This window comes from Paralichthys olivaceus, chromosome 6 (genome assembly GCF_024713975.1).
Source record: "Paralichthys olivaceus isolate ysfri-2021 chromosome 6, ASM2471397v2, whole genome shotgun sequence".
Classification (NCBI taxonomy): Eukaryota; Metazoa; Chordata; class Actinopteri; order Pleuronectiformes; family Paralichthyidae; genus Paralichthys; species Paralichthys olivaceus.
In genome coordinates this window covers 8,813,441-9,101,798 of record NC_091098.1, presented here as the reverse complement: position 1 = coordinate 9,101,798, position 288,358 = coordinate 8,813,441, and the positions used below count along the sequence as shown (strand labels likewise).

Here is a 288,358-nt window from a genome sequence, read left to right as displayed (position 1 = left end):
GAACTAAAAAACTTTATTTTCATCATTAGTCGACGCTGCACACAGGCAGATGCTGTGCGAGTCCATTTGGTTCACGAGTCTAGTTACAGAAATATTTCATATGAGCTCCACAAAAATCATTTGTCATCATTTCTTCCCACTGAAATAAGGCACATTTACAGTCGACTGTGATGATCCGTGGTCATTAACATTAAGTTGATACAATGAAGACACATCGATTAGTTCAATTCAATTTTAGAAACACTCTATCCTCGGGGGGGTTTAAAATGACATACAGCTAATCAATGTTTAGTGTCCCTCATAAAATTTTGTTGGCTTGCTTTGATTGTGTACCTGCAGTACACAGTCTTTTTCTGTATTTGTTCATATATGTATCCATATATATAGTAACTCATACACATGTTTTTATCTCTCTGCAGTTGGTAGTACTGCTATGCTCTTTACTCTAGTTTCTTGCCTGTGTTTATGATTGTTTTATTTTTCTTGTAATTTTGTTATTTTATATTATCTATTTTAACAGTTAGTTTATATTGTGTTATGTTCTCTTCTTGTCTTAAGATATCAGATTCCATCCATCCATCATTCATCCACGAAATCCCAAACCCAACCCATTGACACTGGTTATTGCTTTACTAATTGACAAAACTATTTTCTCGTTTCACAATCAACATTTTGACACATAAATTAATACATTATTATTCTGTTTAAAGTCAGGGCACATTGCACCTATTTTATTGTTTTCTAGCTCCAGGTGTCATGTGACTATTTGGTCCAGTCGTATGAGTAAGTGATCATCATAATAACCCTGAGGTTGCCTCCAGGCGTGTTTAAATTGATTCTACTTTTTTCACATTAATAAATTAACTCTAACATAATGTGGCCCATATGAAAACATTTGTATTTGTTACATCAGTAGGTTTTTCATTGTTCACCTATTTTTAAGTCTTTCATCCACTCAATGAGAGGACCAATATTCGAGAATATATTTCTTACAACCTGATATTTGTAATGTAATTATTGTAGCCCAACCTTCTTTTCCTTTCACCTCTCCTCAAAGACTTTCCTCAAAGGCTATTCTTGAACCTCGAAATGAACCAGACTATAGATCGAAGACCATTTCTGTATACATATGAAATGTTGAGCATAAATTGTCTTTATGCCTCTAACCACACAGTTTGGTACTTGTCCGTAATTCCATTTCATATGTATCAAGCTGTTGCCGAGTGTTTGCTGCAGAGAAATGCATTTCTTTATGAATGGATAGAGACACCACCACAGCCATAGGAGAAATTGTATTGTTGTCTTCCACCCGGTTTAATGAAATATGCACCTGGACAAAAACTGGTGCTTTATGATTGCTGGTAAAGCATATTCATTATATTGATTATATCATTATCAATATATCAAATGATATAGGCATATAAAAAATAAATGTAATGAATGTAATAATGAACTCTCAAATGAACTAATTTAAAGTTAAACTGTTTTTGTTAAATTAACATTCTCAAAAGTATTAAACTAACTTCTACTACTACACATCTTCCCTATCAACTTCAAACTACTGAATTTAATGAAATAGCCTGATTAGTATTTCTGCTAACTTCACGTACCACAAACTACTGCAAAAAAAAGTTCTCTCTCTCTATGGAGGCAAATTCCAGACAGAAAATATACTGCAAAAAAGTCCCGCAACACATCTGCCATCATGCAGGTTGCCATTGAAATGAATACATCTACTCTTGGTCGTTCAGGGACCCTGATAGTGTAGGCCATTATTCCCAAAAAGTCCAGCGCTACCTGTTAAGAAAAAATCTTTAACAAATTAGAAGTAATCAGAAACACTTCATTAGCAGCACTTGTAGGTACAGCCCCTGATAAATTAAGTCTATTATGTGCAAAGACCCAATAAAATATCACGCCTTCAATAATTGTAGTGAATTAAATAGGTCTGTCTTTTTAGGTGTCAGAAGAGGAAGTCCATCCTCTCCATCCTAATCTGCTCTCGTAATGAGGACAGGCTTGTTTATTGACCACTACTTCCTACGACACTGTATGCAACACTCATTCTGCTTTCAAATCTTCAGAACTGGTACTGATAATTCTGAGTGAGTCAATAGCAGTGTTATATGCTGATATAGGAGTCAGTCTCCCACTTGCTATGCCTCGTGCCAGGGCTCAGCATGGAGAAAACACACATTTGATTCAGACGGTGATGTTTCACAACAGAATTAGAAGGCTGTCAGCAGCTGCCAAACTTTTGCAATAGGATATGCAAATGTGCTGATGAGCTGAGGAGAGCGAGCGAGAGAGAGAGGTGGAAATGATCTTGAAATACAACGCTTTGAAGCCAAATAAGTGTGAGCTGTCACAGCTCGCTCAGAGTCCCTGTTCTCATGTTACTCCCATCATTCAAATTGGCCAGAGCCCTGTGGTTTTCTGCCACTTTTATTGTGTCTATTTATTGTTGGCTGTTGAATCATTTTACTTATCCGCCCTCTAGATATGTAGCTTTAGTCACTGTAAGGCCTTTGATTTAAGGCCCAATTAACAGAAAAGCACCACAGTTGCTTGTTTATAACACTGTGCGTCAGCAATGCATTGACTTCGGGCTCCATAGGACTGTTTACTGTTTCCTCATAAGACATAGTGTGTGTATCATGGCTCCAGGACGTATTCATCAAACTGAACCGAAACCAAATCAGTGACCTTACCTTGTAAATGTGATTCTCCTCATTTTAACATCAATAAATGTAAAAATATGAAATGAATTGTAACACATACAGTCAATGTATGTGGTTTGTTTACTCTGAGGCTGAGGTTGAACGAATCTGACATGAAACACATTTACACTTTATATTCAAATATATTCAAACCCCACACGCAGTCAAACATAGTGGAATACTTGACGTTTCGATTTGTTTGGCAGTTACATAGTACAAAGACGACAAACAGCTTCACCTTCGATCATAACTTTGCCATCTAAAGTGAAGAACCCCAAATACTTCCACACGTCCCTTCTATGATGCTTTGGTGTTGTTATTGTCTTCGCAGGGCATCAAGACAACGTAACATTACTGGCTGACTTTACTGATAGGTCAAGAGGGCAGGCAATAGGTCAACCTGAATGTGATCGCCCTCTGTTGGATCAGTAGACAAACTACTTCAGACCATCCAATGGCATCTAGACATTATATTTTAAATTTGAACAGGTCCTTACAGATGGAATACAATTTTTTTCTCCCACATTTGAGTTCTTATTTCTGAAAAAAAAAGTGACAGCCCTAGTCCACTGTGACCATGACCTGACAGGCAAACAGCTAGGTGGGACTCTGCAGGATGTTTTAGGACTATTGTATGCTTTATTCTTGTATCACTTTTTCATCTTTCTCTTTTTTCATCCTAACTTTTTTAATGAAATGCATTGTGGGCCACATCAAACTGTCTTATATGTGGCCCACAGGCCTGATGTTTCTCACCCCTGATCTGAGGAAGATTACCCAAAGAGAATTTGTGCACTTATCACCCACAGCCCAGACTAGAATACGTTAACCTTCAAGAATGGTATATTTGCATAAACTGACAACTGTAAACGAAAAATTACAGACTCCTTGCTTTTCAATCTGCAAATCTGTATTCATTGTTTACTGATCATAAACTGTACATTAGGGTGACACATGTCAGAGATCTCTTTCTATATTCTCCGAGCTCTGAGTGGAATAGGATTTGTGTTTATTCCAGTTCTGTGGTATTCCACTTAAAATCCTCCCGCCTCCTCCCAGGCTCTGGCAACGGCTCATTTAAACATTTGCATCACGTGTTCATTGAAAGGCCGAAAGCTGTGATTAAATTTGCTCATTACCATCACTCTCTGACTGAGCACAACGGTGTTATTTTGCACAGGTCAGGCAGCCTGAGAGCAATATTCATAAGAGAATAATGTCAGCGGTGTGCTCATTAAGAGGAGGACAGACATCCCCATTTGCCCACTTTTAGATTTGTAGAGACTTTCTTGAGGGGCGCAGGATCAAAAGCATATTAAAAGAACACTATGCCAGTGCCAACCTTATAAGTAATGGCCAAGATTTTTCAGGAAGTTGGCCGCTGGGTTCAACAAGGACGACAAGGAGCTGTGGTAAGACTTACCAGCTGCTTTTTATGGATGTTAATTGATTTAGTTTCACTGGGGCACACTGATGTACTTGTCATCTATATTTTGCTTTAATTGGATATGCCTTCTCCCATGAACAGAGAAGACAGAAATGAGTCTTCCACATTGTCAGCTTTGGGTGTGGATCAAATTCTAAATGAGAGAGGAAGTGATTATCATCAACAACCTGCTCCAAGTGTGGGAAACTGGAACAAATCTGTCAAATAACTGAACTATATGATGAAAATGCTGCACTGATTTAGCTGAGTTTAAAAGAACTAGATGTACAGTGTTGTTATTACTGTGTGTGTGCGTGTGTGCTTGCTAAAGGGCCAATTTTGGTTTCAAAACCATCATCTGAGGACAGGTTAGGGTAAGGGACTAGGGAGTGTGTTATGTCAGTATTGCCCAATCCCATTTCACCCATTCGCCCAACCCCTTAAAAACCTTTCCCTTCATTTTGCGCATTCACATGTAGGGGTAGGCGGTCCCAATACCTATTGGGACAGAGGGGTAGGGCAAAGGCATAGGGCTTTATAGCCCTCGAAACGAAGATTTTCCAGACCCTCACATGAAATGAAGAGGTACCCAGAATGCCTTGCGAATCATATGTGAAATAATGCAGAACATCCAAGCTTTTCAATTTCAAATATCATTGATTCACTTGCATTAGCACAGACATTATTTAGATATTATAGGGTTGTCACTTTAGTAACTGCAAACTAACAGTTTATTTAAGATCTTAACAATGTTATTACAATGACATACTCATTTAAACCAATACCCCTGATGACTCCATTTCAAGGGGCAAGATAACCCTTGAAAACAAGGGGCAGAGGTAGGGCAAAGGGGTGAAATGGGATTGGGACTTTAAAAAAATGTTCCTGTGCCAACCCAGAATCTATCTGCGACAATTGTCCACCTGCCTCCTCATCTATAACCTTTGAGACAATTGGTGTCTAAAAGCTGGTGAAATGGAAAGTTGTGGTGTAAAAGTAAAGGTGGAGCAAAGAGGGACAATAAAAGATAGAAGGCGATGGACACAGATACATGATTCAAAATATGTGACCATTCACCAATAAGGGATAAGGTCAGTCGAAAGCACTGGCTAAATTTACATTGTTGTAGCTCATTTTCAGGTCGTTTTCAGGCAGTTTCTCCTGAAAGGATATATAATAGTGCTGCACTCAGTTGTTCACACCATAAGTGACAGAAACTGTTGTGTAATGACTGAAAACAGGGCCTAGATAGAGAAGTTCAAACCACAGCAAGCCGAACACTGCAGCAGTTGAGTGTCAGATTGATGGTTTCAGACATCAGACGTGGAGTATTCCTCCGAGTTGTGATGGAGGGAAGTTGATGAGATTTTCTAAAGTTGCTCAACCATCCAACAAACAGCACACTGGCAGCTTAACAACCCTGACACAGTGCAGAAATGTTTGCCCTGCTGACACTGAGGCTTAAAATGTGATTTGCTGCAACTTGGATATTATTTTTCAGATTTTAGCCATCATTTTTTATCAGTTATAATAAAACTGCACTTGCTGAAGTATGTGCTGAGATCTGGGAATAAGGACAACAAAGTCAGATGGAGCAAAAAACACTTAAGGCTCTGGCATTAAACTCAGAAGCCAGATTGTCTAAAGACTTTATTGTCCAGTCACACATCACAATTATTGTACTGGTCAAAACACCCTAGAATACGTTCATCTTATTTAGTGCAGAGTTTATACAGGGGCGATGCTCAACACAACAATAAAAATTGTAGTAAATTAAAATTATTCTATAAAGTTTTGGTTCAAGTATCTCTCTCTGGACATTCAAATTATGCCTTTAGAAAGCAGTGCTGGGAGGCGAGGCTAAGACACAACTACCTATGCCCCCACCCCAACCACAACCCATTAAGAGACATTATAAATACACACACATACAACATACCAATTAGCTTGCTACAGCTAAGTTTTCTAGATTGTCTAGAACTCCAGTAGCAGCCCACACACTTTGAGACAGAAATATCAAATGAAGTAGAGGCTTTCGCCTAAAGTTTCCTGACGTCTAAGATCACACTTGGATTCAGTTTGAACCGCCAGCACAGGCGACTGGTGCAGAGTCTGAGCCAGTTCAAACTGTGTGTGTGTGTGTGTGTGTGTGTGTGTGTGTGTGTGTGTGTGTGTGTGTGAGACAGCTGAGGGAAATGAAAAGATGGGAGACGTCTCTGAATGGAAGATGATGAAGTGGTTTAAGGCTTTGGTTTTCAGCATAGACTTGAAAATAATCTCAGCTTTCTAGATTCCATTTTATGAGCGGTCACTGGTGGCAGGGGGGGGCACTCACCTTTGATTTGAGGGTGTTAACCTTGTCAAATATATAAAAATGTCATGATGTAGTGACAACTCAAACAGTTGACTGTACGTTACCATTGGCCCTGCAAGGTCCAAGACAGTTTGAAACACTAGGTAGTGTTATGAGTCATGTTCAACCCATTGATGTCGTTTTTGAACATTTGGCAATAAATGTGATATTAAAACCAGTTTTAATGTATTTCATCTAAGAACAGTCACAGGATTGAATACATTGATGTTGGTTTGTTTGAAAAACATTAGAGTTCAGCCATGAAGTTCAGATATTTTTTGGTGCCATGACTACAAATGATTTTATCGATCCATTGACCTCCATTAATTGATCACAACAAATCAAAAGCTGCACTAACCCTTACCATGTGATGACAACATTTATTTAATATTTGACATTCCACAGGGACGGCTTATCAATACACTCGGATAAACATCTGTCCCTCTTCACTTGTCTGCTGTTTCGAGGTGGAGATCATTTTCATTCAGATGACAAAAACAAGGAGCGTTTATCAACCTATCTATCTTAACGCTACTTTGCAGTTCAACCTCTGAATGATGCTGTGAACCTGTTGGTAGTAAACTAGTAAAGCTGGCTGGCAGATATATCACTGCCATGACCTTGTAGTGCCGCAAATCATGGATGTGGAGGTTGTGACGGCGACGCCAAATATTTCATTGTGACAAGAGGTCGTGAGATTTATCACGTGCCATACGATTCAAACCTGGTCTTGACAGTAGGAGCCGAAACCCCACTTTCACTCTCACTGCCACCATACGTCTCATCCATATTTCCAGTAATCATCCGCCTCATTCCACCCTTCAGTCTATGACTCTATTTAACTCCATCTCATTTTCTCACTTCATTTTTGACACAGAGGTTAAAACCATCAGCTTGAAATGTACGACCTAGCACGGAGCAAGGTATGGTTCAATCATCAATCTCCCACGTTATCTGAGTTGCAGTGGTCCCGCGTGGAATTACTTGGCATGTTCTCTGGAAGCTTGTAGTGGAAACAAGTATGTTTTGCAAAGCTCAGTAGCTTTCAAGAAAACATTCAGCTAGAGGTTTGCTGTCAGAGGAGCTGGATATGGCCGTGTGTTGAGAAACTGTTGGGTTTTCTCCACAGAACCATAAACAACAGCGACAAAAATCTTTTCTCGATCCTGGAAATGGCCTTTTTTGTTAGTAACACTTCAGCTTTTATGCCTTTGTGCACTTTGTGCCAAAACTAAACACCACTTCACTGCAAAGTCATCTCATAAAGCTTTACTGGATGTTGAATTTCTCCTTTCAGACCTTTGAGCTGAGATTGTGTTCCCTTATCAGTAAAAAAAAAAAAAAAAAATCCAACAAGAGACTTGCTGAGGTCACTAGTTTTGTGCTATTCTTGAACACACTGCAGTGTGTCATAATAACCTATGAGGTGACACTTTTGTTTCTTCAACACATATTTAATTGAAGGCCCACAACTGCCTAGTCTAAATATCGGTCAGCTTTACAGCATCAAGGCCTCTCAGCTTTGAACAATTCAGAGGAAAATGCCTCAAAGTTAAAAGTTTCCCCTTAATGAGAAAATTGTAAATGTTCACTGTCCTTCGCTCAATCATATGAGCGTTCCACATACTGTGACAATATTTACATGCACCGCAATATTCAGACTCTTAATGACATTCTGAATGACTCATTATTTTGTTTTGTGATGTTTGCATGAGTTGCTAATTGAATAATCCATCATATTTGTGATCATCAATCACAAAACTCCAATGGGACATTTTAATGTGTCGTAGACGGATACATTGCTACATGATGTGACTAAGGACTGAATACTCCACATTTCCTAATTCAATTATTGCTTATTCTAACTTTGACCTTATCCAGGGTAAGGTAATCAGAAAATGCTGTTTACCTGTCTTATTCTGATTAGGCTATTGTGTTTATCAGGTTGATATCAGAATATTGGTGCCCATGTAAACGTGCATGTTCATTAACAGAAATGTTCCATTGATTTACAATTGCATTTTTATGACGTGACTCACAATTAACTGGGCCAAAAAGACTCAGATAGACCAAAACACGAGAAGATGTTTCAGGTATGAATAACCAAAGCTAGCTAACATAGCTTTGATGCGCTAGTCTGAAATAAAGATCATATCTCCATCTCCAGCTATTTAATTTTAAAACTTGAAGGCACAATAGATCTTATATCACTTGATAATTTATCTACAAGGCTTCTTCAACTTGTAAACACACTTTAATTTTAAAATTGGTGTACTTTCCTTTTACTTCTTGACAGCTGGTGCACTGTAAAGACTGCAGCCTCTTTCGCTTATTCATAGTCATTTGCTCAACTGTAAATAGAACTATACTCAGTAGAGCACATATCTCCACCAAGGCCCAACAGTCCTCTCAAATTCATTCAAGCTGCACCACGTTACACACTCATAAATATCAGTTCCCTAAATATACTAGATTTTTTTTCATTAAGATCCATTAATTGTTCCCTGGGAAAAGTTTGAAAATGTGAAAAATAAATGTTGAAAACCCCAAGATAGGCTCCCTGATTCAAATCTGCACCAAATTTTAATTATTAGTTATTCCCTTTCACCAAGTTTAATGGAAATCTATATAGTTGTTTTTGTATCATCTTGCTATTAACAAACTAACAAACAAACAGACAGGGATGAAAACCTTCCTAAGCAGAAGTAAAAATAAAGATTTTAGCAGCAGTCAATTTAATTGCTTCACTTCCCATGTGTTTTTTAAAATGTCTTTCATATACGATACGTTGATCTATTTCATTTTTATTGCATATGTATAATTGCAATGTCAATTGATGGCCCTGTCTTCCTTCAAGCTATTTTACGTTCCTGCTGACAGCCTCTGAAAATGTGCTGAGATGTTTACATGTGTTTGAATGAACAAAAGACAGCAATTTAATGTGATCTTTATCAGGATTCTGTCAGTCCGTCTGAAGTCGCTTTAGATTGGCCTTCAATGAAAAGACGTGTATGCATTTAAGAAAGCAAAGACAGAACGCTTTCAAACACTTCCATGTGTATTTTTGATTTCCACAGCAACCAATGTTGTGTATAATCGCTCATAAAAACAGTAAGATCTGGAGGAAAGTAGCTCCAAGACCCCCACCTAACCCTACTGGAATATTCATGTGCTGAGTTAATTCCTTTTGCGATATAGACATGCAATATTAACACTTTTTGATAAACAGAATTTCAGATTAAGCCTAAATAAACCCTGTGCATAGCACTACTGAATAGCCTATGTTTTATGCTTATATGAGCTTTATCAAAACTAACAAAACCTTATGAGGGTAAATGATTATGACATCTTCATGGTACAGCTTGTACATTGGCTTGTTTATTTTCTGTCTTTGTGAGTGTTTATGAATGCCTGTTAACAATATTACTTCATCTGTAAACAGACTGTTATCTAATGGACTCTTAACAGATTAAAAGATGGATGTCTGCCTTTCCATCTAACCGTCTCAGATTACCATTAATAACTGTGCTGGGGATTTTCATGGTCCCCTGAAGATGATTTCAAACACATCAGCACATTGTTTGTTCCATCACAGTTTGTCAGCATTTAAAACTGAAATTGCTGCTTCGCTTGAATTCACCTGTGTTGCCCCAGCCTGTTTGGTACTAACCCGATCCATCCATCGAACAGAGTCAACCAAGGACACCACACAAGCAGCCCCAATGGTTTGCTTCACATCAGGCCAGATGCAGTCTCAGAGCCAATCAGCTATTGTCTGACTAGGAATTAGCCTCTAGGGGCAGCAGCTAATATTTTGAGACTTCTGGTTAAAACAGCAGATAATCAGGTTGAGACACCATCTTCTGTCTGCCATATATTGTTTATTCACACTGGAATACACTGTTTATTGCAAGTACTGTAGTTTCCTGTATCACACAAAACACGAACAGTGATACTTCTTGCATGTGTTTTATGTCCAGACAACTTTTGACGAATCTCCATTAACAACTATCTGCACATGAATACAGATAAATTAAAAAGCTGATGCATTTTGGTCAATGTGTTCCATCTCTGTTAACCTGGGCCACTGACAGCTTTTTCCAACGTGACTAGTTACAGTAGATATAGAAACCAGAAGGGTTCCAACACCAAAATCTTGTCCCTCGCCTAAAGATTCTCTTTATTCACAGAATCTGGTCATCATCACACAGAGATTAGATCTGATTTAATCTATAGGGGAGAAGTTAATCTTCTCCAGGTTTTTTTTTAAATTTTTATAGAAACCTTATTTTTGTTGAATCGAACATTTTTTCAACATTGCATGGGTTGTATAGAAAATTTGACTGATGCAGAGCTGCCTTAAAACTCTCTGGATGAATGAATGCAGCTCATGTTGAGTTCCCTCTAATGGTTCTAATTCAGAAGTAAATATAAAGTTAACATTTTTTATGAATCAGCATTTCTATACTCATCCTGTGCTGTTGGTTTGCCTGCTGATCAAAACTGGTCCCTAGCAACACTTACTTCACTGTCTGTTAAAAACACATTTCTATTCTACCCTTGCATCATATCACGTTGCTTGCACAATAGCAATTCCATGGACTTATCGATGTTGTTCAGTCTGTCCACATTGATCTTGTCCTCTCTTCACATCAGGAAGATAAATGATTTGACTCTTAACAATGGCACAAGGAGGGCCCGAGGTGTGTTAATGGAAACCTTCCTCATCCACGACATTGTCAATAGTCTATGTAAACACTCAGACAGCAAATCTCTGAGTACACACTGTTTCTCCTGCCAGCTGAGCACTGAAAACACACCAGACATGTCATGGTAATACACATCGAGTCTTATCCCTCAATTTCTGCTGGCTTGATACCCTTTGTTGTTTGCTGAGCTGTTGGCTCACTGACAGGCCCTGGAATTACTTTTATCAAGTGTGCGGCTACTCCCTGCTTATTTAGAGCATTTCTCTTTTGTCACCACCCAAAAATAGGGATTGGTAATACAATGTCGGCGAGAAATTTCACAGGAGCGAGAGGACACAACCATCACAACTTTCTCATGTTTGGGGGAGAAAAAGACTAATTAGCCAAGAAAAATTCACAGCGAGTGTACTGGTTGAACTGTAGTGCAACCTGCCCTGCTTCCAGGAGAACAAGAGCGATCAAAGAAAGACGGCACAGCACTCTGGAGCCCATGTTTCTTCTTCTTAATCAGAGAAATGCTTTTGTTCAAATGATCTCAGTTTGCAGTGTAATTTAGAGAAGTGACTTCAGACAGGGATTTCGCTCTAACAGTAACAGGTGGAGGTGGTAATGATTTCACCCCTGTTTGTTTGTGTGCTTGTTAGTTTGTTTGTTTGTTAGCAAGATTCTCTCACAACCACTTGATGGATTATAACGTCATTTGGTGGGTGGATGTGGTGTGACTTTTTTCACTATATTAAACATTGAGAATAATTTATAGATCTGGATGAAAATGTATTCTTAATCTGATAAAATGTAATTTAAAATACTTTTGGTGCAGATCCAAATAAAAATCTGGATTAATTGAAATGTGGATCATAAGTGGACTGTTGGCCTAAGTGCTATTATTATTGAGTCTTTGCAAATGTTTAAGAAAATGTTTATTATATAAACTCACATAATCTAATTTAACCTGTTTAAGGAGAGAAAGAAAAAATAGTCGATGAACTTGAGAATTACATATTGTACTTACACCCCACTACATTTGTTTAAGAGCCAAAATTTCAGGTTACTGAGATTTAAGATGTAATATATAAAAAATATCATCATCCTAAGAAACATAATAGATGTCAGTCGGTGTTGCCATGGAAAATAGCTCACATGTCAATGCCTCAGCAGCTCAATAGCTCATAGCATGACATTAGCCAGTTTGTATAATGTACCCTCAGTGCACTTCCAGTACACTTTATATTTATACTTCTCTTAAAGATCAGTCCTGCTTCCACTGTTTCTCTGTCTCCCTGCCTTGTTTGCTTTGTAGTATTTTCCAGGATTTAGTTTAAATCCAGAGCCGTGCGTCGTTTTCTTGTGTGTCAACTGATGTATGTTATGTGTTAGCTGTGCAGCTGTTACTGTATTATCTGCATTAAATCCCATCAAACAGAGAGTTCGAGGTTTACACCAGCTAAAGGGGGCACATGTTTCAAAAACCATGCATTTAATAATGTGGAGCTCAAACCATTGAGATAGAGGAATACAAATACCCTTATTAGCTGAAGATTATCTTCAAGCAGACAACATTCAAATTGTTTCCTGCACTGTGTTCGAAGTGATGCAACAACAACCACAGGCGAGCTATTAAAACACTGATACAAGTTTTTTTGTCTTTTGCTGCACAAACGCTACAAGGCGAGGGACACAGATTCACTTTCTTGTTATTGCAAAATTATTCAAATGAGAAAACCATCAATAATAAGATTCCCCCATAACAGGTCCGAGGGGATGAATGCTTTGATAAGGGGCTGCGTGCCACTGGCACATCATAATAAAGGAGCCCGACGGGTTCAGTGTCACAGATACTCAAGTCCATGATGGAGGCAGAGTCGCGAACCCGTCTTTCTATGTACACCCTTGTTTTTTAAAATTATTGTTTTAATGACAACACAGAACCAATGAGGTGATTTGCTAACACATGCTTATGTTTTCCCTCTCATCTTTGGGCCACAGTGACAACCCAATTTCCATTAAATATAATCTGGCAGTTTAAGACTGGCTATAAAACCCAATAGGGCAGAGACAGGTACTCCACAAGTTTTAATTATCTCATCGATGGCTGTCCACAGCTGCAGTGTGTTTTTTTCTCTTCTAACTTGCTCCTATAATCTCCTGCACCCCACCCACTCGATCTGCACCCCACCCCCACCCCTTAAACACCCCACTGTTATGTAGTGTGGATTTTCTTAATATCATTGTAATATCAGTTTGTTATTTTATCCTATAAAAAAAAGAGCCATTATGATCATCATGCTCATCCAGTGACTGACCTCATTGCATCACATTGTCTGGGCTGGAGGCAGGATTGAAGGGGCCTGAGATGCTGGATTGCAGATTGTGTTGTTGCAGCTTTTAATTGGTGTGAAATTACTTTTTTGGTGGAGGCATAAGTATCTGACTTCTCTGGGAATAATTGACTTTGATATGGCTGACAGACACTGCCATGAGAGTTGTGCGCAGTCTGATAACGGCATCAACATAAACAAAGAAGTATGACTATACTTGAGCAGAGGTGACATGAGGAAAGTCTTGTCATGTCATTTTTTGTTTGTTGACAAATCAATGACAAAGCATTATGGAAGAGATCTTAGAGAACTTTTCATATAGACCAGGTCTATACCATCATCTCTAGAAAGCCCCTTTTCCACTGGTCAAAAACCCACTTACACTCACTAACATCTGGCTTTTGTCTGCAATGGGAATGGATTCAATCGGCATTGACTCCTGGGTCAAATGACTGTTTAGTAGACAGGTTTTAATCGGTAGCAATGGAGTGCCACAGTTTTCGGTGCATTCATGACATTAAACATGATGCACTGGTTGAAGGACAGAAAGGCAAAACCCTCCAGCGACAATGGGAAAGGATTTATTTTCGTCTTTTCATACAGAAACCTGTACCAGCCTTGATGACCTTCACCAGGGAGGTATTTTTACTTTAGTTAGCAGATTACACAAAATCTACAGAAACAATTTTATTGAAACTTGGCAGAAGGATGGAGTGTCAAAGACCAACCATTAAAATGTATATAAACAGGCAGAATCAGGATAATATTTTCACTTTCTTTTAAATTAAGAGTTAGCCCTGACGCAGGTATGCCCTGTCCAAGCACCCTCTAAGTTTGTTTTTAAGCAGGATAATGCAAAAAGTATTGCACAGATAACCAATAGACTAAGTGGAAGGATAAAGTGTGGGTGAGAGAAGAAACATTTTGGAGCAGATCCAGATAAATGGACAGATCCAGGATTTTCTTTTGTTACTTACTTTAACATTAAGAGGCCGTTCTGAGACATTTTTATTGATTTTTAAGAGAATAAGTCATAGATCTAATTTTTTAAAATCAGGTACATTTAGGGAACTGATATCTATGAATGTTTGAAATTTAGTGCAGTTTTATTGAATTTAAGTTGTGCCTTGGCTGAGGTATGCTCTCTACTCTACTACTCTCTACGCCGTTCTGGTTGTATGTGCAGAGAGGTTGCTTTGACCCTTCTAGTAACTGGCCTTTCAGTAGATCCTTCAGTAGTTAGATCATCAGCCAGGTGTCTGAGGACGGAAGTGGCCTGTTAGCAATGAATACAAGAGAAAAGGTCACATATTGACCTTCGCTGTGCAGGTACTGAACAATACATGAGCCCAATTTGACTTGAATTGGTGATAAAGAGCATGTCATCTTATTTTCAATGGATTATGGGAGGTACTTGACCTACAGTATTGGATCAGTCTGATTATTTGTTTGACAGGGTAGTGTCCTCTCAGAGAATATGAAATCCCCTCCTGCTAGCCAGGGTGGTTGGAATACCCTCTAAAGCAATACAAACAAAAGGGGTGAAGTTCACCATGCATTAATGTTATTTTACCACAATGTGTTGACATTCCTGGCTTTCAGAGCAGCACAAGCTCCTATCTTTGTTGCTACTCTTGGAATTTAAAACACGGCCTTGTAAATCTCTTGTGTGCTGAAAAGAGAATCCACAAAGAAGCACTGTGAACCAGATCATGTTCTTCACATGGCAACAAACACATCTTGAATGTTCACAACAGTGAGCAAGCTCATGTTGGATTTTCTTATTTATTTTAAATGTTTTAAAATTTTTGAATTATGAATTTGAGGCAGCATGAAACAGGAAGTGGGGCAGTGTGTCCCCCTGATGTTTGCATAGATTTTTGCTGTGGAATAATGGAGTTGCCTGTGGAGACTGAAATAGAGGGAAGCAACGAGGGAAGCCACCTGGACGTCTGTAGGGCCAGTATGGAGGGAAAAACGGTCACTGCATATCACACCACTGGAAGAGAAAACACAGAGACACTAATCAAACACAAAGTCCAGGTGGCCAAATGTCTCTATGTCTCTATGTCCCCTGACAAACTTCTAGAGCACAGAGCGTAGTGAGCTGTAGTGCAACAGAGTTAAGCCCTCATGGACATTACCTTAGCTTATTTTCATGTCTTGTTTTCACAGTATTATTATTTTAAATTTTGATGCCTTCTGACTTTCCCATTATGACACAAGACAAAAATCCCAATTGTGTAATTATTCATTGCAAAACACAGAGAAAAATGTTAAAAGAATGAACAAGATGATGTTAATGACTGATCCTGTGGAGAAAGCTTTGTGCTGCTGGTTTGCACCAGACAAAAAGGAGTCATTAAAACCTCAATGCTATTCCTAGCAAGTCTTACAAAGCTACTGTCTGTCTTTTTCCATTGTTTTAAAAACATTTTGCCGAAAGCTAGGTAAAATCTTAGCACAATTGATTTAGAAGGAAAATAAATCTTCCACGTGAACGTGTTTTAGCAGATCTCTGCAAAAACAGGGGAGGCAGCACATATTCCATACTCCCAGGCACAACTCTACCCAGCAAATTTTACTGCAGGATTTCTTTGTGTGCAAGAATGGAACAGAAGAGCTATTATAAAGATTAAAGGGGGTTCATCCTCTGGGCAGCAGGAATGTGCTCACTAATATCCTGACAATCTGTTCATTAGGTGTAAAACACGTTTTTTTTTCAAACGGTCATTTTGGACCAGTACCAGTGAAAAGTGGAAAGGTAAATAAATGACTAGAGATAGTAGAGGATTCATCCTTTGCGACCATGAATAGCTAGAACAAGGTTTATGGATATTTAGCTATTCATTTTGACACTACTGGTGATGGACCAAAGTGTTAATAGAATTATGACCTGAGATATGTTCTATAGACAAAAAATCATTATAGCTGCTTTCAGACATAAACTGAACTGTGCAGATCCTCAGGAGCAGGTGCATAAGTGCACAAATGTCAGAGTGAGCTGGACTGTTTGGAATGGGCTGTTGTGAGCATATGGCTAATGCTGGTTGCAGCTTTCACATGCCAAGCTGAACAGTCTCCAAGATATGTGAGTAACTGATTTCTTGAATTTATTAGATAAAGTCCATTTTAAATGAACAACAAAAAGAGGGTTTTTTTTGCAGGACATGCATATAATTTATTACGTCAACATTGGATTTTTTAAAGGTCCAGTGTGCAAGGTTTAAGTGACAGGGATCTATTGACAGAAATTTAATATAAAATAATCCTAGTGATGTTTTCACTAGTGTGTTTCATCTAAATTTTACGAATAATTGTTGTCTTTACCCGAAAATGTGCCCTTTATATTTAAATGCTTACATCAGGAGTGGGTCCTCTCTACGGAGGCTGCCATGTTTTTTACAGTAGTCCAAACTGGACAAACTAAACACCTTTTGAGTTGTTATGACAACTGAAGACTACCACAGGTTCTCAGCCGCTACATGCAACTTCCTCTAGATGTCACTAAATTCTACATGCTGAACCTTTAATTATGAGGTGAGACTTCTGTCCTTTAGGCAAACTGTCTAAAATAAGCCTATGTGGTTTAGTCATAACACTTTAATGAAGCTAAAAAGGTCCGTAACTGTGACCAAGACAAACACACACACACTTCCATGCAGCATGTCACTTATGATGCCATTTAGTGGCATTTTGCAAGGATACATCTGAACCACGGTGGTTGTCACTTGATTGAACCATGTCACACATATTTATAACATTTACGCACGTTGCACTTGTATAACTGGTAACTGTTATCTAAAGTCTTGCTTTCATTTGAATCCAGTGTTGATGCTACTGAACCACTAGCTCCAGTGCAGAGCAGACCGACACATAACCATTTAGCGATGCATTTTATCTGTTTCCAATCAAAAATAATTGCCTCCTCCTCCCAGATCAAGCCACCTATATAGAGAGAAGAGCCTTAAAACACCCCAGCAGTTGGAAGCACATTCCAGAATATGAATATATGGATGTTAAATAGCTGCCAGAGATTAAACAGAAAGCGCACACATACACATAAACAAAGAGGTCCACCTCCTCACACCCACTCCCGCATGGATTCCTTGATAAACAACATGAGTCAGTCAGGTTGTCTTTTTATTGCAGCTGTAGCTCTCTATATATCCGTCCTTGGACCAGACTCAGCCAATCGCGCCTGCAGGAGGGAGGCAGATAGAAGCGAGCCACACTCATCAACAGCTGACCAGCAATGGGCCGAGGACAGACTGACCAGGGGCTGGGTTTCTTTCTGGTAATTGGCTCACTTTTAGATCTTAATACAGTCAACAGATGTTTGCCTGAGCCCTGAGCCATGGAACAGCCGAACTGTGGAGGAATTTGCCCTCTGTGCTGTGGCGTCCTGGTTTCTAGCTGCTGTGGCGCCCGGCACTCTGCTCAACCCGATAGCAGTGTATATAATGTAATATACATCACAGTTCAATTCAGCTGCGTGAAGCCTGGAGCAAAATAAACCACTCTGGCAACATGCTTTCTCAACAAACAGAGTATTGCACTGATTCTCAAACTGGTTGAAGAGTAAATAATATCAGTTGGAAAATCTGTAGGCATACATTTTCTGGTTTATAAAATCAATAATTGCAAGTAAAACATTTTTCAGTTACAAATAATCTCAACAAATAGGTCCACAACCCATATGTACATAGTCTCATTAGCTAGTCATAACGTGAAAATATTTCATGACATATTTGTCCTTTGTATGATATTTAATGTTTTATTATGAAGGAAAGAGGCACTATACATATTCAAGTAACCTTGCACCAAAAGGATATTAAATACTCAGCTCCTGTAAACTTAAAAGGTGACTGTGAAAAGTTTGCAGCTTGCTCCGCTGATGGCAGCTGGAGTCAGCTTTGATTCACATCAGTTACACTGGATTACAATTTTTACTGCCAGAAAAAATATGAAGAGAATGTAACTGGAAACTACTCAAACAATAACTATAACGCAAACCACTCCTCCCACTCCTGTTCAGTGTGTTCTAACTATCTAAATATGCCACTGGTGGCAAAGCTTTAGAGCAGCACCACATATCCATCAGTATGTGTACTTTTAGTTTAGTTCAAAGGAGTGCCAGTTAATGCCACACTTGCAATGATGTTTTAGATAATGGTTTTCTTATAACATTTTGGAAAGAGTTTGTTTTAGACCCTCTCTTTAGGTGCACATCGATGGAGGGATGGTTTTCCCAATTAAGTGCTGAAGAATTTATCTGGTCTATCCTGACCTGAACCTCCTCTAATACATATAGGACCCACTGGAACATTAGCTGTATGTCTTATTATCCAATGTAGAGATCTAAGTTAGCTTTGGGGTTTGGTAAAGATCTATGGTTTGAATTAACTGACTTCTTCATTAAGGTTAGGATACTTTGTTGGCATGGTTACACTAATTCCATGTGGATGAGTTTCTGGAGCTATCATGTTGTCATCGAAGACACCAACATTACAGGAGTTCAGACACTGACTTTAGTCGACAGTGACTTGTGGTGTCTGTGGTGATCCCAGGACTGTAAAAAACATGACCAATCATTTCATTTGAATTGAATGTAATGATTGGCTGACGTACTTGTCTGTCACTAACTGACCTCCCTGCCAGTGTCCACCCTGCCCATGCTCTCACTGCACATGAGCAGTCTTCTGAGTTTGAGAAACATACATAGCTAAACAGAGATGATAGGCAGAGGCTAGCAAGAAAAAGTTGGCTTCGAGTCGACATGACTGACAGTTTTAACCTCTGCATGAAACAACCTCTCTATGGTTTCCCCATTTGCTCCCATGATAAGAGTCCTAATTGCTATGACTTAATGAGGAGCTGGGTCACTTGGACATACATATGCTGGTTTGGCTCTCTTTTCTGAAATGACTAACTCTGTTGTTTTTCTTAAGAGATCAGTCTAAAATTTATGGATTAACAGAGTGGACGTAGATTGCGCTGCAGGACTTTTGAGAAGCCACTATGGATACATTTTTGATATACTTCATTTTATTTGACACTACTGTGAGTCACTGTTATCACGCATTCTCCTGCATGACTCTAATTCAAGCTGATGGGGGGGTGTCATCATCTGCAAACAGAGTGTGCTGGAAACTCACAGGGGTTTGAGCACTTTATACGGAGTGATTTTTTTTTTTTTACAAAACTACAAGGGTACTTCATATAAATTGTCAGGTTTCTAAATAATTGCTGCTTGGTGTATTCCAGTGCCATAAGTAAAATATCCTTGAGGAGTCTTTGGTTTTTTTCTATGTACAGGGTGACTGTTAATGAAGTGACAGACGAGATAAGGGCAGTTGCTCTTAAAAGACTCTTTTAAAGCCCCATAAACACTCTCCTACCAATGAAAGACTCAGTTGTTTGGCAGTTCTTTCCCAACATGGCCTTCTCAGCTGTGGGTGGTAATTAATTCTTCATGAACACCACAAATTTTTATCAATGCCACAATCCATTAAACAGGGCCACACAAATGGAGTTCAGTTTTGAACAAGAGCTTGCATAATTCTTGGCTGTAATGCGCATTTTAATGACGAGCATTTACACTGCACTCTCTGTACGGAGACCCACCTCAATATACTTTGATACCATGGGTGCACTTGGTACACTCCCCCTTCATTCTGTCCTCAGGCTTTTGCCTGGAACGTTATCTCGTAACCTTGGAAATCCATCACATCAGCATATTCAGCATCTCCTTATCGCATTATAATGCTTAGGTGTGACCACTGCAATTGTGTAATCTCAAGAATATTAACCTCCTCTGTTAATTGTGACTCAATTTTTGCCAAGGCCGGTCTTGGAGGGTCAGTTATATTAAATTGTCAGTTAGAATTTTTGTCTAGTCTAAATGGAAATGCATTCAGCTTATTTCATTTATCGTAAGCCTATAGTCTCCAGTTATCTCCGCTTCTCCTCCCATTGCTCATAAAGAATTAAACAAATAATTTTATCCTCAGTGGAGGGTTGTGTTCGCTGGCACAGGAGTGGGCTCTAGTTTAACTGCATTATTTAAGACACAATTAAGTGGAATAAAGACGAAGCACAAACAGGAGTGAAAACAAACATTTCAGGAGAACCACATTCAGAATCCAGGAATGCAACAAACACAAAAACACATACAAAACCATCAGGATGCTTGGGGATCTAGCTCAGTTTACACATTACAAATATGTTTGCAGATCCATATGTTTTGATGAAAAAACTGTTTATTAAGTTTTGATATTTTTCAGAGAAATCATTTGCAGTCAGCTTGTCTGTTTGAAAATTTGCTCTGACTAATTTTCTTTTTCATGCATTTCTGAATTTGTAGCCTAAATATTTAAACAGCTCTTTTTGGCAGAATGCTAAACATTTCATATTTTCACTCTGAATGTCACTCTGAAACAAAACACTGTTACATTCTCGTGTTGGATATTCATTTCTCCCACCATTGCCAGTTTTATCACGGAGGCCCCTAAGGCTGTAGCAGAAGTGAAATTCAACTGAGAGGGTCCCATTCTTTTTTTTTTCTTGGCTCCAAGAAAGCTTTAAATTTAAACTTGAGTAATCTTATCACCACTTCCAGGACATCAGCCAATAAGAGAGGACAATAGGTCTGAGTTGTAACTCAATATAACGTCTCTTCAGTATGGATGCTCGGGCTACATCCTTGTAATTATACCATACAAATGTTTTCTTTTTAAAGGTAATAGATTTTGATGTAAAAACAGCATTATAAGACAAAAATGATCTCTGTCCAGATGAGCAGTTTGGTCTATATCATGAGTAAACCACGTCCACACTAACATACATGGAAATGCATATTGGTCATGTGCATGTTGGTTCAAACATGAAGCAGATTGTCTACTGTGGAGTTGATTGCTTGGTTGTAGAAAATACTACGAATGAGGGAAAAGCAAAGGTGAAAAGGAAGAGCAGGAATTTCTCTTCTTTGAACTCTTTATGACAGAGAGTGTTGGCAATTCACTGCTGCCAGTCCAGTCATTACTGATGGCCCAGCAGTGGTAAATGCTAATGTCAGCTTGCTAACATGCTAACAATGACAATACTAACTCTACCTTTAATGTTAAAATCACTATACATACAAGCATGTAGACCAAAGTGCATCACATTGCAGAATTAAAGCAACACAAAAATCATACAAGATTGACATTTCATACACTAACTTGATTAATAAAAGTCATGATTACAAAACAAATTATGTTAACACCAAGGACAAAATAAAAGTCAGATAAAAACTAGTAAGAAATAGTTTAAATCGCCAACAAACTAAAAACTCTAAATGGAAAGACTAAAAGCCAAGTGAAAAAGTGAGGTCTACAATTTGTTTATATTTTTTCAAATACCAAAAGAGCTTTTGATTCCAATATCCAGAGATAGCACGTTCCACAGTTCAGGGGCATAAAAACAAAAACAGCCCTCAACGGTATTTGGTGGAACACATAAGGCTTATTTGAAAGAAAAGCAGTGGAGGATCTTCATCTGACTATAACATAAAATGAAAGAAAATCTCTGATGAAGGAACGCGAAAGGCCATTTTAATACCTGCTGAATATAAAAGTAAAAGAACATTACAATCAACCAGTGCAGTGTGTTAAGGTTCAGGTTCACAATTTCAATTTGGGTTATTGCATGTTCTAATTTTCAGACAGTCACTTTCCTCATACTGTCCATTGCTGAAGCTCCTCTTTTCAGCCTCTGTCTGAAACGAACGTGTCTCTTTAAAGCCAAAAACAAAGCTCGGTCTGCTGTGATTGGCCAGCTGGCCAACTCAGTTGTAATTGAATTACCACTCCCAATGCTTTGGGGAATGTCGGCCTCTCCCCTCACTTTACCTAACATTACCAAGCATTATGCAAAGTGAGGTATTGTGATGTCACACTGTTCCAGGAGCTTCATTAGCAGTTGTCTGTGGGGGAGAGCTGCTCCTTTTATTGCTGACTTTAGGCTTTTTTTAATTTGCAGAACTTTTACAAAACATCGTTATACGATTGATGATAGGAACAAACTGAACTTGGATAATAGGCCTCCTGTAACAGTGGGTGAAATGATCCATTATCTTTGTCTTAGTAAAGATGAATCCTCAGTTTACTTTGAATATCCACAGTAAGCTCTTAGAAATTAGGATTTGTTTTTAATCCTTTGTGATAGACATTTGTCTATTGTCAAAAAAAAAAAAATGAAAGGTCAAGATGTCATTAAACTTATTAAGAATCATCTTGTTGAGGTCATGGTCAATATCCATACAACATTTAAAGTAGGTTGAACAGTAGATGTCGGGAAGTGAATACAAGTTTTGAAAAATGGACGGACTGGCACCCTCATCCAACCCTGCCACTGGCTGAGTAATAAGAATAAAAGGCACCTTCACGATGTGTCTCTTTTTCCTCTTAGAAATGGGGAGAATACCAACTCATACATCAACTATCTCTGAATGCATCCAGTGATCCTGAAAAAATTCTCTTACACGTGTTACAGTCAGTCACTGGGAAAAAAGAACCAGAGAAAGAGTGCAATCCCTTTTATAGCAAAATCAATGTTCCCCACTTAGGTGCAGGTTACATAGAGGTGAAAGTTTCCCCGCTGAATTGTGGGCGAGGATTTATCACACTATCTCAATAATCTGTATTTAACCATCCATTTCTCTTTGTGACCATAATGGCATTAAGATCAGAGAGTGACTCTGCAAAGCCCCTTCACAAGAAAGAAACTTTGACATTATGAAAGAGTGGAGGCATTCAGCCATGATTCTCTGCAACTTCAAATGGTATCAAGACTTCTCCGGAGACCCGTTTTCATTTTACCTTTAAAGTTTTAAAATTATTAAGTGATTCATAGTCAGGTTTTAGGTCCATTCAGTATTACCACAGGGAAAGTAATCAGTCTGTCTGAATGAAATATAAATGATGAATTTGCAAACTTTCCGACACCAGGGTCTGGGTTTAATAATGGTAATTCTGCCAATCAACCTGATTTAGTTTTTAGAAATTCTATCACGTATATGTCAGTAAACAAGAACACAAAAACTCAGTTTTAAGGGCAGGCATGCAAAACTGTGGGTGTTTTCAAATTGTTGAAAGTTGAATATATAATGCCTGTAGAAGTCTGTGAAATGAAGCAAACAGCCTTGTGGCTTGTCCATGCGTCCAACACCACAGTTGGAGGGAAACTACACATAAATCAGCCGACTACTTCAAAAGTACTTGTTTTAATTAATGTCAGCCCTCCTGGGGATAAGTCCAGCAGTCGTAACCTTGTCATGTTGTTTCTGTGTAGGCCTTTGGTAAAGCATTGGCTATGTGAGCATGGAGAGCTGGACTGGATTAAACTGTTGCCCTTGTTCCCTGGTAACAAATTACTAATGGGTTACAGTAATTAATTATGTAGCGACTGGTTCTGGGTTAGCTTACTTTTTGAGCATATTTGAAAAAAATCTGATATGAACACTCCCATCTCTGATTTGAGCCAGAGTTTTGCAGTAGCGACTGGGGGATGGAGCTGTTATATCGAGGTCGTACATGTGCTTTGTCTCAGCTGTCAATCTTGACGTTTCACCCTGTATTTATAGCATCATCTAATTTAAACCAAGCTTAGCGTAAACAGACATCACTAAGACAATAACAATCTTAAATGAGAAAATGTATTTTGATGGGTACTTGGATTTCTTTCTTTTTAATTAGTTTCATGTCCACTGACATGGAAGAGGAGAGATTTATGACCGCCACCAGGTGGTGATGGAGACACTTTGGCGTCACTTTTGGGGACTAGTCATTTCACCCATCTATGGTCACTCATGTTTCTAACATTAGCAGTTAGCAGCTGAAAGTCAGTCAAAAAAGTAACTACAAACTGTAGGCTGGCTTTTCGTGAAACTCCAGTGTCTTAATTGTTTCCTTTTTCCACGCTAAACTTGTGTTTTATATTTTTATATCTCAGGCCACTCGTCTTTCCAAAGTGCTGAGATTGAAACAAACCTAAAGAATGGTTTGAGGCGGACATTCTTACAGGTTGTATACAAGCTACTAATCATTGCCAGATTAGCTGCTGCATAAGAATCCCCTTCCAGGCCAGATGTGTGCACAATACAGGTTTGTGTCACTAAAATAAGTCTTCTGAGTTCAGTGTGATTCCCGCACTGCAAGTCACAAGGTAAACCTACATTTAAAAAAAAGAACCGGTCCAAGGAAGCTGAATTACCTTATTCTGTGTGCAAATATCAAAAGCCCAAGCTAAAGAGGAAGTGATCTGCACGTGATCTAAAAAGAGATCATTTAGGATTTCAGTAATTATTTGGATGTGTTGACTAAACTGTCATGCTCCACCTCAGGTAAAGTCAGAGGGCATTTTCAACCCAGCCCTCCATTCATAATCAGAAAAAGCGGCTCCATTCCAAGGGACACTAATAGTTCTCCAGCTGAGCATTATGTGATGCCAGGTGTTGTTTGGGCAACAAAGCTTGGAAAACAAGTGATGTGTCACTGCTCCCTCCAGTAGGTGCTTAGGTTTCACACACCCTGCCTCACAAAATCCTAATCTGCAGCTGGAGGATGAAGATGTGTGTGCATTCCCCTGCTGTATCAGTCTGTCTGTCTCACACATTCATGAGGACGACTCGTCGAGAGCACTGGGCCGTCACAGTGAACAGTGAACTTGATTGGAGACCAAGAGTGAGTTGGTGTACCTCTTGAAATCCATGCCCCAGGCGTGATTTTAACTCTTAAGCAGTCGTCATGGTCAGAAGAGAAGGACAAATGAAGCAGAGGGACAGAGTTAAAATAAAACCAAGGCCATTGCCACAGACACAGCTAAATGCTGCAAAATAAGCAACAGTGATGGACCAGGTCGGTCAAAAATACCATCTTATAGCAGTCTATTGGCTGAATTTATAACTTCTACAAGTTTTCTACTTACATCCAAAATCCGGGTTACCCTACAAATTTAGCGGGCTAGTGATTTCCATGAACAGTGTTGCCTGGGATGGAGTCACTGCTGACTTCCCGTGCCGTCGTGGGTGGCAGCTTGCCAGAGAAGCTCCTTTCTCAGAAAACTAAGACAATCACGGAGCACCACAGTGTTCTTTTCCTGTGGCCATCAAACTCCTCCGCCTCCTGCAGGGAGGACCACAGATCATAATAGGGCACTTTTCTTTTTCATGTGCAATAATACCATTCATGTGGAATTTGTGTAACATTACAGTTTTTATTCATCATCACATTAATTCAATACTATGTACAATATATTTCGATATAATGTGCAATATTTCAATCTCACTATCATGTGCAACATCCCACATTACTTACTCCTTTATTATTTCATTTCTACTTACTGCCACTATAGTTAGAAGTTTCTCACTACTATTGATATCTACTAATAGGCACTGGTTCTGCATCACTCGGTATATTATTTTATTTTATTTACCAAACCCTTATACTTTTATTTTTATCTTTGCTTGTATTTTTAACTTAATTCTTTATTGTGTTTTTTTCTTTATATTGGTCTGTGCTGTAATCTCGGAGCAAGCTGGCACAAGTATTACCTTCGAGATTAATAAAGTCTTATCTTGTGTTATCTTTTCCCAGCCTTGATGGTTCAGTCCACCGCTGGACTCATTGCCTCCAATGATTGCCCTAACAGAATAGGAGGAGCTTCATGCAAAAACCCATTCTGCTCATGCTATTGCTATCCCCCACAAGTGACAAGTGACAAATTCTGCATTTAATGAGCTTTACATATTAATAAAGCTGCAACGGAGAGGGACATGTCTTCTCCGTCAACTCGTTTGGTCTCATTGCAAGGCTCCTAGCAGTAACCGTTGTCCTTCAGGTACAAGATAGTTCCAACCTAATTACTGCTCACATAGATTTGTGGGCAAACTTGAGAAATGTGTTCATCCTGTCAGCTGATAACTGCAGAAATGAATAAGAACAGCACGGAAACCTCTGCTAATCATAAAACAAAGGCTTTATCTTGTGATGTTTGCAATGTGCAACCTGGAGCTGCATCACTGACGATGACTGAGCTGTGCTGATTTATTGAACTTCTTTTGTGTGTGTGGTTTTTTTCTATACAGGGTATAGTTTTTCTGAGATAACTGATCTGACTGAGAAAATAGAGCCATTATCCTCCCCAGAATTATCCAGCCGAGCTCTTGCAGTCACCTTTTCTGCCTTTTCCTATTCATACCCGTTTGAACAGTCAGCTTCTTTCTCATTACCAACTGAACAGGATGGAAGTGAATTCGCACTAAAATAAATGGAGATGTCTGAGGCCATTGGAAAAAGAGGCAAACATCAGTAATAAAAAGCAGTAGTTATATTTTATGACTCTGATCTACTTTTGTGGACTCGGTGGAAAATGAATCGTGAGTATGCACAAGGTTGGAAGATGGTCGCTGTGATATCTAATTGACCGCTAACATCCACGGGGATGTCAAATCTCAGTTTGAACAATTTTGCAACTTTTGGTGTTGCCTTAATTTTGTAAGTGCTCTTGTGGATGAAGATTCAATTTTTTCCCCAGAGACTCAGACTCTGCTGCTGTGATACAGCAGAACTTTGATGTGAACAGGTGGGTGGCGGCGTGTACGGATGAATGCAGGAGTCATTAGTGAGTGAAAAACTTCTTATCTTCCTTCCTCCTTGCATCTGAGCAGCAAACAAGGTCAGGCCCTCATGTATGAAAACAACAAGCTCTTATCAATCGGTGGCTGTTGAGGCTATTTCAGTATTAATGTGTTTTATAAGGCCAATCAACAGCCACTCATTAGAGTGACTGTGACTTGGATTGATCCCTCTTGTATAGTAATTATTAAGAGGGATTTTTAATATTGCACCCTCTCATTATTTCAACATTGATAGAGACTTGATGGCAGGCGGAACAAGTTAATAGCTCAAGAGGCCCATTATATTTAACTGTTAAAGATCAGAAAAGCAGATAACCTCTATAAAGAATGGAATAGTGCCACACATCGGGATATACTGTGTACCTCTTTACTCTCCACATTAACCCAATTATTTTTACCAGTAGTTGGGTTTCTTACAATTCAAATCAAATGTCGTAAATTTGTTCAAATGCAGGAGGTGACCACATTTACTCTACTCTTACTTAATTTTGTTAACTACAAGCAAATGACGACAATGGTACTCAGCAATCCATTTAAATAGTAGTGGGTAACAGTCAGCACCACCCTGCATAAAATTTGTGCCATCTGACTTCTTTGCCTTAGGCTGTTGGCATGCATACAGTTTTCCCCCCACGGTAAGGGTGCTTGAGAGTGGGTGTGCAGAGCTATTCCCACATAGAAACCTCTCTTTGAATATACAATTTCTCTATCCAGCCAACCATTAAATTGTAGAAAAATGATAAGTAAAATCATCTGTGGATTTTGTTTAATGTCATAAATTAATTCAGAACAATATCTAAATTACTCTGTGTCACTAACACCACAGTTTTTATCAACAGGTGGAGCTGTGCCCTAAATGACCCTGTTTCTGATATGAGAAAAAACTACTAGGAAAACTAAACTATTACTGAAATATGGAAATACTGCTTTAAAAAAGTAATGTTTTATTCAAATACAACAGGAGCATCTGTATGTCAATCTGAATTTATCTGTAAATTTATAATGATTTTCATACTATTCAACGGATGCTATACCCCGCATAAATAACTTCTTCTTCAGTTAATTAAAGTATTGAAGCCATCCAAAGGCAGTAGGACTGATATATCACAACCTATACACTGAAAGTAGCGAGTTTTGACAAAGCTTTGGAATATGTATATATATATAATCACACATACTACTTTTGCTGTTTTTTGTGGCACTTTATCTTTGCAGTCAATATACATTTTAATGAACGCATCTTTCACCACAACAAGTTCTCCCCCGATGGGCTCTGTCACTGTATCATGGACTCTCGCCTAAGACTATTGATTGGTTTAAAGAAATACAAATAAGTCAGAGCATTTATTTATCCCTGGAGCAGAATGATGTAGGGTTCAACCATACCTTTCACCAGCGCATTAGGGATAGCCTGACTATGCAAGAATAGGTGGCCTGTAACTCTGTTCTCAACCCATTTATCTGAGAGACCCTGGATTACCCAAACTCATTAATCCTCTGTATCACCGCCTCCCTACCCATTTTCTGAAATGCATTATGAAGCAAATACTACCATGTCTCAGCAATTTAGTTTTAGATCAAAACTTGGATGATGCAGTCACCCATACATTCTCTTCCTGATTGGCTCTTATCAGTTGCTGACGCTTGCTGTCGGTAACAGTTCCCCTTTGTCATAGGTCCAAGCAAAGAAATCTATTGTCTTACTTTCCACATTTCATGTTTCTTGCTCATTGTATTTTCTATAACTAAGTAGCCAACAGCAAACAGACCATTTGTCTAGTTTACACCTGCATGTGCGTGTCCAGTGAGTGATAATGTGATATAATGCATTTTTAAGTGTCTTAGAATGGATGGAGATTACTTCTGATATAAAGCTAAAATGATTTGGATGGATCATTTTGGTTTTAAAATGCAAACCTATTGGTTTTGACATTAGTCACTTAGAAATGTGTAATCTAGACTACTGGAACTCTTCAGAGTAAAACTTAATCTTAAAACAAGTTTTCCATCACACTACCTGACTAACTGGCTCTATCTGCTGTGTGCGCCTCAGCAGTCTACTTTGATGGCAGACCATTTTTTAACTCAAGTCTAAGCTGTTATCCAGCAGCTGTCCAATGGATCCAAACCACATTTTGCAGCAGGAGAGCAGAATCACACTTTGGCCTCCTCTCTTTACTTGAAATAAAATTTTGGATTGAAGCCCATACTTAAAATAACAATGTGCATACTTCACCTACACTCTTTAGTCATTGGCAGAACAAAAAGGAAGCTGAGGTATGCAAGTGAATAAATATCAGAAGTGTACGTCATACTGGTGAATACAGGCCAACGCAAACACCATCAATCTTGTATCTATGAATTTTAAGTTGTTATGCAACTTTATTCATAAACTATATGACAAATATTTTGTCCCCAGAAATAATACAGAGGATTTTTGTGTACTTTTGGTGTCCATGGTGGTAGCTCTAGCTCCCATGTCATTTAGCTGAATGTTTTTCAGGAAAAGCATAATGGCTGGAGCTGCACCGTTTCAAAGTGTGACAGACTTCATCACCCTTCTCTCTATAGTAGGGTGACATAAGTCAACTAAATTGCAACTCTGATTCCAACTTTGGAGTGGAGCCCAATGCCTTCAGCTTGTCACAAATATAAATCTACAGTATGTATGCGTGCATGGCAGCGGATGAGAAGAAAGACATTGCAGAAGAGAAATGCCGAAAATATACATGAGCTCATTTAGAGACAGGTTTGACCACCTGAGAGCACTGACAAGATTATTCTTAGCCTTGCAAGCTGCCAAAAGGATTTGTACATACATTCATGATCTACTCAGGATAAAATGTTTGGTGATTCTCTGACTGTTTATTTAACACCATCAAGTTTAATGAACAATTACCAGAAAAACTAATGGATTTCCCATCAACCTCAGCTATACTTTGTTTTTAGTGTCAACCTAAAAACATCATTAACACTGTCATTTTGAACACCAGATAACCAGTAGGTGATTTGTAGGAGGCTGTAGAGAGGCTGTGCCATTCCCTTTCAGCTATGCTCCCATTCTCAATGAGTGAGAGGGCTGTGTGTGCAGATAGAGAATATACATGTCCAGGTCAAGTTGGTGCTGCAATCTAAATCATGTAATTTAGTTTATTTTTTAGTTGAAACAGAATGACCAAAGAACAGAATATTTGCGTTGTTCTCTCTCTCTCTCAGTCAAACACACTGACCATCTTTGGCAGCACTCAGAGAAATCTACCCCGTTTTAGTGGCTACTAAAACACCCATAAAGATTATACTGTCTTCAGCAGGCAGGCAGGATTCAACATTAGCTCAACACATACCACTTTTGCTGAGCATGATCAGATCTCTGCAGGGGTATCCTCGCCTAAATCCACATCCCTGACCAATCAGCTCCAAAAGTTAATCATATGAAGTTACTGTCTCATATTCACACCATGTTTGGTAAAGGTCCGTCCATGCGTTGGTGACCATCCCAGTTGGTAAAAATGTACAAATCGCTGACTGCCTAAGATGGACAACATTGTAAATACTGTTTTTTAATATTTTTTAGGGGGGGTAATTGTCTTTGGTGACAAATAGACTGACAGCTTCCTAAAAGAATCAATGATTTATTACTTTAAATAATACAATACTGCCACCACAAAGATGAATTTCCCATCATGAAGAGGCTACCAGTGACAGTAAACTGTCTCATTTTTTGTATTCATGAAATGTAGTTTTCAAAAGCTATCAATATAGATACAAAAACATTAATTGATGTAATTTCTTGCCCAGTGGGAAACTGAAATTACCACCCAGGCAAGAAGCATTTCTGGGGAAATCTAATTTTGTGAAACACTGTGAAACAGCTATTAGACACCAAGTGTTCAGAAAGTATAGAAACTTTTATTGAGTGTTGGTAGGTCAGACTTTTCTTCGAATGTACTTGAAGGGTCTCAAGAGTGGAATAAGAAGGCAAAGCAGCTAAGCATTAGAGCTGCAGGCGGTGCGAATAAACAGCGTACGGAGTAGGACAGTAACACGGCAGCCTCTCCAGTCCCACGCAGTCTACACAGGAGGGACTGCACTCAAGCAAAAAGCCATTTATCTGTTAAACACACCCTCTGGATTATTTATCGCTGTTGTACACGGCACCCATCAGCTGGAATCTCAATGTCCTCCCAGCTGCCTGCTCCGCTCAGGTAAATCAAAGTGACTGTTTCACTGAATGAGGTATGTAAAACCATTAGGGCAAATTGCAGGAGCCAATAGGGCCTGCTGCTTCCTCACATTCTGCGGAGAAGCTGTGGGCGTTGTGCATCACAAAAGACACATCGGCTTCGAAGGGGGAGTTCATGCTGCTGAGGTCGCTTGTCACATAGGTGGCTTTATATTTAGGTGCGAATTCTCAAGAGAGGTCTGACTAATGGCTCTATATCGATGCACATCCACATGCCTTGTCTGTCTGTGACCTTTCCACATTAATGCTGAAAACCATGGCTGCCCAAGCATCATGCATGCTTAACTATGGCTACTTAAGGAGCAGTGCAGATGCTTCCTCTGTGGGTGGGTGTGAAACAAATGTTCGTCATGCAGTGACTCAGGCCTTACCTGACCAGGTGCTGGTGATATTTAGCTGGTTGTTCTTGTTTTGTTTTTTTTTACATCTTCAATAAACCACATTCATACAGACACTGTGATGCAGGTTAAACCCACATCAGTCTGTTTAAAGTGGCTCAACAGCCGTCATCAGTCTCTCCCTAAAACCCTCTGACAGACCAGGGTCAGTAGATGGATCAGACTGCAGAATGGAGTCTCTGCAATGGGAGGATCAACCAGTGAGAGCTGTCTCTTATAAGCTGCACCAACTCAGCTTATACGCACAGAGTGGCATTGGGGACGTTTTCCGGTGGGTCATTACATAAATCGTGCCGTTGTCTCAGAAAAGCTCAGAGAAAAAAATTAAAATCCAAAAGCTTCAGATAGTTGTGCATCTAGCAGCAACCCTGCAGACACCAGGAAGCCAGTCTAAGTTAATTTATCAGGTTAATGTTTAAAGCTTTGTTTCCGCTCTGCTTTCATCAGATATTCTAATATGCTAATCAGTGCTCAACGTCTGTGTGATTAGCTCGGAGCTACAGGATTTTATTTTCATCTGTTTAGTGATGATGCTTGACATTGGAACAGCCTCCCACAGAGTCTTTTACTCTAAATAGTGACACACATGATTCTTTCTTTAGCTTGAAACTTTGCATAATATGTTTGTTTCCCAAAGTTTTAAGACAGTTTTCATCCAATATGTTTATTGTCTCACTGAAGAAGAGTTAGATTAGCTTAGTGCAAAGACTGCAAACGGGGAAACAGCTAGCATTTTGCTTTTACCCTTTTGCTTGAAACTTTGGTTTAGCACAAAGACTGGAAACAGAAGTAACAGCTAGCACCAAACAGCACCTCTAATTAACACGTTATATCTCATTAGTTTTAGTCTGCACAGAAGAGCAAAGTGTAGAAACATAAATTTACAGTTTCACGGGGGATTATATGCTTTAGGCAGCTACAGGTGGCAGTCATGAACTAGTCTGGCACAACCTATCGTTAAACAGAAAGGCAACATTTCAATAATTGTATACAAATTAAACACAGAAGAAATATAAAGTGTTAATTAGTGAGATATCGTGTTGTAAGTAGGCAGAAGCTAACTATATGATGGCAGGGTCGTACAGTATCTTTTCTGAGGAATGAGCAATGATTAGGCCAATGTTCCTGGAAACTGCAGGAGCCACTCTCCCAGTTTTGGGGTTAAATCACTGACTTTAGTGCAGAAGGGGTTTCTTTCAGTCATGGTGTGGTAAATACAGTGTGGGCCCTTGGGCACGGCCCTTAATGCAATCAGCCTATCTCAGGTATGTGGGAAACAGGAGAGTCATACTGGCTCAGATGTTAACAAGGTCAGCGTCAGTGGTTGGGGAACCAGGGGAACCTGAAGAATAGTGGGATGCTGAAACAAGAAATTCATGGACAAGAGCAGGGAACATGGAATTGTTGGAATGTTACTTTGTATAAATTGCTGCTGAACTAATGGCTTGATGACTCCAGAAGAAGCTGACAAGACTGCACCATCCTATTTTATGGATCAATGAGAAAAATCAGTCTACTGTATATTGATTCAAAGTGGTCACATGCTTGCCCTTTGCTTTTTCTGCAGGCGTCCACTGACCCTTAAATTTCTGTTTTGACATCTTACCAATAGTCGTCGCTGGATCTTACAGAGATTCACTTTTGGCCTCTGTGGCTCTGCTTTCATCCGCTCTGTCTCTGTTGGGCAATGCAAACCTTGCTCTGACAGACAGTGTGGCTCTGTCCTATAAATGACCTGTCCTCTGGGAATTCTGTCTCCTTTTCACAGCGGCAGATCTGCCCCAGTATGAACCTACAGATCCAGGCACATCAGTGTTTTACATTACAAAAAGCTATCTGTGATGTGACATTGTTACGGTAACTGAGATCATGTTACCCCTTTCTGCTTTTCACCATCTGTCATATGGGGGGACAGAGAAACGGAAAAGTTTAAATCTTGACATAATGTGCTTATTTCAGTCATCTCTCCAAGTGTCTGGCCCTAATTCCTTGCTTTATTCTTAGTTGAGGCTAATTTTGTCTAAAAAGCAGAAGTAGGTTAATGAATAAGTCATCAATAATTTACCCCAAAGTTTCTCTCTGCGTTCTTGTCACACCTCTTTGAAAAAGAAGTGAATGGTACTCTCATGACACAGATATCTTTTCCATCCATTTCATTCAAGTTTAATTTGATTTCTTAGGGTGAGATAGAGGGAATAAACAATATTTATTAACTGGAACTGTTCCTATTACTTCTGTTTCTGTTTAGTTGTGCTCCAAATGAAATACCTTGTACACCAGAAGGGTTTCATGTCAGTAATTTCACTGTTGTGTCTTTGTTGCATTTTTTCTGTTTGTTCGCCATAGCTACCTGTCACATCCACTTACACTGAGGTGAGGTGGGGTGCTCTCTGAACCAAAGTGCCCTTCACTCTACTCGGGCAAGTACTCCCTGGGAATAAAACCAAAACCACAGGCTTCCACTCCATGAAACAATTCTGCCTGCCACTCCTCAGAGATCTGCCACTACAATCTATTGAATTTCATAACAGACTGGCAGCGAGACAAAAGCTGATGCAACGTGCTTATTCAGAGTAATGAAATCTAGATTGTGGTGAGGTCTTTGACCATTTAATCAATCCCCAGAGTGATTTTCTACGGGTCTGTCCGCACATTTAGGCTCACTTCACAGGGGTGCAAGCCCCAAAAGGCTGCTGACAGTTGAATGGAATGAGCGTAGTCACAAGTTGCCTTTTCGGCATTTGGAGGCTTCAGGCTGTCTCACGCTGAGCCTAAACACACCACTTGCATTGGCAAAGTCAAAATGAAGAGTTATTCACAAGGTAGAGGAGAATATGCAGGGATATGTGATGTTATCAGCAGGAAGATGTATTGAACAACATATTCAATTCCATCTCAATGATCTTGTATCCCCTTGAAAGAAAAAAAAAATATATATATATATATACTCTATACCCCTTAAAAAAAGTATGATGCTTTGATGAAGCATGAGGATGTAGCAAACGGTTCCTATCTCAATCTACTGTACAATTCATATGCATCCCAAATTGGTCTATTGTGCAAGTAGGAACGAGACACGGAGTTCTCAAATGAACACAGTGTGCACTGGCGAGCTGCAGAAGCCAAATCCGACCGGAGGAGATGATGGGGTGAATCCACACTGTGGTTCTTTTCAGCACTGCAGTGTGTCTCTGACTGCCTAATGAGGCCTTATTAATTCAGATCAGGGTGAATGATTACCTCATCATTCCCATTCTCCAGAGAGCTCCCGCTCCCTCTGTACTCTGCTCAGTAAATATACAGCACAGTAATCCAGAGAGCGTCTCTCACCGTGAGACTTTAATGTGCCACGTTAGGAGCAAGCACAGAACCATGCAAGCCAGAACAGACCTCTAATATGAACGAGTTATACATGTTACTGTTGGGTTCAGCAATTACTTGATTCTTTTTTTTTCAAGTCTGTGACTGGTATCTGTTTTATCTATTTTTTATCTATTCTCTTTTGGAGAGACTGCACTCCCACTAGCAGCAGATCTCTGACAGTAAACACAGAACACCCTCCCTATCTCTGTGCAGAGACTAGTTGCCTAGCAATGACGTCTCTGATTTTATGGTCTGTGAGGCTTACATACCCGAGAAAAGGGGGAAAAAATCCATCAGGATTAGATTTAGAGTACTGTACCAGCTAGGCTCTTACTTTGTTTTTGCATGGTTATGTGGACAATACCAGGCTGCTGGTTTTTGGATATCGACAACAAAAATAACACAGCGAACAGTGCCACATGACCACACAGGAAGCTCAAGCCTCAGTGACCGACACGTCGCTCATTGATCCACCTCCACGGTTGATGCTGCCATGCCATCTTGTGACAGAGTGGATATGAAATATTAAACTCAACTTTATCTCCGGGCAGCACAGGGTTTGTTGTTGATCAAATTGATTGAATGTCAAGCTTCAGTGAAGAGAAAAGGAAGCACTTATGAAGTCTTATTATTTCAATACCAGGATTTCATTTTCCAAACTGTCTCAGAAGATGTTAACATTTTCATGGTGCTAGTTGTTAGCAATGGCTGGATGTGTGATTCACAAGATGGTTGATTTTATTGCTGGTGTCAATATGTTGAAACTTAAGAGGAAAAAACACTATCAGAGAATCCTGCGAGGCAGAGTCCTCATACAAAACAACAGCAGTGGTTGTTCAAACGCTCTAAACGATATGTCCGCTCATTTTTCAGAAGCATCTCCTCTGGCCATGCAAGTTTTAGCATCTCAGAGGCAAAGGCAGAAGTCTGAGTTGCTCCAAAATAAAACGTCTTGCTGGTACACCACTGTCAATATCTACTTTTTACTCAAGCACTGTGGTTGGATTTAAAAATGACAATACATTAACTTATTGCGGTACTTAAGTAAATTGTTCCATGTATCTTTACTTCAAGTACAGTACATTTTTGAGTATTTTTCACTTTTTATTCCACCATATATTTTAGCAAATATCTATACTTTCTATTCCAGCACATTTTTTTCACAATGTATTGCGTTACATGTTCACATAGTTTTAAAAAAATATTTTTAAAACTAATCGAGAAGTGCAATTTATTCATTGAGCCAATCAGAGCAGGCAGAAGAAATACCTGCCTGAGACTCAGCCATGTGGTAGACAGTTGCATAGGGAAAAACAAATGTGTTTTCATCACTTAAAGTGTTAGAAGTACTTCCTCCACCATTGCCATATACAGGGTGTCTGCGTCAGGTAAGCTAGCCAATGACCCATTTGTATGTATACCATACCACTGGATTTTCCCTTAAAATCAACAATGCCGTTTTTGTGGTTGAACCTAAACAAACCTTAAAGAGGTGAGGAAGTGAATCAGTGCACCACTCTGCTTCTCAGCAGCTGTTAACAACATTAAATATCAGATTTACAAAATAGAGATATCTGGGAGGAAGGTTTATTAGAGACACACAGCTAAGCATATGCAAGCAAATGATACATCTTAAGAGTTTTATGTTATAGTATTTTGTCTCGAGCAATTTAAAGAGCTGGTGCTGGTAACAGCAGATGATACACAAGCAACTACCGTCTGTGCCACTGTAATTAATGGGCTATAGTTACTGATCACTATTTATTTTATAGGAAGAAACTCAAATGACAGCATTATGTTAAAGTGCTCACTCAGAGCCACAAACCCGTTTGGAACCATGAGTCAACACATGCTGCTAAAGGTAGTATTTTTATCCTCTTTTAGTTATTTGTTTGGTTTGCTCTCATGACCTCGTTTCACGTGGCATAATCAGGAAGCTTTACAGTGATAGCCAACTCAAGTTATATTCACTGGATACAATACAAACACAATGTTGACATATTAACTACTAAAACTAAAAACTACAAAAAGATCTAAACATGATTTGGATTGAAAAATGTGCACTGTTAAGATTTCAGTACAAAAGACACGTTCAATGAAGTGGCCTATCGCAGAACAGCTCGTGACCTTTACCCTCATGCTAAAGAAATGTGGTAAGTACTGGACCTTTGCTGTGTTCTTCTTCCATATATGAACTGATAACAGAACAAATACTGGAGAGACACTGTAGAGGTGTATGTTTTTTAATTGAGTTTGATCACTTGTACAATTTTTGGATACTGTGCAGATTCATTTGTGAGTCAATAAGGTTATTTTTGGGTCTTGCTGGTACTCCAAGTTCTGACGGAAGACAAAACCAAGAGAGTGAGTAAAAAAAAGGTCCAGATCACGAGTCTAAAGAGAGTTCATCTCTCAGAAGCTCAGTTTAAGAAGTTTAAGAAGAAAAAAGATGAAAGCTCACAGTGATGTTTAAACAGGCTCTGTAGTGTCATTTGATTTGTTATTCCTCTGGGTGATGATTGAGTCATCCACACTGAAGCCCGGGCTCACCAGAGGAATACCACAGAATCTTTGTCAAATAAGTTGAAGAAGGAAATGCTTCTCTTCTTCTTCCTCTTCTTCTTCCTCTTCTTCTTTCTCTTCTTCTCTGCGTTCCCACTGTCAGACAGGACAGACGACAGCATGTGCGGTCAGCTTGTAACGCCAAATGAGAACAGTGGCGATGTAGTTCAAAATGCACTTTATGTGGCACATTCCAGAAGAGAGCGTGAGGGTGCCTGCTTTGAGAAAAGAGTCTGCTGATGTTCTCCTGCATTTTTAATTAATTTCATCTTTACACTTCACCCCCGCTGCATCTCCCAGTTGCCAAAGCTCTTTAGCGAGAGAATTACTGGGAGAGATACTCTGCATCACATGGATCCGGAAAAAGCTGCACGATGACACAGCCTCTTTTAAGCAGAACCATATATAGTCAGTGGTGTGTGTGTGTGTGTATATGTGGTATGTGCCTGTGGGTGTGTGTGTGTGTGGGTGGGTAGGAGGGGTGTTCTTGCGCTGTTTTTCATTTTCTCTCTGAGAGCCAAAATGGCTTAATTCAAGAACAGAAAATTAAAGAATCGTTTACAGGAGGAGTTAGGTTCCAATAATGAAAATATGTAAAAATATAATAAAGATTTTGTGTGCATGTACTATGTGCATGATTCATTTATCAAAACTTTACACAGCACAGGGCAACGATTAATAGAATTTTGTATGTTCTAGCTTATTAACTACAAAATGAGAATTTGTTGATTATTCCTCCTAAACAAGTGTAGCTGTCAATCATTAATCGAGAGATAAGAGTTGATTATTTTACAGAGAAAATCCTCTGCCTCCTCTTTTTCCCTCCATATGGTCTATTTTTGCTACCAGCATGTCTCTACATGTTCAAGCAAAGACTTTTTGGATAATTTTCCAAAGCACTCTGTACGTCTATTTAAATTGATTTCTTACCTTCCAGGTAGCCCTGTGTGAAACTTCAGCACTTCATACGTAACTCTGTGATTTGGTAGCACTGCCTCTGCCAACCTTGAGGGAAAATAAATCAGGAGGTTATTTTTACCTTTTGTCCAACAGCGGGGGTCTCATCTTCAAAGCCATGTCCATGTGGTCCAGCTGGAATGATAAAATGTTTACCTGGGTCGAACCAAATTCCATGTTTATTATTTCAGTTCGTCCTTAGCTTTTTTTGACAAGGTCATTGGACCAATACTTATCTATTGGTCATCACTAGGCGGTCAGCCATTAACTTAATGTCCTGTTTGAACTTTCATGTTTGCATTGGAATAACCTGAATACCAGACTAAATGTATTTTATTTATTTATTTATTAAACAGTATAGTACTAATTTTTCTGAAATAGGGCGGCACAGTGATGCAGTGGCTAGCACAGCAAGAAGATTGGTTCAGCTGGGGTCTTTTGGAAATGTTTCATGTTTTCACTTTGTCTGTGTGTGTTTTCTGCAGGTACAGATGGTTGCATGGATTTTCTGAAATATATGGATACAAATATTATATTTTAATGAAATGAAGTGATTCCCCTTAGTTACCTAAGCCTCAGCTCAAGACAAAATTGTTTTGAATCCCTTAATAATTAAAAAAGGTAAATAGTTACCCTTGTTGTAAAAAGGAGTCTGGGTCTGGTGAATATTTACAGTGTTCAATCATCTTCACAGTCAGTGATCATTTCTCAAAATGTTATGGGACTTTATGGTAGAAATTGGGTTGGAAAGCAGGTAGAGTGAGTGATGACAGAAAGAGAGAGGCTGTGTTTCAACTGAAGATCTTTAGAAATACCAGAACACAAGGTCAACTGTCTGCAATGTGTGTGTGTGCGCGTGTGTGAGCGCGTTGTCTTGAAGAGACAATATCATGTCATGTGAGAGCGAGGGAGCGTGCGTGAGGGTCTTCACACTGCAGTAGATCCTCAAGTGAAGAAAGAATCTCATTTCCTCTCGGCCAGGGGGCTCAGGGTGAATTGATGCGCGGAGCTCCTGGCCCGTGTAAAATTGACCATGAAAGTCGCTCAATTCAGATCAAAGTCAATACAGCCCCTCTCGCCTGTTCAATAGCTGCAGTGCATTAGAGGTTGCAGGGAGGCTTAGAGGTCTCTCTCCCCACTCTCAACCCATCGAGTGACCAAGGACACTGATATGAGGGCTCCTGTGATTCTATATAAACAGTGGAGGTGATGGACAGAAGGCAGAATGATTTACTAATACATATATACATACAAAATACAAGATTTGTAGTACACAATCAATCAATCAAAGCCGCTCACTTACCACAATCATTTACCATACAGCTCTGATTCCCCCCGTCCTGTGTTGGCTCTATTTCCTCCATCTAATAGAGAGGGAGTCAGAAGGGATTTATAGGCAGCGTTGTCACTGTCCTTCATAAATGGTTTGTACATTGTCAGAAGAAAATATCAGTATTTGTCTTGATATTTTCCTGTTACTCTTCTGAACCAGATTGTTGTTCAGCACACTGTGTTTTTAGCTGCCATTCAAAGCTGACAACACTATCCTCTGACTCAATCTATTCCATTCCATTATAAAACGCTGTTAGAACAATTGAACTGATGCAATAGTTTACCTTGAACTGACTGGTTGTGTTGGTCAGCAGACATTATTGTCACCTGAGCAGGTTTTTACAAGTCGAAAAGTATGTAGTTCTGGTATTGTAATAACAAGAGGTCCATTGACTTTCCCCTTGTATCCCTCTATTGATGTTATTAACAGGCAGATTTACTGAGAGTACATGAAACAAGAACAAAAAGTGTATTTACTTTACTTTGTTAAGCACATTCTTGATGTAGCTGTACTTTATTTGAGTTGATGTATTTTCTGGTACTTTTTTACTTACTCCACTACATATAACAGCAAAAATATGTATTCTCTACAATGCAATGTTAAATGTTCACATATTTTTTTATATTTTTAAAAGTAATCAATAACAATATAATTACAGTGATAAAGAAACTCCTAAAATGGATTCAAAAGAGGCCCCTACCAAGACTCAGCTATCACGATGAGGTAGACCGTTGCATAATGCTGTGTTCACACCAAACTCAAAGTGAATTTTCATGTCACGTTACTCACGCAAGTTTGGCTGCAGGGTCATTTGTGTTTACTTGCTATACTCACACGAGTAATGTATTGACATTGTATGAAATCTCAGTGTGCGAAAAATTTGCGTTCTGTGTGAACACACCATCAGGGAATAGGCTACTCTCGGCATGTACTTTCACTTTTAATACCATAAATACTTTATTTTACTCAAGTAGAAAAGTCGATATGGTACATTTACTGTTACTTGAGTACATTTTAGTCTATTTATTTGAACTTATACTTAAGTACACCAATTCCGCAACCAACCATTATAACAGTAACAAACAACATCAACTAACAACTGTTAACAACCAACATTATTTCACTGACACATCTGACATGTGCAGGACAGATGGGACAGTCCTTTCGTTTTTAGGGGGGTCCTGAATACACTATGGTTGAAGGGATGTTTGAAGAGCTTGATGGCCACTACCCCTACATCACATGGAGAGATGGGACCACACTACCCCTTCACGGACACTCGCAAAACAAAGGGGTAGATGACCATGATGATGATGATAATGATGATAATGATGATGATGATGATGATGATGAAGGTTGCCAACATTAATTAAGTAATTAACCCAAACTGATCTTTCAGTAATCCATAATAACCCAGTATCAATTTCAAGCATGACCAAATCTCATTGGTGTCAGATCAGAAAATTATGATTATTAATGATGATTTGAAATATCGGTAGAGGACCATGACAAACAGTGTTGTCAGTGGCAACAGGGAATGGAGAAGAAGCATATATGTAGTTTACACCAAGGTCCAAAAGTTAGAGACCATCTTCCTATTCGTGGGCCAGATGAACCTCACGCTACTGTACTTAAGGAATGAGCTCGGAGCTTGAAATCATCGTTGCATGAATTTAATTGGAAAATTTAATTCAGTTAAAATAATTAAATCAATTTCTCCTGAGTCTGAATTATTATGTAAATGATCTTTTTCTTCTGATTCCCAAATTATCTTTTTCTTCTGATTCCATTTGACCCTTAAACCTCATATCCTGCCAACAAACATGTTATTCATATTTTTTCTTGACTACATTGTGCTGTGATTTGCTGCCTGCCTGGATTTTAACAACAGATTAATAGACACATCCTGAGATAAGTCGAGAGATTTCCCCTTGATAAAAAAGTAATTGCCTCCTGAAAACATCTTTATAAACTTAATTTGATGCTTATGAAATGCCACCAAGTTGTCCGTGAATGACAACTGACACATCACCTCCCTGCAGTAACATAAAGTAAGCATGATGCAAATAAAATCTGAAGGAATGATTTAAATGTGAAAAGTATTATATCTACAGATCTACAAAGAAACTGGGCCTTTAATTAAACAAGTTTTATTACAACAGACTAAAAATTATAAAACATCCCTGAGGGTGAGAGACTCACTTTAGAGAATTACATGAAAGCTGTAAAACTTCATTCATGTCTGAAACGTGGGGTGAGAGTAGAGGAGCAGGGTTCTAACAATAGAAATGGCGTGTCGAGCTCAGTAGACCGCACTGTGCCAAGTTGTCATAATATATTTGAAAACACACAATGGTCTCAGACTGCTGAGGTCTCTCTGTTCTCTTTATTGAACTGGAGTCTCAGTCGACTATATTTGTTATCCTTCTGTATGATGAGCCAAGACCTCTCCCAGCTCTCCTTGAGCTTTTAAAACACACCCATTTAAAGTACGTCCCGTTAATTGCCTGAAACATTCTTGTTTGAGGGTGAGGTGCTAAATATACAGAAATATTCAACTTGCCAATTAACTTGAATGTATAAACATCTAATTTATACCAGTGTGCTACAAATTAAAATATGCCTGACTTCACCTTCAACAACTTTCTTTCAACAAGTCTGCAATGGCTGATTGGTTTTGATACTTTTTTTCTGTGCATTGCACAAACTCCATTTCTGCTTCACTGACTCAATCAGCATTTCGTTTGTTTCCACTGTCCAGAACATTAAACAGGAGGCCAGATTGATTAATGGCATTTCATTTTTCCCAGCATGCAGTGTAAGAAACCCTAGAGTGGTCTGATATATGTCCTCTAATTAGAGCGAGCCAGCTAATGAGCCTCGTTTGGGCCCAGAAAACTAATAAAGGAAATCTAACGCAGAGGTGATGCCCTGTGGCAATTAGATGAGTTGCCAGACAAGCAGTATTTTTCCAAACGCTTCTGGGGGCGCTTCAACGTCAGAAAAACATTGTTAAGTGTCTTCATTACCTGAGATGAATTTGTCCGTTACTGTCCTCAATTGATCAAGATTGATTGGGCTACAGACACTTGCAGCAGCTGATGAAAGGAAGCCAGTGTGTGTGGCTCATTAAGAGCAGCTTTGTTAAAAAGTAAAGCAAAGACTAAACGCTCCTGCTTGACTTATACAACTGTTACTTTGCTGTTACTTTGAGAGCAACTAAATGTCCTATTGTGAACAACTGCTTATAATTATACAGAGAGAATTCTACTAGCGTCACCATGCTTTCAATTTGTCATTTGATGTGAATGGACCTGGACCGATATAGACTTTATATAAAGATGGACAACACGCCTCCACTTCCTCCCACTACCCAGACATGACGTCAAAATATCCTGCATTCGAACAGAGCTATCTTGCACAGCTGACATCATTTGGTGCTAAAATCTGCACAGTAGCGAACAAGGATGAAGCAGCAGTGGTCCCACCATGCTCGACCAATCAGGAGTCAGTCTCAGCCTTGAAGCTGTCATGATGTTTCACCTGGTTTTATAACATCTAATAACTAATTGAAACTAAACTTATTTGATAAATGAACACTTAAACTCAGTGTGATAAGAACTACCTAAAATAACAGAAACCATCTTTGAGAAAAATTAGATTTTTTAGTTTTAGTTAGCTTTACTTCTTTGAGAGTTAAAGCCACTCACACACCATCTTTGAGGCCATTTATGTATTTTCCACATGTATTTGAGTAGCTGAGGAAAAAAATGAACTGTTAGTTTTAGACTGGATAAATGCAGCCTTGCATCGACTATTATTATTATTGTCAAACAAATCTAATCTACAGTGCTGTTTCAGATTGTTTCTGGCCTTATTCACAGAAAACATTTTGACCTGTCACAGTAAGACATGTGTGAATAATAAAATGTTTGATTGAATTCCATTAAACTACTTCAGTTGCAGGGTCCTGGTGTTGTTCACGCTGGCTCACCATTACATTGTCATGACTGGGACACATAAATGTGTTAATGCTACCAGTACCTGTGCTTTTCCTGCTGTGACGGTCATACTGTTGTGGGGCTTTCTCCAGGCTGCCACTGCTTTCACTTCATTTTACTAGTTCACATCATGTAAATCAATTTGCAGACCCTAGAAACCTGATGGAGATATGTAATCCATCCCAATGAATTACCAGATTAATTTTCCTGTCAAGGTCACTGTCTTCACCACTCACTCCTTTGATTTATTCTCTCCCTGGTGGTGGATTTGATGATACTCCAACAATTAAGATTTGAGATACAGCTGCTAAGAGACTGTGACTCTGTTGGTTGCTTGTGCCTTTAAAAGAGTTTGGCAGCTGAATATAAGATAAAAAAAACATCCTTTTTGTGTTATTCTTCAAACTATTACCATCTTTGATTTTACCTGGAAGCATATTCGATATTCTTTACTTGTATTTATGTCTTATTTATGCTGAGCTGGACCCAAATGCAGTGTAGAAAAAGTATGTAGTGCAGGGAAAATATTGAAATCCTGCAAGACAACAGACAAAGACAGGAAGTAAAAAACAGTACGTAAATAAGGGCCAAATAAACTCAAAAACCAAACAACTGAAAAAAAGTCTATAGACTGTAAGTTTAGAAATGATTTCAAAAGTCCACAAAAGTTTTTGAAAAGTTCTCAAAGTCCTTGACCCAGAGCAGAACCATGACAATTAATTGAAACAATGTCATAACCATAATGGTCCCACGCATCTTGTCTGTTGCTTTGTATTAATGCCTCCGACTCTTTCACAGCTGTGTGTTTCATTTAGACCAAACTAGAATGTTCCTGTCTATGTAATACTGGTGGTTACTGTGATTCACGGTGCAGCCATTAGTGTGAGCCTCATTTGAAAACTCTAGGACTAGAAATTAGTTGCACCCGTTTCACAGTGGCGTTCTCACATGTTACAAAGTGCTTGATTGTCGCATGTGCAGCCTGTTCATGCATTAATGTAGTTGTCAGCAGTTCACAAAGACACACTCTATATAATAATCAAAGAAAGAATTGTTTTTAGTAATAGTAAGTATGATTACATCTTAATGTTTCATTTTACATGGGTCTGGATACAGTTTGTACCAGTGATTAAACCTGTGCAACAAAAGTTCTTGTGAACATGATGAAAGTAATGAAAAAAAGGGTCCAAAGTCCACAATGCATATTTTGTGCAAAAATGGTTTCTGAACATCAAGCAAGCTGATCAGATTTCAGTAATTAAATGGGTATCTTGTCAAGTATCGCTGTTTTAACACAAAAATTCCGTTTTTCGTTTCTTTAGTGGCGGCATTTGTCACGGTGGAAGGTTAAATTCTTGCAAAACACCTCTAATTAAACCTACATGGACCAACCAGGATACAAATACCTTCTCAGGTATTTGATGCTGTGACCTTAATATTAGGACTTAGTCAACTCTCTTATTGAGGTTTGAGCAAGTTGAGGCAACTGCCGGCCGGGCAGAGAGAAACCAACACTGGCTGTTAGGAGACAGGAAAAGTAGTTAATGTCAAAGTCTGACATATTTGCACACCAACTGTACTCTTGCTTCAAGGCTTGGTAACACAGTAAATTAAATCGGCAAAATGAATCAATTCCAATGCAATCACTGTTTGCACTGAAGCTATATGAAGCTATATCGACAGTGTTGACCTTTAAATGGAACACAGAGCCAGAGAGTCCAAAGTGAGGGAAGTTGTCACAGCCTATTAGCTGCACTAGTTTTAATTCACCTGCTCTGCCATAAACTTCTCCACAAAAAAGCAGTGATGTCTCTACACATGAAAACAAAAAACAAAAAACTGTTGTACGAATAGGTCTTTTGTATAATCAGGTTGATCTCATCGTCTCGTGAGTAACTGAGTTAGCAAGCTTGATAAATGACAATTAGATAGTCAAGGGGATTGCAATCTTGTGTGGCTTCCAGTGTAGACAGTGGATATTGTGTGATACATGTTTTATCACACAGGTTGAACATTTCAAGTGACACTTTATGTAGGTGTTTTGTCCAGCTATTACATTTTGACGATTCTCTGTCAACAGCTATTTGCATATGAATGCAGATAGATAAAAAAGCTGAAAGCCAATTGATTTGGGTCAAGGTGTTCCACATCCTTTGCTCTCCACAGGACTGTTGACCAATCACAATTGATCACGTGACCAAAGCCTTCTCAAATGTGATTGGTCAAATTAGAAACAAAAACCAGAATGCCCCAAAAATGTTGTCCCTCACTTCCAAAGTCTGCATATTCACATTAAGAATCTCTTGACAGAGATTAGCAAACATGTGACGTATATGGACAGGGATGCATGTTATAGTTCACTTCAGAGTCTGGTTCGAACCACATATTTAGCAAAAACATGTACATTAACTTTGCAGTGAATTTTACTACCTCCTTTTGCCTAACAGACAGTGTGAGAGAGGTCGTTGTACATGCTTGATTAAATGAAGACTGATGTTCTGTTCCAATCTCACGCACATGGACAATGCTCGATGCCACAATAAGTGTATGGCTGGTGTGACGCACCTACTGTGAATCCTTGAAGGATGTCAGATGTCAGGCAGGCAGGTGTGTTCGCTGTGTGACACCAGAGGATCAGCACGTCTTAGAGAAGACTGATGCTAAAGCATTCTGAACTGATTGCTGTAGGGCTCATTGTTGCACATGGCAGCGAGGGACAAGACAATCCTCTCAGTGTTGAATGACTCAGTACATACTGTACTTCTAATTGTGTTTGCGTCATAAAAAAATAATTGTACAATATGCAGTCTTCTGTGGTGGTGCTCAGTTTCTTTTGCTCTGGGGCACAATATGCTAGAGAAATGCTGACTTCTCCCAGTGCCATTTTGTTTTGCTCACCCTCAGAGCAATCACAGTAGTTTCATAATTTCTCCACATCTGTTCTTTGAGCTGCAGGACAATATGAAAGAGCTTAGGAGTGGGAACACAGGGGTGTTGAGTTTTTGAAGAATACGAAAAGTGTTAGAAGGTCATGTGGCCCACAAATGCAACATGGAAGGAAGAAAAATGGCCTTGGGGAGACTGGGATCAAATAAATCACATTTTACAATGTGTTCATCTGGTAGAATAAGTCGGTAACAAAAGACAAATGTACTGAGACCTGTCTGCAGATTTTCTTGGGCACAACTTGTTCACAACAGCATTCATTCAGTGTCATGTTTCCCCACATGCAAGTGTGTTGGTCTTTCAGCTTTTGGATACATAATCACCCTGAGTCATGATCAGATGAACTTAAGGTCCTGCTAAAACAGACTGGGGTCCATGTTATGGAGAATCTAATAGTCATCAGCTGAATCTTGAATAATTCATGTGCAGCTCTGATCAGACAAAGAGTTAATGCCATAAATAAATAATTCCCTAAAACAATGAATTACAAATATTTATAAGCAGCATTTGACCCTTCAAAGCCCCAAAGGATTCAGACTTCATTGGGGGTTGGAGAAACCAACATACTTGCTGTCCTCCAGCTGGTAATGTGAGTCATTGTCTCAGAAAGATTTTAGCTATTGAGAAGTGACAGGACATGGATGTGAAATAGAACTGGACATTTCACACAACAAAAGCAAAAAGCCTCCCTAAGGCAAAACAGGAGAGTAAGAATCTAAGGTCACGGAGGGTCAGTTGACTCAGACAAATCTTAACAGAAACAGGAAATTCACACTGATATCATGCCTTTCTCTTACAGTGGATAACATTATGTCAGATCTTCATTGGGAAAGATCACCAATAAATTCCTTTCAACATCGCAGAAAAAAAGGTGCCTCAGAGCTATTCATCAGATTTTTAGGTTTTCTTCAGTGTCAAAAGAATACACTGATAGTGTTGGTACAATGCAAGCAGGAAATGCTAATAGGTATTCCAGCATATGTTAAATGGAGTCAATTCACCAAAATGCAAACAAATAAAGGCCAAAAGATGCAAATATCAAAGGAGAAAGCCCGTAAATATCAATAGCTGACTATTAAACAACGTTTAATGTGGATTTTCTTACTTTACTAAAAAAACCTTCAATATTCACACTGTCTGGATTTTTCTTTTAAAGTAGAAGCATGAACATGAAAGCAGATAATTGTAAGATGCAATCATAACCATTCATACTCTGAACAATGAAATCACTCACCATCACGGATAATGTTAAAAATGCCTCACAGTCTCACACCAATCACAAGAAGGCATATGACTACAACACACTTTAATACATCTAACAGTACTTAACAATAATTAGACTGAGAAAAGCAACTTTATTTATGTATCGACGTCCTCGTGTCTATCTTCTTCAGCTCATGGTTACCAGTGCACCTCATGTCCACACTGTATAATATCTTATAATAAGCATATGGATTAACTATCTAATGCTTCAAAAGACACCATTTATAATCTACAGCTGAGATAAAAAAAAACACTGATTTGAATGACTGCTCAAATGAGACAATTAATGCAATCACCAGCCACTGGAAATGGCCCTAAGCTGGCTTAAGAACACATTAATGAATTAAACAATTAACAATGAAGTATTGTGGAGACGAAATGAATAATAACATGTAATGTATTCATGTTTGGCTAATAAGCACTCCCATCATAATTTAATAATGATGGTATTAGAGTGCTTAAACCTCATTACCATTAAAAGCAATCACTGAGGGTCTGGTGAATTTCATTGTGATTAATTGTCCATGATGTAGCCACGTCTTACTGTGACGTTAACTGTAAACAGAGCGCAATGATAACACACAGATTAGCTGCTATACCCACCTGGTACAAACCAATGGTTGAGCAGCATGCCACGCTAACTTTTTGTCAGGAGAACATTATAAAGATTATTAATTTACATCTGTGGAATGGAACCTACACATATGAAACCGAGCACCATGCTGTGTTTTTGTGTCGCCGTTGCCAGGTGATTACAGGCGAGCTGACAATCTGCCGTCAGTCACACGGCCAGCTGTCGTTAATTGTGCCGGGTTGGTGTGATGTGGCAAAACATGCATTATATAAAAACTCTTATCTTCTTCCAAGATGCTGAGGTTCCCCCCAGAAGGCCCATCTCTGTTTTAACACAACTGGTGAACAGGAAAGACAAAAACAAAAACAATGACGACAAGAAAAAAAACTCAGGGTGCTCAAGGCGCTCCTCAAAAAAAAAAAGCACAGTGCCCAGAGCAGAGAAAGGCGGGATGCAGCAGAGCCAGCCGCAAACACAGCGAGTAGACGAGGCCCTCCTCACCGTCTGCTGTCACCCTTCACTTTACCCATCACACCTACATTGATTGCAGGTTTTCACTAGCAGGTTTTCTGCTGTGCTGCAGTGGCTCAACAGTCCATTTTGTATTTCATCTGTGAGAAGGAAAAACAACAAAAATAAATGGCAGCTAAAAAAACAATATAAATTCCCCTGTCAATGACTGAGATTGATGGAAACATTCATCTTGTTTACTTTCAGCTTTAAATTCAGACGGGAGTGGATTCAAAGCGATTTTTCACCAACACAATCATCATAAGGAAAAGAGGAGTCGCTACCATAATCATTATCATCAACAACAGTAATGTTAATGCACCAACAACAAATCTTGTTAGAGCAGCAGGTTGTTATTTAGCAACAAGACAGAAGAGCAGAGATAAGAAAAAATATATAATTTGGAGAATTTAGTTTACTCAATCATTTCCTCCAGAGTTTTTTTCCACTCGAGAAGGCCATGTTGGTCTTTAGGGGGGTTTCACAACACTACCAAGTTCATGTCTTATATATATATATATTGTTTACATTTTATTCAATTTGTTTTGGTATTAAATTGCAATTTAGGAAACGCACTATTAACACTGCGTATACCTCTGCTTGACATTGATTGTTTTTTAGACATGGCATGTGTCTGATGGCAGGTTGTCAATTTGGCAGGAAATCTTTCTGTTTAAATGGAGAGAATGAATGAACCAGTTCACTTCCTTAATTTCTCTGTGTGATATCATTGTGATTATTAGCAGCAGAAAGAACGTCCTCATCATTGACTTCAAGCCATCTTGTGAGTGGCCCCTGCTTCTTTTTCTTCTGCTATTCATTAATGCTCAAATTACAGCAGTATGTCATTAAAAATGTTTTCACTTTATTAATGATCTGAACCATGGTTCAGTTTGATCCTGACTTACACCACCTCCTTTGGTCGTTCCAAGTTTTCGTCCAAATTATGTTTAGTTTCATTAATTTTTGATTGTAAAATACTTCCAAAGTCCAAATTTGATTGACCCCTGAAGTGCTCCTGTCCTGTCAGTTGTCTTTTTAAATAAACTGGTCACTCACCAATGATACTAACAATAGATATGACTCATTGTCATTGTTTTTTGTACACAATATGCTTAAAATATATTCAATGAAGTGTGTCTTTGCTCAGCAGTGAACAAGGAATGGCTTAAATGCTCCTTACTGAATCAGGACGTTTGTATGTATGTTGGACATATAATTGGCCCCTCTGTTTTAATAATGAACCCTGATTTATCTTAGATCTGCCACTGAGAAGAACATTTATGCCTCTTTTTGCTGTTTCTGCTCTCATGAACCCTTTTCTCACAGCAGCACCTGTTTTTATTTATATATATATATATATATATATGGCTAAAAGCATTTCTCATATTATCAGTCCACATCGAAGAACTGTAGGCAAGTACAAAGCTGTGGCTGGGAACGTAATGGGTCTGTGACCAAAGAGGCATTAAAGTGTTACCGAACACTCGCCCATATGTAACTCATCCTGGGGGCAACTTTGATCTCGGCTCCCTTAGCGGATCTGCAATACTCACATTAAGCAATTTAAGTACTTATCAACATGCACAGGGGGCTGTGGAGGCAAATCTTTGCCACGTCTTGTGTAAAACAAACTTATCATCCAAAAACTGGTGAAAAGATTCCAGCATTTGGGATGTTGTGAAAGTCAAAGTGACTTTATCTCGCAGCAAAGCGATTCATTCCGCCATGTTTACTTGAGCTCAGAATCATGGTGATGAGTGAGGAGAGCAGGCTGCTGAAATGGTATTACTACCCCCTAGTAGAAGTTGTTTGCTTACCCAAATTGTCCTCCATTTCACTCTGTTTTAAGCTCAGGTTGTCAGTAGAAAATTGCTGGAATATATCTGCTTTAGATAAAGCTGAATGAATAATTAAAAACCTGAAGCTTCACACGTCAAGAGAGGGTGATGTGTACATGGCTTTGAACAAGCTGCGGAGGAAATGAATAAATACATAAATTGTGTCTGTGTGTGTTTGTGTGAGTCAGCGTGTGTGTGTTTGTGCAGCAAGGAAGCCACAGCACTGAAATTACACAAGGGGATGAAAGCGAGAGGTAATTTTAACATAAAGCCTGAACTGTCAGAAAAGCTTTTTTAACTCCTCAACAGTGCGGCCTGTTTAGGCTGAGCGTTCACGAAATGACACATCCAGCCTTTTTTAACAGGAAGCACCACCAACTCTTGAATTTGTTGGGTTGCTTTGACAAATTTAATTTGATAGCATGTTAACAATGAAATATTAATAACAGATGATACACTGAAACATTCAGTGATAACAGAGCCGTTTGACTCTTTTATAATTAAATACAAAAGCAGTTTCAGAAGTCAAAGTGTAATATTTCAAGGTGTTTGAGACTTTCAGATCTAAGCCTTTTGCACCAACAACAACCTGTGACCATGTGTGATGTCAGTAGTGTTAAGGACAGGCATCTGCCCCTCAGACTGTTAATGCTGCATTTTTTCAGAGAAACAGTTTCATTTAAAAGATGAAACATCGCCACACAAAAGAGAAAGAGCTGAACTCCACTAACAATTCTGCTCACAAATGCCAACACCGACAAAGATCAAGGTAACAAGAGCTGCTGTCTCGCAATTCCATCCACAAAACAGCTTTGTGTGTGTGTGTGTGTGTCGAGTGTGTGTGTGTGCGTGCATCTGTGTGTGTAAATCCGCGGCCATGTCTGTGTCAGTGTGTGTGCATTGATGCGTTTTGTTGCAGTCATTTAGCTCAACAGCAGCTCTGTGTTTACTGCTTTATGGCAACTTTTCCTCTCTAATTGGTCGCAGTTCAGCTTTGTTGTAGAAGGCAGTCTGTTCTCTCTGTCTACAGGTCAAAGTTTCCTCTAGAAAAACAAACTTTAAAGTCATTTAATAACAAAGGAAGAACACACTTTGTATTTGCATGTGCACGTAAGGTAATCCAAATAAACGTGGTGGTGGTTATTGTGTGTGAAGGGATTTTTTTATTAAATGTTTATTGGTTTATCTCAGTAAAGGAGAGATGGGTTTCACTATCCTCAATTGAAGTGGCAATAAACACATCAACAATTCCAACAGTCAAACTTGAAGAGAGATCAGAAATTCAAAATTGCATCAGAAAGAAGAAGACATCAATGTCACGATCAATCTCCGGGCTCTTTTGTTTCATTGTCTGGACCTGTCGTGCTCTCCTGCCTTGTTTCCCTCCACTATCATCACCTGTCATACTATGATCACCCACCAGATGTCCCCACACTTTTTTCATGTCTCCGTATCCAGTCGCCCATCTGTTTCCTATTTTCCAGTCACTGGAATGTCCCCGCCTGTCAACCAACTTGTCCTCATTCCCTTGATCGGATCCCTTATTTATTCCAGCCCTTTATCCTCAGTACCTAAGCAGATTGTCTGCTAATGTCTCTACATGTTCTCAGTTGTGCTGCTCTCACTGCGGACTTCAGTTCCTGCTACCTGTGTGTAGTCACCTGTTGTCCGTACCTGTCTGTGTCTATCTGCCGCTCCATTCCTCTGTCTGTGAGTCTGGTCATTCTCAGTTAATCTATTTAAGTTCTTTCACTGCACCAGTCTGCATGTGTGTCTGTGCCTGGGTCTATACTATGCAATCATCTAACTGTCCAGAACAATCACAAGTTTTAACATCGGATTACAAGTGCATTGTGGGACATGAAGTGTAGAAACAACACAGGACTGATTAATCACTGCAGGCCTTCCATGATTACTGTGATACATACTCAACATGGGATGATGATGATCTTTGATCCTGAAGCACTGCACTAACCCTAATGACAGACTAAGAATCTACTACCATGTGTCCACTATGGAGATCACAGAGGTCTTGACCTTGGAAATTCCTCAGAGGTCTATAAAAGATGTAAAAACATGACTCATGACTACAAAGATAGTAAACATTACTGAGATAACCAACATTCTCATATTATCATCTGCATCAGTGCATACGGGTGGTCTGAGTGAATTATCTTGTTATCAAATCTTGAGCAGGTGACATTTTTTCTCAGCTGATGTTTTCCATGAGTATGGCACTTCTGTTTCATCCAGAAATGTTTTAAATTCTTTTTGGTTTTGTGTCCGTTGGTTAGAAACATCGTCAACATGCCCACTTGTTTGCAGACTTCTCAAGATAGTCTCCTCCTGTGTTCTCACATGGGCTCATTCAGACATTCTTCGTAGTTTGACCTAGGGGGCTGGATGGAAGATGACTGTGAAAAGAGACTCAGACATTAACGTTCACACATCCAGCTTCTTTGGATAATTTCAGAGGGTAATGGAGAAATGAAAGGAAGAGCAGGGTCTGGCCAATAGGATTAACATCACTACAAACATAAACTGACCTGATCACAGTCAAACAAAGTGGTAATTACGACAGACAGAAAATTGACCTATTCTCTCATATTTGGTTATTATTAGATTTTGATGGTGTCTATGTGTGATTTTCTGTTTACTTGAATGATTCAATCAAACATTGTCAATATCAATTTTCAGATGTTGTGTGATTACTAGCCTCTCCTTCATTTGCTATTTCTTCCATGTTTAATACCAACATCCAGACAGGAAATAGGGAGAAGCATACGACCACTTAAAGAGTACTGCGGGGATGACTGACCCTTAGTGAGGATTAAAACCTGCTGGTTGACTCACCGCTCGTGTCTATTGCACCAGCATAGGTCTTTTTAGTGATGTCACCATGTCCCCAGGTCTCAGCAGTTGACTCGTGTTATTGCTTCTAAAATAAGACTCTGGTTGTCATAAACCAGAATTATCTTCTAAGTGGGCTTATGGCGTATCAATGCTTTGGGAAATTAAAGTGTCACTATACAGTTTTAGCTGCAATGAAAAGGTTATTACAGTGCAGCTATAGGTGCAACAAAAATCTTACCAGTATAGTAAAGAATGTATGTTCAGTGATGTCGAAGCCCAAAGTCAGAACTGTAGTTATTATATTTCCCTCTTGTAAACTCACACTTTAAAACTTTCCTCTTCTCATAACTGATGCTGGGCGTGGGTGCTACCAACTTTTTAAATATTTTAGCTCACATCTTCAACAACTCCCAGTAGATTCATTCCATTTAACCTACTCTTTAACCCATTTTCAAAGAGCTTAGCTCCGACAACAAAATAAGGCCAACTCGACACCTCATATAATGTTGCTCCGCCAAGCTAAGGAGCTGTTAGTCCTGACTCTTTTTAATTCCACTTTGTTGGTGCAGGCGTCAGGGCCAAGAAACTGTCTCTGCCAATGTAGCTGGCCCGTCACTCACTCCACGCCTCTGCGTGGTTCCCTTCACCTTAGGGTCCACCTCCTTCCATTAGGCTGAATAAATGAGGTGCCAATCAGATGGTTGAGGCTTTGACTCCATGCAGAGCACAGCGAGTGCCTCTGTCTGCTGTGTTGTTATGGCGAAACCTTGTTTCATTGAGTGAGGCAGATAAAAAGAGAAGACAATTGGAACAGCAAATGGCAGAAAATGGCAAGTAATAACCATAGCAACTACACTGTACGCAGCACACAAAGGATGCACTACCCCTCTGGGCTGAGAAGTGTACTTTATGAAAAAACTTGTCATGATTCATGACCAGCTGGTGCAAGGTAAACCACCTCTGTCTCCATATCAGCAAAACGAAGGAGATGACTGTGGATTACAGAAAACAGCAGAGTGGTGGACACCCCCCCATCCAGGTTCCTTGGCGTGCACATCCCTGGGAGCTCTCCTGGACACTTCAAACTGACATCACGATCAAGAAAGCTCTGCTTTTTTTACTTAGGAGACTGAGGAAATTTGGCATGAACGCCAGCATTCTCACAAACTTCCACCGACGTACCATCGAGAGCTTGCTGACGGGCTGCATCACAGTCTGGTATAACTGTCATAGTCACTGCAAAGAGTAGAGGCAGCACAACACATCACTGGGAACAGTCTCCCAGACATCCAGGACATCTACATCCAACCGCATCTGCGGAAGGCGCACATCATCAAGGACCACAGCCATCCAGCACTCAGATTGTTCCCTCTGTTACCATCTGGTTGACGGTACAGGAGCAGGGCTGCAGGCACCATCAGACTTAAGAACAGTTTCTACCACCAGGCTATCACGTTCCTAAACTTGTAGTCAACTCATGACTAGCAACCCTCTGCACATCTGTTCTACTGTCTGTTTGCACTGTTTACTTTTTAGCTCACTCACCTCAGGAAAAATGTGAAAGAACTGATACACACATGGTGCAATAACTATACACACACATGTGCAATGATTTATTCATACACATTAAAGTTGTGACTATTAGCAACGAATGTCCCATTGCACCTATTTGAATGTATATAGTTTTTTATAGTTTAATTTAATTATTGCACTGTTGAGCTGACCTGTTTCTTTTTGTCCAACGCCTTTCATTGTACTGTTGACATCAGAGGTGACATGCTTTGTATGAGGAGTTAGGGTACAGTGCCACACACTGGTTCTGTCACATGGCATCATGTCATTTAATGAGCGTCACTTCACAAGCAAACTGTCTGACACACAGAGCCTGTCATAAATAACTAAAGTCAAACTTTACTTTGATAGCGCTTATTTCAACTCGGTAACAAAGTGATTTTTGAAATGAAATAAAATAAAAACAGAATGAAACAAGACCAAAACAAAAATCGGAAAGATAACATAAGAGAAAAGAAAAGAAAATCTCCCCAGGCAGGAAGTGTCACAGCCTCAGGGTCCTGATGGCAAAAGCTCAATCACCCTTGAATCAGGAACTACCAGCAAGAGTTTAGACCCCGATGAAAAACGTCACAAGGTCGAGGAAAGATGTAAAGGGGAAGCTGTAAGGAGTTAGGAAAGGGAAGCCATGGTGCAGAGAAAATCTGACTACACTTACCCTCCATGTTTTTTTAACCTTTATTTTTAACAGAGGATACACATAACAGATAAGTTACTCTGTGCTGTAGGCTGTGCGATAACAGTTATAATAAAGTTATTAAAGCAAGCGTAACAGCAATCCTAAATTAAACTGGCAGCCAGTGAAGGAAGATTTGGAGAGACCTGGTCTCTAAAGAGCCACACACTTTTGGTGTTGGTTAAAATGGAAGCAGCAGCGTTCAGCACCAGCTGAAGCTGAGACACTGAGGATTGAGTGGTGTGTGTAAAAAGTTCCTTCCAGTCATTCAGGCGTCAGAGGACAAAGCTGTGAATAAGCTTGTCTAGGTCAGGAAAAGGCAGAGCTGATTTGATTTTGGCTCTATTTCTTAGGTGAAAGTCACAAGATTAAATAAGATTATTGACATGGGCTTCAAAATGTAGTTGTGAATCAAATGTGATACAAAGTTTTCTGGCTGTGGAGTTAATATTGTTTTCAAGTGGATCAATAAAAAGTTTTGCCTGCAGGTTTGCCCAGAGTTTGTCTGCAGGGTGGTCAGAGCCAAAGAAAAGAAAAGTATTTGAAGAAGTAGCCATGTGTTGTTGAAGGGAGTGAATGTGATACAACTGCTGTCTCTCTGAAGAGTTGACTTGTGTTCCTGACTTACACAGGAAACAATGAGTCATCATATTCTGCAGATGTTTGCTGTGCTTTACTCAGCTCCATGTCGTCATGGGACACAATCCAGCAGAAACAGTTTGTTGCAATAAATCTCTGGCATCATTAAACCACTGCAAAAGTAGATGTCATAATGAGATGAAGTAAAAAAAAGCGACCCAAACATGAAATGCTGATCTAAATGGACATCTTCATCAGTCTGGTGTGTGTTTGTGTGTAGGATTAACGTGGACTCTACGCCTTTGTGAGCATTTCTACTTGTGCCCAGGTGTGTTGGTGTGATTCTGCAATTGTGGTAGTTGGTTGTGTGTGTTTCGAACCATGATAACTGAAACTGAGTGGATTATGTTGGAGTTTGAGCTTATGATTGTTGAACAAGTTACTTTTTAATGAAACTAGAGCAACACAGATTAAGTATTTGAGGGCTGTGAATTGTCCATGCTTCAAACCGACCAACCATGTTTGCAGAGCTACAACATGTAGTCACATCCCTCAGGAGGTGCATGTAGGTTATGTGTCTATGCTATGCCTATAGTGTTGATTCAGTGCTGAAGTTGGCCTTTATTACTTCCTCAGGAAATGTGAAAGACATGGTATCAACATATCAACTCTACAGAAAGGCCTCTATGGAGAGACTTATTCCAGCAGAGGGACCAGTAAGTACAATAATAAGTAAAATACTCTACTCTTACTCTGAGAAATGGTGAAACACACTCATGTCTGATTGCAATGCAACACTTTAGAGATCATGGAAAGACCTGCTGAGCTCTTCCCTTCCACAAGAGGCTGCATGCAGAGAGTATGAGAGCAACAATGATTAATGTGGTTATAAAACCAGTCGGCTGACTTTTAAGTGTTGCACTAGATCATCTACTGACGAAGCTCCACCATGTGCACTGGAGCGACAGAAAACCGGGAGCGGGGAGAAGTGCATTGGAAACAAATCTCTCATCAAACTTTGATGTACTCCCTGTTGTCTGACCTGGCTCTGAGAATCCTTATTGCTTCTAAAGTGTCATGCTGCTGAGGTCATATTTGCTGATCATATACCAAAATTCTCCTGTTGCAAGTAACGATTAGATCTAGTTCACCTGGACCGACCTGAGTCTGATTACTATGTTTAAACTTGTGGCACAATCTCTTTCTCTGGAATCTCTCCCCAGTCTTCGCACCCTTCTGGTTTCGTTGCAGGTGGTTTGTCTGAACGATAGAAAACCTGTTTTAATCTCCTCCTCATTCTAACACCAGTTGGTGAAGACAGAACAATAGGGATCTGTTGCATATGGTTGTGCAAAAACAGCAGGTGCACAGATTCCAGTGGAGAGCAGGTGAGAAACCAAAGGAGCCAAACAAATATCTTCAAGGTATTTATGGCACCATGCTCTGGAAAAAGTGTTACAGGTCAAAGACAGCCACATCATGGTATGGTGTCCTAGTCAATTGGTTAAACCAACGCCTATTATATTAATACCTGAGGTCCAGCTGAAGTCAGAGGCTGGAGCTGCTAAAGGCTCCAATCTGTGACAGTGCATCCTACAGCACCTGAATGCTACACCAGATCTTTACCGCCTTCTCCAATGAGTTCTCTTGCTTTAGAGAAAAAAACCTGCGGCGCATTCAGGTGCTTCTTATCAGCTTCTAATGTTGCATTCATACTTTTCATTTGAAAATGGTGTTTTCAAACTAAAAGGATCTCTGTCCACAAGGAGTTTTGGCTCCATAACAGTTTTAATCTCCACCATATTAACATGCCTGAAAGCACAAATCATGTGACAGAAAATCAGTCAGATAACCCAATCAGATATCATCGTCTACAAGTGCACGTTATCAAAATACAGTGTTTCTTGTGAACATGCACCACATTTACCATAGATTGAATTAATTTGAAATGAACAGAAGTAATCTCTGTTCCTGCTAATATCCAGCCTCTGCTTGAACACATGCATCCCCACAGAAGTTTAGTGTATTGTATCATGTTGTAAACCCAGCTCTTACATAATAGGACCAGTTTTTGTTGGCTGTTTACAAATAAATGATCATTACAAGTTTTAAGTACTGAACTCTCTCAAAATCTATTTTAGGGTGTTTACATCCTCATGATAAACCGAATAGAAGCCATTTTTTGTGAGGACAAAACTGTTCCCTCGTCATCAGCTTGGAGCTCCCTCCAAGCTGAAGGTCAGTCTTGTAACCTCATAGACATTGTTTCATTTCAAATCCAATCTGCGAAACCAAAAGCAATGGAAAATGTACTGCATCACTGTCCCAATACTTACAGACTGCGCTGTAGATATTGAATTTAGCTTGTGAGTTGAATTTCATATTACTCGTGGTTCAGTGGGGGTTCTGATTAAATTAGAGCAAGATTCAATTAATAAAAATGTTAATGCTAATCCCTGCTCTTTGCTTTTGTCTGTCTGTCCCTGCGTGTCCACGACTGAATGAAAGTCTGATGGAGACAGAATTGGCAACGCTGATGATTTTGCTATATCCTGTTATTGCTCCACTTATATCGATGTGCCCCCCCACCCCCATCTTCTCCGTCTTCCTCCCTCACTTCCATCCCTAAGGCGTGGGGTAGGTGAATACAATTATTTGTTCAAAAACAAAGGATCAGCAAAAAGGATTCTGGATTAAGCAATCTCTTAGTTCGCTGTGGGGCATATACAACAGCATGTTTTATGAGGAAACAATTCGTTTGTAAGTAAACCTGATGCTGTTTCCCTGCCTCTTGCTTACGCTGGTTGTACATTCTTCTGAATGTGGGTTTATTCCCTGTGCAAAGGAGGGGGTGACACGCTCATACACATGTGCACTCGAAGCCTCTTTTCTTGTTATCCAGTGCCAAATAATCTGTTTGAACAAAGTCTCTCATTGCTGTACATATTGGATTCATGCCACCACTGACAGTGACATATGAGGCCTGGTTGTTTTTTCATGGAGAGCCAGAGCAGGGATAGATGGGAGGTGAGCCACACTCTGTCTGTAGTGTAGTTATACCACTCCCTCTCTGTTCCTCTTCCCTGTTCCTGGCAAGCACACAGGGGGAATGTTGGAGAATCTGCCTTCAAAGCATTTTTTTAGCGTGTACCTGCACCTTGCTGCATCAAAGTGAGTCTATCAATTATAATTTAAGTAACATGTATTAATAAGCATTAACCAGCAGAACACTACACCCCCACCCACATGGATGACTGGTCGGATTTGTGTACAACTGCATATGATGTCATGTTGAAGAAATCTGGGCGCAGCGCACAAGCCCCTCAACTCCATTAGCTTGTCAAATTGTTTTTGACTGGCTTTGATTTTGCTTTTATCCGCGTCTGTCGCTCGACTAGAGTGAGGCGAGGCTGTTATCGTGTGATGGAAATGGAAATCAGGTCTTAGCCCACAGTACAATTGCATGGGAGGCTCTTTGAGTGAGGCATAAAAAAGAATACACTTTATCCATTCACAGTAAGTGGGTTTCAAGGACAAGTCCAATAATACTTCAGCGGCACATTAAGAATGCTGTGGTTGAATTAATGCATACAGATAATTTGGTTTTACATCACAAGGACTTACATTTTAGTTCACTTTGATGCTGAGTTGGCTCCTTTATACTGCACTGCATTTCTTTTTGGGGGGAAATAGTCCACTTTTTGTTTAGGAAACACATATTTTCTTTTGTCCAGAGTGGCATAAGAAGCAGGTTAGCCTAGCTTAGCATAATGACTGGAAGCAGGGGCAGGTGGCCTAACTTTGTCCATATTGAACACTCCCTACCAACACCTCTGAAGCGTTCATACTTCTACTTTGTATTTCATTTGATTCATTTGTTTATCAACAGAAACATATTTGTGAAAAATTGCCTGTTGGACGTGGTTCTTGTCACTGAGCACAGGTTATGGTTTCCGTCTCTGTGTACGCACAATGGCCCAGAACCTGATACCACTGTGACAACTGCAACACAGTCTCTAACCAGGAGGATGCATGGTTCGATCCCTCTCCAGTCAGCATCCAAAGTGTCCCAATTAACAGTATGTCAGGCATAGGTCCCAGTTTTCAAGAGATAAAAGTACTTGTACTTTTGCTACTTCAAGTACACTTGTGTGGTTTTACATAAGTAGGATCCTCAATACAGGGCTTTTACTTGTAAAGTTTTTTTATTCTAGTACTTGTACCCACTTGCTTTGATCCCTAGCAGTACCACTCTGTATTTTGAGATGCCAATGGGCAAGACACTGAACCCCAAATTGCCCCTGACGGCAGTGTGAACTGTGTATGAATGGTGTATGATAGAAAAAAATCACTGCATGGAAGTGCTCTATGAATGTGTGTGTAAAGGGATGAGTGGTAGATAAGGCTGAAAAAGTTCTACATAAATACAGTCCCTCTGCCTTTATGTTAAGTAAAGGATCTGAGTACTTCTTATACTCCTTACATTTATCTTTATGTTGAGTTAAATTAAATTAGATTCTGTACGTCTCAATATCAGAATATGTCATGTTGAACAGAGGTAAGCTAGCAGCAGTTAGCTCAGTTACTCTGTATTTCCCAATGCTGCAAATTAATTGATTCTAAAATATGTAGCCGGTATTAGCAGAAAACTTAAATCAACCAGATAATTGCATGACTGCATGCTGCTGAACTATTCACCACATGAGGCTGTACACGATGTAAGACATATACATTACAGCAGTAAACATACGGCAAGCATTACTCTCTTATCCAGGCTGAGATCCGCCTGATATGCTTTATCTCACCATCGACAGAGTCGGGGGACACCAGGGGCTGCATGGTGCAATAACAAATATCCTAATGTGTAAAATAGTGTTTATTCTCTGAATCAAGCTTCTTCCCCTCACCACTAACCCACTTCCTGAAATAGATCTGCTCCATTCACTCTCTCAAGTGTTCCAAAGAGAAAAAGCGCTTCTGGCTGCCCATGTCCTACATAATGTAATTATGTAAACCAAACCAAGAGAAAGGAACCCGCGCACCACACAATCTACCACGCAATAAATGGCAGATAATCACTGAGAGGGCTTTAAATGTGCACTGAGGCATGGTGCATTCTATTTTTTAATATGGTGCTGTTCTTCTCCTGAGGATAAACATGCGTTGTTGCAGTCATAATTGATCAAAATGTGTATTTATGGATAAAAGTTGTCCATTGATCTTTAGGTTCTGAGAGGACCATGTTTGAAAACCCTCTACTCTGACAGCAGATTGCTCTCTTCAGGTCAAAATGACAACCGCAATTTTCGGCCCTTGCAAAAGAAAAACATTTGGTGCTTCATAAAATGCTCCTTGAAAGCCTGGCTCATCATTGCGTGGTAGAGGCAATGGGCCAGTGCCATGATATTCTCACTCATACGCACTGAGCCTGCAATGATATTCTGTGTGACGCAGGACGAGCACACCGGTCATCACATGCTGCATATGTTTCAGTGAAGATCTAAATGAGCTGAGAAGAACAAAGCTTAGGTCTGAGAGGCAAATACTTAACAGTGGTGGTGTAGGGTGGAAGAAAAGCTTTGCATGTCTCATCAATATTGCAGCATATCTGTAACACAGCTCATTGGGCTTGCCATTAGAGGAAACACTCACATCTCTGATGCCTCCATTGGTTATAGTGACTCACTTGGGGAATATTTTTGCCATTACAGAGAGCTTCAATCTGCAAGTGGGTACAGCAATGATTTGCCTTCTATCTTTTAAGAAGTGCTAAGCAACAAACACACACATGCATGCGCACACATGCACAAACATGCACACACATGCACACACAGCGAGAACCACAGCACCATAGCCTATTGGTGCCATTAAAGCCAGAGGCACTTTCCACAGCTAAGCCTGTCAGGTCAATGAAGACACACATAAAGTGAACCAAGATCATTAATTTCTCACTATTGAGCCCTTTTCTTTGACACATTACATGTTCCCATAACAGATAATGTCAGAGCCTCATATCATTTTAGAGACATTCTGCTTTTTGTTCTTATTTTCACTCACTCTCCACTCTGTCTGAGTGAGGAAAGGATCCAAATGATAATATTCTTCCTCTATGTCTGCTTTAGACTGCACAAACACTTTACTGTCAAGGACGGCCATTTAATGAAGTTTAGTCGGTCCCTTGAGCATTACTTACTTTTTATATAATGCCCACTTGATCCAGCTCCAAGAAATATATGAATTTATTTGAGAGAAAACTTAGCTGAGACTGGGTCCTCATTTGTCAATAGTTTCATTGAGGAAGTATAAAAGTACAAAGCAGAATTAGGGTCATAGTAATGAAAGAAAATTGAGGTTTCAAGAATAACGTCACAAAGTTATGTGAAAAAACTCTTAATATTGCTACAAAGTCGTGTATGTAAGAAAGAAAGTTGTAATACTGTGGCAATAAAGTCGTAATTAATTGAGGAAAAAGTCATAAAATTAAAGTAGGTGAAGAGTAAAGAATGTAGAGTAAGAGTAAAGAAAAAAGACCAGTCGACCACAACCAAACATTCTTTCTTTGAATCAGAAAGAGTCAGTTTCTTTGGAATAGACAGAATTTCTTGCATCTTATTAAAGTCCTGACACTTCTGATAATGTGGTGCTGATGAGCCAAACAATGAAATATATCGTTATTTGTGAAACTAAAGTTTCCAACATGCTCCATATTCCGAATTTTAGTGTAGGCGATAGGCTGATCTTCGGATATTCCTTATCTAAAATGATACGTAGGCTAAAATTATGACTTTATTTGCTTAATATTACGAGTTTAATCTCAAAATCTGTGCCCCTCTATGTTGGCTCTAAAAATGTGTGACATTAGTATAAAAATCACTCTAACATGAATCCATACATATTCTTTACATTTGAATCTATCATATATCTGGTCTCTGCTGAAAATGACAATGGCAGGAGAGATACTCGCTCCTGACTGGAAAGGGTGAAGGTACAACCAGAAGTCAGCAGAGACCAGAATGGTAATTCAGTCTGATCAGGCTGTAGAGAGGAAACCAATATTCCTACTACAGACCTTATTCAAAATAAGACATTACTTTGTGTTTACATGAGTTCCTAATAAAACATTACATTCATATTCCTGTTTAAATGTTACAGAGTCCGGCAGATTGTAACTCATTATTTGGTCCACTACTCTATTGTGTCCAACATTATTCCTCCAGTTTCAAAACCCCAACCTGAAGTGATTTAATGTACGACATTACCTTATATTCTTTTCTGTGTTTTCGTTCCAATTTTGCAGAAAGCATCTTGTTTACACCCAGAGCATGTGTCGTCAAGCAGTTGTCGTATATCAATGTCACAATAAGAGTGAAAACTCCAATAAGATGTTACGATTAATACATATTCACCTGTATGTAATGAGAGGTTGGAAAACTCCACGTCTTCATGTGATTATTGCTCATTCTGGACATTATCTAAGTCAGGGAATACTGTTTACATGGCAGACTATTGGCTCAATTTGGTTAATATTGGAATATTGGTGTCCATGAAAAGCTAGTCAATGGACTCATTTCAGTTGATTCTCGATTCAAAATAAATTCAGTAAGAAGTAAAGATGGCACTATTTTCTAATCGCTTGTACTTTTATTGCAATAAATTAAAATATGAAACATAATATGCAGTGAAGGACCTGCACGTCTGTGGTACACCCACTCTTCTGTCAGAGAGGACCTTTTCTGTGTGGGTGTGTACAGACCATTTGATTGACAGCCCCTGTTAGCTACGTTTCACCTGTTAGGCTGGAATAAATCACACAATATCACTCTAAATAGTTCAACAAAGCTGCTGACCTCTTAAACTCCAGCACTCCAGCATCTTTTGTTTGGATTCCGTTTCAAACATCCGCCCCTTTTTCCACTAAATTAGCTCTGGTTCCTGAACAGGTCGCCTTCAGGGTTCTTGGAATCCTCGGTGCCACCCAGCGTTTCCACCAGCTCTGAGCAAAGCTATTGTAATCAAGGACACCTCATTAACTGAGGGGGTTGTGCAAGAGGCGCAAAGGAAGTAAACAGTAGTAGCAAGATGGTGGATCACAGCGATTACCTGCAAGTGTTTGTGTTATTACAGATACTGTACACTCTTTTTTTCCTGATAGTTTCTCCTATGCCTCCTCCACTGTGGCCTTCTTCATCCTTTCTTACTTACAAGTAGAATATAACACAGTGACTGATGTTTCTATTGTTTGCACTTGACAACATAAGATTTATATTTCCAATAAGGAATCGACTGGTTCAAAACAGGGTGTGTGGTCTGGAAGACAAGGGGAAACAGGTATTTTAGTGAAATTAGTGGAATTAACTGAAAACACATATGAACACACATATAAGTTGTAAACTGGTCTTAAAAGAGACGGTACATGTGGACTGACTTATTTTTTTAACCTGGTCAGAATTAAAGTTTTTAATGAAGCTGACTCATTTGTCTGTGCTGAAGTTATTAATCTGTCAGTGATTGTATCCAATGGATTCATAAAGTACCTAATCAATCATTTTTTTCTCTCATCTTTAAGAATCACAAAAAATTAAACACATAGGGGCTTCCACGCCTCATTTCTACATAGCTCTGTGTCTGTATGCGAGTCAACTAGAGGTGTTCCCATGGCAACCTCAGATGCGTTGTAAAACCCCCTCACTCTGGTATTTTCTGCGAGTGGAATTAGCCTCTAGGTTATTTGGTAAATTGAGCGTTGGAAATTTTCAAAAGATTGCATTCACACAGAACCATGCAATTTATGACTCAGAAAGTTTGCATTAAATGAATTAGATTAGTTGAATTAAATGGGAGGGCTGATTAATACATTCATTCATTTGAATATATCAATAAATCAATAGATGCACTTGAACTATAACTGGAGTTTTTTCCTAACGATATTGCTCCTGAGACATATTCCACAAAACTGGGTGGGGAAAACCAACACCATTAACTTTTCTCCTCTTGCTGCAGTGGCATCTCTATCCATCGTCAAAGGCAATGTATTTCCCTGTGTTGAACACCAGGGGGCGGAGTCAGTATATTAAACAGAATGCAGACAGAAAACAAATCTGTGTCGAAATTAGGCGCTATTGTTTAAAGTAGATTGTGTTTGGGGTGTGGTTGTCAGCGTGTCACAGTCATTCATGCTGGTGGCTGTTCTTTTGTCTCTTTGCTCAAATTATCGATTTTATTGAAGTGGTAAAACCAAAGCTTCATAGCATCTCTTCAGAAACCATCACAAGCACCATCACATGTTTTTAAGTCTTCTGAGAATAAAAGTTCTTCCACGCTATACCGAGCTCTTTGAAATTGTCATGCACAATGAATATCCCATAATGAATTTTACATCAAGGTACCAGTCCTCCAGTCTAGAAGAATTTGAGGACTACATAGGTAAATGTAGTGTAAATGGGTCAGGAGTCGACAGTCTCCTTCGTGGAGGACAGAATTGGGACATCAGCATCACAATGTGGGGACATCACAAGGCATATGGCTCAAACAACATTTGAACTAAACTCAAAAACGTGTTTGTTCGTTGAACGCTCTCAACTGTCCTGATTATGTCGACCAGTCAGACACTCAACTGTGTTTCCTCAGCAGAACCGGTGTCCCGACGTAGCCTTGGCCTCTATGACCAGAGGCCATGTTGTAGATTGGAAACAGGGGAAAGTGGCAGCTCTCCCAGCTCAGAGGAACAGGGGGATGGCAAAGGAGACGACCAATTAATAATTCAACAATACATCCTTTGTGACCTGAGATTGACTGACAAAACTACGAGCTGCCATAGCATTCATCTCCAAAAGGGCCATGTGGGCTAGAATTCTGTTTGCTCTGTTTAGAAAGGGATTTCACATTCACTGCTCACTTTTTATTTTCTGCATAAAATTGCTTTCAAAAGCAATTAACGCTGGAGAAGAATGGGATGAATATAAATAAGGCTGAGAAACATCCGAAGAGCTAAACGTTTTTTTTTCTTTTACAACATATGTTTGTCTTTGGCTCAGAAATTAGCTGGATGTTAATCTAATTGACAGCATGGAGGTGAAGCCCTGATTTTCAGTTACTTACTACTTAGGCTCCAGAAAAGGAAATACCCAGTAAGAATACATTAAAAAAACTTGCCCAATCGTTTTCCGTAAACTAAAAAAATGTGTGAGTTTTCTAAAGAAATCTTCTGCCTGTTCCTCCCAAAGGAGTTTCTCTATGTGTAATTGTTAAGTGGAGTCAAATTTTTATTGCTATCTGGGGGAAATTTGGTTGTAGTCAGACAAAAAAAATACATATAAACCATCACGTATATGACATAACAAACAAATACCTGACAGAAACACAGTCCATTACGAGGTCACTTTATAAGCTTTAAAAACTTAGTATTCAAGTGTGGATATGTGTGGATTCAGCATGTTAATTGCTGTACAGACGACAGACTTTTTTTAGTTCCATATGTAGGAACTCTATAATTTACCTGAAGGTAGAAGCAGAAGCTTCCTGTGCAGGGGGTCGTTAGTACAGTGCAATAAAGCATGGACCTTTCCTGAGACATGATCTTAGAGGAAAGAGAGCTTAACCTTTTCTGTATTTGTGCTGAAAAGCTGACCGAGCTTATTCCTCTCTGCCAGATTCAGGTTTCTTAATCATCCTACAGTAGAATAGGACAGGACTGATTCAATAAAATTATAGAGCAGTATAGAACTGTCATCATATGGTCCTATATTCTGGCAAATGTCCAGTGTCTACCCCAGTTCTTGTCCAATGTCAGCTGGGTTTAACTCCAGCTCCCCCCGAGACCCTCAAAGTATCAACCATATGGATGAATGAATGGTTGGATGGATGAATGGATGGATGGATGAATGGATGGATGGAGAGTTATCACTTGGTGAACACATAAAAAGAACGCAGATTATTAGTGGATGATGATGGCAAAAATTGCATGGTTACAGCATTTTGGGTGATACAGTGTAAACCACTTGTAGTGATCACATTTGTCCCTGGCCAAATTCATCACTATAAGTGGTTGATTCCTATAAACAAATAGATACCTTTTGTATGATAGTCCCTGAACTCATTGTGTATACTTGTGCACGCACACACTGTTTTCTCTATCTGTCTCTCTTGCACTGACTAGCAGGCACACACATACACAGAAACCCACACACCGACACCGACTCAGCTGACATCTCTCAGTTTAAACATCGATTTGTTTGAATTGACGCCACAGTGTCATAACATAATAACACCACATCATGATCGATACTTTTCTTAAAGAGCCGTCCTCTCTTAGGCGCTCCGACACACATACCCACCAAGATAGCCCACACACAAACCGTGTCCGATGACACTGTGGCTGTGTAAGTGGACTCTTTGATCACTGTAACCAAATTATTTAAACAGCATTTGTATAGGATAGATTCTGTCCCAAGCTTTTGATCCATATAAACAGTTGATCAATATATCCATGATTACTATATTCGCTTTCCACTCCATTATCCATGCTAGCATCCAGGTTCGTGTGTTGATCATCTAGCTGTTGATGGACCTTCCTCAAAAACAACTGGATGGCCATAAGATTTAGTTGTTTTTGAGACATTCAGAGTCGTGAGAGCATGATCTCTTTCTTCTTCAGAGATCCCCTGCTGTTCTCCCTGCATCACCATAAGCCTGACACAAGTGGATGGATTGCTGTGAAATTTGGCGACGATATCCATGGTACTCAGAGGGTAAATATTAATGATTAATGTGATTCCTCTAATGTTTTGTCTTGTTCCGCCATGAGGTAACAGTCAAGGAGACCGAGCGTGCTGTGAGCATGCTGATGTTTCCATTTATCTCAAAGCTCGGCTATTTGCGATTAGCTGCACAGTGTGATGAGACTGGGATGAAGTCACAGTCACTGTCAAATATGTGAGTTATGGCCAGATGTTTGGCTAACAGCTTTCTTGAACCCCTATACCTCAGTTCCGTTGCTGCAGAGGTGTTCACACATATTATCCTCTGAAAAAGTGGATGAAATTACTTTTCTCTGCAGGACATCTGAGCCCCTCAGGAGCTCTCCCGCTTCTTATTAAGAAGAGCTAGCTTACATGGCTTAAATTTTGACAAGAGTGATTCTTGGGCGTGTGCCACAGTCTGAGAAGACCACACAGCCGTCCTGGGATAAGATAGTCTCCACTGGCCTGAGGAATGACAATGAAATGAAGGTATTTTAAAGTTTTTCTGTGATTTCCACGAATAAGGCCCTAAAGGTGGAGTTAGTGATGATTGTTGATCTTTGAAAAGAAAAAACACTCTCTGCTCCTTCAGAAGCTTCACCACCTTCATGCACCACACTCATGCACGTGCATGGCCAAGGTACACTTCTGATCTCAACAAATTAGCTCCTACAAACATGAGCAGTAACTGTAGACACACCCTCTGTATTTTTATGTGGCTCAGGGGAAAGAGCGCTCAGCCTCTAACCAGAAGGCCTGTGGTTTGAAAATTGTCCCTTTTCACATAGAGGAAGTGCTGTTCATAAATGCACAGTATGAATGTGTGCCTGAATGGCAAAAACTGTACTGTAAAGCACTTTGAGTGGTTATCAAGACTAGAAAAGTGACCAGAAACAGCAGCGACAGTGATTGTCTGTCTGTCATTGAAGAAGCAGAAAGACAGACACTGGTGTATCATCACCACTGCTCCAACGGCATTGGGGACTGGCTGCTCAGAGAGCATTTTGTACCGGTGTGTGGTCGCTGCTGTCCAGAGGCAACTCACAGCAATCGCTCTCACAAATGTTCATGTGGTTCTTTGCCTTTTGATTAATTCATTATCTTTTTGGGATTAGTTGTAGTCGGGGGTGCATCACTTTTATTATTAAAGTATTTGGAGTGCTCCTGTAAAATGATTGTGGGTATATATATCCTATAAGACCACAGTGTTAGCATTTACAGTGGCTAACAGTAGTTGTTACATTCTGAAACAGTGGTAGTGGTTGACATTATCTGAGGCTTTTTTTTTTAGGTTGTCCTCCCTCAGTAGTAGACAGCAGAAGAATATCACATTATCTTCTTATAAAAATCACTTGAAGAAAAAGGATTAATGTACCATTAACATTAATTGTTTATGACAGTTAAGACCTTGGTGTCACTCCCACTGTCCCTTTACACCCTCAGTCAGTGTTGCCAAATGGGAAATGTTGCGGTATCGTACCAGAAGCTCAAAACTATCGTATTTTGAAAAAATGTATGGTACATAACCAGAGTAGGGATGGGACGCTCAATGCTGTCATTTCGAATCTGTGTCGAGATTCTGAAGTTATTTAGTATGCAGAAACAATCTTTATAAGGCACAAGGCTAGTATTTTGAAACATGAGACTGAAGAGGACTTGTGTCAATCTCGCAACACACAAGCCACGGCATCATGACGAGACAGTCACGTACATCCTCACAAGCATGATTCACTGAAAAGACTTCACGTTAGAAGAGATGCGTAAACACAGACGTGATCCATATTTTGCTACCCAGATTAAAACTGAGAGTTCTAAGTGTCACAAAAAGATCAAATTATTCTACATCATGCTTTACTGGTTGTATATTGTACAGAGTGCAAGATTATCATACAAATATGATAATTATCATACATACGGCAACACTGCCCCAAGTGTTCAGGTTGTCCAGATTTCTTTTTTGTCCTAAATACAGGGCCATAGTTGTATTTAGACCAGATTTTAGGGGTACACATAGAATGTACAGCTATTGGACCATAAAGAGATATTAGCAGAATTAATATGGCTTAACTTATGGCATTAACAGCATTGTGATCTTTCATATGTGAAAACAAGAACAACATACACTGTACTGTAGCATCCCCGATTCACAACCAATGAAGTAAAGCTCATTATTTTACTATCCGTGGTGTTACATGAGGCAGTGTGAGGTGGATCCTCAACTGCCTGTCAGAAAGTTGTGGAGCTCATTTGAAGTTTGCCTTTGTTTTCACTCTCACCCTCTTGCTGTAACATTTCAGCTGCGTGTTGACGGGTTTATCTGTTAGACTGCAGGCTGATGAGGCGCACCGTGGCGTGTTTGGACTTCCTGATTAGTTGACACAAAATAGGGAAATTGTGGCATGTGGTGAAAACGCCTCATGCTGTCACAGGGAATGCACCTGCTCAGGTTGAATGAATCTCTCTCCGACTTTACCTCTTTCTGTGTATGTCTCTATCTGCTTCTCTCTTCTCATTAAGACTTCTGCAGCCTTCAGGTTCCATTGCAATAATCAATACTATGTTTATGAGACCAATAATAAATTGGTACACACAGTATGTCAAATTTGCAAGCTTTTCTATGCAGCTAGTTAAAAGCCTGATTGCTTCATAGCGCCTGCTTACAACTAGATTTCTGGAAAGACTCACATAGTTTTTTATTTTGGCACAATATTTTTTAATAAATAAAAACATAGACTTTGCTCGATCCTTTTCCTTCTGCTAATATAGCGTTTTAAACAAAAAACAGCAGCCATTATATCAGACTCAGTCTCACACCCTCAGGGGCCCAAAGGACCAAGTTCACCGTATGACTGTTATTTTGTGGCAATTTGATAAATCGTTCCATTCAAAGAGAACATCTTTCCTTGACCATGGAAACAGCTGCTTTACATAACAATGCTGACAATACCTCATCGCTTCAAACAGATCTAACTATCTGTTTTTCAGACATGACATTTTGTTTTGCACACATGCACAACACAGCAGGAGGTTCTCTGCACAGACACATTCACAACAGCAACAAATCCTCAGCTTTATTCATTTTCGGGTCTCTACCTTTTATATGTTAGGATTTGGCAAATAAAAGTGAACTGAATTGATCTTTCTTTTCTGCATCCGTTAGAAGCTTCAACAACTCCCCACTCGCTGAAGCAAAATAAAAAAACTGATGATTTGTAGAAAATGTAGATATTTGTGTTAAAATGTAGGGAGTAAAAGGAAATAGTCGTCAGAAACATAGATATGGTACAGATAGAAAATACACTTGACAGTGCAACAAGTTGCATCTGTGGTTGCTCATCTATGGCAGGGGGTCTAAACTTCAATCTCTTAGTTTTATCAAAGCAACTTTCAGTCAGACCTGGAGGATTCAATGGCCATGTACTGGAACTAGATGGAAGATGTAAGTGCTGCTGGTTGAGTACCCCCAGTATGACTAACACTCTCATCACTCCAACCAAATGAAATGTCAGTGATCAGTCACTCCACGGTTTCCTCAGTCACGTGGTCGTGTCACTTGCTTCCTGTGGGGCTGAATGAATCGATCCAATCAGGAGACGTACATGTCTGAGAATTGAGGAGCACCTGAAGGCAGCTTCACTCTTAGAAACCACAGATATTCTATACTTAAGTTTGAGATCTCTTTATATGTATACTTGATATATGTATATATGCATGTGCTGTGGAGTTGCAGGCGTTGAGTTTCCACGCTCTCTTTCTCTCTCTCTATCTATGTAGGGCAGCACATGGATCAGCTGACATCCCCATCCTCCCACATGCCCACACAATCTTGTTAAAGCATGCAGTTAATCTGAAGTGGAAAAGGACTCTCTTCACAAGCAAGCGCCGCTTTCATCACCCTATTGTATTGCCCACATCACATTGTCACAGGAATATCGGATTCTCCCAAAACTCAGGTGCCCGGGAGGAAAGGTTGCGCTCTCATATTTGGCTCTGTGTGATGTCTTTTCCCTGGGAGTGACTTTGTAAACGGGTTATTATGTAGCTCTCTCGTTGGCATTGTGTTGCCGTAAGAATAAAGTTATGTCAGTGTAGACTCTCTTTTACTCTTAAAAGTTGTCTGTTCCATCAATAATTTGTGAAGTGCCCCCAGAGAGATGAAACAGAGGAGATAGAGGAAGGTGCTTTCCAGTAAAACGCCCTGGAAGAAGCCTTCAGTCTTAATTTTAGGAAATCCAGCTCATGTTCTATGTATTTAATATTCAAGTACATGCAACAAAAGGAGGAAAACACACAAGTGCTCTCTTCACTTCTTCTCCGGCCCATGTGTGTCTCCATCTTTCTCTTTTCAAGAGCTTATTGAAAACTCAGGGGTCTGAACTCGTTCGGGGCCTCGGCTCCCATCATCATCTTGCAGGCCAGGTGAAGTGCAGTGATTTGATGGACACAGATACGCGGCAGCGCTCCTACACGGCAGCGCTCGAAAGGCCTCTGATTGAATTGCCACTCACTGCTCTGCTGTTGCCGCTCTACATTCACAGGCTGCCCCAACACAGTTTTTAAGAGACACAGAACAAGAGGGTCATCCATAAATGCAGGAAGGGCTCCGTCCTGGCCCTTGTTTGACGGGAGAGGTATTGTCTGGAACACGGGAAGGGGGAGAGGTAGTGGTGGTGGTGAGGGGGTGGACCGTGCTATGTCTGTTTGTCCCCGCCAGTGAAGTGGCTCAAAACCTTGAGACCCCCGAACTCCCGCTCAAACATTTCTGTGTCTTTATCGGCCCCACAAAGAGCCTCTCGCCTTTATCATCTGAGGAGGAATATCTCAAAAGCGCCTTCCATCTCTCTCAAGAGAGGGAACAAGAGCAAATTGCGGCGAACTTGAACAACTCCCACATAATCACGAGCGTGCTTTTTCAGACATAATAAAAATGCACTGAGCTCTCAAAAAGGCTTCCATGGGCTGATTGTGCTCGAGAGGAAAATGAACCTTGACGAATGAAGCGAACCTCTTCACTCGCCTCCTACTTGTTATACTGTGTGAGGTGTCTCTACATTGACTACATCAGACTGTTAATTATTCAGCCTCAGCCCGAAGGTGACTAAATCTTTTAAATTAATTCATCACATGACTCACACAGGGAGATGTTCAAAGAGAGGAGATGTTCAAACCTAAAACCCAACAAAAAAACACCAGTTCAGAACTGCCTCTGTGTTACTGTGCTGCTCTTTCACAGGTTTATTCCCCCGATGTAACATGGCATGCATGTTCCACTCAAGTAAACACTGTATGTTTTAGCGTGCGCTGCTTTGGTTGACTTGGCAACACTGCCATCTCATGGTGATCAGAGGAAAAAATGTGCACCACATGCTTTTCTCAAGCATCTTTATTGGAAAATGATTATTAATTAAAACAATACATGTTATCATCATCTTAAACTGCTGTACTGATTCCTATCATTTAATGCTGTTTCCTGTGAAAGCTGTCATTTTATCAGAAACATATGCACAGCATAATTAAACCATATTACTGTCACTGATTAAAATGAATTTGTTGAACTGTAAAGCAACCAGCTCGGTTCATTCTTATATGAAACAAACTGACGGTTCATGTTAAACCTGTTGAAGTAGTTTTCCTCAGTGGAGGTTCCTCCCCTGACGGACTTTTTGAAAGATTTTATCAAAGAGAGCTGCATAAATTCATGTCTGATCTTCTCAGTAGGGACATTCTCTCTTCTCCTGTGGTCTATTTCTGGTCACTGCCCCTCCGGAGGACTGACACTGTCTCCCTGGATGAGGCTTGGATACACCACCCCACCCCACCCAAGGGCCAAAGTCATGCCTCACGGCATTTTGAGCCTTTCTAGACGTGGATACCTTTCTGATCTTCCTCCCTGTCGGTGCCCCCCTCTGTGTCTGTATGACAGCTCTGCTCTCCACACCACTCCTCCCTCCCTACATCCTCTTGCTTCTCCTCCTCCCCGCACTGCTGGGTTCCACACCTAGGGACTAGAGCAGCGCACCTCTCCAAACCCCACTCCTCCACCCGCTGCTCACACTGCACCACAAAGATTCGGTAAAGCTCCAGCAGGACTATGACAATGTTCTTGCAGGTGAAGAAGATCATGAGCTGGTTGAGCACCTGCTCCTGAACCATGAGGTAGAGCCGGTAAACCAGGAACGGGCCATCTTGGAGTCCCACTGTGAGCAGCAAGCTCCACACTTCGCTAGAGCAGCAGGATGTGGACGAGGGTGGAGCTCTGGTGCAGCAAAGGAGACCACCTTGGCTATTCTGAAGAGACTCACCCTTCAGGGGTTGTGTCTGAGTGAGAACCAGAGGAAACTGCATGAGTGCCCATGAAAAAAGGGCCAGGCCGATAATGACGACCGCCCGGTTGGTTTTGACTTCAGGCTCCTTAAAGGTGTCGAAGATGTCCAGGATGTCAGCGCCCAGTCCAACGTAAACCATGAGGAGCTGGGATAGCTGGTCCCGGGACATGTCCCCCTTGGGCATCAGCCAGCGACCCATAACCAGCACGATGAGCATGGTTTGCTCCAGGCCAGCCACCCAGTTCTCCGGCTCCAGCTCCACGATGCCCTGGGGTCAAGGAAACAGCAGCATCTGGTCACATTAAGAGCATTTGTCTAATGAGAAAATCCAATTTGAAATAAAATAGAGAATTTCATTTTCCCTTTCACTGGGTTCCTTTGCTGTTTCACTTTGTTTCTGATCAGCTGTTTGTACTGTGAATATATTACATCATTAAATCATGGTGGGTGTAAATGTCGTCAGTGAAACACAATCATCCGCACAACAACACGGTACTCTCTGGTGTGGATATGATTCTGATGGCCTGTGAGTCAGCTGTTTGTTGTGTCAGGGTTGGTCGAGTTCATCTTCACAGCGCCAGTTAACGTTTCACAAAGTTCCCGAAAAACAGTGCGTCCTCAGAAGCTGCCACCCAGCCTCGAGCACAGCCAAGGGGCAAAAAAGCTCCCAAATCCTACATGAAAGAAACGGAGCTGAAGCCATCCCAGAAGGAGAGAGATCTGAGAGTTTTTCTTCAAGCACAGAGTTATCTGGACCTCATCTCAACGTGTCTATTACAAATTTCCTGCATCTAATAGTTTATCCACCCGCCCCCCTTCGCCTGATTCGAATCTTATCAGATATCAGGTGTTCCCCTTTTAATGTGGCTGTGCAGGAGGGTGAGGCACAGTGGGTGGTGTTGTGGCGGGATGCCTACCGCTGTGATCGGGATCTGAGCCAGCAAATGAAGCTCTGGGCCTGAGGAATTGTTGACGGGCAGCTTGGACTGCAGCAGGCTCAGCTCCAGAAACCAAATGGATGGAATGACAGTGCTGAGGTAGAGGAAAACCATGGGGGAGAACCTGAAACAGGAGGAGGGAGGGGAAGGGTGGGGTTGGATTATTTTTAGTGACACTTTTTTGAACGTATTTATTTATTTATTTTCACCCCCCCCTCCCCTGTCTTTTACCCCCAAAAGAAGCATTGAATTTCAGACAGGCAATTATTCTCATCATATATGCAAATCCCACTTGACAGTGCAAAGCCTTCTCGACGAGGAGAGAACTTCAAAGTAAGACTCACTGAGAAAGAGAGAGGCCTGAAGAAAGCTTGTGTCAGAGGATGTTCACCGACTACAAACTGGAGAGCTACAGCTTTTGAATGCGACCCGATGTTGAATGAGGTGTGACACCAAACGCTCGTGTCCTTTTTGAGTCTCAAATTTTAAAGGTCGATGTCAGTTTATGTTTAGTGATTTTAAAAAGAAAGAAAAAGAAGCGAGCTGGTCAGAAACGACTGAAGCCAGCAGGAGACAACCCCTCCATGATTGGATAAGAGAGGCTGTGACAGAGCTCAGAACGTCAGCTCGCTGGAAGACAGTAATAACACAGCGGAGGGATAGATTTGTTGATGATAGACAGCGAAAGCGAGACGCAGCCGCAGAGGATCACTGAGAATTTAAAAGCGGGGGATAATATCAGAGGCCTCACTCGGGCTGACTCTCGCCGCCGCGGGCAGATGGGTTCTAAAGTGCAATCACAGTTACACTCTCCACAACAACTCCACACACACAAGACAGTTTAACAAAGTCGAGCTCCACACAACACCTCCACCCTCAAGTCACCATCTTTAAAAATAAAAAAAGAAGTGCAGATTATACATCTATGTAATTTAACTTTAATCCTAAATAAAGCAGAAGATAGAACCTTTCACACTTACTAAAAGAATGTGTTATTTCTTGTTGTCTATCCATTGAAGGGATATTACAGCAACTTTACTATTCAGAGGAATCTGACTCATTTATTGATCACCATTCAACCAGGTTGGTGGAATTATTTTGCGATGCAGCATAGAGCAGCGTGAGTTAAAAGTGCATTGACATTATGATCGTTACAGAGACGTCAGAGTCCTTATGGCTGTGGGGAAAAACGGTTTTTGAAAGGGGAGGATAATTGGGTGGGCAAAGATCTGTTAGAGGGTAAGAGTTCAAACTCGTGATTGGTTGAGCGTGTGTATTCTGCCTGTACCAGTCCAATTCCTCACTTAATTGTAATAATGCAATCTGTGATAAAAGACCAGTATAAGCCTTATCCCGATATAAACCAGAATATAGGTTGAATGTTGGGTTTATCTGCATGCACGTTACCATTTCCACTCTGCGTTACGGGTGCACTTCAGAGTGACAGCCATTTCCACACCCAGCAAAGCCACGCCCGTCAGCAACAGCCAATAGAGTGGCTCCCCTTTAACGGCCACCACACGCCACACCGTCACCACCCCGTGGACCGCAAACAGGAAGCGGCTCAGCAAAGCCAACAGGATGTTCAAGAGTCGACACATTCTTGCTGCAGAAGACCTGTAGACGAGACATCTTTATGGTGTATTGTTTTATGAGACTATGAGAAATTTAATTTTTTTTCCCGATGAAAACAAAGTGTAGTGTTTGCTCATGTAATGTCTGTTTTTGTTAGAGATTGACTGAGCCACTGACTTTCACTGACACACAGCGTTTTAATAGAAGAACATAATGTTAAAAGGACTCTGGGGAAATTCCTATTGTATCAACAATGATCTGTTGAAGCTTACGCAAAAATAATTTACACCTCAAACTTTAGTAAACAAAGTCTCAGAGGTCACAACAATAAAGTGCTTTATGTTGTTTGGAATTTAATTTAATTTCTTATTAAATTATATAATACTGTAATAAACTTAATGTCCAGCAGTGCAAATGGAAACGTGCCAAAGGACACTTCAATTTGATGCATTTTGCACTAAATTTAAGGAGTAAACTCAGGCAGAGCATCAGTGCGAGGCGTCCAAAAACCAAACTGACTGTGAAAGATTAGTAAACACTTACTGTGTGTAACCACCTGCATCATTACACATCAAACCCCACAGTTCGGCCGCCATTATATCAATAGCTGCTGCATGGTGTCAGTGTGAAAACAGTCCTCGCTGTCAATTAGTCAGCGAGATTAAAGCTTTCTAAGCTTTCGGGGGAATTCAAAGTAAGCAGTGATTAGTTAGCAAGAGTTAGACAAATTGATCTGCAGTCAATATGAAAGGACTCCAGGAGGCTTTGAATGCATTTGCTTAAATGTGATCTCTGGATCTCTGTGGATTATTTTGATGCTTTGAAAACATTGTTAAATGACGGGGCATCCTGGACGCCTGGTGGCTCAGGTGCACACGATAAAACCCAGTTTGGCCAGGAACATTTGTCAAGTCACACCCCTCTCTCCCTCACCATGTTTCCTGCCTGAAGTTATCCACCCAAAATAAATCAAAAATATGCCAATGCCACTTTGTAATAAATCAGCTTTATTACAGTTGTCTGGATTTCCGCAAGGTTTAAAAAAGTCTAAAACAAAAGTCTAAAACAAAAGTCTAAAACTCAATCAACTGAATTTAAAGCATTAAAAAGTCTTACAAATGTTAAAATGTAACATATTTGATCTTAAGGACTTTTAAGTGAATCTTAATTATGTAAATGGTAAATTACTGCTATAACTACTCTGTCACACTCACTTTAAAATGAGTTTTATTATTCAAGAGAATGTTTTGCATATTGTTTGTAACATTTCTGTGTGCTCTTAATGTGTGTAATCTTAATAAATCTCACTTTCGAGTAAACTTCATTAGTCATCAACAAAGGGTTAAATCCAGTTAAAAACACATTAGCTGGGTTTGTGTCATACGAGAGGAGGGATCTTTGACAACCTGACAACTCTAAATGTGTTATTATTAAAGGCTTGTAATTGAGCTACAAATCATTAGTACATCATTTATTCAACATACATAAAGTAAGTAGTTACATAAATGAAATGTAAGCCTTCTGAAGTGTGTCTTATTCAGACTGAAAGCCTCGCTCTTTATCTTTATCCTGCTTTAACTCTTCTATGACAGAACTCAGCTCTCTCTGTAACTGGTCTGTGTCTAATACAGGGAGAGTGTTATGTGCTGATATCATGAATACCAATCTGCCTTAAACAGAGTTCATGCAATATGTATGACTGCATGCAGTACAGACCTACAGAGTAAGCTGGACTCCTCGCTGAGACCGGTTTCCTTCGCTGTGTTTCCCCAAAAGTTCTGATGCTGTGTAGCAGAAAATGATAAGACCACAACAGCAGTCACACACAGTGGCCTGCTCTGAGCCTGTCTGCCTCTGCCTTTGAAATGACAACCACCTCCTTGACTCCACTAGATGAGAAGGCAAAAGTTATATATGTGTGTGTGTGTGTGTTTGTGTGTGTGTGTTCAGTGGGTGAGTGACTGTTGTTCAACTCCACTGGAGTAGACTATCAGTAAGCGTTAGTGCGTTCCACAAAGTGTATCTGTGTGTGTCTCCGTCCCTTCGGTGCCACTGTAGGAGATAACGCTTCCTGCCCCCCCTTGCGCCCACATCTTCATCGCCATCCGTCATGATGTCACCTCTCCTGGCCCAGAACAAAGTTATCTCCCTGGGAGAAGCTGGTCCGTCGCGCTCCCTGTTCGAAAAGCACCCAGCCCTGGCCCGCTCCCACCCATGCCTGCTCCGGCCCTGCACTGCCGGCCCTGATAACGGTCTCACTCTCCATGGCCGCCACACACACATATAAACATGGAGCAGCAGGAGGGGAGAGGGGATGCTGACGGCCCCCTGAGCAATCACTACAGCGGGTTGGTATGTGACTGCTGTTGCATCAGAATGAGGACGCCGTGCGGGTCAATGCTGCCCACGAATGCCAAGTCTATCAATCCACTAAACCACTAGAGTGAATCAAAGACGGAGGAGTAAAAAGAGGTTTTTTATTATTTAGTCAGTGTGTAAATCCTAAACGTTGGTCAGGAAATAATCAGTGGAGCCATGACGTTGTCCCAGCATGCTCTTCTGATGTTTTTTTTACTGCCTGTCAGTGAGGCCTGTACGATCAGATTTATTTGGCCTCTAAACATGTGAATGAACGAGCAGTTTACACATCTAGAGAACATAGAGAAACATATGTGTTTTCTTCTCTCATTATTTGTCCTGTGGTCACAGATGGTTTCTTTAATTTTAGTTAGTTCTTATCACACTGGTGTAAATGTTTCTGTTATGTTTTGATTAGTAATATGATTCTATAAAAAGGGGTGAAACGTCAAAACATCCATCCCCCAATCGCTACTGTGCAGGTGCAGACTCCAAATGTGCAAGATGGCAGCGTTCATATCTGGGATGTTTTTGGTTTTCATTTCTGGATGGTGAGAAGAAGTGAAGATGCATCATTACAGTTTATATACAGTCTATCTGTATGACCCATTGGAGCAGACCAGTGACAGGCATAGCAAACCTTTCTTCACCGCAGAAAGATCCAGATCAAATAGAACAACTTACATGCAAGACCTTTTACCATAACCTTACCACTGTACATTCATTAATTCATATCTAAACATATAATTCTAGATTTTTTCACATTTGTCCGATCTAAATGTTGTCATTAGTTTAGAGACATGTACTAATATTGATCATTTGAGATAGGTTTATTTAAATTAATACATTTTAAAAAATGAAATCATAAATAATCATTTATAGTGGATATTCATGGTCCCCAGAGAATTCATCCTAATGTTGGTGACCCACTGACGACTTAAACATTATCTAAAGATCAAATTAAACTGATGTAATAAAAGACCTGAGAGCAAAGTGATAATACAGTGATGCTGACTCTAATAAGAAAAAATGTGACAGAAGCAGTAGTGCTTTCTTGTCCCTCAGTTTCCCAAAATCTATTTCTCAGTTCAGACGACAGACAAGAGTGTGAAATTATTAATAGAGCACAATTCTTGGCCACCGTTGGCTGAACATGCAAGTCAATTATTAATAATCCCTCAAATTAGAGCCTTTTTTTCAGCCTACGTGTTGAACTCATATTCACTACAGCTAATATTTTTGTTTTTGCTAAATGATTTAGCATTTTTATTACTAAATACACCAAACAAGGTTTCAGATTAAAGTGGCCATTAGAAGCCAGGAAAGCCACACACACACATAGGTAGTGGAGAAGGTCCTTTAATTGTGGGGAAACAGGCAGAACTGGCAGCAGGAGATAAAGACACTCCAGACTGTGTCCTAAACAAAAGATGAATTGAAAAAAAAACTGGGTGGAGGACCAAAGAAGAAAGAAGTAAAGAGAAGGGCGGGGTGGTGATGTCCAGGGACGAGGGTGAGGGAGTTATCAGCCATGCAGAATAGTAGTAGTACACCTCATCGTGTTATCCTCGTGTTTGGGCGGCACTTCTGCTTTTTTTTCGAGATAACAGGCGGTTCACTCCAGATTGTGGCTTCGAGTTAGTTCAGCTAACGTATGCTTAGAGATGTGAGCGTGTGGTCGGTGCTGCAGGGCGTTCAAGCAGGATGGTTTGCTCTAAAGTCCAGTGTTGAGAGAGTTCATATAACAGGATGATGTGGAAATCTGGATTGTTGCAGTCACTGAGCGCGTGAATCTCCAACACCTCGTCCTTTTCCTTCGTGTAACAGTTCTGCATTTGTATTTAAAGATGTGAAGATCTGTTAACTCGTCACTACTTCCATTAATTACCACACATTCACAGGTTGTAACACCTCATTTCTTCTGAGGTTTTTTTTCCCACTGAGGCCTGCAGTATATTTCAGCTGCACCAGTCCGACAGCACTGAAGTGGCACAGCTCCAGCAGGTTCTTATATACAGCCTTTGGACGGCAGCCACTCGCACAGGCCTGCTGCCTGCTCCTCACATGGTGTATGCCACCCAGTAGATCACATTCACCACGGCGAAAGTGAAAGGGAACACGGCCCTGGCGTAGATGTCGATGGTGTCGGCATCGATGGGCTTGCAGACGCACTTGGAGCAGCACTTCTTCTCCTCCTCGCTCTCCTCCGGCTGCTTGGACCGTCTCCTCCTTGGCTCGGCCTCCTCTGTGCCGCCCTCCCCAGGGATTTCGCTGCTTGAGCGCTGGGTCCGACCTTGACGGCTTGAAATCATCACACCCTGGTTCATGCCAGTTACCGACAGGGAAAACAGAACCATGGCCTGTTTGCCGTTCTTTACAATGGACTGTGGGGAGACAGAGAGAAGAGCTGGTAAGTGTTCTCTGAGGCGTTACCTGGTGGAGTTTAGAATTCTATTTTTACAATATAACACGCAAAAGTGACAGTTAGCCCACCTGCCTTCTAGTGGACTAGATGTGTAAAGTACAGATAAATGATAAAATTTCAAAAACATTTTGAATCTGATATCCCTCAAATTTACAGGTTTTATTTGGAGTCACTTGAAAGGAAAACAAATCTAAAATGTTCAGTCATAATAAGACAAGATTTTACAAGAATAAAGTCATAATATACATTTTTTGGCTTTTGTTTTTAATCAGGTGACTTTCTGAGGAGGAGGAAATGTTTGGTAATGGTCGACTGCAGGGTTATCGTTGGTTACATCTGTGTGAAACTCCTGATTTCTCGAGAGACAATGAGATTAGTTTAAGATGTGGGATCCAGGAGTGGAACTCCAGTAAGCATGAGTTCTCCTTGCTGCTTATCACCTAAAACATTTTTATTCTTCATCAGTATTCTCAGAATATTACTTTTTGTAATTAAAAAACAACTTTATTCTTGTAATATTACAATTTTGACTTGATTTTCATAATGTTAGAATTCCCTTTCTTATTCTAATTTCTTATTAAATACACCCTTTTTACTTTTTTTCCCCTCAACACTTATCATAAGATATTTTGATAATGAAACATTAATATACAGAACTACATAAAAAAAGCCACTTCTAAAAAAAATAGAGATTTTGAATTCCTCGAGTTCAGTCCAGATAATTAAAGAAAAACTATGGTTTATTATAGCTTGAGATTTTACAGGAATTTTAATACGATTTTACGGTCACTGCAGTTTTACTCACATCAATACTGCAACGTGTCTCCCTTCACATTTAACATTAATATTCAATTTCACCCATTTTACTCATTCTTTCTTGTCTTTGGCCATATTTTTCTTGTGTTTTGAGAATCTCCTCAGTTTTTCTTTGATATTTCTTTATTTAAGAAAAATACAATCACGGCAGATCGTATTCTAAAGTTAGCTTCAGTAAGATGAGCATCTAAAACAAAGGAAACAGACAGTATGAGGACAATCACTATTATTCCCTGTGGGCAAATTTTCCCATCATGCTCTACAGAAATGAATTGTTTTGTTGAAGGTCAGTGGGATGGATGCTTGTCAGCAGTGGTGCTGGAAGTGCAGACCAGGTCTGTGTTTGAGAGGCACACTCATTACTCATAACAGCCCCTGCAGCCACGCATAGTTATCTGCTGATGGAAGAACATGATGGGAATGATGTCCTCACCTCAGAGCTGAGCTTGTTGGCTTTCACCTTGGCCTTCTCCTTGAGTCGGTAGTCAGCGTTGTAGTGAGCAAAGGCGTACTCTATGAGCGCCGCAAACACAAACACGTAACAGATCCAGAAGTAGACATCCAACGCCTTGATGGCTGATGCTCGCGGCAGGGAGGAGCGGGCGCTCACCATCAGGGTGGTCATGGTGAGAACAGTTGTGATCCCTGCAGAAAGAGGGGAAGTACAAACATACAGATTAGGTTTTTGTGTGTTAGTGGTACGGTTTTGTGGATGGCAATGTCAGCCACTATGGTCCAAACTGCAATATCCATTGGGTGGATTTCCAGGATTATCACCGGCAGCATTTTAAAAGATTTACCTTGTAAACATTTCAATATCGACTGTGTGGATTGGCCAATAATTCTGTGCAGACTTTAACTGGTTCCTGAAAGAAGAACCTTACGTGATCCCCTGATGTTTCCTCCAGCAGCACCATGAAGTTCAGGTTTTCAGTGAAACGTGTGAAAAACTGATGGATGAACTGCCATAAAATTTGGCTCAGAGTGAATAGTTAAAATCTGCTTTATGTTTGCAGAACTATTGACATTCCCATCATTTAAGCTTTGCTTTTTCCTAACTGCACATAGACTGTAAATAAAGATGAATGACATGACAGCGCCCAAAAGTGAAGCCAAATTGTCTCTTTCACCTGATGACAGGCTGCAGTACAGCTCATAAATTCCATAATTCGTAAATGGGCTGTTTTATTGTATCGTGCATGTTTATCAGTGCATGTATCTGTTTTGTTTTTTCTTTTAATTTCTCTGAACCAAATTGCCTTTGGGATTGATAAAGTTTTAATGCATTGTAAGTCCCGCCTCTATATTGATGTATGGGACATGATCCAGATTAAAGAGACTCTGGCTCTAAACGTGCAAGATGTCACGTTCTTACCTGGAATATTTTAACATCATTTCTGGATAGTGGAGACACAGAGTCCATCTATATATTCAGTCTATGGAATTCCAAATGCTACCATGCTAAACTAAAATTGCAAACATGGTATATATTTACACCTGCTTAGCACCATGATAGCATTTTCATCTACAGCATTTTGAAATGATGACACTCCTCATATGATGAGGAATTCACTTGTACCCCCAATAGGGAAGTCTGTAATTATAGCATATTTGTCACCAACATCCTGCAGATTAGCAAGCTGCACTTACCTCACCACATTAAGACACAATGACACAGATAAAAAAAAGTTTAAACAGACTTCATCACACTCGTACAAACCTAAGGATACACGGGCAGGGACTGCTGATTGGCTGATCCAGAAGGATACCCAAGACATGGCAACCAGTAATATGGAAGGCATGTATGACTGGATGATGTAGACGCCTCGATTACGTCTCAGCTCAAAGCGAAGACTTAGCCTCGGAAATCGTCCCGCTGGAAAAAGAAAACAGACTCCGTGAGAAAGCTATTTTCACAATAGGTAAATATCTCATCGTTCTCTCACAGACATAATGTCTGTCTGCTCACTTGTGCCCCTAGTGGCAAAACCTCCTGATGTAAGACATAAAGTAATGTTGCAGGCTGCATCTTCCCAGCAGCAACTCCTATCATCTCATAAACCTCCTGCCTGGCTCAGCAGCAAGCCTGGCTTCATCCATTCCCTCTATGCATCAGATATAACCACAGAAGTGCCTGAAGTTAAAAAAAATAAAACAAAAGAAAAAAAGTTTTGCCTCAGAGAGAATCTGCAGAGGTTTTCAAGCCAAGTCCAAAAATGCATACAAATGCAAAAAACACAGAATAAATACAGGCCCAGTTCCATGGGGTGCAAAAACTCTTAATAATAATGTTAATAATAAATGTTTTGCACTATGGCGTGCTCTGATTAAAATGGTGATCAAAACATGAGACATGTCTGTGCGTCAGCTGAGTGTGGATCCCTCTGACCGCGGCTGGACAACTTCAGTGTGCTGTGCCTATCGTCCAAATTATTGATACATGGATATTCAAAAACAGAAGAGGAGAGAAGTCATAGCAGATTCATAGCTTCTTTTTTATAAATTTTTCAAATTAAGAACTAGTTTACTTAAAAGATAAACCACAACACTGCTGTTACAAGTAATATAATTTATTCACAGAAGTAAATCAAAAATATATATCACAGGCCTCACTTATTTTTTAGCATGTCTTCAAGGTGCTCGCAGTAAAATATGGCCGCTCACCTGCTGCTGTAAAAACACAGGTGGCATTCGTTGGGATTAGAGAACATTTTGAGAAATCATTTTTGGGTCTGGGTCCGGTTTAATCATGTTGGCTGGGCTTTCTATTTGATTTTTACAATCCACATGCCTGTAACAGTGGGAAGAATTAGGCTATGGTCAGATTCAGACACAAACACAGGATGCTGGTCAGGTTTGGGTCATGCTCAGTTAATTTTCTCTCAGACTCGGTCACTTTCTGACAGAAAATTGCTTCCTGAGCTGCACGCTATTTGTTGTTGCTTTGGCGTGGTCTGAATTGAAGAGCTTGCATGGATGCCATTTGGAGCTAGGTGTGCACTGCACACACAGAAACAGAGTTTTAAATTAAGTTTGGCTCACAGTCCTGCCTGTGCAGTGTCTGCATTTGTCCACTTGTACTTTGGACAAAAAGGACCATACTGAAAGTTTTCAGATCCAACAGTAATAATGCTGCCGCAGCAGCAAAGTTGTCATGAGGGCTGCAGCCAAAGTTTGCCAACCTACTGTATCTCAAGTTCAACACCGACTGGACCAGCTCCCTGTCTAACTCACACCCAACTTCAAATGTGACCTCAGTGAAGAAGAGTCTGTGCAGGTGCGTGTGTGTCTGTGTGTGTGTGTGTGTGTGTGTGTGTGTGTGTGTGTGTGTGTGTGTGTGTGTGTGTGTGTGTGTGTGTGTGTGTGTGTGTGAGTTTCAGCATAATCTGCTCATCAGAAACCACACTAGGGATGGACTGTGTTTGACTTTATGCATCCTTAAATAATGTTAATTACACAAAACACATGGAAACATGGAACACAGAAGAATATTTAACAATAGTTTTGTGTATAATCAAGTAAATATCATGCTTCATTACGCTTTAAACTGCCACCGCTTCTGTGGTCTTAAGAAATGTTAAGGCTCCACAAAGTTACATGACTTGTGCTCTTACAATAGACGGACATGAAGTTATGTGTATTTACATGTTATGACTCTTTGATCCAAATAAAAGCAGCCACAAATAGATTCACTGGAGCTGTGTCTGAAAACATGCAAGGGGCTTGTCCTGAGTCTAACTGTGACAACTGAGGAAAAACTGGGAAACAATTGCTCACCAGATTTGAAGTTCATCATCTCAGTGACAAAGCGATAGTCTGTGATGGTGAACTGGGAGAGCTCCAGTTTGTCCAGGCCATGGATGTGTTTCTGACTCTCCGACCAGTGGTACACAATGTCCTCTGAGGAGTAACCGTCTGGAGTGAAACAACAGTTTTATTCTCACACTGAGGAATGGAAGGAGCCTGTAGCACTGTGACCTTTAATGGATCACTGTACTAAGACATCAAAACATTCCAGCAGTAAATCAAGAAAACAAGGTGGGGTAAATCCTAAACGTACAGCTTTCCAGGTCCAGCATACACTCCTGTTCATCCATGGGGTACTTGGTCAGGTCCATGTCACACGCCACTGTCGAAGTGATTCTGGAAACAAATTCAAATTCAAAGTCTCCCTCAGGAACATGATTGCCCAAAAGCTATAAACACAACAATGACATCTTATCATCCCGCAGTTAAACAGTAAACTTATCAGAAAAAAAGTGAATTCTACAGCAGATATGGAGCAAGGTTCAACTTCTTTTCAAATTATTTTTAATAAGTTGTTTTTTAGTAAGCTATTTGATGCAGAAATGTCATGATTGACAGCTGAGACCAACTCGTCATTGGTCGACTGTGTGTATCAACAGGAAACTGATTTAGTGGCTCCATCCCCTGATCACTACAGTGCAGGCTCAGGCTCCAGATGAGGTCATTGGCTGCAGAAGGCAGCGTTTCTATCTGGTATATTCTAGCTAATTTACTGAATAGTGGGAAGAAGATTTTTATACAGACTAAATATAGACTGAATGAAATTATCTGAAAACGTACCAGATTATAAAACCTTTTTTTTAATCAAATTTCATGGCCCACTATTAAAAATCCCTGATTGACTATTCTTGTAATTAACTTCTGTATAACTCACCTTTATTCACTTTATCTTAACCTTCACCACAAGCACATCTGACCACATCACAGAATGTGCATAAGAAGTTACCACAGAGAAACGTTTACTCTCAGATCATGGCATTTTAAAATATCCAGTGAAGAAGTTGCTCATAGAAGAAAATTGTCAACCTCATATCACCCAGCTAGAGCTAAAGAGCCTCACTGGTTGTGTTGTCGGTGTAAATGTGTCTGGTTTGCTCATACCGGCTGCTGTATAGAATCACTCCGTTGGGCTGCAGACGGATCAGCTTGTTCTCCACAGTCACGTCGTGGAACCAGGCAGATTTGGCGTTGACGATGAAGGTGTCGGGAAGCCACAGCTTGTCCACGAAGCGACTGTCCAACCCCAGCGTCTTGTTGGTGTGATTGTAGGACAGGCGGTCATCGTGCCAGCTCTGCCGCAGGAACACTGTCATGGTGTATTCCTGCCAGGTACAACACGCACACACACAACACAAAAATTACAAAAATGCTGAATCATGCACATTGTAAAACAAGCTTTGGGCAAATTTGTGGTTTAATCAAGACTCAAACCTCAGTCACAATAAAACCAAATAAATATAAACCTTAAAAAATCCCCCAATTTAACAAATAAAGGTGAGTTTATTCATCACAAGGAGAACTTCTTAGCCCGTGAAAAGATTTAAATAATGTCTTTGACTCCATTTACACCTGGATTTAAAATATATTTTGTATTCAGCCTGTGTTTAGTTGTGATTTTAACATGATTGCATTTACACCTGGTATTAATATTTGCTTCCAGTGTGCACAATTAAATCTAATAGGAATTTCCTCGCTCTGTCCAGCTCACACTACATCCTCCTCTCGTTTGCAGAGGAGAATAAGAATAGAACAAGTCCATCAAGCTGCATTGCTGTGTTTGCTTGTTTGCTTGTGTACTGAACACATGACCAGGTGGTTTGGCTTGTTACGGTCCGTCGTCAATGCATCTTGGGTACATTTACACCTGTACTCTCGTGTAGTCCAACACTTTCTGATTGCTAACCATTTACCAAATATGCTTTTTAATTCCAGGTGTAGATATTTCATGACTCTGGAGGAATTTGGTCAACTCTGACCATAGACTCTGACTAAAACCGTTGCATTACGGAAAGTGTATTTTTGAAACTTGACCCAGAAAAATCAGGATCTCTTGGGCTTTTTAAAAAAAATTATAATTGTAATTTGGAGGAAATCTAGGCCCGAATTTGATTCATCCAATTGATTATTTACATATAATATTTATTTGAATTAATTAGAATAGAGGACTTTCTCCTAGTTCTGACCTTACCATCTATTTCAATAATTGTATAATGTTTCATTTTATTCTTTGTCTGTCTCATCTGCAACATGTTTTATATATTTGTGCTCTTATGCTGTGCCTTCTTCAAATTGCTTTGCTTTTTTTTAACTGTTTCCTATTTTTTGCCTCCAGTTTTAACCTGTAAAGCACATTGTAGCTGTGTTTTTAAAGGTGCTAATACAAATAAAGTTTATTACTTTAATTTAAGTTTTTGAAAAGATTTATTTAGAATAAAGTCAAAACCACATGATCACCCACTAGATTTGGTTCATACTGTGCAAAATCCATGAAAGTATCAAATTATCCAACAAGTCAGCCAAAGCGTCACACATGTTCACACTGAGCACTTACAAACCCTCAAGTGGGATGAATCAGGATTATGCAAATAGCAAATCTTTGATCATAAGAGATGTTGAGTCACGATAGAGAATCTCACTGAACGAGGAAGAAGAAAAGTTACCATGTTGGCTTCAGAGATGTGGTCGATGCTGGCCACCTCAATGGCCATGGCCACGTTCACGGGGGGACCTGCGGGGGGAGAAGTGAGAAAAGAAGGCGAACCTGCCCCCTGCCTGTCTCAAACACACACACACACACACGGACAGACAGACCATCTCTGGGTCCATCAGTCCCTCCCACCCTCACTCCACCACCCATCTGTTTTCCCTCCCGCCCACCACTCTCCCACGTCTCAAACACCCCTACAGTGCATAGAGATTAAGCATTACCCAGTTTAACCATGCTAAGTGGCACATCACACTGAGGGCTTTCACAAACACAACTGGGCTTTCATGGACTCGCACAGAGTGAGCTTCTGCCAACACTCACACACACACACACTCTCACGCACACACACACACACACACACTAGCGTTTGCACCCATCGGTTTGCCATATGATTAGCATGGAGTGTGCCTCTGTGATCGGATGCTCAAGGGCAGAAACCACAGGGGAGCTCGCTGATGCAGAACAGACAGAAAGGCTATTTATACTGAACATTGAGGAATCATACATTACCACTCCCCAACATTTAACACCTTCCCATAACCATTCTTGCTATGATATTCTATTCACCATATACCTTTGGATGTATAGTGTGAGGTGATTTAAAGAGGAAGGTTAACTGTATTCCAAGGTCAGCAGGAGAGAGTTTAGATGAGCATCATCAGTCGCCTGATGCCACTAATCCTCCAGTAGAGGTGTCCAGATCCATTATTCATTTGTTATACAATACTGAATGGAAAAGTCTGCAATGTAAATGAGGTGTTGATTTTGTTTCATAAAACTTTAATGCAACGTAAATTACACAAACACAGTCGGATTCACAGTTGTCTTTTGTGTTATTTAAATGCAGAATCAATGCATTTGCAAATAACATTCACAAAAAAATATTTATTCATTTTGTTGATAACACCTATTGATATATTTTAGTCAAAAGAGTTAAAAAGATGTAGTCGTGTGCTTGAGCTTTCTTAGGTTGTAGTGAGGAAAGCACAAACGAATCATACATTTTCACAGTAGGTGTATTACTTCTTTAAAATAAATCTTTAAGTTTTAATGCTGTACAACTGAAAACACTCTTCATTGGAAGGTTTGGGGGAAAAGACAATATCATATTTCATGGATGTGAATTGTATGGATATCATATCATATCTGTGAAAGACTAAATATTTTATTTGCATATGCACTTTGTATCCTCTCCAATGGAAAACCCCTCTGGATTGTTCCAAACATCATTTGTCAGTGACAGTTGTTTGTGAATGTTATTTAATTTGCAAATGAATCAGCTTTTTTTTTTAAATGGTGTAAGTTTCATATTTATTTAATGTTTTATGACACAAACATGACTCCACATTAAATGGCCATGAGATATGAGTTGAATGCAGGGAATTAACCCAAATACCAGACATGATTCCCCAATGGTCATAACAGCCCTTTTGTTTTCATTTCCACATTACGATGGTACATCAATAAGGATGTAGTGACCACACGATGGTGCGTTATGATAATCGCTGAAGACGTATGGTGCACACGGCGGTGTGTGCTTTGATAGCGGCGCTCCTGTTCCACATTTTCACCTTTTGCTCAGCTGAGTTAAGCTGTGAGATAGAGAAATCTATCACTGTGGTCATTGGATGTTTCACATCTTGCAGCCATTCTTAGCAAAGTCTCCAGAGCTGTGCCCATTGTTTGCACCACCCATCTTGTCCTTGAAGGGCATCGTCCTCAATAATCCCTTCAGCAAAGCTCTTTTTGTGTCTATAACATTTTACTGAGGAGTCAAAGCAGATCTAAATTCAGATTTGTTCTAATGCTGCACATGAAAACATGCTAAGGATGGCTGTAAATGTGAGGGGGTGAAGTGCAACCCAACGCCACGAGCAGTAGATCTCATACTCACCTCCTATCCCAGGGCGAAAATTTCTGGCATAGCCCTTCATTAATTCATCCAGATTAGGTAACCAGGATATTTGAATGTCTGTACCTACATAGTCCCCAATGTCACTCAGCATGGCCCTAGAGGAGACAAACAGCAAACACAGGAGCCTTCAGTGGGTCGTCCAGCTGCACCATGTGTCCACAGGAAAACCTGCCAGAGACTCAGATACAGTCAGTAACATACAAAGATTTAAAAAGAGACATTAGTAGAATAATACTGGTTCAACTCAAACCTTTCTGACCACACTGGACTTTTTTTGGAGCTTTGTAAATTAAATACTAACCCAATATTAACCCTGTGATATAGCTCTGTTTAGTCTCCACCAGCTGCAGCTAAGAAATATCTCTGGCTCAATGCTCCACTAAGCTCACCAGCTATCACTAATTTCATTTGTCTGCAGGATAAGAGAGCTTCTTCACAGAGAGCAGCTGCCTGCTGCTGGCCTGAGAATGAGGTTGGTGAGAGGTTGCAGAGCCCAAAAACCTAAACAATACGCTGAAAGAAACTAAAATGCTGCAAAGAGTTGAGAGGAAAAACAAGGTGAGTGATGATTCTCATTACTTTGATCAACTTCCTTCATATCACACTTTGATTGAATGGAAAACTTTAGATTTCTGCAACTTATCATTTGAGGGAAATCTGTTTTGAAGAACCAGGATGGGTCAACTGGTTTCTTATGAAGTAAAAGATTAAAGTTTATTTGATCATTTATTGACACAAAAAACTTCTATTGTTGATCATTTCATACACAATAGCAATATGAAACTATGCATATATGCCTTTTGAATTCATGATTACTGCATTTTGAAATCACAGTCTCTTAACTTAAAACAGATAAAAAAATAAATGTGTATAATTTATGTGCTTCAAGAAAGCATGCCATTATTTATTCATACCCTCTGTTTTCATGTTTTACTTTATGTCAGCGCTGGTGTGCACTAAAATATTAACAGACGAAAACTATTGTAATGAATTAGCAGCGTGTATGAATATTCTTTCTCGATATTTTTGCATGAAAACGATCAAAGATACTGAACCTCAGCTCAAAAAAAAAACAGCCACCCGCTATTTCCTTTCAAATATCTCTGCCTATAATATCCTGCAAGCGCCACATCAGTTAAAGCCTAGTTGTCATTTTTCTCTTCAGTTGTGTCTCCATGAGGAAGCTGACAGCAGATTTGAATCTAGTGCTGTGGCTTCAGACTGAGCATCCTGCTGCGCTCGAGTCCACGAGCCTCAAAACCTTTTCCTTTGACTTAAAATAGTTTCTCATTACACGGCTACTTCCAGTCTGAACAAGTTAGCACATTTTTACATCACTGTCTCTGGTTTGGGAGAGTGTCATAGTCATTTACACAGCACTTAGGTTTCTTCCATTTATGCAAACCTCTCACAAGGGGAGAAGTAAAGTGAGATCAAAGGTATTTTCTGGTTTAAAGGGGGCTCCCTTGAGGCCCCCTGCAGCCCTCAGGGACTGCTGGAGGTCCCACAGCCCACACTGACATCCAGTCTTGTTGTAGGATTAATGAAGAGCAGCGCAGCTCTGATTCCACCAGGTGGCAGTTTTGCATTCTAAAACAGTGAGTAGTAAACAGACTGCATGCAGATACATAGTTAATGTCAACACGGCTGCACCCCTTCATGTGTAGCAATGCTGTAATATGATGTCATTCTATTAAGGCAGAAGCTTTATCAACCCTTACTTTCCGATATGTTTTACACTGTGCTACTTACATTTTCGAGGCAATACTGTCCTCCAGTGTCGACTGACGTGCAACAAAGAAATGAAATGAGACTAAAGGTTTCTGTGACATTCAGCGTCACACAGGCCTGTGGTGGCTGTGCCTCGGACAAGGACCACATGGCGGCTTGATCGAAGGTGTTTCTTTTGACCAACAATAAAAAGCCATTCATTGACCTTTGAAATGAGGCTGACATTTGAGGAAAGTCGAACCTACTAGATTGCGAAGCATTACACTCACTCACACTACACAGAAAACTGACCTTCATAACAACAAGAAGCCACAAAAACACATCCTTTTCTAAACAAAACACACGTCTAACGTTTCCTGAGTGGATCCATTCTGTGCTGGCAGATGTATTTTTAGGTCTGGCAATCACTGTCATGTCTGAAATTAATGGGGGCACTGAGTGAATTAATTAATCACTTCACTCCTGTATCTCTTCATTGGCAGTTTCTAAAATTGGAAATAAAGAGCTTTTCCTTCCAGAAATCCGTTCACACACCAAGGTCAAACATTCCGGCTCGCACAGAGCGACGAGATAGTGTGGAAGTATGTGTCTGCTCAGGGCAAATCCTACTGTATTAGTCTATTAAGTGTAATCTAATATTAATTGTACTGAAATATGCTGTGTCTATGGTGATCAGACTAATGGGTTCACTGTGACTGTGAAGTATTTTTTATACTTTCATTAGGATTGCAATCTTTGACCTTTGTTGTTGGACTGTGTCTCTTCAAATGTTAACCTTCACCTACTAATGAAAAGCAACAAGGAAAATGGAAAGTGCTGTTAGAAAAACAGAAGCTGCATAGGGTAAAGAGAAATTGACAAAATAAAAATAAAAAAATATATATATATATTAATATAATATAAGTTTGTGGCTTTTGGATTTCATGATTTTTCTGGTCTTTTAAGGTAATTAAAATGCAAATTATACTGTATTAGTATATTTAATGTAATTTAATGTAAAATTTACCATCACTTGTCTATGGTGATCAGATGAATGAGTTCACTATGACGTTGAAGTATTTTTCATACTTTCACTGACCTGTCCTGTTTGACTTTAGTGTGTGTTCACTTTCCCAGATCAGAAGCATCACTTCCTGTGCCCCGCAGGAGTTTAGATCTGAAATGCTTTGCAAATGTTGTAAACAATAAAGCTATTATCAACTGAATAATTCTCCCACTCTGATCTAAAAAAAAATCAATAATTCCTAAATACGAGCAAAATGAGCTTTTATTTAATATGTCACAGATTATTGCTTTAATTAAATGCTGCTCTCCACCGAGCAGATTGATTTCCCCTGACTTAAATTGGTGTTTGAGGAAAAATGGGTTTTTACTTCATGCTGCCTTCACTTGAGTTGCCCCAAAAAAATACTAAATAGAAATGCAGCTCTCAGGCAGCTCTGTGAGTAAATTTACGCAGTTAAAAGAAATGGACGGGGTTGAAAATTTGATTGCTCTCTGGGGAGATTCACAAAACATTGGTGCCTCTCTATTTTCTCACCACTCCATGCATGACAAAGAGCAGAGAGAGTGTGTTTACAGATGCAGCTCTTCCTCCTATATTTTAATTTTCATTAAACATCTCTCCCGAGGCCTGGATCTGCACCGTCTGTTTGAGCGAACATTAAGCAGATGGGGAGTGAAGAAGGAGGAGAGCAAAGACAAATAGTGGCGGCCTCGCTCAAATTCATGGCGTCTTTCTTGTGATTGTAATCTGCTGCAAACACTGACAAGCCTAATTACTTTTATATGGTGACACTGCTAGTTACCTAAACATGAGCACAGTGTCGATCCCCTGATTGTCCACCTGTGATTCATCGTTTCTTTTAGTCTATTGGCTTCAGCATGAGATGATCAGCGTAACACAGTCTCATCCAAATCCAATTGGACAATTCATTATAAACATAAATAAGTACTGGTGTTTGCACTGCATTAGCTCACAGTGATAATAAAGGACCTGGGTTGTTTTTCATCTCTTTTTATTGACTCCATTCACATTAGACTTTAATATGGAGTCCCAGAGGTGATAAAATTCACTTATAAATTCAATTATTTCCAGTCGCTGGAAAATGACATGAAAATAAATTGTTGTTTATCTTTTTTCTGTTTTTTGATTTGTAGGTGCAAGCACACATGTATCTCTTTCCAACTAAACCCACGGCCGTGTGCTTTTCATTTAAGCAACATGGAAAATGGGGTGTGGTGTTGAAAGAAAAGAACCTACTGCATAAGAATAGAATAAAACTGACTAAGAGATAGGAAAAATTATCTTTTTTAAATGGTTACGTGTGGCCTTTGGAACTCTGGATGTTTTGTCTTGAGTCTTTTAAGATAATTAAAATGAAAAAAATATGTAAATCTAATATTTAGTTTTAATTTGATTATAGCAGCTGAATAAGAAGTGGCTGCTGAATCCGTCCGGATTATTCGTTTCTTCTGATAAAATATTTTGAAGTTTCTTGTAAATAGACAATGCTTACATTCACTGTTTCACACCAAAACCCAACATGTGCCTCCTTTCATCCAGATATACATACAGCAAACCCTCTTTAAGAATCTGCTCAGATGATGTTTAGATGAAAAAAAATCCTACGTTGCTCATGTTCATGTTTGCTTTCTAACAGTCTTTGCCTTTGTTGGCACATTGCTACATCTCTTGGCATGTTACTGGTACTGAATGTCCATCAGTCAGCACGAAAGTATGAGTCACGCACATGCAACATGCTCAGGCAATCGTGAGCACATGCACAAATACAGACAAAACATTATTCCAGTGTTACCAGCGGCACCGTTAAGGCTGAGAAAAGACTGAGAAACACATTTCAGTTGACACATCCTGTCAACTTAAAAACATTGATCCTTCTTGAGGTGCCATGAGTGTGTACATATATATATACACATATATGTACACATTGAATGTTTTTTAATCAGTACCAACTTTTTACTACTTTGTAAATGTGTCATGTAGTATCTTGCCCCAGAAAACCTCAGCAGTGTGAAAATCTGATCCTCTGGTTGTAGGAGGGTGTCTCCAAATGCAAACAATACAAAGATGGAGTACGATGGTCCATCATGCTGCACAGAAGCTTTAGAGAGGAGCAGGTTTCTCCTCATCGCAGAGGAAAGTCCTGCAGGGCTCGTGTTCAGGTCAGTGACTCTCGTCTGTGTTTTTAAAGAGCCTGAAGACACTTCTACACATCTGAATAAGGTGACATTTGGTGTTGAACAGCTGGATGGACAGCTTGAGAGTCACACACACTGGGCTCCTATACTCCACTAAACTCAGCAGATACAGTGGATACTAGTGTGACAGTATATGAGTATGATACCATAGAGAATACTAACGCTCACAGTACATGAAGAACTGCAGTTTTTATGAGTCATATAGTGAATGATTTCGTCTCATGGAACATTAAAGCTCTTGTAGCTGTTATGTTAGTTTATGTAGATTTTTTGTTTGTTTGGTGGTAAATAGTGACGCTCTATCCTTTAATGGAATGACTTGTCCTAGTAATACAATCAAAAATAGAATATAATCAAGATACAAATAGATAGAAATAAAAAAAAGATACTATTACTATTATTTTGGTTGCATCAGTCAAATGATAAATTAATAATAATTCTTAGAATCAATAAATTATTTAAATATTTTTTCAGTTGGTGCCAGCTTTCCTTCTTCCTTTCCGAACTGTTGGTCACACACAGTGAGTGAAGACATTTGGACCCTGGCTACACGTGATCTATTTACAACCAATTCATCATTTAATTAAATGATGTGTTTGGACTGTGGGAGGAAACGCACACAGACACAGGGAGAACACACAAAGTCCACACAGAGAGACCCAGGAGTTTGAAACTAGAACCTGAGGCGACAGTGCTAACCACTGCCTCATCAAACACAATTATTTTCAGTTGAAAATAATATTTATATATTCTTATTCATACCAATTTAAATAATTGTATTCAGTTGTAATGTCTGAGCCATCTTTTTAGCAACTGTGATGGAGAAATGCAGACCAAAAAAAATGTAGATTAAATACACATTTAATAGTAATATCCAGTTTAACAATAATGGTTTTGTCAAAATGGCCAATTTCCACATCTTAAACTGTGATAATGGCCCAAATTAAACTAAAAGTCAAGTCATGATAATTTGGAAATGTCTGTGATATTCAACAGTTTCTTTTCACTGTTTGTGTAGCGCGTCAGCTTAAACTGAGTGGGAGGCTTTAAGAGGAAACTCCAAAGTGTCCCTGCACCACCTCGCCCCCCCCCCCCCCCCCCCCCCCCCCCCCCAGCACGAGGAGAGTCAGGCGTTAGAGCTCGCTCATGCAGCCAGTGGAACATGATCTGATCACTGTGTTATTGGGCAATGTACTCTCAGGACAGAAGAAGGGATTTATCTGCTGACTCAGCCTCTCATACGGATTAGTCCAGACAAGTGTGTCACCTGCATGCAGGTGTAAGGACAAGTGTGACAGACCGTAAAGACCATGAAATGTTGTGGATTAAATCCTGCTGCATCACATCTCGCTGGCAAAACCTGCTAAACCCTGTTCAGGACATCGCTCATGTGTCCTCGTAAGAACACAACGTCAGTCCCACCTCAACTGAGTTTCTCTTTCTTCTGTGGACGATCCAGATATGATGGAATTGTTTGCATCATTAACTGCAGCTCCCATGCAAAACCAGATTAACCCCACTCTACATGCATCCTCTATCGACAGCTGATTATACATTATAGGTTTATATTTTGTACCTATATTTTCTATTATATTTTGCAGAGAATTCCCACGGTAATGGTTGTTTGTCTCTACATGAAAGAACTGCAATATGCTGGCGACCTGTCCAAGGTGTACTCCACCTCCTGCACAATGTCAGCTGGGATTGGCTCCAGCTCTCTCACGACCCTCAAAGGATAAGTGGTATGGAAAGATAGATAGATGGATGGATGGATGGATGGATGGATGGATGGATGGATGCCCCTGAAACTGACAGTGCTCTTGTCCTGGAAACTAGCTGACACAGCATTCGTTTTAAACAACGCCCTCCTGCCATTGTTCACAAACAAATGTATAATGGTTTAAATTTCGAACACAGTGACAGATGTTGTAAGTGCACATTTTACTTCCCTGACCATTGATATCCCCTTATATCCATATTAGCAGGTATATGCAGGTTATTTAGTGGGTAAAAAAGGTGGTTGACTCTTTCCCCCCTTGCCAGTAGAGGAGTTTGCCTTTCTATCACCTCACTGCGTGGCCAAATGAAAGCATTCACCCGGGTACACTTAAAATCATTTTTCAAGTTTGGTTGTTCTAATGTTTGTTCAAGTGTTCATGATTGTGGTACTTTTGGTTTTAATTTGTTATTTAATGGTCAGCTGAGACTGATTCGCAATTGGTCAAGTGTGTATATTGACCTTACTACCCCAGCTCTATCTCCTGCACGCTACTGCACATACTCTGGCTCCAAATTCACAAGATGGCGGCATTCATACCCAGGATATGTTAGCTTAATTTCAAGATAGTGAGAGAAGGTGGAGACATGACATCCATCTTTATATACAGTCTATAGGTCAACAAGCTGTGTCCCAATTCAGGTGCCGCCTCCTTTGGAAGCTGCATTTTAAGACTGGTAGCGTCACAGCGTCACAACTAGGCTATCCAATTTTGAAGGGTCCTCCAAATGTGGCCATCTTACGATGAAGGCTCCAAAGGATGGATCCTTCTTGGGCCAACCTATCCCGGGAGTCATTGCATTTTGGTAACAAAAAGAGATAATAGTGCCAGCAAACAATGAGGCCAAGACATCCAATGCTTTCGCTTTTAAATATCAAGGTTTGAATTCGACCAACAAATCAAAACCAAGGGCCATTAAAACTTTCTCAACTGCAGCTCTGTTGCTAGGCGACAGCTGTAAGAGCGGGACAAGCTGGTGACGCAGATTACAAAAATCCTCTGTAGACCAGACCGTCTCATTTCGGTTTGGCCTTCACGGTCTACACAGCCCACATAGATCGGCATCTTCTGAAAGAGGAGGCCTCTGAATAAGGACACAGCTATGGTTTCACTCTATATGTTGGTGTGTATCAAAAAGACAGATATATATTGTCATTTGGTTTAAATACGTTTACGTCACGCTCTTAAACAGCTGGGCACTAGCTAACTAACATTTAATAGTGCATTTGCTGGGGACTATTTTCAACCCTAGTGTAATACTCATTTCTCTGCTATGCTGAGGATGTAATGTATTTTGAAATAGTTTTTTGGTCTTTAATCAATAGTCTCTTTATTGCTTAAGTCTGTCATGATGAAAATGACAACTACTGGTTAACAAATATAATAAAGCCAAAAAATTTCATCAATCTTTAAGCAGTGAAGTTAAGATCACCAATCAGATTCTTTGCGTTCTGAAAGATTTGTACCCATAACAAATCCAATCTGTGTACAACATATTATTTTCGTATTATTATTATGATTATTATTATTATTATTATCATTATTAACACTCACTATGCAGATTGAGGCCCTGCTGTCATCTGCTAGGCTGCAGTAATTTACACCTCTGTGCTTCTGTTGACGGTATGGCCAATTCTACCATTAATATGTTGCAGATTGCGTTGGTGAAATGAAGGGTACGTGACACTTCAGCTGGAAAGAGAAGCTGTGAAATTCACACCACACAAAAGGTGGCAAGGCACAACTTAGCTTAACGAGAAAAGTTAAGTAATTCTTCACTGAACAAGGGAATGGGGCGAGGAGAGGAAGCGGTTTGCAACTTTCAGCCACAAGGGCGAAAACTATGTGTGTGAGAGGGAGAGAGAGAGAAAGAGAGAAGAAAGAGCTGACACTAAATGAGGTGCAAGAAAAAGCCTACATTCTGCATTGTGCTGAGAACAAAATAATAATAACAGCAGTGACTAGAGGCAGGAAAATCCAATTACAATAGCTATTACTCCCTCTGCTGGTAAACAGCCAAGAGGGACAATAGAGAAGTGATTTGCCCAAATTTCACCCAACGCTTTAATAGCTTCACCCTTTGACCTTTTCAGTGGAGGTGCGTGGGCTGCGGCGGAAACATGCAGCTCAGCGGCTGATGCTAGTTATCCCAAGAACTGGAAGCCTGTGAAAGCTCATGAATAAGAACACAAGGGCATTTTGACTGCGGGTAGTTGAATGTTCTATAGGCCTCTATTGAAAAGATAATTATTAAGTTCAAAACTCACCATCTGGTTTAATCCAACTGCTTTGTATGTTAGAAACCTGTGTAATCGTCAGGGCTGTACAGTCACTTTAAATGACACTTTAAATGGCTTTTTGCAAATCAAGCAGCTCTGTTTTCACTATTTGATTATCTCACCTCACTTTAGGTTCTCAGTAGGAGATGATTGGATCATTGTTAAAGACTAATTTTGGCTAACTGTGTAGGACTGGAGGAAGAGGTCCATCTGCACAATCTATATTATAGCATATATAGAAAAAAGCAGCTGCTGGTGTTCACTGTAAATGAATGGAGGCCTGTTTTAATGATATTTGACCCCTAAGTGCCAGGCCTGGAGGTGGGTGACATTACCTGCCACACGAAGAGACACCCACTCACCTCATCCAGTGTTCTCCATTAATAATAATAATACTTTTTTTTTAAAATCACCTCTCCTTATGCATATGCATTATGCAAATGGAGTCATCAGATCCATGTGCCCTGAGGCAGAGCAGAGCAGGGAACAGACTCCAGGTTGTGGGTGTGGAGAACTATATTTATATGTGCAGAGTGAAACTGAAGTAAATTCACTGTGCACAAGCTTTAGGTTTAATGCAAATGAGGTAACATTGTAGGAGGTGATTTTCAGCAGCAACATCTATTATTTTCATTTTTCAAATGGATGATTGGATCTCCATAGTGATGCTGGGTGTTGTCTAATGCATAATGTACAGAATACACCATCCACATAAAGAGGATACTTTTCCTCATCATATAATCCTGATTCCTTGATCTTTGAGTACACTTTGACTTATTGTTATATCCGAACTTACTCCGACCGAATGAATACCTGCAAGAAGTAAAGAAAAGCGAGGCTGATCTCACCTGGTGAAAATATCGCCTCCGACAAAGAGCAGAGCCAGACTCGGCAGCAGGAAAGTTGGGATCTCCATTCCACACACGCGTAATGGTCGATGACAGTTTTACCAGTAGGAAACTTTCCCGGACTGGAAATCGAGGACAGAATATAACAATAGCCACGGAGTTTTATTTGAGTGCGCTCCTCTCGTGATCCTGAGACTCCGAGCAGAAAGTAAAGAGTTGCGCTGGAGATGCTGAGGATGAGGGTGGTGAGGAAGATGATGAAGATGATGGTGACCCCATGTTCAGCACCCCAAGTCCTCGCGACCAGGACCGCGCGTAAAGAGAGCGCACCTAAGGAAAAGGAAAAAACTCCCGGTTCCACCGCTGAGACGCACCGATCCACTGCCGCCGCTTGTCCCCCAGCAACAGAGGAGAGAGAGAGAAAGAGAGAGAGGGAGAGCGAGAGCGAGAGAGAGAGAGAGAGAGAGACTCACTAATCTGTCCATCCCTCCGTCTGAACGTCAGATCCAATCTGGCCACATTAAGGCTGTCACGAACATAAGACTTCATCACATTATGTAATGTTTGAGACATTTCAGTAATGTCCATTAGGTTATTTAATATCTCACTGTCTGAAAAACTTTGGTCTCTCTCTCTGGTGGAACAAGACCAGACAGCAGAGGCTGTAACACTGATGGACACGAAGGTGGACAAAGGAAAGTCCTTGATTTGGTTCAGATGATCTTTCTCCATCAGTAACAGACGGTAGCTTACTCTCATCGCATCAGTAAATTAACTGAAATAATCCAAGCACATCCAGCTTTAGTAGAACTAAACAGTGGAGTTGACATGAGCTTTCATTTTGTGTGAAAAGATATAAAGGTTCCACTGATAGCTCCAAATCAACACTATATATCATGTTTGTGTGCACACATGCAGATCAGACAGCATCAGGGTCCACGTGGTGCAGAGGTTCTCACAATGACCAATGGAGACCATAGACCCTCATTTGAAGAGTTGATCCCAATGGAATCTAGTGGAGATTATTTTTAATATCAAAGTAAAGGTAGACTACACCGGGGCCCACACGTCATATTGAAGAATATGGTCGGGCGGGGGGGCTAACTGAGGTTATGGACACTGTGTCCAGTCCTCCTTTATCAGGCCTACATGTCATTCCACCGACATCCCCCTCCCTTTTCTGTAATCTTATTGTCAAGTAAAGACACAAAAATACACACAAATGTCCAAAAATCCACCCATTCATCTATCCATCCATTCTCTGTACCACTTATCCATTTAGGGTCGCAGAGGTTGCAGGGACGGGCGGCTGGAACGCATCCCAGGTGACATTTCAGCGAGGCATTGAGGCAAGGTACACTCTGTTCATTGAGCACTACACACAGGAGCCAAGTGAATATATGAAATCTATATGTGTTAAAGACACATACACCCAGCATTAGGGGATGCAAAAAAAATTTATGATCATGATTATATGTACACTATCTAACTAAAAGCTATTCAAATAATCACATGCAAGCAACTAAAGTCCAGTTAGTCACCTCCCTACATAATGTACAGAACATTTGCATATAGTCCTAAATCTATGAATGCTTCTGCCTGGCTATTTGTTTTCATTTGACATAAGATTTTATTATTTTAATAATTGATCAATCTCACATATCAGACCTGAATGATACACTTGCAGTTTGGGACCAGAGGATTTTTTCTGTCAGTTTAATGTGACCTTCAAGTTTTTTATTGTAATTGTAATTGTATTAAAATTTAGGACCTTTCACATCGGGGTTCACAATTATCTCAAGACCACATTAAGTTGAAAAAAGGCACTAGACATTTGAAGTAATATTTTAGATACAAGGTTGCAAACACATCTCACTATATCAGAGGAATCATTCAATGAATCCTCAAGGGATTTATTATATTATATAAGTATTATGTGGGTCCCAGAGGTCTAATCTCAGTAAGCACTTTAATCTCCACCCAGTCTGATTCAACACAGGATATTTAAATTATAACAAGAGATATATCCTTCATTCTGCCAAAATCCGCAGCCTTTTATTTTTCTCCTCATTAAAAGTAGGTCTACTTTTACATACTGCAGGGAGAGGAGCTGCAGCAGTGCACCTGCCCTGGTTTCTGCTGCCTCACCCTGGGGAGCAGAGGCCTCAAGTCAGTGACTGTGGACTCAAACCAGCAGCTCCACCTCCCACCGGACCCTCCGCTGCAAGGTCATTTCACATGAAGATACTATGTTGCAAGCTGCAATGCACTGAATGGGATAGTGTTCTATGTCACTCAAACACAAACACTTTCTTTTTCTGTTTATTCATTTCATCCTCATGTATGTCTCCATTGCTCCCTCCCCCTGCTCCCTCTGCTCCATCTGTTTTCATCCTATCATATATCTGGGGTCTTTTATTCCCTCGTAGTTACTTTGCTCTGCCTTTATCTCTGCAAAAAAACTTACCCATCATCTTACATTACACACACAAACACACTCTTCACTATAATATATATTTATTCAGTCTCCCATGGTGATATTCCTGTATCACAGGATTTCAATGTGTTGTACAGCAGAGCCCATATATCTCTCCCCAGCTCCTCTTCTGGAAAGTAAAAAGCTCATTGTGCCAGTGCAGCTCTGATCAACTGGAAATCATCTTTTTCCAGTGTGAATCAGATATGGCTCCTCACTCTTGCTTGCTCGACAAAAGATTTTGCATAACGCACAGATTCATCATTCTTTCTGAACCAGCTGAGATATTTTCTGCTGCGTGTGGCTTGACTGATATCAGTCCAAAGAAATAAACCTGTGATGGTGAAGGGAATTATAGATGCACCGTTGAAAGGAAACAACAGCTGGAAGAGGAAAAGAAAAAGACATGTGTAAATGAAGCAAACTAAGCGTTGGTGTAAATTATAAAAAATAAGAATAGTAAGTAAGACCAGAGACACCAGGGATTCCTTTAACACACAATCCAAATAAGTCTGTCATTTACTGTGTGCAATGTAATTAATGTAATTCTTGTATTTCTTATCTATCTATCTATCTATCTATCTGTCTGTCTGTTTGTCCATCTCTCTATCTATCTATCTATCTGTATGTCTGTCTGTCTGTCTGTTTGTCCATCTATCTATCAGTCTGTCTGTCCACTAATCTATCTATCTATCTATCTATCTGTCTATCTATCTGTCTATCTATCTGTCTATCTGTCTATCTATCTGTCTATCTGTCTATCTATCTGTCTATCTATCTATCTATCTATCTATCTGTCAGTCTGTCAGCTGGTTTCATGCTCAGGCCCATAGACTGTATATAAAGAGCTCAGGCCTCGCCCCTTGCTTCCCGTCTCCATGGAAACACTAACAAACATGGTGGATGAAGTTTGCTGTTAGAGGAAGAACCTTAGTGAAGACACTTGTAGCAGGAGCAGTGAATCCTCGTCAGCGCCAGGTAACACATGTAGCACGGTAACACATGTAACACAGGTAACACAGTGGAACAGTGTTGCTAAATGAAGCTGGTGGTTGTAAACGGGACAGTTTACTCGCTGCTGAGCTCAGCTAGCGACCTTTCTGTAGCGAAGTTAAACAACACGCCAGATTCCGTTCGGAAATCTGGTTATTGGACGTTGTCTTACATATATTTACTTACGTGCACACTTCAAAATGTGATTGAACATCTAATGCGAGTGAGTAAGACTTCAGCTTTGAATCGGCACATATTGAATTTATCAGGGAACATTTTAAATTGGGATATCAGCTTTTTAAACTGAGGTTGCCGACAGTAATTCAATGAACGACGCCACTTGATATCGTCAGTTATTCAAGAGGATTGTCCTGACACTGAGCACAGCGTCTTTATTCCCGTTAGGTGTGTTGATTTATTAATGAGGAGAAATGGACGAAGAAGACCAGGAAGGTCCACGTGACGTGGTGTCAGGCAGTGGTGGATTGTGGGATCATGTCCACCTCAGCACTGATCATCACACTGAAGGTGAGGGACAGCACCTGTTTTAGGCTTGTTTGCAAAATACAGCCGATGCTTTGACTCTATAACTCATCTACCTCTGTCAGAGCCACCATCACAGAACTGCACTAATATACCTGTCACCTTTGCACCATGTACCCTGCACTACACTACGTGTGTTAATTTAAACCACTTTAATATTACAGACCTTTTTATACAATAATATTGTCTTTTGCACATCCAGTCCACGTATTCTTACACTGCCAGTATATTGTATAGTCAAGTACTTATAATTATACCCTACTATATATTATATATCATATCATATTATATCATACTCTGCATACTCTGCATATTCTCTGTATATTCTTCGGATTTACAAGTCTATATACACATATTTATACATGTGTACATGCTATTATTATATTACTATTACCACTACTACTACTACTATTATTATTATTATATATACTATTGCTGCCATTATTACTATATACTGCTATTATATTGGTATAATTACTGTCTATATAAATATATATTATGTTATATTGTATACTATATATATATATATAAATATATACTGTACTAATATTCTTATATACTGTCTAACAATAACATTACCATCATATCATTATTACTATTATCATCATATTGCCACTGCACTACTTGTCTGCCTATTCATCTTGTGTTTCTGTTTCTGTTCTTTTTACCTAAATGTTTTGTTTTGTTTTGTTCTATTGCATTGTGTTTTGTTGTGTTCCGATACACAAGCTGCTATGACACCTTAATTTCCCTCCGGGGATGAATAAAGTACTCTATCTATCTATCTATCTTGTGGAAACACAATCTTCCCTGTAATTCACTTTTATTGACATACATATGTCCACAGTTTAAAAAGTGGGATATCCTTAATTAATGTATGTATACATTTCAGATGAAGGTTCACACCAGGAGCCTCCTCTTCCTCCTGATTTGGATTGGCTAGAAGAGTTGTCTGAGTAAGCATTTATTACATTTTCTGTGAATCATTTCTCTTTTAGACAATAACATGTACATGTTTATGCATCAACCATGTCATCTCCTTGTTCGTATCCACCGTAGAACATCATTTCATTGTAACTCATTGTCATTCTCACAATGATATTTAAATACAAAATATTCAAGCGCAATTTCTTGTGTTTTGTCCCTACAAAATGTTTTCTACATTGCAAGATCCCAGTACACACTTTCAAGTATAATTGTAGGATGATTTTATCTATGTGCGAAATGCAAAGTTGGACTTAAATATGCAGCCTTTCCTAAATAACATTGTGCATCTGTCTCAAGAGAGGACGATGGTGACGGTGACCTTGTGGTTGAGGCTGATTATGGTCAGAAGAGGAGTTATGCCGAGACAGCACGGATGTTCAAGCTGAGGCGAAACCTGGACCAGCTGGACTCTTTTCACCGACAGAAGGAGCATGACGTGCTGAGAGCCAGGTCTGGACCTGGCACACAACTGACTAAAGCCACAGTAGCTCAGAAACATAGATAGACACTTGTACTCGTAATGGAAAACCTTGCATTTGTTTTGTTGTAAGAATAGCAATAAAACACAGGTGTCTTTTTCACAGGTTGTTGCCTTGCCAGGAAAAACATCAATTTTTCTCTCTTTCAGTGTTATTCCACTGTCCCAGGTCTTACCTCTCTTGTCCTCTTTACAGGGCCAATCATTTCTGTACCAATTGATTCAGCAATTTGCTGGAAATCATTTCAGCAGTAGAAAGAACATTTCCCATAATGTTCTCTCTCCCCAATTTTCTTCCCTCTTTTTATTTGTCTGCACATCGAGCCATTAAGCAGCCGATGAACTGTGAGGCAGTCCCCAACAAAAATGGCTGTCGTTTTCCTTTTAGTGCAAAACATCCGAGGTCATTGTGGAGCTGTACTGCGCTCTGATCAAACATGAGTTTAATGGAACCTAAGCACACCTGGCTTTTAACCAGTCGGCAGCTTTTACTGTTCCATGATTTACTTTGACAGTTTTCCCTCCAGTCACAGATTGTTGTGTTTCACACCATTAGGCTGCAATCAGAACATTGGGCAATTCAAAGCTGTTGACGTGTGTGTTTGTGTCCACTCTCTGCTTTTCAAAATCTTCATTAGATTGCTTTAGCTGACAAAATTACCCTCAGTTTGTTGCAATGGCCACAAGGAAATCAATTAGCCTGATGCTCTGAACGCGTTGCACTTTACCAGCCTTGGAAATGTTACTTCTGATCCATTTTGATCTGGTGTGTTTCTTTATGTCAACACTTAGACCTTTCTCTTTTACCTTATGTTTTTTTTCCAGAGAAGAGCTGAAACTCTGTCGTGAGAATGTTAAAAGTTTGGAGGAGCAGAGGGATACTTTGGAGGAAAAGATAGACCAACAGAAAGCAGCAGACAACAGGTGAGTTTAAAATAGGCAAAACATTGACTGGCCTCTAATTTCTATACATACAGGATTTGAGATGTTTCTGCCCTCCACTCCTTGTTTGTTTTATTCTGCAGTGTGGCAGTGTTTCGTTTACGAACCCAGCACAAGCATTTGTGTCAGAAGCTGCAGAGTGAAGAGGAGCTGGAAGGCCACCTCAACATTGAGCTGAAGCAGCTAAAGTGAGTCAGAGAGGTCTTATTCTGATGGCCATTCGTATTATTAAACAGTAGTCCCCTCATGTATCTATTTAATAGCACCATTTCATAAACCCAGTGACACAGAAAACAAACATGTAGGGTCATCCGGCAAAAAATGTATATCCACATTACATTGTTGTCCTGCAACACACTGAAATGGGTTTGCTAATTTCTCCAAACACATGTATACTTCTCTTCTATAGAGATAAATCCATCCAGTGTGGTGTGGGTAAATCAGGCTTGCTCTGTAAATTCTGAAAGAACCCTGTTTCGTTCTGTTTTAAGTAACCATCTGTTAAAGCAAAATTTCAGTCAGTATGCGTTCAATTAGTCTGACTGCTGTTCCGCCTAATAAGGATTAAATTTTCCCCCCCGGATACAGTTGACTGATGTGTTCCTTTTATTTATTATTTTAAAAAACTGAAGTTCAAAATGCATAAGTAGTGGGCTTCGAACCCCTACATAGTTCTTATCTCTGCTGATCAAATACACATACACCACCGGTCAGCAGGTTTAGCTTCCTCTTCTTTCTACACTTTATCTCATCCTATGTCCTGGCTCTTCAGACTGGAGCTGAATGAGGTGGAGATGGAGCTCAGCAGATTCTCTTCACTCCGGCAAGAGGTGCAGGAGGAGGAGCGGCTCTTCCAGGACCTTAAGGTCCAGAAGGCAGCAACAAGGCTGCAGCAGGAGAGACAAGCCACCCAGAACCTTCAGCTCAAGATTCGGCATCTCAAGGAGTAGGACAAATATTACCACTTCCTTCATATACACACATTTTTTTGTTTTTTTGTGTGTACTGCTCGTTTATACTGTTTAGAAAACTGCTAATTGATCTCACTATATGAACAAGTTGGTAAAATACATATCTGATCAGGAGAAACACTTATAAAGCACCTGTTTACACAAACAAATGTTTTAATTTAGGCAACGAAATAAGATGAATACACATAAATGATCTCCCTAGGTGTGTCCAATGTATCACTTCCATGAAATGGTTCAATGCCATTTTTATGAGAAGCCTCATAAGCCTGTATCAGTCTGTTTTGTGTATCAGCTGGATAAATTATGAACAACCTTAGATAGACTGATGTGTATGTGTCTGTGATTGTGTTCTGATAGTAAACAGGTCACCATGAAGAAGAAAGAGGAGCTTGAATGTCAGAGGAAAATTGAAGAGCGCCAGGCGAACCGCAAGATAGCAACCAAGTACTTGAAAGAGACCATTAAAAGGTAATCAGCTCATAAGCCAATAAACAGGACTCAGACTAGAACAAGAAAATTAGGAATCACACAGCACCCATTGGAGAGTTGACACATCCAATTGATCATTCGTACGGGATAAATGTTAAGAGTGGGACTGATAAAATACTTGGAAAGGCTCAAATTCACACAGAAACGTTATAGTGAACAGGAGATCAGGTCTATGCAGGGATTCATTTGTCGTATAGTTCACAAACATCACTACATCTGTGTAGGAATCATACAAGCTTCAATATACATGAGGTTTTGCTCTTTTGAAGCAAACTCTAAATCCTAAAGGATAAGCATGGCAAGACAAAACATAGACACTGTAGTTTATCCTTAGCATCAATTTTGTGTTAATCTGCCCCCTCTCAGTATGTGTCATTTTCAATAACCAATGCTATGAGTGGATTATCCCTCCTAGATCATGACAACCTGCCCATGAGCAGAAGAGAATCATTGTTTATACACTAGGACACTATCTTTGTTTAACATTAAACAAGTAAAAGAAGCCATTACCTAGTAACAGCCAAAACTCTTGTTTTGATTTGTTTTTTCATTTTCTTGTTATATTTACCATGTGACAGCTCTGTGGGTCTCTGTGAGTTATAATAATTAATCGTTGTATTATTCAGGTTCTGGAATTTTCTGTGTCCAAGCAGAAATAGCAGATATAGTTTTTGCTCCCCCCCCACACGGTATATTTGACCATTCACATGCTTCGTGATTGTCCCCGTTTCCTCCAGGATGCATCAGGAAGAGGCCGAGAAGGAGGAACAGAAAAGACAGTTACTGGAGAAGAGGATACAAGCTGTCAAGTCACTAAAAGCCAACATAGCAGCGACACAAGTAAGAAACAGCAGCCCCCCATACTGATTCTGCTGCTTTTTCATGATGACACACAGGCGGTTGTTCCATGTATTATTAACATTTTCTGTAGCTGCGATATGAAGAGTACAATATAAGATCATTTCTAAGTGCTTACATGAATAACCTTTTAAGCACAACATTTATGCAGTGATACATTATTTACATAAAAGCTTTAAAGATGCAGTGATACAATTTAACCTCATGTGATTTATACTAAGACACCAAATGAGTGCATGATAGACCATACACACATAAATGCATGTATCTGATTGAAGTATGGAACTTAGTTGTATTAGTATCCTGAAGTATTATAAGTATCACTGAGTAAACATATAAGATGTTATGTTGAAACCTTTTTGATCTCAGCTGGATATAATCACTAATATTTATTACGAGTGCTGGTGTAGTGTCAGTATCGGTATTTTCCCCAGTTACTTCTCTATCACACCATTAGCTCACATTTTCCACGGAGCACCTCAGGGGTCATTACAAAACTGCATCTAAACAGAGAAAAAGGGTTTTCATGCTCTGACAACTTAGTTACCAATAACCCATCGATGGAGAAATCCAAGTTGGCTCGCACACCTTTTCTAGCCAATGTGTATTATTTATATAGAACTCGCCATGTACAGATTGTATTCCAAGTGAAAAAAAAGAATAATTGAAATAAAATATTGTATGTATATAAAATATATATCAGAAACACACGAGAATAAAATAAAGTAAGTGTAGTGAGAATACAAATCACCCATTTCTTTTCATGACAGCTGCAAGGCTGTGTAGTGTGTATAGTATGAATACCAATGTATTTATTTGGAAATGTTGCAGAGGGAATCTTCAGTGTGAAGTGGAAAATTGGGAGTAGTAGCACGACATTGCAAAAATATCTGTGACCATATGAACTTTACATTGCAAATCAAAATACTCATTCTGCAAAACGTACTAATCCCTAACAGTTGGTTTACTACATTATACATCTGTTTGCTGATATACACTGCACATTCACAAAACATGCCATCACGAGCTGTATATACTGATTTCAAGTACCTCAAATTATCATCTGACCACATTTTTATTTGTGTTTCAATGGGTACATTCAGTTCTGGACTGTGTATGCTATTATCGACATGTTATTATGATCCTGCGCTGCTGTCATCATCATACTTATTGCTGTATTTTCCAAACATTCGACAGGTATATTTCATGATTTAGGAGAATATGTTTTCGTAACATCCTTTTCTTCTCTTTCAGATGATCAGTTTAATGCATATGGTAATCTGATATGTTTTCATTACTCTCCTGTTGTTTCTTTAGGAGAGCTTACGGATCCAACAAAACAGAGCTAAAGCAAATGCCCAGGAGAAAGAAGAACAACAAAAACAATTGAGAAAATCCCTGGAGGCCCAAGGCATTAACAGTATCAGGCATATGCACCAACAGAAACAACTAGAGACGATTAAACAAAAACAAGAGTGCGTACTCTTCTCTCCTTCCCTCTCCTCTCCTCTCCCACATGCATGTCCTCCACTCCCACTCCATGCAGCAGTGTGTGGGTGTTTTCTCTCGCTTTGCGCTGAGGAATATATGACCCCATTTCAGTATAATGCAGTGTTGTTGATTTGCTCTTCTCAGGGAATTTGAAGAGAGACAGAAGTCAAAGAAGGTGATCGTGGCAAAAATCATCCAGGAGGAACAGCTGGTGAAGAGCAGAAAGAGGCACCAGGCGAAACTACCTAATATCTCAAGCACTGACAAGTTGTCATCTCTGGGGAGGGTAAGAGACAATCTCCTGCACTACCTGGACCCCAGACCCCCATCAGCCACAGAGGAGAGAGCCACAGCTGTGAGTGGTTCTTAACATCTGAGATGCCATTTCATTTCAAGTGAAAGCACAGAGAGATTGAGTGCATTCCAAACAATTAGGACCTGACATCTTTGTGCATTTGTCCAGCAGTGGAGAGAAACAAGTGGCATCAGCAGCTCATCGTCAGCTTCCTCTGATGGTGAGGACCCAGAGGAAAACATGCGCCAGGAAGTGGACCACCTGAGTCCTGCTGACAGCTTGGCTCAGCCTGAATTCTCTGGGCTGTGGGACGAGAAGTACAAGGTGCAATAAAAATCAGTCACAAGCAAATTCCTGCAAGTTGCTACAATAAAACATTCATAAATCATGTCCCATTCACTGCAGGCATATCATTTCCTTTACGACTGTGCTACTTGCTAACTTTCAGAGATTGAAGATGTGAGGCCAGTGAGGAATCATGTTAATGTTCCTGCCTTACTAGTGGACGGTGGGGTGATATGCATGCAGGGTGGATGGGATCTTGAGGGGTTGATCATGTACATGGTCACGGTGAAGCGCATCGCTGGCCGGTGGAAAGTGAAAACATGACACCATGTGTCACAGAGGAAACACAAATCTGTCTAAATCTCGGCCAGGTCATCAATCAGACCACAGTGCTGAGGGAATCAGGGAGTGTTTGGCCTGGTACCATGTATTCTGTTGTTCCAAAACTGTTTGAATTAAGAAAGATTTGCATTTCAAATGCCTCTGATTTATACTGAAACAACTAGTCAATTTTATTGTTAGTCAATCAACCCTGGCAACAATTGTAGTCATCTGTTTAAAGTTCTATTGACTATATTTTGTCTTTAACCAAGTAAAAAAACTTTATTATCCAATATTCCCTGCTTCCAGCTCCTCAAATCACCAATCAAGAACATCATCTATAAGAAAAATCTCGTCTTTAACACACATATCAAAATGTTTTATTTCAAAATTAAAAACAGTTATTGATCAACAATGTTTTTTGTTACAATAGAATCATCACACATCTTTTCCTTAATACAAAAATGTTAGCAAACTATACACTAAGTGCCTACAGGCAACAAGCACAGATTTTCTAATTCAGTCTTAGAAAAACTGTAGACTAGACAAATCCAAATATTTCCCCAGAAGTGTAGTAAGGGTAAAAGTTTTCTGTGGCCAACAAGTGAGTATTGTTTAGATCTACTCTAACTATCACATCAATCACATGCATTGCTGAAGGGCTATTTCCTGGTAGTTTTTGATCGAGGCCGGAGTGTCTGTTGCTCCCTTCCATTGAGGTGAGTCAGCTCTGTTGTCTCATCCAGCCCCTCTACACCCTTGAAATGTGAGGCGACAGGCATCACTTTGGATTGTGCTGGTGGCCTTTGAGGCCTCAGAGCGAGCGGCGGTGTTACAGCTCAGAGCTCTGAGCGAGTGACAAGTCGAGTGGAAGTGATCTTGCCTCCTAACATACAGATCGTACTAATGCTCTCATCAAAAGGCTACTTCTCGACACAGTAATGGCCACATGAGCACAGCGACGTAACGAAGCTAATAAGATGATTCATTCACTTCAAGTGCTCTACAACACAGGAAAAAAATAGAGCAGAGGACTTTGACATTGGAAAAAAGTTTAAAATTAATTAAATTAAGTAAAAGATGAATCTACATGTTCATACACATGTAAAGCAATAAAATGGTCTCCTACTATTATATAATGGTCAACTAAGACTCCTCGGTTTATTACATGATTGTTTTTCATCTTATAGAATATTACACACAGTTCTTACTCACATGATAGCCTTGTTATTCAGAGGACCACTGGTATCCTTAATATTTTTGGCATTTGAGTGCTGTATTTATATAAGAGCCATGAATTCTGCAGTTTCATTATAACGATTGTTATTGCCATCGCTCCTCTGTGTGGTTACAGTCACCCCTCAATTTGAAGACAACACTGGTGCAAACGGAAGTAAAGCAGGAAGAAGCTGCACTGTCCAGTGGAAAGCTCAACGTGCCTGTTAAAAAAGTTCATGGAAAAGAATTGAAAGGGCCTCCATTCATCAGCAAACCAGAGGTCCTCCTCTTCAAGGTATCACACTAAGGGCTTTTTTTTAAAAACATCACTTCTGACTTCAGAATATAACAGAGGAATTCTGATGAAATAGATGTAGGTGTTATGTGCAAAATAATGATTTAGAATATTTTAAATTGTCTTTTGTAGGACTTTGAAGTGCAGAAAATATATAAGAAGAAAATTGTTCTGACTAACACCAGCTACATCACGAACCACTGCAAGCTTGTTGGGGTCTCTGCTCAGCTGAAGGATTCTATCTCTATCAAGTAAGACATTAAGTACATTGACTCTGTGGGCAGTTTGCCAAAAAACAGTCACATTGCCTTTTGTAGTATCAGTGGGCCTGTCACGTTTTAGTTCTTTTACTTTTCTCTTCTCTGTCTATTATTACATTAATGCTCCACTGACAGTAAACTAATCTAATAAAAGACAAGTTCGACAAGACAAATTGAGTATATGGCTGGACAGTGTAAGGTCAATGTGAATAAACGTTTGTGGAACTGCAATATGTTAATTGGTAAATTCATGACGCCCAGTTTCAGCTCTGTGTGCATGTTGTTTGCACATCGACTCAGTTGGACACCACACAGACTTTTGTGCTGGGGAGCTGGCTGTGTAAAGTCAGTTTGATGTCTGGTTCAACTGATTTGAACATTTGTCTTCACACATCATCACACTCATAATATCAGGAAAAGTTCAGGTTTGCGGCGCGTGTATGAAAGCAGCTTTTGTTGTCAAATTGTGCACAGCCTCTGTCTCAGTCACAAACTGCTGCTCCGGAACAGAATGAACTCAGAAAAAGCTTTGCCTCTTGCTCCCAGGTCATACATTTTTGCAAGCACATTCCTCTTCTGGTAAGACAACACTTGAGCTACACATGTTTACCGCAACAAATGTTAAAGCTACCATGAAGCCACTGTGATATTCAACTGCTTCAGTTATCACATGGAAACGCCCGCTTGTGTATCACCACTTAGGAATTTAATACAGCCACTTATTGTCATTTAAAAAGATGGAGTGGATGTGAAGCAGAGCTTGTCCTCCCACATATGGGCGCCAGCTTAGATCACCACGCTCACATCTTCTCTCCTGAGCTCTGTGAGTCAGACTACGTCTCTGCTACATCTCCTCACTCTCAGCCTGCTAGCAGCCTACAGGCCGAGCAGAGATGAACTGTTTTCCGGGTCACTCACTGTGTAGCACCTCCTCATCAGCTTCCCCATGACTTGATGGGTTTTTTCTTCATCGCTCTTCTTTCTGCCTGACTGAGTGAACCGTCTCCCAGGCTACAGCAGGGGCAGTGGGAAAATACTGATGCTGTTCTTGAGCCTTCGTGCTGGACTACATGTCTGAACATATCACCTTCTAGCCACTATTCTTAACTCACATGTAGCAAACACGCACTTCCATACCAACGGGTGAATGCACACATACTGTGTCATGCACATTATACCCTCTCACGCCGTTGTATCTCTCTTTCATGTCACTGAAACACAGCACAGTCAAGATTATGTATATTTTTTCTGTAGTTACACTGGTCTGAGACTCAATTCAATATCATATTATTCAAATCAATCTGAAGATAAAAAACAACAGGTGCTTCCGGCTTTTTCCACATTGATTAGTACAAGGTTGAAAAAAATCTTATTTCATCATGAAAGTTATTTGGTGTGCTGCTGCACCTGTTTTCCCTCGACTCATTATTCACTGCCACAAATATGGAGGATAGGATATTTACAGTGCAGCTGTGTAACTTAACAATTTATTTTAGAATATAGGACAAGATGGTGAATATCCCTTGTACATTTGAAGGTCTCCTGCACAATTTAAGTTACCAAATACAATTAGCGGATGGTACGCTGAGGCTAAAGGTACATTAAAGCTACTGGCTTGTATGCAGTAGATCAGATATCATTACCTCTATGCCTTTTTAAACGTAACACTGTCCCATTTTTGAACGTAGGACACAATTGAAGATGATCTAGAGCCACTGGCTGCAGCGTTCTGCAATGTTTGATTTTTCTTTTATGGTCTAGTTCAGTTCCAAACCTATAAAACACACAGTTTCTCTGTTCAATGTAGTCCTAAGTTTTACTGGTACATGGTCTGGTATGACCAGAGCTTAATGCTGGCTAGTCCTGATCAACCATCATGACACTATTAATCATACTGTTGAATGGTTGTCTCTCAAAACTTGGACATTTTAGCGTCTCATTACACGGTAGACTGGTAAATCTGAACTTGCCATATGGTTGGCGATTGCTTTTATGATTAATAATGTGGGGAACAAAACCAACAAACACATCTATAACAACAAAAACAATCAACATGACGACAAGGAAAGTTGTTTATTTAAAGCTAGGGTTGGTAATCCTCGGGAAAAAAGCAAGAGGACACTTCACAGATAAAATGCAACCGTTACATCCCACCACCTCCCATCAGCCCTCTTGTCAAAGCTACGCCCACATGAATGGGGCACTGCCTGCAAAACTGACTCGCTCGCTAACTTTGGACTAGCGTCCCTGCTTCAGCGATGTATGTCTCTTCAGCTGAAGATGCCAGTCCTGTGAGGGCCACTGACTTTTTTTTCAGACAATTTTATCAGAATCAGCATCAGAAATACTTTATTAATCCCCGCAGGAAAATTCCAAAAGTCACATTATTTATTAATGGGTAGCAGAACATGAAGAGAGAGAACAAATAAGATAAAAAGTATTTTGGAAACAACTTACCAACCCTACCTTCAGTCAGAAGAAATCATGTCAAATCATATATGGTGCAGGGTTTCTTTCTCATGCACAACATGAAACCTGCATAGTAGCAGTGTGTTTTATGTAAAGATGATGAAAGCCCCCAGTGGAAACACAGAGCACACTGCTACTATGCAGCCCTCCTATAGGTGAGATGAAATAAACATCCTATGCCCCCACTGATTTTATATGATTTGTATACTCTTTAAAGAATCAGGAGTTAGGCTGGCAGAAAAGTAATAAGTATGTTTTCATTGATATTTAATCACCTGAAACTAAAATCACATTCCCATTAGCTAAGAAAGAGCCAACAGGCCCCCTTCTACTTATAAGTAAAAGAAAAACAAGGTACAGTAAATTAAATATAATTAAATTGTTAACAATGTAATTTAAATTGCAACAGCATCATTGGCAAAGCAGTGTAGGAATAATCTAATTTAGTGAAAGGAAATATCAAATTGTAAAAGTGATTTATGATTTACACATGCTGACAGATGCACCTGTTTCTGCCACTGTACCGTCCACACACTCTCCTTTTAGGACTCAGTGTCTGCCGTGTGTAAAACCTGCTGGTTATTCACACGTTAAAAAACCTACAATATTGAGATCAGTCGTGACCAAAGCCTCTGTGGCTCAGCCAGCTAAAAACATTAAACATCAAACACAGCAGGAGAGAGTAACGTGAACCAATAACACACTGGGCTTTTTCACACCAACCCATGGCTCCCTGTACGCCCCCTGAGTTTCTAAAAATGGTTTTCCATCCTGCTACCCCTCCCAGCGTAGGCGCTTTTGTGCCAGAATGGGCTCTGCTGTATCTTTTCACTACTGGGACAAAAACCACAACAGCCTAGGCTCCCCAGACTTGGTAAAAAGCCATATAGAAGCTGTGTTTTTGCAATATCACTTTCTCACATTATATTGCACATGACAGGAAGATACCCCTCTGTGGTATGTATGTTCCTGAGATGAGCTGCGAGGTAAAGCCTGAGACTATAGTAAAAATGGGGGTAGTCACACATCACATCAACAGATTTTTAACTTGGTCCAAAATGGTGCAAGGACAAGATGCAGTGTTTGGTTTAGAATAGAATAGAACATAAAAACAACAGGCAATTAGTCAAACATGCATATACACAAGATTGTATTGCACACAAAATGAGCTCTTGTCTTAGCCTATCTGGGAATCGGATGTGGTTTTGTTGAGTTAATACCTTTGACACTTGTGTTACGAGATGAATGGAAATGGCTCGCTACATTCCAGGCTCCTTTACATTCACCCGATAACATTTAATTCAGTCACTGCTGTGTATGCAGTTTACTCGAATTGTATGTCTTACTTTCTAATGTACAGGTAGACTATCTGACTAGGGAGGTTATGGATTACTCACTATTTTCAGCCGACCTCCACAATGTCTTCCACCAGCAGCCTGTGAACCACAACGCAGTCTGTTGGGTGTCCCCTCTAGCCACACCAGGCTCTGAGGTCAGCCAAAGCAGTTGCTGTCCTATGGTTTCAGTTCAGAAGTGATGGGGAAGTAGTGAAGTGGAAAAGAGTCCGTGCTCTGGGTTACTGTCTCCAGAGTCGTGTCTTGACTTGAGGTCTGTTGGGTCGCCATGCGCCGTCAACTACTGTTGTGCTCCTTGGTCTCTCTGGTGTGGGCTGCCACCAGGTGTGTCAAATCGTCCAGGAAAAACCGAGTTGACCCCAGGTTCTGTGTGGAGTGTCAGTCTTTACCTACCACTTTGCTCCACACCTTAACTCTAACATAAATCAATAAACAAACCTCCAAATGGTTCATAACACGTGGAATAAAGGACTATTTGAACACCATTTTAGCCAGAGGGACTCAAATGCTCAACATGACTGAAGAGGGGATAGGAACTGTCTATCTGGATACGTTTTTGTGTTTTTACACATTTTTTCAGTTAAGAGTTAATTAATGATTTAAGTATGGTTTCCATCACCACAAGTTAATGGAGACACAGATCCCAGGTGCTCCAAAGCCTGGGACAGAAAACTACAAGACAGAGGTTTTATGCCATACTAACAGCTCTGTGAGGCTGGACTAAGGCCTGTTCTTAGGGTTTACTGTTGAACAAATGCTAACACCAGCATGCTAATACAGTGTAATACATGCCAGAGTTTAGATTAACCCAAATTTGAATTTTGACTTGATGATGGCTCTTCATGATTAGGTAATTGCAATTCATTCATCAATTAATGTCTGCACCAACTTTCACTGTCATCTATTTAACAGTTGCCAAGAAATGTTGTGCAAAGACCATAAATGAAAAATGTTCATGAACAAAAATTGAGAGTTAGCAATGGCAACTGTTATAATCCCACAATCGGAAATATGTCTCTGGATTTGAGAACGCACTCGAGCTTCCTGTGCTTGCTTTATTCTACACTGCATGCTCTCCCACTTTCGGTCTGTATGCCACCTCAAATCTCATCTTACTTGAACCATCTTCAAAGTTTGACTTTGTGACTGTGAAATAGAAATGACAGCCATACAAGTATTATGATCCTGTTGCAGCTAAAGACAGCTGGAAAAGGCATTTCCATTTTCTTAAGAGCTTAAAATCTGTCAAAGTAAAATGGTTTTCTGAAACTAGAAAACCATGCTGCACTTAACAGAGCTTGTTTTATTCATCTTCTCTGGTAGTCTGTCCAATACTCAGAAAAAGAATAATTTAATATGGGCACCAGTCAAAACTGCTGAAAGCCCTCATCTGTTTGTTTGTTTGTTTGTTTGTTTGTGTGTGTGTTGGTTTGTTTGTTTGTAAGCAAGACTTTACGAAAAAAATGTCAGGGAAAAACCCATTCAATGGATTTTATTTCCACTTTCTTATAAATTGCAAGAGATTTTCAACATTTTCATGAAGCTTGATAAAAACAAATCAGGCACATTTAGGGACCTGATATCTATAGCTGGTGCTGCTTGATTGAATTTAAGGGAACTGTTGGGCCGAGGCAGAGGTATGGGCTATACTGAGTTCAAGTTTCTGATAGAAAACTATCCATTAGAAAATATCAAGCAGTTTCTTTTTGGTTTTGGGGCAATTCAATATGATAATTCTCACCCACCCCAACATCCAAACAAAAGATTTGCATCCAATAGAGCTGCCCTTATAAACTTGTTAACAAAACAGGTTTTCACTTATAAATAATAATAATAACCACAACAGCAAGATAATACAAGTAATGTTCGCACTCATTGTCAGAGTTGTGATTCACTGTACATTGCTCTCGGGGGCGTAAGGGTGTTTTAGCTCAGTTGAACTGAATAACAAACTAAAGATATTTATTGATTTACTTTAGGAGATGCCAATGAGGAGCATCCAGAATGTATAACAGAACACACGGACCATCACTGATACTGATACTGTACATGGTCTCAGCTTCATTGCTGCGGTGTACTGCAATCGATATGATGTACAGAATGGCCTCATTTGCAGCTTTTTATGTAGGGCTGCTGTAGCAGCCTTTTTCAAACTCTGCCTCACTCACCGTTGCATCCCAAGTGAACTGTTCTATTTCACTTCACATCTTTTCAGATCACCTACTGTATCTAGAATGACACTAATAAGGAAGGGAATTAGCCAGAAAAAAAATGAAAAGCACAATATGACATTATATTATCAACAGATTTACTCAACACTTTTATACGCTTCCAGGTCACAGTGGTGAACTTTACCTGACAGCTGGACCGTTTTATATTCAGTGTATGAGCTGGACCATCAACTTCAAGCTACTGGCTTATCTCTACATCTTTTCATCAAACATCTATGTCATGTAAATGTCCAGTGAAGTGTAATATTTTTGCCTTAGTAGCTCGTAGCTGCAGAAACCAACACTTCATATCTACTTTACACAGCTGAGTCACAGTTGCATTATTTGGAAATGGAAACCTGTGAAAAGGCGGAAATAATTTTTTATTGACCATTTAAAGCGATCACATTCACCCATTTAAGCACACATTCATACAGTAACACACTTATTTATAGCCATAACAATAACAACAACAATAATTATTAGAAGAAGAAATCTTATTTGACATTTTTGTGTTCGTGAAAATACAATTGCAGCTCATTTATAAAAGAGTTGGTAACAGATGTTTTGTGGCTGTACACAAATTTGAACTTGTAATGTATCAAACTGCAGCTCTTTTCCATCTTTTTCTGGTTTTTCAGGTCAGGGTGAAATTGTTTTTTTGGGCACATCTCTGCAAACAGTGTCAGCTTCAGGCCTCTTGGGGAGACGCTTCCCATGTTAGTGTTTGACTGACATTGAAAAACTGCCGTTGGAGCTCGTCAGACAGAGAGAGAAAACCATGTTATCCCAGTCTTCTTCTTCACTGAGTTAAAGAAGCTGAAAAAAAAGTGATACAAGGGGAAAACTGAACTTTTGTTTTGTGCCACCCTCAGGCCAAACATTGTCAGTTTTACTCATAAGATATCTCATTATCTAAGCATGAAAACCAGCTCCCGCATGATTGCACTTTGATTTAAGCATTTCTTACTTTGTAAAAGAATGATAACATTAACAAGATCTAATAAAAAACTAGTTACAGTATGCTGTAAGTGTTGCTGCTTCTTGCTGCTTGCCCGTGGCTGCATGTCTTTTTGTTTATGTATTGGATTTTTAGAATCTCCCTTGCTTCTCTGGCTGGCTGCCTGCCATATTCATATTTATCGACCCTCTTCTTGTGTCTGTGGAAGAGCGGCAAGTTATCAAGCTCCTCGGGGCGGCATCAAGAGAGGAAGCAACATGTGCTGTAAGATACACATGTTGCTTTGAAATGTAGCTCACAGTCCTCATGTTTCTCTTTCTCATGTGGAAATAAACTGGATGATTCTGGTTGAATATGCAGTGCGATATAATAAGACTATAGGGCTGTGAAGTATCACCAGACCATTCTATTACACACTGCAGTGTTTTTAAGTGGAACAACAGCTCTTTCTTTTCTGCGCCTGAGCATCAAGTTGACTTTTGACTTTTTATCTGCTCTTCTCTGAGATTGATCATGCTTCCTTCATTTCGATCTTTTGTTGAACGCAGCGTATTTCCTGCTGCAGAGGCATGTACAGTTTGAGATGCTCTAAAATTAAAATGCTTCCTTTAAGTTCCATGTTATTCTTGTAGACATGAGGTCTCACATACACTCACTGACTTTTTTGCAATCATTGCAGTCAGTCTATTAGTATTTTACTCTGAGCAGTGCTACTTTTGTCTTTGTGCCATAGAACCTGGCAGCAGTTTGAAATGCAAATTGTCATTCACCAACTGTTTCCACAAATGTCTGTCTGTCTGCATGTGGAAGGAATATCTCACGAACAGATCATCTAATCAGCTTTACACTTGGTGTGTGTATTGTAAACTGCCCTCGGAGGTGCAAATTGGAAACCCAATATGTTCAATTTTAATACAATTTAAACAAACAGCACTCAGTTGCTGTCAGTGGGGGCAGGGTAGTGTGCCCTCAGAGACACACTTAGTCTAACATTTCTTCCTCTGCATCCTCAGATAAACCACAGCAGTGGTCAGCAACTGTCTCGAACTGCAGTTCTAAATCGCCACAAGATCATTTTGATAGTTTCCTTATTTTTATTTCACCATATCAGACTGACACAGACACTGATCTCTGTCATGGTAACAACATATAGGATAATTTCCTGTTTAGCAATTGGTTTTCAAAGTGAAAGTACAATGTTTATTTAGTTGTATCGAGCGGAATTTTAAAGCTTTTATTTCGAAAAGTTGTGAAGCTGGGTCTGAAAATTGTGTCACGTGCTTAACAAACCTGTGAAATAGCGAAATGTAATGTATCAAAAATAACAGCAGTTAAGTAAATCATTAAAACTTGGATATAAACCAAACACATGAACAGTGATAAAGTAAAATCACTTAATTTCATGAAAAACATTGACAAGCTGGTTTAAACTGGTTTTAGCACTGGTATTCATAATTCCCTGTGTTTTGGGTTTCAGCTTTGAGCCTCCAGGTTCTTTACCTGCCGGGATGTCCTGTGACGTGCAGGCTGTTTTCCAACCTATGGTTAGTCACATGATCACCACAGTAAACCACATGCTTTTACATTCAGGCTCATATCTGTCATTTTTCCTTCAGTGGTTTTCCTTCAGTGCCTTTTCGAGCATTCAGGAATGGGAAATTTGTATCTGCATATCAGCATTTTGTCGAACCTGAGTGTAACAAGGGTTATATAACAAAGAAGACAAGCAATGATAATCTAGTTTGACTACATATCTGTGTCCTTGTGAAAAATGTCCTCAGTGGTATTTTTCGAGGGAATGAAGTTCCATATGAACAATAGATTTGTGCAGACAGCTTACATCTGATTCTTATTATCCAAGTCCTCGCACATTTCCACTGTCTGCCCACTGCCATTCTACTCGTTTGTTTGAGGATCAAATGTCTGACATTTAATCTAGAATCAGACCTTTATTCTGAACTAAATGTCAGGTAGCCAATGCTGTTATAAAGCGACACATTTTTCCCTTTATCTGATCCCTGCAGATCAACGAGGACCTGGAAGGAGACGTCCATTTTTCTTCCGCGGCGGGTCCCTTCTCTGTGCCTGTCAGGTGCACCATAAAGAAATGTGAGGTGAGTTGTGTGCTGTAGCCAACCTACAGATGATTAGAGAACATTACTGAACGTGACATATGACTATCAGTGTAATCTTCTTGCCCTGCTATGTTCTCAAATCATTCTTGTGCTTTTAAAGGGAATGGTCTTTCTAGCTTTATATTTATCCATGTTAATGTTTTGTAACATGGCTTTTTTGGCCTGTATAGTTAGATTTTTAGGTTGCTGACAATGCAGGATCCAATATCCAATAAGAGGAATAAGGATTATTCATTATCGAATGCTGATGACTTTTCTACTGTGACTTTTTATTTAATTGTATTTTCCATAACTCCCAGCTCATCACTTTTTATCATTATTATTAACATGATGAATGATTAATTACATGGAAATACTCTCTCTCTATAGCTGGTGGTTGACAGTGAGTTAGTGGACTTTGGTTCACACGTGGTGGGCCAGACTATTTCACGGACTATCACCTTGACCAACAAGGGAGCTCTGGCCACCCTCTTCAGCCTGGACACCTCCACATGGCTCAGTCCAGAATCTCACCATGTCCAGATGCCATCACAGGTCTCACATGCCCACACATGCCAGGTCAGACTGTCGATTGGGATCTAAACAGTTTCTGTTTCTTTGATGAACTAATGGAGTAAATGTCATTGCCACTACATATGAAAATCAGGGAATTTAAAGTGAGGGAATTCACACCACACAGAATGACTACAGTCAGTTCACATTACCATGTCGTAAGAGAGTCATCTTGAATAAACTGTCACAGTATGGAATATAAATAATGTGCTGTGTTGTTGGCTGACAGGAGACAAGCAGTCAAAATACAACATGTGGCATTCAAAAGAGCTCTGAAGAAATCCAAACAAAGCAAGAGAGTCAGGAGCTCTGTGAGGCATCACAGCAAGAGAAACCAGATGAAGGTATTATACAAATTTAATGAAACATTATCTAACACCAGTTTATACCTGAACTAGAGTTCTGCATGGACCTGAACCTGTACTTACATCTTTAAGTTCCAACCCCTATGAACGTATCTAGTACTAACAAATTTGGTACAGTCTATTCGGGCATTTTTACCTGCTTGTAAAACATGAAAATCAATGGCACAGTCAGGTCAAATTGTCCAAATCTGAACTAGGTTTGAGTTTGGTTTTAAGCAAAATGTCTCAACAACCATTGAATGGATTGTCATGAAATCTGGTCCAGATATTCATGTTCCCATCATGATCCCTCCCTTTATATTTGTGATTCTGTAACTTTATCTTCACCAAACCAAACATCATTTAATGTCATCACTTTAAAAGTTATATTTGTCTAATGCTTTGGTTTGTAGTCAAATTCCATCAGCCTCTGTTGTAACTGTGTTGCTAAAACAAGATGGTGAATATTATGCATATAAAATATCAACAATTTATCATTTTCATTGTGACCATCTTAACATGTTGGCATTTACATGAAATGCAAAGTACTGCTGTGGCTGCAGATTAATTGCAATTTGAACATAATTTATAAACAGTCCAAGTGAGGACTGAAAAAAAATCTACTCATGTATCAGATTTTCCTTATCTTTCTATTGTTGTTGGGACATTTGGTTCTTGTAAGGAGGGAAGCAAAAGAACACACACACACACACACAAAGCTGTGGGTTCACCTTGCTCTCACAGCTGGTGACAAGGAGAATGTTTCTCTTTATGTTCCCTCCGATCTAAAGTCTTCATCGCTGTATTCAGCACTTTCCACCACTGATGCTGTGATAAGCCGTTCAGTCTTTTACTTCTGCTCTGCTAGCTTTGGAAAAAAACTGTGTTAAAGTGGCTCTGCTCGATTTTTCATCTGCAACCGTTTAGAGATGGTGTTCTTGGCCAAATTTTCAGGCTGCTGATGTTATTTTTTTGACTGAATCTTACAGTATATGCAATTATCTGTCGATAAATGTAATGTTCTGCTTCATGCTCATAATAGTTCTTGACCCAACTGTCAGTTTTCTGACGGGATATCTGCTCTTCCCTCTCTCATACTTACAAACTATTGGATGTGTGGCTCTCAAAATGCCACAAGGAAAAGACTTCTGATTATTATGAGCCTTATGAGCTCCTACCAGTGCCACCGTCAGGTTGAATTTTTCTTCTGCATATAAATGTATTTTCAATCCAGAGGATTGACCTAACTTTCTTTGTGTTGCATTTGGTGAGTTGGCAGCTCTTCATGGCAGGTTTGCTGCACAACTAATCAAAAGTTCCTGTGTGTGGTTTTTCGTGTGTGTGTGTGTGTGTGTGTGTGTGTGTGTGTGTGTGTGTGTGTGTGTGTGTGCATGCGTGTGTGTGCATGCGTGTGTGTCAGAGTCGGAGGTGTTAGCTGCAGGTCCACAAGCTATTCCTGAGGCGTGTGTGTCCACTAATGCAGAACCCCAGGTAGACGAGTGCCCCGAAGACACCTGTGACATAAGTCTGGGAAATGTAAGTATTAAGTCATACTGTGAATACTCAGCTATGTCTTATAGCAACACTGCTGATTTCAGCTGCAATGATAAAATCAATGTTAGTATACTGTATGTTTAAAGCTAGTAAAGAACTTTATTTCATAAAAAAAAATGGTAGTTGCTTTATGAGCTTCCTTTAGAGTAAAATTATCATATGATTCACTTGTAGCCTATATCAGGCCAGTGGAGTGCAAAGCAGCCATGCTAGCAGCATGGCTCGAGGGATGGCTGTATCGGAGTGTTGATTTGTGTGTTGGTTGGTTCACCACTTCCTGATCGAATTTTCTTGATAACTATTAGATGCTATGAAATTTCGTGGGATAGAGTGCTGTAACAAGGCATCCCTATACAGTAGCAACATTTTGAAATCATAACTGCTGCAGACGTTTGCGATCCCCAGAGGATGAATCTGTGACTGACATTATCCCCAGACCTTCCCTTAAATGCCAACAGCAGCACACAATTATTATTGCCATATATTTCGATTTTATAACGACATACAATAACTACAGACCTGATGATATCAGGTCTCATTTGTTGCTTGTGTTTAGAGCTAGTTAATATGCTAACCTAAGAGGTTAAACATAGTAAACATTATACCTCTTTAACTAAAGCATGTTAGCATGCTGGCATTAGCCTTACAACCTAACAGAGCTGCTTGCAGAACTGTAGACTGTCACACTTGTTGAGATACATGTGGACCCAAGTGTAGATGAATGGAGATTTCTGAAGTGATGTTGGCGTATCTGCAATTATGGGGATGTCCTTAGGATCATCGTGTTGATCAATGACTGATCAACCAACATCACCAGCCGTGCAGCTGTTGGAATTAAATGTATTAATTTCAGCCATTTTCTACATCGCTTATCATGTGAGGGTCACAGGGAACTTGAGCCCTTACACCCTGGACAGGTCACCAGTCTATCAAAAGGCCGACACACAGGGACAAACAACCCTTCACCCTCACATTCACACTTACGGTCTTTCCCAAATTAACAATTGACTGTCAGATAAATCTGCAATAACTGGAGAAAAGTCACACAGACACTGAAAGGCCCAATCTGGTCGACAAGTTCAAACCAGAACCACCGATCAGTGAATTGATCCATGGACGTGACCCTGCGTAACTGGATTCGCAGAGAGACACCTGCTCTGATAAGACAATTATCTCTGTCCGTTGAAGACACTGCCTCCCTCTGTTTTTATCACTGATGCTGTGTGTGCCTCGTGGCCAATCTGAAGTTCTGGAGTTGTTCAGGGTTCATTACGTCTCTGGCGGGGGGCTAATGGTGCATTGCCTCTCCTTCTGCGCTTGTTACAGTCGTGTGTATTGCATGAGCCAGCATGCCCACGGCTTGATCGATGTCATTTTGACTGATACTTTCACATTGTGTGCTTGTAGGCTGGTGTCTTGAATGGTGGATTATCCATCAAGCTATGGTGGTTCCGCTCAGTTAGTGGCTGCATGACGTTCTCTTCTCTTTTGTTTTGTATTATTCCTCTCACTATCTTTATGCCAGGAGTGAATAACCTACTCTACCATTCACTGTAGTAGACATTCCATTTTAAGTTATATATCTGAGTGAATTAAGTGTCAAATGTTTGCTTGTTCTGTGTTGTTCATGCCTTTAGGTTAGAGAGGGGGAGATTGGACCTTTTGAAAGCATCAAACTAGAGGTTGTTTTCACTCCAACTGTTCCAGGAGAGGCCAAACTAGATTTCCACATCAAGTTCTCCAACCAATCCAGCAAACCAGTAAGACACATTTATCACCTTGCACATGACAGTTAATGGAGCCATAAATAATGTTATTTAATGTAAATCATTTGTGATTGATGATACGTATGTTGGTTGAAACAGATACCTATCTATGTGAGGGGTATTGCAGTCAGCATCCCTGTTTGGGTGGTTCAGCCCACTGTTGATCTGAAGATCTGCATGTTCAACCGCCTCTATCAAGACACTGTTGTGGTCCACAGCAGGTAGGATCCAAAGCCTCAGCTGGCTGATATCTTTATAAATATATCTATAAATATAGCTCATACTAATCTTGACTCTATGATGTTTTTTAATAGTCTGAACTGTGGCATTTAAAAAATTATTTATGTGACTTGCACAGTTTGCAATGAAAACACATTGTAGCATAAGAATGATGATACACTGATTATGTGATTGACTAAAGTCTGTTCTAACAGTCTTCGAGGTAAATGTATAAATAACATATTCACGTAATAATACGTTTATTGTTTTGTCTTAAAAGCTTGGAGTAAATTAGGCCACAGAAAATACAATCTAAAAGACCATTAACTGTCTCCATTTTCTGTCATACTAAATATACACTAAATACATCTCCTCTAATGCAGTAAAAGTAGTTGTGCTGTTGTGAGCTGTTTAATTCTTTAAATTGAAATGTTTGCTCCACACTTGTCTTTTCCATGAACATAAACATGAAACACCCAAATTAAGGAAAGTAAGATGTCATCTAACACCACATTGGTGTCACTTTAAACAATCACCTGCCGCTTAAAAGAGGAAGAAGAAAATAATGTGTGAAGAAGCTCAGTTGTATTGTACTTGTTTTCAAGTCAATGTGCCTGCATCACTGGTGATATCAAATTGTAAGTATCTGTTGTGTATAAGTCCAGTTGACATGGAAGATTAGTCCTCAGGGAAGCCCTTCATTTAACTGGACCCATAGTTTCATGGTTATTTTCTGAAAATTTGATACAATTTCTGTCAGTTTCAAGACATTTTTTATACAAGGTCTTTAACTTGTTGTTAATTATAAAGAAATTGGGATCGATTCTCTTAGTGAGTTACCTAGTTACCTGGTAACAGAGTTTTATAAGTGCTGTATAGAAGAAAACATTATATTTTTCATGTTCAGCTCAGCTGTACCCAAACAACCTCTCTAAGACATAACCCTGTAAATGTTCCTCTTAAGGAAATTATTAGGAAACTAACTTGCCCATGAAATAACGTTCTGTCTTTGAAACCAGTTCCAGTGTTTATGCCAGTTCAGGGTGAACTGTGTTTTCATGTACAGTTTGAGCAGATGGTCCTCAAACACACACACACACACAAATACACACATAGAGTCTATTCTCAAAGGAAACAGCACAGTACTCCCCAGCCTTACCAGCTGTAGCCTTTACTGAGCAGTTTACTTAAATGATATCAAAATGTTCCCACCACAGTTTCGATTCAGACCTCTCTGAAGTTCTAAGTCTCCAGGTAAAATATTTTGTATACAATCTGTGCATTTTTATCATATATTGTATACCTGTGGGGGGAAATCAACTGCTACAGCGTTTTCATCTAATGTGCACATGGAAATGCAGCTACATTGGAAAGTTGAGTTTTCGTCAAAAATGTCATTATGATAATCACCACTTTTATATGTTCTGTAAAGTCAACCCAAGGCAAATGATGGCTGTGAAAATTGGTGGAAGCACCCAGTCACTAAAATGTATAATGTGGCAAAGAGAACTGTCTGGAAAGTCATGACTGCACATGCCAAATAAAATGAATTGCTTTGGCAAAGCGGAAAAGCACTCATTAATCCAAGCTCATTAGGAAGGATAGATGAAAATTACTGTGGACTGTCTTGAACTAATACATCTCTGGGGAGAAGTCAGAAACTACGAGAATATGAACCTCAAAAAGTGCTTGTGTTGAGAGTGCTGTATAATGTTTTTATCAATAGAAACTTTTGCTTCATGAAAAGTCCAATATACCAGCAGACAGAGGTCTGCATATATGACAGCAACAGTACTTTACCTAACCATTGTTATTCATAAACGTTCTTTTTCTTAGTTTGTACTTTGTGTAATAATATCATTTATCATGAGTTGCAGTACCTGTTCTGAACCTGTTTGTTTGTATATAGGCTGTTTTCTTGGACTGTGGTAATGCTAGTTGCAGTTTTCTTTCTGAAACTGTAAAAGTGACAGTAATTGAGCCAGAGTAAGTAAAGACCTTCTGCTGGACTCAGTGCACAGAACCCCGAAGCTGCAACACCACTGCTGCACAAAGAGCTGTTCTCATTAAAGTTCAGTGAAGCTCAACTCAGTACGCGGAACCCTGAACCTGAGAATCACTTGTTGTGAACGCACTGTTGTCGTGATCGGTAAAGTCACTTACATTGATGACTGGTCACCTGTTTATTCAAATTTGATTAAAATTGAAAGCATCACGTGTCTAAATCGCCCCAAATTCGACACTGCGCTTCCTTGGGCCTGGAACATTACACATACCAAGTGTTTCTTGAGATATGTGAACCACAGACAGACAAACAGACAGAGAGAGATTTCTGAAATGATTAGACACATAATTTATTTATACCATTTATCAAGTTCTTATAATTGAACACAAATCCACAATGAAACAAATTAAAAATGGTCTGTAATGCTCCTGTCCACCAGGTCTGCATTATACGCTGTCCAACATGAGTTTTTAATAGACTGTTTAATAGGAACTCTTCAGATTTACATGCAGGTTGCAACTTCTTCATCTGTCTTTTATTCTCACGTCACAATCTGTAACAATCATCTAAATGGTTAACTCAATAAAATCATTATATAGTTCAGATTTAACTTGCATGCATAAAATTAGACAAATTAGAAGCAATAAAATCTTAACAATGAACAACCCAAAATTCACTCACACCGTTACAGCATTAGTGTCGTTTATATGAGTTATTACAATGAACTACAGTCAAGTTGATCCTGTTATTATTTGAGAGGCTGTTCAAACCCCCTGCAGAAGTGAGTGGTACATGTCATATTTCCATTTTATTTGTTGTCATGCAGGGAAAACGTCCTTGGAATAAGAGTGTGAAAAGCATGGACTGCTGACTTAGCACGCCAGCTTATCTGCTGAATGCAAAGCTAAAACTCCCCGAACATACTGAGTCTCTGCCAAAGCAGCAATTTTCACAGAAAAATGGCTCATGGAAATCCCTTAAAATTGACAGGGCCAGCTTAGTTTTTAGCCAGCACAAAACTCTCCGCCTCAGTACGCTGGGGAACCAAGTGACGTATAGAGATGTTCAATAAATGTGCCGACATAATAAAAGAGAGATGTATTAGCTGATAAATATTCCTGAACAGAGGATGATGTGAGGGGCTAAGCTGTATAAGCCCACATCCCCACAATCCTCTTTGGGCCATACAATAGCATATAGAGCAAAAGTAAATCCTTTATGATTATGGATGTGATGTATTAGGAGGCACACCGGAGGTTAAGAACACACTGGGGTGGGGGGGGGGGGGCGCATTTACAGGCGTGTGGTCCATCACCTAGCCAGTCATTGTGTCACATCATGTGGGGGAGGGAGTACATGCGTGGGGGTAGGTTTTTGTGACAACTGCCATCTGGTGCGCTGGCAAAGCAGCACATGTGACAACATGACGATGACAGCATCAGTGTGAACAGCAGCTTTGAAGTTGAAAAAAAAAAATGCTGAAGCTTGCACCAGCAAACCGTGCAGTATGTCACTCCACCTCCAAGATAGTAGTTCCAACACAAGATTACTTGGCAGGGAAACAATAAGAGAGCCGCTGCTTTCATTGCACAGTTTGTCACTTTTTCCTTTGAGTAGATGAGTAGATCCTATCCCACCAGTCCTCCTTCGTTTTTTAAGAGAGCAGCACAGGCAATATGAATATGATTGAATATGTCTCTCTTGTCTATGAGCCAGTGATTTGAATATCACTCCCACTACCTGAAAGAATTTGTAAGAGGCTCTAAAATGTGCAGTGTGTGACTTAAGCTCGTGAGCCAGTGATTGGCTGATTCTGAACTCGGTTGGCAGATTTTTTTATTCTTTTTGGGAACAGTTTTTATTATTTATTTATTTATTTATTTCAAACCCTCCTCCACGGGCACCTGCTGGGGAGTCGAGCATTCCTGCCCAAACTCAAAACTGCCACAAACAAACACAAGGGTCCAGCTTCATAAAGCCGTCTGTTCTCGGTTTCTCATTTCTAATATTCCCACTGCACTTGTCTGAGTCCAGCCTGTGTCCTGTGTTCTTTGGCTTGAATAATAGAAACATATACATGATAAGAACATAGAAAAAACCCTTCTCTTCCAGCTGGTTGAATAATTTTAGTATGAAGTTGACAGTGCTGCATTGTGGGGGGCAGTTGCCTAGAACCCTTGCCGCGAAGACTTGGTATCCCATGAGGCTTTGGAGTATACATGTAGAGTAAGCTGGAGCAGTCACCTGGCCCAGTGTCACACGTGTCAGCTGTTTAGGACTGTTAACAGTAAAAGATAATGTTCATGCTTGTTACTCACATAACTCTTAATACAGTCTCTACACAGGGAGTTTGTTAAATTATTAGTCTCACTTTAGAACAAACTGTGTTATAGTTTGAAGAGAAGTACCCTTAAACTTTTTCCTCTTTTTTTATATTTGACAAGATTATCTGTAGGCGTTTTGCCTTCAGCAGACAACAGAGGTACAAGACAGGAAACATGAGGAGAGGAAGGGCTATGACATGCAGCAGCGGCTCCCAGCCAGATAACTGTCTGTTACACTAAAGTGCCTCAAACTAGCCCGGGAACCACATCGTGCTCAAGTTCCAGAGAGTTATTTAATTGGAAAAAAATGACTAAAATATATTAAGGGTGTGCATGCACTGTGAGGAAGTTAGTTTTAGAAGCAGCACATGGATGAGTGAGAAATGAGAGAAACATTTGTACCCGTTGTAGCTGAAATGCCAAAACACAATGGACTGCACAGATTGCACTCACAAGCATTTATCTGCCACTGCAATAGCCTCCACTCCTTAAGGAGCTTGTTCCCACAAGATCTCCTGACTGTCGTTATTTACTCCCATTTAGCAATAAGGGTATCACAAAGGTCAGCCATTAATATTGGACAATAGGTCCTGGCTCTTAGTCAGCTTTCCAATTAATCTTAAAGGTGCTATTGAGTGTGAAGTTCTTCCCCATTGTCACATTGGAAGAAGAATTTACTGAATTTGAATATAGGGGTCTAAATCAAGCAACAATATATGCCAATCTGCAAATATTGGCCTATAGTTTTATTAAATAATAAACTGTTCTTTGAGGATCAATTTTAGAAACATAACTACCACTTTCAGGCATTGCTTCCCTGAATTTATTTTATCATGTAAATCAATGCACAAGGGAAAGAAAACTTTAACTGTTATGTAAAGGTTAACTCATCATTATCACTGTGTGAGCTGCCATGAACTTATCTGTAAATAACAAAATATTGTTTCTGGTCACAGGCAGCCAATAAAAAAGACAGGATCAGCTAAATACTCCTGTTAATTAAAATTCCTAATTATCCTAAATGATTATGTATTCATGAATGTTCCCCCCAAGAGTGATTTGAAGGTTGTTATTTGGCTGGAATAAAGATAGCTTCTAATATCCCCCAAGTGTCCCTGAGAGTCTTCGCCTCAGGGAAACAACCATCTGTTTAACCCCCATCAAAGTGGGTCATTTAAGTTTGGAGGGGAATTGAAAAATGAAGGGTTCCTCAGCCTGTGTGGCCTCAGTTTGCTCGTTTCTTACCTTTGCGTCTTCGTAGACATGAGCAGACACAACAAAAGGTTATTGCTGTACATGCACATCACCTGCAGCGAACAGCGAGTTTTTCCTTAGTGTGTTTGTGCTGTCATTGTTTTAGGAAGGTGTGTAAGTGTGGGCTGTGGTTGGATGTGTTGGAGAATTCCCAAGGTGAGGAGCCATTTATATCACAAACCTCAGCTATTACTGAGGCTCGTAGCCACAGGCGCAACCATCTGTTGGAGCTCCTGGAAAATGGGTCAGCTGAGTGATACGGACATGGTGTTCTATACATCACTCAATACAAGGCTATTTCTGTAGGTGTCACTCAAACACAAGTCTTTTGTTTGTCCTTGCCGAGTCCTCAAGGGATTAGAGGTTTTGTTAGAGGATGTCCATTTGGAAAAGCACCAAAAATATCTATTTATTGTTGTTTTTCTTGTTTATATCGCCTAAAAATAAAAACCTGCAGCTCCAAGTATCAATGGGAACAGGCATATCAATGATACATTTGAGTTATTCTCTTGTATCAAAGAGCTAAAGGGGAGAGGATTTTGCCTACAGACATAAAGACCTGAAGGTCAACAAATGATCCTTCCAGGGAACTCATTATAAAGTCTACTCTCTGTGAAGAATCAATCTGATTGGCCCAGCTCAGGCTACAACTATACTGCAGGGTACAAGATGTCAGTGCAAGGCAGGGAAGAAGGTTATCTGTAAAGGGGAAAAGTTAGTTTGTAGAGGTAATTTTAGTGGATGGACATGTCGTACACAGATAGACAAAGGGGATTTGTCTTTTTTTATTGACTGTATATAAAAATGGACAACATGACAGCTGCCCAAAGGTGAAGCCAAAGCGTCCTGATCACCCCGTGGTGGCTGGCTGCAGTATAAGTCATCAACCCCACCACAGGGGTGAAACCTGCATCAGTGGGAACTGTATATAAGTCTAATGGTTCCTCATCATACCAAAGGATGTTGAAAATTAAAATGGGTTAAAAGTTTGGATTTTAACTATTATCTTTCTATAAGCTTAACCATGTTGTGGTTTACATTTACAAGACACTGTATGAATAAATCATATATACATTTTATTGAATTTTCAAATCCCTTTTGAATATTTGAATGTTTTGCAGAATTTCCACTTTAATATGGCTAAATATACAGTCTTTGTTTTGGAAATTGTGGGTGTGTTTTAACAATCATTTAACCAATCGCTGTTACTTGGCAATGGCTTTTTCCACAAATGGCAGGTATTTGATGACTCTCTTCAATAATCTCTGTATCATATGGTAAAAAATGTAGCTTTCGTGAATGTACATTATATTTGAGTGTGTAATAATTAGTTGCATCTCTAATACAGAGACCATCTTGCTGTAGTATTGTCATTTCAAGAAAGGAGCTGTGGCATATCCCCGACAGACTGGGTGGAAGTGAAGTCTGCCCTTTTGGATTTTACAATGTCCCTGTATATAAATCCCTTTGTGCTACCACCTGTGCATTATCGTATCTGTGTACTTCACCTTTGTCTTAGATTCATGCACCTAATGTGTTCACTTTATGCCAATGAAACCATGTCCTTTCAGAGCCAGCACAGCGTTGAAGGTGACTTTTGATGTGTGCCCGGAAATGAGGAAACACATGGAGATCTTACCAAAGACCGGCTTCATCCAGGCTCAATCAAGCCTTAATGCCCAACTGAAGTTCCTGCCGAGGTGAGGAAGGACACACAGAGGATTCAATGATAATGGAATCACTGGAGCATTGATAATCTTGTTTTGGACTGTCAGCCTGTTAAGATTCTATCAACCTTCTCCCAAAGTGAAAACTCTGTCACTCCAAAGGAGAATCATATGTATTGTGTCAGGTTGTGGTGTCCTATCCTCTGCATCTTCAAGCACTGTTGCAGGGAACCTGGTTCTTTAGTTTCTTTAGAGGTGTCCGCAGCACACAATTAACAATACACGATTACAGTACAGACAATTATTCTTTATTACTACTCTGGTTTGTTAATCTTAACCATAGTTTCTACTGGTGCAGTGCCCATTCTAACCCTGCCTGTTTGCTTTGCCTGTGGTTAATGCTGGTTGCAGCTTTCGTTCTGAAACTGTAAAAGTGACGTGCAGTAATTGACTGTCAGTAAGTTAAGACCTGCTGCTGGACTCAGAACCATAAAGCTGCACCACCACTGCTGCAGAGCTGCTCAGCTGTTTTTCATTACACAGAGCCCCAAACTGAAGAACCAGTTATCTTTGCCATGTTCATGAACGCACTGTTGTCAGGATCAACAACATCACTTACGTTGAGTCCCTGCTGCCGCTTCAACACAGCGCTAGTCCATGTTTATTTAAAGTTTATCAATATAGAACATTGCATGTCCAAAAAGCACCACTGCACTAGGGCCTTTAATAATACATATGCCAAGTGTGAAGGCGATGAGATGAACAGTTTCTCAGATTTCTGGAATTCATCGGAAGAATACGTTAAAACAACCTTCTAAAGTTAATGAGATCTGGATGCACCAGCATAAGGCTGGGTGATATGCCCAAAAATGATATCAAGATAAAATAAACTGAACATTTTCACATTAGTTGATTTCGATAATGACCTTGATAAATGCAAAATGATTATTTCAGATTTTTGATCTTGAGTGAAGATTGTTGTCATCAATGATGTGTTTTATCTCCTCTGTGGCACCCTGCCTAAGCAATATCTCAGTATATATTCAACCTTAGTTGTATTGCTACATAATGAAAATTACATTGTAATAATTATTCATGTGTTTTATCACCAAGCACTATAGATATAAAAAATATATATTTATTTACTACAGAATTGTCTTTTTAAGAAGCAACTGCGTTCATATTATCTAAAGATTAACCCTTAGCTTGCATTAAGTGAAAATATCTTATGACCGATGAGGAAGTAGCTATCCAAATTTTATTAAAATAGAATATCAGCTGACTAAATCTGTTATGAAATAATTTACTGGGATAGCCTAACAGAGTCACAAATGACAGTCAATCCACACGCAGTCAACAGCCAGCAGGTAGAAAAGAGTTGCTCCACAATTCCTATTCTCTGAGTGCAGGGGCACAAAGGCTTCTGATAATGGTTCGGAATGACTTTGAAGTACATGGTAATTCTTTGTACAATAATATCAGCTCTATATTTAGACAGCAGGAGAGGCAGGAGTTGAACTGCGGTTTGAATGCCAGGAGAGCCGACCGGGGACCCCCAGGGCAGATGTGAGAGGCGAGCAGTATGTAAAACCTCAGCGTGGGCACTAGTGTACCTCTACCCACCCTCCAGTTTTTTTCCCTTCACAGTTCAGCAGCTTTGTGTATTGATAGCTGAGAAGGAGAAAAAATAGGTTTTTTTTCCCTAATTGACAAAAGTTCAGGGGAATGCAGGGGTCATCGTTCAGGCTGGGGGCAGGAGGAGATAGTGGGGAAATGCCAGTAATCTGCCTCAGTGAATCGGCAGAGGTTTAATGCAAGGATTAGAGGACAGCATTACTCGTGCTGCTGCTAAGATGGTGCCACGCTCACGAGCACCAACACAGCTACCACCCCCTCCGTACTCCCTCCATATCACACTTCTCACATTCTCCGTCCCTCTCTCTTTCACTTCTCTCCCTCTCTCTCACACTTTTTTTTTTTTTTTCTTGGCCCCTCACCTCTTTGCTTAATTATACTCTTTCGGTTTTCTCAATCTCCACTGTTCTCTGTCTCTGTGCTTTTCCACCCTGCCTCTGACTACATCTATTCTGCCTCTCTCTGTTATTCTCAAACTGCTCTCATCCCTCCATGCACCCACCATCCAACCGCTGCTTATATGGCTGGCCCTGATTCTGCTTACATAACCTAAGACACTAGACCCAGTTCCCTGTGCTCTAATTTTTCAACAGCGTTCTTCTCAAAGGATAGTTCCAGATTGTTATTCTTTTCTTCTGTAGTTGTAGCCATCAGGTTTATCTGTGATTATATTCACATCATTAGCACACCAAGTTAATGAGTGAGTCTGACCTTAACCCGATGGACTGAACAACCATTTCACTCCATTATTCAGTTCACGATTGTGTTGGTATATGCCTATTTTTTTTGCTCTAACCAATTGGAAGATTTATCTGTGCTGCTAACTTTAGCAGTTGCTAGAGGCAGTTACCACAATCACAAGAAATATGCCAAACAGGGTTAGGTTAGAGTTATACTGTATGTATGAGACAACATGCAGCTACGATCATCTCCTCTATTCTTGTCTTTATTTTTTTTGCCCATTTTCAGTTTTTGAAATGCATATAGGATTTTAAAATAAAGATAGGGGGAAAAAACTGCAACTTGGGAAATGAACAAAGAGATTTTTATTGTGCAGAGGTTGGAATATTTCTTTTACAGATCAGATGACTCTTTGATGATTCTGGAAATAGAAGATAAATTTAATATAGATATTCAAAACTGTTATAAAGTTTTGTTGGATTACTTTCCAAAGATGTAAAGGGATTTATCTTGCCCAAAGCCTCCAAAGATTTGTCTCTACCCCCAGCAGGAGATCCATACAAATCATGCACAAACCATACATGTCAGGAAGATGTGTCGCCTTCTGTGTCATCTCTGTCACGGTTGGAATTTGCCTTCCAATCTGTTGATTTTTGGAAGGTTTGCTTTTTTTAATACAGCAGCAGCAGCAGTGTGTCATTTAAAATGGCACTGCCAAGTTTCCCTAGTCAGAGCCTGTGATTGACTGTCCAAATCCTCATTAGCAGCCCAGCTTTCACTCTCACCGGTGTCATCCACAGACACACTGTTAAATCTCTGTTCTGAAATGAGTCATAGCTTTCAGTCTTTACACAGGTGTTTGCTTCTTGCCTTCCATCCTCTGGCTCCTCAGGAGCGGGTAAGCACATTCTTGCTTCCTCCTGTGGAGGATTGCGCTCAACCTGCCCACATCCTCCACTGTCTTTCCTTTGCTTCATCCCTCGCTGCCTTCTGTCTTCCTCCACTTTTATTTGTCACCATCCGGCCCACATGTTTCCCTCACATATCCACAGCTATTGTTCCATACGCTACATAATCCTCCCCACAGTATCGAGGCCAGTGGTTCACACAGGTTTGTGATCTTGTTCAGCAAAGAGGAATGTTGCTTGGTTACACTCAGAAGAAGAAAGACTTAATGTTACTGTAACCTGACTTTGGGCTCATGTTAATTGTGTTTCAGTTTCTGTTTGTGTGTTGTGATATTATTTTGTTATTTTTTCATTTTCAGTTGACATGTAGGAAACACATAACACATAACCTATATCCTGGAGTGGTTAATGTTTTTAATGACATACCAGACCTATTTGATTTATTTCACTGCACTGAAAAACAAGGTGATAGAATTAGCATCATTAGCATTAGTATGAGCCATGTGACCTGGCTAACTTGGCTTTTGAACATTTTCTTCCAGTTTAGTAGTTTGTATAACCATAAACCATCCTTCCAGCATTAAGTAAAACATACTGCATGTGGAGAATTTCAGTTTAACAGATTTTAAAACGACTAGAGGACAATTTGTATCTTATTTTTGCTGTGTAACCCTGATGACTAGATCATTAGAATAGGATTGCTTGAATGAACAGTTTAGGTGTAATCTCTGGAGAGCGAGCTGTGTGTCCCTACCCAGCGGTTCCATCTGATAAAAGGGAGATTACAGGGATGATTTACCACAGATTAAACTGGCAGCTCTTCCGGTTCTGTTGCTTCTAGATCATCGCTCATGACAGCGGCTGAAACTTTAATGACGCTGCAACTTGCAGGAAAAAAGGCAAACAAAAGAACTTGTTTGGTTCTATGATTTTTAAGATTTGTTTTTGTCCTCACTGACTGGAGGTTTTGACCATCCATTTCCACATAATGTCAAATCCCTATAGATCCTCGTAATCCGTTTTCTAATCTTTTTCATAATCACTTTTTTTAATGGTGAGGTGAAATTCAAGCTGGAGTCCATATTGAAAAGGATTTTCATATATATTTAAATATGTATATGTTATTTCTTTTTACCTTTTTGGCTCCCATCAAGTAAAATGAAGCACTAAACCTGCTACTTTACTCACATCAAACGTTTCCAAATCTGATGAAAAATGTCCTTTGGGTGCTCTCATGGATTATATGTGCTCATCATGATTATCACTTCAGCTTTTTTAACAGATGGAAATGTAGATAACGTTGATCTGCCCAAATGTTTCAATAGTTTTTGGTCAAATCCTTTATACATCACAGCTCTCTGACCAGAACAACTATTTCCATTTTACTATGTCATCCACGGATGTCCGAAGAATCATTAAAGAGCACGGAGGAGAATTACTTTGGATGAGGCTGTGGATAATCTGGCAACAGAAAGGAAGAGCACACAAGTAAATCTGCGCAGGACTCGGACAAATCTGAAACCCCATCCACCCGCAAAATTCTCCCGAGCATATGGCCTGTCGACGTCCCACCAGGCTTTTCCACTCTGCCCTGCCAAGCTAATTCAAGAGTGACTCTCCAGCAGCGATTCTATTAGCAGGCAGAACAAGAGCGGGTCCTTAAATACACCCTCTGTGCTCATCGGTCAAGCTACAGAGGGAAACATACACTTTTTTCTATTACTTGTCTTCTTAGATGCAGAGATTTAATTTGTGAGGAAGTGACCTATCTAGCTTTGAGTCATTGAGGGTATCTGAGCAGGACGGCGTGTTTACAGCAGTCGCGTGCAGAAACGAGGCCTGGGACACACAGTGCCAAACCTGTCCTTGAACCTGAAGCTGACAGATTTGTTGAAGGCGAGGCTTGGTTGTTGCGCCTTGAAAAAAAAAGAAAACACGTTGACTGGAGAGCTTTAAAACCACTGACATTTACAGTATTAGCTCTCAAACCTTCAACCAGCATTAAGAGCGTGAAGAGGAAAAGACAGAGAAGACAGCTGATAAGAGAGAAACAGAGAGGAGGGAAAAAAAGAGAAGGATGGAGGGAAAGTGAGAGAGCAAGAGGAGGGGGTGGATTTCTACCACAAACTGCATTTGACCAGTTTGACCAGTGTTTACATGATAATTAGCTACACATACATATATACCGTGTATGTTATCACAGAAGCAGCTCTTAACACTGGAGGATACTGAGAAACTGGAGTTTTACATAAGCCTGTGCATGACTACTGGGCCTCTTTGAATCATACTTACGTCTCTGCCATCACCATGGCTACAACCTACACTAGTGTGGAGGCGCACTCCACATCTCTCTCCTGCTTTCCCTGGCGAGCCGATCCTACAGTCGTGGGTTAAAGTAAAGTAAATGGGTGTTCAGGGTCTGCATCTTTATCTTTCTTTGAAAAGCTCGACAGTGGCTCGTAGCTTTTGACTGCCTGTATCTGACTTATTGAAAAAAAATATTAGCAACCTTTTAAATCACTGTTGTGTTTGTTTTCAACCTCTGATTGGTCGTCTTTGCTCTTCTCTGTACATGATGTTAAGATGAAGCAGTGTTCATGAGAAAGTGCCACTTTGCATATCTGTGTGTGCTCTTGCTCTATCTCTTACAGACGTTCCTTGTCCAAAGATGTCAAGAAGTATTTTGACAGTGATACAGGAGTCCTGGAGGTTCCAGTGACAGTGCAAGTAGCAGGCCAGGTTTGTATCGTACACTACACTGTGTACAGTCAGTGTATTTTACAGTACAGCTCTCTGTGATCCTGTAAACAGTGTATACTGATCCTGCCATACAGAGCTTGTGTCCTATTTTGTCCCTACAGACGCACTGAAGGTTGCAACCTATTTTGCTGGTAACAAGCTAAAATTATCTCCCACCTCCAAGGCCCAGTTACTTCATGGGCGTCAATAAGCCAAGCGTAAAGGTCATTTCACATTGTTTTACTGAAAATGTCTCCAGAAGCTCAGAAGATGGGAAGTTACTGTGGAGGAATTTACAGTGTGTGTTATTCTCTTATTCCATCGCGGTTATATGTTAAAATGTTTTCCTGTTGTTCTGTTGTTTTTACTTAATGTCAAGTCTTTCATGCTAAGCTCTTACAGAATTAGGGATACGATTTCATAATGCCCTCACATATTGTGTATAATTATTCGTCAATGCCAGACAATAGAGTACATGCGGATAAAAAAGACAAGAATATAGGTAATCACTAGAGTTCCGGTAGAAAGAATTTGTATTTCCCAAGATAAAGTCGTATATAACTGATACTTAGTTATTTTCTGAAACAAGTCAGACACAAAATGGTTTGCGCACATAAAAATGTTTGTAGAGAAGTTAATTCACAGCTGCCAAGGTTAATTTTGGTATGAAACAGTCAAACAGTGGCCTGTTACCCGTGGTAACGATCATGCTTTTTAGAAAACTGGGAAACCTATACTGCAGATTCAATCATTTCCCTTTTAGATTTTCGGTAATCTGTCAGGAATTTGACAGCTAAGGCTTCAGTTTCTTTCTGACTTTAGTTTTCGACTGCAACAAAGATCCACCTCTTTACACCTCAGACAACATTTGCTGTTCCTCACCTACAAATCAAAATATCTTCCTCAAGGTACAGCTTGTATTTTGAAATATGAATACAATCAATTCAGAAATCCTTAAAGTGGAAAATCAAATCCTCACAGCAGCCGATTTCCTTTAACTTGTCAGATGCAGCTTTTATTAAAACACACACACAGCAGCTGCTTAAACATTTGTGTTGCATCAATGCCAGTACTCTTTTTTAGTCAATTTAAATCTGGTCCATCTTAGTGCCATATCGCTCCGTCCATCCCCTTTTCCCTTTCCCTACGAGAATGAGGAGAAGAGAGGAGAGGAGAGAAGAGAAGAGAAGAGAGGAGTGTGGGGGTGGGTGGGGGAGTGTGACAAGGAGCCAAAAGAATAGGCCAGGATGCTCCTGTGGAGCACCAAAGCTGTCACCCCTACCCCAGGCCCTGAGCTCCTGGCATTCAACCAACTGCAAACACACATACACATACACACACACACACACACACACACACACTGTGGTATGGTCACCAGACGACACAGCAGCAATGGTGCAGACACCAGTAAACAAGGTCATCTTCTGAGCACTGACATGACTCAAGAAGACGTCATCTTGACAAAATAAAGCCCTGCTCACAAAATCATCAGATTATTTAGTTTTCTATAAATATATGATTTAACCAAAGGGGTAAATTAACCTGATGATCCTGAACAAACCTTCCAGAGACTACACACACACACACACACACACACACACACACGCATACACACACACACACATACACACGTATACATACATACACAACTGACTAAAGTGGCCTTGTCAGAAACATACATTTTGCTTATTAAATACATTAAAGTGCATATATTATTGTTCTGTGACATCATAGACTTAAAAAGTCTTAATTTTTGATAAAAGGAACGTCAGCTTATCCTTGTGCCATGTTCTTTGTTCTCCTTTCAGTTTTTTTCCTTCCATCTGAATGGTGTGAAAATGTATAATTAAGATTTTAAATGTGATACCAGTGCAGAGCAGATTTCAGAACAGACACTGGAACCATGTTATGCAGCATAGTTCTCATGTTGGTTGGAGAAAATAAAGAGAATCCGCATCAAATGCAGGTCTGTTAAGATGCTCCATGTGTGTGTGTTCAGGTGCAGCCTGTCCATTTCACAGTGCAGGCAGTGGTGACTTCCTCAGACCTGCAGTTCGAGCAAACTGAGGTGGACTTTGGCGTCTGTTCCATTTACCAGTCGGTCAAGAGCAGCATTCGCCTCACAAACCTTTCCCTGCTGCCTCAGGACTTTGGCTTCTTGGGAGTTCCAGAGGTACTGCATGAATAACATGAGCTTCTATGATTTCAGTTTGTAGTTGTAAAATTTATTTTCCTGGGTTAATGTATTTATGAAGTACAGTAACCTGAATCCAGATACCAGCAGAGACAATCCTAGACTATCCACTGAAAACAACAAAATGGAGTCAAGAGTATGTTCAGTGCTAGCTTCACTCATCCTGTCACTAGTTTTGCCTCATTTGCAGCTGTGCTGCTATATGCTAACAGTGATCACTTAACAGTAAGATTGTTGACATGAGGTAAAATCCCGTTGGATTACAACATTGTTGTCTGATTCCATAAAAATCTTAAGGATTATCATTTTAATTTTTGATCTGTTTCTGTTTTCCCGAATTACAGTTTATTGAGGTCCAGCCTAATGATGGTTTTGGTACCCTGCTCCCACAACAAACCCTGGACATGGATCTGATTTTCAGTGCCAACAAAGCCAGAGAGTACAACTTCCAGCTCACCTGCAAGTCTGGAATTAACAGGTTTCTTTGTAATCCTTTATTGTTTGTAAATTCTATATATACGGAAATCTTTATATTTGATGGGACATTGATGTATGGAATGAGGATATCTGGTTTGATTTAATTGATTAAATTATATTTTTGTTAATTAATAACATTTTCTTTACCTATTGCATCAGAGATTTCCTGCTGTCTTGCCGAGCAGTGGGTGTCTGCCCTCCCCTTGAGCTCTCCCATTCTCTGATCCAGTTTGGAGCCACAGCATTAGGTGACTACTCCACCACCATAATTGACCTCATCAACCCTCACGTCAACCGTAACCAGTCCAAACAATCAGTGACGCCAGTGATCAAGGACGTCAAGACTCCTGAAGCACCCAGGCTGTTCTCCTTCACCCTGCCCGAGGATTCGGACATCAGCATCACCCCTTCAGCAGGACGCCTGCTCCCCGGTCAGGTGGAGTAAAGACCATCTTATGTTTACATTGATGTTACAGGGGCACTCCACAACAAAATAGCAGTTTGCTCGTCCTGAGGAATGAAAACAACCCTGTATTGCCCTTTGTGGCCCCTTGAGTCTAAGGACACAAACCTGATGAGGAATCAGGATTGTTTTGGGTTAGAGACTACAAATTAATAACAGACGGCCTTATATTCTGCTGATTCTGAAGCTTTGAACCGAACTCATCAGCTGATGAAGACCATGATATGCAGGGAAAAATACAGGGAAAAGCAAGCATGAGGGCCATCAGTTAATATTTCTTTGTCAGACTATTTTTTTAATGAACTGTCACATTCATACTAGTAAATGGTTGTATTTATATAGCACTTTTCTAGTCTTGATGACCACTCAAAGTGCTTTACACTACAGTTTGCCATTCACCCATTCACACTACAGTGCAACTATTTGTAGCACTTTTTGTTGTTCTTTTGGGCAGTTTGGAGTTTAGGCTTGCCCAAGGACACTTTGGCATGCAGATGGAAAGACTGGGGATTGAACTTCCAACCTTCTGGTTGGAGGACGACCACTCTACCCCTCAGCCAAAGTGTTGTGTAATGGGAGATGTTGGTAGATCAGTCATCGTGATCCAGACACGCTGAGTGAGAATCAGGGCATGTTTGACGAGTCTTTGTGTCCAGCTTTATCGAAGAGAAATATCAAATTTCTTCTAATGTCTTCCCCCTTTAACATAGACTTTGTTTATCTCTATCAGAGTAAACTGAAGATTGTATAGTTTCTTAATTCAGCTCCCTCCTTATCACCTGCTGTCTACCTCAGGAGCTTGATCTCCTGATTTGTGTTTTCTCATGTCCTAACATTGTTTGAGTTGCAAAACAAAAACTCAACCTATTATTTTACTCAGCGAACAAAACCTTGGACTATGAAGTAGGCTGTGTCCTGTTATGACAATTTGACACATATATGTAATAATCACGGAGCTCAGAGGAAAAATCTTGCAGCTCAGTTTAACTCTAGGGTTGTAAATAATTCCAGTGAGACAAACATCACCTCTGCCACCGACTCACAACAGAGGATTTCATAGTGTAACATCGCTCTCTGGTGGACGCCTGATGGAAGTGAACAAGTTGTCATTAATTTGTCTGTGCAGCAATTTCAATGAGTACAGAACACAATAGGAATAACAATGAATCAATATGTTATATTCATCAGCAGATTACTTGCTCTGGATTGTATTTGAAGTCTCTATACATTGTTTCTAGAAAAGATTTATCAATTGTATTTGTTTCTCCAAACTGATAACGGAGGCCCACAGGGAGAAATCCAGTAAATACTCTGCGACTGTGAGACAGGGGGATTATAAGTCTCAATCCACTTGATGTGGTTCACATTATATGAGAAAACTGAGAACCGAGACTGCCCAAAAAGTAATTTAGACTATGAAATATGGATTAGAGTTGAAGATTAAAATCACTAGAGTGTAAGAATACTACAATCTGAATGTCATTCTTTGGTTTCCTGAAAATGTGTACGACAGAAAACACAATACTGATCACCACGTCATCCGAATCTGTATTAGTGTGATGATTAATCACATCAGTGGTAGCCAACACGATGTCCACAAGCACCTGGTCGCTCAAAGGCAGCCAATGAGTTTCCCACAAGGCAGTTCTAAAAATAGCATCATAGTCATCAGTAGAGCTCAGTCAAAAAAGCCTACATTTTTTTCGTGTGTTTTTTTAAATAATTTGCACATAAGATCAAAACATGGAGGCCTCTGAAAGCCTCAACAGAAAAATTCTGAAAAAAATATTTTTAGAATTATTTGTCACGTACTATGTCCCATATAAGGTAGGCAGGGCTTCCACTACTTTTATTTTGCAGAGGCAGCCCGTCATTGCTTCGGGATTGGGGCAGACACACATGTCCCTCCTCTGACCTGCCCTCACTTTGCACATTAACAATAAACACCAACACTAATCAGAAGCTATCAGGGCCGAAACAGGTTTTATTTTTATTAGCTTGAGAATTTATGAGATATGTATTTCCAACATTTTGCACGCAATGCAGTTCACCTGCCACACACAACATGAGACTAGACGGGACACGCACAGCAGGACATCAGGGTTAAAGTGACTGCAGATGATGATGCAGATGATGATGCAACACAGTGTTTTAACTTAATTGTTGATAAAGAAGTGATGCACCGTTTATCCAGGAATATAAATATGAAACACATATTTGTTTATGCAGGCAACACATTTTACAAAACCACAGCACGCTAAGTGTGTTAATATTTGATATTCTGAGACATCAAATAAGTATCCCTCCTTAAGATTCTCTACCCTTCAGGTAGCTTTCAGATTTAAAGAGGTCAGTGATCCCTTACATGAGACCATCTCTCCTCTTACCAGAGATGCCAGGTTCAGGTGACGTTCAGACCCAGACTGTTGGAGCATGAGATCAGAGAAGAGGTGCTGCGTGTTCTCCACCGAGCCAAGCTGCTCCGCGAGAAGGAGCTGGAGATGAACAGACTCTCTGAACAGGAGGTAACTTCACACACACACACACACTCACTCTAGTGACCCCCTCTGCTAGTGAGAGAGTTTTAAATGTGGACACACTTCAACAGTGCAGATTTTGTTATAACCACACTTGCACATGGATGTTAACCGTTGTGTGAACCCATCAGTCATGTTTATGTATGTGATGTGAGACTACAAAGGAGATCCCAGTGGAACCCAGCAAAGGAAAAAAAACATCTACAAATCTAAAGAACAGCAAGATGTCAGATGACCCAAAGACAGACCAACAATCAGAATCATCAAATCCTGTCGACATACAGCCAGGGTAGGTCGGGGTTTTTTTCTTAGTCCTGACTTTTTAACAAACTTTATTTGGAAAACATGTCTAGTCTTCAGAAGGGAAATGCCTGTGAAGTAAAAATTCATTAATAAATATTGTATTGCCAAAAATCAAAGATTAGGTCTGCAAAAAGAGAATAAATTATTCTTGAGGAAATATCTTTCACATGCTCCCTGAAGGCCTGTCTCTGTAAGTAGGCTATACCCAATTAATAACTTGGTTAGAAGTCTGAACTCCAACAACACTGAAATATAAATTACACACAAAGCTTTTACTTGTACAGCCTCTCTTCTGCCAAAGCATAAGTGGTTTCATCAGCATTCCCTCTTCTCTTGGTTTGCACTGATCCCACCATAAACACCGCAGTGTCTCAGCTGAGCTAAAAAACCTTGATGAAAAGGATTTCATTGTGCAAAATTGAAGGAGTGTTTGTTGATTTATTCAAATGTGTGGGGTCTTATACCTCTAGGTCAGAGCAGTATGAGCAGGCCAGGGCTTCTCTGCTGTGCTCCTTCACTCAGCGCTGCAGCGACTTCATCGTTCCCTGTTTCATATCAGAAGGAGACCCTCCTGACGATGACAGACAGGCCCCACCGGCATGGAGGTAACACATGGAGTCCACATCCGTACATAGGAAACATGTCAACCCAGGGAAGTTACAGAACTTGGCCAAGAATAGTCAAGAATAGACTCCTTGTTCTTTAGTACACATTTTTGTTCAAAATAAACTATAATAAGACCGATACACATGATATAATAAGACATGTGACTTGGTGAGCTTTAGTGGGAGGGGTTTTTCCTACCAGAGGAAAGAAAGCTGTTGTTAAGAGCCAAACCTGAGGCTACACTGAGACTAAAGGTAAATCTGACTGGCTACTGGTTTGTATGGCAGTGCTATGAAAGCCATGTGGCCCACTCAGTAGACGTCATCACCTCGATGCCTTTTCTTAAACTAAAGTAATTACCCACTGTCATAGGCAGCAGAGTCAGAAGCTGTCTTATTTAAGAAACTACATTAAATGTGGTTGCAATAAAAGTAAGATAAAAAGCAACACAGTAGCACCAGAGTTACAAATCACATATTAAAAATGCTTTCCTATAAAAATAAGTTTTGAGCAGTGATTAAAGATAGATAGTGAGTTGGTGAGTCTAATCTCGTCAGGCAGGGAGTTCCAGAGCCTGGGCCCTGACAGAGAGAGCCTGGTCACCCTGAGTAGACAGCCTTGACCCAGGGACAGCTAACAAGGACAGGCTGGCTGATCTCAGGTTGAGACTGATTGTAGCATCAAGAGCTGTTAGTGTAAGTGGGGGCCAGCCCATGTTGAGCTTTAATAGTTATTAAAATAAACTTTAAATCAATCCTGAATTTAACTGGCAATCAGTGAAGGGATGCACGGATTGGTGTGATATGAGACGAGCAGCAGCATTTTGAACAAGCTGCAAACGAGTTACTAAGGTTTGACTAAGGCATGTGTAAAGGGCATTACAATAGTCCAGAAGGGAAAAGACAAAGGCATGCATCAGCTTTTTTAAGTCAGGGAGAGAAGGAACTGATTTAATTCTTGTAGATGGAAGTAGCAGGATTTAAGGATTTCATTAATGTGTGTTTTAAAATTCAATAGCTTGTCATGTCCCAACATCTCTTCAGTGCCTTCAACACGCTCTACTTGAAGCTGCAGTGTCCTGCTGTCCAGCCCTCTCTAATGGGGATTTCCAACAACGGACACAACATCATAGACTTCCATCAGGTGGCAGTGGGTGAGTCATTCTGAATGTTTGTGTGATTCACTGGTTCTTCACACACTATAAATGTTCACATGTGTAAACACCTCAAACACCTTTTTTGTATTTTTGTCTTCTGCTTTTAGGACAGAAGGTGATTAAGAAGTTTACAATTCAGAACATTTCGAATGAATCTTTGGATGTATCCTTTCTGCAAAACCAGAGCTCAAGTGCTAATAGATGTAACATCTGCTAATTCATTTAAATCTCTGCTTCATTTTAGCCTTAATCTGAGATACAATTTTGTTACATCAGATTTTTCTGCTCTAACATTTTATCTACTTCAGTAAAACAGGGCCGTTTACTGATCATGATAAATTCTTGTTGTGCTCATACATTTGTCTTTTACAGTTTTACTATTTCAAAGAGGTTATGTTAAATACATGAATGACTTCAAGCAACAAGTGAAAGTTTTAAAACATCTCTCTGCAGATAGAGGTCTGTGGTGCCTCTTCAAAAATTAAAAAACACTTTGTTTTCCTAAGTTAACTGTTAAGTAAACTAAGAAACAAGTAAACAAACGCACAGGGGCGAAAACATAACCTCCTTGGCACAGGTGAATATTAATAAATAATAATGATGAGCCTTCACAGTGCTTTTCTTTGACCATTTGCAAGCTGAGGACATCAGTGCTGGACATACATGGTCCATTTTCTCTCCTCAACGCTCCCAGATGCATGAGACCAGGAGAAAAACACACTCTGTTGTTGGCCCTCAGTCCAGGTCTGGAGAAAACGGTGGGTTGGAATTCATTATGAAGCTGGATCCTAACAAACAGTACACATATATCACCAGTTTATCACACTTCTCCACAATAATGAATGACCAAGACGTCAACAAGTTCATTATTCTAAATTAGTACTAGTACTAGTACGTCTCAAGAGAAAAATCCTCATAAAAATAATTTAGTAAGTAATAACATAATGAATATTGAGATCTTACCCTCCCACCTTCCACTCTTCTCTAGTACTGTGAGACTCTGGACATCCATGACCATAAAATGACCCTGGAGGTGACTCTGCGTGGGGAGGGCGTGGTCCCCGCTGTCACCTCGTCCCACCCTGGAGGTCTCCTCGACTTTGGCTGTGTGTTGGAGAAGGAGAGCACCTCACAGGTCCTGAAGGTCAGTCAAGAGTAGGAGTATTTGTACATGATTGATAACAGAACTGTGAGTGTGTTGACTGTTAATATGCATTGATTACATGGCATCACTTTGCATCCTTGGTAACAACATTAGCCCGGTTTTGTCTGCAGTTGCAGAACAACTCTACGGTGGCGGTGGGTTTCATGGCGCTGCTTGCCAGTCTGTCTCCCTCCAGGCTTCAGGGTGGCGCTGACAGTGTTGCTGTCCTGCTGGGTGGTTATGCAGACTCTCAGGTCCAGCCCATTGTGGGTAAGATGAAATGAATATGTCATTCAGTTCACCCTGGTAAACTTTGGCTGCTAGAGCTCTATATGGAAAAGGACACGGATCACATATTCATTAAACACAGTGTCCAAGCTTTAGCTCTCCACCATGGTTTAGATCAGTACATACAAGTTGCTTTATATCTTGACATAGGTACATAGATAGGTGAATACAGTTTAAAGTTCAACCACATTGGATTTTGCACTCTTACCTTTATCATATGCAAAAAGAAGATAGATACTGACTTTGCTGATATTGAATTTAAGGATCCTCTTTTCATGAATAGTATTTCACATCAACAACTAGTTTTGGTTTTCCTGCTCAGTGAAGCTGTGCTCTTACTATTTTTGAAATAGAAGAATGAAGGATGTGGGCAGGGAACAAGAAGCTGTACGCTAATATTGTAATGCAATGTACTGTATATATAATATTATATTATATATGAATTATTAATATAATAATAGCTTTTCCATATAAACAAGAGTACATCGGCCTGTTCTATGTACTCTAAAGTAGAATGACTTTATATAATATGGTAACTCGCGTTGACTAAACAAGCAACATTATGAATGTCAGTCACTGTGGCATCTGACATAAAATCTATTTGCACAACAAAGTGAAGACTAGGTCTCATTTCAACAGCTGTACTATTAGCAGACATAGTACATGTAGAAATAGTGATAACAATTTATCTTTTGTATGTTATACAGGAACCCAGAACTACAGTGGGCTGAGTGTGTTTAGTGTAGTTCCAGTAGAGGGCAGCATTGCTCCAGGACAGAGCCAGGACATCACTGTCACCTTTCAGCCTGACCACCCGTCTGTCAACTACTCTGACAAACTCACCATACAGCTCATGAATAAGGTCAGTAATAATAACACACACACACACACACACACACTTTAAGCCTTCATTACGTTTCTTTACACAACGTGACCATGGCCTTCATCACTGGTTGTAAAAGTCATCACATGGCCCAGGCTTGTCTGCTCCATACGATCTTGTCTAAATGTACTAAGTGCACCTGTTTGTCCTCTACTCTCTCTGGTCTTCATGATATTACAGCCACTGTGTCATTTCTGCCTCTCAGAGTAAAGTGTGTGTGATGGATCTGAAGGGGGCCGCCTCCTCACACAACACGTATCTATACGGAGGAGACGCCCTGACCGTGCCCATAGAATCCCTCCTCCCTCCACTGATAACCAGTCAAACTCAGCCCACAGGTAACATCTCCCTAACTTCTTCCCTTGCTGCTGGTGTTTTACAGGAACACAAATTTTGTGTGAACGAGCTCAGTGCCGCGTTTCTTACCCCTGGAAATGATCTGTGAAACTTGATTATCAGCATGTTATCTCAGTCACTGACTCTTCAACAAGACAGAAAGCTCAGGCAGAGAAAATACAGACACTGAAGCTATGAAGATGACAAATAACTACCTGACACCGTCCATGATTTATGCAAGCAGGGCCATCACATGTGAAGTAGTAAGATATTCTAATCGTAGCATGCTGACAGCACATATGCTCATCAGCAGCAGTCAGATAATGTTCCACCACAGAGGCCATGTTTGAGAATAGGCACCTGCTTCACAAGGTTGTTGTGAGTTTTACTGAATCAAACAGATGTTGGTTGGTGCATTTAAATCACATCAGCGACTGGATGAGATGTGTGATCTCTGCTGATTTTGGCTCCTGCAGGAAATAAGATGTAATAATTGATTGTGAATGACACACAGCAAAATGAACATTGGTGAAGTTTGCATATTTGCAGTTTATTAAAGAAAGATGATATTATAGGACAATGTGTTTTAGTTCTCCTTAACTATACACCTTGTATACTTGGTGTTTTTGGTGACCATATTCAATTATATTCTACACATATCTAGGTTTTGGGATGTCTTTTCCCCGTCTATGTGGGCTGACAGTCATTTTCATTCATTTCCCTACAGTATAAAACCAATCAGACTCTTGAGACATGCTCATACTGAACATGAGGTGGGCTTTGATCCATATTAATGTCACATTATCATTGTGTGATGTTACAATTGTAACCATGTGGACTTCTATCTGCCCTTTGTCTGAAATGTATAACATGCTTTCAGAAACAGCAATATTTAATCTAAGTATCAATAAAAGTATGAAGTGATGAAATAAATGAAGGGAAGCCAACAGATGTCATCGAACACAGTGGCCATGTTCAAACACAGTGGTGCTGTAAGCTAAATGCTAACACTGGCAGGCTAACATGTTACTACTTAGGGTGTAATGCTAGAGCCATGCCACGTCATTCAAATTTATAAATTGGTTAATTTGCTTTTTTTTTAATGTTTAACTAGGATTCAAATGAACTGTGCCAGAAAACTCCATCCAAGTGAAGTTAAAGTCTGTATGACTCAACATAAATGTGGTAAAACTGCTGACATGACCCTCTTTCTATCTAGCAGAGTCAGAAGTGATGTCAGATCCCAGCATCCCGGTGCTGGTGAGCCTACGGGCCCTCTGCAGCGGGGGTGCCATCACGCCTGCAGTGAGGGAGCTGCAGGTGGGCTGCATCCGCTCCACGCAGTCCAATAAGAAGGTACTGGAACTGCATGAAGAACCACAGAGGCAATAGACAAACTGTGAAAAAAGTGAACTGACATGCGTCATAGGAGGGTTAATAACTTCTTTCAGGCAGGAATAAACTTCATACAAACGTAAAGGCTCAGTGTGTAAGATTTAGGTGAAAGGGATCTTCTGACAGAAATGTTATATTTAAAAAAATCCTTATGAGGTTTTCACAAGTGTGTTTCAAAAATGTATCAATTGTTTTTTTCTTTACTCTAGAATGGGTCCTTTACATTGAAATACTGTATATTTACATGAGGAGTGGGTCCTCTGTACGGAGGCCACCATGGGGGTGGGGGATGGGGGGTATTCAACTGCAACATGACAATTTACCCACTATATTGTACACACTGACCCTTTACAGAATTTAAATCACTATATTATTTTATATCCTTATTATTCTACATACTAGTTCCCTTCTTATAAAACTGCCCCATGTTGTTTATTATTGTATGTCTCTTAGGTCATTGTTTCATTTCTTTTGCAGAGTGGTGAGTTTTACTGGGAGAATGTGGCATCCCTTCAGCAGCAGGGCTTCAGTATAGAGCCCAGCAAAGGCACAGTGGAGGCAGGCCACACACGCACCATCAGGGTCACATGGAGCCCTCAGAGTGGATACAAGGTGAGGAACCACTTTCCTTTCCTGCATTATTTACTGAAGCGAGTGCATGAATCAGTAAAAAGATAGTGCAGTTCTAAATCCTGTGTCAAGATTTGATGTACTTTTTACTTCACTGTTTGTTTGTTTGTGTGTGTGTGTGTGTGTGTGTGTGTGTGTGTGTGTGTGTGTGTGTGTGTGTGTGTGTGTGTGTGTGTGTGTGTGTGTGTGTGTGTGTGTGTGTGTGTGTGTCTTTTCAGCCCTATGAGGTGGTGCAGACATGTGTGCCTCTTACTGTGAAGGGGGATGAAAGGAATATTTACAGAGTCACCTTGATGGCTTTGGTCTCCAACTCTGCTGACTGACCTCTGCTGTACCTGCTGATGATGGCCATTGGGGAGATCTGGTCTCACACACACACACACACACACACACACACACACACACACACACACACACACACACACACACAATGAAACTATACATAAAGAAATGTCATATATTGTATATTCAGTGTGTGTATGAATGACCTATTTATGACATACATTTAAAAATTAAAGGATGTAAGAATTGTCTGATAATTTATTTGAACCATTTCATTCTACCACACAGATACAGTAACTAGAAATGTAGATGTTAAAATGCTTTTTACTGGAAAGACGTGGTGATCATGATGCTCCACTTAAGGACAAAGCTTTAGGTTTTTGCAAGTTTTCTTTCTTTAAATTACTTTTCACCTCTTACTCAATCCTTTCATCAGAATCTGGCCTTTCAACTCTGAGCGTGCCCTCTCGACCCTCACTGTAATTTAGTGAAGCACTTGAATGTACCTAATTCTGCCACCAGGGGGTGCATGTAATGCCCACTAGAGCACTGGTTAATGGTGTGTCAGCTAATGGAAACCAGCAGATGTTTAAAGTGCATACTGTAACTTTGCTAGTACTGTACACATGATGTGAAAGGAGACAGAGTTCAGACTGAGGTCAAACAAGGTGTCGTCTATGAACTAAAACGTGAATTCATGCAGATGAATAATGGAGAAACTCTGGTTTTACATAAAAGCAAATGAAAGTGTAGCGTGTTGATCAGGCCGTCACTGTCGTTCTGGTCAGTTCGTATCAGCAGCATTCTGGAGCCAGTAGCTATTGTGGTGAATCATCATTTGCATATCAGCTGTATAGGATATTGTTTTCATGTTAGCTCATCCACTTTCCAGTTTTCTCTGCATGTTCTATATAAAGAAAAAAAGTATTCCACACATTAAATTATCTTTAAAGGGGAAAGGCAGTGAAGGAGAAATCATAGAATTATAGTGTCAGCTAAAACACAGCAACGGTTTAAGGTAGATGATCAGTTTTATTGTTTTCAGAAACTGTTACACAGTAAAACTTCTCCCACATCACACTGAAACCTCTTCTAGTGGAGATCAGAACAGTTTCCAACTGATTCTCGACAGTATGGAGAGAATATAATATTATAATCACTCATCCAGAGGACCTGGAGAGAGCACAGAGCAGCACGAGATAAATGCACTTACAGGTTCCTGCCACTGGGAGGCCCAAATGCCCATCTGGTCCAACTGTGGTGATAGAGTTCCTGATAACTCCTGGAAATCAAGTGGTGGAGGGTTCTTCAAATAATCTTCAAATAATCCAAGGGTTTTTGAATAATCTTCTAGGAAAGTACAGAATTATCAAAAGTGTATAATGTGCAGAACTTGTTTTTTCCTCTCATGTGTTTTATCAGCTGACACGTTCTGCTATCTTGTGTCCAATTCTTTTATTATTCTCATGGAAAAAAACAATATTATTAAATGAATGAAGATATCTATTGTCAGAATACTCTTTACAGAACACAGTATTTCATCTTTATCCATTCATGGATACACAATTCTATACAACTGATCGATTTCTGTTTCAAACTCTTTCTTGTAAACATGGTAAATTTGAATTTAAAAATTTCAGTTTAAATTTCTAATACAAAACAAACCAACATATTTTGAGTTTTGCCTCCTCGGGTTTGTTTGTCAATCACAGTTGAATGGATCACGTGTGGCACACTGTAGAACAGTGGTTCTCCTGCATCACTATCAGAGGAACTCATGTACTGCTTCCCTTCATTAACTGCATATGTCATGTTCCAAGTGTTTTCTTTTCAACTGATTTCATGGGGATAACTTTCGCTGCACTAAGAGTTTAATATTCCAACACTTTTTTTTCCACACATTTGAATTGGACCCATTACTTTAAGCTATTTCAACCATTTACCTTAGTAATCACACAAGCCAAAGGAAGAAAGCCATACACGGGCGGGGGGGTTTATTGATGAATTTTATGCATTTGAGACTATTGATCACTGTTTGTCACTAGTGAATTACAAGATTATGAAATCTAGTAGAGGTGGTTAAGAAGTTTGTACAGTTTGCTGGTAACAAATCGGAGAGTAGGAAGGTGCATGTGGACTTTTATTTTGTATATTAACAAAATGAGTGAAGTATCCAGGGTTTTACACTTCCTTCTGTTTGCAGATAGAAAAAATATTTGTTGTTCGGGTTTGATTTTACGGCAGTTACAGACAATGTTTTTTTGTGAAACGATAAAATGTTTGATGAAATTTGATGAAATTGAATTAGTTTGAATTGGAAATCTAATGGAAAATTAATTAATTAAACAATTAAATGTATTGTTTTTGGTTATTAAGGAGAGGATAATCAAATCAGAAACTGTTCATCATATTAACATGTTAAAACATAAACATTCAGTTGATTTAAAACATGTTGTTGGTTACGTGTGAAGCCAGATTCATACTGCTGCCTGAACACCTGCAGACGCTGTTTATATTCATATTGAATGATGAGAATCATAGAAGGATGTTGAATCTCAAAAGTCCATCCGTCCACTATGTGCAGTTCTGTTTGAAGTGAATATGTGGATTTCTCTTGATATTCATACTTTTTTTTTTCTTGAATCAAATAATATATATTATTTAGTTATAGATAACTACTTCAACTGTCTATCCATACGTTTTTGGCTAAGAAAGTTCAACTGCTTTCTTTTCTTTCAATGTTTATGGCACTGCCTGTCTTTAGGTGCTACCACAGACTCATGGCGGTTGGGGGTTAGTACTGTCTTCACTGTATAAATACTGTAACGTATAAGCATAACACCAGTTTTTAATCCTATTTGGATTTTTATTTTACTCCTAAACACATGTTTATTTCAATCTTTATAAAACTGTAATTCCTGTCATCCCCAGTATTAATCTGTTAAACGTGCATCATTAAATTCTTTACACTCTGTCCTACTGTACGAGAACGAGGCTTTGTGTGTGAGTGTGTAACAGCAGATGTCACTAATGCCTCAAACCCGACCAATAGGGTCTGACCTCTCTGAGAGATACATGCTGTAAGCATTTATCAGAGATTGTAGGAGATTATGCTAAATCAGATTACTGTACCCCAACCTGCCTATTAAAAGCAAGGTCATTATGAGCTTAGCCTCGTGTAATGTCACTCGTTTTATGAAACGTACCAGATCATATTAGGCAATATTTGTGTTGCCATTTTGCCCCTTTTTCTAATCTGATTTCCCCTCTGATCTCGCCCTAATACTGTGAGATAGTGCTACTTACTGCCCCCGCTCCACTCCGTCTGTCTGCCTGTTTCATCTGTCAGTACATGAGCAGCTAGAGAAGGTGACTTTACTAAATGAATGCAGTGGAATGAACATACTGATGAAAAGCTTTGAAACTGATTACCGTTTACAGTCAAGTGCCACCCTTCTGTCGACATGAGTGTCCTTAAGTTGTTTTTATCCAAATCATCGCATTTTTATTCTATTCTATTTTAATGCTAGCCTTCGTTCTTTTATTTCATACTCGTCTATATTGTTGTTTTTTACTCTTTTCTTGTATTTCACATTGGCTTCTTTTATTGTACAGCACTTTGGTAAACAGCGATTGTTTTCACATGTGCTATAAATAAACTTTAAAGTTTCTCATTTATGCCAATTCATTTAATTTATACCGTATTAAAACACACATCAGAAATGATTTGCAGCCATGTGAATTGGAACATTGTGACACAGTCATACTGTTTAATAATTAGGGGTAAACAACATTACAGCCTTTTTATTTGCAGAGTTTTAATAAGCTGATGGATTTAGTAAGTGATAAAAGCTATAAAAATAATAAACTAATGTTTCTTACAGGAAATTAAATTAGTGAGTTTTCCTCATTTTAGGGTAATTTGCTTCATAATGACCACATGGCTTCATTTTATATCCAATAAGCACAGTTAGCACATGAAGGTGTGGACTGTTCTCTTTCTGTTATAAAAGGCTGAATGCAGACAATAAGCTTTCTCCCCTGGGTGGTCTGAAGCGCCGCTAAAGAAGCTTCACAACACATGTATGCAGACAGGCAGGGGTGTTTCCAGGGGCAACTAAATCTCAGCTGCATTAACCTGGGCAGATGAGTCCCGGTGGAAACTCACACCCAGAACACTGCCTGATGCACAAGGGCACGGACTCTCACGTGCATACACACAGGTGCAGTGTTTTCAGCTGGTCCTTTATTTATCTGTTTTTAAAGTTGATTCAGTATTGAGCGTCTAATAATGGCCTCAAAACCATGACAATAATAATTTAAAGTCAACAATAAGCAAAATGTTCAGTGAGTTTTAGTGGGTTTACACTTTCACACACACACATGCACGTATACGCACGCACACTTCAACATGGCACTGCACAGTTACTATGGTTAGTGGCACTAATGTGTGGTTTACAGAGCTGACCATCAAACAGCAGAGGACTGTTCATACAGGATAGCAGGCCTACATGTTTGAGCCTTACAGACATGGCAGGAACACACAGACTGAGAATATATTGTATGATAATAATGACATTTGTCTTCTCATGTTAGTTTTGACATCATTTCTCTCTCAGCACATCACTCTGATAAAGGATTATGTTTAATCTCAAATAGGAAATGGCTGTTACCTGACATACTCACAGCCCATTTCAACTGTGCCGCAATGGTGACTGCCAATTTAAAATGCGAACGTGAAGAGACAACAGCAATAACAGATCTGGCACAAACAGTGCATCCCCAAATGCCGGGCCACAGTAGACATAACAGTGCTCTCTTAGGAGCCGTCTTCATCCAAACCAGTGCCGTTTTCCCCCATCGGACCAGGTCCACACACACTATGTTGTCCCAGAGGACGTCACAGTGTTCCATGTTGTCTCCAAGTAACGCCCTAAGCCACTGAGCATTAACTCCTCTGAGCAATCTACCTAGACTACTGGAGATAATGCCACTCATTTCTTAGCTTGAACCAGAGCTCAGAGACATTGGTTCACAAACTCTTAATTATGGCAAAGAAAAGATCCAGAGAATATCAACAAACGCTTCCATTGTCATTTTACGTTGATTTATTTTCTGGTGGCAGGTTGATGACTGTCACTAATGGATCTGTGTAAATTATTCATCATTGATAATCAAACTCATAATTGTAAGGGGAAATGGTCTGGAGCTATTGATGGGTAGGGGTGCATCATGATACAGCGATTGTGCGATAATAGATTTAGTGCTATAATAGACTTAGTGTGAGACAATCATTTAACGATACATCACGATATATGGCTAACAAGAAAAGATTACAAAATACCACTTAAGAGGTTAAATGCAGGATTAGTGGATTAACTCAAATTTGGTGTCTTAGTGCTTCTTTAGTTTATAACAAACACACAGTAACTTGTAAGTGTTCCCATGTGCCATCATTCCAATGTAAAATAAACATAAACTGGCAAAAGAATAAACTATATATATTCATAACTAAATAAATAAATATGTATATTTGGTGACAGCATTCTATAATCTAATCTGATGAGTCAGGACTACGAAATATTGCCTTAATGATATTTTGTCCCATCGTTCCCAATGGATGGGTTTGATGTTTTTTCTTCTGAATAATGATAGACAATAATAATAATATCTATTATTTATAGAGAGCTTTTCGAAATGCTCAAAGACACTTTACACAGGTTAAAAAGAGAAAGCAGATAACTGGAAAATATCAACATATCTAATCAGAAACAGTTCTGAACAGGTGGGTTTAAGTCAGGTTTGCAAGGTGGGCAGGTCAGTGTTGTCTGCGATGTGTTTGGGGAGAGAGTTCGAGGGACAGGGGCCAGCTGTGGAGAAACATCTGTTGTCCCAGGTCCGGTGCTTGGTCCTGAGAGGAGGTGGCAGGAGGTCAGGATCTGCGGAGCGGAGGCTACGGGAGGGAGAGAGGTGTTGGAGCTCACCTGGTTATGCAGGTGGACTTTTGAGTGATGAGAAGGACTTTGAATTGGATCCACTTTGGGACAGAGAGACAGTTAAATATTTCTCTGCATCAGGGAACAGTCGTCCATCTCCTTAAGCTTTTAGAGCTATATAGTTAAAGTGATGGCTGATCACAATAACAGTAATTAAAAGATTTAATATTACTATGTTATAATGAGAATATATTATTGTTACTGTGATATTAAAACACACATCTTTCGATAGAAATTTCTATCCGAATAAATTCTTGCAATTCTTTATTTTTCATTCTTTATAGTAAAACAACAAGTTCAGGCATTCAAAAACATGGATTGGATTTGGACTGGATTTGTGCATGGTGGCAGTGCGTGCACTTCTGTAGTTAAAGGTGTGGCTCAGTTTGGATTGCAAATCAGACAGACAGTTATTTGCTTGTAGTGATGGTTGTGTTGAGTTCTCAAACATGTTGAGACCGGCACAAGGGTCACAAAGTCACGTTAGGCTGTGGGGTCTTTTAAAGTCTGACTTATCTTGATGGGAAAGTAGCCTCACATACTATACTCATACTGTTTAGAAAAAATCCCATGAGTTGATAATAACTATCAATATTTTGTCCCACCCGCTCTGATGTTTTTTTTCATTTTGGAATATCCATCACAATACATTCTTGCAATTTTTTAATGTTTTTTCTTCAAATTAAAACAACAAGATCACGTTTAGTCTCTAAAAAACACATTGTTCTATTGAGTGCGTGTCAGTTGGATTTAGACATGGATTTAGCCATGCGTGGTGTCGGGGAAGTACCTGAACTTCAGCAGTTACATTTGTAGCTCGGTCTAGTTTGAATTTCAAATGAGACTGTTATTTGCGTGTGGTGGATGTTGTGCTTTCAAATATGTTTATATGACAGACACACAAAGTCACTCAGGCCATTTGCTGCAGGGTCCAAAAAATTTTGAGAGCTACTTCATGGGTACTGAGTCATACGAAGGGCTACCAGTTTGATACACTCTTCTGAAATAACAAATTTGCTCAGTTTGCCTTTAGTTATACATAATTATTAATGATAAATGATACTCATCTATGTGAAGACACTAATCACATTAATGATTTCTCACCATAATTATCAACAATGACTTAACAAGGTGGGAAACAGATAATATCAATATTCAACACTTTATTGCTATTAATCGTTTAATTGTTTACATTTTCAGATGATCACTTCTACAACATTTCATAAGAAAAATGTTCCATTTTCACTAGCCACTGACAAACCCTTTTAACAAACAACAAATCAGTAGTCAACATCAATATGAGAATACAAATTTGACAGTATAAAAAATAAATAATTACATTTAATTAGAAACGCGTATCAAATTTTAGACGCAGCTCACTGGTGAGTTGTGTTATTTTTAGAACAGGCCTGTGGGCGACTCATGTGGTCCGTGGACACCATGTTGGTGACCCCTGATCTATATCCATATTATTGAAGGTTCAGTGTGTAGAATTTAGTGAAGTGTGGTCACCTTAAAAATTCTAAAGGTGTTTAGTTTGTTCGGTTTGGGCTACTGTAAAAAACACGGCGGCCTCCATAGAGAGGACCCCCTCCTGATTTAGATATATATTTTTTAAATATAAAGGTTCAAAGGTTTTATTTGTCATCTGCACAACAGATACAGCGTACATGTTGGCAATGAAAATCTTAAATCCCAGGCACCTCAAGCAGCTCAACATGTAATAGTGTCAGAAGATAATAAAATAAGAGTAACTAAAAATACAAAATACCAATACACTAGTGCAAATAAACAAGAAAGTACAATGTCATTAACTAGTGCAAAAAATAAAATAAACATTAAAAGGTGCCAATAAACATTACAATAAAACATTATAAGGTGCTAAGGTGAATATAAACATGTGCAGTCATTCAACAATCATTAAATAAAGGGTCATTCTAGGGTAAAGAAAACAACAAATTGGATTTTTTTTAAACTCAATTTCTGCCAATAGATCCCTTTCAATTAAAACCCTTTAAGATACCAGTGGCACATGTATTTTTGCAAGAGTGTACAGTGTGTACACTACTGTATCCAAATACTCCACATTGTTCCCAGTGCATCGTGTCACCAGGACCCTGCAGAACTGTGCATGTTCCAGGAGCGGTGCAGTGCAGACGTGCTGCTCTTCTAACCCTGCCGCTGAGGTGTGTGTTCGGTTGTTGATGTGTTGAGGCTGAGTGCTGCTGCAGGTGAGACAGCTCCAGGTGAGACAGCTCCAGGTGCAGCTCTGACCAAAGATGGCAGTGTTTCCTGATGTGTAGAGTGGTCGCCGACCCTCCGCCGTGCGTTGTGACGCTGCCGTAACGTGGGGTTTCCCAGACCTGAGTGCAGGGTTACCGCGCCCATCTCTGCTGTTTGATGGCTGGAGGAAGAAGCGACTGAGATCCTGGCGTGAAGGGAGAGAACCGAGGGACGACGACGGTGGGAAAGACAAGAAGGGATTTTTCTTTTTTGCTTCGAGTCGGAGTGTGCGTCGACACGGAAGAACCCCCCTCGAACCGGACTCTGACGCCGCCTTTTCTGGGTGAAACGCCGCCTCGTCTCTGCGCCTCTGTGCCGGTGTGTCTCCCCCCTCGGCGGGTCAAAAACTGGGTTCGGGGAGTGCCTCTCCTCGGTAGCTGAACTAGCTAAAGCTGAGCGCCTGGGCGGAGAGAGGAGAGACACGATTTCGCTGTTTCCAGTCAATGTGATATAAACAACGGACACCCTCGACTGAAAGCGGGTAAGGAAGCGCATTGATGCTCGATCTTTTTTGCTGTAGACAGGGAAGTGTGTGTGCAGCGGGTTAGCCTGTCGAGCGGAGAGGAGGATGAGCGAAAGGGGTTAAACTGGGTTGAGAGGCTCCTCCGTTAGTTAGCCGCTGTTAGCCTGCTGCTAGCTAGTCGTTGCTGCCAAGAGAGTGGGTGTGGGCCAGTGTTGGAGAAACTAAACGCAATGCGTTTACCCAGCTGTCATTTAACTAGAACAACATTTCAATCATTTCATATCTACTGGTTCCATTCGACAACCAGGCAGTTAAAGGCCAAAGCTGATGTTACTTAGCCCTTTGGTTGGTGACAGCTCGGTAGGTTAGCCAGCACCCTTCTCCTACGTCCGGGTATCTTTCTCCCTCTCACAAGAAATAAGCTGTCTAGGCTAAACAGCATTGGCTTTTATTCATCAGCAAATTTACCCCAGTAGCATCTCAATGGGTTTTTCTAATAATCCTTCAAATTAATCCAGATTAATAGCATTTATTCTGGATCCGTAAATCGGCCCACATTTTTTCGCATCTGCAGATTGCAAATGATTTCCAGTTAAGCTAATTGCTTCTACATTCGCTTCTCTGTGTGTTGTTGACGAACCTCGGGCGAGTTTATTAACATGGTTAAATAGTCTCAACTTCTCTCATTTGCATAACTCAAACAAAAACGTGAACTGAGATTTACTTCCACTCGTGTTGGAAAATCTGTAGCATCATGCATTTGTCAAGGAAGGGAATCTAAAAATGGCCACTTCACCAACAGAATCACCACCACCCCCACTAGTCTGTAGCCAGTCCACACAAGTTAGCCAGCAGCGGCCACAGCCTGCGCTGTGAGCCGCCTGGTTCATGGCTGATCTGGGTGTGTATATCCCGAACATGGCAGCCAGAACAATTTGCCTGTAACCCGAGTGAATGTGAACGGTGTTGTTGTTGTTGAGAGCCGCTTTTATGCAAAACTCGTGCATTGTTGCGCTAATATTTGCCTTGCAAAAATCTAAATGTAATGCGGAACCTCTCCGCTGTGTACACCTCTTTGACAGAGCACGTTCAAACGGATCCGTTGAACCAGCAGTGTGTTGCTCAGTAAAATGAAACCATCATGGATTAAAGCTGTTCATCACAGCTACCGATGTATGTTAACATTCCCACGTTTAGTCTGCACAGCCAGCCATACACTGACTGCGATGTGAAGGAAGTGGCTAGCACTTTAGCGCAGTGTTTCCGTGAAATACACAGCATGTAAAAATAATAGAAATGTAATACGAAGTGCTAACAGCTGTACGATCGCATGGGTGGAAATAGCAATAAGCGCCGGTGTGATAGCGATAGGGACAATAGCCATTTTAGTTTCTCGGGTGTCAAACTGAGAGTCAGTTCGCGTACACATAGTCCGGCCTTAATTTGAACTTCTCCTTTTAATGATGTGAAAACGAAATCGTCTAATTGGATTTTGACAATCTGTTTATCTCGATCACGGGTCTATTGGAGGGCAAGTTGCTAGCAGCTACACAAGCTTTGCCCCACCGCGCCGCTCGGTAGTATTTCAAGCCTCCAGCCCGGTGAACAGACACTCTTTACCCCACGATGAAGCACCAAATCCCCGTCAGCATTAAAACAGAATCGAGGAGATTGAAGGTGTGTTTTATTTAGTGGTAGACATATCGAACGATGTTTTAGCAACGAACCGGACGAGCTGTCGCAGGAAGCCGAGCGCCTCTGCCAGCTCCGAGGCAAGATATGTGGAGCCTGCCGCTCTGACGAAGTTACTGATTTAACATGTAAAAATGTAATCTCTGGGAATAGCCGATTGCCAGTCGTTTCCGGAGAATTTCACAGTTTTTCAAAAGAACTATTTGTATTTAGTGGCTCACAAAGATGAATTCATTTTGCCAGTGTGCCCCCTCCCTCCGCCTCCTCGAATGAATGGGTTCCTGTATTCAGGGCCCAAGCAGCTGCAATGAACAAGATGGCGTTCAAAGTCTTTTTCATCACCGCTTCTTCTCAGACTGAGAGAGACAGCTGCTGAGCATCGGATGGGTTCAGGCTTGGCAAAAAGGATTTCTTTGATTTCCCCCTGTCGTAAAAACGCACACAATGCATTTGTATTAAAACATTTAAGATCTGATGGTATTCCTTGTCGGGTGAATGTAATGTGTGCACCTTGAACACAGGACAACATGGTGGGGCAGGGGTGTTGTACATCTTGACTATGAACCCGAATACCTGGTAACATGGCAACTATGATCAATGTTTGTATGGTTTATAAGAAATAAACATTTTAATAATAGTTTGATATGAAATTTAATGTCTGATTTGAAGCATCTTTAACCATGCATAAGGAAAAGCCATTTTTCTTAATCTTTAGTTGAAGTCACAATTAAAATGTTATTGAGCAGATTAACAAAAATGTCTCTTAATTTAAAATACGATCCAGACATAGAGGTTTTGCCCAGGTTCTAGGTCTAGTGCTTTTCCCCAACATTTTTCTCCCAAGCTCCAAATACTGAACTTTCCTATTTTCTTTTATCCTCTTTTTACTCACAGTAGCTGCGTTCTTGGTTTTCGCCTAACTGCTCTAAATTTTGTAATCCATTGCATTTAGAATGCAGCAAAGGGCTTGTTTTAAGATTGCATACGCATTTGTTTGAGAACTATAACTCCACGCTCACCCAACAACATCCAGTTATCAAACTTGGCCTAAAACGTTATTGGCAGCTAATGTGATCTGGATCTGACCCACAATGTACTGACACTGTTACCCTGGTGTACCGTGATGGTACGATCTGTGATGATGAGCCTGTCTGAATGCAGTAATGTGTGTCTCTGGGTTTGTCAATAGGATGTGTGTCAACATCATATAATGACCATGTGTTTAAAACTTTAATCGGAGGTCTTTTGTGTTTTTCCGTGTAGTCTTCTGTTTTTGAATAGGGATTTTCATCTCATTCATGTATTTATTTATTTATAATCCCAGAGTGCGGGACATGGATGGGATTAAATTCTTAGTCTGTGGATTTCATCTCTTTGGGATTATATGGCTTTGGTCAGTGATAGTGCTGATTTTTCTTCACCTCTGAAATGATCCTGTCCTTTAACTATATGTCCAATATGACTCTTTTAAAGGCAGAAAAGTGTTAAGTGGCTTTCTGAATACCCAGTTCTATGTTTATATGGGCAACATGTGTTAATATTGAGCCCCTTCTAATATAAACAGTCAGGAGTTAACAAGTTAACTGTAACATGCAAATTATATGCATCTCCAAATTTTCCATACTATACTTTTCTTGTACAGTGTATCTTACACATAGTAAGATAAGTATCATAACAGACATTTGAATATTTCTGAACATATGACAGTGGCAAAAGAATAGTACATTTATCTATGCTTGGTTCTTTAGCAGTTTCAGAGAGGTGGCCCTTTGCATGAAATTGTAGGTTTTGAAGAGAAATGCACCATAAACAGTTTTTCATTCTAACTTTAGATAAACCTTAGCAGAAATCTACCATACAAACATTGAGAAAATCTTCATCCAGTGAGCTCATTTTAGGGGTCAGACACACTCATAAGATACAGTTCCTCACTTTTAACTGTATGTTAGCACCATGTCTTCACTGGTCTTGTATGATATGCTTACAAATGCTGCTTTTCCAGTGGGTGGTTCTAATTGCTGGTGAGGAAGACTGTTTCCACTCTATCTCAGATATTGGATGTTGTGGCTTCAGCTGTCCTGTCCTTATAGGCTTTTTTCTTTTTATGGCATAGTTAATATACAGCATCAGTATATTTTGTATTGACCTGTAAGTACTGTAGTACCATTTAAGAAGATCTTATTGCTAAAAGTAAACTAACTACCACCATGTAGTTGATGTCTTGTTTGCTAGTTTAAATCAAGAACAGTCAAGGTTTTTATTTTGGACACTTTAGTTTCCCCCAGAGGTAGCACTATTAATGTCCAACTTTATTATTACTAAAACAACATGTGGCCTGTAGCTAATTCAACCAACCCCACTGTGCCAACCTCAGGAGGTGGGCTGTCGATTGCTAAAAAACTGACATTATTGGTTTGATAAAACTTCCTCTGTTTGCCGTGACTTGTTGTCAGTACACTGTCCATCAGGGAGAAGTTTTTAACAGTAAATTTATGTATTGAGGACCTCTATCTACTCTCTTCAGGGGTGTCAGCTGTTTGTCTAACCTATTAGCAATACTGGGCAAACATATTGGAATAAAAGTCAAATGTGTGTCATTACTGTATAATATATCTCTGTGATAGTTCTATCCAATACCCAGAAATACCACATAAAGCTGTGTGTTACAACTGAAATCCATCAACAGGAAGGGATGTGACAATACCAAGCTGTAGAGAACATAGGAAGTATAACGTAATGTAAATGGCTGCCACACGGTAATATCTTTCATGTGCACATAGTTTTGTAAAATAGTGTGGACATATTAGCTATTTGCAACTAATATTAACCAGAATTCCACATAGTGAGTCATTTGAGAAAAGTTAAATGTTTATTTGTTTAGTTTCTGAATAAACAAAGTGACAGCAATTTGTATTGAACCTTGTATTTCACATGACGTTATTTGTTTGCCCAATGTTCCCCCATAAACCTTGTTTGTTTTTTTGTCAAAATTATACCCAAAAATGTAATTCAGCCTTGTATTCTCCTCTAATGTGATTTGTGAAAAATCCCAATGGGCCCAGTGTCCTTTTTATCCAAGCTTTCAGAGTCAGTGATACAAGAAGTGACGTGCTTGTCACAAGGGATGCTGGGAGTGAGATTTCATTGTATTCCTTTTAAAACAAAAAGGACATGGACTTTTAAGGGAAACTGGTGGTATCTCATCACACCTTAAGTCGCTCAAAACTCAGTTTTCTGTTAAACTTCTGTTGTCCTGGTTCTTTAGGTCATCAAGGGCTGGAAAGAACATCCAGAACAGCATGTCTGCTAATGCCTTGACATATCCATTGTTATGTGTTTTTGAAGACATGGCTCTCCTCATCCACAGTGTTGTATTCATCAACTCACTTATTCTTGTAACTTAATTTAAATGGAACATTAGTGGTGGCCTCTGCATTATGTCTTCCATTACTCTCCTTTTAGGTGTGGTGTATTGTGGTAAAGCAATCTAAATCCCCTATCCTCTTCACTATCTAAGCTTCCTACAGAACACAACTGAAATGGTTTCATCAGGGTGTGTTGCACATCCATGCGTAACTTTGGGGCCAATTATTGTCTAATCGTAGCTCTCTGTCACTCTAGTTGTGTTTTAAACAATGCTTAGCTTACTAGATGTGTAGGAACGGTATTAAAAGATCTACCATCAGCTGATCTACCTGTATTCAGTAGAACCAGTCTAGCTAGTTGTAGACACACAGACACACACACACAGACACCGTTATCGCCAGTTGCACGTCTTCATGTCATTTATAACCCTAAATATCAGTGGAAGGCATAGGGCTCTAGTATCCTGTTTTCAGAATCAAATTTGGTATTCTCAAAGGTTTTCAAATATGTTGCTGGGTGCAAATGCCAGTACACTCACAACACAAGGTCTTTCCCTCAACACAAGAACAAGTCAGAGTTTGAGTTGCAGTGAAAGGGTTGATGCTGGAAATAATCCCACAGAGTGAAACACCCCTAAACAACTGCCAAAACAGGTATAAATTGAACTAAAGGGAATTGTTGGGATGATTATCCACAATAAACCTTGCTTGCCAACCTGTTGTGGTAGTTCCCAGATGTTTGATATTCCTAATGCTTTGCAGGTGGAAAAAAACAAGCTTTTATCACACTAAAAGTAGAACCTAAAAATACGGGAACAAGATCCTTATAGTTTGTTCCAATCACAGGAAAATGTTGTATAACTAACTATGGCACCTTTTTAGGAAAGTTACCTGCCTCCCATCTGGTGTCTAAATTTAGTATTTGAACCACTTTTCTCTAACAGAACGCCCCCACATCAAAGGTAGCAAGAAAGTATAGCGCTAATCTTGCATTGAGTAACTGATTGGTCAAACACAGACCTCAAAGTATCTATATCCTATATACAGCATTCATTCATGTAGTGAGCAAGCACTGGGCAACAGTAGTAGCAATATTGGGCCTAGGAGACGACATGTGTTGCAGTGTTGATTAAGATTAAAAACAGTTGTGCATCAACCTTGTAATCATTGTAATCTACAATGATTTAGATCCTAAAAAAAGGCAAATTATTTTCAGTATTAATTTGATGTAGTTTATTGCAAAAGGAGGTTATTTTAGACATTATACTACTGTATTCTGTGTTTTATATGTTGGTAATGATTCAAAGTATAGGATGATAGCAGGTTTTTGTACATGCTAGTGAATTCATCTATAGTAGCTGACCAGGTCCATGACTTATTATCTCAAATTCATCTTTACACTTTACACCTTTAGTGTCCATCTCTTCCATATATACATACAGCTGCAAATAATCTGGCTAATTTTCCTTTCTTGGTTACTAGAAAGATGCACTGGTTTTTTAACTGTTGTGTGTAAAATGTTTCGATCAGAGAGTAATCAATGCTGAGAACTGCAAAACGTAACAAATTGCCGTTAAGATATTGGGCCTAGTGATTAATGATTAAAGCTGCTTACATTCTCATATTTGTCATTATTGTCAAATCGCATCATTAATGTGCAGCTCATTGTGAGGTATCTTTAGCAATTGCATTTGTGTATTGGCGCGGCGAATGAATGTGTCCAAAGTTTTGCGATACTTCTGAGAACACTGGCGTGACTGAAATCCTTCCTTCTTCTGCAACAATGAAGTTAAAACAGCATTGCATCATAACCGTGTGTGTGTGTGTGTGTGTGTGTGTGTGTGTGTGTGTGTGTGTGTGTGTGTGTGTGTGTGTGTGTGTGTGTGTGTGTGTGTGTGTGTGTGTGTGTGCGCGCGCGCTCGTCCCTGTCCCTCTACACACACAAACATGTATTTAGTTATTAATTGATGATGTCGGATCATGACTCCAGATTTCGGTCACTTTAAGACTGATGTCCTGACTATGCAAGTCATGTTATGTCTCGTCTTGTGTAGCAGGTTTAAACATGTGTCTCATAAACTCTAGACCTAATCAAACAAACACAAAGCAAACGTCAGTCCTGTACGTGTCCTAATATCTTCTGATCAGTGGTCGTGTTTTTTGTTAAAGTATAAAGTGAGCTCAGGTCAGAGGGGGAGTGAGGAGGAAGCAGACACCGACAGAGACTCTGAAGAAGCGCTAGTTATAATTATGCAGCGTAGGAGAACAGCTACTACAATGAACGTAGCAGAAAACAAGATTCGATTATGTTCTGTCACTGCATCGATGCAGAGCCTTCCACCTCCATGCAGGAGCCCAAATATTATCACGTTTGCTGCTGCTGGCTGCTCTTACGCTCTGTGCGCGTCAACCTAACGTGACATGTCTGTAACTCTATTCCAGCTACATGATTGGTTCAACACTGCGCTTTTCTCATTATCGTCGGCTGTTGGTGTTGTCTGTCAAAACATGGATGGAATGAGTTGACATTGTATCGACTGAGCCTTATGTTTCTATCGAGGAAAAGTTATATTGTGATAATTTATTTGTTTCATTGCCCAGCCCTATCTCCTAGTCATTATGAAGCATTCCACTTATTTTGCCAGTACACATGATTGTTCACATATAACGTTTATACCTCATTCAGATTCACGTCGAACACCTGTATCCAAATGCTCAATGCAAACATACTTTATGGTTCCAAAGTTGAAGTTATGGTGTGAATGAGTTAAACTTTTCTTTTTTTTATATCTTACTTTTCTCCACATATAACATGGGTATCACATTTAATGACACTGGCATTGACCCCCCCCCCCCCCCCCCCCCCCCCCCCCCCCCCCCCCCCCCCCCCCCCAGCACATTAGGCAGATATGGGACAATGGATATCCATTCACTAACTTTTATTTGGCAATTATATGGAGTTAGTAAGTATATGGAGCTACTCTGTAGACTGCTGTCTCAGCCATCAGTGTCAACCACAGATTGACCAGTCTCACTTGAATTGGTCTGGTTGAAAACTCTTTCAGTGGACCCACATCCAATGCATATTAAGGCTGCACGATATATCCAAAATTTAAAGTCATCGCAATATCAACATGGTTAAACAGCTGTTCCGTGGTTCAAAAATGTTTTAACTGAATTGAACGCTATGCATGTCAATATATTTGGCCAATCAGATGCCCTAGATAATAAATTAAAGCTATTCAGATCATTGATGGGCCTGTCCATGGTTTTTTCCTGCATAGAGAAAAACACCCTCCTGACAAATTTCTAGTTTAGTGGACACTGCTAATGATCATGTTTGGGCCTCGGCTAAATTGATGTCTATAAGCTGTTGATTACTAAAAAAGAATTGCGTAGCTTCTCTCTTTCTCTCTTAGCGGACGTCTCTTACTTGCTACAGTTTGAACATTGATTTTTTTTCTTTAATGAATAAAATCTGTCTCCAGAGCAGCGCGCGCACAATCATCCCCCCCCCCCCCCCCCCCACACACACACACACACACACACACACACGTGTGTAAACTCAGACTGGGTAAAATCAACAGAATTTGTAAAGTTATAAGATGTATGGAGAGCTAGTGGAGATAGCAGGTTATGCTCAAATTTGGCTCGATCTTGTTGGCAGTGCACAGCGTGAATGATAGTGCCGGTAAAATCCGTGAAACATTACTTTTTATGGTCCAAACACTTATGAAAAGACCCAAAGTGATCACTGTAAGGAGACTGGGTGGAGCTGTGCATGAGTGTCTGCCCTGGACTTGGTGGCGCTGTGGCCGGCCTGTACACACTCTCTCCCTCGGGCGTGGAGCTGTCCGTGGTCCCTGTGTCTGTAGCCAGGTAGATTTTTTCAATAAAACCAAGTTGTTGGAATGGAAATAATGTACTAAAATACTATATTGTTATTTCCTGATATCGTGTAGCCCTACTGCTTATCTTATTCTTGATTGGGTACTGTCTACTTCCATGTTATTGAAATAGTAAAGGATAAGAAATATCAAACTATGTTTGATAATAAACTGTTTTTGAGTCACTACTTGTGAATCATTATACATTCCGAGTCTTTTGTACATTAGCATTTTTTAACAAGGTCAGCATTACAGTGAAAATTCTAACTGAGGTTTTCCCTGTGAAGGTTTGTGTGTAGTCCGACGGTAGGTGCTGTTATGTATCCATAGCATGTCACCACTGGCCAAAAGGTCCTGTCCAAGGTTTTGAATAGTCAAACTAAGTGAAACCAGGGCGGCGTTATGACCCACACACAAGCCTGTCAGCACTCTGACACTGTGTAACCCTGCCGAAAGCCCATCACAAGCTCTAGCAGTACTTTGTATGTGCATGACATCGTCTTCTCCACTTTGAATAGAGACCACCTCTCTGTGTATTTATATTCTGGCCCTTACATTTGATTGCCACGGGTAAAATGTGACCAAACCTGAAACCTGAGATGACAGGGAAAGACTGCCAGTATATTAGAGAGATTTCTTCTTCTTTAAAGCAAGAAAGGCCATAGTCACTTGAGCAAAAGAGTGGGCTGGCCGTCATGTGACTCTTCACACACACACTTGTTCTTCTCTTGGAAGCTAGGAGAGAAAGTGTGGGGGAGGGGTATGATTATTAATGCAATCAAAGGAGTGTATTTTATGTTTTAAATAAAGTCATGCTTTTGGCTTTGGGCTAGCCTGACCTTCCTTTCCTTTTTTTCCTCTCCTTTTTTTTAATCTAACTAATTCATTTCTCTGTATGAAAAGCTGGTTGTGCAATTGTCCAAAGAACAAAACATACCTTTGTTAATCTATGCAAACTTTTTCTTCTTAATTTTCTGTGGGCTCACATTACTGCTAGCATGTGGAATCTTTTTAGCTTGAGAATTGTGCTCATAGTTGCTTTTTCAGTTTTTTTGTTATAGTCAGAGTATTATGTTACAAGACCAGCTTACAGTGAATCACATTATTAGATGTTGGTTGTTTTAGTTTGTGCCAGGTTCTCTATCTCTCATTCCTTCTCTCTCATTTGGGTTTGTGCCAGTTTGTTTTCACTTTATATAGCCAGTGTCTTCTATTCCTACCAACAATGCACCTCGTCTAGTAAGAGCACTGCATCATGGAATGTTTTTCTAATCAATCAATTAAACTCTGTCAGTCGCATTGATGTTATGCCCTCTATCATCAGACTTTACCCACGGCAGGCAGCCAAATTGCGAGAGCACACACACATGAAATTGTAAACAGTTAAATGAATAAGGCCAGCCCAAGCCTATTACATAGTGGCTGCATTTAACTGATACATTTTGTACTTTACTTTTCTAATTATAAAGATATTTTCCACAATAAAAAAGATTTTTCTAAACATCCAATACAATAATTGAGTCTGTTTAAATATGAAGTGGTCTATTTAACAAGGTTATTAATTGTTCTACTAAAGAACTACAGTTTTTCTCTCAAGATTAAATACCCTACCTTACAAAAAGTCAAAATACACAGATTTACATTATAATACGTTTGTTTTTATGGGACACATGCAACAAATGAATGAATTCTTTGGCATATTTTTTTGAACAGAAAGATATGAGGAACACAACAGGAAGTAACCTTTTGGCACCTCAGCCTTTTCCGAGTTGTGTGTTACATTATCTTAGAGTAAGACTTGTTTTTTTTTTTTGAAGAAGCTTTGGCCAACTGCAAAGTCTTTTTTTTTCTTTTTTACTATATCATTATTTGATACAAGACTGAACTTGAGTACATGCTTGTGCAGGGTCACAAGAGGCTGGAACCCAGGCCACACAGCACACAGCTCGGTTTTCATTTCTGTGTCCATGTTAACAGATTAGACCTGGCACACTGGCTGCTGCTGCGGCACTGCTCAGGATGGAGGTCCCATGGAGGTCTCGCCAATTTAGTTAATGTGATCCATGCTGTTCGCAGCAGAATAAATAGTAAAAATGATCTTTCACATATTTGCAGGAGCGGAAGATGCGTTATACTACTGTATAGTACTGGAGACTACTTTTAAAATACAGTGATCATACCAGAAACCTCAAAACGGCTGTAAGTTATATTTAGAACTTCAGGTTATGGGCAGTAGGCTCTGTCTGTGTCTCTCTCTCTCTCTCACACACACACACAGAAACACACGCGCTGAGCAAAAAACACGGGACAATGAGCAACAGTTAAAAACACCTTCCCTAGTCACACCACTCATCAAGAATAAAAACATAATTCTGTTATTTATGGCCATAATCAGGACAAACACAACTTAAAACATAATTGAGCTGTGCAGCTGACAGAAAACATCCTGCTGCTGAACCTTGTCCAGTGTGACAGGCACACAACCGAGAAACGCAGCAGAACAGTGTCGCAGATGTTCCGCGTCCAGTGTGGCCCAGGCGTCACCCAGGCGTCACCTACCTCACATGGAAAGTAGATGGGAAAAATGCAACAATGGCCAGTCTCTGTCATGGTAACACCTTTATACAAAGCATTTATAGTTCAATAATAACAATATGGGCAGTTTAAAGTCACCAATATGCCTAACCTTAAACGAATAAAAATGATATGACTAGTCGAAATAAGACAGCTGAACACTAGCTAATTATTCTACTTTTAGTAACACTTAAGGTAACTATTGTTATCGACAGTATGTAGCTTCCTTTTAGCTTTTAGGTAGTTTGACTTTTGTCAAGGAAATGCAGGGGTTTCACAATAAACTTATTGCCCCTGGCTTCAAGTCCACTGATGTGGAAAGGTTTTTGTGTCACGCATTCAGCTCCGAAGTGTCCTGTAAAATGTTTTTTTTTTCTGATGCCAGCCCTTCAGTCCTTCTGATCTGGGGCTTTACTGTTCTACATGATATCACACAAATTGAAAGCCTACAAAGCAAATGTATGTCAGGTATTTTGTTAATGCATGTGTCATTCATCTGAGAATGGTACAGACATTTCAGTAGCCAAATGTTGATTTGACAAGAATAATTAAACCTTTCTGGAAGAATTCCACTTGATTTACACCAAAAGGAAATGTTTTATTCAGGGTAAAGGCAAAAAAGATTGTTGCACTGCACTGTATCATGTTTCTGTCAGATGGATTGTGTTCATAAACTGAGCAGAACATCATGATCAGAACTGTGTCAGCTTATGCATACTCATTGGTAGCCTCAGGATCTTGCTCCATTTTCAGTGAAGCAAAATGGGTTATGGAGCCTAAGGCTGTTAATTTTCACTTCAGCCATTCTTCTTGAGACCCATAATGATTTCAAATCCCCCTACTCCTCATGCATTGATTAAAAAACTATCCAGTTTGTCAACTTTGCTCAATGCCGACTGTATGTCATTAGGAGAAGGGTCTGGTAGCCCAGACAGCATAGTGCTCATGACTTTACAGTGACATAGTTGTACACATAAAGAACTACCACAATTGCAAAACTAGTTAGGAGAGTTGGTGCTTGTTCTGGGTGTAGCTATTTAAGTATTCATGTCATTTAACTACAATCCTAGAGAGTGAGTGAGTAATAAAAGTGTGCTTGTGATCAAGTTCCAACATTGACCAGCCGAGAACCATGTGACTGATTGAAGCTACACCATTGGTCGGCAGGCTAAGTTTGAGGATTTTTACCATTGGCAGTTTCTCTTTCAAAATGAATTGGAATGAATAGTTTTTTTTATTTTTATATACCAAACTACAATTGTTGAGACCTTCGGGAAAACAGTAGCTACTTTCCATGGACGACAATCAATGGTACTGCCCTGCAAGGGAAAGTCACTGTGGCATCTGTGACTACTGTGTTCAGTGAGTATTAGAGAGGTGAAACAGCAGTTTGTCATCCAGACAGGGGATGTGCATAATGTGATAGTCAAAAGCTGCTTTCAGACATGCACTGCAACCCTGAACTTTACTAGACATTTCCTACAGGAATCGCATTCATGAGCGCAAATGTCTGAATAAGTGGAACCGCTTCACTCTCTCAGCTTCCTTGTGGCCGCCCACTGGCACGTGCCTGAGTGGACAGCCTGAGCACATGGGTTGTGTGCACACATAGTACACTGTTGGTTAGGATGAATCTGCAGTTTTGAGTTGTATCTACACTTGCTCAACCTGACAGTGTCACCATGTGACCCCATGTCTTTTTTTCCATTGTTTCTAGAAGTGTAACAATTCTCCAAATCTTTGGTTCAGTTTAGACCTTGATTTTTGAGCCAAAGTTTGGTTATGACCTCAAGGGACAACCGCAAGTTTCCTGTGCCTGAGGGATCTGCAGTATCAGGGTTATTATCCACCTTAAACATATGCAGGTGTTTTCACTTCAACATGATTGATTAAAATAGTCATGTGACACATACATTTGAAAGACAATAAAATGGATGTAATTGTATCATTTATAAAAAAGAAATGGTTTAATTCTGAAATGAAAGTTGCTTTGTTACATTGGTACAGTAATGAGAGCTTAATTTGCTGCAGCTGCGGCAAGGGGTTGAGTTTCGTGGTTGTATCGTGGTTTTGTTGTGCTGCATCGTGATACAAAATGAGAGAGGTTTTTATTCCAGTCAATTTCCGAATCATTACACCCACAGTTGTTTCTCTTTAAAAGCACTTGGAAGAATCATGTTTTTGTGATTTTTATGACATTGCCACATCTGATCATTTTTCAGTAGGAATGATAAATGTATTTGTTTTGTCCTATTGAGCCAATTTGCAAACCAGTGAACATACATTTAACTATGTCCTTCATTTTGCACAACAATTCATGGTTACAAACTAGTCTCCATTGTTCTCTAATTGGAGATTAGGTTGTTTTTATTCAACGATTCCACCATGTTAAAGGGATAGTCCACCCAAAGGTGAAAATTCACTCTTATCTACTCACCACTATGCCAGTAAAGCGGTGTGTGAAGTGTTTGAGTCCAAAAAACACTTCTTGAGTTTCAGGGGTAAACAGCCTTGCACAGTAAATGGTGACCAATTTTTCAAACGTTAAACAACATAAAATGCCTCCATACTGCTCCTTAGATGTCATCTAAGTGTCTCTAAGCCCTGACATACAACTTCGACTGGAAACTGCTTCATTAACACCATGTTTTTTTTTTAGCCCAAATGTATATTATCCTCCTCTGAAGCCGTATATGAACATATGGGCTTACAGACACTTGGATGACACCATAGGAGCAGTGTGGAGGCATTTTTTGTTATTTTACGTTCTAAGACCCTCCTTTGGCATAGTGGTGAGTAGATAATGAGTACATTTTCCTTTTTGGGTGAAGTATCCCTTTACAATGTTTTTGTGACTATTGGGGCTGATAATTGCCAAGGACTTCAAGAATTGAATTCGATCAATTAAGGCAAGCGATATCTCAAATAGAGTGCCAATCTTTCTAGGCCATGTTAGATTCTTAAAAAAATAATGCTGTAAACGGTACCTTCAAATCTCAAATGCTCTGTATATATTCAAGATTCTAATGTTTGCATTAAGAACCAACCAGTAAGCAGCCACATTAATACATCTTTAGATAGAGGATGTTTGGCAGAGACGTTGTTCATGTAAAGCCAACCACCCTGACATGGTAAACAAATTCAGAATATTAACAATGTATCTTTAGTGAACTATTAACATATTTACATTTTAAATCTAGTCACTAGGTAGCCAGTGTAAATAAGACATACCTAATGTAAACATCACTAATACCTCAGGAAAACATACTTTGCTGTGATTGTCTAGCAAAGCTTTTGTGCACTCAACTACAGTGGTTGGGCTATACAGTATATAAATACAGTATGTATCAGAAGAGAACTCACCAAAATGATGTGTGATGCTATGATTTACTGCCCCATACAAGGAAATATGTGCCTGTCAGAAAAAAACTTAAAGTGGTTATAGTGTTTTAATGAGGCTTCTAAAACCATCATATTTAAAAACACTGCATGGTAATTTGTCCTTGCTTAAGAAAGTTGTGACAGGATTGCTTATTATTGCGGACAACTTCAACGCATATGTCATCTCCAGGGGGGTTTGGTGTCTTGATTAAGTATTTCACTTTCAATTTGCATAAAAGCTTTGCTTCAGTCCAGCTCTGCACTGTCTTCATAGTATATAATCTAAAATGCAACCAGACATGCCTTTTGGTGACTGTTGTAGTAAAACTTGACTGACTGGATTGTTGGACAAAACAAGAATACTAAACGATGAGAATAAATGATGAGAACAAAGTATCAAGCATTATTAGTCCGTTTAAACTTGGTTGGCTGTTTGGTTTATAACATTAAAAAAAAATAAAAAATGGAAAAGCATTTTTTACTTTGCGTATTCTGTTGTCAGTGTATTGGTATTGAAACTGTGGTATTTGCCCACAATAGCATGAAGACATTTCTTGGTGAATTCTCATATGGAGACTAGCCAGACAGGGAGAGTAAGGATTTAAGCCATGGAGAGGATGTATATGTTGAAGAGAATGACAAAGTGAAGAAGATTGGATGGGGCTTTTAAGAAATGTCCAGGAGCAATCCCCTTCTGTCCTCTCTTACTGCATCATCTGACCCCTTGTTCCTGCCTTCTTTGTGACCTGATTGTGTTTCAGCTACATTTACCATGCATCACTTCCCCGCAGCACTTAGATGGACCCTCACCCACCAACCAGGCCTAAAAGGGTGGAAAACATTTGAACAATTTGTACTACTATCATTTGGCTGTTTTTATTTTTTTTAGTCTATTGAAATATGTCAAAGTAAAATGGACAAGGTTTTCTTTACTCAGGAATGTTCTGACAATATTTACTTAATCTCAAATTGCATTCAGATACTTTATATTGAATAAGTGCTAGTGCTTAAGTAGGGCTACAATGAAGTTGTAAAGCAAGATAATCTAGGAGTAAGATCTGCACTGACTTTAGACATCACCAGTAAGTGACCAGCAAGTTCAAATGCAAGTTTTAACCCTCAGAACAACAATTTAAAGTTGTTGACTACTAGCCAGTAGAATTCACTATAAAAGCCCAGACATTTGGACTGCTAGCTTTTACAATTATATATATATTTATATTTCACATTTTTTTTATTCTCAGTGGTCAACACTGGTAGTTAGACTTAAGGTGCTGAGTCGAATAAGAGATTTGCTTAACTCAAAGTGAACTAGAGAGAGCACATGAGTGGTATAATGCTTGTAAATATTGCAGAGTTTTCTTCCTCTGGATGGATGAGCATAGAGAAGAAGTGAGGTGGCTTTTCTCCAGACAGTGCTTTTAAAATCCATTACAGTTGTTTTAAGACCCCTAAGTGTAGATGCATTGTAAGCCAGGAATAGGGGTTGTATAGCCATCTGCAATATTACAATTCTGGCATTAACCTAGGTGCAACATGTGTTACCATTTAAATAATTAATGATTTTTGAAGACAACAGACACAAAACAGTTTCTTGCACACAGCTTTTTGTGCTTTTAGTCTGAAATGGATCCAGTAACCTAACTATCACTAGTGAGGTTTCTCTTGAACTGGCGCATATTCACAGCATCAGCCAGGGATTCAGATTTCTTTAATATTGTTATTTGTTTCACACGTGTGCTGTGGCCACATTCTTTCATACAGCCTGTATTTTCACAGTGATACAAAGCACATGGCTGTCAAGGTATATCTGACCTCTAACCAGTCTGCCCTAATCTCTCATCAATAACATGGTTCTCTTCACAGATCTAGTGCTCTTTTTTTTCTTTGTTCTGTGAAAACCTTTTTTTGCAGGAAAAATTATGCACTGATTGAAAACTAAGTCTCACTTTAAATACCACATTTCAACATAATCATATTCATGCTAAACAGTTCTGTGCAACATTGTAATACATAACAGCTTGTACAGGTATCAGGTTAGATTCTGTCCTTTTGTAGTTTGCCCAATAGCTGAACAAAGTCACCTGTCCCATGGCATCCTCAGTACACTCAGTTCTGATTACTTGTTTACCTGCCAGAGCTAGACCTACCGTAAATTAGACTGGCCTAATTTTGTGTGACAGGCCAGCCTCATGTCTTGTCTCTTCATTTCTTATCCATACATTTGTCTACTAACATTTGCCTGCCTGTCAGGATGTTCTATGTAACTTATTGTGCTGCAGCTGATTGCGTAGCTCAAAGCCTGGATGGACTCTAGTAAGTGCAATGGTTGTAGCAGAAACCACAGAGCAAGTATATTTGTAAAGTGTGTGCACTGTCGCCACATCCGCTTAATGTTTTGACAACGGGAAGAGAGAAAGCACAGCTAGGGAAACACCCTTAAAAAGGAAACGCCTGCTTAGAAAGGCTGCGCGCTCGTATTAAGGCGGAGGCAGCATGCTGACACAGATGATCAATAGTCGAGTCACTGCCACAGCCAGCTGCTGGCTGACGTGCAACAAAGGCCTGTCCCATCGATATCCTGCTGTACCCTTCATACTGTACATTCCAGGAGTGGGAAATCAGCCACAAACTAAATGGCACTCTGAAGCAGTAGAATATTAGATCCTTCAGAAAAGTGATTTGTAAGGATGCAACCCTCATGAGGCAAGGGGTGTGGCAGCTGGTATCCAAGTAGGAGGCCGTAAATTATTAACCCCACCATCTCTACCCCACCTTTCAAATACTAACTTGTGCTCAATACATTCAGACATACAGTCTATGTCCCACAGCTGGGCAATACATCTAACAGGGTATTCCCTACCATTATAACACTTGGGTGAAGCGCCTCAGGGTTTTTTCACAGCCTCCTCGACGAATGAAAACAAAATAATCTGTGGAGTCTTTTCTTTTTTTTTAAACCACAATTATGATCATGTGAGCTTCTTTGTCCCCTCCTCTGCCTGTGTGACAGAGGGCGGGGCTCAGTTCTCCAACAAAAATGGAGCACAGAGCAGAGAAGTGAGGCTTATGTCTTAAATTGACGTGGTAAAAACAAAGTAGAAAAGAAAATCTCTGGCTGCTTTGTCATCAATTGTTCAAGACAACCATATTGCACTTGTTAAAATAGTGCCAAATTGTTTTGCAGAAGCTAAAATGAAAGCTGTCTGTATGTACCTTGGTTATCCTAGTTTCAATTCTTGTAAACTTGGATACTGGCAGAGACAACAATCCCCCTCTCTCTACCAGTGGTAGCTGCAGGCAGTGAATAACAGCATGCAGCAGAGGAAGGAGGACAGGAAGAAGGACTGATTGTGGCTGATGTCCTTGTTCTCTCTAAGCTACACTTGATATTTTGATGTCAGCTGTAGTATTTATTTTACTGATGTTTAAATTTTCATGGTGTAATCTCGTTACATTAAAGGATCGTCAAGAAATTCAGTTTTTACTATCCTGAAAAACTTGGCAAAACACTTGTAGTATCCGCTCTACCCGTGTGTATACCCTTTTGCAGATCTTAGCAGACAGCCCTAATCCTCAAATTCCTCACCTGTTGCCCTTGTAATTAATGTCCAAATCTGTTCTCAAATGTTGTACCACAAAAATCCCAAGTCGCCCACAAAGTGAGAAATGGTAATCAAAGATTATTCATAATACAACACTTTTAGTTATTAATTATTCTCAGTAATGGCCCAATAATGTATTGGGCTATATGTTAGCAATGTAAGGTCTAAAGCACAGGATTTGTCCAAATCAGCATTTAGCCGCAGCGTCACTCACATGGTTCAAAGGGGTTGTACTTAGTCTCTTATTTAGTCATGGGTGTGTTTTGGTTGTAACATGCAATAAACTAGAGTGCCATCCCCCATTCATATAAATTGCTATTTTTAGGACATCAGATTTTGGTCAATATTGCAATAACGATTATTTGCGTTTGTTCATTCGTCTCTGTCGCTCTTCACACATGTATTTAATTATTTATTGATTGTTCCTGTCACCATAACCCTGATTTCCTGGCTGTGTGTGTCACGTCTCGTCTAATGTTGTGTGTGGCAGGTGAACCGTGTACGCGCTAAATGTTGAATATGTGTCTCATAAACTTCATGTACTGTAGCTGTCCTAAAAATTCTGATTACTGTTGGTGTTTATTGATGACGTATAAAGTGAACTCAGGTCTAAGGGGGAGTGAGAGGGGAGGCCATGCGGCAAGGTAATACAGCACGTTAGAAGGACACCATGCCTATATTGTGCATCTGCTGTAATCCTGAAGCAGTAGTGACAATAGTTTTGCAGTGGCTGGTCGCTGTAGTGTCCTGGCAGTAGGGTACATAGCCCGGCATTATTCGAGGAAAAACAATAATTATCCCAGAAGTGTCAAATTGTGTGAGGCACAAACACTACCTCACACATTCAGTGTGGCCTGCGCATCATAATGCGAGAAGAAATGCATGATAATAACCATTTTGACGATCACTTTGTTTTCATATTTGTTGCAAGCCATGATTGTTTTTGAAATCAAATGTTTTCACCCAGCCCTTGCCTTTGTATGGGTGTTGTATTGAATGAGTAAATGCTCTTCTGACAAGAAATCAGATCAGCTCATTTAAGGTCAGGCCTTAAATCTTGGAAATTGTTTTGTGTGTCACAGCTCTCATAATGTCACACTTGGAAAGTAAAACATGACTACGTGACAGGCTTGCATGTTACTGAAAAACTATGCTAATTAGATATCGAAAAAAGTCTGTTCAACTGTTCAAAATAGCTCATCCACTGCTGGTGTTACTGTAACCTGCTTTTTTCATTATATTGTGGTAATTACACTGAAGCTTTGAAGCCCCAAAACGTGTATATGTAGATATGAAGGGCTCATTCTAAGGCAACAAAAACACACATTCTTAGATTCATTTTACTCTAATGAAAAAGTAATTATGAACATTATATTATATTTCTACCAATATTTTCCCTGTAATTCAACACATTGGACCTTATAAATCCACAGAGGAAAGATTTACCAACTTTGCAGTTAAAATGGATATAAGATAACATTTTCAGATTTAGCCTTTTAATCTGTACATGTTGAATAGAGGGGCAGAAGTCAGAACATGACCTGTATTCCTTTAATACAGTATGTCGGATCCAAAGTGTGAAACTAAAAATCCAGCACAGCAGCTTTGGTTTGGAAAAAGAACATTGTCTGCCATGGGAAAAATGCTGGTGAAAACCTCACCACATACAATTGTTATCCTTTAATTTGTTTGATGGGCTTGTCAGTCATGTCATATAGGTAATCACACAGGACACACATTTTTTCGCAGCTGTTGGGACATTGATTAGATTGTACCTTTTGCATACAGGTTGGAAATGACAAATAGACATGATGTAATGCAATGACAACACAGCCTCAGAGCTGATTAAGACTACATAACAAAAATTGAATTTTACACATTTGACAATGATGATCATTTATTGCAGGCTGCACATTGTACTGGGTTACACGTTGTGTACCTTTTCTGAGCTGACCTTTGTTTAATATGTACAGTAGTCTATTTTGTTTATGCACAGACTGCGTTTGACTACAGCCAGATAAGAGATTATATTTTATATTATATATTATATCTATATTTTGAAAGAGCAAAGAAACCCAGGATGAGGTGTCGGCCTCCTGTGCTCAATGTAGAATGCTGGAAAACTTACAGAGCCTTGCTCCCCTTCACCAAGGGGTTAATTAGGAGCTCTCCTCCCAATTGTCCTCTGCTTGTTCACTCTCATTAGTTTAATCTGGCTCTGTCCTCCAGCTTGCCTTTCTTGCAGCTATCCTCTTGTGCACCAGAACATCTCACTACCTGCCCCACTCCTTATGTCATCAGGGTGGAGTCTCTGCTATACCTTAAAAATCTGCTGCCAACCCCCATTAAACCACCCTGTGATTTTTATCCCCCCAAACCTAATGCCTTACAGCTTTTGTTTAGCCCTTAAATTTGTTTTTCATTAAGTTTTTTTCAGGTCTGTGAATATTAAAAAAAAATCTGAAATCCACTTTCAGTTATTTTTGCCATTAAGGTTTGTAGTTCTTTAGTACAGTTGTATTGCCCTTTTACTGTAAGTTGCATTTCTAAAAAGATTTTAGATTGAATAAAATGTAGAAGTGTAAAAGCTTTAAAATATATATAATATAAACATTTGCTTTCTACCATCCTAACAAATAATGTCCTCTGTGTTGTCCCCTTACATGATGTCAACATGTGCCCTGCATTAAGAAACATCTGAAATGCATATTTTCTGATTAAAGGGCTCATTTAGCCACTTTGTGGTGCATGCACCGTCATTGCTGTATAGGAAGGAGAAATACCAATGAAACTCGCTTGTGTGGAGTCAAATTACACTTCCTCACTGTGTTGTGCTCGAGATGTCGGAGCTGATAGGAGTGGCTGGAAAATGTGAAGTCTGCTCCCCTCCTCCTCTTGCTCCTCCCTCTCCTCCCCCACCATCTCTCTAAAAATAGCTGGCAGTAAGAGAAGGCAGTGAAGTCCAGGCTCTATCTGTTGGGCTGCCATGGGTTTCAACACTCCCACCACCAGCACAAGAGAAAAATAGTCTTCTGAATCACACCTCTAATACTGATCACTAGTATAGTGTGCTGCTTTATTTATGTTTTGTCAGGGATCATTTCAAATTTCATCATTTGAAATTTTACCTGATCTCTGAGTTTTTTGCCCTTAAGAGGCCAAGTTATTTTCTAGCAGAGGCCAATGAGTAAAAGATAAAGATTTATAATTCATACAAAGCATTTGGAAAGGACAATTTTCTGAATGTTTTATAATACTCCTAGCAGTAGAATGTTTCTGATAGGATGCATCGATCACCTGATCTCAGTTCAGTTGTGTTGAAAATGTCTGCGGTAGAAAAATTGAAAGATGCCAGGCCCTGTAAATGGAAAATTGTACATTGCTTTAAGTTTTTGCTTTGCTTTTCTATGACATTTATTTGGTCAACTAAAACTGGCAGGCTATGTTTAAAAGGACCCAATATAGATTTATATAGATATTGTTTATAGACCCTTAAATTAAACATGAAAGCTAGCCCATTAACCCATGCGTGTGCTGGACAACAGCACATCAGAGGTGTTTGAACACCAGTTTGCATTGCTTTGATTTACATGATTGATTACATGTTGATACACCATTAATATATTGATTTAGGTTATATATTACACATTGCTATCCACATGATTGAATTCATATCACATTCAGTCTTTTGGTCATTTGTGCCAGAGCTATAGCTGAGTTCAGTTTATCTGTCTTAATTTTGTTTTGTGTTTCCACATCCTGTAGTCCACTCTCTTATTTGTATAGGGAATGTGATATATTTACTAATGACCACCTAATAAACCAAGTAATTGTGTGACCATTCACTTCCAGATAAATTGACCAGGGTTGCCTTAGCACTTTGTTAGAAAAGTTAGAAGCACACTAAGGCCTGCAATAGATAATACCGGTTGCATCATCTGTCACATTGTCATTTGAAGCCAGGACAACCAGTGCTTGCTTGCAGACAGAATGGATGCGTCTCGCATGTTGCGACATCCGAATAAGTTTGTGTGACCAAACAGTAAGGTGTATCACTGCAGAGTCCAACCCCATCATTGCTGGACCATGGCACAGTTCTACAGTGGGACCAGGAGTAAATGGGGAAGAGAGATGAATTGACAGTATTTAACAGCAATGCCCAAAAACATGCTATATCTGACAATTCATACTTTTATTCACTGCCATGCCTCTTAATCTCTCTGGTGAGCTTCATAGTGTCATTAGCATGCAATAATGACATTCAAAATAACATTTTAATACAATTATTCAAATAAGATAAAAACATGGAATGAGGAAAAAAAAACTATACTGGATTTTTGGGGCAATTGCCGTGTAAGAAATATCAATGTATTGGAAATAACCTATCAATATAGGTTATAAACGTTGGTCTAATACACCTATTTCAAATTTTCACATTTTACATTTTGCTGACTTGCCTATAACTTAACTTTATTACTGATAAGTCCACTGGTGTGGTTAATTGCCAATTACAAAGAGGGCTGTTACAGAGAAGACAGGAATTAGCCTGTGATATTACCATGAGACGTTTTTATCACCAAGATTATGGGTTAAGGCGCCTTGCTTAGATGCAGACCCATTTATCAGCACTGGCCAATCAGGTGACAGGTAGCTACGGAGATGTCAGGCGCTTGAAGGATAAGGTGTTCATTCAGATGGTCTCAACACTCCCCAGCACAGAGGACCTTTAGCGTAACTGAGAGAAACAGGGAGGTAAGGTTTGTTTGTAGCTCATATGGTACTGGATTTGACAGATAGGCAGTGATCTGGTTCCTGTAACAAGATTTAGCTTTAAATGATTGTGAGGGTAATCGATGAAGGCAGCAAAGGAAGATGGTTCCTTCATTGACCTAACTGGATGTGGTCACTGAAATTATGAATCATCCTGGGGCCAATTGTTTTCAATGGAAATTTTTACCCGATGACTTGTTCCGGCTTTTATGGACACTTGAAGTAGTAATGATGCGCAATCTACTACTTTCATCTGAGTCAAGGGTGCCTCAAATCAAAACCTAAAAGCTAGTCTTCATAATTGTTACAATTGTTCTTCTTTTAAGTAGAATTTATCGTCTGTCTATGGAGAGTGAAAGTGTCAGGGCTAAGAGTGTCAACCAGAGGATTGGGGTCAGCAGGATAGCCACTGCTTTTAGGATCATCAGCAGGTTTTGTCTTAACCGGATTTTACTGGAGGAGCTGAATCAACTGTGTCCCAGGATTACAGGGATGACATTGGAGGAGAGTTTAGAGTCCAGAGGCCAGACCGTTGACAGCGTCGGCAGACCCTTCCCAACTGAGCGGTTTGGGGGACCAGTAGTGCAACGAAACCAAAGCCGGCCTTTTGATCTGCCTCTCAACTTTCTTGTTTTCTGGACTCTTAATCCCTGCTGAAATTTGTCAGTAGCAGGGTATGTTTTGGTCCCTTATGTTTGAGTGGATTTTTTTGGGTATTTATCTTTTCCTGGGCTGTTGAGGAATGGTCATCAGCTGCTTAGTGTATGCAAGATGTTTACCCACGGGTATGCTGCTGTTCAGGAGAGAGAACCAATTCAACATCTTCCTCAAAACTTTTATCTTTAGCCTATGCTTGTTGCTAGGTAACAGTTTCAAGCTGGCAAGGACAAGTCTTGAGCTGTTTAGAAAGATTTGGGCTGTTGTGAATCTGTGCGACTAAGTTGAGTTCGTGTAAGTTAGATTTAAGAGACATTTTGTGAGCCACAGCTGAATTTTGATGAAATTACCACGCCCACGAAAATCATTATGGAAGAAGGTGTAAAAATGATCTTCACACTTTTTCCAATGGCCTACATGTAATTTAGTGCACGATAATTCATAGTTAAGAAAAAAAAGTTAAAGACTGAATTGTGTAGTTTGTGTACATTAACTAATTAATTTGTGTCATGTATGTTAAGCATTGCATTTCTTGTCTCCAGATCAGCAAGAGTCTAGGCGGCGGAGCGAAGCACACCATTAGCAGAGGAAAATGAGTGAACTGGATCAGCTACGCCAGGAGGCTGAGCAGCTCAAGAACCAGATCAGAGTAAGTCCTTCACTGCCTTATTTCAAATTTACTCTGCATCAATTCAAAAACCCTTTACAGGTTTAATATACTGTGACATTATGTTAAGAATCCTGGGCTCCAGAACTAACTACATTGGTTGCACTGGTGCCCCTAACTTTTTAGTTTGGGTGCACTAGCCATTTTTTCATTGCACCTTTTGGCACTGCAATAATACACCGATTATGCCTCTCTTAACAGTTCCCATATATATTGGTCATTTCTTGAGGGGTGGGTTTCAATTTGATTTTCAAATTAATTTTCATTCAGTTCAGGATATTTCATTGTACAATACCAATTTTGCTTCTCAGAGAACGTAAAGCTGTAAACTGAACAAGGAAATCTCTAATGTGGTACATTATTAGAAACATTTGGCACAAGATATTTTACCAGCTCTGTTAACAGGATGGGATGGTTTTGATTTAGATTAGCGTTTAGGTTTGTATTGTATTAAATTAGAATTGTAGCATTTCCCCTAGGATCTTGTGTGTGTGTCTTTGTCTATGTGCTCGCCACATTTTGGTTGTCTTTAAATATGTGTCTCCTGTAGTAAATCAAACAAACACAGAGTAAACTTAGTACAGTTCAGGTCCTAATAACTTATGACTAGTGTTTGTGTTTATTGTTAAAGTGTAAAGTGAGTTCAGGTCAGCAGGAGTGTGTAGGGAGCACACAGACAGGAGACTCTGACACAGTAAAAACCCACTGCTGTTTCTGCTCTGATCCTGTTTGTATTGGTGGTCCTTCGTGGAAACCCTGTATTCATACTTTTTGTCATCACTGTTCGACATTTAACGCCTCGTTCACCTCTCCCCAATCCCAGTGTGAGTGAGTGAGTGAGTGAGTGAGTGAGTGAGTGAGTGAGTGAGTGAGTGAGTGAGTGAGTGAGGGCGGGGCCAGCCCAGGGCCTGTGTATGTGGGTGAAAACTCTGCAGATGAGATGAGGAAGCGATGCGACTTGATCAAATACAGAGATAGGCCAGCAAAATGTTAGGTTTACCGGTGTGGTCAAGGAAATATTTTAGTCACACTTGACAGATTGTTGGTCTCATTTGCAACCAAAATGGTCGCAGTTTGGAACCCTGCCAAAGACACCTATGGGATTCCATCATGAGCCACTAAACTTCTCTTCAGAGATAATTGTTAAATTGAAATCATCTGCAAATGCCTGTACATGATTCTCATTGACATCTCAAAAATGATATGCAACAAAGAGGAAACCTTAGGGTTAGGGGTTTGGGTGAAACTGCTTTAATGGTGATATGAAGCAGATCCCACTGACCTGTGAACTTCAACATGATATCAGTCTGTTTGGGGAGGATATTATATATGGAGATAAGTAAAATTGATCAGTATTGTAATACAAATTCAAGAACCACCACCAAAATTGTACATTTTCACAAGTTTGTGGTTTATTGGTTGATCATAAAGTTTTCAGGTTTTTGAGGTCTCATTTATTCACTGAGGTTAAGATGCCAAATTTGACTGGGCTGTTGTGTTTCAGGATGCCAGGAAAGCGTGTGCAGATGCTACCCTGTCTCAGGTAAGACATTTTTTGCTATGATCTTAACTCATTGTTGTTTACTGTTAAATTATGATAAGATGTAACACAGAATTGATTAAAACCAAGTTGTTATGTTAGGTTGGGTAGTGAAACACATCCTCTGAAGCCTGCATTCCTTCCATTTTTGTCGTCTTTAAATCTTTAACAAATAGATGAACCACCACACCAATCTAAACTACGTGAAGTTTGAATGCAAGCAGTAGATTTATTGTGTTCTCATGGTCTTTTTTTGCTGATTTTGACCTTGCTTAGATCACAGCTAACATCGACCCTGTTGGCCGAATTCAGATGCGCACTAGACGGACATTGAGGGGGCATCTGGCTAAAATCTATGCCATGCACTGGGGCACTGACTCGAGGTAATTTCATTTAACTCTATTCTGCCCATCTCATCCCAGCAGCCCAACCCCCTTCGCCCCAAATGGAGGATATTGATATAAAACCATGCTTGACTGTCTTTGTGCCTGTTAACTTTTCCTGTGGGTCCTTGTCCTTCCACAATAGTGCTCTCTCGCATCCAATTACAGGTTTTGTCTTGACATGTGTCCAAAATTGTCTGATTAACATATACTCAGTGCTCCAATATATTTGTACTCATGCACAAAGGTAATAGATGGTTAAAAGCACATTAGGCATTCACCAGTTACTCTTTGAGTGTGTTGTGTGTCTATGTCTGCTGTGTTTGTGTGCATTGGGGGTGGGGTATGTGGGTAGGGAAAATACTCAAAATGGAGTCTGCCTTTGTCAGAGATGTGTTGAGGCTGATGGCCAAGGCAGATGCAACAACACTCCTCACTTCACATAAAGCTCTTTTCCCTGGAGTTGCATGCACCTCTCACCTCAGCAACCAACAACTTAATCACTGTGGTGCCTGGTGTGTGTCAGTCCACAGAGAGGTCTTTGCAAACTGCCATGTCACCTCATCATGCTCTCAGTCATATACCTAAGAAAATATTGTACCACTGTTTTCCATCCACTGTTTATTCTTCGTGTTACTGTTTGTTTGTTTCTTCTGTTAATATTTTACCTCTCAGTGGAGTAGGGGTATTTATAAGACTACCTGCTGAGATTCAGCCACCCGGAAAGAAGGTCACATAAAGAGGTTTTGACCCTTCATGTTGTCTAGGCTAAGTCAGATATTTTTAGCCACAGCAGAGACACAACTTGAATTGGACTGGGATGTGTTTCCACTTTGAGAAAGAACCCCATCAGTTGGTTCCACTTCCCCCTCAATAGCCAATTGTTTATGATATATTGAGGGAGGACCCTGCAACTACACAAATATACATCTTAAAATGTCTGTATGACACTGATTTGTAGTTGTTTTATGATAGTTAAACTGTTATTGTTGGTTGCCCAAACTTACTTTTTCAAGGTCATAATGTCAAATGAATGAATTCATGTTTTTAGCATGACATCCCCTTTGCATACATCTTGCAGACTATTGCACCAGACATTATGTAGGGTTTAATCTAAGTTTACTTAAAGGCTGGAAAAGAGGAAACCTGATTTTCTTCTATACTGGAATTCCCAGCACAAACCTTTCTCTCAATGGTCTATTATCCTGCTGAAGTGTGCACATGTGAGCGAGTTCCTTGCAGCCTGGTAGTTAAGATTTGCGTAGTCCCACCAGGCATTAGTGTGTTCACTCCTTCCTTTTCCTTTGTGCATTGGGACCGTTACTGTGGTTACTCTTGATGGATTCACCCAGATAGTGTAGCCACAGGTACCTGAGAGTCTGCTCTAAAGCAAAAACAGGGTTTGTAATGAACCCTGGAAGGATAACTGCCCTTATTCTGCAATGTTTGAGTCACATAAATATTGAAAGGTGAAAAAGGTCTTGAAAGTAATAAACTGTATTAGAATCAGTGTGCCTCATCTCTCTGGATCATTTGTTTTTAGGATTAGCCCTCTCCATCCTATACTGTGATGTTGATGCACCATCACCATTTGAAATAAAACTGTATACTTAAACATATCCATAACAGAATAAGATGATTCTTTTTGTCTAATAAAGTAGAAATTGGGCATTAATCAGACACTAACTGCATGCTGTCATTCTTTTCTGCTGTTTCAACTGCGTTGAAACGTTTCCTGAGGTTTGAACGAACTAGGCATCTGAAATATATAATTTGAGCTGTCTTGTCTTTGTTTTCATCAGGCTTTTGGTCAGCGCCTCTCAGGATGGCAAACTTATTATCTGGGACAGCTACACCACAAACAAGGTACAATAAAAAAAAAAGCACATCCCAATGAACTGAAACAACCGTGGTGGACTATGATATGTGCATGTTTTTCTTACACTTAAATAAGAAAAATGTTGCATGCACTCTGTGTGTGTATTTGAATTGGTCAGCTTGTCCAAAGGGAGATGGTCGTGGAACCGAAAAGCATTTTTAGTACATTAGATTTAAATTATCATATTGTTATAATGTTAAAAACAATCGTAAATTTTACCAATCAGATATTAGCGCTGGAATAATTAACACATTAAAAAAAGTGAAACCCACTGGACATAAAGGAGTCAAGTTTATATGGTCTAAACATGGCAAGTCTGTTCTCCAGTGAACCATAATTTTACCAGTTCATCAGTGTTAACCATTGCTCCCACATTCCTGGCTGCTGGTTTCAGTTCGAATAAATGCTGAATTTAGTATAAAACAAGTTTGAGTGTGCCAGGTAATGCTATTTATAGTGGCCATTGTGTCCTTGAAAGGTTAAGTTATTATTGCGGACAGACTTTGTCACATGTCCTCACCTCTCTCTCTTCCATCTGTCAATGCATACTATCTAATATTAAATCTTCCTCCTCTCTTCCAGGTCCACGCCATCCCATTGCGCTCCTCCTGGGTGATGACGTGCGCCTATGCCCCCTCTGGGAACTACGTAGCCTGTGGAGGCTTGGACAACATCTGCTCCATCTACAACCTGAAGACCCGTGAGGGAAATGTGCGTGTCAGCCGTGAACTGGCTGGGCACACAGGTAAGCTGCACACACCCATTAGCATGTGCTTTCAACCATCAGTCACAGGATTTTTTTTAAAGGCCAGATCAATGTGTCAATAGTTCACATTTATACCGATGTATTGAATATCTCCTGCATTTCCCTTAAGAAGTCTCCAGTTCAAAAAGATTCTGTAAATCGTGGGGAAATAAATCATGTCTTTTGATCCTACACATAGGTAACACATAGTTTTGTTTAATTAATGCCTCAATCCTGACCACTGTCATTCATCTGTGAAGTAGTGTACCCCCCTAGGTGGTGTACTTTGTAATGACACAGGTAAAAAGTTTATAAGAATACAGAATAATCTGAACTGTCTGACTTCAGGCATCCTGGAAAGGAGGGTCCTAAGTCAGCAACAACAAAAACAGAATGTCGAAACAATCCCCCATTCAGGAATACTGTTGTATTAAGAACATGATGTTTAAGAAGTTTGTTTGAATTTTTATTTGACTGATTTCATGATTTACTGTTAAGTGTACTCTAAGATCTGCACACTTTATCTTGGTTGATGAAAGTAAGAAGTGTGAGGATATTACTGAACTTTTAGTTTCAGTGTGATCACATGCACTATGACAAGATAGGTATAAGGTAGAGGTTAGGTAGCTTGCATTTCACACTTTTTACATCTTTCTTTGGGTGGAGATGAGACCAAATATCACAGCTGATTTGGGGAAAATAGTGATTTAAGCTTTTTTCAGGTAGTAAGAATGGGGCACATTACCTGGACTGATGAGAGCATTTTACTGTCATTTTTATTTTTAAGTTCTCCTACAGACAACCAGTCAAATGTAAGCAGTTCTATTATTAGCTGATCTGCTGTGTTCTTTTTCCCCTCTGTCAACCCCATGTGCCTGTGTAACCTTGATTATTTTCACATCTAAAAGATGCCAGTCACATGGTGCGTTTGTCTCTTTATGAAACAGGAGCTGGTTGAGCCGTAGCCCTGCTCACACTAATGAAAGTGTTGAGCCTGTAGACAAGGAGCATTCATCTGATCAGTGTCACATGATGCAGGAAGTGTGTCAGCATTTTAGTTCTAGGTTCCTCACTATAGGGAGGGGTACATACTCTCAGCCTGCTAGTAAAGGATGAACCATGGAAGCAGGAATGGAATTAGATGTCTTAAAGCTTTTTTCAGTTTCTGGCATTAGTTAGTCGATTCATCTCCACCGCATTTAGACAAACAGAGCAAGTGATGATGTTTTGGAGTAAGATTTCTCTGTCTGTGCAGACAGTGAGGAAAGTAAGCCTGTGCTTCTTAATATTACAGAAAAGATGGTCCATCCTTAAAGTGTTTTATTCTTTACAGGTTACCTGTCCTGCTGTCGCTTCCTGGATGACAACCAGATTGTCACCAGCTCTGGAGACACCACCTGGTGAGTTGTGATACTGCACTCAGTCCAGTTTGATATATCACCACCACACATGAAATTACTCTTAAAAAGTGTTTTGTCCTAAATTTTAACGCTTTAAGCTCCAGCTCCAATCGGCCCATGTTTTTTATTCAAGAGCACCCCAAAATATTATTTTTGCGCTGCAGTTATACATTTTAGGTGTATTTCTCTTTTTATGCTTATCATGTCTTAACCAAAGAAATTGGTCAAGTAATTCTTGGCTTAAACCACTATTCTGCCCTTGATATAACAATGTGCTATGGACTTTATAAGAACATTTTTAAAAGATTTGACCTTTTTGGATTTGTGTCGTGGAGGTTAACAGCTCCAACAAAATAATGTAAATCTAAGTCAATACTCGCGTCATTTGAAATTACCTTTTCAAATGAACCTTACGTTTTAAGGTTGTGATGTAACTTGAGGTGAAGCACAAGCCACACTTTTACACACATACCCTTGCCTTGTTGTTTTTAAGTAGGTGGGAAAAGTAAATAACACTTCACACAAGTACAGATGGATAGACGTGTTAAATGTCAGGCAATCTGTTGAAACCAATGAAAATATTTTAGCTGCCCTTGACATATTTTTGGCTGCATGTGTGACTAGCATGGTCGCACTATGGAGCCGTGAAATATGGTATTAGTTGCAGGTCTATTATTATATATGTTATTCAGGCCCTTTGTAGGTTTCTTGTCTACCTTAGATATACCTTTTTACCTTGTTTAAGAAAATCTTAAACTCCAAATGTTGTAACCTCCTGGATAAGAATGACTCAATACAGTTTCAGTTTCCCTCTTGAATGACTCCAGGTGTAGATTTTTATGTTTCAGCTGAAATTTGGTGATGTTCATTTTGTTTTCCTCCAGTGCTCTGTGGGACATTGAGACTGGTCAGCAGACAACTACATTTGCTGGTCACACCGGTGATGTCATGAGTCTCTCTCTGGCACCCGACACCAGGCTGTTTGTGTCTGGAGCTTGCGATGCCTCTGCCAAGCTCTGGGACGTCAGAGAAGGAATGTGCCGACAGACCTTCACTGGCCATGAGTCAGACATCAACGCCATCTGCGTAAGGCCGCACACATGCACACACTCACACATATCAAGGTCTCGAGTTTCTAGACATACAAGACACATTCAGATACTGTCTGTCAGAGTGAGTAGGTTCTTGAGGGCATGTCCAAGTAAAGTCACAAGTTTTATAAACAAATTGCAAATAAAGATGCAGATTGTTGGAGTCAGGTGTTGATGACTGTTCCACGGCATTCCAGTGTTATGCTCTCAAAGCCGTGTTGATAGTTTTTCTTGCATAGCTGACACCAAATTCCTTAAATGCATTGAACTGAAGTTATAACTTTCTGCAGAGTAATGTATGTTACAGAGGAGTTCATAGTAGTGTATACTAGAGAATTGTTACTGAAATACAAATTCATGTACTTAAAATTCATTAAATACTGTTAATAACTAAAATGACTTCAGGATAATCACAGTGACCAATTAAAGGCGTATGTGTAAATTTCTACAGTCATTTTAAAGTTAGGTATTTATATGTGATGACATGCAAGTATTGGCAACTGAAACATCTACCTTGACCTTTGATGCAGTTCTTCCCCAATGGCAACGCCTTTGCCACGGGCTCAGACGATGCTACCTGCCGGCTGTTTGACCTGCGCGCCGACCAGGAGCTGATGGTTTACTCACATGACAACATCATCTGCGGTATCACCTCCGTGGCATTCTCAAAGAGCGGCCGCCTACTGCTGGCCGGCTATGACGATTTCAACTGCAACGTCTGGGACACTTTGAAGGCCGACCGTGCAGGTAAGCCACAACACAGAACTGAAGAGCCGATTTAAAGGATAGTGCTGCCCTGACTGACTTCTTCATAGCACATCGGAAACATGTGATAGAACCTTGATATGAGACATGTTTTAGGTGAATTAGCATTATCTACAAACCAACAAATAGGAAATTATTTTGTCACTTCATGACAGTGGAAACACTTTCATCTCACTGCTTAACCATCAGTAAACACGATTTTCAGAGTCAGCTCAGAATTGTGGACGAGGTGAGTGGGTAGAAACTGAGGATTTTTGTCCTTGCGGTTGTACAGAAATTGACCAGGATTTTCATCCCACCACCTCTCTTTGGTTAAAGCTAAGCGATGCCTTAAGAAGATATATGCTTTACTGCTTTAATATATGCTACTCTAATACTATACAGTGGTGCACAGTTTAGAATAGTTTGTTGTAGAGATGTTTATAATGTCATCAAGAGGCCTACTTAGAATTTAAGTTGGATTAATGCATCAACTTGGATATGAGATACTAATTTTTAATAATCGTTGCACTGATAAATAAGAGACTAGAATGGTTGATGAAGCACCTACCTCTGCCAAGGCTCAACAGTCCCCTTTTTCTCCATCTACACATTTTATTGGATTGGCAACAAAATTTCAATTTTGAGAAATCAACAAAAATGTTGAAAAACCATCTCTAACAGAGTTAAATAAAAGATCCTGGATCTGCCCACTGATCTAGTTCTTTAATTTTACGTTCTTTTCCGATCCATGCCACATCCTTCCACCAAGTTTCATGGTAACCTGTCCAGTTTTTGATTAATCCTGTTAACTAACAAACACAGATGATAAAATAACCTCTGTGGCTGAGGAAATTATAATTTTTTCACTGCAACAGCATCAGTTTATCACAGTTTGACAAAAGACATAATACATAAAGTTTGAATAGCACCATTCATACTGCTGTTTGGGTAATGTGACAAAATGAAATGTAGTTATGTGGATTTGGTTTTCTTGTTGAGGAAGGTATTTTAATAATTCTCTTGTACAAAGACGTCAACCTGAACTACAGTGGGTATGTGTGATTGAGTTGTTTTTGACAGGCTCACTGTAATTGTAAAAAGTTATTTAATTAATTCTGTAATATTCCTGTTAGAAACTACATCAGTAAGGCAGCTGAAAATTTCCAAACAATGAAATGAAAAGTAAACTGAGTGTTACCCATCAGGCAAAGGATACAAGCAAATCTTTCAAGTCCCTGAATATGCAGCAGGATACAGCCGACCAGCAGGAGGTCTGTGGAGTCTCTGAAGGAGCTGCAGGGCTCCATGGCTGCCATCCGAGAGACAATCACACAACATTTCTTGCCTAGCAGCTTCACAAGTTGCAGCTTTATGCCTCTTTAAAAAACTCACATGACATGTGGACGACTGCTTGCTCGAAGGCAAATCTGAAAAACACTGGGAAAGAGAGTGGAGGAAATTTAAGTGGTGTGATTACACAGAAGTTAGCTTCTTGGTGCTCATACAAGCACAATTTTTGTTGGAAATCAAACATCACGCTTTAAGCAAAATGCACAACTCCAGCACCGTTCTCTCAGCACCAGACCTGCAAGGCTTGTTAAAGTATAGGTTAACATCTCAAATTCAGACCCCAATCCACATTTATTTGTCTGGACTTGAAAATGTGTCTTCTAGCAGAATTCAAGTTAAAATTGTATATTTATAGCACCAAATCACATCTCAAGGAACAATATTAAAGAGAAACCCAACAGGTCCCACAGTGAGCAAACACCCCCAAACCATGAAACCTGACAGAATTAAATTTAAGTCTAGTAGAGAAGAATTGAATTGTCCTTTGCAGCCTTGATTCTATTCTGGCATATTTTTTAATGTACCTTTTTCTATGACTGATAAAGATGCTGCAGCAGGGCTGAGGAATTTGTGTTGTATACACTAAATATATATTTTATAAATTATTGACACTTCTTAATTGGTTGTTGGAGCCATATTTTCATGTAGCATGTCTAGCTGACATCACAGCACAGTTGGGGCTTCTTTTTGTGCCTCACACAACTCTAATAACACCACTTGTATTGACTTTCTACCAAAGAGCAGATGGTTGTATGAATTTATGTTAGATGTATTGTACGATACATTTCGGTAGTCGTGTTTTAGGTGTCTTCAGTTGTGTGCAAACTACAGAAGACTAGATGAGGACTGTCCAAACAAACCATTTGAGCAGCAATCTACTTTTTCTAGATTTGAATTTTGACACTAGAAGTTTGATATTGTTTCTTTCAGCAGAGTATGAAATGCATGAATATACATCTTGGAGAACAGCAAGCATCACCTGCTCCAGCAGTGAGGAGCCCCTGTGGAGGCATGAATACTTTACAGCTATTGATTGCTTAGTGGGATAGGGATCAGAGGAGGCCTGCATCTGAGCAACCTATTTCAAATACGATATACAAACATACACAATTACTTTATCCATCAGCGGTATGATATTGTTAATCAGGATATTGGGTCAGTATAAGACTGGAATAATTGTCCAGCGCTTCTACGGTGCCATATGACTCTTCATGGTGTTAAACAAACAACTAAAACATGTCAGGCAGGATGTTGTCAGAACTCTGAATGTCCTGATCCTGCCTCACAATGTCTATATTACCCTAATTTTTCCACAAACATGACATTAATATAGAAATGTTGATTATTATTATTTTGTGTGTGTGTGTGTGTTATGGAGATCCTGTCATTTGGTCTTCACAGCTATAGCTAACCTAGCATGTATCCTTAAGACAGAGCAGAGTTGTCGCTGTCACTCAGACTCTGCTGTCTCTGTAGGTGTCCTGGCTGGTCACGATAACCGGGTGAGCTGCTTGGGTGTGACTGATGACGGCATGGCAGTGGCAACAGGGTCCTGGGACAGCTTCCTCAAGATCTGGAACTAGAGTCTGAAGGTGAGTGAGCAGAGAGGAAGGTTTTATGGTGACAGCTGTCAGAGAAACGGTCCAAGCACAGAGCCTCAGATAGAGTTTTCATTTACTGCCACCTGGGGGTTGAGAATAAAGGTGCATCAAATTAATCATGAAGTGAAACTAAACCAAAAGTATAAAGTCACAACTGCAAAATACAGTGGAATTATATTACCTGAGTGGCCCTGTGTTGAATTTCAATAGATTTTCAGTGGATTTGATCCAGTCAGATGTTTTTCTTTTCATTTGCAGAGACAGTTTCTGTCCGATCTTTTTCTCAAATCTTATTCACATATGGACAACCTGAGCTGAGTTTTCCTCATTACAGGCACATGCAGAGTAAACAATCTATTAGCAAGCCCAGCAAATGTAAACAAACCCCAAATATCATTTCAGAATTATTGTCTCAACCCAGCACAACTGCAAACATCAATGCATGATTGAACAGTTTTACAGTTCTCTGGTGAATAAATTATATTGCTGAATAATGGTAATAATTTTGTAAATTGTCCTTTTGTTTATTTGCTTTTCCAGATGGCATCCGGACTCCAAATTTGAGTGGAAGACCATTCCAACATCACAATGTTCAATTTTATTGCATATCCAATCTTTTCAAAAAAAAACACCATGATACTGACTCCAAACACCCCAAAAAACTATCAAGGGCAAAAATTCTCTCTCTCTCTCTCTTCTCTCTCTCTTCTCTCTCTCTCTCCTTCTCATTTAAAAGAGCACAATTGTCTGTCACTCATTCAGCTACAAAAAAACAAACAAAAAAAGTTGAGTGGTTTCTAAATGGAATGGAGGGAAAAATTGTGCATTCCTCCCATGGCCATGGTCTGATATTGTAGTAAGTGAAAAAACAAACATCCCACCACTGCTGCCGCCACCAAGCAAACATGCCCTGCGTCCTCATTATACACAGGTCAGGTCTGAGTGAAGGTTATTACATGACAGTGATCTAACTCTTAATAGCTTTTTGTCCATGTTTATTTTTGTTTGTTTTCATGATTATTTTTTGTTAAAGAGACGTAGATCAGTGAACTGTCAGTTAATGTTTAAAATAAGGATCAAAGCTTTGTTTTATTTCTTAGTCTTTACACATTTTAGAGAATGTTTTTAAGTTGAAAAGTAAAAGAACCTCCAGATCATGTCATTTTAAATCCAGCTTTATCCCACTGGAGAACAAAGCGAGAGAATTGAGCTTCAACAGGGAGTCCTCAAGCCACTTCTGGCCCTTCTGTATATTTAGTCCCATGATACTTTTACTGTTTCTTTTTTCCAGTGTAGTCCACAAATCTTTGTTTGCACAAAAATTAAACTTTGCATATATAGAATAATGTCTAAAGGAAAAAAAGTTAACTAACCAAGCACATGCTGTTTATGATAATGAATGCTCGTTTTTAAAACGAAAAACTACAAAAAAAATACAAACCATTTTAACCATTCTTACACCTTTTTGTCTGGCGACAGTGTAGAATAATTAAATGAAGATTAACCCATTGGATCATAATCCACCCTGCCCCCTTAATTATTCATTTTTTTTCTCCCTTGATTTAGTTTTGTTTTTCCTGGTTTCTGTTGCCCGTGGTTGGGACCGGTGATGTGATTTGGTCGGGTCGGTAGTACCTCCACTTTCGCCCGGTTGCAATCCGGACGTTTCTCTTTTAACAGAGGTGCCCATTCCGTGCTTGGAAATGCAGTTACTACTCTGTGAATGACATGTTGTATAAATCAATGTTTGAAAATAATGATATTGAAACTTTTTAAGTTAAAAACGAAAAAAAAGATTTTGGTTGTCTGCCATGGGTGGGTTATCTCTTAGAATCGCATGCTGTAGAATTGCTTAAAAAGGTGCATATGAAATTGAGTCCTTTGATGTTTTTCTTTAAGAAAATAACCTGTTGAATATATCAATACAATGGTATTTATATTTTTCCTTTTGTTTGATTTCTTTTTTTCTTTTTCTTTTTTTTGGCTACTCTGTGCATACATGATTCAACTAAAATGTCAAAGCTATGCACTTGAGAAGCAAACCCTGCAACATAAACGGTTACTTGGTCCATACTTGGGAGGGATTCCACAAATTAAGAAGTAACGTAAATGTTTAAATTGTACACACATGCATACGTACATTCATTCACCTTAAACATACACAATCTCAAATGGAACAAATAAATTTTCATTCCTACTGTAGCAAACAAAATTCCACTTACAAGAAAAACATTTTATAACAGGTTTTTTTCTGTCCTTTAATATAAAAAAAAAAAAAAATCTTGCAGCAATTGAATGGCAGAATTTTCTGTTGTTCCCTTCTCCTTGTAAACAGAGACGCTCTTTCTTTAGCAGTAGTGACATTTTTTCCATTCTGTTTTTTCTCTGGGACATTCTGTACAAAAAATGTGCTGTAATTGTGCGTTAGGCCTGGAGTTGGCAAAAAATAAAACGAAATAAAAAATATTAAAAATTTATTAAAATTCCCTTTCCTTTTCTCTCTTTCTCCATCAAATAACTGTAGAGCTCTGCACCCCCACTGTTCCCTTTTCACCTTTTGTATTTAATTTTAAAGTCAGTCAGTGTACAACCGAAAGCTGGATGCAAGATAGAAACTATATTAAAATGTACTGTTATTTAAGATGTAATAAAAAGCAGTTTGAGATGACCTACTGTGTTGAGTGTGATTCACTTAGAGCGGTTCCCACTGAAGCTAGAATGTTGCAGACTGTTTGGTTTCCTTGTAATTATGTTCAAGTCAAATAAACAATTTCTTATCCACTGTTGAATCAGTCTGACTCCTCTGTGCAGTCGTTCACACAAGTTTTGTGTTTGCATCAAGGTCGCCATGAAGCATTTAGATGTTTAGAGTATAGAGATGTCTATTTCCTCTGCCAGGACAGAGTCAGGCCAGTGACTGTCTTAATGCTGAACTCTGTCAAACCCAGTGTATCTGGTTTAAAATTCTTCAATTGGAAATACCTCACTACCTTTATTGCCCTCAGATCCAGATAGGTACTAAGGGAAATTTTAATTTTCTATTTATGTAGAGTTGATAGGACTATACTCACTATTGGAATAATAAACTTTGTTAATAAACATCATTGTTAGAATCAGAAATGCATTGTTCTCTAAATGGACACGTTCACATGGCTCCTGAAAACTTCCATCGTTTTTGTTCTGTTCGGTGAGGTCGTCCAACATGACGTCAGCGGTTAGCGGCGCTGTGATTGGTGGGCCGGTGTCAGGAAGTGAAGCTCTGACCGCTGACAGCTCTGCGTTAAGATGGTGTAACCTCCGTGTCTGCTGATGGCGACGGTCTGATCGTGCTGCGCTTCGCTCCAGCTTCGTGTCGCCTCGTCGGAACGTTGTGGGTATCACACATTGTTGGGACTTGGGGGGGATTCGGAGCTTTGTGCTGCTGAACACCGCTAACTAGTAGCTTGGCTTGCTACCTAGCTTAACGCTATCAGATCACTGTGTGTGAGCTCTTATCGTGGCTAACGTTTAGCAATAGTTTGACTGTTGGACAAATGTTATTTTACAAAGCTACGTAATTTCAGACCGCTAGCCTCCGTTAGCCATGGCATGATTAGTAAAAGATTAAGCTGGTTAGTTAGTCCGTTAGTTATCCAGCTAGTTAACCTGCGGTAACCTGACGCGATGGAACTTGTTAAAACATTATTATAATTGACATGACATTAAAAAAACTCCAATGTGCGGCTTTACACTTGAGCACCACAGGTTTGTCAGAAATCTGGGCAGAACTTAATTTGTCATTGACACATACTTGTTGAGCACAGCACTGTATCTCTGTCACACAGCAGAGTCATCACACGGATATTAAAGTTAAAAATGTGTATCAGTATGTCCGGCCCGGTGAATAGCACAGGTGCCGAATGAAAGACTGACTCCTGTTTATCAATGTATACTACATGTGAAAGAATGTTCTGTTGGATATCTATGTGTCCATGAAGCATCAGTTAAAATGTCCTTTCTTTCTATGGAGTTTGGAACAGCTTTTCTTATATGCAAAGGAGTTCTGATGAGGGTTGTGCTGTTTGTGTAACTAGCGTGACAAATGAGTGTTGGCCTGTTCACATTTAACTCCAGCTTTTATGATTTATCGACGTGTCCTATCTGTTCACTGGCAGCCTGGTTGTCTGTAATGGATAGTGGAGAGGAGGTGCGAGTGGAAACTCCTCCGTACTGCTGCTCCACCTGTGATGGAGGGGAGGTCGCCCGCCGCAACCTGGCTCGACGCAACAGGAAGACCCGCAGCCTGAGCACCTCATCAGCCAGCAGCTCCTCTGAGCACAGGTGGGTTTGGGAGAGGGGCCCGCACACGGCGATAAACATATTATGTCAAGCATTAGAGGTCAGAAAGGTAATAATTCAAGATAACTACATGTTACTATATCCATCCTTACCTAGAGGATGATCAGAACCAGGCCAAAATAGAACAAAATGGATTTTACTGATAAGTCTTGTCAGACTGTCTCCTTCAGTCAAATCTACTTCTGGACTTAATGTGAATTAATCTTAAAGCAAACATGTCTGGGTTTACATTTCAGTATCATGGTTTAGAGTCCATTTTAAAATCTAGGACAAGATGGTGACACTGGAGAAATTATTATGACTGTCATCTATTTTAATTCTATTTCAATTTTTCCCATGATTAGCTGTTAAGTCACACATAAAATGTGATGTTTTCTGTCAAATGCACTGTTTATAATATTTTAAGTTGAATATTTTTCCGTGTAAATCCAGATATCCATGATTAATATTCCCAAAGTACTGATCAGTCAGGGTTACTCTGTTTTTAGTGATGGGATGAAGTCGACACACACACAGCACAAACCTATTTTGTTTTTTAACTAACAAGTAAACAGTCAACAGTGACCCACAGCCTTTATCAACATTTGTGTTTCTGGTTTCCTGACTAATAGCCTTAAAAAGGCTGAAGAACAATCAAATTTCTTTTGTCACCATGAGTGACACCAGTCACATTCATTTCCTTCGGTGTTCATATAAAGATATTGACGGATGCAGCTCTAAGGACCAGCACACAGCAGATGGTGAATTCACAGAATCAGACCGCTAAGAGGATTTGTCATGTTGTGATGCGGCGCAAAAGCTTCTGTAGTTGTAGTCAGCCATTTTGTTTTGCCTCACAGCTCGGGTTCAGTGACCTGTGACAGAGAGCAGCCCTCCTGTGGACATGACTCCAGAGTAGCAGACATGTGATCCGATCGAGTTAATGGTTATTAAAACTGTGGGGGTTTGTTTTATCATTGACTGATGCAGTGTTTGCTCCACAGGTAGGACAGACAGAAGTGTCTGTTCTTCAATATTTCACAATGTACCATTTACACATTATTACCATTTACACACACTATTGTTTCATACAATCTGGCACAGTGTCTGATCCCAGACCCGTTCACTATAAACGGTCACAGACAGCTGCTCAGTTGATCACATTGTACTGTTAGACTTGTGGTTTTGTTATAAGTGGGTAACCACACAACTCTCTCATAGCGTATGAACTCACCTCTTCACTTCTCTTTTTAAAAATGTGGGAATTTTAGAGATGGAAGTCAGCCAACAAGGATGCAGAACACCAACTGTACAGCTCACAGTGAACACAGTAGTTATTTTACACATTGCACCTGAAATAAAATGGAACTTTTTTGAAAATAGCAACCACCTTAAAGTCACTGTGTTTTTCTGAAATAAATAATGGTCTTTGTTTACATACTTGTCCAGCACCTTCTGTATCTTGAACCTGAATGTCTGTCATGTCGTTGTGTCTTTTAGGAGAACTCAGTCACTTCATGGACCAAGCCCTGTGACTACGTTTGGTCCAAAGGCATGCATGCTCCAGAATCCACACACAGTCATGTAAGTTGGACAAAAACAACGTAAAAAGTGTTTCTACAGATGCGTTATAGTCATGACTCAATGTACGATCTTGCATTGTTGTAGAGTTTAGTCCCTGCAATACCAACACCTTTAGTTCTTGAAGTCAACACCAGAGGCCTCATTTATAAAACAGTGTATAGGATTCATACTAAAAGTGTACGTGTGCAAAAGAGCCAAAAATGGCATAGGCAAAACAAGAATCCGATTTATAAAAGCATGCACACACACACCTGAAGGCAATGTTCACTTTATAAATCACAGTCCAATAGGAAACATTTAACAATTGAGAACTCATGTTGCCTCCTTTTTGTAGAAAAATGTGTTTCAAAGTGGGGTTTTGTTTCTCAAATGAAGGTAACAAAATTGTTTTGTTTTCTTATGTATACTGAAAAAGATTCCCAGACCTAGACGCAAATAAGAAGTAAGTCCGTAGTATTGAAGTAAAGTCCTGACAGAGCATGCAGGTGTCTGTTGACGTCGCAGTGTAGGACAGTTAAGCAGAATGAGGAGACACAAAATAAGATCTGTATAGTTCGGTGTAGGAGCTTAAATCAAGGAGCTTAACCCAAATATTTTTATATAAATTGTCATAAATGTCTCATCGTGACAGGTTCTGGTGAATGGAAAAAGTAGCTAACATCAGCGACCCAGCACTCACACCATCATGGCACTAAGTCCAACTTGTTTTTATTAGCAGTAAGCAACATAACATTTCGATTTCGTCCTAGACAAAAATAAAATTTCTCCAATATGGAAACATTTCAGATTTTAAGCCAATTAAGTTGAAGCCGAGTAAAGTGTGACACCTAGTGGTGAAATACAGAACATTGATTTTTTAAATTTAAAGGGCACTCACATGCCTCCACTGAGGCCTAACCGTCCCCTGATGAAACCACATTTAAATTCACTAGATCCAGATATTTATTTGGATCTGCAACAAATCACATCCTTCCCCAAGTTCCGTGCTAATCCACCTCCTGCTAACAAACAAACAAACACAGAGGAAAACACAGAAGGAGGTGAGTACAGCGTGAAGCGAACAACTGTACTGATCCTTTTAGATCTAATGTAATTCAGTACAATAACCCTGCAAAATACACTACCTTCATAAATCTCCTAACATTCAGTAACAGAGGTGTAGGATCATTACATGCATTTTAGCTACAGTAGTTTTGATATTTCATGGAATCCAACATGGGCCTCAAAGTATTAGAGCTTTATCAGCACCATACTGACAGATCTACATTATCACTCAGTAGGCTGAGATATGAAAAACACTTCATGTTTTCCAGTCAAAGCCTCATCAGACATCTGACCTTTTCACTCCATTTGTCACATAAGTGGCTCCAGGCACTGTTTGTCTTTAGGTGACAGTAATTGAAGGATTACCTCTCTCAAAGCTGCTAGACAGGTTAAAATTAGTAAAACCAGGCTATATTTATTCCTAAATGAAAGGTTGGTCTGCTTTAAGGAAGACCTAGTTCCAAATAGACCTAGTCATATCTCTCACTGGCAGACAAAACACATGGTATTTTAGTGCATGAAGCAAAGAAAGAGGTGACATGGCACAAAATATCAGAGTAAAGTAGTTTCTGTTTCAATGTTTCAGAGTAGAAACTGTCATGGGACACTTATTCTTTCTCTGTTGAAGGGTGTGGTTGTTGGTTTTTTCTATATATTGGGGCATTATTGTTGGAAAGCATTTGTTTTTCAACTTCAGAGAGAGGTTTCCACCCTTCACCGACACCCTGAACACACCCTGAACTCAACAGAACCAAGCAATTACTGTTGCTACATCACATACTCATCTTTTATTTTGTCTGCTACATAAAGAAACGCTCTGACTGTCAGTGTTAACAGGAGACGAGGATCTTAGTGATTGACTATGATTAGACTGATCGTCAATGTCAAGGCAATGTTACGTTTATTTGTCCCTTCCCTGTTGTTAAAGTTTTACATCTGCATCTTATCCATACAACACACACACAAGTCACACCGGCCATTGTGACTGTGAGTGATACTGGCCACTCCAGCTGTTTCTATGTACCTTCCCCCGCTCCCTCTGAGAGTGAACAAGAGAGAGAGACAAGTTTTGCTCAACATATGGAGTCACAGAAGGACCAGAAACTCTCGCCAAAGTAGTGTGTACTGCAGAGTCATTTGACCCAATAAGTCAATGCTGATTGTATCCATTGACCAGTGTTGAAGGGGCTTTATTACATTGTTACACCGTTCCTTCTATACAGATGATGACATTATACAGCTACTAAACTTTATGTTCCCCAGATATGGGGAAGTGTGTAAAGTAAACATCAGGATTACAGTAAAGAAACACCAGGAAGCTCAATCACATCCTGGTGTATTCCGATAGTAGATAGGTTTAGTTGATATGTTTCCCCCTCCTTCAGGTCTAAAGACTTCAGTGTCTCTTTCTGAAAACTGTTCATAGAATGACCTGAAGCTTTGCCTGTGTACAGGCGAATGATGCATCACTCAGTGTGGTACAATACCTGTCATCACCATGGATAAAGTAGTTTTAGGAACAGACATGTCATTGTTGTTGCTTTAAGTAATCACACCTTAGCAGTGAGGAAAGCCTTTCCCCTGGAGTGGGCGTGTTCAGCTCAGCAGAGGGGGCGGAGGCTGGGCTAACGTCAACCTTAAGATGAGTGAGAGCTTTCGTTTAGCAGCACTCTGCACCAGGAAGGTTTAGTGTTGAGTCCTGAGGGGAACAGATGTAAACACAGGGAATCCAGCCGGAGAGGGTTGTGTAGCTGACACTCGAGCCTGACCACGGTGCACAGAGAGACTCACTCAGCCTGTCAGCGTCACGCCTTGAATGCAAAAAGGAAAGGGACTGCATCGCTGCAGCTGCTCTACAATGAGCTGCACTCCAGGAACTTGTTAAAGGCAGGATGAGGAGTTTTGACTGAGACTCGTTCTCCCGCTGAGTGAAACCCGAAGTTGCATCCTGGTTTCATGTGTGAAGTCATGAAGTTCAACCAGTGCGTACTGCAGGACTTGTCTGCAAACCACAGTGACAACAAAGTGTGGAAATGGTGAGAGCAGTTTCTTCTATCTTCCATGAATCTTTCTCAACACAGAGAACTTGTTACATAGGTGAAATATTAACTGGCACACGCAGGCAGTGCAAGGATTACTGCCGAATAGAGTGTGCTTCCAAAGGTTTGGATAAAGCACAGAATGTTTTTCCTTCTTTTGGCTGTCTTTAAAGAAATATTAATATGGTTAACAAGCAGGTCTCTTGAGGTATATTAAACGCTTACATTAATTCATAAAGGTATATCTGTCTCTTGAGTTTGCAGCCAGGAGCAAGGTGAATGGATCTTGATGAAAAGAATCAGACATGTTTATGAGTGTGTTCAATTTGATGCAGATCCAAACTAAAAATCCTGATCAAGTGAATTTATATGGGGTTTCATAAAGGGTACGGTTGGGCCTTGGCAGAGGCAGATGCTCTCTTATGCTAGTTGAGATTTAGTACAGTGAATTGGTAAATCATTTACTTTCATTGAAGTGACCAAGATGATGTTGTGTTTGCTATAGCTTGTAATTTTCTTGGATTTCGTTACTCAGAATTACTGAGGGGAGTTTAATGTATTCAGGGGCCTGTTCAAAATTGTTCACATTCTTTTAGGGCCAAACTACATTATTGAAATCATATATCACACTAATCTCTCTAATGAGATGGCTTGAACTACTTCTCTTTAATGAAGCATGGGATGTCAGATGGTAGTGATGTTGGCTATGATGATGCTTTTCATAGGGGTTTGTCAGTCTTGTTCTGCACATATCAGCAGAATGGGGAAAAACCCTCCCACAGTTTGTAAGTTCAAGTTGTTGCACCTCCTGTAGCTTTGAGCTGGTTGTTGCTTTGCAGCTCATTGACTTTGTTGTAGTTCGTCTGATTCATCAGCTGATTCTAAGTTTAACAGCTTAACAACCACAAGCAGGTCCTTTTGTTTATTTCACATTCCAGGAATCCTCTCGACAAATGCTTGAAGGTGTTTTTGCAAACTCACCTGCATGTTCATGTCATTGCAGGCTTTTGCTCTCGCTGTGAGGGAAAATGCAAGTTGTTCGTGGCAAAGCTTCAATTTCTCTTAGAATTATTTCATTAAATGATTTCAGATTTGGAAGAGCTGAGAAGCTGATTGGAACCTTAGAGACTTTCAGCTCTGGGAGGTAGACCCCAAATATACCTGCAGTATCTGCAAAACATGTTTTCGCATGTGTGTGGATATGATGACTAATGCATATAATTTGCCAGTATATTCAATTACCACTGATCTAGGCCATCATTGACTGGTATAATTGGTTGATTGATATAATAGTCGCGTTCTAGTGATTTCCACCATGAAGGCCAAATGACAGCCATTTTCTATCACTATGTTACATGATTGGTTTGTTTAACATCTTACCTCAGTTTATAAGTTGTTTGAGCAGATTTGCATGACCTCCAATCCAGTAATTTCTTTTATGGGCCAGCCATGACTGGGGCTGCATCTGTGGCAGGGCCACTAAACTGTTAATATTATAAATGTTTCAAAAATGTTCATCGTCAAAACAATTTGCTCAAACAATTTCGTAGTGCCATGCATGTTTTGCAACGGCAGTAATTCCCTCTGTGTGTTTTCACTATCTACTGCCATGTCAGTATTACACTCTGTGACGGTTCTTTGAGACAAACTAACAGACTTTGTCTGGTTCAAGCAGCTCCACAGCCACAACAAATCACTCTGTCACAAGTTCTCCTTCTGACTGAGGTTTCATCTTCTAAGTGTTCAGCTTGCTCAACACAAAACCTGCCTGTGTAACTTTGTCTCTGTCAGATTGTGGTATTGTGAAAGCTTCATGTTGGAAAAATGACACAGTTGTCCATTTTCATCACAGTGAGCAAGTCCCTGCAAAAAAGAGTTGTCTTTGACTTCACCAAAAAATAATCATTTGTAAATTACTCTAGGAAAGGGCAACATTTTGCTCCTACCTCTGTTTTCTTGACAGTTAGTATGATGCTTGTCAGAGATGTAACTGTTTTGTTCAGACATACAACCAGAAAAATCTACGGTTTTTTTTATTCCCACCATGAGAACTTTTTATTGATTAGCTGTCTCGCAGGCCAAGTCGAACTGTCTCATAGATTGTATACAACCCGGATGGCAGACATTACCCACCTCTATTCTAATGGCCTTTTTTCTTCTTGTGTAGACTTTGCATCAGTAAAGTGTCTTTCTGTTTGCCATCCCTGAATGCATGTCATTTGTCACAAACTTTTATCTTGCCTTTAGCTGATGTGTTTTTTCTTAAAAATATTTTATGTTGCACATTACTATCCCACGGTGTCTGTCAGGATTTAAGGTGACGACCCTGCAGCTGACACATGGGAGTCAGCAGTACAGTACACTATGTGGCAACAGAGCTAGACTTTAAGCTGGTGTCTCTTAATTGGATCGGGACTAAGCAGGCCTGTTTATGACAGATCTTACATCAGCAGAAATCTGAGGCTCAATGCTCAGGTGTTATTTTGAATTTGATGTTGTTTTTTGTCTCCTGGAGAATCATGACTTGACTGTTGAGTCTGTTTTACCCTTCATTGACAGGTTTTTTGTTGTTGTTTTATGTGTGTTTATGTTCAGGCACATTCAGGACCCCGCCAACCAGAGACTGACTTGGAACAAGCCACCAAAAAGTGTCCTTGTCATCAAGAAGATCCGAGATGCCAGTCTGCTTCAGCCTTTCAAAGAGCTCTGCATATTCCTCACCGAGGTATGACCACGTAATGTTCTGCCTTTGACACTCAACACAGCCAGTGTTTGTGGGATCAAGCTACCTGTGCTACTAAGACTTGATTACACCAGAGATTTGTACCATAGATGCCCTATTATGTATAAATATTCTGTCATCCACAGAGTTAGCTGTAAATATTCTGGGTTCGAGAGAACATTAGCACTTTCTTCTTGGCATGAATATAGATGATAAAAAAATTGCTGCAGTGGAATAACTAACTTTGTATTATTTTGTGTTGTTCCAGGTGAAAAAGCTGATTGTTTACGTAGAAAATAAAGTTCTGGACGACCCGGCCATTTCAGGCGATGAAAACTTTGGGGCCATCACCAAGAAATTTTGCACTTTTAGAGAGGGTATAAAAACTAGCCTGTCTATGTTGTGATTACTAACTCTGTATACGAACAAAAATCTTTATTTATAGACTCTGTTTTTTTTTTCTCCAAGATCTTGACGACATTTCAAACCGTGTAGACTTCATCATCTGTCTTGGTGGAGATGGAACGTTGCTTTATGCATCTTCGCTCTTTCAGGTATTCAACAGCAGACACGTGTGTCTGCACATTTACTGTCAGAAAGTAACTTCTTTACCTGATACTCTATGCCGGTTCCTGTCCTTACATCCTATCCATGCTTGTGTTGTCTTCCTTTGCCATGATTGTAAAGCACTTTAGCTCAACTCCTGTTGTGCTTAATGTGTTGTATAAATAAATCACTGTTCCTCTTGTTATTTGAAGGAGAGCGTTCCACCAGTTATGGCCTTCCACCTGGGCTCCCTAGGCTTCCTGACCCCTTTTAAATTCGACAGCTACCAGTCTCAGGTCACTCAAATTATTGAAGGTACTGAATCTTCAGCCTCTATCTCTCTTCAACATTAAACCGCCTGCTAAGTTTTTGTTGTGCTCCAGTTTTTGTTTACAGAGGAAACACCATATAAATATGTGTATTCTTTGCAGGTAACGCTGCCCTTGTCCTGCGAAGTCGCTTGAAAGTGCGGGTGCTTAAAGAGAACTGGGAAAAGAAGGCCAGAGTGGACGAAAAGGGCATCATCCTGACCAATGGGGACATTGAAAGTAGCCGCAAAGCCATGCAGTATCAGGTAATATGTTCACACATGTGATCTCATCATAATGGTTTGGCTGTCGCCTGTGGGCATTAAACCTGTTGTTCAAGACCTATATGAGCAAACCGTCATCAGTTCCTCAGTACTTCCTCTGGAGGAGGTGCATGTGTGAATGATAATGTCAGAGTGAGACGCTCCGCAGTTTCTGCAGACTTTCTCTGCCTGACCTCCTAGTATAAAGCTGTAAGAAATCTCAACTTAACTTAAGAATGTTGTCTCAACTTAAATCGTTTCATACTGGAAATGATCCAGACCATGGTTCATCTAATCCACGCAGAGACCACCTCGCTGGTCCAGACCCTATTTTGGTCCCTTCATCTGGACCATGGTGTGATGCACCTTTCACACCTGCTAATCAAAAAAATTAAGAAAATCTGAGTTAAACATGGTAGTTGTGAAAGCTCACTGAGTGTGACCTGAAGTGTCACTTCAAATGCATAATGAGATTATGCCGAAACGTTGAATACATGGAATGAGACTTTGAATATATACATTTGTCTGTCTGTCCGCAGACCGCTGTGTGAGTAACGTGCCCAAAGCTGTGTCGCGGATCATCAAATACGTTCAATGCTAAACTAAATATTCAGACTGCATTGGTCTATGAATGTGGGTGATTCTTATTGTATCTAAACAAATTACGAAGAGCCTCTCTTTCAGTTCATGAAATCCCTGTAGCCGCAGCAGCTTCGCCAGTGCCGGAGAGGTGCCGCGTCAAAGCGCATTACGCACGGCCTTTCACTGTGTTTTACCTTCATTAAATCACCTATATCAAGCTAACCATACAGTGTCTTGGGCTCTTCTTGTGTACGGGTGGAGATTGTACACTGGGTGTTGTCGGGCACTCCTGTGAGGTTGAAGGCATGCTGAGGTTGGCCTGATAAACAACTGCCTGCCTGTTGTAGTAGGTCTGCCACGATTAAAAAGGGAGCGAACTTCCTTGTCAGAAGAACGGCATTGGGCAGGGGTATCGGGGGGGATTTTGGGCCGTACACGCATTAACCAGTGTGTTAATGATGTCCTCATAGTTTAATATTGCTGCAACGAGATTGTAACATATTGTGAGCATATATTCAAGGTTTCATTCCATATATTCAAGGTTTCATTCCATATATTCAAGGTTTCATTCCATATATTCAAGGTTTCATTCCATATATTCAAGGTTCATTCAATATATTCAAAGGTTTAATTTCCTGAAAGGCATGCCATATTATATATGTGCCAGGAAAGCAAACAGTCGTGATTTTGTTTAGTGGTTTGCTCGAAGTGAGGGAGCAGCAAGCCGATTGGCAGATGCAGTGCGGAGTGAACGGGCTGGGGTGTAAGGTTTGACCATTTCCTGGATGAAGACCGGACCCGATCCGTTCACAGCACGGTACACGAGTACTCGTTTTTTGAAACAGATGCGGGCAGCCACTGGTAACCAGTGAAGGGAGCAGAGGAGCAGAGAAGTGTGAATGAATTTAGGTAAGTTAAAGACCAGTCGAGCTGCTGCATTCTGGATGAGAGGTCAGATAGCACTAGCAGGTAGACCAGCCAGGAGGGAGTTGCAGTAGTCTAGGTGGGAGATGACCAGAGCCTGGACCAGAACCTTTGCCGCCTCCTGAGTGAGATGTATCTAATCAAGCTAGTTGTTACAGTAATGCTGGCAGGAAGGAATTAATTGCCGAGTGGCACACCCAGGTTCCTAGCAGTCTGGGTGGGGGCTACCACGGAGCTGTCAATGGTAATAGTTAGGTCATGGGTGGGAGAATCTGTCCCTGGAATGAAAAGTAGTTCAGTCTTGTTAAGGGTAATTTTCAGTTGGTGTGCAGACATCCTGAGAGATGTCAGTCAGACAAGCAGGGATTTGTGCTACTACCTGTGTGTCAGATTGTTATCGTCAATGTGAAGCACTGGCTGTCAATCAGGGTCTTCGATGTGTCACAAAATAATAATTCCCACCATTTTACAATGTCAGGTTTTTTTTAATGAAATTTTAGAGATAAAGAATTTACCTCTGGGTTGAGAAATTCAAGTTCATGAAAGTAACTGATGACATATTAAAAACATAGCTTTTAACATTGGTTGACTCTGACACCTTGCTACCTCCTCTACCTCTTCTCTCCCCCCAAGTGTCAGTGTGTGTGTGAGTTGGGGTGGGGCCAGCCCGGGGCCTGTTTGTGTGAGTGTAAACTCTGCAGAGGAGATGAGACGACTCGATTAAATACAGAGACACACCAGCTAAATGTTTGGCGCAATGGTGCGACCAAGGGACATTTTTAGTGGCACTTCACAGATTTGAATGGTCGTGCTCTGGACCCCTGTAGTAGTATAGTAGTATTGCAATAATAATATTGTACATTTCTCTCAAACACCATTTGGGAACCGCTGGTGTAACACATGAATATGTTGTTTTCTGTGTGTGTCAGGTATTAAACGAGGTGGTGCTGGACCGAGGACCTTCCTCCTATCTCTCCAATGTCGACCTCTTCCTGGACGGACACCTCATTACCACAGTGCAGGCAGATGGTGAGTGGACAGATCATCTGTCTTTCATTTCAGGTTCTGAGACGATGTAAACGCCTGCATGTGCTGTTCCACTACTTTGTAACCAGACACTGAGTGACACATTGATCAGATCAGTGTAGTCATACCCAAGAATTACTATAGTAATAGTGATATTTTGGCACTCTTACGTTGGTACTGATACTAACAAATAAAAAGTATTCATAATAATATGAATTACTTTAATTGTGAATAATATTCAAAATAACACTTTTGAAGCCTCGTCGTGATATTGTCTCTTTACACAGTTTGTGTATGTGTGTCCTCAGGTGTGATAGTATCTACACCTACAGGAAGTACAGCGTATGCTGTGGCAGCAGGAGCCTCAATGATTCATCCCAATGTCCCAGCCATCATGATCACCCCCATCTGCCCCCACTCGCTCTCCTTCAGACCCATCGTGGTGCCTGCAGGAGTGGAGCTCAAGGTATTCCCACCCACTAAGTCTGAATGAGTCATGGAGGTGTTTTTTTTTTCTCTGAAATCACAATCTGTGGCATTTCTTCTTCAACAATTAGCATTTAACGTAACTTTGATGAAGATGCTACATACATGTATGTATGTACATTTTCCAGGACCTTTCCAGCCAGCCCCCTAAGAGAATGTCAAGCGAGCCCATGTGAGAATGCAGCAGGACATTTTGTGGGAAAACAATATGTGCCTGTCTTTTTGTTTCTGATGTAGATCATGTTGTCTCGTGATGCCAGAAACACAGCCTGGGTGTCATTTGATGGAAGGAAGAGACAAGAGATCTGCCATGGAGACAGGTTAGTCCACATACAGCACCTGTTGATCATCACTCCACATAAACTCCTGTAGTTGGTACAACACCATTGTTCATTTCAGATTATGAAACCTGGATTTATTAAGAGCTGTATGCTACTAACCCTGTATGATAGAGATGATTGCTACAATTGTTGTTTGGCATGACTCAGGTTAAACCCTTTGAAAAAGAAATACAGAGAATGATTCTTATAGAACTTCTATAATTATCTAGTTTGACAGTCGTAATTGAAACTCTACACAAATAAATTCAGGAAAACGCAAGAATTATTAATGAGATATTCCCAAATATCTGACATATTAGCTGGCTCTGTCTAACGCTACACTACCAACAATCATGTCTTCTTCACCGCGCCTCAACAGGACTTGCCAGTGACAGTACACGGCAACTGCTGTTTTGGAGCAGTAAAGAAAATTGCAGTATAAATTAATATATATCATATATATATATATATCAATACATAGATTTGTGTATTCGATGATGTCTGACCCGATATTTTCAGCAGAATCGGAGGCATTTCAGATGCTGGTATCTGTGTTGGATTATCTCTAGAAAAACCGTTGTAAAGAAGCAAAATGAATAATGCATATGTGTTAATGGGTAATAAGTGTAACTCCCTCAGCACTCGCAGGCTTTGTTATGTAACCTTATCAACCTGCTTAACGGGCTTGAGTCTGGGTGGCTGAAGACAAATCCTGTTTCTTCCTTTATGTAACTCACCTGCAGATAATCACCTTCCTGCTTCTTGAAATAAGTCAGCCAGTCATTTACAGTTATTGAAGCATATTTCAACAGACATCTAGTGTTGCTACAGGAGGAAGTTGTGTTGCTGCATCTGGTGTTGACACCTCCTCCTTTGTTACGAATACCTGTACTTTCCTGTGAGTTTGGACTTTTGCCCTTGCAACACAAAACCTCCTCCCACTTAACTTCTTTCTTTTGTCATCCCTCTTCCAGTATTACCATCACCACTTCCTGCTTCCCTGTTCCCTCCATCTGTTTCCGGGACCCAGTTAACGACTGGTTCGAGAGCCTGGCACAGTGTTTACACTGGAACGTGAGGAAGAAGCAGAACTACCTCAGCTCGGAAGACGAAGAGTTCTGAGGCCTGCTCCGTGATCTTCAGTGTATTTTCCAAGGTCTCCACGGCTCAAAAGTCCTGGTCTTAACTCTACCGCGTTTTGTGCCGTTTCAAAGTTTCACCAAACTCAATTCAAACAGAGTCACTATGACGTCGCCCCTCATTTGTATTAAAATGACTCCATAGAATATTGTTAAATTAACTATGAAAAACTATGAAACCCCCAAAGTTTTCAGTGAAACTAAATTAAACTAATGAAAATAAATAAACATTTGACATAAATACTAATCATCAAAATAAATCAAATCATGGATAAACTGAAATAATTCAAGATCATTACTGTATTATAAAGTATTCTTCCAGCATTCTTGTTTGTTTCACCATGTCTAATGTAAATAATGTAGAAGTGTACTAATAGCAGGTGTTGAGTCTGAGAAGTCGTAGGCTTGTGATTGGCTGAAACTGCGACTCAGTTGTCTTGAAAAGGGACTTTTTCAAGTAAGCAACATTTTTGAAAAAACAATTTCTTGAATTCTTTGGGGCTCCATAGTAAACACACTAAAGGTCACAGACTCAGGATTGCACAGCCGGAGGTGTCTATTGAAATATGCAGCGCAAAGAGGAGTCGTCAAATTCCCTAAAAGCCCACGATCTAATGTGTGAGCTCATTAAAATAGTTGATTCTCTGAATGGAGTTTGGCATCACTGTCGGGCTAGGATTGTCTCCAGTCCTCTGTATGTGTGTGAAACGTTTTGCCTTTTTTCTGATGCAACTTGTCAAAATGCAGTTTGTCGACAAAGTTGTCTTGAAGAGGGTAAATGAGTCGGGATGATGGATTACAACACACCGTGACAGTTGTGGATGAGAGTTACTGCGACGCTCCTGAGTCTGCTCTTGCACTTTTTAATCTTTGAGACAGACGACAGGGACACATCCACAACAACAGGATGATCTCTCAGTAAAGGTGAAGGGCGGGGTTCACTCTAAAAAGAATCAGTTAAAATCTGTTTTCTGTGGATCAAATCAGGAAAAATTGAAAACGTATTGTTTTACACAACATGTAGGTCATTCCTGATCTACTTGCCAATCGTGGCCCAACTGTACAGACTGTGCCTTAAACACTGGTATCATTAATGTATAGAAATATTATTTTTCAAGGTTTACATCATGGTAATTTTTTAACACTTGCACAGATTTGTGCATTTTCTCTTGGATGCTTCATGTCGGCTCTCGTTCTTGCTGTCTGCAGAATGTTTTAGTGTAGTCTGTTCCGCAGCGTCTCTGCTCTGCGGCCATGTGCCGGGACGAAATGTTAGGTGAGACTCATTCCAGGCAAAGAGACGATAGTTCAGGTGTCTTCAGCATCTTTTTAACCTTTTTTAAAAATGTCTTTTAAAGCCATAGCTGATCTCTATGTAGTTTTTATAGACTGATGTCTGTGGGTGGTGGGTGGTGTTGTGTGTTTGTCCAGGGACCGATCGACTTCTCAGTTTGCTACATGTCTGCCTCAGCTGAGGTGGCCTACCTTTCATATCTTCTCAGATATCATGTGTAGATGTTAATATATATATATTTACGAGTATATAGTCAATTGGCTCAACATAATGCGTTTGATTAAAAAGATGAAACTGTGGAGTCGACCTGTTGAAACTCGCCAGAGCACCAAGCGAGCTCTGAAAGGCAAATCATTCCGTTAACTCCTGTACATACAGCGATGTTTCGATAAGATGTTTATTAACCAGTTTACAATGTGTCTTTGATGAAAAGAAATCTGTTTGGTATCCTTTTTTTTTGTTACATTATTAAGCTCTTTAGTTGTTAATTCTTTGTTGATGGAGAAAAGGTTTGATTCTATAACTATATTTTTCTTGTTGTTGTACCGTCAAGTACTGAGATAATCAAATAAAGCCAAAGTTACACTAACTGTCTGGTTTTCACACAAAGTTAATTGAATGTGTGAAATTCCAAACTGCCACACGCTACAGTCCGATTCCAACGCTGCTCTGATCTGTTCGGTCCCACAGAATCTTCTCTGTCAACTCTTCTCTAAAAGTGCTTTTCACTTCTGCAACTCTGAGAGCCTCTTTTGTATCAGTCGGTTTGTGAATGTTTCTAATTTGAACTCTGCTGTGTTACTTTACAGAGCACTTTAATAAAACTGAGAGAAAGTTGTGTTTCGTTCTTCTTCTCACCTGAATCCATCGGGTCCTTGGGCTTATGTCAATCAGTGTGTTAGTTCTATCCACTAAGTTCAGGAGAATTCAGATACATCTAAAAATAAAAGAACTTCGCTGGATGCTGGGGTTTTTTGAGTATGTTTGCAAAACTGTTACGGCCAAATAACTTGCAACAGGAACAAATCCAAACAACAATCATGTTTTTTATATTTTATTAAGAACTGTGAATAAAAAACCCTTTCAGTTTGTTAATGTGCAGCAGAAAGTTTAGTAAAAACAATAGAATTAAAAGAATCAAAAGTTTAGATGAACAAGATTTACGTTGCAATTTAAAAAAGCAACTTTGGCTTCAGCACATAAGCGGTTTTCAGACATGGACTCTGCAGGATGTGCGCACAATAGGGTTTTGATGTTCGGAGTTTTCCCACATGAACAACGCAGCAGGAGATTCTCCGCTCAGACACATTTACAACACAGAAACTTCTGCAGTGTTCAGGTGAGGGGCGGTGCAGCAGGCAGAGGCAGGAAGTAATAATTAATTCCAGTGCAGAAAGCATCTGGTTTTTTTTTTTTAGTTTTCAGCTGTGGTGTGTAAGAAACATCAACACACCCACTCGATCACAGTGAAACCTCCAGAGGATCTCCTGCATTTGGAGTGTTTATCAGGGGGCTGGGAGGAGAGAGTCGGGAGGCTCTCACTCGGGTTCTCACATACGTACCCTCCGGAGAATGTCCAGAGTTCAGTGCATGTCTAAAAGCAGCTCTAGAAAAAAGTTAAAAACCATTTTGAGTCCAAGCTACAAAGGCATTTCAAGTTTCATAAAAAACAGTTTGCAGTCTTCGAGCTGATGTGTGGGGTTTTACATCTTGTACATACAACAGGCACAGTGACAAAAGAGATTTTTGCTAAATATAATTAAATCTGCACATTAGGCTGAAAATCACAATTAAAAGATTTTAAAATTACTCATTATTTGTTTGGAGTTAATGTTAAATCAAAATCTGCAGAGCTGCTGCTTCCGGATGTCAGGTCCTCAGCCGACATTCTCTTCCTCGACCACTGGGGGTTTTATCACTTGCTGGGCGCAAACACTGCAAATGAAAAAAAAAACAATTACCAGCAACACTCTGGTTTTCTGCTGCTTTCCAACCGACATTAGCACAAAAGACAAAATCCTCAGGGATGTGATCAGGTCAGGACTAAAACGATAAAAAAACAAAAGTGTGGTGTCGGACTCACTTCTCTCCCGCAGACCTTGACCGAAGCTGTGCACGAGTCTGACGAGGCCCCAGAATAAAACCACTTTAATCACCAGTGAGATCAAAGCTCCAGTGACGGCAGCGGCCTCCAGTGTGTACGTCTGGTCCTGAAACCATTTCACTCCCACCTGGAATTAAAGCACACCATCATTATCCTGCTGCAATCCGTGTCAGAATGTACAAATTATTTTCCAATTACTTGTTTTACACATTTTTTCCAGTATTTATGTTACATGTTTATTTGTATCTCTGCAAAAAAAATACATGACTGTTCATTTGACAGTTAGTCTGCAGTTATTTTCATGCTGACGTTTAACTGAAAATGTTTAAATGTGTACATTTATAAAATAACGTTATTATCTTTCTAGCCAAGATTTACATTGGAAGGTTATGATACACTACATGTGGTTAGCTTAGCACAAAGACTGGAAACAGGAGAAACAATCTGCCTACAAGAAAAAAAAGATGCTGAAAAAATCCCATGAAAAAATGTATTCACACTTTTCTTCCTCTTCTAAACGACAACTCAGAGCACTTTACTGTACAAGTCACATTCACCCTTAATTTCTATATGCAGCACTTTATAACGCACACACATCCTCATCCGCTGCACCGCCACCAGGGGCAATTTCAGGTTCTGTGTCTTGCCCAGGGTGCCGGGAATCGAACCCGCTCTTCCTCCTGAGTAGCAGTACCAGCCACTGTGCAGAATATGTGCATTCGAAGCCTGATGTCCCTCATTCCCCTGCACTGATCCGCACTGCTGCACTGAGAGACATGTCCCTTCATCATCCCTACATGGACGCTGTCTTTACTCAATACTGCTACTGTTATTATAATCATAATCAAGTGTGTACTAATCTGCAGCTGAAAATAGTCCCCAGATATATGGAGCACTGTTACAGATACATTTCTTTGCTAATTCAAACAAATGGTCTGGTCTATCAACCAACCTTTATCCATTGGTGTTACATGATTCACTATAAAACTAGAATGTCACTCAGGAGTATACTTCTATTGTGGCTGAGCGGTCATCCTCTAACAGAAGGTCACATGCCGAAGAGTCCCCTGGCAAGACACTGCACCCAAAAATGACCCCTACTCACAGAGAAAGTGCTGCACAGGGATGCACCGTATGAATGTGTGTAAATGGAATGGCAAAAACTACTATAAAGTGCTTTGAGTGGTCATCATCTTTACTAATACAGAGCATTTACCATTTCTCTCCGCCAAGGCCAAACAGTTGCCTTAAATTCAATCAAGCTACACAAATTGCACACACTCATCATCCGTGCTTTATGACCCGTGACTTGTTCTCTGGGAAAATGGTGAAAACGTTGAAAAACTAAATCTTGCAATGTTAGAGAAAGTGAAAAAAATAACTCCTTGAACCCCTGATCTGTATCCACACCAAACTTTAGTGTCTTCTTCCCTGACCCACACTGCATCCTCTTACCCAGTTTCAGGGCAGACTGTTTACTTGAATATTGTCTACTCTTGTAAAATAAACTAATAAACATACAAACCAACCAACAACAAAATATAACCTCTTATGGAGGCAATAAAGAAACATTCTGTGAGGCCACTAATAAAGTCACAGTTGTGATTTGCGAGTGCATTATAAGACCGGTTCACTTCACACTGTAGCAGAGAAATGTAAATATTTTTTCCTCTCACCATGTACATCAGGTAAACAAACAGGGCCACTTGAGGAAGGTTCTGCAGCATGAAAACCCAAATCAGAACCCTGGCTTCCTTTAAAACCTGGAAAACAATGTGTTTGTAAAATCAGATTTGTTTTATAATAATATTAAAGTCGCTTCTCTCATGGCGTGAACAGACGATGACTAAAGAGAACTCACTGCGACGGCGCCTACAGCGGCGGTGATGCAGGCCCAGACGACTCCAACTCCCAGGATGATGCTGTTGCGAGCAGACATGGCCGAGTCCAACGTTGTGATGAGGATGCACAGACACAACTGAAACACGACAACACATCGTTAATGAAGCCGTCAGCAGGTGCCCGACATCGAGATACTGGCGTTGGCATTCATTTCTCTTTCAAACACACACCCAGGATGTTATGCATAGCAGCCATTTTGTATAAACTAATGTTCAACAGATGCAGGAGAGAAAGAGCAGGAGCACCAATGCACCTGACCTAAATAAGCACATGCTGAGCTCGGAGTGCGAGGCATCTGACCTGACCGGAAAAACCTGCCGTTTGTTGTTCTCGCTGCTGTCACTGTGATTCTTACAACTCCAGCCTCAAGCAGCAGTTGTCACACGCTCTCTGGAGACTGTTCAAAACACCTCTGACACAGATAGATTCATCTCTGACTGAGGCTGGAGGAGCAAAAACCAGTTCAGCAGACTGAGGATTTATTTTTCACTGTGAAGAGAGTCTGACGAGGGCTTTTACCACACACACACACATTTATTTATTATGTGATTTAACCTTTACTGAACCAAGGAAAAGCACTGATGCACCAGACCCACAGAGTAAGCAACACACGTTAAAGGTCCAGTGTGTAAGGTTTAGGTGAAAGGGATCTATTGGCAGAAATTGAATATGATGTTTTCACTTGTGTTTTCACTAAATTCTTCACACTGAAGCTTAAGTCTCATCACATTGTGTCACAGGTGGAGTCAAAAACCAACACATATCATTATTACTGGCCTTGGAATTGTTGACGTGTTTGCCAAGAGGAATGTGTGCGTGTACCTGAGCCTGCAGGTCAAAGGTCACCATGGAGAAGCAGAGGTTGAGCAGGAAGTACTGCTCCTGCACACTCTCTAAGGCCCCGCCCACACGGAACGCCATCATGTTGGGCCTCTGGATGAGAAGCGACGTGCAGAAGACGTGCAACACGCCCAAAAACATGATGCACACGAAGCGCACCTGCAACACACACACATCACAGCCGGTGACTCCATTTGTACATGACGTGATGTTTTCAGTGAAGTTACACTGATCAATCAATCTGTCCGTCTTTGACTTTGATCTCAAGTGGGCCAAACCAGTGAAATCATAGCATAATAGCGCATACAGACAATATTTCTCTATGTTTAAATCATTGGTGAAGGTTTTTGGATGATAAACCTTATTTTAAGGTCTTTCTACAATAAACTAGAAACATAAAGACCAAAAACGAAAAGACATCGGCCCACAGTTTATCTGCCTGAGCTCTCCTCTGCAGATTCCCTCGCTTTGTGACGCATTTGACGTCAAACGCGTCACTTCTGCCTTCGGAGCATCGGACAACACATATAAGCTGTTTTTGAAGCAATTACTGGATCGATAAAAAAAATGACAAACCTTCATATTCTTAAGAGACATTCTGATTCACAACTAATTAAGTTATTAAGAAAAACAAGTGCAATTTCACCAATACTTTGCTTCAGTTTGTCATTCACACATGTGACAACTTCAGATCACAGTTGATCTACAGAGCAAAACATTTAGTCACAGGTATTTGGAACTGAAAAATATTGTATTTGACTTTAAAAGAAAATAAACTTCTCAAGATCTAAAAAATATTTTAAATGTTAACTCTTTACTTGTTTTACAGTGCAACCCCCAGTGGACTGATTAAGAATAGCAGCTACTTTTATAGAAATGCAATTTATGTCTTTAATTTTCACACTTAGCAAAGTCATCCGGCGGGCCGAGCTGGAACCCCTGGTGGGCCGGATCCAGCCCGCGGGCCGTATGTTTGACACCCCAGATACAGTAACAGTGATTGAAAACTTCAACAACAGTGACACCAAGTGGTGGAACCATGAATTAATTTAACAGGACTGAAGCTGATTTTGACAGTTGTCAGCTGGGTGTCAGGAACTTTTAGATTTAGGGAATCAATCCGTCAAAGAAATAAGAAAGTAGGTCATAAAAAGATCTTAAAAGAAGAGCACTTCTAAATTCTGATTATGAAAATAATAATAATAATAATAATACAGCAGTTTACGTAGGATTAAATTTTAAATCCTCCTCAGGATTCAGGTGGTGCAGCGGACAGAGGCAGGAAGTAACGTGCTCACATGTTTTTGTTTACTGCACATCATCACCGGCATCAGCTCTTATTGCAAATGTAACATGAAGGAAATAGCAAAATAACATTTGTTTTTATTGCTTTCACAGATTACAATTTTTTTCTATACTGATTTAAAATAATCTTTCAGATGCATGTTTATAATTGCATTTTTTAGAATTAGTCTACAACAACTAAATGTGAGACTTTGATTTGTGTTTGTCTTCAATCAATCAGTCAAAGAAACAAGAAAGCAGCTCATGAAATTATCTTAAAAAGAAGAATTTATTGTCAGCACTTCTTTTTTCCATCTTCTCAGCTTTGGAGGAAAAAAGCACATTTAAAATATGTTTGATAAATATAATCTCTAAGAGTAAACCTACACATGAACATCGTAAAAGATCACTGACATCAAACACGATTACTGGGTCAGTGAACTCTGAACTTTCTGCGGACTTTATACAAGGAGGCCAGATGGAGAAAATCTGCAGAAACTCCGGAGGCTCTCACTCGGACATTTGTGTGCACACATCCAGCCCCTGCAGAGAACGTCTGGAGGATCTCTGGAGTTCAGAGCATGTCTGAAAGCAGCTGATTCTGGTTTTATAAAACTATTAGAAAAATTAATCTATCAAAGAAAATGTATTCTTTAAAGACGAATTTAGTGCCAGTGCTTCAAGCCGTGTCCTTGCACATATTATAATCGTAAAAACTTGGATGGAATGATTTTTAACAGTGTCCAGCAGAGGGCGACCTACCAGCAGCTCCTGCTTGTCTTTTGACCCCAGCACAGCAAAGTTGACCACCGATCGGATCATGATGACCAACACGGTGAGCACGAACACCACCAGCTCCTGTCTGTTCTCCTGCAGCACGCCTCGGCTGATGTAGTAGATGCAGAACACTGCAGGACACACATCACTAATGGTCACATACACAGTTAATGTTCTCATCCAACACGTCAACTGTATTTGCTCCATTTGCTGTGTGAGTATGCTGCATGTGTTGGGCTGCAGCTAACATGGTTGGTAACCAAGACAAATCAATGCATATTACAACTCTCAAGTATTTTAATTTAGTTTGTTGTGCAGCGAAACATGTTTTGATTCCAAATAATGAATGAACCTGATGATCGTCACGGTCTGTGCTACAACAGGCTCCAAAACGTTATGACTCTGCACATGACGTGTTCACTGAGACTGATCTTTTAACTATTTCCACTGATTTGGTGCAACATGTTTGACCATATGTCTCCATACAGGTCATTTAGGTTCACCGTATACCTAGAATAAGACTCCGTAGAGTGCGTACTCAGTTTCAATCAGCTGTACCAAATTTCACACACTCATAGATATCAGTTAACTAAACGTGCCTGGTTTTTTTCGTGAAGATGCACAAATTATTCTCTGGGAAATCAGTAAAATTGCCCGATAAAAACACCTTGTCTCTTAATGTTAAATTAAAAAATCCTGGATCCACCCTCTGCTCTGGATCTGCACCAAAGTTTAACAGGATTTTCCCTTACCCACAATGCATTCTTTCACTAAGTTTAATGGTAATCGGTCACAATCATTTTGTGTAATCTTACATAGCAACAAATGAACAGGGGTTTATTGTTTATTATTAAAGTGCAAAGTGAGGGGAGGTCAGCGGGGGAGTGGGGAGGGAGGACATTAATGGCACAGTACAAGGCTGAAACTGTGGCAGTAATCATTTTGTATGGAGTGGAAACTGTGGAGTTGTGGGAAGGGAGGAGCTGAAATAAAATGAGATGAACTGCTGACAGCGAACATGTGAGGACTTTGGGTTATTGCTCGATATTAACTTTATTATACTGTAGTTGGCCCTGCAGTGTCCCATGATGATCTACCCTGAGTTCGGCCTAAAACCACTAAACTTGTTTCATGGGGCTGACTCCAGGATTCTGAACCCAGATTATCATGTTTACATGGACAATCCCGTAACCATCGGTAGCCATGCAAACTCCTCTTGATCCCGTGCAAACTGGTGCACATGTGCACATGCATCTCATCCTGTGCTGTCATCTGACTGCGCGTACAAGCGATGACGTCTTTCTACTCAAATACACCTTCATCTTTCCCACTCATGAGTCTGATGACAGCTGCAGACAGAGCTATCGTCTATAGGAAAATCAATCAATTATACAACCAACTAACATTGGGAGGAAATATTTTCTGCCAAAACGAACAGTCAATTATTCTGTTAATGGATCGACAGAATATTTAGATATTTTGGTATTTTGTTAACTTGTTTAAATCATTTTCCTTTTAGCACAAATGGCAAAACTTTCAGTAGTTTTAGCTTCTGCTCTTCTTCAGATAATACTGTTCTTAGTTTTAAATGACCATATGACACAAGACATTTGAAGATTCTCCGGCTCTGTGAACTTGATTGCAGTTTTAATATTTTATAGACCACATGAGAAAAAAGAATCTATAACAATAGTGATACATTTGGAAAATAATAGTTAGTTGCAGCCCTACATTTAATCTTTAAGAGGTTTGATGGTGGAACACTGGAAAGTAAAAAACATCAGACCAGAAACAATGAGTCTTCAGCAGACTTCAGGTTTATAGATGAGGTATCAAGCCATCTGAAGGAAATGAATCTCCAGAAATGCCCACAGCGTGCATCATGGGATAATTTCAACAAAGAGTTGCACGGTTACACCACTGCATTCAAACCTTGTGAAACCTTGACCTGACACAAGAGATGTTACTCACGTATTCCCACCAGCTGGATGAGAGACACGGTCAAGTTGTCCTCATCAGACACGTCGGTTTCTGTGCCCTGCTTGACGATGCTGGTCACCGTGAGGCCGAGCAGCACCAGCAGAGACGCTATGGTGAAACAGAAGTAAAGCTTCAGCAGACATGACAGCTCCGACCACTGCTTTATCTGCAGGAAGGTGGAGATGGAGAGAATGAGGATTATGAAAATACCAGTCATCAAACTGTGGCCTAAACAAGCAAGTAAAGCAAGGAAAAGGCTAATTTCACAACTGAAAAAAGTATGAATTATAACCACAGTTGGGCTGAGAACAGGATTTCTAAAAGGTTCAGTGTGGAGGATTCACTGGGAAAACCCTCTCCTCATCCTCCTCTTCCAAAGAACCTGGGATGGTCTTCAGTCAATATACGATATGTCAAATCTAATGTAATGGTTTAGTTTGTCCATTCTGGGCTTCTGTAAAAATACAACATGGCAGCCTCTGTGGAAGAGGACCCGCTTCTGTTGAATTGTAGTGCTAATTCTAAGGTAGTGAAAAAAGATAAGATAAGACAGACTTTATTCATCCCACACTGGGGAAACTTCAACATTACAGCAGCAGAAGGGCATTATGATAGAGAAAAATAAAAATATGGAAATAAAAAAATAAAATAAAAATAAGAATAAAAAAAAAAAATATATATATATATATATATATATATATATATATATATATATATATATATATAAATATAAAGAAAAATGTAAACACTATACAAAGATACTGGAAAATTCACAGTGATTATTGCACATGAGAGTGGAGAATATACATTGGGATGTCACAATTCAAAGTATTGCACACAGACCTAAAGATACCTAAAGAGTCATATATATGTAGGAGGTACAGAAAAATGAGAGGAATGATTATTACACTGTTTTTAGGTGCTTGTTCAAAACTAGGATTCTTAGTTCCATGTGAAGTACATGTATACTCTAATGACTACATCATTATAATATATCATAGTATATAATAAATAAATAATAATTAAATTCATTTTCTCATTTCATTCTAATCCTACACACAGATGTTCCGACACCAATATCGGCATCAAAATGCTGAAAATATCAGGTCGGGCATTAGTGAGTATGTGAAAAAGCAGTAAAAATGTACTGCCACTCCCAAGAACTGTTTTTAGAGCAGTTGATTTCAGGAAGTGCAGCAATGGCCAGAGCGAACAAAAATACCAGTGATTTCCCAATGGAACGTCAAGACTGGAACATGTACTATATGCAGTAGTACTCAGTTTTGAGCGTCTCACCGGTCCACACGGTGTCGGGATCAGTTCCTGGTGTCTGGGCCGCAGGTTCGGAGACAGAAGATCTGACCTCTCCTGGGGTTGGTTGCCCAACAAAGGACTGCGGTGTAAATGAAATGAAATACAGATTAGAATTGTGGGATGGATTCTTTTATTTTATCTCCAGAATAATGCTAACTTAACTGTGCTTCGCATTTCAGCAAAAATAAAGAGCAGGAAAAGCAACTTTTTACTTTTTATCTATTTTCAGAAGTTATTTGCCCAGCACAGAAACTTGAAATGGAAATAAAAATCAGAAGTGTGTAATGGAAAATTATACCATCATACCACAAACTTCTTACTCGGGTAACACACACTCACGCGCGCGCGCACACTCACGCGCGCACGCGCACACACACACGCACACGCACACGCACACACACACACACACACACACACACACACACACACACTCCACCTCTTCATTACTGAGACAGATCAAAATGTATCTGTGTGAAACAGGCTAAGAGGAAGAAGAAGAAAAGAAGAAAGAAGGGAGGGTGTATACTCAAGAATAAACGATCATGTGATTTTGAAACTGAAACAATTTGAAACAAGGTCATAAAGTCTTTATCGCTCATGTCAGGAGCAGCACACTCACTCACTCAGGTCAATACAAACAGAGCGTGAAACAAACAGAAAGCAATGGTGTGTGTTTGTGTGTATAGAAGTCTGATGTCAGATTTCAGACAGTCCACCCTGAAGACTGACCCTGTTGTCTATGTGACGGTCAAACTGAGCCTGAGGCAAACGACATGACAGAAGGACTTAGTAAGGACGAGAACTGAAACTGATCCTACTGTGAAACCACAACAGTGTGGGTGTTTTGTGTTATTTGTTTCAGCAGCTTAATAACAACAGACGAGTGAGGATGAGGCCTGAACGGTCAACAGTTGGGAGGTTTGGGAACATGACAGTTACTCAACACACACAATACAACAGTATTAATGGAGCCTTTAAACATTTTAAAGATCTCTACTTGAGTCAGCACGAACATGCAAATACTGTCTGATCCAAAAACACACTGTCAAGAAATAAATACAACCGCTGCAGAGGTTGCCGATGTCCACAGAGCAGAGGAGGCTGCAAAGAGACATCGAAACACGAGTCAGAGAGGAAACGGTTGAGGTTTCACAATAAACTGTGCTGAGCAGAGAGGCAAAATAAAACCCCTCCACATGACTGCAGCATATGACTGAGGGGTCAACAAACCTCTGTACTATCACTGCTCCTCTGTTCTGCTCAGACGCACAGCAGAAGGAAACGTATGTAAAATAATGTGTATTAATCAATGAATCCTTTCTATTGGTAAATGAAAATAAAAGACAAATCAGGACATGCCTCTGAGGGAAATCCTGAGCTGCAAATAAAAAGAAACATGAGTGAAAATATATATTAGAATATTTTATCTGCGGGATTAATTCATGTGGCCATTATTTTGTATTTATCTATTATTCCTAATAATATTTCGCCCGTATAATAGTTATAATCTTTGAATACAGGGGGATACAACACAAAGACAATGTAAACCCACTGAACAAGAACACATGAACAACAAACAGACTAAACTCATTCATTATATGAAACCTATTTAACTCTTATTGTCACAAACGTGTAGTTTAGTTCCTGTCAGGGTTAGAGCTGCACAGGAGACAGCAGACACTTTACATCAGCTCAGTGCTCATATATAAACACGTCCTGTTAACACTTCATCTCGTTCTAAGCTGTAGTTTGATATGTTCGAGTCTGTGGTGACTTATGACTTATGTCGGTGGACTGAGAAACACCTCCGATCAGTCTGCTGCTTTTCTCACGACGCAAACAACCGAGTTTCATGATGAAATAATGAGTGGAGCAGAAGCTGCTGACCTGATCTCGTCCATTTCCTTGTGGAGCAGGAGCTCGAGTTTCTGTCTCACATTCTCGCTGCCGGTCTGTGTCCCTGTCTGTGTCCCTGTCTGTGTCTCTGCCTGTGTCTCTGCCTCTGTCTGTCTGTGTCCAGCTCCAGCTGATTCAAGTCCAATGTAAACAGGGTGGATCGGCTTCTCTTCTTCTGTTGTTCCCTGTTTTGTTCTCCCTCCTCCTCCGCTGCTGTAAAGTGCTGCTGCCCCCTAGAGGACAAGAGTGGGATCAGTGTTATTAAAATCCTGAGCACTACAGGCCAAAGAGCCCCCACCTCTTCTATATTTGATATTTTAACATTCCTATCTATTTTATTTGTATTATTCAAATTATTGTCTAATTACAGATTTTATTTATGTTGTTTCTTTTACATTTTCACCTCTTTTAAACTATTAAATCAGTTTTATTTTGATTGGAATTGTTGCTTTCTGATTTTAAATAGACTTTTAATTTAGTCTCTGTGTTACTTTAATGTCTCTGCACAGCACCTTGAATCTACCTCTGTGTATGAAATGTGCTTTAAAATTTAAGCTGTCCAACCTTTCACCAGGGGGCTGGCAGGAAGAGTTCCTGATAATGTCCAGAGCTTCTGATCTTATGTTCATATGCGTTCTCATGTTCAGGCACTCCAGATGATATCAGGAGAATGTCTGGACATTAGTGTATGTCTGAGAGCAGCTTTATACTCTATGTGTGAGACCTCCTCAGGTTTAGATCTGGAAGTTGCAACACAAACAAACAAAATCAGCTTGTCGGTTGAAACACTTTTAAAATGACATGATGCTTCTTTAACTTTGCAGAGGAATTGATTTGTATAATTCATATTTAATTATCAAAAATAATATCTGACCATATTTTATTTGATCAAGAATTTATTTTTTTGGAGAGTTGTATTTTAAGAGGATGCCTTTTAGAAATGAGGCCCAGAGTGAGTGTGTTACAACTGCAGGCTTATCTGTAAATCTGTGTTTAATCTTAGAAGTAGAGTTAATGATTCATACAAACAGACTGATAGTTCTGCAAAGAGACAGGTTGTGAAAAGCAAAGCAGTGATAGAACAAATAGCCAAAGGCATAGATGTGATGTTAAGGTTTAAACATCTTGCACTTTGAACTTTGTCCCTCATCTCACAACCCCTCAGATTGAACTGGTGAAAACTTAGGTCCTGATGTGCAAAACACAAAACACAACAACAAATCACAAAACACACAAATGGCACACAACAAATGAAAAACACAACAGCAAATGAAAAACACAAGGCAAATTAAAAAATATATGTTTTGTTACATTTCCTTCCAGTTGTAATGACGAACAATGCTTTTCCATTAGAAGTTCATGTTGCTGTATTTTCTTATTTCTTGCTGTGTTTTCGTATTTTCTGTTATAGTGTGTGTTGGGCCCCTTCAGAGGACCCTGGCCCCTCAGCTGAGAGCCAGTAAAGTTCAAACCAGCTTCACCCTGAGCTGCTTTAAAAACACAACCTGTCTGTATCAGAATCCAAATTAACTGGGTCACAGCCCTGTAATGAAACCACGTCAGTGTTGTTGTAGCTGAGGTGATTTTTGACTGATGTATTCAGCCACGTGTGTGTGCACTGCCCTCTCCTGGTCGCAGTCGGGAAATACAACAAACAAACACGACCTTCTTAATATTTAGGTTGAGTTTTTAATTGTACATTTAATTTATAATTTTAAAATAAAATTCACACCTGAATAACCAAGTTATACTGGAGACAGTGAACGCATCATTGTCAGCATCACCTACATTGTCTCGTGGCAGCTGCGTCAAGCTCGAGTGCCTTACCGGAAACACAATGATTTTATCTTGACATTAAAAGCATATTCATTCTAAATCCGGGTTGATTCCCGTTGGTTAAAATAAAAAATTAACGTATTAAAGATAAAGTAAACTAATAATAATTAAAATTACTTAAAACCACCGGCGTCTGGGTTAGTACTGAAAGTAATTCAGGAGTGGGGCTTTTATTTTGAAAGGCTGGTGTTGTACTCTGTGGTAGTTTCCCGGTAGCGTGAAGCTGCAGCGGTCCGGTAGCAGCATTGACGTGTTTACCAGCAGAGGAGAAGCTGCATGTGAAGCTGCGTGTGTGTCCGCGTAGTCTCCTGTCTGTGCTGTGGAACATGGCGGACATCACTCCCGGCTCGCTGGCTTCCTCTTTGTGTGCTGCGCTGCCGCCGCTAACGAACAGCAGGTAGCGAGCGTCAACGTGCAACTTCCGCCTCCTCAGGACATCTCCGCGCCGACCCGCCGCCTCGTCCACTCACACACTTGTATCCGCCGCAGACTGAAGCATCCGCGCGCACACAGGTGAGCGTGTGAATGTTCTGCTCACCGGACCGACCGCAGGGTTCGCGTTGAGAAGAAACAGCAGAGACTGACGCGCAGCCTGAGTGGTTGAACGCACAGAGTTGTGTGACTGGAGGTTTGTGTTGAAATCTCTTTCCTCTGATCTCAGCTCAGTTTCTGTGTCACGCTGCTGAGTTTCTGTGCGCTCTGAGTGGGTTAAAGGTCCAGAGTTTCTATCTGATCTCAACCAAATCATCAGTTTCTGCCACACTGTTGTGTTTCTATGAAGTTCTTATGACTAAAGTATAACATACCGGTAAGTAGGTATTATAACACAGCTGGTATGCTCAAAGCATTGTAGGTGCAATATGTTTATAAGCTTTATTTCTGAATAGCAGGTCAAAAGAAGATGAGTCACTTCTGGAGTGACACAACAAGACCTTGTGTCAGTCATTGTTGTCTCAGTTAAGCCTCCAACAATTACCTTTATTGAGTCAGTTAAATGTAAACATAAAGTTATGTATACCATTCCTCAGCAGAGCTTAGAAGGTGGGGACATTGCTATAGTCACAATATGCCTTATCTCATCTTATCCAAGTGTTTAAAAACAAATACAGTGTTAATCATTAAAAAAATTGTGACTGTGATTGTATGTGAAATATTAGACAAAACACTTCATATTAACAGAACTGTAATAAGTATGAACTGCTTTGCAAAGATTCTGATTCTATTTTCGTCTCACCTCACACAGATGTGTTTTTTTATTTCCAGCTGCAGCAGAAGAGAACCAGTCCTTGAAGCACTCCCATCATCATCATCTCCTGCTGCACCAATCAGAAGATGGACTAACCTCTAAAAAAAAACACTTTATCAGCTCCTGATCTTATCACCCACCTGTTGGGCCCCTGAGGGCCCTCAGGTAGCACGCAGCGGGATGTCTGGCAGAAGGCATTCTGCCAGGCATCCGCTGTGGCGCCTCCTGTCGCCGTTCCGCAACCGTCAGGAGCGGGTGGTGCTGGCCCGCAGCGAGAGCCTGCCAGGGGAACATTTCCTGAAGATCACGGTCACAGAGACCACAGTGATCGAGGCTGAGTCCGGGGTCTGGAACTTGCGCTCGCTCACCTACTTGGGCTTCTGGTACTTCTTCAGCTTCTGCACCCTGTTCCTCAACAAATACATCCTGACATTGTTGGAGGGGGAGCCCAGCATGCTGGGTAGGGACAAACTATATTTCCACTTTTCATATTTACTATTAATGCAGTTAAATGAAACATGTTTTACAAGTTTTACAGGTTTTAATCTGAATGCCTATGCATGATGAATATAACTGAGCCACGAGTGTTTAGAATTACTTTCTTCCAGGATTGTAAAAGAACATGCAGAGACATGAAACCTGCTCAAAAACAAAATGCCTGCACAACTGGTGATGTGGATATGAGCAGATAGTTTTAAAGAAACTCCTCTGGTGCATTCAGGGACACCTCAATAACCAGAGTTGTCTGCCACATGCCAAGAATTGTGAAGCAAGAAAAGATATGAAATTACCTTTTTCACAATGAACATGTTCGCTCCCTTAAACAGTTTAAGACTCACTTTTACACTTTAAACATCAAATTGTTTACGATGTCGGATTTACTGCCTCAATCGTTTATGTGTCACTGCAGGATAGTTCTCACTAACTAAAATAAATGAAAATAAAAGGCTGAGCCTTAAACACACAGCCTGCAGCAGGTAGAGCTGAGCTGCTGCAGATACTATAATAAAAATGAACCTGTGAGCTTTGTCTTTGGGAAGAACAAGGTGATGGTGAATCAGGTTTCAGTTTCAGCTTTTTTGATATTCATGTTGTAGGGGTTTGCTGCTGTAGCTCTATTGTGTCTCTCTCACGCTCCCCAGGTGTTGTTCAGATGGTGTCCACCACGGTCATTGGCTGCCTGAAGATGTATGTCCCCTGTTGCATGTACCAGCACAAGTCCAGAACGGAGTATCCTCCCAACTTCATCATGATCATGTTATTTGTTGGACTCATGAGGTGAGCTCCTCTGTCTACAAACCGCAGGATTACTTGGACCACACGTTTCTCATATGTATGCATCTATCTAAATAACAACTCCTGTGACTTTTACCAGTGTTTTTGTACTGATGCAGCCCAAATTAGCCAATCACCAATTAGAAACTATTTAGCTTATAAGAAAGTAGTGCAAACTTAATCGTGGATTTTTCTAAATTGGCCGGGTCTTTGTCAGGTTCACCACCGTGGTTCTGGGCCTGGTGAGCCTGAAGAATGTGGCGGTGTCGTTTGCAGAGACGGTCAAGAGCTCAGCGCCCATCTTCACTGTCATCATGTCCCGGCTGATCCTCGGGGAGTACACAGGTAGACACTGATGACACATGATTTAGTGGTACACTAATCTGTGTATGTCTGTATAAGGTCAAGAAATGTGGTAATACCAGCTGCTAAGGATGGTATCTGTTGATGTATTTGAACCAAGGTGTCCTGTAAATCCTGAAATAATGGGGGAAAAAATCATTGCATCAAATGTATATCCCATATATAGCTTATATACACAAATTTGGATCAGAAAAAAGATAATGTCTGACAGGAGTACATGTGGGTATATTTGATATCTAAGCAATCTAGTTGAAATCATAATCCACGATCAGCTGCCACCACGATCCATGATGCTGCTGCAGCTGTGATCCTTGATCTGCAACGATATATAAAACACAATATGTGAAATAAAACTTTAAAATGGAATGCCCATAACATAATCACAGACATTTAGCAGTATTCAAAGTAAAATCCAAATATTCATGCATGCTGAGAGATATTTATCTCATTTACCTTTCAATGCTTAAAGGTCCAGTTTGTAAGATTTAGGTGAAAGGGATCTATTGGCAGAAATTTAATGTAGAATAATCCTCATGATGTTTTCACTAGTTCATTTCATCTAAATTGTATGAATTGTAGTTTTCTTTACCCCAGAAATACCCTTTATATTTAAATACTTTATATTTACATCGAGGGGGTGTTTTTTACATTAGTCCAGACTGGACAAACTAACTGAGTTTTTATGACAACTGAAGCTAGCACAGGTTATTTTTCATGTTTGGAAGGGGAGGGTGAGGTGAGGAGTGTTCAGCTGCAACATGCAATTTCAACACTAGATATTACAAAACTACACGCTGTACCTTTGACTGGTATGATATCATCGTAAGATAACAGAGTGTCATCTTGTTTACTTTATACTTCTCAACACAGTGCAGGTGGCTGACAAACGTTTTCTGAGCTGTGTTTACAAGAACTCTTCCCCCCTCAGCAAGAACTCACTTTTCCCATCATGTTGTACAAACGTAGTTTCAAATTTCTTGTTTTTATGCCCTGGAGGAGAAACCATCTCCATCCACTTACATAATCTAACTTTAGAGATCACTCACAGTTTGTCTGACATCAAGTGACGCATGACTAACCTTCTGGAAAGCAGGTGACCCTCCATAATTCTGGTTATCCTGCTATTTAGAATGGGGTGCAAAGCTTTTATGACAAATTTAGTGATTGTGCTGTGACTTTTATTCTCTTAGCTGTGGATGAAAATATTTGTACAGCATCAATTCTTTTTCAAATAAAAAATCTGTAAAGGTACTATGACAGGATATTTACTTTCAGTAACAGGCTTGGTTTGGAATCTTCCTCTCTGACATGACTCCCCCTCATTGTTTCCAGCAGTGTAGAGTTTGACGTCATTGTTTTGTAATGCACAACTGTCAGAAAAACACCAGCTTTGATAAAAAAACAACGGATAAATTCTGAGGTATACACTTTGGACAGTTTGGAACAGCTTCTCTAACTGTAACTGACTGTTGGTTCCCAAGTATAATACCAGAAGAGCTTTGACAGTGAAAGGAGGTAAGGAGTGATGTGGTATTGAAGAGTTTTCCCCTTTTTCATTATGTGTGCTGTTTATTTTGCAACCTGCAGGCCTGTGGGTGAACCTGTCCCTGTTCCCTGTCATGGCCGGCCTGGCCCTGTGCACAGCCACAGAGATCAGCTTCAACATGCTCGGCTTCTCCGCCGCGCTCTCCACCAACGTCATGGACTGGTACTGCAGTAATCCACACAGCCACATCAGCACTGTGATGATTTATTTAACCCGTTATCTCTGATCTCAGTTTACAGAACGTGTTTTCCAAAAAGCTGCTCAGCGGAGACACATACAAGTTCAGGTAAAAGACTGTGATACTTTCCATATATAAAAGTAAAATGACAGCTTTCTGTAAAAATAGAAACTCATTAATGATCTACTGAATGTATTTTAGCCCTCCAGAGCTGCAGTTCTATACAAGTGCAGCAGCAGTCATCATGCTTATACCTGCCTGGATGTTCCTCCTGGTAGGTGAACACAGAAATGTTGCGACAATTATTATTGCTTTAAATTATTGTCAGGGCTAAACCTGTGTAATTACTGTACAAATTATAATTAAGTGAATAGTGGGATTGATTTTCTGAAATATAAAAGCAGCACGACACAGATAAGTGCATGTTGGACAGTTGCCAGTCCTGCATGTGGCAGGACTAAAGGTCAAGACTGATGTACCAGTGTAAATGTCACGGGGTGTGTCTGTGTTTTCAGGACTTTCCAGTGATTGGGAAGAGCGGGCGGAGCCTTATCTTCAGTCAAGACATTATCCTGTTGCTGCTTTTTGACGGTGGCCTGTTCCACCTGCAGAGCGTCACTGCCTATGCTCTCATGGGTCGGATTTCCCCTGTTACCTTCAGGTAGGAAATGCGTGCAAACCTGTAAAAACCACTCCTTTATTCCACCTACAGTTAATAATACACACTACTGGCCACTGTATTATGCTGACTATGATCACTTTTATCTCCAGGACAGCAGAGTTCACGGTGAGGTTTTTTAGGTAATAACGAGCTGTGTCTGCAGATTGTTCAGTCATGCACACTGCACACTGCACACCCTCAGGGGACCTGTGACGATTTTACACAAGTCTGTTTACAGGTCTTTGTGGTTATAAGGGCATATGTCTGGATTTGAGGAATTCAAGTTTGAAAATGAAAACATCAGTAGTCCACTCCTCAAATCTGCTGTCAGTGGTCAATTTGCACTCTAGGCAATGTAGACATCAGATTTTGTCGTGGAATAGATGCAAATAGATTTGCAAATTCTAAATTGTCAGGCCATATTCTAGTTGACTAAAGTGGTACCCTGCATGGTCTACAAACTACTGTACATATACATTCATACGTATACATTTGTGAACTCATGCCACGTGATGCTTGAGTGTGGAAACATCCCACTAATTATGGAATTAATAGACAAAAGATTCTCCAGAGCTCGTCCTAGAATAATCCTGTTTTTAAACAAAGCAATCCAATGATTAGCAACATAAGCTAATACTCTATTAATTCTAACTCAGCAAACCACAATCGTGCCAGCTGGAGTTACAATCCATTTAATATTTAATAATATTTTCCATCTATTATTTTTACAGTGAGTACAGATGAGGGGTGTTTGGGGGTGTAAGTATTGCTTCTGTTTCAGGAGGGGTCCACAGTACTGGATTTTGGTAGCTCGCGCTCTAAAATGCAGTCAAATGGTATCTAACATCTCTGGCTTGCTCACTGACTTCAGAAGGAGTTAACTGCTGTTAGATTAACCAGTTTAAAATGGGAGTGAAGGAAGCGTCCAAACCATGTTTCTCAAAACAGGCAACAATCTTACTGAGACCAGGAACTGAATTGATTCGATGTTAACGACAATAGTAACAACCCTTATACTTTCTTTCTCCATCAGTGTTGCCAGTACTGTCAAGCACGCCCTCTCGGTGTGGCTGAGCGTCATCGTGTTCAGTAACAAGATCACAATCCTCAGCGCCACCGGCACCATCTTCGTGTTCATCGGGGTCTTCTTTTACAACAAGGCCAGACAGATCCAGAGACAGAACTTACAGGCAATGGCTGCTGAGCAGAACCACAAACCACTAATGGACGACCAGGACTTCCTCGCTCCTCACTCTCACAGAGGTCTTGGCACTTAAAGGACAGACGTGCTGCTTTAAATGGGATCAAATTATGAACAATGATCTGTTTGCTCGCCTGTGGCTGTCCAGACAGGATTACTGGATATTTACACTCTGCCAGAGAAGCAACAATATGCAAGCTTTGCTGAGCAACAAGAGGTGATTAATTTCGTTGGGCTGAAAGTCCATGCAGCTAAAGTTTCAGTGTGTAGCATGAAGTGGCATTTTAGCAGTGAAGTTGCATATTGCAAACTGTCCCCTACTCCTTGCCTCACTGGCTAAAGTTGAAACACGGCAGCACAACATGTCAGACTACATGACACAAGGATTCTTATTTTTAGGTGATTTACACTAATATAAACATAATTTTAAACATTGTATTCCATTTCTGTAGCTAGATCCGTGTAAATCCTACACACCGGTCCTTTTTAATCAATTTTCATGGACCGGAAACAAAGCCTGTCAATCACTTGATCTGAACAATGACTGCAAAGTTCCACTGAGTGAAATGAACAGTAGTTATTCCTTTTGATCACCAGCTTCCAGAACCTGCAGAGCTGTTGCAGTAACAAACGCACTCTGAATTATTACAACATTTTTCAAACTGAACATCAGAGAAGAGTTTTTAAATGATGTACAGTTCAGCTTTCCTGTTCAACCTGCTGCACCTGTTTCTGGCAGTTTAAGCCACTGACTGTTATTTTTTTATTACTGTCACAGAAGATCCTATCCTGTTAACAGAAGTAACATAGTTCAATAACAGATACTGGTGAGTGGGAATGAAAGATGAACCTATTGCAAGTCAGTGAACCATCAAAATGATTTAGAATATTTTTTTAAGGTGCAATAGTTTTGTAAAGTTGCTTTAAAGAAAAAACACTGATACTTTTTTTTCATTCAGTGTCAATGTCATGTCTTAATGCTTGAAGAAGACTTTGGTGTGTGGCTTGGTACAGGTCGCTGGTCTAACCATGTCAACACTAGTTCCTTGGAACAGAATCTTCTTTCACCTCGACCTTTATAATCATCCTTGATTCTATGCTTTGATGAAAACTGGTCAGTAAAATGAGGAAGCTCAGGGTTTCCTTCAGCTGTCTGAAGGAAGTGACTTCTGTAAACAATTCCGGTGGGAAGTGATTTTATCTCATCTGTGGTACAGCATCTGCTGAATGTAGTGTGCTATAGTGAATATCTGTGGAGCATCGAAGCTGTAAGATTTTACTGTAGTGACGGTGTAACCTACTCTGTAAAGTTTGAGATGTGAATAGGGCACAATCACCTGAGATGTGAGGCTCTTTGGAGGCTTATTGAGCCAAAGCTTAGCCTGGCTGACTGACTGACTGACTGACACTTTTTAAAAAGCCCCATGAGGAACATTTGAAAGCCACATTCTGCATTCAAGGAATGCTTATCATCTATCAGGAACTTTTATGTGCTATGATTTTTTATTTTTTTATTTTCTTAGTAAACTAACTCCCCCAGTGCATGCTGGGATGGCATCCCTGGCAACCCTGATCAGTAAATTAATTAACGGATGAGTAACTGATTATTACACATTCATAATCTTAAAAAAATAAATACAATTTGCAAGTCTGGTTTTTATTTTATTTTGTGGCTCATTGGCTCAGATCAGTTAAGTCTGACAACCAGACAGTTCAAGGTTTTAAAGTCAGTAAAATAAGGTGAATGGTAAAATGAATATTCAATCTGTTAGAATCATCCATCTGAGCTTACAAAAAAACCTCCCTGGTTTGGTTTTTGACTTTCTCTCATACAGTTGTTTGCTTCTTGTGCAAAGAGAGATTAATAGCAACATTACAAATATTTCCATTCGTTTGACCTCCAGATAAAGTAAATCATGTTTGTGTAGTAGTCATCTGATCTGTTTCACTGTGTACCAATTTCTCAGGTGATTGCTGTGTTATCCTAAACAAATATAAAACAAAAAAATTAAAGTTGTAAGAAACCTTTTTTTTTTTTTTTTTTAAACGCTTTTGGCCCCTGTTTTATTTAATGTAAAACATATTTCTATGTGCTATCGTATGGCCTACTTTAAATGCAAACAACAGCTGATGGAGAAGTTCAGGATAAATTAAAGTTCACATTCACCAGGTGTTGCCAGCGCCTCACTTTTTTTTTTTTTTTTTTACAAACACATTAGTGCCAAAAAATTATCTAATCATGTTAATGTTTCTGAGATAACTGCTCCCAGTCTCCTGCTCTGCACATGCGTCCAGGCTTCTTTCAGTTTATCTATTAGTCGAGAGTGACTGACAAAGTCCATCGGTTCTCTGACACATCTGTGGTAATAATTGTCAGATAGTTTTTTGTTTTTTCTAATGCATTTTTATGAATGTTTATGCTTGCTTTACTTTTGTGCCACAGAAAAGTTGGTTATTTCTTTTCTGACTTGAGCATTTTATTAATTTACATAATAAACACGTTCATTCTACCAGCTTCCTCTAATTGTCTGAGCATGTTTCTCAGTAAGACGCTCATAAAAAACACAAATCCATGTAGTTTATCATTAAGGTTTACAGATGCTAAGAGTAGAAGATGGACAGAGCAGATTTGAACTCTATATTTGGGATCATGCAAATCAGATGTGAAAATATTCTGTGATGTTGCCAAAATATGCACAGTAGCATACCGGATATTCAGTCTCACCGATAGAAGTGCTCAACCATTCGTGACTCAATCATGACATTTCAACCTGTTTTTAAAGCATCAAATAACTAATTAAAACCAAACCTACCAGAAAAATGAACTATTGAACAAACAGTTTGATAAGAACTACCTACAGTGACAGAAGCCATCTTTCAACAATGAATTTAATGTGTACTTTGACATTTCACATCCTCTAAGATGGAGGAATTTTCTGACCTTTAATGCAACCAGGTGGCGAGCTAGACACTTTGGCTTTACTTTTGAGGAGCTGTCATGTCATCCATCTTTACATAGAGTCTATGCTATAAACAAACAACACAATGCTGACAAATCACCAAATTAGCATATTGAGTGTGTTAGCAAACATGGATTAGTATTAAATTGGCATTGTAGTTGCTCTTTGGCATCAGGCAAATGGTGTAATGATACTAATGTGATTATTGGGGATGAATCAAATCAAAAGTAAAGTTGAAAGATGATAAACTAATGTGCTCTAAAGGTGTGGTTATGAGAAGTCCTATTCACACTAAACTCATTTGTCATTTGAATCTTGATTGCAGCTGCTTTCAGGCAAAGTCCTTGAACTAGATGTCACAGCCTTCATTAGCAGATGAGTTGGCTCAGTTGTCATGGAGATGTTTTAGTTGTCCCTTTAAGTTTGTTGAATCTCAACAATTTCAGGACAAAGAGGTCTAACAACAGTTTAGTTTTAACAGCTAGCACCTAAACATTGTCAACTGTGCGCCAGACACCAGAGTTAGACTGGACCGAAGATTTTTCAGTTTTCAGTGACAGTTTGTCATTGTCAGACTTCTCGTCATCTCGCTGATGGACAGAAAATCTTCATCAGACGCTCGTAGCTGAGGAAGGTGACAGCATTGACGGGAAAGGCCCTCAGGCTGTTGAGTAGCAGGCCCTTGAAAAACACCCTTGCTCCCTCCTCTCTAACACTCACTCTCATGCAGTGCAGGACTCCGCTGTATTCCCGTCCGCCCGCCCCTGACATCTGGAGTCGGGCTTTCACCACATCCATGGGCGTGGCAAAGATCCAGGTCACCACTCCTGCGATGCCACCTGCCATCAATATTGCAAACGTATCTGATGACAGAAGAGTTAAGAACTTAAGTCATGTGAGAAATGAGAAACATAACAGAAGTGGTTAAATTGCATTTGGGAGAGCTAGTGCAAATCTCAACATTGTTCTGTAGTTGTTATATTTAGCTTTTTTTAAACAACTTTGATGTCTTATATGGAAGCACTTTTCCACCAAGAAACACAAAAAGATGACAGGAAAATGAATCGGGAAAACCCCAAATTAGGTTTTATAATGACATTCAACTCACATTTTTGAGATATTTTATTTTGACTTATATCAAAAGTATAATACATACATACTATATGTAAAATTTTACTTAATTTGACTGATAGTCATTTTAGTCTTTTAGTATCTCATCATTTTATTTTTGGGTGTTCTTCATTTTTATGATTTATATATTTTTTCCTGATCGTAATGGGACTCTATGTCACATACTACCCTAGTGACAAGTTCAATGACAAAGCTCACATGCATGCGCTGCTTTAACACTTGACAGTGGGCGTGCCATGTGCCTGAGTCTTGGTGCTGTTGTGAATGCCATGGCGACAACAACCAATCATACTTTCACGCTCAGGACAGACAACATAGCCACATTTGGTAATAATGTGCCGTGCTGGCTGCATATGCAATGCTGAAAGTGAAGTCCACAACCAGATGAACAAACACCAGCTCATCCTGACATTTGCAGTCAGGCAGAACCTGTATTTGCTTTACATACACAAGTAAAGCAAACTAAACCAAAGCAGCAAAACCAAAATGCAGTGCAGCAATGCATGGTGTCACCCCATTCAAATTAATGTGCAACAATTCGATTGCAGCCTCAAACGCGTCTGTGGTAGTGCTTCATGAGGGTTAGTGCTGTTGAGTCGATCTCTGTGAAGCTGACCTGATTCTTTGCCACTCCCTGTCAGGGCTACTCGAGTGACCTCATACGGCAAAAAGTAGAGTCCGTAGCAGGGTACATCCCTCAGTGCGAGGGCCAGCCCTCCTCTGAACAGACCTCTGGGTCCTTCCTCCTTCAGGATGACGGCAACACAGTGAATGGGTCCCCGGTATCGGTTAGCAGATGTTTGACCCTGCAGACGCACCTTCACCAGGTCGATAGGTGCACAGACAGACACCTGAAACAAGTCATTAAAAGGGTCAGTCCACCCAAATTACAAGCCATGAAGATAGTTTTTTTTTTTCAGACAGTATATTTGCTTGAGTTTATATATGCTCAGCTTGTGCTCACACTGTGCACTTGCAGACTTCCTGTGCTCCAGCTTAATGTTTTGGCAAATACAACATACTCCCACCCTTTTTTCCACCACCCTGTTCTTTTGTTGACAGTGGAACTTGATCTGCAGGGCTGCAGGTACAATTGAGCCACCTGTTTTCGCCCACTGAATAAAACTGGATGATGCGGTTAGTCAGAGTGGACTAACTGTACAATAGGGCTGTGACTGTGAGCACATTACCGCACTTATGTGATCCCTGCCTATGAGTTTATACTGTCAGCAAGTGTGCAGGCAGGCTTATGATTCTTGTAACAAAAATGAATTTAATTTTTTTAATCTCCTGAACACCAATTTTTGTTGCAGCTATTTTACAGGGAGTTGACTTATGAAGAGGAGACATCTATCGTCCAATCACCTCATTCATGAAACACGTCATCTTCAGTAACAACAGGCTCGGGTGCTTCCTTTTCTCTTTGCTGAGGAGCCCTCTCTGTTCCTTTGTGATATTTTCCAGTCAGCGCTTGGTTGAAGAGCCTCTTGGAAGCCTCCTGGTGGTCGGATAAGATACTGACATCAGACTAATTCTTAACTGTTATTTTGGTCCTTGTTAATGAATGTATAAGACCAAAGGTTGGGTTTATTATTGACAGTAGTAATATGTTCATGCTTCTCTCCAGATGAGTCTGATCTGAATGAGGCCCTGATTCGTTTCAGACAACAAATGTTTAAACTATAGTTTCAGCCTGAACATGAGAACCAGGGTAAATTACCACTTGAAAACAATAACCATCCAAGTTCAATGGTATTTATTTATATAGTCCTTTTCTAGTCTTGATGACCACTGAAAGTGCGTCACAGTACAGTTGTGGCATTCACCCATTCATACACACTGAACTTCTGGATTGTGGATGGCCCGCTCTTTAACAGCTGCCCACTTAAAGGGATAGTTCACCCAAAAATTTAAATTCACTCATTATCTACTCATCACTATGCCAATAAAGGGGTGGGTGAAGTGTTTGAGTCCACGAAACAGTTCTGGATTTTCAGGGGTAAACAGTGTTGCAGCCAAATCCAATTCAATTTAGTTAGAAGTTAATAAAAAGTCAAAGAAAAGGAGCAGCGAACATTTAGGATAAAATCATGGTGTGAATGATGTCGTTTCGAGTCAAATATGAATGAGAGGGCTTACGGACCTGAAACTGTGGAACACAAAAATGCTGAATAAAACTAGAAGTAATTTTGCTGCTGCCTCTGTGAATGGAGAATTTTCACAGCCTGGGAATGGTCAGTTCTATAATACTGTGGAGTCCTACAGTCGTTATGCCAGTAATATCTGCAGCCATTGTCCTTCCAGGTGCTTTGGATGAAAGCAGCCAGTGAACGTGAGGTGTTCTTACCTGCATCAGACCTGAGAAACAGCCAGCAGTAAAGACGTGTGCAGCCGAGGCCGGTTTGCTACGGTCACAGCGCTGAGACTGAGTGAGGTAATCCAAGGCATTACTGTAAGAGCCAAAGACAATGGAGTTGATGATGCCAGTGGTCAGCACCGGAAATGCCATGCCCTTGAAGAAACCATGGAGCTAATGGGGAAAAAATGAATACTGTAAGTGAGCATCAATATGTGGAGGCTGGTGCTATTTATGTGGTGATATGTTGTGAAACTGTTGAAAAGTGTGTGGCCCTTACCCCTTCATGAGAGTATGTTTTAGCCACACAGTGAAGTATTCCTTTATACATGGAATGGGCCTGCAGACGCACCTACAAATAAAACATAATGTGTCTGAAAAAAAGCTGGTTTTATGCAATTCATCGGGTTTATAAACTAAAGTGTGTTCTCCAACCTTCACAGTGTCTAATGGATGTCCAACTGCCAGTCCCAGTGCGCCTACAATACAATAACCAGCAAGCAAATTTTGTTTCTGCACATGTATACAACTATAATACTATTATGCAAATAGTACTGTATTCAAAACGATTTTGCTGTACCTGAAATGCTCCCAGCTATGAACTCCACAAAAGGCATGTCTTCCACAACTTCACAACCTGCAAAGAAAACCAGTGAGATCGACCAGTCGTAAAGATAATCCCTGAGGATGATGTTTAACAGCTTCTATACCGCAAACTATCAGTTGTGTCACAACCATGAGTGGTTAATATATTACTGACCATAAACTGATATGGGCAGCGGCAGCCTTAAGCATCAATTGTTCTTCTGAAATCTGGGGGCCCCTTGGAGGGTGGAGCTCTAAACCACTCTAAACGCTTTACAGTACAGGTCGCATTAACCCATTCACACACACATTCTTTGCACACACCACATTTACCTAATAATTTACGCACCACATATATTTATTTTCACAAAGGTTCAGTAAGGAATCTGTCTACCTTCTGTGCCACAGCTGTAAGCCCACATGCATTTGAGTAAAGTCAAATTAAGGCCCAGTGTGAAGTCAAAATCCTGCTGAACCTCTTACCAGGCCCCTTCATGTGACTTCATTTTCAAAGAATTTTCCTCACCTTACTTTTTCTCCACTTGTGTTTCATCAATGGCTTGAAACAGACATTTCGTGTGTAATTATTATTAAAGCATTAGTCTACATGCAAAGGAAGATTTGTGATCTTTGTCGAACTGGTTTACCTGCTAAGTCACCTCATTGTTTGAACAACGTCCTCATCAACGTAAACATAGTGGCTGCAGCATTGATTAGGACACACGTGCCCTTGAAATCAGGTTATATTGAAGCCTGGCGGATTGATGGGCACCATGAGAAACCCACTTTAGTATTGTATGACAGACAATGCAAGCTCCCACTTCAAAACACATAGCCAAACTCTCCCCCGCTCATTCCGGGGTGCGCATTTTCCACAAACATTACGTAGCACGTTAGAGTGATTTCAAACTAAAAGGCGACACTCCTGTGAATGGGACGTGACACTGTGAAGGAAGGAAGGTAATGTTCAGAGAACAAATGAATCAACTCATTGATACTGTGTGATTAATAAGTAAAACAGTAAAATGAAGACATATCTGAATTACAAGCAACAAAACAAGAGACGGACGGTCCTTGAGAATCTACCTGTCTCCACAGACTTATTTCATACTTCCTCGTAATTCAGATTGACATTAAAAATAAACTACCGCTTTCCACAAACTTATTTCACTTCGCAATGACAGTCCACCACCTCAGTCTCAGTCGGACAATATCAGGACAATCTGAATTTCAAAGTAAAAGCCCTGGGAAATATATCATTTTCAGTTTTTCCCCCGGGTGAGTCTGATTCAATGCCGAGGCTGGACTCACATGATTTTCATTGATCTTACTCGAGCTGCTTTGACTCTTGCTTCGGGATCCAGATCCTCTTTTGTCCCAGGAGTTAATTGCAGTGACGTGTGTCCTGAGAGCTTCTCCAGAGCTGCATCACTGCATCATTCGGTGCAACACAGTCGAACCCCGACGAGCAGTGGAGAACATGGACACGAATCCCGGTGGTCTCAGGATCGTTAGATTTGATCCACGCAACAGACGCAACGCTACTCTCTTGTTTTTTTACGCTTTGTAAATGTGATTTCCTCCGTGAACGACTGCGAGTCTGTGACCGCTGCTGCTCCCAACTCCCCACACTGTTCACCTTTACCTTTAATCATCAATAACAGTAATCATGTATCGGAGATCAGGTGATCAAGTGAGGGGACTGATGTGACCAGAGAGCAATCACGTGACGTGTGTGTGTGTGTGTGTGAGTGTGAGTGTGTGTGTGTAAGAGAGAGAGATTAATGCATATTTTACATGTAAAACGTGAACTAAAATTGAATTAAAATGTGTGTAGCGTTGTTCAATACAAGTATCTAAGCACTTTTCTTACAAACAACTTGAAACTTACAATCATAATACAATATAAAAAAAACTAAATAAATATACATACAGTTTCCAAAAAGTATCAGAGGAAAAAAAGAATATTACATTCATAAAAGACAATTTAAAGGACGGTATCAAGTGTACAATAACCATATAAACCGTTTAAAGATAACATTGAACTGTAGCACAACAACGTATTTAATTATTCACAAAGAGTCTTGACCATCTGCGTGCCAAAGTGGCCTTAGGCAAGATACTCACCCCCAAATTGGGGGTCGACCTTTTTATGCTCTGCACAAATCTTCAGATAATGTCGGAGAATCACACAAAAAACTGATTTAAAGGAAATTTATTGAGTTTCTTCTCCTTTCTTACACAAAGTAGAATCGCAAAATGTTACGTCATCACAAGTGGACGGCTTGCAAACAACGAGTGACGACACAGACAGCCGACGTCGCGGGGGTATCTAAACAACAGAGAGCGGTGTCTCCTCGGGTCGTGAAATTTACTTAATTTGAATACGTTTTAAAATCTGCCTCAGTGTTTCCATAGTATCTTTCTTTAAACTCACAGTTCACCTCTGCTTTCACTCGGGTTGACATCGTCCAGTCGGACTTACAAAACAGAAGATGAAGGCTTGACAGGCTGCTAACGTGAGCCTGCTGGAAAATTAGCTTGTATTTGTTTCATTCGATAGTTAGTGAAGAAGAAAACATGACAACTCTAACAAGACAAGATCTCAACTTCGGACAAGGTAAGGTAACAACATTAGCGTGAAATGTACAAATGCAATGCCTCGATACAATACATTTCCTTATTCACGAACATGTGCTAGTGTTAGCATAAACAAATCAGTTCTGTATTTCTATAAAGTTTCCCTTACATGCTGTCGACCCCCTTTTCTCGTCATTATGAGTAAACACTCAATAGCTGATTAGTTGATCTGGGTTTGGTGTGAGTCTGTCAATACGAGAGCAAAGACATAAGATAATTCACGTCCTATGGATTCGTTTCGTTGCAGTGGTTGCTGACATCCTGTGTGAGTTCCTGGAGGTCGCTATTCACCTCATCCTGTACGTCCGAGAAGTTTATCCCTCTGGAATATTTCAGAAGAGAAAGAAATACAACGTACCTGTGCAGGTACAGAAGAATTTATGTGCATTTATGATATGCTCACATCTTGTTGGAAGTCACATTTAGCTATAACTTCTGTCTTTGGTGTGTTTATTTGTAGATGTCATGTCACCCAGAGCTGAATCAGTATATACAAGACACGCTGCACTGCATAAAGCCGCTGATTGAAAAGGTAAGATATGACCCGAAGCCAACCGGCCAATATTTGGTTTTGTGTGTTTCCCCTCTGATAAAATCTAACACTTTCCTCCCAGAATGATGCAGAGAAGGTGGTGGTGGTCATCATGGACAAAGAGCATCATCCAGTTGAGAGATTTGTGTTTGAGATTTCCCAACCTCCACTGCTGTCCATCAGGTTTTTCCTTTATTTATGTATTTATTCAGAAATGAATATAGATCTATATCCTTCACATATTGCTGAAAGATCTACATGCTTGTTTTGTGACATGTTGTCAGCATGATCGTGGTCCTCAACTCTTCTTTTGCTTTGCAGCTCTGACACTCTACTTTCACACGTGGAGCAGCTGTTGAGGGCATTCATCCTGAAGATCAGTGTGTGTGATGCTGTTTTAAATAATAACCCACCAGGTAACAGCATTTTTACTTTAGAAATACACGGCAAAGGCACACTCTTAAATAGTGAGGAGGTTAATGAAACAGATACATTTGATTATTTTATGCTGATATGCAACAACTAATCCAATTCAGTTCAGCACTTAAAGGTTGTGTTGGTAATTTGTTTGTAAAATACTTTTTATCTTATTCATTGACATCCTCACCATGTCCTGATAGACATCAGTAAAGTTGTCTGAAGAAAAAACCTGGTGTCTGTGGCCCTCTCAGGGCTGCATGTAACACCTGTCTACCACTAACCAAACTGCCTGCCTGCCCGGACTCTGCCAGTGCTCTCACTCCATATGAGTCCTCAGCTAGGGAGACGTATGCCTTTGTATATCTTAGCAAAGGAGACAGGATTTGGGTGTAACTTCAGAGGAAGTGTAAGCCTGCAAGGTTTAATTCAGGGTATAATAATCTCCTGAGTCAAAACATGTCTCTATCCAGCTCTTCATAAGCAGTCGGCTCGCTAAAATTACAGAAGAGTGCCTTTGAGCAAGTGAAAAGTTGAGCCACTAGAGAGAAAAATTATTAAAAAGATAATTAAGATTGCGATCGCGAGGCCTTTGTTGTTAAAGAGATTATATAACATGTAAATTATATCCATAATGGAATAGATACAAATCATAGATTTCTTAGTTTGATTTATTTTTTTCTCACAGGGTGTTCATTCACAGTACTAGTACACACCAGAGACGCTGCCACACGTAACATGGAGAAGGTTCAAGTCATCAAGGTGAGTTTTTTTTTTTAAACCATCAACACAGGTTTAAACATGATGCAGTATGTTTATTACTTGGTAGAATCGTAAGCACAGAATAATCACATGCATTTGCTGTTTCATGTTTGTGCATCCCCCCCCCAGGATTTCCCATGGATTGTTGCTGATGAACAAGAAGTCCACATGCAGGAGCCGAGACTCATCCCACTGAAGACCATGACCTCTGACATAGTAAAAGTGAGCAAATCTTTCTCATCAGTTCAAAGATAAAAACACAAGCATCTTCCAGACATGCACTGAACTCAGAGATCCTTCAGGAAATGGTATATGTGTGAACGCAAATGTCCGATTTAGAGCTTACGGATTTTCTGCAGACTCTCTCCAGCCAGCGCCTCAATTAAAAAAACTACAGTATGTTCGAAGGAGATGATGTGAGAAAACAGCAGTACATCCTTTGCAGGATTCACCGCATGCAAGTGGATGTGATGATGTCGTTTCTAACATGCCAGGGAAGCAAAAAATGAGGGGGAAAAAAAGCAAATATCTCAGGGTAAAAAAGCAGTGTCATACACATAGAAGATACTGACGCAGATGTCAAGAGAGCGTTTGGTGATAAAGGCAGACGCCAGTGTCAAAGTTCTGCAAACAAAAACATGATCTCTGCAGTGGAACTTTTACATTACGTTCTGCCTCCTGTCTGCCGCTTTACCCCTCACCCTCCAGAGACTTGTGTTGTGGTACTGATACAATACTGATATTTGTTTGTTCTTTTTCTTTCACAGATGCAGCTCTACGTGGAGGAGAGAGCCCAGAAAACATAGGAAATTCAGACACTGCTGCAGGAGCCTGTTTGTGACAACACTGAATCATGATTAAAGTGGGTAATGCAGCCTATCAGAGCTGCAACAGCTTAAAAGAAAGACGAGGATGTGTTGAACACATGGGATTAATGAGTGAGATATTCCTGAGGGAATGTGTTTGTGAAGTGTGTCAAGCTGCAGTTTGGGTAGGACTGTTACATCTGACATTCATCATTTGTCTGTGATTTTGGAACAAACCACACACGTATAGATGGATGTGGTTCTGTTCTTATTGTCATGTACTGTGCGTTTTAATGTTATGACTGCAGGTATTTGGAGTAACGTGATCATCAAGATTGAAATGTAGTTGCACCATGACAACAAAACTTCAAGAGGATATTGAATCCTTCCGGAGAACATCAGCTTCACTTTAAACCCCACTTGTATCAGATTAACCCTGGCTCAGCTGTTTTTTTAAATGTAGAAATATCCACTACACATTGTTCTTTGTAGGCAAAATTCTTTTTGCTAATGCTCACTGAGAAGAAGTAGCCTTGTCACATGCACTGGGAGGTCGGAGGTCAAGTCATCTTGCTGTTTGAAGGATGAGTTCATAATTGAGCCACAGCAGTTCTCTGCATGTTGTCTACAGTCACATCATGTATGCTGTGTCAAAACCGCGGGATGAAAGTTTATTAGAATGAAAGCATCTGTGTGTTTTCACATGTACATTTGTACCCATTTGTAATGACCGTTCCATTTTTACATGACTAATGCAGAGATGTGTTTTGCATTTAATTTTTTACCACTGATACCATTGTTGATTAATGTAAAATATTATTAAACTGTAATTAAATCTTTTTTGAAGCATCAGCACTAAAGATCTCTTTGTATTACTATGCAAATATTGAAGTAGAATGACTCTAGGTAAGAGGGAATGAACACTCACTGATTTAATAAATCCAGTTCTCCCACTGCCGGCTGAGCGGGTTCTCATGGTTGTTTTTTAAAGTAAATTAGCTGTTCCACAGAACATGTTTCTCTGTCATCAATTTAGTTTCAAAATTAAAAAACAAACTCACAGTTACACAAATGTGATAATAACAACTCCACAAATACAAGAACCAGCTATTAAAAAGTAACTTCATGAGACCACATCAAAATGATTCCCAGTTTTTGTATTATTTCATCACAGACTCCCGTTATTACTATAATTTTATTTTAAGCAATATTTCCTGTCGTCTTTGTATGCTACAGTTGCTTATGGTGGACAGGATTCAGACCAAAAGTGGGACACTTTATTTCAGGTTGGTCATGTAAAGCTGAGGTTAAGTTGTTAGTTAGTTGCAGGATGTAAAGCAAGTTTCAATTCAGGCCCAGAGCTTCCTCTACGTTTTGAAGAAACATCCTGGATGAAGAAAAACTTAATGGCCAAATGGGTCTATGTGTATCTGTTTGCCAGAAAGAGGATGTAACCAAAGGTTCAGGCTACAGTTAAACAGACTACAGTGAACAATAAAATAGAAATAGGACATGACAACCATAGCAATGATGCCAAGGCTGTTTGAAAAAGTAATATAATTGTTTCTCTCACTTTATCTGCTTTATATCACCTGGACCAAATCAGATATTGATGCATGGGTGCCTGAAAGACACACTTTGACACTTTTCAATATTCAACTCTTCCTCAATGAGGCAACAAGACAACAGGTACACATATTATTTAGAATAATTTCAATAAATAAACAGACTTTGATTTAACTTTTAGTTTCCATGTATCAAAAACAATGACACATGATTCCTGAATGAAACAAATTCCATCATAAACTGGAGTTTCAGTTCTCTAAGAAGGCAATGGGCTTTTTCTTATTAAAGCTTCAGTGTGTAGAATTTAGTGACATCTAGTGGTGAAGTTGGATGTTGTAATTGAATACTCCTCACCTCACCCTCCCCTTCCAAACATGAAAGAGAACCTGTGGTAGTCTTCAGTTGTCATCAAAACTCAAAAGATTTAGTTTGTCCAGTTTGGGCTACTGTAAAGAAACATGGCGGCCCTCGTATAGAGAATACGCTCCCAATGTAAATATAAAGTATTTAAACATAAAGGGTGGTTATATAGGGTAAAGAAAACAATAATTCGTACAACTTAGATGAAGCACACAAGTGAAAACAAACCCCTAGGATTATTTTATATTCAATATCTGCCAATAGATCCATTTCAACTAAATCTTACACACTGTGCCCGCAGCACCAGGCTCAAAGACAGTTATTATTTTTTCGGGGCATGGCTAGATGGGAGCCTGTGACTCAAGCATTTCATTGCCGGGGACTGCTAAATGTAATTGTGCACATGACAATAAATCCTTGAACCTTTAACTGTGTTCATCTTGTACAGTGCTGCCCCCTAGTGGACAATCAGCATCTGGCACTGAACACTGCTACACCACACTTTTCCTCTCTGATATTCATTGAGAAGACCCTCCACCTGAGCAGCAGGTTGACCTGGAGTGATTTGACCAAAACTTATACCAAGATAAAAAATATTCCTGAAGTTAATACCAATAACTATCACAATAAATATCATATTATTATATCTGTTTAGTTTGAAGAAAGTTTTCTTGGTCCTGAGTGGAGATCTTCATTATGAGCAGAGAAAGACAAACACTGAAGCATTTATGTGTCATACCTCCTCACCACACTTGCAATATGTATAAGTATTATATTGATATGCATATGTGTTATGTTGCTATTGATGACAGTTACTGTGCGATAATTATTAATAATGTTTAGTCGCCCGGCCCTAGCATGAGGTGTCCCGTCCGTCTTTTGTGTTCTGTGTGTTTATGCTTCAGGTGCAGAATTGAATGTTATCAGTGGTTTGAGCCACACAGGCCCAGTACGCTTTGCTCTGTGTGAAAGAGTTTTTCCCCATGGTGCAACAGCCTCATTATCTTGTTGTGACTCAGGCTGCAGGGGGCCTCTGCACCACAGGCGCTCAGATGACCTTTGATACAGGACATAGAACAGGCTCAATCCTGAGGGGACAGAAAAAAAACAGGAAGAGCTGAGCTGAGACTCCATGTTAGTGTAACCCGATCTGGAGCAACCACCAAATATGGTTCCTGGTGCGATTGCTTAACTTACATTCTTGTCAAATCTGGAACTTGTGATTCGTGTGGTCTTTAAGTGAAATGTTCTTCTTTTGAGAGGCGGTTGTACAATGTTATCATTTATCAAGTCGTTTCTACCGACTTCCTACTTCCTACCAGGATGGTTGATTCTAGATACAAACCCAGTGGATAGTTTACTTCAAGGTGAGCTCCCCGTCCATCTAATTCCTATGATGTCAACATGGCGACAGGCTGTTTCTAAACTGCACATATATGTGGCTGCATATTGTGATGCTTACATGTTGTGTGACCTGCAGGACTGGTAGGTGCATGTGGGATCTCTGTGCTGTGCTCCTTGATGAGAGTGCACTTCTTTTTAGTGGAAGAGCGGTAAGGAAATTGTATTTTCAATAGAACTGTACATGAAGATGAATTTGGTGTTAAAATATATAATCTGACTAGTCTGACTGAAGTGTCACTGTTTTTTTTTTACTTCAGTGCTGGTTCACACTGTTTCCATTTTTCACAACTAACAGCTGGAGTGTTGAAAGTGATGAAAGTGATGAAGGGAGAAAGAGGAGGACACCTTGTCATGAGAGGAGAACTAAAGCTGGACTTACTGGGATGCTCCAGTTTTTCATTGTGACTGGAATACTGTCTGTTGTGGGCTCCCGTGTGGCGTCCTTGGTGGTATTAGAATTTTGTCTTCGGTCTGTGTCTGGGTTGATCACATCTGGACAAGTAAGAATCTTATTTGATCAAAAGAAAAATATGCCTGATACTCAAATGTATGACTTGAATCACTTGTTGCATGTACTCCTCTCTGGACTTTATCAAATCAAAATGAATCCAATGCCTGTTTACAGCAACCAGGCTATTATCTGATTCCATTCATCCATTATTTCTCTCCATGTGCCCATTCATTCCCTCAGGAGTACAGGACATGTCTGCAGCAAGTGTTGGTTCAAAGCCAGTTCTCCGTGGGCTGTGCCCTAAGCTGCAGTCTGTACTTTCTCCACGAGGGGGCGTCACAGCGCTGGCTATGTCTGCTCCTGGCAGCAGCACTCAGCTGGTTCCTGGCTCGGCAGGCCACCCGCCTGATGCACCATGTCATGGCTCTGTACAAACTCCACAGCTCGCAGCGCTACTGTGGCGTTTGCATCAGCCTCCTCACATCAGGCCAGTGCCTGCTGCCCATGCTGTGCAGGACCCTGATCCTCATCTTCACCGTGGCCGTGGTGGCCTCTGTGTCAATCATCAATCAACACTTCCTGTCTGCAACAGAGGCTGTCAGGTTCTGGACACCACTGACTATCTGTTACACACTGTTGGTGGTGTACATGCAGGGTGAGGAACACGGAAAAACATGAACATGTATTTCAAACATTGTGGTGCAATGCTCGCTGTTTGTTACTTCCCCCTGTTCTTATGTGATCATTAATGCAAATGTCATATATTTAGGCATCCAGAAGTATTAACTGTCGTACAAACCCATCCTGTATTTTCACCAAATATTTCCCCATCGTGCTGTGTTTTGGGTTCTGCAGATGCTCAGCACCATGCGTCTGGCAGCGAGGTTGTGCTGAACACAGTGATGGTGCGTCTCGGGGGCTTGATGGTCCTGATGCTGACTGTTGGACGCTGGGCTGACGTGCTCCACATCCTAATGTGTTTCCTGGGCGAGGCCAGCTGTCTAATCCCCACAATGGATCTGCTGGATGCAGCATCCTCACAGGTCAGTGAGTCTCCATAGAAGCAACACACGGGGCTACAAGCACTCTCTGTCCACCGAGACTCAAAAACTGGGGCAGAGTACCACTGTGTTCATTAGACTGTGTCCCAAGATGAGACTGAACTTCTCTAAACTTGTATCCCAGGTGGACAAGGTTTAAGACCTCCAAGACAGATTCAGGTCAAAATAGTCTCTCATTCAGAACACTGGGCCTACTTTCACTATCACTGGTAGATTGTTTAAAAAGGCCGGTTTAATCTATTCCACAAACTAATAGGAAAATATAAGATACAAACCAATTGACACATCAGTAAAGTCAATTGGAAAGTTAAGACTCCAGACTTAAGTTCAATATAATATTACTGACATAAATATCATAGTAGCTGTGGTACTAGATATCCTATCTGTGATCTAAGCTCGTCCTGCAGCAGCTTGGTTGTAAGCTATCTCATCATCTTGTGTCCACATTTCATCTGTCATGTTTGTTTTGTGCAGATATGATGAAGAGGATTATTCAGATGACGTCAAAAGAGAGAAGACCTCGGGCTCAAGAGAAGGAGCATCGCAGAAAGCCACAAATAACTTTTATAACTAACAGCACTTCTAAATGACTTATTTAGTGTCTGTCTTATTAGGGCAACACAAGCGATTCATGCTTTTGTACTGTGAATGTAATATTTTCATTAAAATGCCAAGTGTTGCATTATGATTGTTTTTTTAAGACGAGACAATGGTTTGCTGTTCTTGACCCACAGTTTTGATATTAGATAAAGATGAACCCTGAACAGAAACATGTTATAATTTCATTTGGTTAAACAGCTATCTTTGTCTCAATTATGAAATAGTTGTGGTAACCTCAGTATATTCAGCCACATATAACTTGTGTCCCAAGGTTTTGTTTATTGTTTTACTTGATATTCTTGACTGTTATTACCTGATAAATCTCATTTCCTTTCTGGTCACGTCACTAACACTAACTCTGGCAACAAACCTGCAATTTAGGATGTTATTCTATGACTCTGCATGACCTCTTGGATAAATTTGCACAGTAATCTTAGAGATATTTTAGCCACCAACTCCTGGCATGATTCACGCTTAAATATTTTCACTGAAAGTTTGTAACCCCTTCCATGACCATTAGACAGACAAAGGAAATAATAAGTGAGGTTTAAAGGGTTACTTCTGTTGCTACAATCATCTGTATACAATGAGCTCATTCTTATTTACTCACTCACTGGAGTGCTTTAAGAAATAATAATAATAAAAGACTTTCAGTTTAAGAATTAATTACATTTTCTAATATTTAACAAAAAAAAAATCAAATATTTTCAACAATGGAAAAAAGATCATGCCTATAAGGACAAATCTCCACAAATGCATCTGAAGAAACAATGTATACATACTGTGTATATATCTTATGCACTTGTGTTGGCTTAAAAAGTAAGATTTCTGCAAATGAAAAGGGAAAATAAAATATATTTCATTTAGATTGACCTCTAAGATACAAATCCAGAAGATTACACCTAAGAATGTAAATAAATATAAAACCCCAGATTTTATATTCAATAAGATTCTGAAATGTATCTTTATATCTTGCATTTTTATAAAATTGACAGCTGTTATTTCATGGCTGTCACACACAAGAAATCAAGGTTTAACCATACAAATAACTAGTATTGCCTGATAAAGCATATTAATGAACTGATCGCGTAATATAACATTTTACGCGTTTGGCACAATCATCCCCTGCACGCTAGCTGACAGCTTGCACGGTGGGTAGACGTCTTTATTTTTTTATTAAAAGTACCCTTTGCTCTTTCCCACGTAAATATCATGTCATTGTTTTTTTCGGGTCTCGTCCGCTCGCCGAGAAGAAAGAAGCAAAATGGCTGACGACAACGTTAGTGCATAAAAAGTCACACAAAATGGCGTTAGACAAAGAAAAGGATCGGTTACTTTGCTTTAGCTCTGACCTCTGATCCGTCGAACAAAGACCATTTGGAAAAGAACAGACAGCATCAATTGACACCAGCTGCTTTTCGACCCGCGCCAATGTTTTTAATGAGGGAACATTACTGTCATTTACAGACGCGTCTCTGATATATTTGGATTTCACACCCAGGACCATTTCTGTCCACACACTGACGCCGGTGTTATGCCCATTAGTCTTTATTGAGAGCGGACAGAAACATATTCCATGAGAGGGTTTGTGATGGTGATGGTTTGATATCAGTCCCTTCATCCCGTAAAGCTTGTGAAATGACAGTGGACACAATGGCGGCTCCAGTTTCCAGGATAAATCCAGCAGGTCTGGAACATTTAGATTTGGAGTCTAGTCGATCCACCCAAACAGACCATTGTACTCCCGCAGGTTTATTAAGATTAGTTAGTTTGATGAGTAGAATCCCACATGAGGACGTCCTCCATGAGCGGCCGGTCATGGCGGAGGTGTCCTCAGTAATGGCTGCTCCGCGGCTGTCGGCTCCTCCAGAGGTTTCACACTGTCTGTTCTCATGTGATAGGCACGCGGGGCGCATGCGCACTGTGGCTTAGCGTGTCCCCTGTTACCGCAGTTTGACGCACGCGCACTCCGGCTTTAATGTGCCTGCTTAATATAGTAACATAGCAGAAGAGTGTGGCAACACAGGGTTTCTTTACTAAACTTTTCTTTAGTTGTCATTTTCTGAAGGCTAAACTCTTTATTCAGCTCCGGTTTGAGTAAAGACAATATGCACTAAGCAATGAATGAACTAAAACTCAGCTGATCAACTGTTTGAGTGAGGTTGACACATTTGAAATGATCCACACATTAGGTTTGTTTACTAAAAGTGTTAAGGGATAATGTTCCAAGTGAAAGTGCAGCTTTATCTCTCATCAGAGCTTATCACCATGCTCTCTTGTACCTCAGGACCTGGGCCCTATTCCCTCATGTTACTCATTAGCTTAAAACCAAGCTCCGACCAGGTCAAAGTTCTTCACTAAATAGCCCCCTGTGCTATTCTGCCACCCACGAGTAGTTGTACAAGTAAATTAGTCAAATATTTATTTGCCTTGACAGACCAACAGTGTTCCCAGCATAGTGCCATCAGCAGATAAATACTGAACCATGTAGAAGCATACAAGTTATATACTATATACATACATACACATATATATATATATATATAATCTTTTTTTCTTACCATACATGTCAATTGCACTGTTACTTCCTACTTTTTGAGAATTTTTCTTTTGAACTGGATCTCAGACACTTAACTTTGCATGGGTCCGTTTTGGTGATATACTGTATAAATGAAGAAGAGCTGTAGCATAAGATTCACATTATATTCATACCCAGCAAACCAATAAGTTTTGAAGTGTTTACACTCATTGTGTTTCTCTGGTCTCTTTGTTTTCTATGCCATCCATTTATATACAATTCCTGTTAATTATATAAGTTAAAATCTAAATTAAAGATAAAACAATCTCCTGAATTTTAAAATAGTGAGTTAATACTGGGGTTTATTCTGGTATGAGGATCAACAGAATATAAGCTTCTCTATCAACCTCAGGGAAAGAAAATGACAGTGACTGAAGCTCATCAAAGGCCCAGATGTTGTAATCATTAACATTCAATCACTTACAACACACACTTAGTTTCTTTAAGGTTTAAGTTTCTGCAGCCGTCTTCCACACAATCTTTTGTTAAACGGAGGGGGCTCAAACCTTTCTCTGCATGTAATGACTCAATGTTTGTCTAAGTTATGTAGATAAATAAAGCAATTAGTGATGGTCGTCAGTAATTAGTCAATCCATCCATTCCTGAAACTAGCTATTGTGTTCAGGTTCAGAGGAGGCAATTAGACCAATTACACCCTGTGAGTATTTAACCTGAGCGATTAGTGATTGATATTCCTCGATCGAGAAATCTGGCATGTTACTGTGTTGTTTTATTCCACTTGATCATTTGTTGGGTTTTTTTCGTTTCTGTACTGATAAAAAGAATAAATGTAGCCTATAACAACAACAACAACAACAACAATAAACCATTCTAAAGGGACAGCACATGCTAAGTGCTTCACCCTGCCATCCCCTGCTGATGATGGGATCCTCCTGAGAGTCAAAGCTTCTCAGATGTCAAAGCACCAACATTCAACCAGGGGTTTTCTCACGCATGCGCACGGTGGGACGACTAGCTCATCGGGTGGTGTGTGTGGTGGGGGGGGGGGGGCAGAGAGAGGGAGAGAGAGAGAGAAAAGAAGTTCACACACAAAGCCACGCCTGCGCTGTGTGTCTCTCATTACGAGCGGAGTTGCTGCATCTTTTTAGGAAGCTTCATGCTTTCTTTCGACATCCAAAGGTCGCATGGTGTCAGGGACGCGCCTAGTCACGGGAACAGTCCGGAGCGCGTTCATGAGGTGCAAGATCGCGCTTCCAGCAGTGAACAGTATCAAGCAGCGTGCGGGGGGGGACTAATGGTTTACATTGGGCCACAGCGACCGGAGCGTGTTTCTCGTTTTCCTTTCCTTCCCTGTCAGACGTTTAGTTTGCAGACCCCTGCCGATCTGCACGCGAGGAGACTGACATAGCGAAGCGCTGTGTATGGTCGGGGAGCCGGAGCTCACAGTATGGTCCGGGAAACCAGGCATCTATGGGTGGGAAATTTACCCGAAAATGTGAGAGAGGAGAAAATCATTGAGCACTTCAAGCGGTGAGTTCATGAGCGACGTGTTTGTGTTTTGCAATGTAAGGACGGCTGCACGGCCAGCATCTCTGTTGTGTCACATTGTAGTTGTGTCGGGATGAAGCAGGAGGTTCCCCCTGTAGCAAAGTCCCGTTTGGCAGCTGCTGTCAGCTCCTGCGCTGCATTTGAGTCCACATTGAACCAGCGGCCAGCAGCACGCTTCAGCCAGCAGACATATGGTTTTGCCATTTCGACACCATGGACTAACTTGTAGCCTCCGTGGTAACTTCACCTGTGCTTACATTACTTCTTCCACCACCACGATCAGACCTCAGAGCAGCACGTCTCTCCTCCTGGTAACACGTCCTCCGTCACAGCCAGTGTAAACAAACTTCATCTGCCAGTCAGCCTTCATTTCCCTCATGGTTTTTGCACGGAGCAGCGTGCATGTGTGGCAGACAGCACGGGAGTGTGCGTTCACTTGACTCTGCGAGTTAGTCAGGTCACTGCTCCTGAACGAGCGTGTGCACATTGTGTGTGTGTGTTTGTGTGTGTGTGTGTGTGGATCTGCACCAGCACGTACCTGCCTGTCACTGCTGCAGCTGCATGGTTTTTGTTGAACTGGTCTGAGGACGGTGGGAGCTCGGAGGTGACGGCGGACCTCACGCTGCCTCGGAGCCGCAGGCTGGGCTGTGATTGAACGCTGCGTGCTCACTCATATGTGCCACATTGTACCGCTGCTGTTTACTCTGCGCGCAGAGAAAATGGTTGTTTGGCTCATTGTGACCACGCTGCTCCTCTGAGCTGCAGCCTGAAGGGAAACCAGACAACATGTCGATATTTTAATTATGATACCCTCACTCATTGCTCCTTTTTGAATGTGTTCTGGCTGGAGCAGACACAAAGCACAGTGTGCAGGATTGAATCTCCTTGCCCTCTACCTGATGGAGGAAATAGTATCTTTTTTTGCGGGTCTATCACGATTGTGTGGCCGCTCTCGCTGCTCTCTCCTCGGCTGTCAAGGAAGCAGCAGCCCGCCTCTCTCTCTCTCTCTCTCTCCGTCCATATGTGCTGGAGAGCTGCCTGCTGAAAAACATCAGTGCACCTATATGAGCAGAGCTTCTTTTAACCATGTATGCGTCACCATCACGGCGCAGAAGCTGCTAAATCTCACATAACCCTGCAACATGAGTGCATTTGCCCCCCCCTAACATAAACTGATGAGGTTGTGGTGCTTTGCTCTGCAGCGGCGAGACTACAAACATGTCCGATTCACGCAGCCTTGCGGGGAGCACACGATGATGATCCACCTACATTCACATCAGCTCTGGCTCTGATCGTGTAATGTTTGTGTCGTGGGTTTGAAATGGTGCTGACTGACAGCCTGCTGGGGGGAAAGTGTGTCCGCCGCTGGCTTGTTGTGTTTTTCCAGCCTCAGCTCTCCGGCGTGTAAAGCAGAGGTAGTCCGAGCATGCAGGTGCATGACAGCCCCCGATGTGTGATAGAAGTCACTGAAGATGGGGGACGGCAGAATGAGTAAGCAGTGAGAGCAGCCTTTCTAAAATGGCGTCGGAGGCTTGTTCGATGTTGGGAAGCTGGCATGCCAATAAATTTATGGGCACCCTACTGTCTCATGTCGGACGGAGAAACACGCTCCCCACAGATGCTCGGAGGCAGGAGGAGGAACACTGAGCGCACAGAGATCATAGCAGGCGTTGTAATCCTGCACTGGGCTGCTGCATTTAGTGTAATCACTCAATCCCAACATCACTTATTACCACACGGATACTTCTTTATAGGTTTATTGGATCATCAATGGTTTGCTTGCCCTCACATTCAGAACTCAATTTGAGATAATTAATTTCATATTTGAATATATGTATGCTTTATTGTGTTATAGTGAAACAGAAAAAAACATGAAACACCTGCTTTTTATTATTTATTTAAACCTTTCTGCTGAAAATCAGTTAATTTAATCTCAAATCTCATTTGTGTGCGTTTCCATCCATGAGCTAAAAGCCTGTGTGAGCACCCCCCCCTCCTGCAAAACATGCTAATACCGGAAAATCTATGCATTGATTAACATGCAATGTGCAGAGGATTCAAGTCCAGTTGCTGGGTTACCTTGCCTCGCACAAGAAAATACCACAGAGAAGAAAATAGGAGCAGCAAAGCCACCTTACCTCCTCCCACCCCTACCCCCCCTCTCTTTCTCTTTCTCTCACTCTCTCTCTCACACACACACATACACACACACACACACACACATACATAACTGAATTTAGCACAGTGCGCTCTGAGGATGTTTGATCAGTATCACAACAAAAAAGAAATAAAAATTGAATGATGAAAAAAGCCTGGTGATCACATAGTTTTTCCTTTTCCTTCTTTCAGATATGGACGTGTGGAGAGTGTCAAGGTCCTGCCTAAGCGGGGTTCAGAAGGTGGAGTCGCAGCCTTTGTGGATTTTGTGGACATTAAAAGTGCTCAGAAGGCTCACAATGCCATCAACAAGATGGGGGACAGAGACCTGCGCACTGATTACAATGAACCAGGCACGATTCCTAGTGCTGCGAGGGGGCTGGACGATAGTCTGACCTTAGGCACTCGTGGACGGGATGTATCAGGGTTCACAAGGGCGGCAGGGGGGGCCATTTATGGGCCCCCCACGTCGCTCCACAGCAGAGATGGACGCTATGAACGCAGGCTAGACGGGTAAGTGGACAAAGTTTCTCTGAAGCCAGGGGGAGCCATGGTTTCTGGTAACACATCACCTCCAAGCATCTTTCCACCATCTTATTTATTTACTTGTTTGGGGGTTACAGATGAGAAAACAAGTTCATGTTCCAGAATTTAATCTTATTGCGATCCCCTCTAAAGTCCTGCGAGTGTGGCCAGCGCTCCTGGATTCATACCTGCAGGTAGACACCAAGATATTCAGTAAATGAGAGGGTTTTTTGTACACATGTGTAGCACTATAACGCATAGTCAGTAGTTTAAATGGCTGTTGGGGATTATCTTTGTGAGCTTAAACATCTCTGTGATGTGGATATATCATTTGCCGAAAATACGGGGCAAAGATTGGATATCGTAAAATTTCCCAGGATTATTGGAGATTGCTGGAGAGAGGGAGAGAGAGAAAAAGAGAGAGTGGTCCAACTGCCATCCCTGGGATTCCCCTAATCTGGAGTTACATGCCCTGCTCGATGGATTAATGTCACCCTTTTTTCCTCATATAATAAAACAACCCAGAGCACACATTATATATATTTAAGACACCATTGTCTGGATTAGTCTAATCTGGTTTTCAGTTATCATGCACACCTCTCTCATGGGCCGGAGTCATGTGGATAACTTACACAGGATATTGATTCCCTCCTGTTGGATTAACACTGGCCACACACCTAAAGGATATGCTATCATGCTAAAGGTATGGTTGGTTTCTTGGTACTTTGTTCTTTTTGTTTGTTTTTGTTTTAATTTGGGATTATGTCTGAGATCAGGGCATTACAAATTGAGTGCTGGGAGACCTCTGCTGGCGATCCAAGTCAGTAGAGATGACAAAACAAGTGAGCAAATAACAGTTTTTTTTTTCATCTGCCTTATTTTTGTGGAGATTATTTTTTTTTAATTTTTCAACAAATGGACTCGCAGATGTGCTGAGGACCAAGAAGGACTCTCTTTGGATCTTACAGTTGGAGGAAGAATGCTGGAAAGTGTGACTGGAAAGCTGTGCCATCCTTACTGTTGGGAGATAACCTCATGTCATGTCTGTGGATTATCTCTTCTTTCCTGAATGTGGAACTATAACTAAACCTTGGATACAATCGCACAGAATCAGAGAACTGAGTTGTGCGTGTGAACTGCGTGCTGACTCCTCTTCCTGTAAAGGAGATCATGGATCGGCAGCAGACATGAGCGTCCAAGAGCTACAAAACTGAATTCCCTACAGCCTGGGAGTGAATACATTGATGCTGAGGACAAAAATCTGGATTACCATTAAGAGACATGTTCCTAATCTGTCACTCACCCCCTTCAACAAAAGGAATTGGACTACTTTACTGCCGTGCACATTGTAACCGAACTGGAACGTCCAGGACTACGCAAACACAGATGCAAGACTTCATTTTAACATCACACCTCTAATTGCTGTTGGGGGATCAATACTGCAGTATTTACTGAAGATGGACTCCTGGATATCATATTTATTTTACTGGACTCAAGTGAAATGCTGATTGTTTTTTTCCACATGTTTGGATGGATATATTGACTCAAACAGACATTTTCCAGCATACAGAAAATCCCAACCTGGATTCATATGAGGCCAAGTTTGTTTTTTTCTTCTTTTTCATTAAAACAGACACTCCAGCTCATCAATGCACACGAGGTCCCCCTGCCCTGAACGATGAGGATTACGTTTTTCTCTCTGAACGATTTTGCTTCCATTTTTTCCCTCCACTCAACATTTTTGCCCATTTTTTCTGCTCACAAAGTTCTATCTCCCTAGATTGTATTTGGAATTATAGGTCAAGTTACCACTCTCTCAAAAGGTTGGTATGTCCTGCCCTGCGTATTTTAGCTGTCCTCTCTAACCCCCTAGTTTGAACCCCTGTCTCACTCCATTTCCCCCACTAACCGAAGTAGCTGCTACAAAAACTATTATTACTGCCTGTGTGTCTAAATGCAGGAATCTGTACCTTACCCTTTATACCGTTTTCCTATCTCTTCCTCTCACCTGACCCCACCTTCAGATCCTGTCCCCTGTTCTTCTTATGATGAATAGATCCATATTGAAGTTGTTGAGTAAAAAAATCTCCATTGATACCCAACATGGTCTTAAAACATTAGTTTGCTGTGCAAAAATTTAATTCAAAGTCATGTCACATACATTTTTCCAATATGTGCATTGATATGTTCTGTGCAATCATTTAGAATGAGAGAAAAAAACTATTCCAAGATTCAGAAAAATACAAATGCATTAATTAAATATGTATTTTATTTTTAAACCCATCAGATTTAACAAAATAATTAATCAATTATCTAAGTCTTATCAATCAAAAATTACAAAAGGTGCATTGGAAAAACCGTTGGGCAAAAACATTTTCTTTACTCAGTTGATTGATTGAAAAATATAATCTGTATTTTCAACAATAATGAAAATAATCAGCAATTCCAGTCCTGATATCTTCAACATTCCTGCAGCTTTTAATTTCTATGCAAGATAGTGGTATATATATATAATATGTAACATCATTCTGAGGTTCCTGATTTGATACACACAGAGGATGTCACAGCTGCTTTTAGGATCAGCCAATAAAATGATCATGACCATGAGATGCTATATGTTTGCCGTCAGAGATTTTTCCTAAACCATTTATCTGGAAACTATCACTTTCTGTTGCAAATCAATGTGCAGAACTGATAAATGATCATCATCATCTTTTTCTAGTTTCCAGTTATTTATCACAGTCCATTTCAGCAATATGATGTAAATTACATGCACTGTGAGAGAAGATTTTATTCATACTGCCAAACCTGAGCTCCACAGTTTGTGCGTTAGCCTGCGACGACAATCGGATGCTCCACAGCTGCACAGTTCAACTGTTAGTTTGCACGGCAGAAGGATTTTTAACAATAAAACTACATTTAACACTTTTGGGAATGTTGAATTAAATTGAAACACATGTTTTGCTCCCACATGACTGAGCCTCCACATAAGACGCCTTTTTGGCATGCTGCTGGAATGCATCCTTATAATTATGCCGTTCACGTAATCCCAAAACAGTTGATGTGCTTAGCATGCACTGGAGCGGACTAATAATCAAACACTGATGGAAATTCTGCCAAAAAGGTCCAACTGAATTATTTTTAAGCTCCATGAATAATGTAGAAGCTGTTTTGTCTAAAGTGAAATTGAAGGCTATCTATTGAGCAGCGAGCCTGCACCAGCAAATTAGCATTTTCGAGAGCATCTAGGGGTCAAGGTAATCCATCAATTTCACAGCAGACATTGTTATTCCATAGATGTTATTCATGAATCCTGCACACAGATGATTAAATCAAATAAGCTCCCGACCTGCTGTACTTAATGTATAGTGAAATACAGAAACAGTGCAAGTCTCCTAAACTAAATTATCTCAACATCCGCAAGAGGGTGTTTATCCCAGGCAGTCTTTTGTTCCTGCACAATGACCAGTCCTGCAAACCCTTAAATCCAGTCAGTAATTGTTATTTAGTGGGGGCTCTGTTTTTTTGCTTGTATGTATGTATCTTTAAAGAAATCAAATTTAAAAAAAAAACAAGCTGGGAAGAGGTTAAAGGCTTCAATATTTGGTACAGGAGCTTAATCTTGATGATGATTGCAGTCTATTAAAAGTCCTGACAAGATTGGCAGTGAAATGTGAGTGTGAATATACGCATCATGTTTTCTGACAGGAGTAAAAGGTCAGGTTGGGATTTTAGTTTAGTTTTTTTTGCCTGTGGGTGATTCATCAAATGGTCTTTTAGCACATCACAGGGCATCAGTGATGCAGAGGAGAAGAGGCTTGTGTCGTATATCTTCAGAGAAATGGCAGCAGCCCTCTGTCAGCAGCACCTGGTGTGACACATGTTGGTTTCTAAAGCTCAGATTGAAATGCAGGCAGTTCACCTCAGGAACGGTTCTGGCTGTGGAAACGCACATATTTTGGATCCTCAGATGTTTAATTTGAGTCTCACAAAGGTGTGGCAAATGCAGTAGAAAATATAAGTAGGTCATATTAGTGGTATTGTCTGACGACCGGATTCCCAATCAAACGGTTTTGGTTAGAGCATCCTAAATAACTAGTTGATCATTTGTTAGAGGATACGCCACATAAAGCATCTTTACGCCTAAGAAAGTTTGGAAAGTCATAAAAAATAAAGACGGTGCAAAAGAGAGACTATAAACGTTTGATGTGTTTCTGAAGGAACTAATTACAAACATTTGCTTGAGATTCAGAACGCAACACATTGTGCCCTCATTTGCACTTGTATTAATAAAACAAAAGCTGCTGCCAGGTCTCTAATGAAATAAACCATTTCAGACGTTTCTTCTTTTTTACAAATGTCTTTGATTTGTTCTTAAAGATCTTTGTTGGCGTTAGACAGTTCAGCAGCTTGAAAGGCGGCAAGCGAGCAGAATTCAGAAATATCCTTACACAGACGTACTCACAACAATTACCTCTGATCATCAAAATCATAAAATATCCTGAAGATTTGAGTGCTTATATTAGTTATCATCAAGAGAAAATCCTCAATCATATCCGAAGAATCAGTTAAGACACTTTTTCTTGAATCTCAGATGTCTTTTTTCACACACGATGATCATTATTAAGCTGAACAAAGATGAAGTATATCGTTTTGTTGAAAACTTAGATAACAGATTTTGTCTTTAGGACATTCTTTAAGACTGTCATGTCAAAACAGGATCATAGCCAATAAACATCTGCAGAAAATATTAAAGGGTGAGAGAATTAGGTGATGAAGACCTGAAAAATGTCAGTACCACGAACATGAGACCTTGGTTGCTGCCCAGGCTCAAACTGAGAATGTGGCAGATAGGTGATATGAGCATTAGGACACTAGTCCAACAAGACATCGTCCACACAACGATTGGTTTCTCAACCACGTTGCATCATTTGTGGTTTAAAAACAAATGTACTTTTATGATTTATCATCTGGACAGTTTTAATTTCCATGATTATTTAGGCATATTCCTTTCACTTACTTATTTTATCAATTAGACTGCCCCCCAACCTGACCATTGTCCAAGATAGCACATCTGTACTGTCATATATACATACAGTATATACATATATATGATTTCAAATGTATTACATTGTCACAAAAGTATGATGACACTGTGTGCTTTGTGGAAAATCCATCCATCCATTATTGACATTTAGGGTTTGTCGTCCAATAAAATCTGGAAGTATTGAATTTTCCTTGTCTTGTTTGAAGAGGTCAAAGACTAGAATAGTCTTATATTATTCACCAGTATGATAAGCATTTGTAACTGATGTTATATTAACACATATCCAATCCTGTGTTAGAGCATCACAACCAATTTGCTGATTATAATTTGATCTAAATTCAAACAATGGTAATTGCTGTCCTGTCCCGCTCATTACAGGGAGTTTGGTAATATGACTGCTGTAATGACACAGCAGTTGTATTCCCAAATTGAAGTGTGATTGCTTTATTCAGAGAGAGGGAGCACAGGTCTGAATAGAATGTCCTTATTTGCACAGTTTAATCTGCATCTTCATAAAAGACGCTTTGAAGAACTTGGTTTTTTAAAATTTGTTGGAGAATAAGTGGTGTCAAATCGTGTAACATCGTAAACAAAAGACTTGTCACAAGTCACCTCCAAAAACCTTCAACAAAGCCCCTCAGATGAAACGCCTCCAAAAGTGGCTTTTGTTCGAGTTGCCAGATGTTACAAGACCAAAACAACTTGACAGTCTATAAAGTCAAAAACTCCCATTTAAGTCCCTTTAATACAAGTAGTCTTTGTACACGTCTGTAATATCCTGCAATTAAACCTTGAAATGAGCTGCAGATTTCTGAATGCATGGCTTATGTTTAAAATGTCTTCTCATTGATCTAAGTTGACATGTATTTTCAATAAAGTGTGGCGTTTTACAATAGGAAATACTAAGCATTTGTTTGATGCATGAACTGAGGAAAAGTTGAATAAAAACACATCTCAAGTGTTCAAAGAGAATCATTTTAAACAGAACCTGCTTGAAGCTCATGTCAACACCTCAAATCAGCTTTTTATTGTAAAAACAAGTGCTTGGTTTGGTGGCACAAAGATCTGATGCATTTAATCTTGACACAAACAGTTATTCTAAGAAAACATCTGAGGCCTGATGCTCAGTTGTCTTAAACAATGAATTGCTTAAATCCCCTTGTAGATCAGTTTGTAAGAAAGTAAAGATCTCTTTATTCACAATGTTTTAAAACTACCCGCCTCAAAAAACTTAAGTGACCCGTCTTCCCAAGTGTCTACTCAAGACGACCCCACCAGAGACACCTGTAATTTAACTTTATCTACTGTCTTATGCTGGCACCTTTCTGAAATGGCTTAGATGGAAGTGTAATGTACTGTTGTCCTCTCTTTTTGTTTGTTAAGGACTGCTGAAAGTCGGGAGCGGGCGTACGATCACAGTGCCTACGGTCATCACGAGCGTCCTGGAAGCACTTTCGACCGCCAGCGGCACTACGACACAGACTATTACCGTGATGCAAGAGACAGGACTCTAAGCACAACAGGGACTGGGTCTGGTACCTCCAGTGGAAGTGGTACAACCGGTGGAACCGGAGTCGGTGGAACTATCGTCACAGCTGTTGCTGTCAACACAGGAACAAGTGGTTCAACGGTGGCCACGGCGGGAGGAAGCGGAGGATCTACATCCAGCGGGGTCGGCTTCTACCGATCCCACAGCAGGAGCCCTTGTCGCTTTGAGACGCCTGAGTCTCGCTATGAGTCTCGTACCAGGGAACCTTTTACTTTGGCCAGTGTGGTTCACAGGGACCTTTACCGGGAGGACAGGGGTCGGCGTGGGGAGCGCTCGTACCGCCACAGTCGCAGCAGGTCTCCGCACTCGACGCATTCTCGAAACCCTTCTCCTCAGAGACTGGCAAGTCAGGCCACCCGTCCTCCACGCTCCCACAGTGGGTCGGGCTCTCGCAGTCGCTCCTCCAGTTCGGACTCAGTCAGCAGCACCAGCAGCAGCACGAGTGGCAGGTGAGTGAAACTAATCTCGCTGTCGATATTTACTCCTTGGTGTTGGAATGTTGTTTATCTGTGTGCAGCCTAATCTTCAACAGCAGCTGGAAACAGTAAGTATATTAAGAGAGAAGTCTGAACACTGAACGCTGCTTAAAATGACAAATGAGGGTATGTTCATTGAACTGAAGTTCATTGGACCAGTTCAGGAGATTATTAATGTTGTCCATCCATCATTTTCTGCTGCTTACCTGAGTCCAGGACATAGTGGTAGCAGGATGGGAACTTGTTTTTTAGTCATGCATCATTATAGTAATAATAATACATGGTTTAGGTTTATTTCCTGCTTTAATACAGTACAGTACAATACAGTACAGTTATACAAAATTCTCGAGCTGAATAAATCTAGTGTAAGAAGTTTAAATAACATCTCAGAGATCATTTTATTTAAGATTTCATGTGGATACCTCCAGATCTCACAATAGATTTTTTTTTTTAAATTGCAATGGAACAGCTCATACACCAACTAAGTGTTGGTAAACATGCCATCCTGTGGATCCAGTTTGATTTAATAAGTGATAATGCAATGTCCACAACATGGACGTACAATTATACTGGCTCTATTGAATACTGGTAGTGCATTACTTTTGCCAACAAGCTACGACAAGGGTGTGCAGCTAATTTCTGGTTAGTGAGGGCTCTCATTAAGAACAGTTTGTTTCACAACATTTTTGAGGAAGCTGTGTTTTTTTAATATCAACCGTTGCAAGATGTCATAACTCCTAATACTAGAAATGCTGTGTCATTGTGTCCTTCAGTGTATATCATTTAAAATGTAAGACTGATTAATGGATTAATGAATTGACTTTTAATACTGTGCAGGACATTTAAAGCAAACAGCCAGCACTGCATATTGCAAAAGTCCACATTCATTGTGGCTGCTGCAACGGCAGACTTGCCATTTCTGAATCCAACATTTGAACATACATCCATGCTCCACCCTGAAGGCATCACCAATTGCAAGTGTCTGCACGTTAGAAAAAATATTGAGAAGACACACCATGGCAGGGAAAATTTTTGCTGTCTATCTTTCTGTCACGCCCAAATTTCTTAAGAATTTGAAGCAATCCTTACGTGGGCGAGGGCACCACCAAGGTTGATTATGGGTTCAAATCAAGCAGCACATGTGCACAAGTGTGTGAATGTCTACTTTGCCCATTTCTGTGTGATCATTAGTGAACTTTTCAAATGACTGATCTGCATTAACTCGGCGGTTGACCTTGGTTGTATGTAACTGTTGTAATGACACACTTTTGGTGTTTGATCTGAATCATTGTATTTTATTACTGCTGTCTGTACTTTGGATTTAGCTGATGTCCATTGTACTGGTCTCCAGTTACCCAGGAAGTAATTAAAGAGATAAATGAAAATTCACTCTTTGTCTACTCACAATGCCGATGGAGGTGTGGGTGAAGTGTTTGAATCCACACAACTATTTTGGAGTTTCAGGGGTTTCAGCCAAATCCAATACAATTTACTTAAACTGGACCACTTCTTCAGATGTAAAAAGAACAACAGAAAAAAAACTTGCCTCCATAAGACTCGTGAGGTGTCATCCGAGCCCCGACATTCACATTCGACTTGAAACTGCGTTATTTACACCAAGTTTTAAGCCTAAATGTCGTCTGATATCCTTCTCTGAGGCATGTTCACGTCCTAGTGGACACACCGGAAAAAACACTGTGTAAATAATGACGTTTCTAGTCGAATATGAATGTCAGGGCTTGCAGACACTTTGAAGACACCACACGCGCAGTGTGGAGGCATGTTGTGTTTTTTTTCTATTTATTATGTCTGAAGAAGGGATCACTTTGGCTGCAACACTGTTTTCTGTGAGTACGGTGAATAGATAGTGAGTGAATTAAAATTTTTTGGTGAACTACCCCTTTAATATGTTTTCCTGACATGCTGTGAGTGTTCTAATTCTGCTGTTTACACCAAATGTCCATCAACAAAACAGTGGCTGTCAGTGATGCCGTTCAATCTGGTCTCTGTTTTAAATTTGATGTGCCAAATTAGCTTTATTAACATTAATGAGTGTTGCAACATTTGTTGTAATGATGTTTGTGTCGAAGTTGGTAATTTATTTAATTGTAATAATTGATTTGAGTTTTGTATTATTAGTAATTTCTAATTGAGGTCTGCAATTATAAAAACATAAACATTTCTGTCCTTTGGATAAATTAACGCCCCACCCACACATTGTTTATTTTTTGTTTTACTGCCTCACCTTTGGACAGAGTCCACAGCTCTGATCGACATGCAGCGACCATAGACTGTATATAAAGAGGTAGCGACACATGCGGCTTGTTGAGGTAGTGCTACAGGGGGAATTGCAGGAGACGGCTGGTATTTTTTTCTCACTGCCTACCTCTCTGTATGGGCAATGGCTCCCCCCCTCCGTGAGATCCAGTTGGAACTGGAAATTTCTGGTCAGTGCTGGCTGCCTGCCCACTCCCACAGGCCAGGCTCCATCAGCAGCACTTCCGGGAGTGTCTGAGCACAGGAGGAGAAAGTGAGAGGGAAACAAACAGCAGAGGGCCTAGAAAGCTGAGACAGGCATGGGAATGGTTTGACAAAAAAGGTGCACGAGGCAGCCATGAATTTTCCACTGACAAATCCATCTTTTTATGCTCATAGATAGATGCATCATGCATATTAAGAATGGGGGTGTTTTTTTCTCCATCTCAGTTGAGACAAATTGCAGTTTGGAAAGAATAGAAAGACACATTCACAATGTTTTGCATGAGCCTCAATGCAAATGAATCACTATATGCAGCACACCGCATTTAGACCCTCTCACATTTTGCAAATGTATAAGAAATGAAAAAATGGTATTCAGACCTTGTGGCAGTAATTGCAGCCCCAAGTCTTCTGGAGTATGATGTGATCAGCTTTGCACACCTGGATTTGTGGATTTTCTGCCATTCTTGTCTGCAGATCCTTTCGAGCACTGTCAGGTTGGATGAGGGCTGTCAGTGAACAGCCTTTTTTCAGGTCTCTCCAGGGATGTTTGATTGGGTTGAAGAGGTCAAGGCTCTGGCTGAGCCACACAAGGACATTTACAGAGTTGTAAGCCAGTCCTGCGTTGTCTTGGCTCTTTGTCTGGTTAGAAGGTGAACCTTTAGTCCAGTCTGAAGTCCAAAGAACTGTGGACCAGGTTTTCGTTAAGGATATCTCTGTACTTCCCTCCACCCTGACCAAACACCTTCACAGAATGATGCTACCACCAGCATGCTTCAGCATTGGGATGGTATTGGGCAGATGATGAGCATTACTGTGATGTTTTCATGTGTCTTTCACTGGAGGATTTTGTTTGGCCAGTCTGACATAAGTAAAGTGCTGCAGTGATGGTTGTCCTTCTGGACGTTTCTCCAATCTCCACACAGAATCTCTGGAGCTCTGCCAGAAGGCACATTGGGTTCTTGGTCACCTTTCTCACCAAGGCCATTCTCCTCTGATTGCTCAGTTTTTGCAGACAGCTAGCTCTCTCTCAGGAGAGGCTTGGTTATTCCACACTTCTTTTATTTAATAATTATGGAAGCTGCTGTGCTCCTGTGAACCTACAATGTAGAATCATTTTGTAGTCTTCCTCTAATCTGTGCCACAATGCAATCCTGTCTCTGAGCTCTGCAGGCAGCTCCTTCGACGTCAAGGCATTTGTTCTAATATGCATTGTCAGCTGTGAGACCTTTAGAAAGACAAGTGTGTGCCTTTATAAATGATGTCTGTCAATTTAATTTACCAGATGATAAAAAGAAATGGAAGGCACCCAAGCTAAATGTAAATGTGATATTTCCATTTTTCCTTCTAGAATTTGTAAAAAGAAAAATGTCAATCATGTTTTTGCATTGTCATTACAGGGCATTGAGAGTGGATTGATGAGGGAAAAAATAATTTAAACTATTTTAGCATAAGGCTGTAAAATGACAAAATGTGGGAAAAAAAATACTCTGTATATTATATATCTACTATATAAATACAAACCATTTATATTAAATCTAACGTGCAAAATATTGCATGTTCTGTAAAATAAGTGAACTAATCCTTTTCCACATCAAAGTATTTTCTCACTGTTTTTGAATCTCTGTTTAAAAAACATTTTTACTGCTAAAATATTTTATTATTTTTTTATTGTATCGAGGGGATAATATTAATGAGTTGTTATTGTCATTATAGTTAGCCAGTTAGAGTAACACTGATATACCACCATTTTATCTATAAGTCAGTGAGATGCTGTTGCAAGCTTCACAATGTTTTCCCCATCTTTCTCATTTCCACAGTGATTCCAGCAGTAGTTCAAGTGATGAGTCTCCAGCACGTTCAGTGCAGTCTGCAGCTGTTCCTGCGCCCTCAGCACTTCCTCTATCCTCCCTTGACAAAGATGAACCACGTAAAAGCTTTGGCATCAAGGTCCAAAATCTTCCTGTACGCTCTACAGGTTAGTTATGAGGTGCCTCTATGGTGTGCTGGTGGTGTCTATATAGCCCTCAAATATTGACACATTTAAAAAAATCTAATATGTATTATATACAAATATTTCTCTGTTTCCTTTTTAGTATGCATACTTAATGAAACATTTGATGTATTTACTATAGATACAAGCCTGAAGGATGGTTTGTTCCATGAATTTAAGAAACATGGAAAGGTCACATCTGTACAAATCCATGGCGCTTCAGAGGAACGTTATGGGCTTGTATTTTTCCGCCAACAAGAGGACCAAGAGAAAGCACTTGGAGCATCAAAGGGAAAGCTTTTTTTTGGCATGCAAATTGAGGTCACAGCATGGAATGGACCCGGTAAGTTCTGATCTTAAAATGTCCTGCCACCCTAAAAAATTATGATTGACAAATGCACAAGGATACAGTGGGATGACTTACTTTTCAGAGACAGAAAGTGAAAACGAGTTTCGGCCCTTGGACGAGAGGATAGACGAGTTTCATCCAAAAGCCACGCGGACATTATTCATCGGAAACCTGGAGAAGACCACAACTTACCATGACCTGCTTAACATCTTTCAACGCTTTGGAGAAATAGTGGTAGGTTAATGTGAAGTGGTTGAGTAACCCTTTCTCATTCAGAGGTTGCCACGCTGCACATTTAGAGATGATCTTGTTCACAATATTTATACAACGTATTTATGTTTTCATTGTCTTTTCAAAGGATATTGATATTAAGAAGGTGAATGGAGCCCCACAGTACGCCTTTCTACAGTACTGTGACATTGCGAGTGTCTGCAAGGCCATAAAGAAGATGGATGGCGAGTACCTTGGTAACAACAGGCTAAAGGTGAAAATAGTCTTTCAAATCTTTACACTACTACCACATTTTTAAGTACAATTAGTTTGAACTGTTGAAATCTTTGAGTTAATCTAACATCAATCTTACATTTTTTCAGCTGGGCTTTGGAAAGAGTATGCCTACGACATGTGTTTGGTTGGATGGATTAGCATCGAATACAACTGAGCAGTTTCTCACTCGACATTTCTGCCGCTATGGACACGTGGTCAAGGTTTGTCTGTTTATTTCTCCCCCTCATATTTTCCCATTGTTGAATTTTCGGCACCTTGTGACTACTCATGATTTCCTGTCTTCCACAGGTCGTATTTGACCGAATGAAAGGAATGGCCCTTATCCTGTACAACAACATTGAGTATGCACAAGCCGCTGTCAAAGACACAAAGGGTTGGAAGATAGGGGGCAGTAAAATCAAGGCAAGTGAAACATATCTTTTGCAAGACATGTTTCTCTGTAATATTTGTTAATGACTGAAAGAGTGAAAAAACTTTTGACATTCCTATTTGTTTTTTTAGGTGGACTTTGCTAATCAGGAAAGTCAGATGGCTTTCTACCGTTCAATGCAATCGTCTGGCCAGGATATTCGAGACTTTTATGACATTCTCTCTGAAAGAAGGTTTGTGTAGATCTCTTGAGAAATAATTCGAATTTAGCTTAAATCCAGCAGTAATATAAGCCCCAAAGTGATTGATTCCAAAGTATGATGAAATTACAGCTTGATTTTATTTCTTTGTTTTATCAGGGATGACCGACGAACTCAATATGAATTTACAACAGAAAGACAATATTATGAAAATGTACGGACACCAGGAACATATACTGAAGATCCACGTCGTAAATACCCTGCTAGAAGTCGGGAGTTCTACACTGAATGGGACCCATATCAGGGAGATTACTATGATCCACAATACTTTGAAGACCCGCGGGAGTATCGGGAATACAGAACCGACCCTTATGAGCAGGACATCCGCAAATACAGCTATTTGCAACGGGAACGTGAAAGAGAGAGGGAGCGCTTTGAAACAGATCGGGGACGTGATCATGGGAGGAGGACCATAGAGCGTAGCCAAAGCCCATCACACATTGCCACTCGTCGTCCTGCTAGCCCCACTGCATCTCCTTCGCTCTCTGAGAGGATACCAAGTGATTCAGACCGTCGTATTTGTTGTCGATCTTCTGACAGAAGTGGAAGCTGCAGTTCAATCTCTCCACCCAGATTTGAAAAACTTGAAAAAGCACGCTCTGAAAGGTATAACAAATCTGACAAACTTGAAAAGGACCATCTTTTTGAAGTTGAAAGAGGGAATTTGGTTGATAAGGAGAAACGGGCTGGATGTAAGGATCGTGGTGACAAGGACAAAAGTGAGAAACAGAAGCTTAAGAAGCTCAAAGTTGCATCACCTATTATCCAAGCATGTGAGACAGAACCTGATCTGGAAAGAGATATTAGCCCTGAGTCTGCCATTCGGAGTAAAAACAGTAAAGTTCCAAAGGAAAACTTCAGCAAAGGAAGGTTAGACCTTCTGCCTTGTGTTGTACAGTTAACACGTGTCAAAGAAAAAGAAGTAAAATTGATTGGTCATGCCATCCAAGAAAAACAGATACAGAGAGGTGGGAGTGATAGTCCTAGATTGGCATCACCTTCAGCTGACACGAGGAGTCCTCCATTCCGCTCAGAACCATTGAAAAGCGATATATCTAAGCATGGAAAGGTGCCCAGAGACAAAAATATGCACAGTTTGGTGGAGATTATTGATAAGGATGCTAAAGTCAAATCCAAGAAACATGGAAAATCTGAAATGGGCTCTGATAGTGGTATTTCTGTGGATATTGACCGATTAGCAGCAAGGAAAAGGCGCTTTGAAGAGTCTGGGAAAACTGATCGACAAAAGAGAACTAGTGAGGATGACCTTGGCAGACCTGGACTTCATAAACTATGGAACAATGCAAAGGAGACAGATTTGGATAAGAACGTTTTGATAAAGGGGATTCACAAAAAGGAACACCACAAGGATAAATGTATGCGGATGGTCCCAGTTAATAGTCCTAAGGATGGACAAGACTGTGAAAGTGACTCTGTAAGCCTGTCTTTGGAACGTCAGTCACAGTTTAGGGAGATGTCTGGGGATTCAACAGATAAATTAGATCCTGCCTTCCTTAAAATGGATGTAGAAGGCTCAAAAAGTGAAAACTCTTACAATCTCACAAAAATATCAAATGATGGCAGTCTAGATTTGGATGAACTGAAAGACCAGAAACAGGGTTTGTTTGAACATGAACAAGGAAGAGGAAAGTTCAGAGACTCTGACGACGGAGATGAACACTGTTTGCACAATGACCAGACAAATATTTGTATAAAACAAATTGAACAGAGTCGATGGCTTCGACCCAAGCTTGGCGATCCTGATAAATTAGTCAATTTTGAAAACCCACCAAGCAATGAGACTCGCGACTTTGAAAAGGATTATGTCATGCAGGATTTCAGAAAACCAAATCAGGATCTGGCCAATGATGACTTCTCCTCCTCTAAACGAAAGAAATTGGAGAATTTCGACTTTGAATTAGTGATTCCAAAAAGTGAGCGTAATTTTGCAAGTCCACAAAAGTTGAATGAGGTCATTTATCCAAGTATGACAACAACAACAGGAACTGGGAACTTTTCCGCAAATGACGAAGATGAGACCGTCCTGATTAACAAAGAAAGAAAATCCTCTCCAAAAGTAGATGATACCTTACCACACACAGAGTCAATAAAAAACAGTTTGAACTTGCCAGCCAGACATTTTCAGTCTTCTGACCCTGAGCTCCCAAAACTTAAGACTACCTTGCTTGGATGTGATGAGGAGTTAACGCAACGTTGGGAAAGAAGAATCAAGTCTGATTCACTTAGAATGGAAATGACTTTCCCAAGTGATATTGCAAAACAGGAAAGTATCCACAAACGCCTTGGGCAGGAATTAGAACCTGGTGAAGTGCAGTCAGATTCAGATGATGATGTAGAAAACAAACACACATCTCCGGACTCCAATAGCTCCTTGTCTTATATCCTCAGGGAACGTGATGAGAGAATGTCAGACCTGAAACTTTCTGGCTCCTTGGAAAAGAATAAATTTTATTCTTTTGCATTAGACAAAACTATAACTCCTGATACAAAAGCACTCCTTGAAAGAGCTAAGACGCTGTATTCCTCCAGGGAAGATAACTGGTCCTTTCTTCCCTCGCGCTTTCCAACCTCCAACAGCTGCTCAGATAAGGGCAAGGTAGAATTAGCACCTCGACCAATTCCTTCTTGGTATATGAAAAAGAAGAAGATTCGTACTGACTCTGTAGAAAAGCTGCACGATAAAAAAGAGGAACTCAAGCCACAGGACCAAGAGCGTCAGGAACTGTTTGCCTCTCGCTTCCTGCACAGCTCAATCTTTGAACAAGATTCCCGCCGTTTGCAGCATCTTGAACGTAAAGACCAAGATGTAGAAAGTGGAACTGGGAGGCATTTTGGTAAGCCAGGTGCAACTGAGCCACAGCCTGAAACTGGGGGAGGTGACATCCCACAAGAGCCGATTGTGCTTTTCCATAGTAGGTTCATGGAGCTTCAGCAACAAAAGGACAAGGACCAGACCCTAACTGACACAGAGCATGATTCAGAAGTAGAACTTAAAATAGACCAAGTGGAGAATTGTGAAAATGTGCTGTCTCATAAGGAATCTGAGCCTGTACTAAAGGTTGATGTCAAATCTGACAGCCCCCAAATAACCTTGTCTGTTTCACCATTTGTTCCTTCCCCTAAAGAAATGTCTCCAGAAAAGAGAGAATTTTTTACTGCATCTTCAGATCAACCCATTCCAATTGTCAAAGAAGAAAAAGTGGAGCCAGTTCTTGTGGTGTCTCCTCCTCATTCTTTTCCCTTGGAAGACTTTAAGCTAGTTGCTCCGAAGCTAACCATTACCCCTCCACTTGCCCTTTTAGAACCAGAGAAGGAACAGGAAATAAAAGTAGAGTTAAATGAACCTAAAGTAAAAAATGTTGATAGTTTGGCAGTGGAACATAATCCTCTTGTGGAAGATAAGCCGCCAACTCCTGGTGGTTCCCTAAGTGGGTTTGAAAGAGAGGCTGCAGAATTTGTGTACTCCGACTCATACCCAAAGATTGAAGAAAAACCTGAAATTGAAATAGAACCTAAAGTAGAAAATCAGGAAATGAAGGGCTTTGAGGAAGCTCAGAAACCTGAGACAGATAATGAAGTATGCATGCCAGAACTAGAGGCTGAAATAAAACCATTACCAAATCGCAGGCAGCCCAAGAGTAAGAGGGCAAAACCCCTATCAGTACTGCGTAGCTCACAGCCTTCGCAAAATGTTGCCACTGAGAAACCTGCAACACGAAAAAGTGAACGGATTGACAGAGAGAAACTCAAAAGGGCCTCATCTCCTCGAGCGGAACCACCAAAAGCATCTTTTGAGTCTAAAACCACGTCCAAATCACCAATCTATGCATCAGACTCAGAGCAGAACCTAGAGTCTAGTTTGATTCATGGGAGGACACGTCGTAGGAATGTAAGGTCAGTCTACGCCACACTACATGACGATGACCAAGCTGGTAAAGATGTAGTTGAGTCAGCACGCTCCATGCGTAAACGGGGCACTGACAAAGAACCAATACAGCAAGATGTTCAAATTCCAACTACCAATACCCGGCGAGGCCGTCCACCTAAAAGAGGCATCAAACGAAGTGAGGATGCATCACCAGTAAAAAGTGATCAGCAAAAATTGATGGAAGAAGATGCAGAAATAAAAGAGGCCTCAAGTACAATAGAGGTTGTAAAAGCCTCTGAAGGATGGCGTTCACCTCGCACCCAGAAGGTGCAACAGTCACACCTAACCTCATCTGCTTCCATTAACAAGAAAGGAACTAGAGTAGATAAACAGCCTGGCGGCGCTATAGTGCTGGGTGAACAAGCTTATCTAGCAAGTCATGATGAGTCAGAGCTTAAGACTAAAGATGAACCAGACCTCTTCATAAAGTTACCTGAAAGAACAGAAAATGTAAGTCCACCAATTGACATAACTGAAAAAGATTTAAAAGATTCTGGTGGAAAGAAATCTGCTGATGGTGAAAAGGTAGACACCAGCTCCTCAGAGAGAAGACAACCTGTAAAGAGTGCTAAAATGAAAACACCGAGGTTGAAAAGAAATACCAAGCAGCTCACTGAAGATAGATCGCACAGCTTAAAAAATCTTGAGATCCGTGTAAGTGTTGACGATGTGAAAGTTTTACTCCGTTCAGAGGACGATGTGCCAGGGACATTTGAAGCTCCTGTTATTACAAAAACTAAAATGGTGGTAAAAGAGAATGAGGATACAAAGGCAACAGGCTTTCCAAAAGAATCAAATGAGGTTGATGTACAGGAAAATGAAGATACACTATCAGAACCGGAACTTCCTCCTGATCCAGCTGCTCTCTTAGCACGGCAGATGGAACTAGAGCAAGCAGTGGAAAATATTGCCAAACTTACTGTTGAGCAACCTCCTCGGCCATACAAGGAACCACCTACAGGACAACCTACCATATTGCCTCCTGTCATAGTGGAGCCAGAAGGTGAGGTTGAGGAAGAAAAGCGAGCAATTCCTGCAAGTGAAACGGAACTTGCAGCAGCTATTGATTCCATTACAGCAGAAGAATGTGCAGATGCTGATGGGTTCACAGCTCCTCCTACTTACACTGCTATTATTCCCACCCCTGAATCTATAATATCCCCCTCCTCTAATGAGATTATGGAACCTGAAACACACATGGTGATCAACAATAATCTTGCAGCAGACTCAGATGATGGTCCTCTAACACCCAGCCCAAAGGGGGCAATGGCAGAGGTTAAGGCAGCGGAAGACCTCCCGCTACTTGAAACACCCAAGAAAACAGGAAAAGTTCGAGCGAAAACCCCAAAGAAGACAAGAAATCGTAAAGGTGCAGCCAACAAGAAAGGGGATATTGCTGAAGAAGTTTCACAACTAGCGCCCCCTCCAGTCAAGTTACCAGAGTCTATCCCAGAAGACCCAGAAACCATCAATTCAAAAGCAGTTACTGTTACAGCAGGGGCAACTGTTGCAGCATCTGTGGTCACTGCTGTTGCAACTTGTAGGCGTGATGTTACAAGTGCTATAACTGTTGACACGCCCAAAGAGGCAGAACAGCCTGAGGTTGAACAGCCTGTACCCAAAGAATCTGCCTTCCATTCAGGCACAAGCAACATCGCCAGTTACAAAAAGCATCCTCAAGCATCAGAGCCATCTACACCTAGTCTTGCCCCTGCTCGCCCACAGGTTGTATCCCAGTTCAACGCACCCCTAATGCGGCCAGCCAAAATGCCACTTTTACCTGACTGGCCTCAGAGATCTGAAGAAAGTAGAATCTATGTTGCACCCTCATGTCAAGTTACAGTAGTAACTTCCTCAGTACCATCACCGACTACACTTAGTGGAACCCCTTCAACAAATCCCCCAATGCCCCCTGACACCAAGGCTTCAGATATTGACCCTAGTTCTAGTACCTTAAGAAAAATTCTAATGGAACCCAAATATGTATCTGCATCAAACAGCAACTCTATACCTACCACGATGGTGACATCTACGCTGTCAGATCCTTTGCGTATGTCAGAAAATGAAAATCGCCCAGATTTAGTGGGTTCAAGACAGTTACACCCAGAAGAGAGGCCGCCTTTCCCCATCCAGCCCACACACCACAAACCATCTCCTCTGACAGAGTCCCAGCAGAACTGTGGAGAGAAGACCCAGCATACAATAATTTCTCCTGCTACATCAGTAATAAGTCGAATTCCAATGCCCTATGATACAGAAGAAACTCCACGAATTTCACTAAGTAACAGAAGCATTGGCTTATCTATTCCCAAGCAAAAATTTAGATCAAACTCCAATGAGAATAATCGCTATCATGGCATGGATATAGCAGAAGATGGGAATAGAGGGCGCTCGGTTGTTGAGACTACTCCCTACAGTACAGGCTCCAGTCCTGGCCTAAGGGTCAATACATCAGAGGGTGTTGTTGTTCTGAGCTATTCAGGTCAGAAAACAGAGGGGCCTCACAGGATGAGAGCCAAAATTAGTCAAATCCCTCAAGCGAGTGCTGGTGACATAGAGTTTCAGCAATCTGTGTCCAAATCTCAGATAAAGCAAGAGCCACTCATCACATCATCCCAGTCACCTACCCCCAAAGCAGCACCACTGCCTTCATCTTATGGGCACACAGGGGTCCTTTCCTATAATTCTCAACCTGTCATTTCCAGTACCAAACAGGAGAGTCATGGTTGTGATAAATCTGATGCTCCATATCACACAGCACCCCACGGTGGTGTGGTGAAGATGTTCCAACAGCCAGTGAGTTCTCCTCAAGTATTAATGTACAGCCAAGCTGTGATACAGCAACAGCATGGCAAGAGAGGAACAGGGACAGAACCTCTCCCAAAAAAGATGGACATTGGCAAAGCTGTTCAGCAGTCTAACCTCAGCCCAGTAATGAGTCCACACCACCCATCACTTTCTGGAACCCGCATGAGCTCCAGCCCTGGCATCCCAACTGATCGGTCTGCTCTACACCTCAAGCAAGAACCCCAGTCTCCACGAATAGCTGTTCACTCTTCTTCACCCTTTGCTAAAGCCTGTCCTCCGAGTGGTTCTCCCATTGGAACCTCAGTTGTTCTGGGTCATGGGATGCCACAAATGTCTACATATCATTCTAGTATACATCACCCACATACAGAACATTCCTCTGTCATAATACAACCTCACAGTGTCACACAGTCAATGACTCATGAAGCCAGGATGAACACCCCACCAATGTCTGGGATAAGCTATGGAAGGCGTGGTGATGCCCTGTCTTCTCCACATCCAGGTCCTCCTCAGCGCTCAAACACACCACAGCCTAATGTGATCCGTGACATGGTACTACAATCTCACTCAAGTCCCCAGGGGTCAGTGTCAGGTGGTAGCAGCAGCAGTGTAACTGAAGAAGACTCCCGACACTTTAACCAAGCCCTTAGTAGACCATCAGTGCCCCAGCTCCAGTCAGATGTAATGATGATTCACAGTGATCACAGAGGGCTGCACTCAAGTATACGTATGGACCAGTACAGAGACATGCACCAGCGCATCCTCATGCACCAGCAGCGGGGAGAGCAGGCCGCTGTAGATGCAAGACAGTCACGGACCTCAGAGACTGGTGCATCTTCAAGCAACATCTCTGTGCCTTCAAAGAGTCCTTTAGTGGGGAAGGCCATTGAACTTTCCGCAAAAGAATGTATCAAACCACTCGAAGGAAAGCTGATCCATCCACCCTCCAATGAAAGTAGAATCCGGGGAGTTCATACATCCAGTCCTGTCATGGTGTCCCCTCACCCTCATGGGGTTCAGCTGATGCCTCCTGGAGGTGCAGGCTCCTTTTCTGTCTATCGGGACATGCGAGGCTTCCCATCTCAGTTTCCACGACATCCGTCATCGGGACACAGCCTGGCTAACCAAGGGATTACATCTTCACAGGTCACTTTATATGATTTTATTGTCTTTAGTTTTGTGCAAATACATCAACATTTTTTGTATCTAACATGTTTTATTGCATTCTCAAGTGATAAATAATACACAGTATGCCTATTTCTATTGATTTGATATGTATTTTATTAATCAGGTCTCTCCAGAGCCTGACCTGGGTCACAGGGGAAAAATGGCTCAGGCACATGGGGGAGGAAGTGATCCCAAGCCTGAGAGTCCTCATCTTCGCCATGCTACCTCTACGGACCTCTCCCATATTTCCAGAATACCAGGGGATACGGTCTCACCCTCATACCAGTCTCCCATGACTTCCCCCATGAGTCTTACTCACAAGCCAGATCTGTCTCTTCAAAAAGGCCCCCCAGCCTTCTTGCCAACCCCTCAGCCAACAGTACCCACAAGTGTACTGCAGTCACGGCCCGATGCTAAGCTGGAACATTCAGGACACCGATCCATAGACATGGTGCAACTTATGACGGTAGGAAGACAGAAGAATCGGTGTTGTCATAATACATGGAATGCATTTCCATTCCAAAGCAGTACCACAGAGAAAAAACCTTTAACTTTATGATATTTTTTGTTTTTTTTGTTCAGAAATATCCTATTGTATGGCAAGGCCTGTTGGCACTGAAGAACGACCAGGCTGCTGTCCAGTTGCACTTTGTTTCTGGTAACACCATCCTGGCCCAGCGCTCTCTTCCGCCCCCAGAGGGAGGTTCTCTTCTCCGAATTGTTCAGAGAATGAGGCTCGAGGCTTCCCAGTTGGACAGTGTGGCACGCCGAATGACTGTGAGTATTATGGTTGTGAGCGGTACGTTGAAAAATTCCAAGTGGGAATTTCAGTCCTAGTTTATTTGGCGACACCTGCAACTGCTGATGGTAAAAGCAAAAGTGGTTTAATACAACAGGTTTCATCAAAACCAACTATTGTAAAGGAAGAATTTTTTAAAAAGATTTTATCTGTGGTATTTGGAGCTCTTCATCGAACAGCTTACTGTGGCTTATCCTTCCTTTTCCATTGCAAATATTTTAAACTCAACGAGCTACAAATGCCAAAATATATTTTTGTTTTTTTTATGTTTTACGATAAAGACTTATCATTCGCGACAGGTGGAGAATGACTACTGTTTGTTACTGGCTCTACCCTGTGGTCGGGACCAAGAAGATGTCCTTGGTCAAACCCAAGCTTTGAAAAGTGGCTTCATCACCTACCTGCAAGCCAAACAGGCAGCTGGAATCATCAATGTGCCCAACCCTGGCTCTAATCAGGTCTGTTATCCTTTTAGCTTTTCTCTTCCCTTTTTGTTTTTGTTTTGACTATTTCATAATGACATTCTGTATCATGAGAAGTTGTTCCCCCTCTCATCATAATTCTTTTTATCTTTGGATTCACAGCCAGCTTATGTGGTGCAGATTTTCCCGCCATGTGAATTCTCTGAGAGCCACCTCTCTCACCTGGCACCAGATCTTCTCAACAGCATCTCCAGCATTTCCCCTCACCTCATGATTGTCATTGCCTCTGTTTGATTACCTCCATCTTTTCCTGAACAAGCCAACACCAGCCCTTTTGGATTCATCCAGTTTTGTAAAACTGGAATTGCCTCATACTTTTATGAGTTTGACTTAAAAAAAAATCCAATTTAGCATGCACTCAACTTTTCTCCTTCACTTCACCGAGTCCTTAAATCGCCCAGTGACGTTGAATTAACTATACCTTGAGGATATGAAGGGTCAAATGGGGATTTTCGACGATCATTTCTGATTACTCATTTCATTTTTGACTTTTTGGAGGTGTTGTGCATAGCCTTTTCTAATTCATGGCAGTCATAAAGCTATGGATTGAGACCTTCCTACGGGATATTTTTTACCTTCATAAAAGTGATTGTTTTTTTTAAAAGACTATGTGAGAAGTCATTGCACTATGTTAGGGAAAAAAATTGGGAACTCTGTACAGATTTGAGTATAATATGATACATCTTATGGAATTACTCTTGTAATCAGCCATGCTAGCGCAAGATAAAAGAGAATCATTGCCTGCAAAATGATCAGGAATCTTTTGGGCCTGATCAGTCATACTGCGTTTTCTCCTTCACCATCAGCCAACTTCTACTTCATTTCCGGACTCGACTCTCCATCATGACGTGTTCCCTCCCCCAGGAACTCATGAGGGGACGTTGAGAGTTGTACAGTTTACACTCAATGCCTCAACAGGGGACTATATAAAGAATATTTAATTTGTTTATTTTTGTTTGCATTTTCTTTACGCCTAAGGGTATTGTGGACAATTGTGAAACTGTAAATCTTATAAATATTTAAAGACTGAAGCAATGTCAAGAGACCAAGTGAATTATTTTACAAGACAGATCATCAAATCTTAATGTTTTCTTTCTGTATTTCTTTCTTGATTTTTTGCTTTCTTTCTTTCTTTCTCTCACTTTCTCTCTCTTGCAAGGGCATGAAGGGGAGTGGTGGAAGGGATCTATACAGGATCCAGGAGTGATATTCGCAAAAAAAAATTAAATTACTTATGTGCCAAAATATCTTTTGCAAACGCTCAAACACAATGTATCTAAAACAAATTTGTTCAGAACCTATTTTCATATGTGACTTTGTATTTTGCCACTCAGAGGGCAGACTTGATTACTTTTTTTGGTATTGTTCATCAACCTGACTCTGTTACGGCAGCGCTTTTACATTTTTGAAATTGTATCCTCATTTTGAAGGAACCATTGTATTGTCGGGGTCGCTTTCTGTTTAAATTCCTGTTTTCCCTTCTCTGTGATATGGTCCTCTACTGCCCCCTGCTGTCTGGAAATCATTCTCTGCACCCTGAGGTCATTTACGCCATGACTTCATGGCAGATGTGTTATAGAGCATGCTTTATTTTCAAATCAAAGTGGAATCATAAAGGCAAAGAATGTGACTTGAACTTGACATCATGCCGCTATTGGATGTGTTGATCATCTGCCTCCATCTCTTCCCTGGACTGTCTCCTTGAGCCGAGCTGTAAATACTGACGTCCTTAATCTGTGCTCTTGTGTATTTCCCCCGTTATAATTGTCTTTCTTCAGGGTCCTTATTTTTGTTTTGTGCAACAAAACAAAGCAGTCTGAAAGAGACGGGAGATGAGGTGTGTGAAACCGATGCTGAAAGTAAAACCATGCTTGTCAGTTTTTGTGGTGTAAATATTTCTATGACTGCAAGCTGAGTACTCTCATGGTTATGTTGAAGGCACTTATAATTTTTGATAAACAAATGAAAAGAAAAATACAAAAAAAACTTAAAACGGTGATTAATATGAAAACTGTCTTTTGATCAATCTTCATTTTGAGTGTATTTTGCTGTTCCTCCATGAGGACATTTTAAACTGTAAAATAAATTGTTGTTTAACTTACTTCTGAAGATCATTAAATGGTCAGTCACTCTGGTTTTGTGTCTTTTATTTAGAATCTGAAGAGATGTGTCTAGGGTGATAGATAAAATGTTAAATAATATATTGTTTGTCATAACTGATTACCTAAGAATATTTAAGTAGTGGTAATTTTTTAAAAGTAAAATGTAAATTAAAAAAACTCATCGTATACATAACATTACTATATTACATTGCATTACGTTTCCTGGTATTACTTGTGAAATTACCTTACTCAGATATTATACATTTCTATGCTTAGCCCTCTTATTTAAAACTTCTGCCCATGGAATCAAATTGTTTCAACACTCATTTAAACAATATTTTTGTTGCAACATTTATAGATGAAAGTACCTCCATCAGAGATGTACATTTTCTCAATGGTCATCAGAGTGAGTGCTGCAGTCCATACTGCCGTCAGAAGATGTCACTAAATGACTATAACTGCACTGCCAGGACTCAGAGGGGATCAGCATACCAGAGAGGAAAAGTTTTATTTTCAGTTCTCCATGAAAATAGATTTGGGAAATGTTTTGTCTTGTTTTGTCAAGTTTGATATCACATGGAAAAAATGCACCTATGAAACAGAGATGCTTTACTTTGATGAAATACATTTAAAGTTAGTGTGTAGAATTTTGTGATATCTAGTGTTGAAATTGCATGTTGCAGCTGAACACCCCTCACCTCACCCTCCTCTTCCAAAAGTGAAAAAGAACCTGTGGCAGCCTTTAGTTGTCAAAAAAACTCAAATGTTTATTTTGTCCAGTCTGGACTAATGCAAAAAACATGGCGGCCTCCGTGGAGAGGGTCCCCTCGATGTAAATATAAAGTATTTAAATATAAAGAGCCTTTTCTGGGGTAAAGTAAACTACAATTTAGATGAAACGAACTACTGAAAACATCATGAGGATTATTCTACATTAAATATCTGCCAATAGTTCCCTTTGACCTAAATCTTACACACTGGACCTTTAAGCAAATTAGATCTTTGTATTTCGTCAACTTCTATTGTGTTCATTTGCAGCCGACATGACCTGGGTTTGATTCTGGTCTGCCGCACAGAGAATTGTGGGGGATCTTGTCTTGACATGTCAGGGTTAGGAAAAAAAGATTTGCATAGGTCTACTGCAAACTGAATGTATCATACTTGGGTCGTTCCACCCCTTTTATATTCTCTTATATACTCTTTATATTCTTATTATTAATAATCTGAAACTGACATCTTTAAGCATTCTACCATATACAGTCTACGCATGACAGGTGTTTACATATAATTAGACAAATTATAGATACAAGTCGCTCAGTTTTTTGATCAGTATTAAAATGCCTGTGGAGTCAGGCACATGAGCAACATAGTTGTCAAGGCTGCATTTATGAACTCATCCCTGAGGCAAACAGATCCATGGTTTTGGGAATTTTAAGACTGCGGCTTCAACAGGTTTCCGGCTGCACCCGTCAAATTCAAGAGCACAGTGGGTGACAGATAATCCCAGAGGTAGGCCTGCAGGGATTCAGAGGCAGTCGAAACTGTGTTTGGGGAACTTTCTTTATTTTTAGACTCCTATGAAATGAATTACAATCAGGCACACAGCCACTGAAGAAACATCAACTCATTGTATGATTTTTAGATCATAGAAAACTTCGAGGCCACGAAGTTGTGATGTTTTGTAACAAAACATATGCCTGCAATGCATCATGGGCTGTGATTTTTCTTCATTATCCCACAAGTCTGAAAGCGGCAGGTTCTGAGAAACACCAGCTGCAGCAGCCGGAGCTGGTGACTGAGCCCCCTGAGGAGGGTAAAGAGGGTCACAGCCATGATTAACTTACATTTTCAGTGTCCTGTCATAATGCCTACAGTAGAGAGAAAGCAGTATGACCATGCAGGAGAGGAGAGGCGTTAATGATTTATAGTATCCTGACGGGCCCAGTCTTGGAATGTTAATTGACATACTTTTTTGCAGTGTGCGAAGAAGCTGATCAGATTGGGAAAGGGTGGAAAGGCAAGACAAGGAGGAAATTCAAGATACTTCCTTTGCGTTGTTGCCCCACTCTTCTCTTGATTCACAGTTCTACTAAGATTACAGGCTCTGCCCTTGGGCGAAGAAGCCGAGCCGAGGAGGAGTCGTGTGCCCTCGTGCTTAAAGTAGACCTCATTCTTACTTCTTAGCCATTCTCCTCTTAGATTCTTCGCCACAAGATGACATTTTGGAAAATCCAGCTTTAGCTCGAAAATGAAAAGAATGTTGAACATTCACAGTTTGGTTTTTCAGACTCTGATAAGTGCTTGTTTTGCTGTTTATGTCTTTTTTGGCACTGGACTCCCGACATTTCATGCTGATGTTTGTGTAAATTATGCTTACATGAGGAACAGAAACTAACAGAAAAATAAGCTTTTATGAAATGTATTACTTTCTTTGATTACTTTGTAGCTCCAGGGGTGGGTCAAGGGGGGCACTGGCCCCAGCTAAAATCTTATTGGCCCATGAAGTGCCCCTGTCCTACCAGTAGTTTAACACTAAAAATGACTATTTGTTCAGAATTACATTTAAGTACTCAATGTGCATTTTCCAAATATATTCAATGATGTGTGTACTTTTCACTTACACCTGCCCTTTACTGAATCAGGGGTTGCACAAGAATGTTGACATGTAATCTGCCCCCCTGTGTAAACTGTGGCCCCTTTATGGCCCCTGATTTAAAAAAAATACAAGATCAACAAGTGACAAGAGCTCTGGACTTCAACTTTTCACAAGCAAACACACATATGCATTGAAGCTAAGCTAAGCTAAGCTAAACTAAACTAAACTAAACTAACATTAGC

The 288,358-nt window shown here is 40.2% G+C and overlaps 11 protein-coding genes across 30 annotated transcripts; 7 read left to right on the top strand and 4 right to left on the bottom strand.

The window, feature by feature from the left end:
• Positions 1 to 74,067: 74,067 nt before the first annotated feature.
• On the bottom strand, positions 74,068 to 78,172 carry LOC109630578 (transmembrane protein 26). The gene is made up of 3 exons (XM_020088842.2): positions 77,285 to 78,172; positions 75,857 to 76,001; positions 74,068 to 75,207 (listed from the first exon to the last, which is right to left on the bottom strand). The coding sequence occupies exons 1-3, from the start codon at positions 77,476 to 77,478 to the stop codon at positions 74,473 to 74,475; spliced, it is 1,074 nt and encodes a 357-aa protein (XP_019944401.2). The 5' UTR covers positions 77,479 to 78,172; the 3' UTR covers positions 74,068 to 74,472.
• Positions 78,173 to 81,153: 2,981 nt separating this feature from the next.
• Positions 81,154 to 101,744, bottom strand: gabrd (gamma-aminobutyric acid type A receptor subunit delta). 4 transcript variants are annotated; one of them, XM_020088719.2, is made up of 9 exons: positions 101,339 to 101,744; positions 91,544 to 91,575; positions 89,519 to 89,586; positions 87,960 to 88,180; positions 87,112 to 87,194; positions 86,829 to 86,966; positions 84,772 to 84,927; positions 83,485 to 83,696; positions 81,154 to 82,194 (listed from the first exon to the last, which is right to left on the bottom strand). In XM_020088719.2, the coding sequence occupies exons 1-9, from the start codon at positions 101,404 to 101,406 to the stop codon at positions 81,871 to 81,873; spliced, it is 1,302 nt and encodes a 433-aa protein (XP_019944278.1). In that variant the 5' UTR covers positions 101,407 to 101,744; the 3' UTR covers positions 81,154 to 81,870. The 4 variants fall into 4 exon arrangements, with proteins under 4 accessions (XP_019944278.1, XP_019944277.1, XP_069383268.1 ...); XM_020088718.2 differs by having other exon boundaries at positions 81,722 to 82,194; positions 91,460 to 91,575; positions 101,339 to 101,545; XM_069527167.1 differs by having other exon boundaries at positions 81,722 to 82,194; positions 91,460 to 91,648; positions 101,339 to 101,472.
• A 2,917-nt stretch (positions 101,745 to 104,661) lies between these two features.
• Positions 104,662 to 156,686, top strand: cfap74 (cilia and flagella associated protein 74). Of its 6 annotated transcripts, none has more exons than XM_069527218.1 (39): positions 104,662 to 104,792; positions 105,213 to 105,335; positions 106,243 to 106,306; positions 106,635 to 106,787; positions 107,641 to 107,739; positions 107,841 to 107,945; positions 108,530 to 108,703; positions 109,086 to 109,196; positions 109,955 to 110,057; positions 111,393 to 111,550; positions 111,711 to 111,921; positions 112,033 to 112,185; positions 113,822 to 113,980; positions 114,113 to 114,231; positions 122,713 to 122,779; positions 123,260 to 123,349; positions 123,740 to 123,928; positions 124,152 to 124,266; positions 125,687 to 125,802; positions 127,458 to 127,580; positions 127,686 to 127,807; positions 134,960 to 135,088; positions 140,931 to 141,018; positions 143,018 to 143,191; positions 143,557 to 143,690; positions 143,849 to 144,125; positions 146,543 to 146,677; positions 146,845 to 146,978; positions 147,463 to 147,597; positions 148,642 to 148,751; positions 148,862 to 148,917; positions 149,393 to 149,512; positions 149,743 to 149,898; positions 150,030 to 150,168; positions 150,894 to 151,048; positions 151,275 to 151,407; positions 152,625 to 152,761; positions 153,278 to 153,412; positions 153,649 to 156,686. In XM_069527218.1, the coding sequence occupies exons 2-39, from the start codon at positions 105,239 to 105,241 to the stop codon at positions 153,751 to 153,753; spliced, it is 4,980 nt and encodes a 1,659-aa protein (XP_069383319.1). In that variant the 5' UTR covers positions 104,662 to 104,792; positions 105,213 to 105,238; the 3' UTR covers positions 153,754 to 156,686. The 6 variants fall into 6 exon arrangements, with proteins under 6 accessions (XP_069383319.1, XP_069383322.1, XP_069383321.1 ...); XM_069527221.1 differs by having other exon boundaries at positions 112,030 to 112,185; positions 123,740 to 123,904; XM_069527220.1 differs by having other exon boundaries at positions 112,030 to 112,185; positions 146,854 to 146,978.
• Positions 156,687 to 161,718: 5,032 nt separating this feature from the next.
• On the top strand, positions 161,719 to 200,456 carry gnb1a (guanine nucleotide binding protein (G protein), beta polypeptide 1a). 3 transcript variants are annotated; one of them, XM_020089199.2, is made up of 11 exons: positions 161,719 to 162,472; positions 186,928 to 187,034; positions 188,557 to 188,595; positions 188,869 to 188,975; positions 190,778 to 190,841; positions 191,437 to 191,599; positions 192,933 to 192,999; positions 193,884 to 194,085; positions 194,621 to 194,837; positions 197,664 to 197,779; positions 198,329 to 200,456. In XM_020089199.2, the coding sequence occupies exons 2-10, from the start codon at positions 186,978 to 186,980 to the stop codon at positions 197,768 to 197,770; spliced, it is 1,023 nt and encodes a 340-aa protein (XP_019944758.1). In that variant the 5' UTR covers positions 161,719 to 162,472; positions 186,928 to 186,977; the 3' UTR covers positions 197,771 to 197,779; positions 198,329 to 200,456. The 3 variants fall into 3 exon arrangements, with proteins under 3 accessions (XP_019944758.1, XP_069383003.1, XP_069383002.1); XM_069526902.1 differs by lacking the exon at positions 161,719 to 162,472 and adding an exon at positions 185,573 to 185,710; XM_069526901.1 differs by lacking the exon at positions 161,719 to 162,472 and adding an exon at positions 186,262 to 186,402.
• Positions 200,457 to 201,016: 560 nt separating this feature from the next.
• nadka (NAD kinase a) lies at positions 201,017 to 217,220 on the top strand. Of its 2 annotated transcripts, XM_020089460.2 has the most exons (12): positions 201,017 to 201,158; positions 201,943 to 202,108; positions 203,606 to 203,689; positions 209,368 to 209,497; positions 209,763 to 209,871; positions 209,963 to 210,048; positions 210,253 to 210,355; positions 210,472 to 210,614; positions 213,047 to 213,146; positions 213,452 to 213,609; positions 213,867 to 213,949; positions 214,924 to 217,220. In XM_020089460.2, the coding sequence occupies exons 2-12, from the start codon at positions 201,957 to 201,959 to the stop codon at positions 215,069 to 215,071; spliced, it is 1,296 nt and encodes a 431-aa protein (XP_019945019.1). In that variant the 5' UTR covers positions 201,017 to 201,158; positions 201,943 to 201,956; the 3' UTR covers positions 215,072 to 217,220. The 2 variants fall into 2 exon arrangements, with proteins under 2 accessions (XP_019945019.1, XP_019945020.1); XM_020089461.2 differs by lacking the exons at positions 201,017 to 201,158; positions 201,943 to 202,108; positions 203,606 to 203,689 and adding an exon at positions 206,286 to 206,769.
• A 200-nt stretch (positions 217,221 to 217,420) lies between these two features.
• Positions 217,421 to 230,561, bottom strand: LOC109630580 (uncharacterized). The gene is made up of 10 exons (XM_069527342.1): positions 230,511 to 230,561; positions 228,471 to 228,712; positions 226,566 to 226,662; positions 225,261 to 225,435; positions 223,275 to 223,420; positions 221,211 to 221,387; positions 220,348 to 220,464; positions 220,163 to 220,249; positions 218,466 to 218,613; positions 217,421 to 218,317 (listed from the first exon to the last, which is right to left on the bottom strand). Exons 1-10 carry the CDS (start codon positions 230,559 to 230,561, stop codon positions 218,298 to 218,300), a joined length of 1,260 nt encoding a protein of 419 aa, XP_069383443.1. The 3' UTR covers positions 217,421 to 218,297.
• Positions 230,514 to 239,303, top strand: LOC109630880 (solute carrier family 35 member E2A). Of its 2 annotated transcripts, none has more exons than XM_020089365.2 (9): positions 230,514 to 230,943; positions 231,579 to 232,021; positions 232,704 to 232,839; positions 233,054 to 233,181; positions 234,787 to 234,907; positions 234,978 to 235,031; positions 235,125 to 235,197; positions 235,439 to 235,584; positions 236,618 to 239,303. In XM_020089365.2, exons 2-9 carry the CDS (start codon positions 231,742 to 231,744, stop codon positions 236,859 to 236,861), a joined length of 1,182 nt encoding a protein of 393 aa, XP_019944924.1. In that variant the 5' UTR covers positions 230,514 to 230,943; positions 231,579 to 231,741; the 3' UTR covers positions 236,862 to 239,303. The 2 variants fall into 2 exon arrangements, with proteins under 2 accessions (XP_019944924.1, XP_019944925.1); XM_020089366.2 differs by having other exon boundaries at positions 230,524 to 230,828.
• On the bottom strand, positions 233,336 to 245,526 carry LOC109630881 (solute carrier family 25 member 45). Of its 5 annotated transcripts, XM_069526900.1 has the most exons (8): positions 245,129 to 245,526; positions 243,813 to 243,869; positions 243,668 to 243,711; positions 243,513 to 243,584; positions 243,224 to 243,406; positions 241,493 to 241,727; positions 240,466 to 240,608; positions 233,336 to 233,515 (listed from the first exon to the last, which is right to left on the bottom strand). In XM_069526900.1, the coding sequence occupies exons 2-8, from the start codon at positions 243,847 to 243,849 to the stop codon at positions 233,468 to 233,470; spliced, it is 762 nt and encodes a 253-aa protein (XP_069383001.1). In that variant the 5' UTR covers positions 243,850 to 243,869; positions 245,129 to 245,526; the 3' UTR covers positions 233,336 to 233,467. The 5 variants fall into 5 exon arrangements, with proteins under 5 accessions (XP_069383001.1, XP_019944926.1, XP_019944927.1 ...); XM_020089367.2 differs by lacking the exon at positions 233,336 to 233,515 and having other exon boundaries at positions 239,412 to 240,608; XM_020089368.2 differs by lacking the exon at positions 233,336 to 233,515 and having other exon boundaries at positions 239,412 to 240,608; positions 245,149 to 245,286.
• A 557-nt stretch (positions 245,527 to 246,083) lies between these two features.
• Positions 246,084 to 249,826, top strand: mad2l2 (mitotic arrest deficient 2 like 2). The gene is made up of 8 exons (XM_020088747.2): positions 246,084 to 246,437; positions 246,705 to 246,823; positions 246,918 to 246,989; positions 247,072 to 247,172; positions 247,311 to 247,405; positions 248,095 to 248,168; positions 248,298 to 248,390; positions 248,936 to 249,826. Exons 1-8 carry the CDS (start codon positions 246,398 to 246,400, stop codon positions 248,972 to 248,974), a joined length of 633 nt encoding a protein of 210 aa, XP_019944306.2. The 5' UTR covers positions 246,084 to 246,397; the 3' UTR covers positions 248,975 to 249,826.
• A 2,125-nt stretch (positions 249,827 to 251,951) lies between these two features.
• Positions 251,952 to 254,498, top strand: tmem82 (transmembrane protein 82). Of its 3 annotated transcripts, none has more exons than XM_020089159.2 (6): positions 251,952 to 252,267; positions 252,381 to 252,453; positions 252,600 to 252,804; positions 252,996 to 253,410; positions 253,611 to 253,798; positions 254,291 to 254,498. In XM_020089159.2, exons 1-6 carry the CDS (start codon positions 252,174 to 252,176, stop codon positions 254,294 to 254,296), a joined length of 981 nt encoding a protein of 326 aa, XP_019944718.2. In that variant the 5' UTR covers positions 251,952 to 252,173; the 3' UTR covers positions 254,297 to 254,498. The 3 variants fall into 3 exon arrangements, with proteins under 3 accessions (XP_019944718.2, XP_069382998.1, XP_069382997.1); XM_069526897.1 differs by having other exon boundaries at positions 252,562 to 252,804; XM_069526896.1 differs by lacking the exon at positions 254,291 to 254,498 and having other exon boundaries at positions 253,611 to 253,816.
• A 3,543-nt stretch (positions 254,499 to 258,041) lies between these two features.
• On the top strand, positions 258,042 to 285,552 carry spen (spen family transcriptional repressor). 2 transcript variants are annotated; one of them, XM_069526895.1, is made up of 15 exons: positions 258,042 to 258,485; positions 260,853 to 263,008; positions 267,616 to 268,230; positions 272,556 to 272,713; positions 272,871 to 273,071; positions 273,160 to 273,311; positions 273,436 to 273,561; positions 273,671 to 273,784; positions 273,873 to 273,986; positions 274,086 to 274,186; positions 274,313 to 282,116; positions 282,262 to 282,603; positions 282,720 to 282,914; positions 283,236 to 283,394; positions 283,521 to 285,552. In XM_069526895.1, exons 2-15 carry the CDS (start codon positions 262,716 to 262,718, stop codon positions 283,650 to 283,652), a joined length of 10,506 nt encoding a protein of 3,501 aa, XP_069382996.1. In that variant the 5' UTR covers positions 258,042 to 258,485; positions 260,853 to 262,715; the 3' UTR covers positions 283,653 to 285,552. The 2 variants fall into 2 exon arrangements, with proteins under 2 accessions (XP_069382996.1, XP_019944716.2); XM_020089157.2 differs by having other exon boundaries at positions 258,063 to 258,485; positions 260,853 to 261,173.
• Positions 285,553 to 288,358: the final 2,806 nt, after the last annotated feature.

Bases quoted from the DNA above. Each gene is read 5' to 3' on its own strand.
- LOC109630881 (XM_020089367.2), bottom strand. From the start codon at position 243,849: ATGCCTTTTGTGGAGTTCATAGCTGGGAGCATTTCAG. The intron at 243,407-243,512 runs GTAAGGGCCACA...TTTCCCCATTAG, and splicing joins AAACATACTCTCATGAAGGG to CTCCATGGTTTCTTCAAGGG. The intron at 241,728-243,223 runs GTAAGAACACCT...GACTTGTTTCAG, and splicing joins GTTTCTCAGGTCTGATGCAG to GTGTCTGTCTGTGCACCTAT.
- nadka (XM_020089460.2), top strand. From the start codon at position 201,957: ATGGATAGTGGAGAGGAGGTGCGAGTGGAAACTCCTCCGTACTGCTGC. The intron at 209,498-209,762 runs GTATGACCACGT...GTGTTGTTCCAG, and splicing joins TCTGCATATTCCTCACCGAG to GTGAAAAAGCTGATTGTTTA. The intron at 213,610-213,866 runs GTATTCCCACCC...TTTCTGATGTAG, and splicing joins CTGCAGGAGTGGAGCTCAAG to ATCATGTTGTCTCGTGATGC.
- gabrd (XM_020088718.2), bottom strand. From the start codon at position 101,406: ATGGAGATCCCAACTTTCCTGCTGCCGAGTCTGGCTCTGCTCTTTGTC. The intron at 91,576-101,338 runs GTGAGATCAGCC...TGTCTCCTCTAG, and splicing joins GGAGGCGATATTTTCACCAG to GGCCATGCTGAGTGACATTG. The intron at 88,181-89,518 runs GTAACTTTTCTT...TGTACCTGGCAG, and splicing joins ACATCTCTGAAGCCAACATG to GAATACACCATGACAGTGTT.
- LOC109630580 (XM_069527342.1), bottom strand. From the start codon at position 230,561: ATGCTGCTACCGGACCGCTGCAGCTTCACGCTACCGGGAAACTACCAC. The intron at 225,436-226,565 runs GTGAGACGCTCA...ACCTTCCTGCAG, and splicing joins TCCCGACACCGTGTGGACCG to ATAAAGCAGTGGTCGGAGCT. The intron at 218,614-220,162 runs GTGAGAGGAAAA...CTTTAATTCCAG, and splicing joins TTGTTTACCTGATGTACATG to GTGGGAGTGAAATGGTTTCA.
- cfap74 (XM_069527215.1), top strand. From the start codon at position 105,239: ATGGACGAAGAAGACCAGGAAGGTCCACGTGACGTGGTGTCAGGCAGT. The intron at 112,186-113,821 runs GTGCAATAAAAA...GTGTGGTTACAG, and splicing joins TGTGGGACGAGAAGTACAAG to TCACCCCTCAATTTGAAGAC. The intron at 122,780-123,259 runs GTTAGTCACATG...TGATCCCTGCAG, and splicing joins AGGCTGTTTTCCAACCTATG to ATCAACGAGGACCTGGAAGG.
- spen (XM_020089157.2), top strand. From the start codon at position 258,403: ATGGTCCGGGAAACCAGGCATCTATGGGTGGGAAATTTACCCGAAAAT. The intron at 273,987-274,085 runs GCAAGTGAAACA...TTGTTTTTTTAG, and splicing joins TAGGGGGCAGTAAAATCAAG to GTGGACTTTGCTAATCAGGA. The intron at 274,187-274,312 runs GTTTGTGTAGAT...TTGTTTTATCAG, and splicing joins GACATTCTCTCTGAAAGAAG to GGATGACCGACGAACTCAAT.
- tmem82 (XM_069526896.1), top strand. From the start codon at position 252,174: ATGTTATCATTTATCAAGTCGTTTCTACCGACTTCCTACTTCCTACCA. The intron at 252,268-252,380 runs GTGAGCTCCCCG...TGTGACCTGCAG, and splicing joins AGTGGATAGTTTACTTCAAG to GACTGGTAGGTGCATGTGGG. The intron at 252,805-252,995 runs GTAAGAATCTTA...TCATTCCCTCAG, and splicing joins GGTTGATCACATCTGGACAA to GAGTACAGGACATGTCTGCA.
- LOC109630578 (XM_020088842.2), bottom strand. From the start codon at position 77,478: ATGTGTCGACTCTTGAACATCCTGTTGGCTTTGCTGAGCCGCTTCCTG. The intron at 76,002-77,284 runs GTAACGTGCATG...CTCCTGTTTCAG, and splicing joins CGTAACGCAGAGTGGAAATG to GTTCTCCCCCATGGTTTTCC. The intron at 75,208-75,856 runs GTAGGCATCCCG...CCTTGACCCCAG, and splicing joins CTCAGATCCCGATCACAGCG to GGCATCGTGGAGCTGGAGCC.
- mad2l2 (XM_020088747.2), top strand. From the start codon at position 246,398: ATGACAACTCTAACAAGACAAGATCTCAACTTCGGACAAG. The intron at 247,173-247,310 runs GTTTTTCCTTTA...TTTGCTTTGCAG, and splicing joins CCTCCACTGCTGTCCATCAG to CTCTGACACTCTACTTTCAC. The intron at 248,391-248,935 runs GTGAGCAAATCT...TTTCTTTCACAG, and splicing joins TGACCTCTGACATAGTAAAA to ATGCAGCTCTACGTGGAGGA.
- gnb1a (XM_020089199.2), top strand. From the start codon at position 186,978: ATGAGTGAACTGGATCAGCTACGCCAGGAGGCTGAGCAGCTCAAGAAC. The intron at 191,600-192,932 runs GTAAGCTGCACA...TATTCTTTACAG, and splicing joins TGAACTGGCTGGGCACACAG to GTTACCTGTCCTGCTGTCGC. The intron at 194,086-194,620 runs GTAAGGCCGCAC...CCTTTGATGCAG, and splicing joins CAGACATCAACGCCATCTGC to TTCTTCCCCAATGGCAACGC.
- LOC109630880 (XM_020089365.2), top strand. From the start codon at position 231,742: ATGTCTGGCAGAAGGCATTCTGCCAGGCATCCGCTGTGGCGCCTCCTG. The intron at 235,198-235,438 runs GTAGGTGAACAC...CTGTGTTTTCAG, and splicing joins CTGCCTGGATGTTCCTCCTG to GACTTTCCAGTGATTGGGAA. The intron at 235,585-236,617 runs GTAGGAAATGCG...TTTCTCCATCAG, and splicing joins ATTTCCCCTGTTACCTTCAG to TGTTGCCAGTACTGTCAAGC.